This window comes from Primulina eburnea, chromosome 2, assembly GCF_022965805.1.
Source record: "Primulina eburnea isolate SZY01 chromosome 2, ASM2296580v1, whole genome shotgun sequence".
NCBI classification, from domain to species: domain Eukaryota; kingdom Viridiplantae; phylum Streptophyta; class Magnoliopsida; order Lamiales; family Gesneriaceae; genus Primulina; species Primulina eburnea.
This window is the reverse complement of record NC_133102.1, coordinates 29050171-29338528: the sequence shown is the minus strand read 5'-3', so window position 1 is coordinate 29338528 and position 288358 is coordinate 29050171. Positions and strand designations below refer to the sequence as shown.

General features: G+C 38.7%; 3 protein-coding genes, 1 long non-coding RNA gene and 1 other non-coding gene across 24 annotated transcripts; 4 read left to right on the top strand and 1 right to left on the bottom strand.

The window, feature by feature from the left end:
* Window positions 1–15673: 15673 nt before the first annotated feature.
* Window positions 15674–16329, bottom strand: LOC140824641 (uncharacterized). The gene is made up of 3 exons (XR_012116415.1): window positions 16225–16329; window positions 15905–16120; window positions 15674–15765 (listed from the first exon to the last, which is right to left on the bottom strand). It is a non-coding gene; the product is annotated as an uncharacterized lncRNA (long non-coding RNA).
* An 83254-nt stretch (window positions 16330–99583) lies between these two features.
* Window positions 99584–256003, top strand: LOC140823018 (methionine S-methyltransferase-like). Of its 19 annotated transcripts, none has more exons than XM_073184067.1 (12): window positions 99588–100040; window positions 100132–100647; window positions 101604–102220; window positions 102553–102805; window positions 102982–103107; window positions 108241–108434; window positions 108595–108801; window positions 108958–109053; window positions 109720–109815; window positions 111475–111534; window positions 111624–111651; window positions 111737–113415. In XM_073184067.1, the coding sequence occupies exons 3-12, from the start codon at window positions 102146–102148 to the stop codon at window positions 111751–111753; spliced, it is 1152 nt and encodes a 383-aa protein (XP_073040168.1). In that variant the 5' UTR covers window positions 99588–100040; window positions 100132–100647; window positions 101604–102145; the 3' UTR covers window positions 111754–113415. The 19 variants fall into 19 exon arrangements, 7 of the variants coding, with proteins under 7 accessions (XP_073040168.1, XP_073040167.1, XP_073040170.1 ...); XM_073184066.1 differs by having other exon boundaries at window positions 112380–113407; XM_073184069.1 differs by lacking the exon at window positions 102982–103107 and having other exon boundaries at window positions 99589–100040; window positions 112380–113408.
* On the top strand, window positions 173741–174424 carry LOC140824191 (uncharacterized). The gene is made up of 2 exons (XM_073185787.1): window positions 173741–173942; window positions 174090–174424. The coding sequence occupies exons 1-2, from the start codon at window positions 173741–173743 to the stop codon at window positions 174422–174424; spliced, it is 537 nt and encodes a 178-aa protein (XP_073041888.1).
* Window positions 175894–178791, top strand: LOC140823016 (protein DEHYDRATION-INDUCED 19 homolog 4-like). Of its 2 annotated transcripts, XR_012116097.1 has the most exons (5): window positions 175894–176126; window positions 176208–176386; window positions 176955–177032; window positions 177186–177442; window positions 178174–178791. XR_012116097.1 is itself a non-coding variant. In XM_073184065.1 (4 exons), the coding sequence occupies exons 1-4, from the start codon at window positions 176078–176080 to the stop codon at window positions 177351–177353; spliced, it is 474 nt and encodes a 157-aa protein (XP_073040166.1). In that variant the 5' UTR covers window positions 175894–176077; the 3' UTR covers window positions 177354–178791. The 2 variants fall into 2 exon arrangements, 1 of the variants encoding a protein (XP_073040166.1); XM_073184065.1 differs by having other exon boundaries at window positions 177186–178791.
* LOC140824855 (small nucleolar RNA R71) lies at window positions 237642–237747 on the top strand. The gene has a single exon (XR_012116474.1). It is a non-coding gene; the product is annotated as a small nucleolar RNA R71 (small nucleolar RNA).
* Window positions 256004–288358: the final 32355 nt, after the last annotated feature.

Sequence of the window (288358 nt, the reverse complement as noted above, 5' to 3'; positions counted from 1 at the left end):
ATCCTCCGGAACCTCTCATATACTGCCTCTGGTCTAGGCCTCTCCTCGGGGCCTACAGCAGTCTGGTTCCTCGCAAACTGTGCGAAGAATTGCGTCATACCAGCAAGCATCTGCGCCTGCATATCTGGTGGTGGTGGTGGAGGATTGGCTCTTCCCTCATCTCGAGGCTCCCTGTCCTCCTCCCTAGCTTCCTGGTTAATCATACGTCTAGGAGGCACACTGTTCCAATGAATTACAAAACACGTAAACTCAACATGCATGTACATATATCAATATTTCATGATGCACGTAAATCAAACTTAAAACATGCACATACTGAAATCATAACTTGATGCTTACTACATAACATAATGCAAAACTTTAAACTTACAGACTTGAGGTGTGACTTCGTGAGCTTCTTTCGACTGGCAGTAGGCGTAACCTTTTACAAGAACACCGCTCTGATACCAACTGTAACGTACCGTATTTTCAAACTTAAAAAAAATGCGGAAGAATTAAAAATTTTCTTAAATGTAAACATCCATACGGTCGTCACTCAACATTCATAAAAATAGATCTCAAAATCATCCGTCACAAATAAAATTTTGCTAAAAGAAACTGTCTCAAAATATTTCGCATCCAGATATTTAAAAATCAGAGTATTTTGAAACTTTGCATAAAGCGTAAGCATTGCGGTCCTCGGGTCTAGCCTTCCACTCAGTCGAAGCCTGCCCCTTGGTCGCCACCTCCTGTCTCCTCAACATAGTCACCTGCATCGATCAAGTCTAGTGAGTCTAAAGACTCAACACGTATAAACTGGGATAACGAGTACTACTTAATAAAATCGCATGCATCTTAAAAATAGAACGTACATAACTTGAAACTTGAACTTGTATAATAAACTTGAACATACGTACGTACATAACTAGTCGTGCCATTAACATAAACTTTCATAAGCATACTGTATACTTGAACATACATAACTTCAGCAATTTGCGTAGAGGATGTTTCAAAGCAAGTGACCCATAACATAATAAACGCCTGATCCTGACAGGTACATATCCACTGCCACATACATGAGATTCCCGTTCATAATTTAACAGGCTGGTTGGTCCCCTTTCATAATTTAACGCTTTCCAACCACGATCTAACCCGTTCATAATTTAACGGGGTGGAGAGGTCCTCGGCCACATTCACCGACTTCCAAACCCATTCATAATTTGGTCACGAGACAATTAGCATACCTCAAAAACTTAAAATATTTTCTTTTGCACGTCCACATACTTACTTGGCGTTGATGGATTCGTTGGACTTCCACTGGGGCCGTTGCTGCACATACTAACATGAATTTGCATACTTAACTTGCATAACTTAACGTAGAAATCATACTTACTCTCGAGTTCGACCACTACTTAGGACATTCTAAAATTTCCCATGACACGACCTTGATAATCCTTGCACTAAACCATGACATCAAACCTCGAAGCGTGCTAAAATATTATCCCCAAAATATGCAAGACACGGACCCCGTGCCCAGGTCCGACCCCGGGTCCGTGTAGGTACTGTAAAATGTGTGTGCAGAAAAGGGGAGACACGGACCCCGTGCTTAGGTCCGTGTAGGGGTCCGCGTAGACTCTGGAAAAAGGCACCCCGGAAGAACATAGGTACGGACCCCGTGTCGAGGTCCGGGTAAGGGTCCGTGTACTCTCGGTTTCTCTGCACCTGCGAGGAACTTATGCACTGTCTATTCACCCAATTTGACACTTAAATGATGTAATTCAACACCTTACGACACTTCTTAGGACACCATAACATTGCACCAAAACCCGTACAAACTCCCCAAAACACGACGTCCCTTCTACTGCCCAATGCAACACAAAGAAAACGGCAATTGACATCAAATCGATTTCCTACGTCTTCCCACTAGTTCAAATGCCTAACGACACGAAACGAAAACGCAATAACCATCTTAACAACATGCTAACCATACCTAAACGCCGCAACGATCGCCCGTCGATTCCCAACGAAGCCTGCAACATAAAGACCTCAAGACACAAATTTTCGCAAAAGACGCAGTTTGAGCAGTTACACAAAAAACGTCATAACTCACTCAATTTTCATCCAAAAATCTCAAATTTTATATCTAATCGAAGGCATCGAAAAGTTCTAAAATTTTCTAGTTGAATGTTTTCTCAAAATCTCGACTAAAAATTCGCAGTTTCAACCAGAACAGTAAAAACGTGATTTTTAGATCTAAAAGGGCTCCAAAAGCGATTTAAACATGATTGCTCAAACTTCTACACAACATACACATGGTTTTACGCATAAATAACAACACACGCATAATATGACATGATCGATGCATCAAGAACAGAATATACGTGCCTTTTTTATATCAAACTTTAACGAAACGACGTCACCGAAGCGGAGATGGAAGCGAGGTTGATCCGGGGCGATTGTGGCGCTAAAATTCTTGAAGAAACACACGAAAATATTGCTGGAAATTATGAGGGGATGGGGCGGCTGCCGTTGGGAGGAGAACCCTAGGTTTTCTTTTCTCAAAGTGATAAAATTCTGAATTAAAACTTTTGTGTGTGTGTTGCCGTGACTAAGTGTGTGTAAAAGTGTGTGAGTGCATGAGTTAGGGGTAAAACGTGTATGTGTGTGTTTAGGTATTAAGTTAGGGAAATAAATTATGCTTAATAATAATTTAATCACTAATTAAAAGTTACTCAAACACTAACTCAAAAATTTCTTGGAAACAATATACACACAAATTTTTAAATAAACTCCTTAATCAAAATAAGACACACAAAAATGCTAATTTTAAGAGTTTTAAACCCTTAAAATTACTAGCTAAATGATTCAGGTTTAAAATGCTGAAACTTAATAAATTAAATTAAAAAACCCCAAACTCGACTTAAAAAATAGAATACCACATTTTAAATTGCCAAAATCGCCGTCGGTCTTTTTCTCAATCCCGCCTCGAATGAATGCCTGAAACATGAAACTCGAAAAACATTTTAACGTGCATCATTTAAACATATATAATTTAGAATAATGCATTCAACTAAACCATACATGGCTTAAAACTCATTTTAAAATTAGTTATATGATTTACTAATTAAATAAATGCATGAGTTATACGTGTACTGAATTTATGCACTACACTTAAATACCGAGCCCACCTGACCCTAGACATCCCTGGACCATGCCCAGACTCGACCAAGGCCAGCCCACTCCCTAGAACCCGGCAGCGAAGCCCCTGAAGCAAAGGACAGCAGCCTCGTGCAAGCATACCTCACGCTGCCGCTGCTGTTTTCTTCGTGGAGGTTCTTACCCAGGCTACCACCGAGCCCAGCTCCTCCTAACCCTCACTGGACCATCCTAAGGCACCATCTAGACCACCTAGCCCAGCCCTCAACCGAGCCAAAGCCCCTGCAACTTTCGGTGCCCTTCCCAGAATTCTGCACGCGTGTGAGGAGTCCCTTCACGCAGGGACTCTTCCAGCCTACTTAGCGCTAGCCCTTGCCCCATAGGACTCTACCAAGCCCTCACCCCTGACCCTCCTCGAGCCCCAGCCAGCCTTGACAAAGCCCCAAGGCCCCATGCAAAACAATCGATCCATAGTATCTTGTACAAGCCAATACATCTCACGGTTCCTTCGTTGGTTTTCCTATCTTACGTTTTCCAGCTTTATTCTTTTAGATTTGCAACGTTTTGTTGTGTTTTAGGACTCCTAAAAACATGTAAAAACATCCCCTAACCAATCCTAATCATGGCAGCCCCTTTAACAACATAACAAACATGATTTTTCCCCAAATTCAAGCCTTAAAAATTGGCATATTACACAAAACCGAAAATATTTCATGTTGGAACTTGTTTTTCATGCAATTTCAAACATATTTAAATAATATGGTGCGATGATTAGGAAAGGAAGAATATGGCATGCCTTTGCGTTTTAAACGCACGAATATACGTTGACGACGAAGAACGATGACGAGGAGGGCCTATGCTTGAAATTCCTTGAAGCCTTTTCCCCATTTTTTTCTTCAAATTCACGTGTGAGTTGTCATGTGTTTGGAAGTGTTTTTGGGGAGAGAAAATTCAGAAAGAGGCGTGACAATTTTGGGGATAATAGGGAGGGTTTAATATATTATATAATAATTAATTCACTAATTAAGTCTTAGGCCCAATAAGCATACAAATTAGGCCCATTAGTGCTTAATTAAATATTAAAAATAGTTTTGTTAAAATAAGTTTGTGAATTTATAATCCGGGTTGCCAACATGTTTTTATTTTTGTTGAAAAACCAACACCGATAAAATTTACGTCCCGGCGTATAAAATCACCTAAAAACCCCTTGCTTTCAAAAATATGAAAAACCATCAACCATATTTTAAAAATAAGAAAAAACATCACCCTTAATTTATAATTTAATAAAAACATTTTTCTATTTTTCAGCCCTCGGTCTCCGTTCCTTGATCACAACTTGAATAACCTTTAAAAATGCCATTTTATGCAACAATGTAGAAATGTATATTTTAAACATGCAAACATGCACAACATAATTAATTAATGCAACTAAAACATTTAATAAAAATACACAAAGAATTTAATCACTCGTATAAATGTGGTTCGTGTGGACTCTAGAATCTTCGGGGCGTTACACAGCATTTATTGATGGCAAATCAAAACATCAAGTTTCATTTTGTAATGATGCAACAACCTTCTTATCTCAAGCAATAATTTATTGATGATTAAGTTACTTGATGAAATTTCTCTGCCATAATCTTCACACATGCTAGGATGAAACTCATTCCAGAGTTCTCGAACTATTGTTGGTTGACAGAACACCATTATGGATTCAAATAACCTTCTCAATGAAGATGGCATTCTAACAGAGTGTGCTTCTTGCAGACATTGTATTACATAATCATCTTGTTTGAGAAGTCCTCTCATTTGAGCAGACTCCTTAAATTTTTAATATGTTACCCCATTCACAGTCATCAGATCTTCAAAAGATGTCGGGCCCCTGACATTATTTAAAAGGATACGAAGATAAAACCTCTCACCTTCAGATGGCGACACAATATATACTCTTTCAACCACTTAATGACTGAAGGATACTTTCTTACGCGTTGTTGGGGGTCAAAATAAATCAAATGTTGGTTTGGTGTATGTAGTTGTAACCTAATGACTGAATGATACATCCTACAGAACTCAAATGAGAAAATTCTCCACAATGCTTCAGGTGCAGAAATCCATCTTCCATCCAAGTACTGTTGGATTTCATCACAATTTTGTCCATTTCGTAACTCTAGTCGACCTGATCATGACCTTTATGGATGTACTTGTATATGTATTTGACACACTTAATCCCTCCACATACTTCAACGTTAATATGACAATCATATTTTAATAAAACCCAGGGATTGTACGGGACAACCCAACCATTATCAATGAAAACATCGTCATTGTTGGGAATTGATACTTCGCCACCTTTACGTCTTCGATACAAAGGGTATGAATCATTTCCTCGAGATGTGTATTCCACAAATGGCTTTGGAAAGTTTTTCTTGCATTTGCCATTTACCATGCATGGACAATTAGGATCAATCGATCCACAAAGCCCATGTATCATATGGTGGACAACTACTTTGTGTAAGTCGGGTTCATCTATTTGTAAAGGTATTTCAGCACGCACAATTGAGTCAAAATGGTCGGGAGTACACAACTTGTCATTATTTTCAAATATGACCAACATATGAACATGAGGAAGCCCTCTTTTCTGATACTCAAGACGTACGAATATGGGCGGACCTTACCTAAAACCCATCTATCCACAATTTCTTTCTTAAATTCCTCAAATTTGACCGAAATATCCTTGTAATCAAATCTAGACGGTCTTGAGGTGATTGCCCAGGAAGTAGTTTATTTTTTATATAATTCCAATTTGGATTGCATGTCATTGTAAGCATTATATCTAGTTTTCAATATGTTTGTACCAAAGTCATGGCATTTTGATACCGTTGGTACATATGACGTGGGCTACCACTGAAAGATGATGCCAATATTTCCTGTATAATGTATATGATAGATATGAATAAGATGTGAGTTGTAACATATAGTGTGAAAAATAATAATCAAATCATGAAGTTATCGTACAATATTCAAATCAGTAAGTTATCGTATCTACATTATTTTCACCTCCATGTAAATAATCATGCAATCCTTGGTAAAGTTCTGAATGTATATCACGTTGATTGGAACATATCCATCGTAGTCTTTGTGTTTAAATCTTTACGTAATTGTCAACCACATATTGTTGAAGTTGACGACCTTCTCTAAGGATCAAAGATGGTAAATTTTCTCGTATCTGGTGAAGAAGATAATTTACACTATATGTGAATTGATGTTAATATAATTTTGAATTTTTTAATTTAAAAGATAAAGCATAAAATACAATGTTTTTTTTCACTAACCTGTAGCCTATACGCATAGTAATTTAATCATGTTAATCGAGTACCATTGATATTTCGGCTATTTAAGTCCCAACCATATGGCAAAGGAGGGGATATTGTAAAGGATCATAATAGGCAACTACATCTTGAATGCTGATAAGATTTACACCGATTCCTTGTATAGTAATATCTCAAATGCTCAAAGTTTCTTGACACTGTTGTCAACAATGACGACTGCAACTTGAGATGTCCTTGGTAAACTATAATGATGTTCATTAGGTTTTTGTTGTCTGATAATGAGCGTACAGTTAGGTATGTCTTCACATTTGCCAATTTGTCGAAACACGTGGACAAATGGATTGTGTTGATCAAGAATGTTTTGTATTTTAAGTAGCAATTCTCGCCTAAGTTCTGGATTTTCATGAAGTCTATTGTCAATATCATGATCAATGTCTACAATCCACATCTGCATGTACTGTGGCCTACAATTCACAGTTGGTAGATGTGGGGACCCGGACGCTAATCAAGTTCTTAATCATTATTGGGACTAATTAATCAATTATAAAACAGGGTCTAAATTTTTATTTTTTAAAATACAAAGCGGAAACGTAATGTAATTTACTCAAATTACATATTAAACATGAACATACAAATCTTGTGTTATCTACAAGAATTCAACTAGGTTCAACTACATATCAATGCTGAATCCTATGTTGCTTAGAAGCCCGGATCTCCATGCTATCTAATCTTCTCTCCTCCTCTTCTTGACCCTGATTCAGCCCCACCTGTTGTCATGCACACATACAAAACAAGACAACAGCCGGATAACTCCGGTGAGATATAAATATCCCAGTATAAACAATGTATACATGCAATCATATAAAAGCATATACGAAAGCATATAAGAAATATTCATAACATGTATCAACTCAGAAACATAAATCAATATCAAACATTCAATAAACTTGAATGATATAAACAAGGTAAATCAACATGTCGTATCAGACTCAACCCAACCGACGCGTCGTCTCAGACTCGACTCCACTCTAACCTAGGGATCCCGATATCTGGATATAGGTAATTATATCGAATCTCAGTCGATAGGAATGAATCAATCCTTGAACGGCATCGATATAATTCATATATCAATGTCTGGGCGAATAAGCCGCAGAATTGACGAATCAGTCAAGAATTAGGCGAATCAGCCAATAACCAGACGAATCAGCCTGTAATTAAGCGAATCAGCTTAAATTTAGACGAATCAATCAATAACCAGACGAATCAGCCGGTGACTAGGCGAATCAGCCCATAACCAGACGAATCAGCCGGTGACTAGGCGAATCAGCCTATGACTCAACGACTCAGTAATCAATACATGCATTCAGTATCTAAGCAAATCAATCGATGACTAGCGAATCAGCAGTCATTACATGCAGTGGCTATAAATAAATAAACTACAATCATAAATCTCATCAATTGCAAATGTCAATGCAATAATTGAAAGTATGTGATTTAGGGAAACTCGAGTCAAACCTCACTCAAGTTGTGCAATCCCAACTCAACATTAATTTATACCTTTATTTCTGATACTCTGACTCTGTCGAAGTCTCGAACTCAAATATGTCAATACTCAATCTGACAATAACAATATCGAGGGTATAGTATCAATACACCATTCAATCAATACTGGATATAATCAGAATTCAATCAAATTCTGTTTCAACAACATAACGTCATAGTCTCAATATACCCAGCATTATCATCTCAGTCAGATATTAATTCTAAAATCTCATATTTGATAACAAGTCCATTCTGATATCAAATCTCAATCAACTCAAGTCCAAAAATCATAACAATTCCATATGGTATCTTTTCTTCCGTCCGGTTTCGATTATATGATGTCTAACATGACAAGAACATCATATATGAATCATATCAGATTCTGACGATACCATAATTTCAAAACATCTGAAAACGTAGAAAAACTTACGTCCAGTTGTAGCCTACGTCAACAGGAACTCAATACCGAAGTCGGATTTAAAATCGGACTGGACGGATTTCTCACAAAAGGCGTAAGGATTTTTCAATTCTTTTCCCGAACCTTTCTCGATTCTTCTCCTTCTGATTCTCTGAAGAATTCGTGCATATATATATATATATATACATACACGAACGCATGTAAGGACAAGTGGCTCGCCCCTTTATGCTGCACGTCTCGCGCTCGGGCGGACATAAAGTTCCGCCCGGGCGCGGAACTCTCGGCCCTCGCATTTTGCACAAACGCGCTCGGGCGGTCAAAGACTTCCGCCCGGGCGGTCAAAGACTTCCGCCCGGGCGCGAACTGTTCGGCATTCTTCATTGTCATGTGGCGCTCGGGCGGACAAAAACCTCCGCCCGGGCGCGAAGCATTCGGCCCAACTTATACATTTCATATTTTTCGCCCAATTCGGTCTCGGAGCGGTCCAACTATACTCACATCCATTCGTAATCACTAAATCATCTCAAATTACTGTAATCAAATTCTTGGGCATTACATTTCTCCCCCCCTAAGATACGATTTCGTCCTCGAAATCACAGGTAATCAATTCAGATATGTAAGAAGAAATGTACACAGAGTTTAAATCAAAAACTCATCTCAATGAATATGTTCTGAAATTTCAATCTCATATCAAGTTCTATTTCTGGAAATAGCTCTGATAAAGTCAATCTCGCAATACTGGTTATACAACATCTGTATATACCCAACTAACAGTTCGTAACAGCTCAACACCATATGATGTTATTAAGTCTGTTTATCTCAATCAAAGATATATTCGATCTTTGGTCTCAAATACCAACAGTCATCGTCAGACATTGGCGTATTCAGTCTATTTATTATGAGCTGTTTTCATTTTCTTCTGAATTAGCTTCATCTTTTCAGTCATATCTCTGATCATTTCAGATCCAATATCAAGAATCTCAGAGATATCATTTCAATAAAGAGAATCCATATATCTTTCCGTACAACGCTTCGAAAGGAGTTATCTCAATACTCGTTAGATAGCTGTTGTGGTACGAAAATTCATAAAATGGCAATGAATCCTACCATTCAGTGTTAAAATCAAGCATTACAGCTTTCATCATATCTTCCGAAATCTGGATAATCCACTCTGACTGTCCATTAGGTAGTGAATACTATTCAGTATTCAGATATTATCTAATATCCAACTCTTACTGTAAATTCTGTCAAACGTGCAAAATCAACCAAAATCACGGTCTAATATACTCAACTCTCAACACTCCGTGTAATCTAATCACTTTTCTGACAGAATCTCCGTAATATATCATATTTGTACATCTTCATGTACGGGTTAGCCCTCGCAGACTGGGTCAGTCTGTCATTCTTAATTCAATCCATACTCAATTCCGAGAGGAATGTAGTAACTTCATCACGATATCCTTAGAAATGTAATCTCATTTCCATTCAGGAACCGACAAGTTACATAACCAATCTCTTGGTTTATTTTCTTTCTGTCTTTATCTGTCTGTAATTCAGACATTTCAGTCCAAATTCAGCCATATCTAATCTCATCTGTTTCTATCAAAACATTTTTTGCTATCAGGATGCTTACTGAATCAAGTATTGCACCGTTTCTGACAATCTATGTCATATCACATTCGAAATATCGGGCACAAACAAATCAGTTATTAACATACAATACAGTATTACTTACCTGATTCAAAAACGGATTCAGAACAACAGCAAGATTCAATCAGATTCAAAACATCACTCATCGGTATTGATCTGTTAAACTCATAAACCGCAAATGTCTGACACCGATGTCAACCTCGGCTGACTAATCACGGTTTAACTCTGCTAAAATCAACAGATACATCATTTTCAGATATAAAAAATCCCTGAACACAATCTGTCTCAATCAGGATTCAAAATTTCAGCAAATCATTTCAAGGTTAAACTCAATCTCTCTGATTGGAATCAGATCTGAAGTCTTATCTGGGGAAAACATTAATAACTTTCTTATCATTAGTAAATCAGCCAATGATAAAATCAACTTCAGTAAATCAACTGAATACATAAGGAGTCATTCTGCTCCTTTCTGTAATCCTCGACTCATAGCTAGTACGAATATCAAAGGAATTCTCAATCTAGAATTCTTATCGTACAATATTCATCCCTTGGCCATCTCAGGTTCGATTCTCACCATCTTCTGGAATTAATCTAGGGTAGCTCTGTACTTGGTCAGCATATCAATATCAGTAATGCAGTTCCAAAATCAGAGAACACCAGTACAATACCATCTACCACACGATCTAACTCGATCTCATTCTCATCCTACTGTAGTATAGAAGATCTAACAGAAATCACTGATACAAGATCTTTTCCCAAAGGAAAAGAAACAAATACTCAGTAAATAGGGACTCAACAGATAATGTATGCATCAATGCAAATCTTTCAGAAATAAAGGTATGTGAAGCACCGGCATCACTCAATACATATGCAGGATAATCAAACAAATCAGTTACCTGCAGCATCATCATCAGGTGCTTCCTGAGCCTGCTCCTCGGTCAAAGCAAATACTCTGGCCTGCTGTCTAGGAGGCTGGCCAATTGTCTGGCTTCCTCCTGGCCTCTGCTGTGACTGAGATAGTGCTGGCTGAAATGAATGAACAGCAGCTGATCGTCTACTTTCCTGTGCCGCTGATCCAGATGATTCGGCTCCCTGGAATCTTTGGGAACCCCTCTTTGGACATACTCTGGAAAAATGTCCCTGTTGTTTGCAAAAATGGCAGCTACCAAGTACTCCTTGGCATTGTTCAGTGGAATGTCTCCCTCCACAATTTCCGCAGTAAGCCCTGGTATAACTCTGCTGAGAACTACTGGAGCTAGAAGAACTGCCACCAGACTTCTTAAATTGCTTTCCTCTAGCCTTCAGAAAATCTTTCCTTCCACCACTGCTACTGCCACTCTCGAATCGGGGAGGTGGTTGCGGTGGTCTCGACACTGGAGGAACAAATTCAGCTCCTCTCTGCCTTATCAGGCCCGCTTTAGCGCCCTTTGCTCTATTCATGGTACAAAAAAATTATTCGGTCGCCCTGTGTTCACCAATGTAAAAATATCTGGATTCAAGCCATTGATGAACTGATCAGCAACGGCTTCGTCATTTTCAGACACATGTGGAGCAAACTTCAACAAGGTTGAGAACTTGGTCACATATTCCTAAATGTTCAGCTGACCCTGTCTCAAATTGGCAAACTCCGCTCCCTTGTATTTCCTGTACGACACTGGGAAAAATCTTTGATAAAACTCAGTTTTAAATACATCCCAAGTAATAATCGTACCTCGTTGCTCCAAGGCCCTCTTCATCGTAATCCACCAGCTTTTTGCAACATCCAGCAACTGGTGCCCAATCAATTTAATTCGGCGCTCATCACTGTACTCCAGTGAATCAAACAACATCTCAATGTTACCTAGCCAACTCTCACACTCACTGATGTCTCAGTAACCTTAAGAGTCGGTGGTTGGAATGACTGAAACCTCTTCAGCAAGGTTTCCATTGGAGTCGGTGTTACATCCATTGGAGCATTCGACGTACTATCCTGTTCTGGTATTCTTCTGGGAGGCATATCTGAATATCACAAGGATTAGTAACCCAATCCAACAAACCTGTTTCAATTCGGTCTCTCCTCCGATCATCTTACTGCGGATCGAGAATCGGTTCGAATTCATTTCAAATAATACATATTAAAAAATCAAATCAGATAATTCAAGTAACATGTATTATATAAAGCAGTAAGCATAATAGATTGCTAGCATGCAAAAGCAAGGAAGAAAACTCAATCTACCCCGCTCACTAGCCTCTTCTATCTCAATCAAAAGGATCTATCGCTCTGATACCAACTGTTGTGGGGACCCAGACGCTAATCAAGTTCTTAATCATTATTGGGACTAATTAATCAATTATAAAACAGAGTCTAATTTTTTTTTTTTAAAAAAATACAAAGCGGAAACGTAATGTAATTTACTCAAATTACATATTAAACATGAACATACAAATCTTTTGTTATCTACAAGAATTCAACTAGGTTCAACTACATATCAGTGCTGAATCCTATGTTGCTTAGAAGCCCGGATCTCCACGCTATCTAATCTTCTCTCCTCCTTTTCTTGACCCTGATCCAGCCCCACCTGTTGTCATGTACACATACAAAACAAGACAACAGCCGGATAACTCCGGTGAGATATAAATATCCCAGTATAAACAATGTATACATGCAATCATATAAAAGCATATACGAAAGCTTATAAGAAATATTCATAACATGTATCAACTCAGAAACATAAATCAATATCAAACATCAATAAACTTGAATGATATAAACAAGGTAAATCAACATGTCGTATCAGACTCAACCCAACCGACGCGTCGTCTCAGACTCGACTCCACTCTAACCTAGGGATCCCGATATCTGGATATAGGTAATTATATCGAATCTCAGTCGATAGGAATGAATCAATCCCTAAACGGCATCGATATAATTCATATATCAATGTCTGGGCGAATCAGCCGCAGAATTGACGAATCAGTCAAGAATTAGGCAAATCAGCCAATAACCAGACGAATCAGCATGTAATTAAGCGAATCAGCTTAAATTTAGACGAATTAGTCAGTAACCAGACGAATCAGCCGGTGAATAGGCGAATCAGCCGATAACCAGACGAATCAGCCGGTGACTAGGCGAATCAGCCTATGACTCAACGACTCAGTAATCAATACATGCATTCAGTATCTAAGCAAATCAATCGATGACTAGCGAATCAGCAGTCATTACATGCAGTGTCTATAAATCAATAGACTACAATCATAAATCTCATCAATTGCAAATATCAATGCAATAATTGAAAGTATGTGATTTAGGGAAACTCGAGCCAAACCTCACTCGAGTTGTGCAATCCCAACTCAACATTAATTTATACCTTTCTTTCTGATACTCTGACTCTGTCGAAGTCTCGAACTCAAATCTGTCAATACTCAATCTGACAATAACAATATCGAGGGTACAGTATCAATACACCATTCAATCAATACTGGATATAATCAGAATTCAATCAAATTCTGTTTCAACAACATAACGTCATAGTCTCAATATACCCAGCATTATCATCTCAGTCAGATATTAATTCTAACATCTCATATTTGATAACAAGTCCATTCTGATATCAAATCTCAATCAACTCAAGTCCAAAAATAATAACAATTCCATATGGTATCTTTTCTTCCTTCCGGTTTCGATTATATGATGTCTAATATGACAAGAACATCATATATGAATCATATCAGATTCTGACGATACCATAATTTCAAAACATCTCAAAACGTAGAAAAACTTACGTCCAGTTGTAGCCTACGTCAACAGGAACTCAATACCGAAGTCGGATTTAAAATTGGGCGGACGGATTTCTCACAAAAGGCGTAAGGATTTTTCAATTCTTTTCCCGAACCTTTCTCGATTCTTCTCCTTCTGATTCTCTGAAGAGTTCGTGCATATATATATATATATATATATATATATAAATATATATATATATATATATACATACACGAACGCATGTAAGGCAAGTGGCTCGCCCCTTTATGTTGCACGTCTCGCGCTCGGGCGGACATAAAGTTCCGCCCGGGCGCGGAACTCTCGGCCCTCGCATTTTGCACAAACGCGCTCGGGCGGTCAAAGACTTCCGCCCGGGCGCGAACTGTTCGGCTTTCTTCATTGTCATGTGGCGCTCGGGCGGAAAAAAACCTCCGCCCGAGCTCGAAGCATTCGGCCCAACTTATACATTTCATATTTTTCGCCCAATTCGGTCTCGGAGCGGTCCAACTATACTCACATCCATTCGTAATCACTAAATCATCTCAAATTACAGTAATCAAATTCTTGGGCATTACAGTAGAAGACTTCCAATCGAGTGATATATTGATCCCTGGGCACGAAATGTGTAAATTCCTTGTGTACCGTTTGTTAATGACTCATCTATATTGACCCTCATTGATGTAAAAGAGAAAACATGATTGTATGCCATTATGTACAACCGAAAATGTCTACCTTCCTCGTTAGCCACAACATACAACTCTTGCAATTCAATGGGAGAAGGGATATGATCCAAATTTATCTTTCCATCTCTACACCAGAATTGTGATATTTCACCATGAAACAGTAGAGCTTGGCAATGTATACAAATTATTTGGTCAGAAAATTTCCACTGATAATTTATATCACTTTCACCGAAATTTCTTGCTAAGTTACGATATCGACATGGACGTGGATATCGTTGTATGTTAGTAATGAAATTGTTTTCATCGAAAATGTTTCTTGCAAAAATTTTCAAATTAATCTTCAAACCAACAATTTTAAAAATAGTTGTTGCTGGAAGAGTGAACCAATGAATTATATAGTGGAAATTTATTATTCTAAACTATTTGTAAACTTTGTTTTTAAAAGTAACCCATTTTCCAAATATATGACGATATTTACTATATATCGCAAAAATGCCAAAATTTTTATTTTTCTCCTATATGTTAATTGAAATTATGAAATGCTTATAAGCTCTAATAAAAAAAGTCATATATTTCATATTTTACGTTAAAAAAATATACCATATTTTAAAATAATATTTTTATTATTTATATGAATTTTTGAAAATTATCAATAACTATTTTAAATAATTTAATTTTTGTTGTACAAAACTATGAAATCATTAATTAAAAAAATACTCAATGTGTTCAAATTTAATTTTACATGTTTAAAAATATATTAAATGTAGGATGCTTCCTATTTAATTTTTAAATCAACTTCTGAAACATTTAAATGATTAAATATTTATGCAAAAAATGTTGACATTTAAAACAAAAAATAAAAATCAATCACCTAGTTGATGGACTCTCATTGAAGTAATTAAATATAAATGTATAACGTGAGAGAGGAAATTGAAGGCATAAGCATTAAAAAGATTTTTTTAAAAAAAAATACACATGTATGTCACAAATATAAAAATTTGGTGAAACAATTATTTAGCAATTTAATACCGATTAAGTCAACATATTTTGATTAAATTATTTATTTTTATTTGAACCCATTGATAATGGATAGATGTGTAAAACATATATATTTCATTGACTATTTATTTGGATATAGTAGAATACCTTGATGAACATAATTTGACCTTGGTAGACGTGTGCTAGAACTTCCACGCTCGTAATTTGATGTCAAAATATGAAAAGATATTGGCTCTGAGCGACATGTTTTTCGTACTGTAGTCACATCAACAACTGTCATAAACAATAGATGTGGAGCTTTTTTTTAACTTTGTACTAGTGTTTGAGAATGAGAACTATTTGGGATATTTACAATACATCAAAGTAAATAAATGATTGTTATATAATTCCAAATATTGTAAAAAATACTTACGATTTTCACCGATGTTATGAGTTGATTCTTGAATCATTGTAATTGGTGCAACAAAATCACTACTACCAAGATTAGACTCATTTGAAATTGATGATCTTTCATTATCTTGTCTCCTTCGATAATTTGCACGACGGCAAGCCAATTCCATATTCCTTGCATCCTCATTCATTGATCGACGTCTGTTATGTTGGGCCAATCTCCAATTTATTTGTTGATCTGTTGAACAATATATGCATTTTGTAAATGTTTTGTGCATCTAGCGGACATTAAAAATATCACTTATAGACCATGTAAATATTTTTTTGACACTCTTATTATACAATGTTGATTTGAAGTAGAAATGGAGGAAGTAAAATCAATTCTTCTAATTTGTTAATTTGATCGACGTCGAGCAAGGTAAGATTGTCGTCGTTGTTTGGTCATAGAATGTATCCTTGCACGTTCATTATGCGTTAATCATTTGTTGCCTTTCGATGATGTAAGAGCTGAAGTTAGAATTTGTCATGTCCTACATAGAATGGCAGACCAATAGTTAATGTATTTATGGAAATGAGAAAATAATAGTGGAATAAATTTAAAAAAAAATTAAATGATTATTTTTGCATGTATGTGCATGGCAATATCGTCAACTATTTGAGGCTTTATTTTGCCATTATATCATTATTTTTGTATACATAAGGAAAATATAAAAAATTATATATATTAATGTTATTGTATTATTATGTTGATGTATCATGAATGAAATTGATTTTTAAAATAGAATTAATTTTATAATGTAGTATTAAAATGTTTTTTTGAAATTTGGAATGAAAAAAATAGCATCCATGTGGAGACCTTTGTTGTTGATTTGCGATGTCATTTATGATAGAAAATGGTTATTAATATTGTTTTCTGATCTATGTTCTACCAGACTCGTGGATTTGATTTTTCCATATTTAGAACTCTGCAAGAGAAATATATTCTCATTCCATCAAAGACAACCTAAAACAGCTCGTAGAAGCAGAAGATTAAATTTAGGTTCTTCTAGCATGCCCAACTTTAAAAAAGGTGTAAAACGTATAAAAGATGTAATATTTGTTTTTTATGTCATTTAAAAAAATATCATATGAGATTATGGTCACTATTCCATAGGGATCAAATTAATTAATGGGAATTATGTGATACTATTTTATAACGAAAGAACTCATAATAAAATCCGAAGTTGATCTCTTTCAGCTTCACCAATGAATTGACAAACATTCCATGTATAAATCCAAAAGAATTTATGTGTTACTGTGTAAATTAATATGGATTGACAAAGAAATATAAAAGTAAAATCAGTAATACATAAAGGAGAATGTAATAATGAGATTGCTCGAAAATATGCAAACCTGATGTGAATAAATAAATCAATTTGTTGAGTTATAGTGATGATCTAAGGAAAATGGTATCCAGAGATCCACAAAATAGAGTTATACACCAAGATAAAGTTTTAATTGTCTGTAAAGATTATAATAAAATAATATTTAAGGAGCCTTAAGATAATGATTTAGGGACTCTAGTACATATTAAAAAAAATTATAAAATAAGAATGAGGCCAAGAAGCATTCTTCCCAGGTATGTGTTTTTCCAAGATGCCTTGCAAGTGAATCTATGCAATAAACAACATCTACACGAGGTCTAGAACCAGAAACTACACCAAGAATAGCTGAAAAAAATATAATAAATCTGCATTTTACATGTGCCTGAATTCAAGGTGTAAATCACTGACTTTTTTATCAAGTAAATAAAATAAGAGGAAACTGGAGCACAATATCTGGAGATCAATAAACCAAGAGTTGTGGGCAATGATACATCCAAGGAATGAAAATATAAATCAAATAAATCTAAAAAACACGTACCTGGGATGTAAGGCCCGAGGATTTGAGTATTGTAATCTAAAACGAATTGTTGATAATTGATATGGTTGTAGACGGAACGGATCAGTTCGGAAAAGACGAGAAAATACATGGAATATGCGCGAGGAAGTGTGTCTGAAAATGCTAAGTCCAGTAGGCCTCGCGCATATGCGCAGAAGAAGAGCGCGCATATGCGCGAGCTGCCGAGAAGATTAGGGTCGAGACCAGTAGGTCTCACGCATATGCGCCGGATGAGGTCGCGCTTATCTTCATTTCCAGCTTGATATGGACGAGAGAGACGAGAAAAGCTTCAGAATTCTTTCAAGTTGCATCCTAGCTTAGATTGATGGTTTCGAACGATCCAGCCAACTGATTTTCCATCCGAGCCTAGATTATTGATCCTCAAATTACTAGCATTGAAAGGATGTAAGTATTATTACATTTCAGCATGTTTTGAAGTTGACATGATTGGGAAAATCAGATTTTGATTGTTATTATTTGTTATTGTGATGTTGGTGATAGTATATTCGAAACCGGATCGAAGTAATGATACCGTATGCGATTATTGCGTTTTTCCAGCATATATATGTATGAGATTATGCAGATTTTGAGTTTTGTGGTTGATGGTTATTGATAATTGTGACTAGTTGATATCACATATGTTATTTGAGTTGACCGGTATCGCGAGATTACGCTGTTATGCCGTCGAAATGTACCGGGAATCAATATTGATACGTACATGTATTGGTTGAGTTATTGATTGATATTGTGCTATTCGACATTGCCATTACAGATTGATATCGACAAGCTTTGACGTCAAGACTTCGACATCGACAAAGATTGAACACCGAAAGGTATAATTCAATGTTGATTCGGGAAGACACAGCTCAAATTAGATTCTATTTGAGTTTCCCAAATTACATACTAGATTGTTTATAATTTTATATGGTTATGCCTTGTTTATAGAATTATAGCAATGCACATGAGATAAGTGAGTCGTTGGCAGATATGCCAAGATACCAGATGTTCGGTGATATCGACGTACGTAGGAGAAGATCGACTCCTATTGTAGATATTCGATATAGAGAGGGCCGAAGTCCGGGAATAAGATGTACCCCACCTCGATTGGGAGAGTAGGTGGGAGATTGTTACGTCTTATTCACATCGGGATCCCTAGACTTAGATATGAGTCGAGTCAAAGAATAAGAGTCGAAAAGTTTTATCTGTATTCACTAATGTGTCATAATTACTGATTCATGTATTGTGATTTTGTATTTAATTACATTACATGCATGTATACATGTTTTATACTGGGATTTGTTCTCACCGGAGTATCCAGCTGTTGTTGTGTCTGTATGTGTGTATGACAACAGGTGGGACAGGATCAGGGTCAAGGAGAGCATGACTGAGATTGGATAGTGTGGTGATTTCGGACGTAGAAGATGACCTAGTAGTTTTACATTTGCTATGTAGTTTGTTGTAAACACTAGTTGTATAAACATGTAATGGAAGAAGACATGTTTTATCTTTGATGAAATAAAATAAAGGTACCAATGGTGTATGATTTATATACAATAGTTATAATGTTTAAAATAATTTTTTTTTATGACCCATTTTCTAGCAAAGATCCACTTAATCCCAAAAATAGTTGAGTTAGAGCCCGGGTCCCCACATGAGAAGTATGATTCAAGTACAAAATGGAGTAATACACCAATATAGTTTTTCTCCACGATCCTCACATCGAGATTTTATCACTAAGATACATCCACGATAATATCATAAATTCATTCAAATACCTTAACAATATCAAACTTTTGCCTAATTGCTTAATCTATAACATCTCATAAATTTTCAATTTACATGCCTTGAGAATGTTTCCTATAACTTCACCAAAACTCACCAAATTTTTATTCTTCTAATTTTTTTGAAAAGCAAACAAATTCAATGACATTTCAGTTGTTCAATGCTTAGTAAAATTATTTGATTAACAATGCAAAAACAACCCTATACCTGCACACATATACAAAGCAAAGCGGAATCATTTTCCTCTTCGACACCTATTGGTAGGAAGTTAATAACATTCTCATGCTTGAGAAAAATAGAGTTATTCCAATTGGAAGTGCAAGAAATCTCAAAGTTCAACTCATCATCACATAGTTATGCCAAATAAAATCATATAACTGGCCTATATTTTTCCGCAAGAACACGCTTTTAATCTTGTATGCCCTATTTATATGAGAATGCATATTATCTAGGAAATTGGGTAAATTTCATTCATCACTAAACCAAATTACTTTATTTCGGTGTCATTTCGATTTCGAATATAAGACAATTCTCTACAACTTTCATTGGAATCATATTTCCAATTTTCCAGAGTACAATGCTCAGAATTTTAAAAAGCAGAAAGAAATTTGCACTACCGCAAGCTTGTTTCTGACGTAGGAGCAGTTTCAGTAATATGAGCATCTCTCTTTCAATTTTAAACCAAATGATGTTAAAAATTGACATCAAATCGAAGCAACAAAGAGCAGTATAATATTTCTTCAGACCATATGTAATGCCCCAAAAATATGAGAGTCCACGCGAACCACATGCATTTATGTTATTTAAATTCCTTGCGCATTTCAAGTAAATGATTTAATTGCATTAATTAATTATGTTGTGCATAATTACATGTTTAAAATATATTTTTTCTACATGATTGGATTAAAATTTATTTATTTTCTACATGATTGCGCATTTCACAAAATTATTTTTTTTAAAAATATTTTAATATTTTTAATTATTGGGGTATTGGGCCTAATTACTTCCTAATGGGCCTAAACTTTGGTTAGTGTTTTATTTAGTATTTAAAATGCAAAACCCCACCCTAAACCATTGGATATTCACTCCCAACTTTCAGAATTTGCACACCAAATTCTCTTCAAATATCCATGGCACACACACCTCATATTTTAAGATCGAAAACTCAAGGGAATTTCAAGCCAAGGTTCTTGCCTCCGTTCTTCGCAATCGTCAATGGTTTTTCGTGCGTAAAAATACACAAAAGGCACGCCATATTTCTTTCCTTCAAACATCTATCACACCATAATATTTATTTGAACATGTTTTGAAAGGAAAACAAGGCACATACTTTAATATTTTTGTATATGCATATTGAATGGTTTTAAAAACATGTATTTGATCCAAAATTCATGAAATTTATGTATCTAAGGTGCTGCCATGATTAGGAAAGGTTAGGGTTATAATTTACACAAGTTTAAAGAGTCCTAATAACACCAAAACGCTGCAAAACCTGAATAACAAGGTTGGAACCGTAGGTTGATGGGTGTGCTAAATTCAAGAGGGTCGGTTTTATGCATGGGGTCAGGTGTCTCGACCAGGCCTGGTGGTTGGGTCCTAGGGGTCATGGTTAGGTCTTGGGAAGGGTCCTAGAGCGGATAGGTCTCGCGCTAGGTGGGCTGGAAGAGTCCTAGCTTGAGGGGAGTCTTCACGCGCAGCTGTCCAAGGGGGTGGCCGAGAGTTCCAGGGGCTGTGGCTCGGTTAGGGCTGGCTAGGTGGTCCATCAGGGTCCTAGGGAGATGGTTAAGGTCTGGGCTAGGGGCTGGTGCGGCTGGGTCGCTACTGACTAGAGGAAGAAGAGGGAATCGTGAGAGAGAAATTGTATGCAGGTAGCTGTTCTGATTCAGAAGCTTCGTGCTTGTGCTCCAGGGGATGGGGTTGTCTAGGCTGGGTCTGGGCGTGGTCCATGGTTGGTTAGGGTCATGAGGGGTCAAGTGGTTAAGGGCTGGAAGAGTCCTAGTGTAGAGCCCAAAATCAGTACACGTAAATCTCATGTATTTATTTAATTGTTAAATCTTTTGTTTAAGTTTAAAATTATTTTTAGTGGTCATGATTTATTTAGATGCATTATTTTAAATTTATTATGTTTATGTGATGCACGTTATATGTTTTTCGAGTTTCATGTTTCAGGCAATTATCCGATGTGGGATCGAGGATAAGAGACCGACGACGATGTTGGCAAATATTTTACGTGGTATTTTATTTTAAGCTAAGGATGGAGCATTTTAAATAATTTATCAAGTCTTAGAATTTTAAAAACACAATTATTTCTGTAGTATTTTATGATCTTTAAACTTTTAAAAGTTTTGACACTTGTGCAAGTTATTTTAAATTTAGAGATTTTATTATAATTAGGGGAGAGTTAGTATTTTAAATTAACTGCTAATTACTAATTTAAGCAATTTAATTCCCTAATTTATTCCTAACTAAACTCATGCAAACACCCACTAACACACACATATACACGTTTTTTCACACAACACACACATACACATTCCATTCTAAATTTTTTTGAAGAGAAAAACCTTGGGTTCTTCTGCCTTACAGCAGCCGCCCCCTTTCCTCTGATTTTCCAGCAAATTTTTGTTGGTTTTCTTCAAGAATTTTAACGCAATGTTTGTCCCTGATCAAGCCTTGCTCCGTCTCCGCTTCGGTATCACCGTATCATGAGTTTGTCACATCAAAAGCATGTATATTCTGTTTTTCCTGTGTCGATCTAGTCATATTATGTGTTGTGATATTTTTTTATGCGAGAAAATTCATGTGTGATGTGTAGAAGTTTGAGCAATTATTTTTGGATCACTTTTGAAACCATTTTTGGGATCTCAAAACTCGTTTTGCTGTTCTTTTAAACACTGCAATTTTTCGGTCGCTTTTCTGGAAACAAATTCAACGTATGAAACGTATAAATTTTTGATACCTTCAAATTGATATTAAAAATAAGAATATTTGGATAAAAATTGAGTGAGTTATGACCGTTTTGTGGGACTGCTCAAACTGCGATTTCTGAAAATATGTTATTGATGCATTCTTGAAGTTTTATGGTTGCAGGCTTTGTTGGGGATTGACGGGTGATCGCTGCTGCGTTAGGTATGTCGTTATGATGTTGGAATGGTGATTGATGTTTCGTTTCGTGTCGTTAGGCACTTGGGAGATTGAGTAGTCGTCAAAATCGTTTTGTTGTCAAAGGTCGTATTCACGGGTTTGAGTTATTTGCGATGTGTGGTTGTTTTGGGACAATCGAATAGGCTCAAGTCAGGGTTATGGTATCCTAGGATGGGTCTCGAGGCATCGGTTCATAGTCCGTACAATTGAGTTTAGAATATTAAGCAACATATGTATTGAATTTTCGTGGGTTTGCATTTATAGTAGGTATGCGGACCTCTTACCGGAAACTCAAGTCGAATCTAACTCAATAGGTACGCGGACCTCTTCCCGGAAACTCAAGTCGAATCTAACTCGAGTCGTATCTTCCTGGAAAAAATGATTTATACCTTTTTTTCTCGGGGTTTGGCTTTGCTCTGTCTTTGAAATATTCAATACCAATATGTTGTTGATGCTTTTGACGAGAGGAGCTCGAAACTGAACTCAGATTGAAATTCTGACGGGCGGATCTTATACAATAAAAATTTCTACGAGAGGTGAAAGCTTGAGAATCCTCTGAACTCTTGCCTCGATTCTTGCTATCATTCTGAGGAAAGGAAGAATTTTTTTACATCTTATATGCATGATAGAGCCATGTGGCTCACTCTTTGTGCAGCACGTTTCGCACATTTTCGCGACCTTCCCAGGCGCATATGCGCGAGGCTCTCTGTCTCGGCATTCTTCATTGCAGCTACTCGCGCAGATGCACGCCCCGTCTTGCGCATATGTGTGAGACCTACTGTCTCAACGCATGAACATTCCAACTTCTTGTGCCTATGATCGCCCTGTCCTCGCGCATATGCGTGAGAGCTAATGTCTCGGCACTTGGCAATATCACATGCTCGCGCATATGCGCGCCCTGTCTCGCGCATATGCACGCCCTGTCTCGCGTATATGCGCGAAGGTCTTTTGCCTCGGCATTAGCTTCTCACGCATATGCGCACCTCATCTCCGCGCAAGTGCGCTATACCTACTGGATTACACATATACGTTACTCATGCTTTCCAATTTCGGATCTCAGAGTGTGCCTTCTATAATCATATTAATTAATCAATTAATAATCTCGGATTAACAGGATAAAATCTTGGGCATTACAGGTTCATAGTCTGTACAATCGAGTTTAGAATGTTAAGCAACACATGTATTGAATATTCGTGGGTTTGCATTTACAGTAGGTACCCTGACCTTTTCACGGACCCTGACACAGGGTCCGTGCCTTTGTTTCCTTCGCAGTGAAAAATTTCCGAGGCTACACGGACCCCCACACGGACCTTGGCACGGGGTCCGTGTCCTTCCTTCTTATTTAGTATGCCCTTACAGTATGTACACGGACCTAGGCACGAGGTCCGTGTATTGCGTTTTGTCAGGAATATTATAGGCTTCACTTCTAGGATTGATTCGGAGTTCGAGATCATGGTTATTATGATGATTAAACGAGGTCAAGTCCCGAGCAATCTAGAACGTCATAAGCTATTGATTTGATTCGGTGGTGAGCACGAATACCTACGTCTAAGTTATGCAAGTTAAGTGTCGAAACTCATATTAGTATGTTGCAGCAGTGGCCCAAGCGAGATCCAACGAATCCCTCAACGCCAAGTAAGTATGTTCGACGTGCAAAAGAAAATATTTTAAGTTTTTGAGGTATGCTAAATGTCTTGTGACCAAATTATGAATGAGTTTGGAAGTCGGTGAACGTGGCTGAGGACCTCTCCATCCCGTTAAAGCATGAACGAGTTTAGATCAGGATTGGAAAGCGTTAAAGCATGAACGTGGACCAATCCACCCGTTAAAGCATGAACGGGGATATCATGTATGTGGCAGTGGATCTTTCCTGTCAGCCCAGTACTGTGGTTTAGTCTGATCAGACGTATTTATGTATGGGTCAATTGCTTTGAAACATGCCTGTACGCAAAATGATGAATTTATGTATGTTCAAGTATGCAACCATGTTTAAGAAAAGTTTCACGTTATGGCACGTCTATGTATGTATGTAAGTTCAAGGTTTTATACACACTTTCAAGTTCAAGTATGTACGACCTATTTTAAAGTTGCATGTGATTTTATTACATATTACTCGTTACTCTCAGGGTATACGTGTTGAGTCTTTAGACTCACTAGACTTGATCGATGCAGGTAAGGATGCATTTGAGGAGATGAGAGGTGGGGACCAAGGAGCTGTCTTGGACTGAGCAGGAGGCTAGACCCGAGGACCGCCTAGTTTTTAAAAGTTTATGAAACGTTCAAAATAATCTGATTTATGTTACCGATTATGAGATTTTAAACAAGTACTTTTGGCAAATTATATTTTGAAATGTTTGGTTGCAACTATGTTGAAATGAACATTTGTTTTCTCGAATTGTAAAGGTTCACGATTTAATTTAATAAAACTTTTAATTTTTCTGTAAATTTTAAGTAGTTAAAGTATGGTACATTACAGTTGGTATCAGAGCGGTGTTCTTGTAAAGGGTTATGCCTACTTCCCGTTGCAAGAAGCTCATGAAGTCACACCTCAAGTCTATAAGTTTTAAGGTTTTGAATTATATTATGCATTAAGCATTAAGTTATGATTTCAGCATGTCCATGTTTTAAGTTCAAATTACGTCTATCATATGTTATTGATATTATAATCATGCATATTGGGTTTACGTGTTGGGTAAATTTTTTGAACAATATGCCTCCTAGACGCTTGATTATCGGGAAGCTAGGGTAGAGGACCGAGAGCCTCGAGATGAGGGGAGGGCCAATCCCCCACCTCAACCTCCGGATATGCAGGCGCATTTGCTCGCTGGTAAGATGCAGTTCTTTGTACAGTTTGCAGGGAACCAGGCTGCGGCAAACACATAAGAGAGACCCAGACCAGAGGCAGTATACTAGAGGTTCAGGCGATAAGCCCAAAGGAGTTTCGGGGAAAACTGACATGATGATAGCCGAGGAATGGATTAAATCCATTAAGGTGATTTTTGCCTTTATGGAGTTGCAAGATGCAGATAGGGTCAGGTGTGCCACATTTCTAATGACCGGGGACGCCAGACTGTGGTGGGAGAGCACGTCCGTGGCAGCGAATTTGCAGACCCTTTCTTGGGATGGCTTTATGGAAATATTCTACTCCAAGTACTTCATTGAAGAAGTACGATCCAGACTGACCAGAGAATTCACGACACTGCGACAGGGAGACAAAAGTTTTGCAGAATTTGTCAGGAAGTTTGAAAGAGGGTGTCACTTTGTGCCCCTGATAGCTAATGATGCCTAGGGAAAGTTGAGTCATTTCATGGATGGGTTGCGACCGATCTTGCGCCGAGATGTCCGAGTAGCTGGTCCTACTACATATTCAGTTGCCCTGTCTAGAGCTTTGGCCGCATAGCCGAATCAGAGGGATATTGAGGTTGACAGGCAGGGCAAGAGGCCCTATCAGGCCCCACAGCAGCAACAACAGCGACCTCAGTTTAAGAGGCCATTCCAGGGGCAGCCAGGAAAGAAGCTTTATCAGGGACCGCCAAAGGGCAAGGACCTATGCCACAGCAGAAGACGCCACAAAGGCCAGGAGAGCACCCGGTGTGCTCGAAGTGCAACCGCCAGCACCCGGACAGTGTTTGTATGGGTCAGGTAAATGTTTCAAGTGCGGACCAAGTGATCACATGCTGAAGGAGTGCCCACAGTGGAGGCAGCCGACCAAAGAAAAGTGTTCTCCATGCATGCTCAGGAGGCGAACCCAGACACGATGTTATTGACTGGTAAACTATTTTTTTAAGCACCGTATTACTTTGCCATGCTTGTGTAGGAATTTTATTTTGGTTTATTAGTGTGCTAGTAAAATTTTTGGGTGTCATGGGATATAAATTTCTTCTATGCCTGAGATTAAGTTTAGAATTTTGAGGAGATAAGTTTTGTGTTGTGCTAACGTCTTTCAGGAAATATATTCATAATGAAACTAGCCACGAAGTCCCTGATAGACTCCGGAGCCACCCACTCTTTTATTTCAGAGACATTCGCTAGTCACCTGGACGTCAAGTCTATTGGACTCGACGTGAGCTATTCAGTGACAGTCCCATCAGGGGAAAATTGTCAGCTAATAGCGTGGTCATAGACATCGATCTGGAACTGCAGGGACACCTAGTGTATGCCGATGCCAGAGTTTGATATTATTTTTGGAATGGACTGGCTGACAAAGAACAGATTCCTGATTGTTTTCCAGAAAAGGTCAGTGTTAATAAGAATTTTGGGTATGGAGCAGTTCCTCTTCGAGCCAGCTAGATGGAGGAGTTTCCCTCGCATGATCTCTTGCATGCAGGAGTTTAGAATGTTAAGAAACACATGTATTGAATTTTAGTGGGTTTCCATTTACAGTAGGTACCCGGACCTCTTCCCTGAAACTCAAGTCAAATATAACTCGAGTCGTATCTCCCTGTTAACATTGATTTATACCTTTCTTTTCTCGGGGTTTGGCTTTGATCTGTCTTTGAATTCTTCAATACCAATATGTTGTTGAAGGTTTTGACGATAGGAGATCAAAACTGAACTCGAACTGAAATTATGACGGGTGGATCTTATACAATCAAAATTTCTACGAGAGGTGAAAGCTTGAGAATCCTCTGAACTCTTGCCTCGATTCTTGCTATCATTCTGAGGAAAGGAAGAATTTTTTTACATCTTATATGCATGATAGAGCCATGTGGCTCACTCTTTGTGCAGCACGTCTCGCGCATATGCACGACCTTCCCCGGTGCATATGCGCGAGACTCTCTGTCTCGGCATTCTTCATTGCAACTACTCGCACATATGCGAGCCCCGTCTCGCGCTTATGCGCGAGACCTACTGTCTCAACGCATGAACATTCCAACTTCTCGCGCATATGCGCGCCTTGTCCTTAAGCATATGCGCCAAACCTACTGTCTCGGCACTTGGCAATATCACATGCTCGCGCATATGTGCGAGGTCTTAAGCCTCGGCATTTGCTTCTCGCGCAAATGCGCGCCTCATCTCCGCCCATGTGCACGATACTTACTTGATTTCACATATACATTACTCATGCTCTCCAATTTCGGATCTCGGAGTGTTCCTTCTATAATCATATTAATTCATCAATTAATAATCTCGGATTAACAGGATAATATCTCGGGCATTACATTTCTCCCCTCTTAAGATCTGATTTCGTCCCCGAAATCACAGGAAATCAAATCAGATACAATAAGAAATGTAAAACAAAATATAAACAGGAAACTCACATCAATGAAATAACTCTGTGAATTTCTGTCTCATGTCCGATTCAGTCCCCCAAGTAGCTTCTTCAATGCCATGACGACTCCACTAAACTTTCACAAGCGGAATAGTCTTCGTTCTGAGCTACTTTTTTTTACGATCGAGAATCTGGATCGGTTTTTTAAAATAACTCAGAGTTTCATCAAGTTCGGCCTCGTCTGGCTGAATAATATGGGAAGCATCCAGAAGATAACTTCGCAGCATAGATACATGAAAGACATAATATATTCCAGATAGAGATGGAGGTAGGGCAAGTCGATAGGCACGATCACCTATCTTCTCCAGAATATCATACATCCCAATATATCATGGAGACAACTTCCCTCTCTTGCCAAATCTGAAAATGCCTCTGAAAAGAGAAACCCTAAAAAATACTCTGTATCCTGCCTCAAATACCAACAGTCATCGTCGAACATTGGCATATTTGGCCTGTCTACTTGAGCTGTCTTCATTCTTTTTTGAATTAGCTTCACTTTCTCCGTCATTTCTTGAATCATATCAGGCCCAAGTTCTGGTACCTCAGAGATATCATCCCAATACAAAGGGGATCTGCACTTCTTGCCATACAACGTTTCAAACGGAGCCATCTCTATACTCGTCTGATAGCTGTTGTTATAAGAAAACTCACAAAGCGGCAAAGAATCTTGCCAACCAGTGCCAAAATCTAGCACTACAGCTCTAAGAATATCCTCTAATGTCTGGATAGTCCGCTTTGAGTGTCCGTCTGTCTGAGTATGATATGAAGTACTCAAGTGCAATTTCGTACCTAGAGCTTGTTGCAAACTATGCCAAAAGTGCGAAGTAAATCGAGGATCACGGTCTGATACAATCGACTTCGGCACTCCATGCAATCTGGCAATCTGACCACTTCTCTAACATAAATCTCTGCCATCTGGTCATCTCTGTATATAATCTTGTACGGAATAAAACATGCTGATTTGGTCAATCTGTCGATAACGACTCAAATCACATCACACCCTCGGGAGGAATGTGGTAGGTTCGTTACAAAGTCCATGGAAATGTGATCCTATTTCCATTCAGGAATAGATAAGATATGCAACAGACCTCCTATTTCTTTCTTTCGGCTTTCACCTGTTGGCAATTCAAACATCTGGAAACAAAATCTGCAATACCTGATTTCATCTGTTTCCACCAAAACTGTTTCTTAAAATCATTATACATTTTTCTGCCACCAGGATGAATACTAAATCGACTACAGTGCGCTTCTGACAATATCTGTCGTTTCAAGTCTGAAACATCTGGCACAACAAGACGATTATTCATATATAACACACTGTCACAAAGCTGATATTCGGATTGATGTCCTGTTCAGACCATCAAAATCGAGTTCTGAACATTCTGATCAACTTTCTGCGCTTTTTTAATTCTCAAAAGCAGCTCTGGTTCAACTTGAAAAGTATAGAGTCTCAAAAATTTACAATCTATTTCAAATACTAATCCAGAAAGACAACAATATTCAATCAAATTTGAAACACCAATCGTCGATAAGGATAAAGAACAAACCTTTCGACTCAGTGCATCAACTGCTGTATTTGATTTTCCCTGACAGTACTTGATTTCACAATTAAAATCTTTCAATAAATAAAAACCATTTTCGCTCTCATATTTAGTTCTGACTGTGAAAACAGATATTTCAAACTCTTGTGATCAAAATTAATATCAAATTTCTCACCGTATAGGTAGTGTCGCCAAATCTTCAAAGAAATACGATAGCATCCAATTCAAAATCTTGAATCGTGTAGAAAGTCTCACGTGGCTTTAATTGTCTTGAGTCATAAGCAATAACATGTCCTCGCTGCATCAGAACACAACCTAATCCTCGGTGGGAAGCGTCACAATAAACAATAAAACAACCAGTACCTGAAGGAATAGTCAACACCGGAGCACTGGTCAATCTTTTCTTCATCTCTAAGAAACAAGATTCACACTCCTCTGACCAAACAAATGGTGCATTCTTCTAAGTCAACTGAGTAATCGGTTTAGCAATAGTGGAGAAATCTTTAATAAATCGTCGATAATATCCCGCTAAACCCATAAAGCTACGTATGTCTGGCACTAATGTCGGTCTAGGCCAATTAATCACGGCTTCAACCTTATTAGGATCGACAAAAATCCCATTTCCAGATATGATATGTCCCAGAAATACGACCTGTCTCAGCCAAAACTCACATTTCGACAATTTGGCGTACATTTTCTCAGCCCTCAGAGTTCTCAGTACAATTCTCAAATGTTCAGCATGATCAGTCATATTCTTCGAATATATCAGAATATCATCAATAAAGATAATTTCAAAATCATCTAGATACTTTTGAAATATGCGGTTCATCAAACCCATAAACACAGTTGAAGCATTCGTTAAACCAAATGGCATGACTATAAACTCGTAATGGCCATACCTGGTTCTGAAAGCTGTCTTCGATATATCAGAATCTCTGAGTCTCAGCTGATGATATCCAGATCTAAGATCGATCTTGTAATAAATAGAAGAACCCTGCAACTGATCAAATAAATCATCGATACGAGGCAAAGGATATTTATTCATTATCGTAGCCTTGTTCAGTTGCCGATAGTGAATGCAGAGTCTCATTGAACCGTCCTTCTTTCTAACAAACAATACCGGAGCACCCCAAGGAGAAACACTCGGTCTGATGTAACCCTTGGCCAACAAAAATTCTAACTGATATTTTAATTCTTTTAATTCAATCGGTGCCATTCTGTATGGAGTTTTTGAAATAGGAACAATACCTGGTAACAACTCAATGCTAAAGTCTATCTCTCGAACTGGAGGCAAACCCATAATCTCATCTGGGAAGATATCAGCAAACTCACATACCACTGGAAAATATGCCAATGTAGGGCTCAATTTCACTACATCTACTGAATACACAAAGAATCCCTCGACTTCTTTCTGTAATAATTGAGTCATAGATAAAACAGATATCAAAGGAATTTGCAATCTGTAACCCTTTCCGTAAAATTTCCTTTCTTCAGCCATTTCAGGTCTGAATCTTACAATTTTCTGGAAACAGTCTACGGTAGCTCTCTACTTGTTCAGCATATCAATACCGATAATGCAGTCAAAATCAGACAACCCAAGTACAATACAATCTAACTCAATCTCATGCCCATCATACTGTAGCATACAATGGTTAACAGAGTTCAATGATGTCAAACCTCTCTCCGAAGATGAAGAGACAGATACTATAGCAGATAATGACTCAACATGCAAATCATGTATCAATGCAAATCTCTCAGATATAAATGTATGAGATGCACCCGTATCAATCAATACATAGACAGGATAACCCCAAAGAGAATAGTTACCTGCAACAACATCATCTGGTGCTTCCTGGGCCTGTTCTTCAGTCAATGCAAATACCCTGGCCTGCTGTCTCAGAGGCTGCTAACAGTCTGGCTTCCTCCTGGCCTCGGCTGTGACTGAGTATGTGTTGGATGGAAAGAGTGAACAGCAGATGATCATCTATCAGGCTGTGCCACTGATCCAGATGATTCTGCTCACTGGGATCCATGGGAACTTCTCTGTGGATAGATTCTGGAAAAGTGTCCCTGCGGTCTGTAGATATTGCGACTACCAAATACTCCTTGGCATTGCTCTGTGGGATGTCTTCCACCACAAGTTCTGCAATAGACCCCTGTATAACTCTGGCTCTATCGTGAACCACTGGAGCTAGATGAACTACTACAAGACTTCTTGAACTGTTTCCCTCTAGTTTTCAAATAATATTTCTTCCCGCTGCTGCTACAGCCACTCTCAAATCTGGGAAGGGGTTGGTGGAACTGAGTAGAAAATGGTTGCTATTGTTTCGGTGGCTGGAGCGACATACGAAGCTCCTTTTTGCCTAATCAGGTCCGCTTCCGCTCCTTTGGCTCTGTTCGAAGCATAAGCAAAATTATTCGTTCTCTCAGTGTTCACCAAGGTAAAAATCTCAGGATTCAGCCAATTGATAAACCGATCAGCAACAACTTCATCATTCTCAGCAACATGTGGAGCAAAACGCAATAAGGTAGAGAACTTAGCCACGCATTCTTCAATATTCAGTTGGCCCTGTTTTAGATAGCAAACTCTGCACCCTTGTCTTTTCTGTACGATACTGGGAAGAATATTTGATTTTTATTCAGTCTTAAAGATTTTCCAATTAATAACTGTACCTCGATGCTCCAATACTCTTTTGGTTGTAAGCCACCAATTCTTTGCAACATCATGCAACTGGTGCCCAATCAATCTAACTCTTCGCTCATCTGTACAATCCAATGAATCAAACATCATCTCAATATCTTCAAGCCAACTCTCACAGTCAACATACCTCTCAGTGCGTTTCAGAGTCGGTGGTTTGAATGACTGAAACCTCTTTAACAGTGTGTCCGTCGGTGTTGCTGTGACATCCATCGGATTAGTTGAGGTACTACCCTGTTCTGGGATTCTTCGAGGAGGCATATCTGATTATCAAAAGGGTTAGTAATCAAATCTGACAAATCTGTCCTAGTACTCCTCTGACCATCTTACCTCTGATCAAGAATTGGTTCTGATTCATTCTCAAATAATACAAGTTTCCAAAAAAATCAGTTAATCAGGTAAACATGTATTAAAGCAGTAAAACATGTTGTAATGCTAGCATGATAAAAGCAATGATGAAAACTCAATCTAGCCCACTCACTCTCTTCTATCTCAGTCTAAGGAACCTACTGATCTGATACCACGTGCTGTGGGGACCCGGACACTAATTCATTTCTTAATCATCTTTGGGAATAAATGGATCAATTAAATAAACTTGGTCTAATTTTTTTTTTTAAATTCATAAGTGCACAACATATGATAATTAATCTTATTTCATTTACATCTCAAGTGCAATATCTCCACATGATCCAAAGTACAAGTCTTATACAACATACATTCATATCAACTAAGGTTCAATAACTACATATCCAGTGCTTAAACCAATTCTACTTCTGGGCCCAGATCTTCACGCTAATCTCGATCTCTCATCCTCTTCTGGACCCTGATCATGTCTCACATGTTGTCATGCACACATACAGACACAACAACAGCCGGATAACTCCGGTGAGAATACAATTCTAAGTATAAACAATGTATACATGCATTTCATATAAAAACATATACAAAAGCATAGAACAGTTATCAATAACATTTATCAAAATCTGAAAGACATGAATAAATATAAAACTGTAAATCAAATTCTTTATTCTTAATCTCTGACTCGACTCTGATCCAGTCTAGGGATTCTGTTTCCCGGACATTGGCACATTATATCGAATCTCTGCAATAGGATTCGATCTATTCCTAAGCACATCGATATAAACCAAACATCCAGTGTCTTGGCACCTTTGTAGAAGACTTGGCACCTCTGCCAAAGAATCGTTCTCGATATTTATCTTCTATTTTCTGCTTTTATATAAATCAATAGAATAAGCTCAACTATTCAAAGAAATCAAATATATCAAAACAATAACGAATCAGTATGTGGTTTTAGGAAACTCAAGTCGAATCTGACTCGAGTCGTATCTCCCGATTTACATTGATTTATACCTTTATTTTCTCGGGGTTTGGTGTAACGCCCTAGATTCGACGACTGTCCTCACTGTATCAAGACGAGTCTTTCCAGCGTGCTTATGTCCTCACTCACACGCACCCTAAGAAACTTCCCAGGAGGTAACCCATCCCATAATTTCCCCAAGTCAAGCACGCTTAACTTCTCACGGGAAATTTAGGGTCCGCTCCCAGCAAGTCTCACTAGTACAGACGCAGGGTTTTGAAATTGTCCCGAGCCTGAAATCACGAAAATACACCGTTAAGAGGGGGTCAGGAGGGTGTCCTGACGTAGCCTCTCCGACGCTCAAGTCAGTGACTAAGGATATATGGGGGGAGCAGCGGGTGCTGCTGAAAACAATATAGTGAATGAATTATCATACGCTCAAACCTGGTATTTATAGGAGATTTAGCAAGATTATTCTCTTCATTTTATCTTGCAACCTCCCATTTATTTTCCTAGCCTTCCCTCCCACTCCTTAGTCTCGAAATTCAGTAGGTTTTCAGAGAGAAAATTCTAGATTTAGCTAGAGGGAAAAACAAGAGAGAAAAACAAGAAAGTGAAGCAACTCTATCTCCGCCGCGCCGCGTCGTTCTATTAGTTTTTTTTCTTTCAAAACAAATCCAAGGCATGTTTCTACCATTCTTGTCTCTTCAATCAAGACATATTATTATTTTAAAACATCATAGGAGCATGAAACTTGAAGAAAAAACCGAAATATGGCAGCAACATTTTCAAAATATGTACAGATTGTTTTTCTGCCTTCCTCTTGTGCCTTCACAGTTTCTGTTGTTTTTGTGGTTGCAGGGTTGGCTCGATTTCCAGGGGCTCAAGGCTGATTTTAGACATGATATAAGGTGTGTTAGGAAGGGAGTTGTCCATTGGTTTCAGCCCCTTTCCTTCCTTGCATAACGTTTTGGACAGCAACTCCCGAGCACGTCATTTTGTGACTCGATTTGCATGTTTATTGTCTAAGGTGAAGATTCTGATCTTGTCTGCCCTAGGGGCTGTAGCCATGGTTAGAACCTCTCCTTGGTATGTCTAATACGTGACCAAGTCGGCCTTTAAAGGCTTGGTTATTTGTTCCCTTGGTTTTCAAATAAAACAAGACAAGTGCCCTTTGATCCCCTTTATTTTTCCTGCACGTGTAGCTTTTGATTTTAGGGGTGGTGTGGATCTTGGTTCGATTTTTAGCCCTTATCCACGTTTTACACAATACCTCATGGGGTCTAGATCATGCAATGGTTGATCCTATGGCCAATGGAATGATACATGACGACAAGAACAAGCAAGACGTCCCAAGCCTGCAGTTTTGTTCTCGGTTGGAAGCGTGGTGATGTTTCTGGTGTTTCTTGGACTGTGGCTGGCCTAGGGCCCTTAGCATGGTTCAAGCCACACCTTAGGATGTTGGTAAGAGGCTCTGGTCGGTGTTTCAAGCCCAATGGCCATTAGCCTCGCAAACAAAGCAATGGAAGCGCATGCGCTGCTGCTGTAATTTTGGGCAGCAACTTGGTGCTTCGGTTCAGAGGCTCGTTTGAGTTCTTTGTTGGCTTTTAGCCTATGGCCTTGGACTTGACTGTACCTCATAAAGTTAGGAAGGTCATTGTTTTGGCCGTTCATGATTCGGTTAAGTTTAGAGGTCGTACGAGAATTTACGGTGCAATGTGTCAAAGTGACTCTCGAAAGAGCGTTTCATGTTTTGGCCCCCATTTACCAAATTTTGACTTGTACAATTTTTAGGGGCATTATTTCATCATTTTAGGTGTATTTTAATCATGACTAAATTATGTTTCGATGTTGGTTCGGGTTGGTACGGAGTCATGGTTAGAATTTAAGTTGTTGGTCTAGTTGGTCTTGTTTTTGGGTTTAATTACGAAGTCATTCTCAAGTTAAGATTATTTGCATTTTTCTCATGTTAGAATTAGGTCGCAGCAAGCCTGGGAACAATACAACCCATTTAGTAAAATAATACAGGACATTTAATTATATTACGTGCATAAAAATATAAAATGTTCATTTTTGAGATATATGTGATATTGCTTGTGGACACCTCACGTTCATGGGATTGCAGCTTATCATGGGATTATTACTTAATCCGGTGGTCACTGACCGGATCATGTTCATGTGGGGGTACGGATATCCAGTCAAAGGGTTGTGATGATCTCTACCGCCCAGTATATTGTCGTTTAGTCTGATCAGACGATTCATTTCACGTTATGGGCCACTTGTGTAGAACATATTCTCAACAGAAAATTATTATATGCTATTTCATGACAGGGCTCTATCGAGCAAACATTTCACTTACGATTCTCAGTGCAGTTATGCACGTATTTATAATTATTCATGACACGATTTCCACGTTACACTTTACGATATGTGCTGAGTCCTTAGACTCACTAGACTTGGTTGTTGTAGGTACTGATGAGGTCGGGACCGAGGGCGGGGACCAGTGAGCTAGCTTGGGTCGGCAGTAGTAGGAACCCGAGGACCACATTTATCAGTTTATTTATCATTATTATGCAAACTCATTTTTATCACGCCGAATTATTTTAATTGTTGTTTTGAAACAGATATTTACTTCCGCTGTTGTTTCGACATTTAAAACTTTTATTCCGCTGTTCCATTAAACATTAAAACTTTTATTTAGTTTATTTTATGAACGAGACAAGTTATTTACCTTTAAAAAGAAAATTTCAAAATTTTCCGTAAACGTTCAAATACGAAATACTGGCCTATACAATCGGTATCAGAGCCAGGTTACCGGCATGGAACACCGAGAAATAAGTGCTATGCGGGGCAAAGTGCTACGTGCATGAGAGCCACATCTTGAACCTGCGGGACAAAGTGCTACATGACGGGAGCCACCTCTTGAACCTGTAGGAGCCATCTCTTGAACCTGTAGGAGCCACCTCTAGATTCTCGGTGCTGGTGGATCGAGCGGTCAGGCCGCGATGAGGACGTCGCGTTGTGAAGGAGGGGTGATTGTAATACCATTGTCCCACATCTGAAAAATTAAAGATTTAAAAAGAGTTTATAATGGGCTACAATGGACTTCTATAACAACTTGGGTTAATCATTTTAGTACATCGAGGACGAATACGAAATAGTTGCTATAGGGGCCCATTGTGCAGTCACGCAATCGCGGGCCTGGGCTCGTGGCGTGACAGAATGGTATCAGATCCGGTCACCAGCATGGAACACTGAGAAATAAGTGCTATGCGGGACAAAGTGCAACGTGCATGAGAGACACCTCTTGAACCTGCGGGGCAAATTGATACATGACAGGAGCCACCTCTTGAACCTGTAGGAGCCACCTCTAGATTCTCGGTGCTGGTGGATCGAAGGGGTCATGCTGCGACGAGGTTGTCGCGTTCTGAAGGAGGGGTGATTGTGATACCCTTGTCTCACATCTTAAAAATGAAAGATTTAAAATGAGTTTATTATGGCTTACAATGAAATTCTATAGCAACTTGGATTAATCATTTTCGTAAAGCGAGTACGAATACGAAGTAGTTGCTATAGAGGCCCATTGTGCAGTCACGCTGTCTCGGGCTCGGGGCGTGACATTTTTCTTTGCTCTTTCTTTGAAATCTTCAATACCAATATGTTGTTGAAGCTTTTGACGAGAGGAGCTCGAAACTGAACTCGGATTGAAATTCTGACGGGCGGATCTTATACAAACAAAATTTCTACGAGAGGTGAAAGCTTAAGAATCCTCTGAACTCTTGCCTCGATTCTTGCTATCATTCTGAGGAAAGGAAGAATTTTTTTTACATTTTATATGCATGATAGAGCCATGTGGCTCACTCTTTGTGCAGCACATCTCGTGCATTTGCGCGATCTTCCCCGTCGCATATGCGCGAAACTCTCTGTATGGGTCTTCATTGCAACTACTCGCGCATATGCGCGCCCCATCTTGCGCATATGTGTGAGACCTACTGTCTCAATGCATGAACATTCCAACTTCTCGCGCATATGCGCGTCCTGTCCCCGCGCATATGTGCGAGAACTACTGTCTCGGCACTTGGCAATATCACATGCTCGCGCATATGTGCGCCCTGTCTAGCGCAAATGCGCTAGGTATTCTGCCTCGGCAATAGCTTCTGGCGCATATGCGCGCCTCATCTCCGCGCATGTGCGCGATACCTACTGGATTTCACATATACATCACTCATGCTTTCCAATTTTGGATCTCGGAGTGTTCCTTCTATATTCATATTAATTCATCAATTAATAATCTCGGATTAACATGATAAAATCTCGGGCATTACAGGTTCATAGTCCGTACAATCGATTTTAGAATGTTAAGCAACACATGTATTGAATATTCGTGGGTTTGCATTTACAGTAGGTACCCGGACCCTGACACAGGGTCGTGCCTTTGTTTCCTTCGCAGGGCCAAATTTCCGAGGCTACACGGACCCCCACACGGACCTTGGCACGGGGTACGTGTCCTTCCTTCTTTTCGAGTATGCCCTTACAGTATGTACACGGACCTAGGCACGGGGTCTGTGTACTGCATTTTGTGGGAATATTACAGGACTTCACTTCTAGGATTGATTCGGGGTTCAAGATCATGGTTAGCATGATGATTAAACTAGGTCAAGTCCCGAGCAATCTAGAACTTCATAAGCTATTGATTTGATTCGGTGGTGAGCATGAATACCTACATCTAAGTTATGCAAGTTAAGTGTCCAAACTCATATTAGTATGTTGCAGCAGTGGCCCAAGCGAGATCCAACGAATCTCTCAATGCCAAGTAAGTATGTTCGACGTGCAAAAGAAAATATTTTAAGTTTTTGAGATATGCTAAATATATTGTGACCAAATTATGAATGCGTTTGGAAGTCGGTGAACGTGGCCGAGGACTCTCCACCCCTTAAATTATGAATGGGTTTAGATCAGGATTGGAAAGCGTTAAAACATGAACGGAGATCTCATGTATGTGGCTGTGGATCTTCCTTGTCAGCCCAGTATTGTGGTTTAGTCTGATCAGACTATTTATGTATGTGTCAATTGCTTTGAAGCATGCCTCTACGCATAATGATGAAGTGATGTATGTTCAAGTATGCAAGCATGTTTAAGAAAAGTTTCACATTATGGCACATCTATGTATGTATGTAAGCTCAAGCTTTTATACGCACCTTAAGTTCAAGTATGTATGATCTATTTTAAAGTCGCATGTGATTTTATTACGTATTACTCGTTAAATCCCATGAGTATACGTGTTGAGTCTTTAGACTCACTAGACTTGATTGATGCAGGTGTAGGATGCATTTGAGGAGACGAGAGGTGGGGACCAAGGAGCTGGTTTGGACTGAGCAGGAGGCTAGACACGGGACCGCCTAGTTTTTAAGAGTTTATGAAATATTGAAAATACTTTGATTTATGTTACCGATTATGAGATTTTAAACAAGTACTTTTGGCAAATTATATTTTGAAATCTTTGGTTGCATCTATGTTGAAATGAACATTTGCTTTCTCGAATTGTGAATATTGAAAATTTATTCTAAGAAAACATTTAATTTTTCCGCAAACTTTAAGTAGTTAAAGTACGGTGCGTTACAACTAGAGTCACTAGGAGTTTATATGAAAGATTTCACCCATGCAGGTTCTGTAGCTTCTGTCCAGGAGGTTTTTGTCTAGGCCAAGGATATTTTTTGGGCTGGGCTTGGTCAATAGGGTCCCTAGGTGGGTTTGCTCGGGTTTGGTTTGAGGTGGCTCGGGTGTGGCTCGAGTAAATTAGGTGATGGCTCGGTGTGTTAGACAAGGTGTCAAAAACGAAAAATAATAAAGCTAAAATTGAATCCATGGGTCCACGGTGTGGCTCATGACTTGAAAGGGTAGAATAAATAATAAAAATGCTATATTTAAAATTTGGGATCAAAATAACGAGTTTTGGATTTATCAGAGATTTAATCGCCGCACGAAACGTTAATTAAAGAATTAATCGAAACACATAGTTTTATGCTTTATAAAATTATGAAAAATTAGGTTCAAGCTTAAATAATTATTATAAGTCTAAGTTTTTAATTTGAGAATTTTATATTAATTTTTGGTTTAACTCGGGATTAAAACGCACTAATATGCTATATTTAAAGAATAAATTAAAAATCATCGAATTAATTCAAAAAAAAATTATGGGAAAATTCAATTAAGATTAAATAACTATTGGGGACATATTTGAGTCAACGGATTTAAGAAAAAGTCAGAAATGTTAAATTTTAATTCTAGGGGTAAAACAGTATTTTTACACCCGAAAATTAGTAAACGTCATGGCAGTGTCTTAAATGCTGTTTTATATGATAATATGATTATTTTAAATGTTTATGGATTATTCTATGATTTAATATGCCCAAATGTTTATGGATTTTTATATGATAAAATGTTGATTTTTAACGTTTATGGAAATGTATATGATTTAATATGTAAAAATGTTATTTTAAATGTTATGATTTAATATGTTAAAAGGTTGGTTTTAAATGTTTATGGATTTTATGATTTAATATGTTATGATTATTATTTAAATGTTTATGGATTTTATGATTTAATATGTTATGATTTATTATTTTAAACGTTTATGGGTTTCATGATTAAACGAAAAACATTAAAAGATATGTTGCATGCTTGGTTTAAAAGAAAAACGATATTATATGCATGTTTTTATTAAGTGATGGAAATACGAAATGTTGAAGGACGTGAAGGGATTGTGACTAATACGATGATATGTTGGAGATATCGTGAGGGTTATGGTCCCAGTGAGAGCCCGACGATCGTATTTCCATTGACACAAATATGATGATATGATAATATGAATGGGATGTCGTGAGGGGAGAAGGCCCCGGAGGAAGCCCATTTACGGGAAAAGGCCCTAGAGGGACGCATTTATGGGAAAAGGCCCCGATGGAGCTCGTCAATGGGAGAAGGCCCTCGAGGGATCCCCGACGATCGCATTTCCATACGAGGATATGATAGGCCAAGGCCCAGTTGATCAGTGAGAGTGTTGCTGGTGTCCCTGCCGCCAAGTACTGTGGTTAAATGTAGATGGATCCATAACCCAATACGTTTAAGAATACGAGTCACAATCACGATCTGAATTCAACACACATGAATGTGAATACGAATATGAATACGTTAATATAAATATGAATATGTTGATATGAAAATGTTTACGAATAGTTTATGGACATGTTTATGTTTAAAGTTGATACATCATTATGAAAATGTTTTTATTTAAAGTTTATGCACCATGAAAATTTTTATGAAAATGGATTTGTTTACAGTTTATGCATCTTCATGAAAACAATATTTTAAGTACAAGTATTTTTCACGGTTGTAATGGATCTGTATATGTCGTACTCGTTATCAAGAATATGATGTGCTGAGTCTTTAGACTCAGTAGGTGTGATTGATGCAGCTGATATTGATTATGATTATGATAATGGAGGTCTTGATGGATGGCTCTGCTGGACTGAAGGTGCACATAACCCGAGGACCGACGCTAGTTTTCCGCACTACTTATGATTCATGATTTTAAGTAATGTAAAAGATATTTTTACGACGATTTATTTATGAGTTGTAGGGACCCAGACGCTAATTCATTTCTTAATCATTCTTGGGAATAATTTAATCAATTAAGATAAACAGGGTTTAATTTTTTTTTATATACAACTGCGGAACATAATGGAATCACCTTGATATACATATCAAAAGTAAAGTACATGTCTCGTACTCAATACATTAAAATCAAACTAGGTTTCAACTACTATATATCAAGTGCTGAAGCCTATCTACTTCTGATCCGGATCTCCACGCTAACTTGTCCTCTCTCATCCTCTTCTTGACCCTGATCCTGTCCCACCTATTGTCATGCACACATACAAACACGACAACAGCCGGATAACTCCAGTGAGAATATAATCTCAGTATAAACAATGAATAAATGCAATCATAAAAAAACATATATAAAAGCATAAACAGTCATCAATAGCATGTATCAAATCTGAAAACGTGAATCTATATAAAACTGTAAATCAACTAGTAACTCGTCATCTCAGACTTGACTCATCTCTAATCTAGGGATCCCGGTTTCTGGACATTAGCACATATATCGAATCTCAGCGATAGGAGTCGATTTACTCCTAAGCAACATCGATAATCAAACATCCAGTGTCTCGACATATCCGTCAAAGACTTGGCATATCCGCTAATGACTAGGCATCTCGCCCATGACCCAATACACGCTTTGCTATAAATCATTAGACTAAGCATATCAATCTCATTCAATTGCGAACATCAATGCAATAAAGTAAATTATGTGGTTTTTGGGAAACTCCAGTCCAATTTGACTCAAGTCGATCTCCCGATTAACATTGATTTATACCTTTCTTTCTGTCAATCAGACTCTGTCGAAGTCTCGGATTCAAAACCTGTCAATATCAATCTGGCAATGACAATATTGAATATATTGTATCAATATACCATTCAAATCAGTACATCTCAGTCTTATCAAATTCTGACAGTATAACAGTATAATCTTGAAATACCGGTAATACAAAATCAGCAAATAGCAATTCCCACAACTCATAATCAATCACGGTACAAATCTGATATCAAATATCAATCAATTCTATTCCAAAAATGATAACAATTCCATACGGTATTTGTTCTTCAATCAGGTTTCGATTATACGATCTCTAACATATCAAGAACATCATATATGATTCATATCCGATTCCTTTAATGTCATATTTTCAAATCATATAAAAAACATAAGAAACTTACATCCAGTTGAAGCTCTCGTCGCTAGAAACATGGTACTGAAGTCGGATTCAAAATCGAACGAACGGATTTTTCGCGAATTGAATTTATATTGAGAACTTGAAACTTTTCCCCGGAAGCTCTCGTGTTTCTTCTTTTTGAATTGCTGAAGCACAAGTGACAATTGATATATATATATATATATATATATCATGCATGGAAGTAGTCAAGGGGCTTCATGTATGCTCTGCACGTCTCGCGCATATGCGCGACTTCCTTCAGTGCATATGCACGAGACCTACTGGTCTCAGCGTTTAGCTCCTCGGCATCTCGCGCATATGCGTGTACTTCATCCGTGCATGTACGCGACAGTCTCTGGAATTGTCATTGATCAATACACCTCCTCGCGCATATGTGCGCCCTGTCTTGCGCATATGAGCGAGGTCCTCTGCCTACCTCGCGCATATGCGCGCATCAGTGCCGCGCATATGCGCGAGGGGTACTGTCCTCGCACATACATCATCACATTCAATCTCATTTCGTGTCTCGGTTGGTTCTTTCATAATCATATCAATTAAAAATCAACAATCGCAGATTAACATGATATAAAATCCTGGTCATTACATTTCTCCCCCCTAAGATACGATTTCGTCCCCGAAATCACAGGCAATCAAATCATATCAATAAGAAGGTATAACAGAAACTAAATAGAAAACTCACATCAATAAAATAACTCTGGGAATCTCTGTCTCATATCTGACTCAGTTTCCCAGGTAGCTTTTTCGATGCCATGACGACTCCACTGAACTTTCACAAGCGGAGTAGTCTTCGTTCTGAGCTACTTTTCTTTACGTTCGAGAATCTGGATCCATTTCGGCCTCGTCTGGCTGAATAATATGGGATGCATTGGGAATATACTTCCGCAATAAAGATACATGAAAGACATCATGTATTACAGATAAAGAAGGCGGTAATGCGAGTCGATAGGCATGATCTCCTATCTTCTCGAGAATCTCATATGACCCAATGTAACGTGGAGACAACTTCCCTTTCTTGCCAAATCTGACAACTCCTCGGAAAGGTGAAATCTTCAAGAATATTCGGTCTCCTGCCTCAAATACCAATGGTCTACGTCAAACATTGGCATATTTGGCATGTCTATCCTGAGCTGTCTTCATTCTCTTCTGAATCAGCTTCACTTTTTTAGTCATATCTCTGATCATATCAGGTACAATCTCAGGTACCTCAGAGATATCATCCCAATACAGAGGCGATCTGCATTTCTTACCGTACAACGCTTCAAATGGTGCCATCTCAATACTCGTCTGATAGCTGTTGTTGTACAAAAACTCACAAAGTGGCAAAGTATCATGCCAACTAGTGCCAAAATCAAGCACTACAGCTCTAAGCATATCCTCCAATATCTGGATAGTCCGCTCTGACTGTCCATCAGTCTGTGGATCATATGCGGTACTCAGATGTAACTTCGTACCTATAACCTGCTGTAAACTGTGCCAAAAGTGCGAAGTAAACCGAAGATCACAGTCTGATACAATTGACTTCGGCACTCCGCGCAATCTGATCACTTCTCTGATATAGATCTCTGCCATCTAGTCATGTCTATACGTCATCTTATACGGAATAAAAATGCTGATTTGGTCAGTCTGTCAATCACGACCCAAATCAATCCAAATCGCATCATAACCTCGGAAGAACGTGGTAGCTTCGTCACGAAGTCCATGAAAATGTGATCCCGTTTCCCTTCAAGAATTGACAAGATCTGTAATAAACCTTCTGGTTTCTTTCTTTTAGTTTTTACCTGTTGGCAATTCAAACACTTGGATACAAATTTAGCAATATCAGCTTTTATTTGTTTCCCCCAAAACTGTCTTTTCAAATTATTATACATTTTTCTGCCACCAGGATGAATACTCAATCGACTGCTATGCGCTTCCGACAATATCTGTCGTTTCAAATCTAAAACATCTGGCAAAACAAGACGATTATTCACATACAAAACACTGTCACGAACCTGATATTCTGATCGATGCCCTACTCTGTCCATCGCAATCGAGTTCTGAATGTTCTGATTAACCTTCTTAGCTGCTTTAATTCTTAAAATCAGCTCTGGTTCGACTTGAACAACATATAATATCAATGGTCTATGATCTGTTTCAAATACTAATCCAGACAAACAGCAATCTTCTATCAAATTCGAAACACCAATAGTCGATAAGAACAAAGAACATACCTTACGACTCAGTGCATCAGCTGCCGCATTCGACTTTCCTGGATAGTAATTGATTTCACAATCAAAATCTTTCAATAAATCAAGCCATCTTCGCTGCCTCATATTCAACTCTGACAATGAAAACAGATATTTCAAGCCCTTATGATCAGAATAAATCTCAAACTTCTCACCGTATAGGTAATGTCGCCATATCTTCAAAGCAAAGACGATGGCTGGCAATTCAAGATCATGAATTGGGTAGCGAGATTCATGTGGCTTCAACTGTCTCTAAGCATAGGCAATGACATGGCCTCGCTGCATCAAAACACAACCCAATCCTCTGTGAGAAGCATCGCAATAAACAAAGAAATCACAAGTACCTGAGGGGATAGTCAGTATCGGTGCACTGGTCAATCTCTTCTTCAACTCTAGAAAACTGGACTCACAGTCTTCTGACCAAACAAATGGTGCATTCTTCTGAGTCAGCTGCGTAAAAGGTTTAGCAATTGTAAGGCTCGAGAATTGTCGGTTGTTATTGATGCTAGACTTGAAGCCGTAAGAATGCATGACATTTAAATGAGAATTTTGAAGGAATGGCCGAAGCCATACCGCACCCGCGGTGTTAGAGATACAGCACCCGCGGTGCATTGAGAAGAAATTGGTGAATTTGTGCGAAGCCACACCGCACCCGCGGTGCTAACAGGACCGCACCCGCGGTGGTGAGACCGCACCCGTGGTCATGCAGGGACCGCACCCGCGGTCTTAGCACTGCACTTTAAAATGAATTTGCCGTGAGCCTAGCGCACCCGCGCTCTTGAGACACCGCACCCGCGGTTTGCATGCGAAAGTGCCACCTTTGAATTTCGTATTGACACATGGCATGTGATATATAAACTTGAAATGACACTTCATCTCTTCATTTCCCATCAGCAGAACCGAGAGCCTCCTCCAAGAATTCTTCAAGCTTCTTCATAGATTAGAAATCATATTGTGCAAGATTTACACATCCAAATTAAAAACCGAGTTGAGATTATTGTTCCTTACACCAAGGGCTATCTAAGGATGTAAGTATATCTCATTTTTCAGCATGATTCAGATTGTAGATATTGGGGAAATTATGATTTCGTTGTGAATATGTGTTCTGGATATGTTGAGTGTGCTATATTCGTTATCAGATCGAATTTCGGACATAGTATACTATTGTTTCGATTTCCAGCATATATTATGAGTTGTTTATGCAGATTTCAGTGTATGTATTGATGTTTTGATGATATTGGGAGTTGATTTGGGATTAGTATGTTGAGATGGAGTTACTGGTATCGAAGGACTACGCCGTTACGCTGTTGAATTGTATTGAAATCAATTACAGATTTATGCATTGAGTTGAGTGAGATGTATTTTGATAGAACGTGTCTACACATTGTCATTTCAGATTAGTCTTGACAGCGTGACATTCCGACTTCAAGATCTCGACACAGACAGTGCGACAAGAAAGGTATAATTCATGTGGTCACGGGATTGCACAACTCGATTCAGACTTGATACGAGTTTCCCTAAATCACATACTAGATTGTTATTACATTTGATTATGTAATGCCTTGTTTATTGATTTATATTCGAGTCCTGAGATAGGAGATATTGGCAGACTTGCCAAAACTAGACGTTTCGGTGTATCGACGCATAGGAGCAGATTTGCTATATGTGCAGACCCTCGATACAGAGTTGACCGAAGTCTAGGAATAAGACGTACCGTTGCCCCGAGTGGTTGGGTAGGTGACAGATCGTCTTATTCATACGGGATCCCTAGATTAGAAAAGAGTCGAGTCAAGATTTAAATGTGAATACAGATTTGTATTCTTCTACAAGTTTAGATTTACATTCATGTTATTTGATATATGCTATGCATTTGTATATGATTATTACATTGCATGCATTCATGTTTTATACTGGGATATGTTCTCACCAGAGTTATCCGGCTGTTGTCATGTCTGTATGTGTGCATGGCAACAGGTGGGGCAGGATCTGGGTCACGAGCTAGATGAGAGGTTGATGATAGCGTGGAGATCTCGGGCATGGAAGATTTCTAGTGGTTTCTATTTAGACTTGTATCACCTATGTTTGTAGTTGGTATGTAAACACTAGTGTATGGTTGTACTAGACAGACATGTATGTATATTATGTTGTTATTTCTTATAAAGACAATGTTATGCTTTGACTATACATTTGAATTAATGTTAAAAGCAAATTTTTGACCCACATTTTCGAACAAAGATCCAATTAGATCCCAAAAGAATTGAGTTAGAGCCCGGGTCCCCACAGCAATACTAGAGAAATCTTAGATAAATCGTAGGTAATAGCCTGCTAAACCCATAAAACTGCGAATCACTGGCACAGATGTCGGTCTCGGCCAAGAAATCACGGCCTCTACCTTGTTGGGATCAATTGATATACCATCTTCGGATATGATATGACCCAGAAATACAACATGTCTCAACAAGAATTCACATTTCGCCAATTTTGCATAAAATTTCTCAGCCCTCAGAGTTCTCAACAAAATCCTCAAATGCTCGGCATGATCAATCATATTCTTGGAATAAATCAAAATATCATCGATAATAATAATCGAAAAATCATCGAGATACTTCTGAAACATACGGTTCATCAGACTCATAAACACAGCTGGAGCATTCGTCAAACCGAACGGCATGACAATAAACTCATAGTGTCCATACCTGGTTCTGAATGGTGTCTTCGAGATATCAGAATCCTTGACTCTCAGCTGATGATATCCTGATCTCAGATCGATCTTGGAATATACAGAAGAACCCTGCAACTGATCAAATAAATCATCAATAAGAGGCAAATGATATTTATTCTTTACCGTCGCCTTGTTCTGTTGTCGGTAATCAATGCAAAGTCTCATCGAACTGTCTCTCTTTCTCACAAACAATACTGGAGCACCCCAAGGAGAAACACTCGGTCTGATGTACCCCTTGGCCAGTAAATCTTCCAACTGATCTTTCAATTCTTTCAGTTCAATTGGTGCCATTCTGTACGGAGCTCTAGAAATCGGAACTGTACCTTGTACCAATTCAATGCTAATGTCTATCTCTCGAATCGGAGGCAATCTCGGAATCTCATCTGGGAAGACGTCAGCAAACTCACACACCACTGGCAAGTCTGCCAATGATGGACTCGATTTCAGTATGTCAACTGAATATACAAGGAACCCCTCTGCTCCTTTCTGCAACAATCGAGTCATAGATAACACAGATATCAAAGGAATTATATATTTAGAACCCTTACCGTAAAATTTCCATTCTTCAGCCATCTCAGGTCTAGATCTCACCATCTTATGGAAACAATCAACGGCTGCTCTGTACTTGGTCAGCATATCAATACCGATAATACATTCAAATTCAAACAACCCTAGTACAATACAATCCAAATCAATCTCATGCCCGACATACTGTAGCATACAATGTTTCATAGATTTCACTGATATCAAACATGTCCCCAAAGCAGAAGAGACAGACACTACAGCAGATAAAGACTCAACTGGCAAATCATGCATCAAAGCAAATCGCTCAGAAATAAATGTATGTGAAGCACTCGTATCTATCAATACATAAGTAGGGTAACCACATAAAGAACAGTTACATGCAACAACATCATCTGGTGCTTCCTGAGCCTGTTCCTCTATCAAAGCAAATACCTTGGCCTGCTTTCTAGGAGGCTAGCTAACTGTCTGGCTTCCTCTTGGCCTCTGTTGTGACGGAATAGTAGTCGGTAGTGGCTAGAAATAATGAACAGCTGATGATAGTCTATCAGTCTGAGCCACTGATCCAGCTAATTCTTCTCCCTTGGATCCCTGGGAACCTCTCTCTGGAAATACTCTCGCAAAATGTCCCTGCTGTCTACAGATACGGCAACTACCAATCACTCCTTGGCATTGCTCGGTCGAAAGACTCCCTCCGCAAGTTCTACAATAAGCCTCGGTATAACTCTGGCTCTGTCGGGAACCACTGGAGCTAGAAGAACTGCTGCTAGAATTCTTAAACTGTTTTCCTCTGGCTTTCAGATAATCTTTCTTCCCACCACCACTGCTGCCACTCTCAAATCTGGGAGGTTTTTGTTGTGGTCTCGGTGCTGGAGGAACATACGAAGCTCCCTTCTGTCTTATCAGACCTGCTTCGGCTCCCTTTGCTCTGTTCAGGGAATCAGCAAAGTTATTCCGTCGCCCTGTATTCACCAGTGTAAAAATCTCGGGATTCAAGCCATTGATGAACAAATCAGCAACAGCTTCATCATTGTCAGCTACATGTGGAGCAAATCGTAGCAAGGTAGAGAACTTTGCCACATACTCTTCTATGTTCAGCTGACCCTGTCTCAAATTGGCAAACTCTGCCCCCTTGTCCTTTTTGTACGACACTGGGAAAAATCTCTGATAGAACTCAGTATTAAAGACATTCCAAGTGATATTCGTACCTCGATGCTCCAATGCTCTCTTTGTCGTGATCCACCAGTTCTTTGCAACGTCATGCAACTGGTGCCCAATCAGTCTAACTTGATGCTCATCTATGTAATCCAAGAAATCAAACAGCATCTCTATATCATCTAACCAACACTCACCGTCAACAGAAGTCTTTGTTCCTTTCAAGGTTGGCGGTTTGAACGAATGAAATCTCTTCAGTAGCGTTTCCATTCGAGTTGCTGTCACATCCATCGGATTAGCAGAAGTACTGCCATGTTCTGGTACTCTTTGAGGAGGCATATCTGATTATCAAAAGGATTAGTAACCCAATATAACAAACCTGTTTTAGTCCTCATCCGATCATCTTACTTCTGATTTAGAATTGGTTCTGATTCATTCTAAGTAATACACATTATCAATCAAATCAGATAATCAAATAACATGTATTTCAAAGCAGTAAAACATGATGGAATGCTAGCATGTAAAAGCAAGGAGAAAAAGTCAATCTCCCCCGCTCACTAGCTTCTATCTCAGTCTCAAGAACCTACAGCTCTGATACCACCTACAGTAGGGACCCGGACGCTAATTCATTTCCTAATCACTCTTGGGAATAATTTAATCAATTAAGATAAATAGGGTCTAAATTTTTTATTTTTTTTTATACAACTGCGGAACGTAATGGAATCACCTTGATATACATATCAAAATTCACACCTATTGTCCTGCACACATACAAACACGACAACAGCCGGATAACTCCGGTGAGAATATAATCCCAGTATAAACAATGAATAAATGCAATCATATAAAAATATATATAAAAGCATAAACAGTCATCCATAACGTATATCAAATTTGAAAGCATGAATCGATATAAAACTGTAAATCAACTTGTGGGAACCCGGACGCTAATTCATTTCTTAATAATCTTTGGGAATAATTACATCAATTAAATAAACAGGGTCTAATTTTTTTAAAAAATACAAGAGTACGTAACATATGAAATAACACTTATTTCATTTACAAGATCATTATCCAGATCTAAGTACAAATCCTGTACAAAAGTAAATCATAACAACTACTGTTCATTCATTACATGTCAGATAATGAAACAAATCTACTTCTGGATCCGAATCTCCACGCTACACTAGTCCTCTCTCGTCCTTGTCTTGACCCTGATCTTGTTCTACCTGTTGTCATGCACACATACAAACAAGACAACAGCCGGATAACTCCGGTGAGAAATACATTCTCAGTATAAATCATGTATACATTCAATCATATAAACAGATATAAAAGCATGAAATAAATATCAATAACATGTATTAAATCTGAAAGACATGAATCGATATAAAACTGTCAATCAAACTCTGACTCACGATCTCTGACTCGACTCTTTCCTAATCTAGGGATCCCGATCTGAATAAGAACGCAACAATATCCCACCTACTCTCCCGGTCATGTGGCGGTACGTTCTTATTTACGGACCTTGGCCCTTTCCATATCGAATTTCGCTATAGAAGTTGCTCTACTACTATGCACACATCGATATGACCAAACGTCCGGTGTCTTGACATATCCTGCCAAAGACTTGGCATATCCTGTCAATGACTCCTCACATAACAAATGCTTGACTATAAATCATTAAAATAAGAATATTGATCTTAAACACTACCATATATCGAGGCAATGACAATCAAGTATGTGATTTTGGAAGACTCAAGTTAAATCAAACTCGAGTTGTGCAATACCGAATCAACATTGATTTATACCTTTCTCTTCTCGGTCTGACAAAGTCGAAGTCTCAAATTCGAATATGTCCATATCTATCTGGTAATGACAACGGTAGAGGAGTATAATATCAATACACCAATCAAATCAATAGTGGATATAATCAAAACTTAATCAAACTCTATGTCAACCGCATAACTGCAAAATCTCGAAATACCGGCAATACTATATCAGTATATTCAAATCAACAACTCATATGATTCAAATCTGAATACTATCAATATACTCAGTAATACAGTATCAATAAGATATCAATCCCAACATCTCATAATTGATGACGACACAATTCTGATATCAAATCGGTCTAATCACAATCAAATCAAATTTGATAAATCATAACAATTTCATACGGTATCTGTTCTTCGATCCGGTTTGATTATACGATGTCTGATATCGTAAGAACAACATATATGAATCATATCCGATTCTGGCAATATCATAATTTCAAATCATAACTAAACATTACAAAAATTACGTATAGTTGAAGCTCTCGTCGATAGAAACACGGTACTGAAATCGGATTACAAATGAGATGGACGGATTTCTCAGAAATTGCAAATCTCTAGAATAAGAAAGCTTACTTCTCTGGCTCCCTCGTTTCTTTCTTTCTTCTATTGAATTCTGGAGAAGGAAGGTAATATATATATATATATATATATATATATATATATATATATATATATATGTATATATATATATATATATATATATATATATATATATGTATATATATATATATATATATATACATATATATATATATATATATATTTATATATATATATATATATATATATATATATATCGCATGCATGGTAGAAAACGTGGCATGATTCTTCAAGCAGCACGTCTCGCGCATATGCGCGAGACCTTAGATCTCGGCGCGTAACATCACGACATCTCGCAAATGCGCGCCTCACCTCCCCGTATATGCACGAGGTTCTCTGGACATAGCATTAAGCTTCCTCATAGCTAGCGCATATGCGCGCACACTTCTCGCGCATATGCACGAGGTCTTCTGCCTCCTTGTCGCGCATATGCGCGGCTCCTTGTCGCACATATGCGCGAGGTGTTCTGTCCTCAGACATATTTCTTGTTTTCTTCCGTCTTTTTCCGTTCTAATCCTTTCCGTCTATAATCACATTAATTATCACCAAATCATTTCAGATTAAATGGATAACATCTCAGGCCTTACATTTCTCCCCCCAAGATCCGATTTCGTCCCCGTAATCACAGGCAATCTGATCATATCACATGTAATCATATCATACCACGAAGAAATGTATAACTGAAGTTAATCATAAAACTCACTGCAATGAAACAATTCTGAAATCTCGCTCTCATATCAGATTCTGCCTCCCAAATAGTTTCTTTAGTACCATGACGATTCCACTGAACTTCCACAAGCGGAATAGTCTTTGTTCTGAGCGGCTTTTCTTCATGATTTCTGATTCCAATCTTGAATAATAATTCAAGAAGTATAATATCATAATACAACTCGAAGTAACTCAGTGTCTTATCCATTTTGGCCTCGTCTGGTTGAATAACGTGTGAAGCATCAGAATATACTTCCGTAATAAAGATACATGAAAAATATCATGTATCCCAGATAAAGAAGGTGGTAATACGAGTCGATAGGAATGATTTTATATTTTCTCGAGAATCTCATACAGCCTAAAATAATGTGGAGACAACTTCCTTCTCCTTGCTAAATCTGACAACTCTTCTGAAAGGTGAAATCTTCAAGAATGCTCGGTCTACTGCCTCAAATACCGATGGTCTACGTCGAACATAGGCATATTCGGCCTATTTATCTTGTGTTGCCTTCATTTTTTTCTAAATCGGCTTCACTTTTCAGTTACATCTCTAATCATATTAGGTCCAATCTCAGGAACCTCAATGATATCATCCCGATAAAGAGGGAATCTATACTTCTTACCATACAACGTTTCAAACGGTGCCATCTCCATACTCGTCTGAACGTTATTGTGGTGTGAAACTCACAAAGTGGCAAAGATTCTTGCCAACTAGTGCTAAAATCAAGCACTACCATTCTAATCATATCTTCCGATGTCTGGATAATCCAATCTAACTGTCCGTCGGTCTGTGGATAATAATCGGTACTCATATGAAACTTCGTGCCCAAATCTTGTTGTACACTCTATCAAAAGTGTAAAATCAACCGAAAATCACAGTCTAATATAATCAACTTCGGCACCCTGTGAAAATGATCAATTCTCTTACATGGATCTCAGTCTTTTGGTCATGTCTGTACATCTTCTTGTGCGAAATGACACAAGCTGATTTGGTCAATCTGTCAATCATGACTCAAATCGCATCACAATCTCAGGAAGAATGCAGTAGCTTCTTCACGAAATCACTAGAACTGTAATCACATTCTTATTCAGAAATTGATAAGCTATATACAAACCTCTTGTTTTCTTTCTTTCTGTCTTCATCTGTCGGCAATTCAGACGTTTCAGTACAAACTCGGCCATATCTAATCTTATCTGTTTCAACTAACACTATCTTTTCAATCATCATATATCTTTCTATCATCAGAATAAATGTTGAATCAATTATTGTGCACTTCTGACAATACCCGTCGTTTTAAATCCGAAACATCTGGCACAACAAATCGGTTATTGTTAGGATCGGTTATTGACTAAGGAGTGTTTAGAAGGGGGGGGGGGATTGAATAAACACTTCTTGAAATTTAAATGTTTTTCGAAAAAGGTAGTTCAGTTTTGTTACAAACTGAACTGAGTATCCCGTCTGTCAATTATCAATCAGTTAAACTGAATAAGCAGTTGCGGAAAATAAACTGATTGAAAGATAGAATATCTAACTGGAAGTAAAAAGCTGAAGTAAAGACAACACAATATGTTTCTGGATGTTCGGAGAATTGAATAACTCCTACGTCACCCCTTCTATCACAAGGATATGATATTCACTAAAAGACTTTGATCGAGTACAACGCTTGTACAGACACACTTCAGTTAGGACTTATCTATTGCCTGAACTGAAACTCTTAGTATAATACAATGATCTCTGTAAGTAACTGAACTTAGCACTTATCGAGTTATCAATATTTCACAGTGCTAGATTGCTCAATATGTAGCCTTGATTGCTACGAATAGATCTGATAGGTGTGAGCAGAGATTTTTAACAGAGTAATGGCAAGTTTGAGATTGGTCAATCGTCTATTTTGTCAACTGCTCTTTAGTCATATTTATAGACTTATCTTTCAACGGTAATTTTGAATTCTCGTATCCGTTGATTGCCTCCTTATCATTTCTTGGACAGAGTTCTTGATTGCCGCTTCATCATTTATTGTAAGACGGCGTATTAATCTCAATAGCCGAAATACGTTTTTCTATGCAGTGCGGTTTTCCACATTCAGTTGCTGTCTGATATGTCTTTTTGTCTGTTGAATGATCTTTCCCGAGGTATCATCAGTTGAGAAGCTTTAATGTTTTCGGCTGAATGTTTTAACTGATCAGTTCTCAACTGATCAGTTTGTGTCAACTGATTTTAGTTGAATGTTCAGCTGCCGAATATGCTTTCATGTATTAGTTGATTTTATGTTTTGTCAAACTCCAGAATTTAGTTTCCAACAATTTCCCCCTTTATGGTGTTTGACAAAACCAAGAGATTTAACTCAGCTCTTTGTTGATAATAGATTACGCAACTGAATCATAGAATATTTTGATTTCTTGTAGAAGTCTGAGAAACTGGTATCAGTTGAAAATAATAGCTTGATTAATTCTTCTTCTACTTCTTTATCATAACTGAATCATAAAATAACTGGTCAAATGATATCAGTTTCTTCAGCTGCTTTCCCCCTTTTTGTCAAATACATCCACCTTGTCAGATAGCTTGCGAACGTGAGAAGAGAGGACCGTGACAGATGATGACATAATTTCAATAGCAGTAGTCATTGTGACTTGCAGTAGTTCAATTTTCCGAGACACAAGCGATTCCACATTGTTGACGCGTTGGTTAATCAATTCTTGAGTGGCAGTCAGACTGGACATGATACCTCTATTTTTCTAAATATCACCAACTGCAAAAGAGAGAGCAGTAACAGTAGATTGAATATCCTTCAGTCTTTTCAAGGATTCCTGATTTTCTTCCAATTTCAGACTGTGCGAAAGTTGTGTATTTTGAATTTTGGAAATGGCAGTAATGATTTGATTCATGCTGTCCTGCATATGTTGGACTTCTTCAAAAATGAGATCAAAATCTGCTGAAGATGGAGGATTGGATTGGCGAGAAGTGCTTGCATTACCCTTATCAAGTTCAGAAACGATCAAGGCTTGATCAGTTGAAACTATTTCAGTAACATTTCGAACTGAAATATCATTAGCAGGGATTTCTGCTTGATCCTGAGATTGTGAGGAAGGATTTTGTTCAGTTGATGATGGCACAACCTGAACTGATGTTTCTAGGGAATGATCGATTGAGTCATCTGGCATTTCTGTTGGTATAACCTGATCAACAGATTGATCTGGTGGAACAATTTCCTCTGAAGAAATAGTGACCTCTGGATGGGTTTGATCAACAGAATGATCTACTTTATCATTAACTGGTTCACTAAGGTTGGATTCTTCTACCACGGCTTGAATTACTTCATCAATATGAGCGAAAGTCAGCTCAGCTTCAGTATATAGTTGTTGTTCAATAGGTGGTGAAGAAAGCTTATCAGAAATTGGCTCTTCAGTTGGAACAAGAACTAAAGCTGATGATGGTTCTGTAGTGTTAGAGGGTGCTTCTTCAACTAGTTCCACATCATCATCTGAATCTTCTTGGTAGACTACTAGCTCTTGATCCAATTCCCAAAATTTGATTCGAGAAAGTAGCCCTATAAGGTCAGTGTCAAGCTGAGTAATTACAGCTTGATCAGCATATGCAGTAGGACCAGTTGGCAAGTAATTGTTTTTAAGCTTAGCGACAAATTGAGCCAACTTCTTCGCTCTCATCTGATCAAAGAAATAACTTTTCCTCTCTAAGGATTGAGCAATAGAGGCAGCTTTGACAGTTCGAAGAACAAAGGCCTCCAGCTTGATGAATTTTCGGAGCTCGGACTTTTCCTTTAGTTGCTTGGCAAAAACCTCAGTACGATAGCCTACCCAAGCATCATAGGACTTAGTTTTTGCAGCAGCAAAACTATTCACCTTTCCCCATACAAGATCAATATGAGTCTGAATCGGGTTGGAAGTTCTGGGTTCTTCAATCAATTTCCCTTTCCCTTTATCAGTACTCATGATATGAGGAATTTCCAGTCCAGTTCGAGTTGATTCAATTTGTTCTACAAATTTTATTCCTTTGGGTCTGGCAGGTGCTACACCAATTGGTCGAGGTATTTGAGTAACAGGAGCCTGGGTCCTAACTGATTTCTTTATGGTACTTACTGAATCAGCTTGTGGGATAATCTGTAGAGGAACTGCTTCTATAGGCTGCTGATCAGTAAAGGAAATCATTTTGTCAGTAGAAATGTATACCTCAGAAGTAGTTTTAACCCTTTGAGTTCTTGGCTTTTTCGCAATTTGAGGTGATGATGTCTTTTCTGACTCTGATGGACTCAAAATCAACTTCCTTTTGGCAGCCTTCAGTTGAGCTAACGTTTTGGTTTTCTTGACTGATTTGGTAGTCGCCTGATCAATTCCAATCTCCTTCTTAATCTTGACGAATTTGGCAGGAGAAATGTCCAGGTTGATTTTTGGTGGCATAGTGTTCTTTGCATTGAACACCTTGAATTTCGATAATCTTTCAGAATCAGCATCCACTAAACCTTTTAGTTTCAAAAGATAACTGATTTGTACGGCAAAACCCTTGGATTGTTTTGACGACAAAAACATATTCTTCAGTATGTTGAAGATGAGTCGTTTCCAGTTGAATTTTTGATCAGTCATAATAGTAGTAATCGCTTGAAACTTTTCCAATGTAAGTGCAGCAAATGATCCTGCTTTTGCTAAGAGTCCTTTAGCAATTATATCAGCAAGCAACTGAATTTCATGTTTCAGTTCCTTCTTAGGATCGGAAACTTTAATTTTCCGTCCATCAGCAGATAAAAGGATTTGCATTTCATCAATATCAGATGCTTTGACATCCGAAAGTTGTGCTAATCCGTCACAAGGTAAAGAAAATAATCCCCAAAAGAATCTTCAGATATAGTCAGCAACTGATCATTAACAGTAGAATTTATGATACCTTCTGAGTCAACTTGGCCAGAGGAATAGAAATCTTGAAGTTCTTTTGGATATATATCCTGCGATGATTGTCCCAGAAATGTTCTCAGACCAGCATTTTCGAGTTTTTGAAACACCTTTTTGGCCTCATCATCTCCGAAAGATAAAACGGATCCAAAATTGATTGTCATAGCATTAAGCATGTAAGCGGGAATCTGAGTCGTCATTTCGTACTGGGTAATTTGCTGAAAGAGAAATTTAGAGAAGATATTTGTTCTTACTTTCGGCAGTTTGTGAATAATCAAAAAGTAGAACTGAAATGAAGCGGGCAATTGTACATATGTTCGTGACTATTCAAATTTTTGGACACGTGTCAGTCCGTAAATAATTTGTGTTTTTTCAAAAAATAATGTACGCGTGCCATGTGTGTGCAATTTTGAGCGGTTAAAAACGTGTACACGTTGTAAACTTAAATTCATCATGATTTAGCAGATAGTCACGTCATTTGATTTGGAATATAATAGGTTTAATTTATTAGCTTTGATGAGAAGATTAGTAGAATTTTCAACTGAACGATCAGTTAGGAAAAACTGAGTCCTTTCAGTTAGGAATTCACTAACAACTGTCTTCTTAGTTAATCTCTTAAACCATCATTCCCCCTAAATAAATGCATTAAATAAAAATGACGGCAATAGACAGTAATGATTAAAGACGAGTATAGTGCTTGGCATATCAATCGTCACAGAGAGAAGCGTCCTTTCGTTTTCCATATTGATCCAATACTTGTTCCTGTTGCCTGCAATTAAACACAGAATAAGATTCTGGTACCCTTTTCTATTTGGGTCCATAGTTGATTAGTTCTTTTGGAATCCAGACTTGAATCAGTTTAACTGACTGTCCTGTTGCTGTATTCCATATAGTCCTTCCCTGTCTGTGTGTGCTTGGTGTATAGTGTGTGGATGATGTGACATGTGTTTTGTTCTTTTTCAACTGATTGTTCAGCCGATATCTTTTCTGAACTGGCTTACTATTGTAGTAGTTTGAGTAGCCATATGAATATTTCCTGCTGAGAGTTTTCGGTTGCTGATTCCATGAGTCAGTCTTACCCTTTGGAGTATATCCAATTCCACATCTCATGCCTTTATTCATATTCTGAGATGGCTGTTCAGTCAGTTTGCTCGACTCTTCTTGATTTTGTACCATAACTGATTTTACAAAGTGAATATATTTCCCTTTGTTCATATTCAGTTTTGGTTGAGTATCTTGGGAAGACAAATCATCTTTACCACAGAATCCTAAACCAGTTTTATCATCAGCTGATTTCTGAGAGTTCTGTATATTAGTTAAAGTTTTAGATGATTTGTTCCAAACTTGAATGAGCTCATTGAGCTTTGTATTTTCAAGCGACAATTTTTGAATCATTGATTGATTCCTGCTTCTTTCATCAGTGAGTTCAGCAATCTCCCTTTTCAGACTCAACATTTCAACTGATTCATCAGTTTTTGTTTTATTGTCTTTGGGATCATTTTGCTTTGCTCTGAGTTTTTCAAATGATAAAGCAAGCTTTTGATACTCATTGACCATGTCATGAAGAGTTGAGATGAGTTCTTCTCGTGAAAAATCAATAGAGCTAAAATCAAATACCTGCTCGCAGCTTGATTGATCTTCTAGGTTGTCTGCCATTAGACATGTTACTTCTTCCTCATCCTCACTTGAACTGCAAGAGCTTTCTCGATCTGACTCTTCGCTGTCAGTTTCTGCCCATTTGGCTTTGCTGTCTTCAGCTAGAAGTACTTCATGTCTCTTCTTGTAAGGCTTCTTTTCGTCTTTAGACCTTCTTTTGTGTTCATACATCTTTTTCTTTCTTTCAGTTGAGATTTGATTATCCTTTTTAGGCTTTGGACAGTTGGCAATAAAGTGACCGGATTTGCCACAGTTGAAACATACATTAGTCTCTTCTCTGGAGTTGTTTCTTTGGTAGTTTTTCTGAAAATTTCCTTGATTTTTCCTCATGAATCTTCCAAATTTCTTAATGAATAGAGACATGGCATCATTGCTCAGCTGATCAGCAGTTTTCTCAACTGAACCAGTTGATTCATTTCTAACAGCTGTCAAGGCAGTAGTTGCTGCTGGAGTAGATGGTTCTCCTTCTCGAGTTTGAAGTTCAAACTCATATGCTTTTAGATCTGCAAATAAATCATGAAGTTCAACTTTGTTAAGATCTTTGGATTCCCTCATTGCCATAGTTTTGACATCCCATTCTTTGGGAAGTCCTCTGATTACTTTCAACGCTACTTCTTTATTTGTATACACTTTTCCAAGTGAATTTAGTTCGTTGATGATACAGCTTGTTCTTTCATCATACTCATCCATTGTTTCTCCCATCTTCATTCTGATGTTGTCGAACTTCTGCATAGCAACTGTAAGTTTGTTTTCTTTTGTTTGATCATTTCCTTCGCAAAGTTGAATTAACTTCTCCCAAATTTCTTTGGCGGTTTTGCACATTTTGATCTTACTGAACGTTACTTTGTCCAGTGTCTTATACAATATGTCTTTTGCAACGTTGTCTAGATTTGCCTTTCTTTTGTCCTCTGTAGTCCACTCATCTCGAGGCTTTTCAATTCGGTGAGGTGCCCTTTCAGTAATAGCAACAGCTGTGTTTGCTTTCAAAATTTTCATGGGTCCGTCAGTTATGACGTACCACATGTCATCGTCTTGTGCAGCTAGATGAGCCTGCATTCTGATTTTCCAATCATCAAAATCTTCCCTGGAGAACATTGGAATCTTATTGAATGAAGACATAGTGATTAGATTGAAGATAGATAATTCTTTGACAGGATATGCCTCGCTCTGATACCACTTGTTAGGATCGGTTATTGACTAAGGAGTGTTTAGAAAGGGGGGGTTGAATAAACACTTCTAGAAATTTAAATGTTTTTCGAAAAAGGTAGTTCAGTTTTGTTACAAACTGAACTGAGTATCCCGTCTGTCAATTATCAATCAGTTAAACTGAATAAGCAGTTGCGGAAAATAAACTGATTGAAAGATAGAATATCTAACTGGAAGTAAAAAGCTGAAGTAAAGACAACACAATATGTTTCTGGATGTTCGGAGAATTGAATAACTCCTACGTCACCCCTTCTATCACAAGGATAGGATATTCACTAAAAGACTTTGATCGAGTACAACGCTTGTACAGACCCACTTCAGTTAGGACTTATCTATTTCCTGAACTGAAACTCTTAGTATAATACAATGATCTCTGTAAGTAACTGAACTTAGCACTTATCGAGTTATCAATATTTCACAGTGCTAGATTGCTCAATATGTAGCCTTGATTGCTACGAATAGATCTGATAGGTGTGAGCAGAGTTTTTTAACAGAGTAATGGCAAGTTTGAGATTGGTCAATCGTCTATTTTGTCAACTGCTCTTTAGTCATATTTATAGACTTATCTTTCAACGGTAATTTTGAATTCTCGTATCCGTTGATTGCCTCCTTATCATTTATTGGACAGAGTTCTTGATTGCCGCTTCATCATTTATTGTAAGACGGCGTATTAATCTCAATAGCCAAAATACGTTTTTCTATGCAATGCGGCTTTCCACATTCAGTTGCTGTCTGATATGTCTTTTTGTCTGTTGAATGATCTTTCCCGAGGTATCATCAGTTGAGAAGCTTTAATGTTTTCGGCTGAATGTTTTAACTGATCAGTTCTCAACTGATCAGTTTGTGTCAACTGATTTTAGTTGAATGTTCAGCTGCCGGATATGCTTTCATATATTAGTTGATTTTATGTTTTGTCAAACTCCAGAATTTAGTTTCCAACAGTTATTCACATACAATACAATATCACCTACCTGATACTCTGATCGATACCCTGCTCTGACTATCGATATCGAGTTCTGAATATTCTGATCAACTTACTGAACTGCTTTAATTATCATAATCAGCTCTGGTTTGAACTGCACAATATACATTCTTCACTGTCTACTGTCTATTTCAAACACAAATTCAAAACAATTGAAATATTCAATCAGATTTGAAGCATCAATCATCGATACTGATCTGCTAAACTCATAAAACTGCGAATTTCTAACACTGATGTCGGTCTCGGCCAATTGATTACTTCTCAACTGAGCTCAGATCAACTGATATACCATCTTTAGATATAACATGCCCCGAATACAGTCTGTCTCAGCCAATATTCACCTCTCAACAGTTTCTGTATACAACATCTCAGTTCTAAGAATATTCAACACAATTCTCAACTGTTTGATCCAATCAGTCATATGTTTTGAATACTTTAGAATATCACAGATAAAACAAGCATAAAATCATCAAAATACTTCTGAGCATACGGTTCATCAAACCACAAACATAGCTGAAGTATCTCAAAGAGAAACACTCAATTAGATGTAACTCTCAACAGTAAATCTTCTAACTGATCCTTCAATTCTTTTAATTCAATTAGTGTCATTCTGTACAGAGTTCTAGAAATAAGAACAGTACCTGGCATTCACTCAATGCTGGAATCTATCTATCAAATCAGAGGCAACCCGGGATCTCATCGGAACAATATTAGCAATTCTAGCATCTCTCATGCCACTGGAAAATCAGCCAAGGTTAAGCTCAATTTCAGTAAATCAACTGCATACATAAGGAATCCTTTTGTTCCTTTCGATAATCATCAAATCATGAACATCACACATATCAAAGGAATTCTAGATCTAGAATCCTTACCGTATAATGTTCATGCTTCGGCCATTTCAGGTCCAAATCTTACCATCTTCTGGAATCAATCTACGGTAGTTCTGTACTTGGTCAGCATATCAGCACCGATAACGTAGTCAAAATCAGACAACACAAGTACTATGCAATCTAACTCAATCTCATATATGTCATACTGTAGTATACAAGGTCTAACAGATGTCACTGATACAAAACCTCTTTTCAACAGAAAAGAGCTAAATACTATAGCATATAATAACTCAATAGGAAAAGCATATATCAATGCAATTCATTGAAAGATAATCGTATTGAATGCATTAGTATCTATCAATACATATGCAAGATAACCATACAGGAAACAATTATCTGCAACTACATCGTCAGGTGTGTCCTGGCCTTGGCTGTGATTGAGGAGTCATCGGCGGTTGGAAAGAGTGAACAACCGGTGATTGTCTATCAGGCGGTGCCACTGATCCAGATGGTTCTGCTCCCTGAGATCTTCGGGAACATCTCTGTGGGCAAACTTTGGCAAAGTGTCCTGGCTGTCGACAAACATGGAAACTACCCAACACACCTCGACATTGCTCTGTGGAATGTCTTCCTCCACAAGTACTACAATAAACTCCCGTACAACTCACGCTAGAACTACTGGAGCTAGATGAACCACTCCCTAACTTCTTAAACTGTTTCTTGCGAGCTTTCAGGAGATCTTTCTTTCCTCCACTACTACTGCCACTATCAAATCTAGATGGTGATTGCAAGAATTGAGTTGTAGGTTGTTGTTTCTAGGGGTGAGAAACATACGAAATTCCTCGTTGTTGTATCAAAATTGCCTCAGCTCTCTTTGCCCTGTTCAAGGCGTCACAAAAATAATGGGGTCGTTCCACATTTACTAATGCAGACATTTCAGGATTCAATCCGCTGATAAACTGATCAAATACAACTTTATCATTCCCAGCCACATGAGGAGCAAAATGTAGTAAGGTAGAGAATTTTGCCACATATTCTTCAATATTCAGCTGGCCCGGTTTCAAATTGGCAAACTCTGTACTCTTATCTTGTTTGTACGATACTGGGAAAAATCTTTTATGAAACTCAACTATAAATATTTTCCACGTAATCATGGTACCATGCTGTTCTAATGCTTCTTTGGTTGCAATCCTCCAACTCTTTGCGACCTCGTATAACTGGTGTCCAATCAATCTAACTCGGTGTTCATCTAGGTAATCAAGTGAATCAAACAGAACTTCAATATCATTCAGCCAACTCTCACAATCATCAGACATCTCAGTACCCCTCAGAATAAGGTAGTACTTCGGTTAATCAGATGGACGTGTCAGAAACTCCGATGGAAACAATGTTGAAAAGGTTTCAGTCATTTCAACCTGAGAACGTGCTTCTGGAATTCTTTGAGGAGGTACATCTAATTACCAAAAGAATTAGTAACCAAATACAATAAACCTGTTTCAGTCCTCCTCTGATCATCTTATTGCAGATAAAGAATCGGTTCTGATTCATTCTCAATAATACATGTGATTAATCAAATCAGATAATTAAGTAGACATGTATTTCAAAGCAGTAAATCATAATGCCATGCTAGCATGTAAAATCAGGAAAGAAAACTCAATCTACCCCGCTCACTCTATTCTATCTCAATCTAAAGGATCTATCGCTTTGATACCACCTACTGTGGGGACCCGGACGCTAATTCATTTCTTAATCATCTTCGGGAATAATTACTTCAATTAAATAAACAGGGTCTAAATTTTTTTTAAAATACAAGAGTATCCAACATATGAAATAACTCTTATTTCATTTACAAGATCATTATCCAGATCTAAGTAAAAATCCTGTACAAAAGTAAATCATAACAACTACTGTTCATTCACTACATGTCAGATAATGAAACAGATCTACTTATGGGTCCGAATCTCCACGCTACACTAGTCCTCTCTCGTCCTTCTCTTGACCCTGATCTTCTCCCACCTGTTTTCATGCACATATACAAACAAGACAACTGTCGGATAACTCCGGTGAGAAATACATTTCCAGTATAAATCATGTATACATGCAATCATATAAACAGATATAAAGCATGAAATAAATATCAATAACATGTATTAAATCTGAAAGACATGAATCGATATAAAACTGTCAATCAAACTCTGAATCACGATTTCTGACTCGACTCTTTCCTAATCTAGGGATCCCGATCTGAATAAGAACGCAACAATCTCCCACCTACTCTCCCGATCGTGGTGGCGGTACGTTCTTATTTACGAACTTTGGTCCTGTCCATATAGAATCTTTCTATAGAAGTCGCTCTACTCCTATGCACACATCGATAAGACCAAACGTCCGGTGTCTTGACATATCCTGCCAAAGACTTGGCATATCCTGCCAAAACTGGGCATATCCTGCCAATGACTCCTCACATAACAAATGCTTGACTATAAATCAATAAAATAAGCATATCAATCTTAAACACTGCCATATATCGAGGCAATGACAATCAAGTATGTGATTTTGGAAGACTCAAGTTAAATCAAACTAAAGTTGTGCAATCCCGAATCAACATTGATTTATACCTTTCTCTTCTCGGTCTGACAAAGTCGAAGTCTCGAATTCAAATCTGTCCATATCAATATGGTAATGACAACGGTAGAGGAGTATAACATCAATACACCAATCAAATCAATAGTGGATATAATCAAAACTTAATCAAACTCTGTGTCAACCGCATAACTGCAAAATCTAGAAATATCAGCAATACTATATCAGTAAATTCAAATCAACAACTCATATGATTCAAATCTGAATACTATCAATATACCCAGCAATACAGTATCAATCAGATATCAATCCCAACATCTCATAATTGATGACGACACAATTCTGATATCAAATCGGTCTAATCACAATCAAATCAAATATGATAAATCATTACAATTTCATACGGTATCTTTTCTTCGATCCGACTTCAATTATACGATGTCTGATATCATAAGAACAACATATATGAATCATATCCAATTCTGGCAATATTATAATTTCAAATCATAGCTAAACGTAACAAAACTTACGTATAGTTGAAGCTCTCATCGATAGAAACAAGGTACCGAAGTCGGATTACAAATCAGACGGACGGATTTCTCAGAAATTGCAAATCTCTGGAATAAGAAAGCTTACTTCTCTGGCTCCCTCGTTTCTTTCTCTTCTATTGAACTCTGATGAAGTAAGTTAATATATATATATATATATATATATATATATATATATATATATATATATATATCTCATGCATGGTAGAAAACGTGGTATGATTCTTCAAGCAGCACGTCTCGCGCATATTCGCGACACTACTCGACGCATATGCGCTAGACCTTAGATCTCGGCGCGTAACATCACGACATCTTGTGCATATGCGTGAGATGACGTGATGAAATGTATGTTCATTATGATATTTTTCACTGCTGTGTGCTATATATATGTATTCGTTATCTCAAGTACAGGTGTGTTGATTCTTTAGAGTCAGTAGGCGTGTATGATGCAGGTGAGCATTTTGATCAGAGGACCGGAGGTGCCAAAGACTGAGTAGGCAGGCGGGATTTGCGGTGACACGACTCGAGGACCATTATTTTTCCGCATATTGATTCATGTTTTTGAGAAGAGTTGCACATTTTTATATGTTGATGATATTACGATTTTTTTACGTATACGTTTTTGGATGACGTTAGTTATTTTTAAACTGCATCATTCTTGTTGGCAAATAAATACAATTATTTTAAATGTTATTTTGTAATTTCGAGCTTTTAAAAAAAATATTTTCGCACTTTTAAAACGAGTAGACGTTTCATAGACCCCCATACACTTTTCATTTCAACACATCATCAAAAGTAGCTTCCATAAATATAGCAGTAAGAATGCAAAATCAGTTGCACACAAAGAAAACATCAGTTTTTTCATAAACTCGCATCAGAGGCATTCAAGATTCAAATGAGAGAGATAACGAATAAACACTAAATGCTTTATGGATCAAACAACTTCACTCTCCCGTACTCTCTCCTCTCTATTTTTTTTTTGAATAAACATGAAAAAATTGGAAAAAATAGAAATTGAAAATATAATTAAAACTATGTACTCCCTCCCACAACTATACGTGGCAATGTACTCAATGACACAAAAAGTAGATACACAATGTAGATAGTAAAAACACAAGGGAAGTTAGAGAACTTCCATGAAAATTGTTGGGCATCGTAGAGCAAAGCTTTCTATTTCTGTGGCAGGGTAAATGATTGATCGATGATGGAAGCTGTTGAGAGAAGATGTGTAAGGGGTGAAAAGAAATAGTGTTAGATAAAGGAAAATAATTTTTTTTTCAGAAGATGTTTTAGGATAAGGCGTGATCACGCCTTGTCGAAAGACTACTACTGTGATGGGGCTACAGAGGAATTATACGAATAAGGCGTGATCACGCCTTATTAAAAGTCTTCATTTGTGCATAGGCTCCCTTTTTTTTTGCACAGAAGTGGTATTCCTATAAGGCGTGATCACGCCTTGTTAGTAGGCATCTTCTGCTCATAGGTAACCAAAATTGTACTTTAAAAAAAAAAAATTAGTGTAATGTGAGTAGGGTCAAATCCATAGGGAACGAGGGATAATTTCTTTTGATAAAAAAAACAAATAAAAGAGGGGATTTTTGGATATGAATTTAATAAAATACTAAACTAAATTATCCAAAAAAGGAAAATAATAAATTAAAATGATAATTAATCGACTAGAATAAAAAAAGAGTTTAATATGAGAAACATCTGATTCAAGGGAGTTCTAGTATTTAATTATATCATTATTCATTGGCAAGAAAATAGTTTATTCAAGTTGTTCCAAGCAATTAACCTTAGAATTATAAGGATAGTCGCTAAAATTCTTGTGTTTTACTAAATTAATTGGAACCCAGCATCCCGTCAAAACTTATCAATAACCAACTGGGCACGATAGTGTTCCATATTAATTAACGATAGCTTTTAGATCATGTGAAAACAGTTAATACCGAAATCTAACAACCGAGACAGCTACAATTGATAAATCCATTTTTGTTGATTTATTTAGATTAAATATGTTATGATAGCACAACACATCTAATATATGCTACTCGTGTACCAATCATTCATGATAATACGGATCACTAAATTCTTGCCTACCAGTAGAAATTAATATATGGAATTAAATTGTCAGATTAATCGATATACAATATTCATATAATTAAATCATAGACAAATACTTGAAATAACAAGAATATTAAATCTAAGAACGAATACTCACAGCGATAAATTAAACAGTAAAAACAACTTGTAAACCAGACTAGAAAATTAGCCAAGCATGGCTTGGTTTACAATCTCCATAAAAATAAATAAAGAAAAAAAAAGTACTAGAATTGTTGGAGAAGAGGTTTTTGAGAATTCTTTTCTTGTTCAACCTTACTGTTCTCGTGAATAGTGATTGGAGAGAAACAAAATCCTCGCTGCCGCCTCTTGCTGATTCCCTTGATTGATGGGAGGAAATTGTGCGTTATATTCGGAGAATATTGGGAGATTTTTATCTTGATTCTAAGGCCTCTTTCCTCCACGTGAGATTGAGGCTTATTTTTTTTCCTGAAGATTTTGTTTGTTACACAAAATATTATCTTGTCATTTAGGCAGCCGAAAAGTAGTCGTAAGGCGTGATCACGCCTTATGCAAAACCACTTCTGAATTTTCATGTTCAAGTCTTTCACTAAGATCATATTGTCCACTTTAGTTGTGATATAAAATAATCCTTTTTAGCCCAGATTAATCGCATGAACAGAAAAATTCATCCTACAGTAAAATCACACAAAAGTGTGTCAATTAAGCACGTTGAAAGTGGTAACAATGAGAGATGTAACAGAAAAATATGCAACTATTATGAGCCTATCAAGCCCCTTGCAACAATACTTGAAAACGCGAGAATGAGTCAAGAAATGATGCAATTTTCATGTCAAACTTGTATCAAAATGCAAATTCAAGATAGATCACAAAATTTTCGTGCAAATACACAAACTTCACCATAATATTGGCGTGAATGAATAGAAAAGGAAGATACATATGTGCCTTAACGTTTATATGATCAAAAGATTGAAGATACACATGTGGGACGTGAAACGGAGAGGCGGGATAAGCTTTTCTTGAAAAGGTGCAATCGCCTAAACTTTGCTGCTGTAAAATGTGGGAAAGCTGCTGTTGGAAGGGTAGGGGGTGGCTGCTATGAAGGGAATATGTTTAGGGTTGCTTAATGGGGTTTTTTAAATAGTTTAATTAAGCACTAATGGGCTCTAACATGAAAATTAAGTGATAAAAAGGGTTTTGAGCCCATTAAGCTTAAAAGTAAACCCATCGAGCCCAAAAACACTTACGAAAAATATTTTGTTTACGTTTTTTAAAATATTGCCTGTGTCATCAAAAAGTCCTCTGATTCGTTAAAATTTGTATACTGATTAAAAATATAGTCCGACGAGTAAAAATACCCACCAAGGCCCAATTTTCGAAATACACCCTTAAACACTTCAAATTAATTAATTAAATTAATAATTCAATAAAAAAAATTCCTGATAATCCGCGGTCTCCGTTACTTGTTCGAGCGCGAAATGCAACTTAAAACCCTAATGCAGAAACTTTAAAATGATCATTACATGAACTCTAACCAAACAATAATCGTGGATTAAATGAATAAAAATCATTAAACGCATATTTAAAATAAAACCCTAGATTTATTGCATTTAGGTTACCTACTTCGAATTTCCTAGACCTTACAGAAATGGTGAAAATGGTTGAAGCACTCGATCCTTATCAATTTAAATTACAAAAACTCACACTTTCACGCAGAGCGTTAGGGCTGTTAAAAATGGCCACCCCAGCACGAGCTTTTCTGTTAAAATACCTAAAATTTGGTACAAGGGCGCTACGACGATTAAATTTGACCTCTGGGCACCCACAGCACACAACCTCTTCAGTTTTTGCTCAAAACGAACATCTTCCTTTCATAATTTGGAAATGTGGTCAACATGAAATTGTAGCCCTACGTCTTGACTTTCATCACCAATTGTCCTCATGTCATTTGAATATACGAATTAATAGTTATGCTCATTCTCCCAACATGTTTTAGTGCAAGAATGACGATACTCACAACATAGTTCGGGGCAGTTTGGCTTGTCTTCCACAATTGTTGGCATAACATTTAAATCCAACACATGTAAACCCTCCACACTATCCTCCTCGTGAACAAAACCAATAGGTTCTGAAATCATTCTATCAATTTAAAGGCATAACAATAGGATTATCTACAATAAAAAATTTGACAATTCCTTGAAAACAAGTCAAAACCTAAGAAAAGTAAAAAAGACATTGTATAAAGATAAATGACATCATTTCAAAATTAAATAAACAATTGTATAATTAAATTTATTATTATTATATGTCAAAGACTCAAAAGAAGTTTCACCTGGACGGTTGAATAGTATTAAACAACAAAAAACCATGCAAAACAATTTTAATGAAATGTACGTATTAGATTTTACACTTTAACATTTCGAAACATTAATATATCTCATGATACAAAGCATTATAGAAATATTGGAAACACATGGGTCCTCAAATATGTCTCATACCATACTGATTTACATTGTAAAGAATGATGGCCAAACAACAACCAGCTTTGATCACCAGACTCTAATTTAATACACTTAACCAAATTTATGTAAAGATTGATCAGTCCATTTAGATTAAGTTTACCCCATATGTCAATTTTCATTGTCCTTGAGCAAAGTCATCTATGTGTCGTGGCACACTAACTTCGCTCTTCAAGTACCGGTGCTTTGTCCTTAGACAACTCTCTCTCATGCAATTTACGTTTGGGTGGCATTGTCCCTTAGCCTACAAGTAGGTCACGTAAAATCAATTTACTTAACACAAACTATGGGGTACTCACTGGCCAAGTTCCCCATGTATGGATGAAGTGCAATGTCTTCCCCGTCGAAGAACCGTGGGCTCTGATACCATACAAACTATAACACCCTTCTTATATGCTTGACATGACTAATGGTACTTACACTCATAATTAAAATAGAGTTTTGATAGATATACCTATATCTAGAAGAATAAACAACGAGCACTAATTTAATGGTTTATAAAAATTTAGGCATGATATACCTATATTTTTGATGATCCAATAACCCAAGCAACAATTACAATCATATAACATATATTCCACAACTCAGTTATATGAACATAAATACATCTGCATCAACATGGTCACAAAATTGCCATTTTGTCCACAATTTTTCTCAATCCATTCTATGTACGAACACACAACTTCATTGTTATACATATAGACATAGAAAATGTAATACTTGTTTCAAAACCAAACACAAAATAAACTATAATAAATTTATGCGGAAGCCTTGACGATAGCATGTCCAGGTTCTTGTCGAGGTAAGACACTTCACAAGCGTCCATTGGTGAACCGGAATCCTACTCATTTTCAGTACTGATCTTATAATACATGAGCTAAATGAGTTTATAAAACTCAATAAAAATGCATAGGAGAAACATACATATCAAAGTCGTGATCAACAATGAATTTTTAAATAATTTCATATCATAGTTTCATTCATAACATGTAAACAGGTTCCTTTCGTACTTGAGCCTCATTTGTTGAACTTCACTATTGTGCTTGCTTTATTATATCGCTACTACTGTGATGACCGTCAAAGTGCCCTGTGACAACCCCACGATCCATGAACATATATTGGCCAATAGGTTGGTGGGCTTAAAATCATCCATGATGTCAACGAGCTTGTATATCATATAATAACCTTTTTCATTCGTTTCGTACCGTTTTCATGTCATGACATAGCATCTCTGATGAACATTCTTGATCTTTCATATCTAATACATAACAATGATATTCAATGCTATGTTTTCATCAATAAACAAATTAACAAAGTACATATAATAAAAAATCAATATAAAACATTTGAAACTCCTAATATTACTTATGTATTACTTGAAGAATATGTCAACTTACTTTCCAAGCGTAAGAACACAGGTAGAATAAAGTTTCTTGGTCGTACGCTGTAAAATATATCAATAATTCAATCACTGCCTTCATACATAAGCACATGATTGAAAGTCATTCTACATGGTCCTCTACATATGAAAACCAACATTCAATAGGTGAATAATTAAAACCCTATGATGCTCTTGTGGTGGAGAATTCAATTCTAGCTTCAATTTGAGGAAGAAGAAGAGATTGAGGATCAATTGAAGAAGAACTTGAAAAACCCTTATTTTCTCCTTTATTTTTGACAGTGAAATGGTGAAAATGGCATAAGAACTCCATCCTTATCCATTTAAATCATTAAAATCGTGTTTCTAACTCTCACTTTCAAGCAAGGCACTAGGGCAGTTGAAAATGGCCGCCCCAGCACGAGCCTTTCTATTAAAATACCTAAAATTTGGTACAGGGGTGATAGGGCGGTTAAATTTGACCATTGGGGCGCTGCCTGCACACATCCTCATCCGTGTTTTCTAAAAATTAACATCTTCCTTTCATAATCTGAGAAAGTGGTTCAACATGAAAGTTATAACTCTTTGTCATGGCTTGCATCTCCAATTGGCCTAATGTCATTTGAAATTCTGAGTAAAGAATTATGCACATTCTCCCCACATGTGTCAGGGCAAGAATGAGGTTACACAGGACACAGTTCGAGGCACTTTTGGCTTGTATTCCACATTGATTTGAACAAAACTCAAAACATGAAAGTTGTAGCCTTATATCTTAGCTTTATAATGGTTGTAGAATCATACCATTTGGATCAATATCCAAATCATTATTATAAAACCCGTAAGAACTGCCATATTTTTCTTCTCATTTCCTGTATTTCAATATCAACTTCCATTACACTACTTTATCTACACATATTACTATCAATATTTAGACACATATTCACGATCAATACACCATGGAAAATATAGAAATCATATTCATTTTCAATATCAATATTGTTGGAACATTTCATCTTTGAAATCTTAATTTCGATGTTAACAATACTTGTTATTTTGTTTCTAATGATTTTACCTAAGTGTGCAAAAACAAAAAACTGATCAGGACTTGAACTGATCAGTTATCGAGCCAAAATTGAAGCTATCGAAGAATGAAAACTGAATGTACCGACAGATTAATCAAAATGAACTAGTTCAACTGATTTTCTAGCTGATAGGTGGTTAGCACAAGACCTTCAGAAGCCCGGTCAGCTGATTAAGAGTTAAACTGATGAGAAGCCCAGTTGACAAGTTCAAACTGAAAGAGTGAAATCAGTTCAACTGATGAGTCGACTGATTTCACCAATCCAACTGACGACCTGTAGTGCCCAAATTCAATACACGTATAACCCATGCATTAATTAAATTATTAAATATTTTATTTAATTTTAAAATGATTTTAACGATGCATGATTTATTTAAAGTTCATTATTTTAATGTTTATGTGATGCACGATAAAATGTTTTTCGAGTTTCATGTTCAGGCGATTATTCGAGGCGGGATCGAGGAAAAGACCAGGGACGATTCTTGGCAATTTGAAATGCGGTATTTTATTTTAAAAGCTAGGAAGAGGCATTTTAAATAATTTATTTAGTTTAGAATTTTAAAGCTTTATTTATGTGTTTAGTTATTTAAGAGTTTAAAACTTTTAAAATTAGCATTTTTGTGTGCATTATTTTAATTGATGGATTTTAGTAAAGTTTAAAGAGTGTTAATATTTTTAAATAATTTTATTTATTATTTAATTAAGCAATTTTTCCCTAAATTACTAATCACACACACACACACTTTAACACACACCTAGGACAGGACCTTCAGAAGCCCGGTCAGCTGATTAAGAGGTCATTACTGGTTATACCACCGGGCATGGAGCAATTTCTTTTTGAACCAGCCAGATGGAGAAGTTTCTCTCGCATGATCTCTTGCATGCAGGCTAGGAGACTTATTTCTAATGGGTGTCAGGCCTTCTTGGCCAGCATTATTTCTGCACCTGACATACCCACTTCGTCTTTATCAGAGGTGTCAGTAGTCAGAGAATTCCCATACGTCTTTCCTGATGACGTCACAAGCCTTCCACCAGATAGAGAGGTGGAGTTTTCAATCTATCTTATGCCAGGCACTGTGCCAATCTCTAAGGCACCGTGTCGATTAGCTCCAGCTGAAATGTTAGAACTCAAGCAGCAGATTCAGGAGCTTCTCGACAAGGAGTTTATCCGCCCTAGTTTCTCACCGTGGGGCGCGCCATTGCTCTTTTTGAAGAAGAAGGATGGGAGTATGAGGTTGTGCATCGATTACCGAGAGTTGAACAAGGTAACGATAAAGAATAAGTACCCACTTCCTAGAATCGAAGACTTGTTTGATCAGTTGCAGGGAGCTACGGTGTTCGATCAGGGTATCACCAACTGAAGGTGAATGATGCAGATGTTCACAAGACAACCTTCAGGACCAGGTAGGGGCATTACGAGTTCTTAGTAATGCCATTTGGGTTGACGAATGCTCGAGCAATTTTCATGGACCTCATGAACCGAGTATTTCAGCCCTTCCTTGACCAGTTTGTCATAGTATTTATTGACGATATTCTCATTTACTCGAAGAGCCATGAGGAGCATAGCCAGCATTTGAGGACAATGTTTGAGGTTTTGCAGGGTTGCAAGTTGTTTGCGAAGTTCAGTAAGTGCGAGTTTTGGTTGCAGAAAGTAGCGTTTTTGGGGCATATAGTGTCTAGCAGTGGTATTGAAGTGGATCCAGCAAAGGTAGTAGCCATTAAGGAATGGGTTGAGCCAAAGAACGCATCGGAGATCCGCAGTTTTCTGGGTCTAGCGGGTACCTACCGTAAGTTCATTCAAGGATTTTCATCCATAACAGTGCCACTCACTTCACTCACCAAGAAAAATGTTAAATTCGTGTGGAGTGAAGAATGCCAGAAGAGCTTCGATACTTTGAAGCAAGCTCTTATTTCAGCGCCAGTGCTAGCCATGCCGACAGGGCAATGTGAGTTTGTGCTTTATACCGATGCATCTAAGCTCGGGTTAGGCGCATTTTTTATGCAGCGGGGTCGGGTTATAGCTTACGCTTCCAGGCAGTTGAAAGTGCATGAGAAGAACTATCCAACGCATGATCTTGAATTAGCCACAGTCGTCTTTGCGTTGAAGATTTGGAGGCACTACTTGTATGGCGAGAAGTGTCAGATTTTCACTGACCACAAAAGTCTGAAATATTTCTTCACGCAGAAGGAGCTGAACATGAGGTAGAGACGGTGGTTTGAACTCGTGAAGACTATGATTGTGAGATCAGCTACCATCCGGAAAAGGCTAATGTTTTGGCAGATGCCTTGAGCAGGAAAGTTGCAGTCATAGCTCAGTTATCAGTGCAGAGACCTCTTCAGTCTTAGATTCAGGGGTTTGCTTTGGAAGTTTACCGTAAGGGCAGAGCACCAAGTCTGTCTAATCTGACAGTTCAGTCTTCTCTGCTAGATCGTATCCGGACAGGTCAGTCTTCAGATGAGCATATACTGAAATGGAGACTGAAAGACGAAGCCAAGGGCCGTGTTCTTTATACAGTGTCAGATGAGATTGTGAGATACAGAGGCAGAATGTGGGTGCCTAGTGTTGATTCGATCAGACATGATATTCTGACAGAGGCACATGCATCTCCGTATTCTATTCATCCAGGAGGTACCAAGATCTACAAGGACTTGCAGATTCTATATTGGTGGCCAAGGATGAAGAGAGACATCCGTAGATTCGTATTAGAATGTCTTACTTGTCAGCAAGTGAAAGCTGAACATTAGAGGCCAGCGGGGATGCTGAAGTCACTCCCAATCCCAGAGTGGAAATGGGAGAACATCACGATGGACTTCGTCGTTGGATTGCCTAGATCAGTCAGAAGCTTTAATGCCATTTGGGTTATTGTGGATCGACTCACGAAGTCAGCGCACTTTTTGCCAGTGAAGACGACTTTCTCCATGACGCAGTATCCGAAGCTTTATATCAGGGAGATAGTCCGTTTACATGGGTTCCAGTTTCAATTGTGTCCGATAGGGACCCGAGGTTTACGTCGTCTTTCGGGAAGAGCTTACATGCATCCATGGGGACAAAGTTACTGTTCAGTACAGCTTTTCACCCGCAGACAGATGGCCAGTCTGAGCGAGTGATTCAGATTTTGGAGGATTTGCTGAGAGCCTGTATGATTGATTTTCAGGTGACTTGGGAGTCTAAGATACCTCTAGTGGAGTTTACCTTCAACAACATCTTCCAATCATCTATAGGTATTGCTCCCTACGAGGCTTTGTATGGAAGAAAGTGCAGATCACCGGTTCATTGGGATGAAGTTGGTGAGAGAGTAGATCTTGGCCCAAATATAGTTCAGCAGACTGCAGATGTGGTGGTCAAGATTAGGGATAGAATGAAGACCGCCTAGAGCCGCCAAAAGAGTTATGCTGGTAAGAGAAGGAGAGATCTCGAGTTTGCCGTTGCTGATCACGTTTTTGTAAAGATAGCACCCATGAAGGGTGTTATGTGATTTGGGAAGAGAGGCAAGCTGAGTCCGAGGTTTATTGGACCTTTCGAGATTCTTGACAGAGTCGGGACACTAGCTTATCGTGTTGCACTTCCGCCGAATCTGGCCGGGGTACACAATGTGTTCCATGTCTCAATTCTGAGGAAGTATCTAGCTAATCCTTCGCATGTTCTGAGCTACGAGCCGCTACAGTTGACTCCAGACCTGTCGTATGAGGAAAGATCTATCCAAATCCTAGACAGACAGTAGCGCAGACTCCGGAACAAAGTGACTAAGCTAGTCAAAGTCCGGTGGCTAAACCAATCAGTGGAAGAAGCCACTTGGGAGTCAGAGGCAGATATGAGACTTCGCTAGCCGAAGTTGTTTGGTAAGACTTAATTTCGAGGACGAAATTTTCATAAGTGGGGGAGGAACTGTAGTGCCCAAATTCAGTACATGTATAACCCATGCATTAATTAAATTGTTAAATATTTTATTTAAGTTTAAAATTATTTTAGCGATGCATGATTTATTTAAAGTTCATTATTTTAATGTTTATGTGATGCACGTTAAAATGTTTTTCGAGTTTCATGTTTTAGGCGATTATTCGAGGCGGGATCGAGGAAAAGACCGGGGACAATTCTTGGCAATTTAAAATGCGGTATTTTATTTTAAAAGCTAGGAAGGGGCACTTTAAATAATTTATTTAACTTAGCATTTTAAAGCCTTATTTATGTGTTTAGTTAATTATGGGTTTAAAACTTTTAAAATTAGCATTTTTGTGTGCATTATTTTAATTGAGGGATTTTAGTAAAGTTTAAAGAATGTTAGTATTTTTAATAGTTTTATTTATTATTTAATGAAACAATTTTTCCCTAAGTTACTAATCACACACACACACTTTTACACACACCTAGGACCGATCAAAACACATACACACACACTTATTTCATTCAGTTTTTATTACTTTTGAGAGGAGAATTACTAGAGTTCTTACTCCTAGAAGTAGCCGCCCCATCCCTCTATATTTCCTAGCGAGTTTTCGTTGGTTTTCTTCAAGAATTTTAGATATCAAAAGCACGTATAATCTTTCTTTGCTTCGGTATCGTCGTTATGGTATTTTAAATATCAAAAGCACGTATAATCTTTCTTTTGCTGCATTGATCATGTCATAGTACATGTTGCGTTGTTTTATGCGTAAAAATATATGTGTGATGTAGAAGTTTGAGCGGTAAATGCATCGAATGCGTTTTGAAATATTTTTAGATCTGAAATTTCGTAACTAGCTGTTCTGCTGAAAACTGCGACTTTTGGGTTAGGATTTTGAGAAAACTTTCAATATGAAAAATGTAAAACTTTTGGACACCTTCGATTTGATAGGCACTTGGGAGATCGAATGGTCGTATGAATCGTGTTGTTGTCGAAGTCGTGTTCACGGGTGATTGGGTTAACTGTAACATATGATTGTTTTGGGGATAAATGTATAGGCTTGAGTCAAAGACATAGCATCCTAAGATGGTCTCATGGTGTCGATTCGTGGTCGATACAATCGAGTCTAGACTGTTAAGAAAATAATGTTCCGTAATTCCGAAGGTTGACTCCTCCAACAGGTACACGGACCCACGGACGGACCCTGGCACGGGGTCCGTGCCTTTGTTTCCTCGTCAGTGCCATTTTTGCGCACGGACATGGACCCCCACACGGACCAGAGCATGGAGTCCGTGCAATTGTCCTTCCAGAGTGCATTTTTCCAGTGTCTACACGGACCCATACCCGGACCTAGGCGCGGGGTCCGTGCCTTTACATTTCTTCACAACACATTGCACCGCACCTACACGGACCCAGAGCCGGACCTGGGCACGGGGTCCATGTCCTCTAGTTTTTGGGAAAATTTATTGAATTCTTTGAGGTTTCATGTCATGGTTTAGTATAAAGTTTTACAAGGTCGAGTCATGGGAATTGTAGAACGTCCTAAGGAATGGAATGAGTTCGTAAGTACTCATGACATTTACGTCTAAGTTATGCAAGTACGTATGTCAATTCATGTTAGTAGGTGCAGCTACCCCGATTGAAGTCCAACGAATCCCTCAACGCCAAGTAAGTATGTTTGACGTGCAAGAAAATATTTAAGTTTTTGAGGTATGCTAATTGTCTTGTGACAAAGTTATGTTTAGGATTGGAAAGCGTTAAATTATGAACGGGGACCAATCCGCCCGTTAAATTATGAATGGGTTAGATCGTGATTGGAAAGCGTTAAATTATGAACGGGGACCAATCAGCCCTTTAAATTATGAACGGGGACCTCATGTATGTGGCAGTGGATACGTCCCTGTCAGTCCAGTACTGTGGTTTACTCTGATCAGGCGTTTATTATGTATGGGTCACTTGCTTTGAAACATGCCTCTACGCAAAGAAAATTATGAAATATGTATGTTTAAGTATGTTCAAGTATGCAGGCATGTTTATGAAAGTTTCTCGTTATGACACATCTAAGACATGTACGTATGTTCAAGTTTATTTCAAGTTCAAGTCTAAATATGCCGCTCTATTTTGAAATTTGCATGTGGTTTTATTATGTATTATTCATTACTTCCAGTTTATACGTGTTGAGTCTTTAGACTCACTATACTTGATCGATGCAGGTGAGGATGATCATGATGAGGCGAGGTGTGGGGACCAAGGATAAGGCTTGGACTGAGCAGAAGGCTAGACCCGAGGGCCGCCCACGTTATTTTAAGAATTTAAGCATGAAAATATTAATACTCTGATTTTATGTTTTGATGCGAGATGTTTTGAGCCAGCTTTTCGTTTAGCAAAATTTTTATTGGTGATCGATGATTTTAAAGATATAATTTTTATGAACGATGAGTTGACGACCGTATGGATGTTTATATTTAAGAAAATATTTAAATTTTTCCGCAAATTTTAAGTAGTAAAAGTACGGTACGTTACACGACCAGTTCACATAACCAGAGTTAGAACCAATCAGTTGAAGAATACGACAAGCTTATTCAATTGGATCGAGATGTTCACAAAGGTTCAAAAGAAATTGTCTAGTCAAAGGACAATAATAGACGTTGCATCAATGTTTAAAGCCTAAACATTCAAAATGGCTGTCAGAAAGTACAGACACATTTCGAGGAACAGATTCAAAATGCAACTGATTCAGTAATTGAGTCTCATTGTACGATCAAGATTAGCGCCTATAAATGGAAGATGAAGATCGGTGCAAAACTATAATGAGAGGTGAAAAACAAGTGAGAAAATAAAGGGCACGCTTATTGCATATCAGCTTTCAAAAAAGTAATCAGCCCAGTCGAGGGAACACTCCAAAGTTATATCAGCTTAGTGTAGAAGCTTATTTCCCTCAGTGTGTGAGAACAGCTTTCAGTTTGTTTACAGGGATCAGTTCTCACACACACGCACCACCACTCAAATACCGTCTTGCACAAAAACTTAAAACTTGTGTATATAGTGTTTAACACATAGACGTTAAAGAAATGTTAGCTGGAAGATGATGCTTTCAGCCTAGACTAGGAGTTCGGTTAGGAAGTGGATAATCCTAAGCTGGGTGGGTTTGTACAACGTGTTGTATAAATCAAAGTCTTCTAGTGGATCCTACCCGAGATGGTAGAAAGGCTGACGTAGGAGCAGTTAAAGTCTCCAAATATCCATAAACATAGCTTGTGTATTAACTGCTTAACTGTGTTTTAAACTGACTTGATCAGTTCAACTGATATCAGTTCAGTTCTGTCCATAGCTATACTGATAGAAGCCAGAACTGATTCCCCGTATTTCAGTCGATCAGTTTACACAAGTCATTATATTTTAAAATCTTTCAGTTGTTTTTAACAAATGATTACTTCAAGTCTTTTCTGCTTGGTTTGAAACCAAACTCTATCTACTTCCTCGATGTATACATTATTAGAACACGAGCTATTGTAGCTCATTCAGAATATTGTGATTGAAGTACACTCTCAGGTGCCCGAACCGATCCAGCAATTGGTATCAGAGCTAGCTGTTCTAATAAAGACTTTTGAAAACTGACTAAAATTATTTTACTTAAAGTAGTTTTAAATTCTATTTAAAAGTACTTTATATTAATTTCAAAACTATTTAAAATTTTTATCTAACGTTCATTGCAAAGGGTAGAGAGGATTGGCTTTGCGACTAACATTGTAGCCACTTCTCTAGACTCCAAGCTTTGGTGCTTTAATCAGCCTCCAGGGGTATGAGTCCTACCTGTTGGCTATTCAGCAAAACTGATCGAAAGAAAAGGTTTTAGCTGCCAGCCTACCAGTTGAAGCTGATCCAGAGACGAAGCCCAGAGGCCATGCTATTAAATAATATTGGAAAAATGGCTATGTTGAGATGTTGGATGATTAAAGTAGAGCTTAATCATCAGTAGTATACTGCCGCTCAACTTCCATATCACATCAAGTAGATGATCAATGCTTTTCAACATCACCAGAGTCCTGTTTGAGTCTACCGACCAGTTTGGCAACACAGAGATCATGTCCAAGGCAGCTAGCTGTTTGTTTGGAAAAGAGATTCAAGATTCTTGCATCACTTCAAGAGTTAAAGGCAACCAGTTGTTGATATTTTATTAGTTCTGTCATGCATAAATTGATTGATATTTGATTTTGTTTAAAATATGCTATTGTATTAGCAATGTTCCCTTATAGATTTACATTCCTCAGCAAGTAGGGCTTCATGTTTCTTCTTGAATGATATTTTATCATTCATGTCTCTTCTTTTGTATTCAACTGATTTCTGCCCTTATCTTTTGTATGTTTACTATCTTTTATTTTGGATAGTCGGCAATAAATTGACCTTGCTTTCCACAGTTGAAGCAAGAGTTTGGTTCTTCCTTTGAGTTATTCTTCTGATAATTTCGTTGGAATGAACCTTGGTTTATTCTCATCAATTTACCAAATTTCTTCACAAATAATGACATTGCGTCATTACTTAGCTGATCATCAGTTTTCTCATCTGAACCAGTTGGTTCCAGTTTGTGAGAACTAAGAGCGGTTGTAACTGCTGGTGTAGAAGTTTCTCATTCTCTTGATTGTAGCTCGAACACCTGAGCTTTGAGATCAGCAAATAAGTAATGAAATTTGAACTTATTCCGATCATTTGACTATCTCATAGTCATTGTCTTGACATCCCATTCCTTGGGAAGACCACAAACTACCTTCATCGCAACTTCTTTGTTTGAATACACTTTTCCAAATGCATTCAGCTCATTTATAATGCTATTGATTCTTTCATCGTCGTTCATGGACTCTATAGTCTTCATTTTGATATTTTCAAACTTCTTAACAACAACCGAGAGCTTATTTTCTTTCATCTATTCATTGCCCTCGCACAGCTGAATTAATTTCCCTCAAATTTCTTTTGCTGTCCTGCAGAGCTTGATCTTACTGAATGTAACCTTATCGAAGTTTTTCACAATATATCTTAAGTCACATTGTCCAAATTGGCTTTTCTTTTGTCTTCTGCTGTACATTCTTCTCTAGGCTTTTCAATGCAATGTGGTGCCCCATCAGTTATGGCAACAAAATTATTTTATTTCAATATTTTCATGGGTTCGCCAGTGATAACGTACCACATTTCATCATCTTGTGCATCTAGGTGTGCCTGCATTCTAATCTTCCATTCATCAAATTACTCTGTGGAAAACATTTGGATTTTATTGAAAGAAGATATGGAAATCAGATTTGTAGATAGGAAATATTCAGAAACAAGATTCGAATGCTTTGATACCACTTGATGGATCGTTTCGGGCACCTGCGAGGGTGATTCAAACACAATATTCCCAATAAACTGCAATAGCCAGTGTTCTAAGAATGTATAAAACGATGAATTACTTCGAGTGTTTTCTACTTGGTCTGAAACCAAACTCGATCTAATTAATCGATGTATACATTCTTAGAACACTAGATATTTCAGCTCATTGAGAATAATGTTTTTGAAGCACCCTCGCAGGTGCCTGAACCGATCCATCAGAATCAGTTTTAAATTTTAAAGTTTTAAAACTTATTATTTAAAAATCACTTTAATATATCAAGTTTTGTGATCATCAAAAATAGGGAGATTGTTGGAACATTTCAGGTTCACAATCTTGATTTTGATGTTAACAAAACTTTTTATTTTGTTTCTAATGATTTTACCTAAGTGCTTAGAAACTGAAACTAATCATGACTCGAACTGATCAGTTATTGATACAAAACTGAAGCTATCGAAGAATGAAAACTGAAAGTACCAACTAATTAATCGAATTGAACAAGTTCAACTGATGCATCGTAAAAAAAATTCAACTGATTGTCCAGCTGATAAGTGGTGCAGCAAAATACCTTTAGAAGCCCAGCTAGCTGATTAGGAGTTCAACTGATGAGAAGCCTAGCTGACCAGTTACAACTGAAAGAGTGAAATCAGTTCCACTGATGAGTCAACTGATTTCACCAGTCCAACTGAAGATCAATTCAGATGCCAGTTCAAAACATCAGTTAGAACCAATCAGTTGCATAACACGACAAGCTTATTCAATGGGATCCAGCTATACACAAAGGTAAAAAATAAATTGTCCAGTCAAAGGAAAATAATAGACGTTGCATCAATGTTTAAAGCCTAAATGTTCCAGAATGGCAGTCGGAAAGTACGAACACATTCGAGGAACATATTCAAAATGCAATATATACAATAATTGAGTCTCACTGTACGATCAAGCTTAGCGTCTATAAATAGAAGAAGCAGATCAGTGCAAGACTATAACGAGAGATGAAAAACAAGAGAGAAAATAAAGGGCACACTTATTGCATATCAGTTTACAAAGAAGCAATCAGCCCAGTCGAGGAAACGCTTCAAACTTATATCAGCTTAATGTAGAAGCTTATTTCCCTCAGTGTGTGAGAACACATTTCGGGTTGTTTTCAGAGATCAGTTCTCACAAATACACACATCACCACTCAAATATCGTCTTGCACAAAGACGTAAAAATTGTATATGTAGTCTTTAACACATAGATGTCAATCAAGTTTTGGCTGGAAGGTGATTCCTTTAGTCCAGATTAGGTGTTCAATTATGCATTGGATGAGTCCTAAGCTAGGTGGTTTTGTACAAAGTGTTGTGTATATCAAAGTCTTCTAGTGGATCCTACCCGAGGTGGTAGAAGAGGTGACGTGGGAGCAGTTGAAGTCTTCTAACATCCATAAACATATCTTTTGTATTAACTACTTAACTGTGTTTTAAACTAACTTGATCAATTCAGCTGATATCAGTTCAGTTCAGTCTATAGCTGAATTGATATAAGCCAGAAATGATTCCCTGTAATTCAGTCGATCAGTTTACACAAGTCATTAGATTTTAAAATCATTTTGTTTTTCTTAATGAAGGATAACTTCGATTGTTTTCCGCTTGGTTTGAAACCAAACTCGATCTAATTTATCGGTGTATAGATTCTTATAACACGAGCTATTACAGCTCATTGAAAATATTGTTTTTGAAGCACACTTGTAGGTGCCCGAACCTATACATCAATTGGTATCAGAGCTAGATTTTCTAAGAAGGACATTTGAAAACTGACTAAATTTTTTTTACTTTAAAAGTACTTCATATTATTTTCAAAACTATTTGAAAATGTTTATCTAACGTTTATTGAAAAATGTAGACATGATTGGCTTTGCGACTAACATTGTAGCCTTTTCTCTAGACTCCGAGCTTTGTGGTTTTAATCAGTCTGCAGGGGTATGAGTCCTACCTTTTGGCTATTCAGCAAAACTAATCGAAAGACAAGGTTTCAGCTGCCAGCCTACCAGTTGAAGCTGATCAACACATGAAGCCCAGTTAGGTTGAGATGTTGGATGTAATGAAACTTATCGAATGACTCCGGGTAGCGAATCCTCATGTCCCTGTATGTTTCCGAAGTAGCCTTTTCCTCCGAGTGATTTAGTCACTTGACTTTGACCATTTAAATAACTTTGTTTCGGAGTCTTCTTTCTTTCCTACATAAAGTTTGTGTATGTCTTTCCTCGTATGACATATATGGAGCAAACTGATTTAGTACATGGGATGATTTCAACATGTATCTTTGCAGCATCGAGATATGGAACACATTATGTACTCCGGCTAGCATCAGTGGCAACGCCACTCTATAGGCTAGTGTTTCAGTCATCTCCAAAGTCTCAAATTGTCCTATGAACCTCGGCCTGGGTTTTCTTTTCTTGCAAAATCTCACAAATACGTGGTCGCCTATGGCAAACTCTAGCTCTGTTCGTGTAGTGACCCGTTCCAGAATCACCTACTAGTTGAGAACTAAGCATGCAATTAACTTAATTAATAAAAATCAGAGATAACAGCGGAAATATGGTTAACAACAATAGTTTATACAACCCAATCGAAATCCAAAATACTCAACTAACTGAAAGTATCTGCTACAATCATATCAAATCAAAAAGATACCGAAGAACTAAACCAACCAGCTACTCAACGTCCTCCTCCTCCTCCTCCTGAGCTGTCCAACCTGAGGCCTGCCCCGTGGGAATGGGGTGTCCAAGATAAACAAAACCGAGGACGTGAGCGATAAGAACGCCCAGTACAAAAGCATGAGTATACAAACCTATATGAAATGCACATGCTATGATATGATACCAGGGGAGTCAAGAAATAGGAGTCACAAAGGATCTCAAAATGCTCAGTCTAGAGGCGCCAAGTGGATAGTGCCGCGCGGTACTCCTCTGGGTCACTGCATCCACTACAAGAACAGACGTGGACCTAAAATGTCCCGGATCACCGAAGCCCTCCCGACCCGTCGGCCACTGTGTACTCTCGGTGTCCATGCGTCCACAAGACAAGACAGGGCTGAGCGGCCCCACAAGATATAGCTTACCTCGAAAGAGATACAGCTCAACAGTAAAGGCTATCTCGAAGGAGATACGGCTCAACATGAAATGCAACATGCATCATAAAGCGTGACATAATAGCATGCATCATATGACATATATCAATGCACCACATAATCATGCAACACATATAAGAATGTATACTCGACCAGGATATCTCGGATAGTACTTTCGTACCTCTATCACAGCAATCCTAATCCACTGGAATAACCAGACAACAGGTCTAGTCCAAGCCTATGCATCAAGTGAAAACCATCACTAAAACTTATCTACCAGACTTAACTTAGATAATCCTGAGATAATACTGATACAATTCCAAACCTTCGTCCGTCGCTAGCCCACTGATGCCGCTAGCTCCCAACTAGAGCACAGCTCCGCTACAAGACCAGCAGCTCCCCGCTAGTGCCCGAACCTCGGAAAAAGACTAGAATCTCACAGAAACGACTGAAATGCTATGGAACTCTCTGAATTGGCGAGTCACAAATGAAGCCTCGCGCCTCTATTTATAGCCAATGTTCGGACGATCCGAACCATTTCGGAAGCTCCGATCCGGCACACTTCGGACGGTCCGAACTCTGATCGGACGATCCGATCCTTGCATGACTTCCACGAGTACAGCCACCTGTCTCGGACGATCCGAACCCCAATCGGATGATCCGAACCTTACCACGTGTCCAGAACCCTTCCACGTGTCCAGCCACCTGTCTCGGACGATCCGAACCCCAATCGGATGATCCGAACCTTACCACGTGTCCAGAACCCTTCCACGTGTCCAGCCACCTGTCTCGGACGGTCCGACACCTGGCTCGGACGATCCGAACTCATCGGACGATCCGAACTCATCGGACGATCCGAACTTGTTCGGTCCTTCCGATCCCACCGAAAATATAATTAATCTGATAATTAACTCAAATTAGGAATCGGGTTACTACAGTTCGTTGCTTGTCGACGTAACTCTTTTGTTGGCTTTGTGCAGTCTTCATCCTATCTCGGACTTTGACTACTATCTCCACTGTTTTCTTGATCAAGTCCGGACCAAATTCTCCTCTTTCTCCAACCTCGTCCCAATGTATGGGTGGTCTACACTTCCTTCCATTCCTACAGAAGATTTGTAACTATTGTTATAGTGAACTCAACTAGAGGTATTTTCGATTCATCTCTCAGTCTCCATTTTTGTAATTTCTAATCAGAAGACTGATCTTTTCGAATTCTATCCCTCAGAGTCAGCTGAACTGTCAAAATAGAAAGATTAGGGGCCTCCCTAGCATATACTGCAAGCTTGAATCGCAGAATCTCGGATTGCAGTGGTCTTTGAATTGATAATCGAGTAATGAATGCTGTCTTTCAAATCAATACGTCCACTACTACATTTTATTTTCCCAGATGGTAGCTAATATCGTTGTCGTAGTCCTTTACAAACTCTAACTTGTTAGAGTAAGTGCCCGGCAAGCCAACTTATGGCTCCGGTTTACTGGCTATAAAGTTAAACAATCTTTATTTTAATAATATTTTACGATTTTATTCAATTATCGTATTATATTTTATCTGTATACCCATGCAAGCTACATAGATAAAGTCTATAAATATACAATAGGTACCATGAGGTCTGCATTTCAACTTAAAATAATGAAACTCATTAGACATTGTACCGTATATTCTAAACAGGTTCCTTGTCGAATCAGCTGCCTAAAACAAGGATAAAGGTCGCTCGAGCTCGAGACTAGCGTTTGTGACATAAACGCCATTTTTCATTGGAAAGGGCATGGAGATGTCCATTAACACTGATGGGTGATTATATGATGATGCAGTGAACAACCTCACTCGGACTGTCCAAGTGGTTCCCACTTATCGAGTGGAATAGTCCATAGTTATGGTTGTACACCATTAGTCTTTTGACCCGGGAAAATGTATGGGATATACGTACTAGCATGCACTTTGATCTGTTTACTTACTCCATCAAGGGTCATAAGGTGGTGAGGTTGTGTGCAGTTTCAAAATACGTAGGAGCAAATGCATTATAGTCGGGAATTAACCGTTCGCCTACGAGTGAAGATATCCTATGTGATATGATGAGTTAATAGTGCAAGAGTCTCTGGCCATAGCAAGAAATGTACTTTATGGAAAGGTGTTTTCCTAGTGGCACATACCATAACACTATTAGTAATCAAAGATAAATCGGATCATTGTTGACTTCATATGCAACTCTCGATATACCAATGGTTGCAGATTTGATCGTGATATATGTGTTGAAGGGACCATATTGTACGCTAACCAAAACTAAACATTCTTGTAGGCACTATCAGTGATTCCTAGGGGATCATGGGGCGATGCTACTAGACGCTCGTACCATGGTCCAATGGGTGCGATCAGAAATGAGTTCTGACATTCTTGATCAAGGTGTTGATAAAAAGAATGAGGCTAACAAGGGTAAGCATGAATAAAAATAAATGTTATTCTGAATCACATGGAGATGCTAAACCACGGCTAGTTGTATCCCTGAACGATTGAGGGTCACACAATTATCGGATTCTGTGTTCCCGTTGAGATAGTCAAATTTCAAGGAGTTGGAATTTGGCGAATATAATTTGATGGAGATCAAATAGGAAGCTTATAAAGGAGTTTATTAGACGATTCCATAGGATGGAAGAAATGGAAGTTGGCATGACTGCTAAATAAGGAAGGAGAGTGGAACTGCCTGTTTTGTGAAAGATTCCACTGAAACTGGAAGCTTCCATATATGATAAGTTCTAAATTTGGCGAATGAAAATTTTTATCTTCGAAATTAAAATTTTCGATTTTAATTATATAAACAAAACATGTATCATTGGTACATCAGCGCTCCTGGATCGTATATCATGGTTATAATGAATTCAGAATTATTTATTTATTGAATTGAGAATTTACTAATTAAATGATTGTGGTAGTAATGTTGACTACTAACATGAACAATAAATTCCCATAAATATTCTAAAATAGTCTAGAATTAAATTAACCAAGGAGTTAGTTTATAAATTAAATAACAATTATTTATTTAGTATACATATACATGCATAGATTTTATATGGTGATATAAAATATGTGTATATGGTATTATTATATCTTGTATTATTAAAGGTTAAAAAATATTAATCTTATGAGAGTTTAAATGTAATGAAACTATTAGAGTTCTTGTGGGAGAGGAACTCTTAATTGGATTAGGAGTCTCATTTCATATATACGCCACTAGGACTCATAATACACGTAAAAAGTTTTTGCACACAAAACTCAAAAATATCTTATCCCTTGAATAAACCTCTCGGCACCATTAAAGAAAAAGAAAAAAAATTCGGCCCCGCCTTCGTCGTTGCACCATCTCCGGGTTTTGGAATTTCTGATATTACATTCTCAACTCACAAATCGTTTGGATTTTGTAGTGCAACCAAACAAGGAAAAGAATCTTCGATCGTGTACTTAATTAGGCGATCAAGGTTGAAGATCCGTTCGTAGGGATTTACCTGAAGAGCTATCTCCACGTAATATCCGGAGTAGTTTGGAGTCTAGCATTTAGAACACAAATGTATAATTCTAAACGCCCTATGAATGTTTTTAAATACACGACGCCCAAGAACAAAAAATTTAAACTTCCGCTGCGTCTTTGGTGCGAGAACACGATATCCCAACAGTGGTATTAGAGCCGGTAATTCTCAACTGTGTGTTTAATTAAATCATATTGAGTATATTATTTCTAACCGCGTAAGAATTTTTGAAAAAGTGACATTAAAATTTATTCTTGTAAAAATAAGTTTTTTAATTAAAAAAAATTGGTGCCTGTCCGGAACTGTTCCGGGCAGAAGCACGCGCTGGGCAGCATGCCGCTACGCACTCGCCAGTGCCTGATTGGATCGGGCAGCAAGTGGGCAGCACGGGCAGTTCACAGGTAATGTCTTGGGAACCGCGCTGAGCCGTGGGGGTGATTTTCAGATTTTTCAAAATTTTGGGGACTAAAATGATATTTTTGAAATATAGACAATTTTACCTCTACAACAATTTTGATAAAATTAATTTCTTACAAAATAAATAATTGAAATATGTTTTTAATTCTTTATGGTGAAATGTGTTTTAATAGAAATTTAATTATTTGATTTGATCATTATCGCAGTGTGTGATAACGAGATACACGATTTATTGATAATATATGATATTATCGAATTTACATAATATATGATATTATATGGTAAAAAGATGAACGAAATTCATGACCAATATGCTAGATAAATATAAAAATTTTTACATGTTGTAATTTTTGATTAGTTGATAATTAAAATTGGACCTCTTTTATAGTCTGTTCCCACCCACTAAATTTGTATCCCAATGTGCCATGGATATTTAATGAAAATATTAGAATTAGTGGAAGATCAAGATTTGAAAACGCTGAGCCCGATCCACGGAAGGAGTTTCGACAATCGAAGACATGTAAAATATTGGAAACTTATGTAATATGGCATTTGCATCCCATTATTTTCCTAGGTTATGGACATGGATTCGTATGTGGCTCGTATGGATCAATTAGCTCTCGGTTATCGATCATCCTATGTTATTTTTTATGTATGTGATTTTTTATAAATAATCAGTATACGCTTATGATAAATATAATAACAAAAGTTGCATTAATCTGGCAATCTTACAAACAATCATGACAATAGTTTTAAAATTAATGATGAGTCAGATTTTTAAAATTAAAATCCCTCATTTTAGATAAGACGCAAAATTTAAATCAAGCCCATTATAAAGATAATTAAAAGAAATTGTAAGGCCCGAGATGTTATCAATTTTATGAGATCCTGAAAAGAAAATATTATTGATGGCATTTTTGTAAATAAGTGGAAAAATACTTGAATTAAATTTGATGGCAATTTGGTAATTAAGTGGAAGAATAGTTGAATTAAATTTGATGACACTTTCGTAATTATTGAGGGACCAAATTGCAAATAGTGGAAAGTTGAGGGACTAAAGTGCAAATAGGGAAAGTTGAGTGGGACACTTGTCATGCAATTGATATATAAAGGTTACAAATCTTCTTCATTCCTACGTCCAAAGCAAAGAAACGTGATTTCCATTTTCCAAATTCCTCAAGCTTCATTTTGCCTTAAAAATTTGATTGTTCAAGATCCGGCTATCAGAATTTAAATCTGAACGCAGTATCGAGCTCCTCTCGACTCGGGCTACACAAGGACGTAAGTATTGTTACGTTTTGAGATGTTTTGAAAATATAATATTGTCATTTCAGATTTGATACGGACAGATTTGAATACAGGTCATCGTCTTCCTCAGACCGGGACGACAAAGGTATAATTCATGTGATATTCGGGAAGTCACCACTCAAATGAGATATCATTTTGAGTTTCTCAACAAAATCACATACTAGACTGTTAATTACACTTTATTACGTTTATGCTTTGATTATAGCATTGTATTCAAGCATGTATGATCATTGTGATATTCAGATATGAATATGATTATACTTTGTTTACAGATTGATATTCATTGCAATTAAGATAGGAGAGTCTTTGACAGTCATTGTCAAATCTCTAGATGTTCGGTGTATCTCAGCTTAGGAGTAGCCATTACTCTTATTGCAGCCGTTGATACAGTTCTGACCGAAGTCTAGGAATAAGACGTACAGTCGCCCCGAGTGGGAGGGTAGGTGACAGCCATTGACGTCTTATTCACACTGGGATCCCTAGAGTTATAGTTGAGTCAAGTTTAGACATGATTTGATTAGAACAGCATGCGTAGATATATTGGTTTCATAGACTATGAAACCTATTGTTATTACTTTTAGTCATGATAGCATGTTTCATGATTTAGACTATTTACATGCATGTTCATCTGATTTTAATTGCATGTTTAGTTAGATTAGAGTTCATAGATGATGAAATCTATTACTATTGTCTTTGCTTTTATTCATGACAGCATGTTCCATGAATCATTATGTGTATATGCATGTTTACCATGTTTTATACTGGGATTTATTCTCACCGGAGTTATCCGGCTGTTGTCTTGTTTTGTATGTGTGCATGATAACAGGTGGGGCTGGATCAGGGTCGAGATGACGATGAGAGAAGACGAGTTAGCGTGGTGATTCCGGACTTGTAGCAGACTTGGTTTATTACGTGAATTTAGTAATTGAACCTTAGACTTAGGTTGTACAGGATTGTACTATTCTACTGAACTGTAGTTTTTATACAGAAATGTATATTGTTTAGATTCCATTACCTTCCGCAGTTACATTTTAAAAAGAAAAATTTTTAGACCCTGTTTATTAGAACTGATAATTAAATCCCAACGATGACTAAGAAAAGGATTAGCGTCCGGGTCCCCACAGAAAGTTTAATAATTAATTGCCTTCCATCAACGATAGTTTCATGATGAACGCTACCCGCGGTCAGTGTCTAGCTTACATTATTGGGGAGGCCTGGACGTCGAAAACAGTGACTTCCACTGTCATATTTGATGTGAACTATATGGAACTCCCATGATTTCGGCTCATATTATTGGGGGATCTCATGGGACCGTCCATTAAGGTTCAACATTGATGGGCCGAGCTCGACACTTGAAGAGGAAGGGGATCATATTATTAGACCCCCCTCAAACGTGTTGTAAAATTACATAAGGGTTGCAAGCAGTTGCAATTGGGCTCTATCCTTTGTAAGTTATGATTGGATAATATTATTCGGGATCATAATTTAGCAATTGGGCCTTGCGTACTCACTAAGGAAATTGGATTTACCGTTTGTCATCAGAGGGTGGTCAAAATGTCAAAATAGTGGGAGGCAATTCGTAAAAAAAAAGTCCATATTTTACGTCTTTCAAAATATTTTAAAATAATCGTTAGTGTTTATTCTGTTTCCATGCCAGTATATTTATGATTTCATCACATAATTAATTTTTGTTATTAAAACAAGCTAACCGAACATTAATTTTCAAGATTGACTGGAAAAATTGTTCTAAATTCGGAAAAAATAGAATACACGCTAATGACTGTCTTGATGAACTGACAAAGCATGTAAGATGGTAGGACCATAGTATGCAAGGTAAAGTGTAATATGAACGCTTCTACGTCAAAAGAACTCTAGAGATAGTTTGATAAAATGTTGAATGTTATTGACATTCGAATAAACATGCAAGATTTGAATGGTGCATGAAACTCGTATAATGATGCACACCACTTTCAAGGAGCTCATTAATACAAACATACAGGATGAGGCTCTGGCTCGTGAGCATGGTATACATATGATTAGGATTATTAAGAAGGTGGTGGTCCTGGAATAGGTGATTCATAACTAGTTACTGAAAGGGGATCGATTACGGTGCTCAGATGCGCAACGAAAGTTTTGAAAAATTGTTTTTCAACAAAAACAAAACCAAGTACCTCACAATATCTATAGCAAATAACAAAAACAAACATATCATACATAGAGTGTTTAATAAATATACCTGTCAATCTCTTACGATTGACGATGGCTCAAATTAAGATGTTAAACACCTTAGCTCTTGAATTGTAGACTAATCTACAAGCCTCCCTTTAACACTCCTTTCTCAAAATCAAGGCCACCACCAACAAGCTAAATCAACCTTACACTGGCACAAGAAAATTAAAGTAAGGATTTTTTTTTTGAGAAGTTTCTGCTTTCATCAAATATTTTAAGAAGCAAAAATGAGAGGAATTTTTACTCAAAAATTTTGTACAAGGTGAGTTAGGAGAGAAGGGGAGGAAATTTTCTTAGTGCTTGAAAAAGTGATAAAGTGCATGAGCATGCCGTGCATTGTTTAATGAAAAAGTTGTCTCCAACCCTTCACCTCCCTTGCATGCTTTTTACTTGGGCTTGTAACAATTACAAAGCCCATGGACTTTTATTTAAATGTCTTAAACAAATTTGAGACCAATTAAACCTTACTCGAATTTAGTCAAATCCACTAGTTGAATAATTATTTCTAACTGGGCTCTACAAGATTCAATTTTATTTATTTAATTCAACACTTGAATAAATTTAAATATTAGGACTCTACTAGGTCGAAAATTGTTGGATTAATTAAACACTTGAATTAATTTAATTTAGTCCATAATAATGTTTATGAAAATCACAATTTTCAAATACATTATTTATTTGAGCCATCTTTTAATTTAGGAACACTTCCACGAATTAAAACTTACATTTCCCTTATAGAAGTCATACTTGTAATTTTCCTTGTGCCTATAAACTCTTTTATAAGCTGTTCAACACATTGAACTATTTTCTTCTCAACGGTATCTAGAAAGTTAGCACTTGTGTGGCCCTCAATAGGTTCATTGATACAACTAGCAGTGGGTTCACATCTCAATGTGATTCGGGACTAAAAATGTCCTTATATAAGCATACCCCAATTGCTCCATTCTTAATTATCAACTCATTGATAATAAGAACATCAAAACTCAAGTCTGATAGTATCCAACCAATAAAGTTAAACGTCTAGCAGTATCGCTTACATAATTCCATAGGTAACAAATGATAGTAGCTGCAAGAATCATTCTATTATGGTTAGCGTACAGTATGGTCCCTTCATCTCATATATCCTGACCAATTCGACAACTATTGGTATATCGATAGCTGTCAAAGAATCGATACTATGTGTCATGTCGTAGTTGCAACGATGGTGTAATAAAAGAAACCCCTTTCTTAATTACCACCATATCTGATTATAGATTTCATACTACATATACATGAGATCACATAGGATATCCATACCCGAAAGTAAGCAGTCAATCTCTGACTACAATGCATCGACTCCTATATGTTTTGACAAAACACCCAACCTTGCCACGTGATGACCCCATATGAGTCGGTAAACAAGTCAAAGTGCAATGCTAGCATATAAAGTCTCAAGGTTGTCTCGGGTCATAAGGACTAATGGTGTACAACCATAAACTAGGACGTTTCCACTCGATAAGTGAGAACCACTCAGAAAATCCTTTATGGAGGGTTGTTCAGTGAAATCTACAAGGATAACATATCTTCATGTTCGGACATCACAATATCCTCTACCAATGAAACATGGTACTCACATCGCAGATGTAAGGCCCGAGAATTTGATTACCGTAATCTGAAATGATTTGGTGATAATAGATATGATTACAGACGGAACGGATTAGACCGTGGAAGTCGGAACGAAGTGGGAAGTATGTGCGAGGAAAAGACCTCGCGCATTTGCGCGAGGCTGGCAGAAGACCTCGCGCATATGCGAGACATGATTCCGCGCATGTGCGCGAGGGTGGCAGAGACTTGTGAAGAATGGAAAATCGCCATGCGCATATGCAGTGAGTCACCGTGAAGACACGCGCCGAGACCTGTGGTCTCGCGCATATGCGCCGAGACATGTCGCGCATATGCGCGAGACGTGCAGTACGCACAATGCTCCACTTGCTTTGCATGCGACGTATATATGTATATATATATATGTATATACAATTCTTCCCTTAGAATCAAGAAGGAAAACGAGGAAGCGCAAGGTTGATTTTGGATTTAGGATTGCGAATACTCTGGTCATCTGATTTTAAATCCGAGGACAGCACTGAGTTCCTAGCGACGACAGCTACAACAGGACGTAAGTTTTATCGAATTCTGATATCATTTGAAATTATGATATTGGGGGAATTAGGATTTGACTAATTATTATGTGTTCTGGGTATATTGATCAGTATATAATTGAAGTCAGATCGAAGAACGGACTGTTTATGTAATTGTTACGATTTTCCGAAATAATATGATTGAGATTGTGCAGATTTGAGAATATGACCTGTTATTGCTGGGATTATGATTTGTATCGATACCGATTATATCTCGTGATAGTATGTCTGTGATGTAGAAATTGACGGGGTTACCAAGATTGTATTATTATACCGTCGAATCATCAGTAAATTGGTGTAAATCATATTCAGTATTGATTATGATTGTATCGTTCTGTCGTGACATTGATCAGATTATGTTTGATTTGAATATTGATCAGAACAAGTTCTGAATTGAGTTGTATATTGATACGATATATTCTATATGTTATTGTCAGATTGATATTGACAGACAGTGGGTTTGAGGCTTCGACAAAGTCAGAGCAACAGAACGAAAGGTATAAATTAATGTTGATACGGGATTTCACAACTCAAGTTGGGTTGACTTGAGTTTTCCTAAATCACATACTTTACCTTATTGCATTGATATTTGCAATTGAATGCTATTGATTTCTGTGATTATCCTGTTAATCTAAAATTATTTTGCGATAATTATTATAATGTATTCGTAATTGAGAGGTGTTTATAGACGGAACGGATCACAACGGGAGAGTCGAAAGAAGATTTGACATTATGTGTGAGGAATAGTCCTCGCGCATATGCGCGACGTGGACGGGCACACATGCGCGAGGTAGGCAGAACCTTGCGCGCACATGCGCGGTTTGAAGGCGCGCACATGCGCGGGGTGTCCAGAACATTGGGCGCATATGCACCGAGATAGTATGTGCATATGCGCGAGAGCTACCGTAAAGACATGCGCTGAGACATTGTGTCTCGCGCATATGCGCCGATAGTGGTCGCACATATGCGCGAGACGTGCAGTACAAAGACGCGAGCCACGTTTCTATCCATGCATGACGGATATATATATATGAAACTCATTTCTCCTTCATTTCATTCAGAAGAAAGTCGAGAGTTTTGGGAGAAGCTTTAATTTGTGATTTTAGAATTCAATTTACGAAGAATCCGTCCGTTAGAATTTGAATCCGACTCTAGTATTGTATTCCTATCAACGCAGCTACAACTGGACGTAAGTTTTGTTACGTTTATACACGATTTGAAATTATGATATTGTTAGAATTTGATAGGAATAATATATGGTATTTCTGATATAGTAGACATCGTATAATTGAAGTCAGATTGAAGAATAGATTGTTTATGAAATTGTTATGATTTTCGGAGTGATTTGACTGAGATTCGATATCAGAGTTGTGTTGTTACTGATTTTGAGTGTACGGATATGGAGATTATGAATTATACTGATACTGATTATGAATTCTGATATGATATCTGTGATTTTGAAATTGACGGAGTTATCGAGATTGTATTGTTATGCTGTTGAAACATCAGTTGATTTATATTGATCAGATGCGGTATTGATGAAAATGTACTGTTATGTCGTTGACATTAATCAGATTGTGTTTTGATTTGAGTATTGATCAGAACAAGTTTTAGAAATGAGTTGTATACTGATATTGTTATCTATGTGATTGTCATTGCCAGATTGAGAATGGACAGATTTGAATTCGAGACTTCAACTTCGTCAGACCGCGAAGAGAAAGGTATAATTCATGTTTGATTTGGGAAGACACAACTCAAATGAGATTCAATTGAGTTTCCCAACAAAATCACATACTAGATTGTTGTTTGTATTTTGAATGCTTATGATTTGTTTATAGATTCATATTCAAGCCTTTAAGATAGGTGAGTCATTTGGTAGATTCTCCAAATAACTAGACGTTCGGTGGTATCGACGCTTCGGATCAAAATCACTCTGATTGTAGATATTCGATACAGTCAGGACCGAAGTCTTGGAATAAGATGTAACGCCACCTCAAATGGGGGAGTAGGTGGGAAATCTATTACATCTTATTCACACAGGGATCCCTAGAGTTAGATAAGAGTCAAATCCAAGATATGAGTTGGATTTTTAAGTTGATTGTTTTATATTGCTCATGTTTCATAGACTATGTGGAACATTTTGTTATTGATTACATCCATGATAGTATGTTCATGTTTTATTTTGTATATTCATGTATTATGATTTTGTATTCAATCGCATGACATGCATGTATACATGTTTATACTGGGATTGTTCTCATCGGAGTTTCCGGCTGTTGTTATGTCTGTATGTATGCATAACAACAGGTGGGGCAGGATCAGGGTCGAGACAGAGATGAGAGATCGAGATAGCGTGCAGATTACGGGCGTAGCAGAAGATTACTAGTGATGTTACATTTGATTTATAGTTTGTATTGCACTCTAGTTAGTATGAATGTACTGGAACAAGACATGTATTTATGTTTGCTGAAATAAAATAGAGAAAATTTCTAAACTTGTTTAATATACATTTGAATTAATGTTAAAAGCAAATTTTTGACCCACATTTTCTAGCAAAGATCCAATAAATCCCAAAAAGAATTGAGTTAGAGCCCGGGTCCCCACAGCAATTAAATGGCCAGTCTTGCCACAGTTGTAGCAATCATTAGGTTCTTCTTTGGAGTGATTTTCTGATATTGTTTCTGGAAGTTTCCTTGATTTCTCCTCGTAAACCTTCCAAACTTCTTGACAAACAATGACATTACTTCATTCCTCAGTTGATCAGCAGATTTTTCAAATGAACCAGTTGGTTCTAGCTTGACATCAGTTAAAGCAGTTGTGACATTTGATGTAGAAGGTTCCCCTTCTCTGGTTTGTAGTTCAAACTCGTATGCCTTTAGATTAGCAAACAAATCATGAATTTCAACCTTGTTAAGGTCCTTTGATTCACGCATAGCCATGGTCTTGACGTCCCACTCTTTGGGAAGATCTCTGACAATCTTAAGTGGTATTTCTTTGTTAGAATACATATTTTCCAAGTGCATTCAGCTCGTTTATGAAAGGGGATCGTTTAAGGTGCCCGAAATGCGCAACGAATGTTACAAAAATCTTTTGATAGCAAAAACCGAGCACTCCTTACACTAAGATGTGTAGCAAATACAATAAAACACAAAATAACATTCATAGAGTGTTTTAGAAAATATACCAATCAATCTTAAAAGATTGATGATGGCACCAACTTTGTTGTCAAACAACTAAGCTCTTCAATGGCAAGACTTATCTTCAAGCTTCCAAGAGCGCTCCTTGCTCAACATCAAGCCCACCACCAACAAAGAAGTTCCCCTCTAATTTTGCACTAGAAAAATTAAAGGATTTTTCTTTGAGAAGAATAAGCTATCCTCAATAAATTGAAGAAGAAAAATTATGAAGGAGCATATATAAAAATTTCGGCCAAGAGGTTTTCAAGGAGGAGAGAAAGAGACTTTCTTGGTGCTTGAAAAAGTTAAAGTGAGCATGTGCATGCCATGCCTTGAATATTGAAAAGTAGCCTTCGACGCTTCACCTCCCTTCATGCTTTCTACTTGGGCTTGTAACAATTAGAAGGCTCATGGACTTTTTATTTAAATGTCTCAAACACATTTGAGACCATTGAAACTTTACTTGATTTTACTAAGCCCACTAGTTTAATAATTATCTATAATTAGGTCTACAAGGCCCAGTACAGGCTAGATTCGGCGGAAGAGCAACACGATAAGCTAGCGTCCCAACTCTGTCAAGGATCTCAAAGGGTCCAATGAATCTCGGACTGAGCTTCCCTTTCTTCCCAAACCTCATGACACCCTTCATAGGTGCCATTTAATCAAGATCAAACATGTTCAATTATTTTTTTCTTTGTCGGTAGCACATGCCAATCTATTTAATTTTTTTCTTGTGATATAACTGATTGGATACAAGTCTTCATTTACTTCAACTTGAATAAACACATTTTTCTTTAGGGCTTATGTTTATAGTAGTTTAAAATCCATCTGATATAAATTTTTTGGAGCTTCCTAGCTCAAAATCGAGAGCAAGACGAGAATATCTGTCGGGCCTCACTTCATCTCGATCAGGCAGCGAAATCTGCTACATATCAGCTATTTATTTATCATTAATTCCTTGTCGTACGAGTTCGACGAACCATTTCTCGTAACAAAATTTTGATGTATCGAATAAAAAAGAAAGAAATGGAGAGAACATAATCACATATTCATCATTTGATTTTATAAAGAAAGAGCTCTCTCTGGCCGAGACCTACCCGTATTTGATACGCATGCAGACCAATACATATAAACGCAGCTTGTAAACTGAAAATTTGATGGTTAATTATTAATGTGTAACGGTGGTGTACGTAGAGCATTTATTTATTTATTTAACCAATTTTTATATTAATTTTATAATATATTAAATATAAAATATTGATAATGTTGAAATAATTGTATTATCAACTATATGAAACCTATAGATATCATGGTTATCTCAGCAATCATATTCTATAATTTATTTCATCCGACACATATTATAAATATAAATACACAAAAATTCATGTGAGATCGTCTTACAACCATTCGACGCAATTTATGAAAATATAAATCCGTGAAATTATCTTACAATTCGAATAAATATTAGAAAGACATAATTACATGGGACTTGCGGTCCATACTTGAGAGGGTATTAATTGACCATTTAAAATTTTTAAAGCTCAACCGCATAAAAAATCGTCCAACCATTGATGTTACAACGACTCTATGTTTTGTTGTATTTTTAGAGTGCGAGAGAATTAATAATTAATTATCAAAATAAGGAAAATAAAATATTCAATTGATTAGTGCATGCATAAAGTTGAGAATTATATGTAAATGTCCGGCCAGTTATAGTGAATGGCGCTATATCAACTTGTTTGATCTTGCTAAAGATCCAACTCCTCTTGTTGGATTTGAAGTGTGAAATCTTTTCAGTGAGAGACTAGCCTTCGAGTTTCCAACACCAAAGTTCGTTTTTCCTCGACGGCATATTTCCTGTCCTATTGGATTTGTGCAAACAAATAGACCCAAAATTTCAGTAATTGTTGGATCCCACAAGTAAATTACATTTTGAGAAAAGAAACATAACCCTACCTATATTCAAAATAAAAAGTAATATTTTTCATAGGATGACCCAAATAAGATATTCGTCTCACAAAATAAAATCCGTGAGACCGTTTCACACAAGTTTTTGTCAAAAAAAGTCAAGGTGGGTCGTGCTTTATTAGGCTTACGCTTTTAACTGGAATCCGAGTCTGGGAAGGATCCAAATAATTGACCCAATCCAATATTTCCTTTTTTACGATTCATTATAGTATACTAGTTACTCTACACACGCGTTGCGTGTGTGTACAATTTTTTTTATCATTATCGATGGAATAAAGTGAAAATTGACAAATTATGGAGGGAATAAATTGATATTTGAATGATTGAAATAAAAATAAAAGTGTGTGTTGAAATAAAAAACAAAAAACAAAATGTAATATTACTATAACTCTAAGGATAAAACTGGAAAAAAAAGATGGTGTCCTCTTACTATTTATTTTTCTCTTACTATTTATTAAAGCTAGGCATATTAGAGAAACTGTTTTGGTCTGTTTTTTAAACTCCCTAAAATACCCTCAATCCACCTATCCACGTTTTCCACATGGCGAGACACGATCAAAATATCTCTTCTCTCCCAGTTCCCAAACGCAGACGAGATTTTTTCAGATTTCCAAACTAATCGGAATATCTTCTTCTCTCCCAAATCCCACACGACGAGGCTCCTAAAACTCCACTCCCATTCCTTCTTTTTTCAGAAATTCCGGTTAGTTTGGTGCATCTTCTCCCCCAAATCCCACACAAAGAGGCGCCTAAAACTCCACTCCCCTTTCTCCTTTTTTCAGATATTCTGATTAGTTTGGTGTATCTTCTCTCCCAAATCCCACACGAAGAGGCGCCTAAAACTCCACACGAAGAGGCGCCTAAGATGAAGAAATTACCAGTGTTCAGACGTGCAGATAACAAACAAATACACTATCCCCACTGAATACATCTGAAATTCGATCAGTTTACGGTAAATTTTGAATACTGATCTTATTTGGTTTGCCTTCATTTCTACGACAATGTTTTGATTTGAGTCTTGGTAACTTTGAATAGGACTACAGGTAGCATCTAAGGATTATCCATTCTGTTTACTCATTTGGACTCGGATATAGTCATCTCAATTTCTCGATATATCAACTCCCCTCCTCCTCCGGCTCTTCCCTTCAAAAACAAATTCTTCTTCTCCCGACCGCCGCTGCAACTCCCTACGGTATTTGCATTTTTTTAAATTCTGTGAAAAACGATCTGAACCTCAACCGTGGGACGCCAATAGTTGCTTGGATTGAGTATGATTCGAGGACGTATGTCATCAATATAACATTGGTTGAATCATAATATATAATACATGTGTAGGGATGCGTTTTATCTAAATCCAGAGTGACCCATTTTTATGCTATTCATTTGTTTTCTGGGGATAGTTGGAATGATTGTTTCACGCTCATTTCCTAATTTTTGAGTTTCTTGAAAGGATGGAGATTTTTTTGTTGTTTTGTCTTGGCCGTTTTAGTGGTGAATCTTGAGAGATTTGAGCATTCTGGGAAGGCACATTTGTTTCGAGAAAGCGTTTTGTATCACAGGTATGATATTAATTTACATTAAAAAATGTTTTTTTGTTTCCTTCGAATATGATATCATGGTTGTTTACAGGATCTCCCAGTGTTGGAGCCTCCTACAGTATCTTGCTTTCATTTTGGTTGTGTAATTGGTGCTTTCTTATTTTTGCATTATGTGATTGTTGGTATTTCGATATTTCACTGATGGTGCTGCTTGGTGCATACATATGTTTTCATTTTCACCAAACATTGATTTGATGTTTTACCCTCTGAATAAAAATAATTTAAGATTTGGTGTCCAGAATAGTGAGAGTGGTTTGCTCTTTCTTCAAAGCGTGTTAGTTAGCATGATAATAAATATTGCAGAGTGAATTTTATGGTTCCGTTTCAGTTAATCATCTCTGGACTTTTCATCCTTTTGTGAAAAGAAACTGGTGGTTGTATTTTCCTCCTCTGTTTGCTGGTAATAAAATGTGATCTTTGCTTCTAGGAAAACTTTTAAATTCACCAAAAGACAATGTTTACTTATGTTGTAAGCCTACAATTTATTGTTATGAATGTCACGTCATCTCTTATTCTCAAGAATTGGGATGCAGAGGTGTGAAAATGCCCAACGCCGCATCGGGTTCCTCTGTTAGTTTTTTGCACCTTTCAGTAGAGTATTTTTGTTCTTGGTTTTAAATGGAGGTATAAGTTCAATCTGAGCACATTTTTCTCTTTCTGGAATCTTTTGCTGATCATTGTATTCATCCTTTATGGTTGATTCATGTAAAATGTGCTCTGATTGATTCATCAACAGAATAAATTTGACTTCATGCCGTGGATGGAAGAATGTTTATCGGTTCTCTATTTTTTAAATTCACCAATTCTGTTGGCTATGATCCTTCCGAGTTCTTATCCGGAGCATGTTCTTTCATTGTAGTTTTTTGTTGTGTTTTAGTGAAACACAAGTTCAGTTTTATTTTTAATCTCTTTGTCAGTGTTTACAATCAAAAGAAACAATGCAAGGAAGTTTATGTCGGTGGTGAATATTGGTGGAAATTAAACAATTCAGATTAAAATCTTACACAGAAGCTATTATCTGTAATTTTATTCTCAATTAAAAAGGTAAACATATGGATTAATTCTTATTTATAGCTGTTGGATTATGGCTATACTTACATTTTTTAAATTCTTGCAGGAAAATGAAATGCAGTTTTATTTCTTAACCTTTCATGCACTTCTACATGAGTAAAGTCAATATTACACGAATTATGGACCATTATTCATGATTCTACCTTGCATATGTCTTTTACATTTTCCTATAAAAAAAATTGACATTAATCTTCTACTTCTCAAAATGTTTGTTTACTTATACTTCTTAACAACTTGCACTAAATTTATCATTTTTTGTGTCATGATTTTCAAAATTCTTTAAATAGTTTAGCAATTGGGTTTTAAATTCAGTATTTTAGGTGACGCTTTGGCTCGAATTTGATGGAATGAGAATACATTTCTCTTGCAGATATTTGCACATTGGAAAATGGAAGCCACGAGTTCGGGAGAACATACACCAAACAACAATAACGTCACACATCAACAACAAAGGTCTACGCAGGTATGAAATTTTTTTAAATCAAATTTTCAAGTCAACATTTTAATATTGTATTGTGAAAATTTTAAAAAAAATCAAAAAATATTTATTTTTTACTAAGCAAATACATTCACGAACAATCAACATGATACAATAGCAATCATATATATATTTTTAATATTTCATAGTTAGACAAAAATGATGACTTATGAGTAAAATATAGCCTCAAATAGTTGACGACAACGACATGTACGAAGATACAAAAAAAAATTCATTCAAATTTTCTTTAAATTTATTCCAATATTATTTTCTTATTTTAATAAGCACATTAACTATTGGTCTGTAATTCTATGCAGAACGTGAGAAATTCTAACTCTAGATCTTACATCAATGAAAGGCGACAGATGCTAACGCATAACGAGCGTGAAAGAATACATTCTATGACCCAACAACGACGACAATCTTACCTTGCTCGACGTCGATCAAATTATCGAAGGAGACAAGATAACGACAGATCATCAATTCCAGATGAGTCTAATCTTGGTAATAGTAATATTGTTGCACCAACTACAATGATTCAACAATCGCCTCATAACATCGGTGAAAATCGTAAGTATCTTTTACAATATTTGGAATTATATCCGCAATGTAATGTTGAACAATACTTTCCTGGCGAAACAATCATTTATTAACTTTGATGTATTGTACAACACATCCCAAATAGTTCTCATTTTCAAATACTACTACCAAATTAAAAAAAGATATACATTGGTTGTTCATGACAGTCGTTGATGTCACTACAGTGCGACAAACCTGTCGCTCAGAGCCAATATCTTTTCATACTTTGACATCAAATTACGAACGTGGAAGTTCTAGCACGTGTCTACCAAGGCCAAATTCTGTTACTCAAGGTATTCTATTTGTGACATACATGTGTACTTTTTTTTAAAAAAAAATAATTATTGTATCTTTTTTCAATTTACTCTCTCACATTCTACGTTTAATATTTAATGACTTCAATAAGAGTGGATCAAACAGGTCATTGATTTTTATTTTTTGTTTTAAATGCCGATATTTTTTGCATAAATATTTACTATTTTAAATGTTTCAGAAGTTGATTTAAAAATTAACTAGGAAGCATCTTACATTAAAAAAATTATATTTTAAAACATGTAAATATAATTCAAACATATTGTACATTTTTTAATATCTTATTTTCATAGTTTTGTACAAGAAAATTTAATTTATTTAAAATAATTACTCATACTTTTCATAAATTCGTATAAATAAAAAAAATATTATTTCAGAATATGGTACATTTTTCATACATAAACTAGAAAATAAATGACTTTTTTATCAGAGCATGTATGCATTTCATAAATTCAATTAACATATATGAGAGAAACGATTATTCTGGAATTTTGCAATATGCAATATACATCGTCATATTTTTGGAAAATAGATTAATTTTAAAAACAAAGTTTACAAATAGTTTATAATAATAATTTTCCACTACATAACTTACTTCCAGCAACAACTATTTTTAAAATTGTTAGTTTGAATATTAATCTGCGAATTTTTGCAGGAAACATTTTCAATGAAAACAATGTGATTACTAACATACAACGATATCCACGTCCACGTCGATATCGTAACCTAGCAAGAAATTTCAGTGAAAGTGAGATAAATTATCGGTGGCAATTGTCTAACCCAAGAATTTGTATACATTGCCAAGCTCTACTGTTTCATGGTGAAACATCACAATTCTGCTGTAGAAATGGAAACACAAATTTGGATGCTATCCCTTCTCCCATTGAATTGCAAGAGTTGTATGCTGCAGATAACGAGGAAGGCAGACATTTTCGGTGGTTAATAAGGGCATACAATCATGTTTTCTCTTTTACATCGATGGGAGTCAATATAGATGAGTCCTTACCAGCCGGTACACATGGAATTTACACATTTCGTGCCCAGGGATCAATATATCACTCGATTGGAAGTCTTCTACCAAATGAGTTATGTAGGCCACGGTACATGCAGATGTGGATTGTAGACACAGATCATGATATAGACAACAGACTTCATGAAAATCCAGAACTAAGGCGAGAATTGCTGTTTAAGATACAAAACATTCTTGATCAACACAATCCATTTGTGCACGTGTTTCGACAAATTGGCAAATGTCAAGACATACCTAACTGTAGGCTCATCATCAGGCAGCAAAAACCTAATGCACATCAATATAGTTTACCTACAACATCTCAAGTTGCAGCCGTCATTGTTGACAACGAGTGTGCAGAAACTTTGAGCAACCGAGATATTACCATACAAGGAATCGGTGGAAACCTTATCAGCATTCAAGATGTAGTTGGCTATTATGATCCTTTACAATATCCCCTCCTTCTGCCATATGGTACATATGGTTGGGACTTAAATAGCCGAAATATCAATGGTACCCGATTAACATGCTTAAATTACTATGCGTATATGCTACAGGTTAGTGAAAAAAATATTTTACTTTATTATTTTTTTTAATAATTAGAAAAATTTTAAACTTAAATTTACATCAATTCTCATATGGTGTTAGTTATCTTCTTAACCAAATACGAGAAAATTCACCATCTTTGATTCTTAGAGGAGGTCGTCTACTTCAATAATATGCGGTTGACAATTACGTAAAGATTGAAACACAGAGACTACGATGGATACGTTCAAATCAACGCGATATACGTTCAGAACTTTACCAAGGATTGCAAGATTGTTTACATGGAGGTGAAAATCATGCAGGTACGATAACTTAATGATTTGAATATTGTACAATAACTTAATGATTTGATTATTATTTACACATATATGTTACAATTCACATCTTATACATATCTATCAAATACATTATTCAGGAAATATTGGTACCAGAATTGTTTTGCCATCATCTTTCGGTGGTAGCCCACGTGAAATGTACCAACGATATCAAGATGCCGTGACTTTGGTACAAACATATGGAAAACCAGATTTAATGCTTACAATGACATGCAATCCGAATTGGAATGAGATAAAAAATCAACTATTTCCTGGGCAATCACCTCAGGACCGTCCGGATTTGATTACGAGGATATTTCGGTCAAAATTTGAGGAATTTAAGAAAGACATTGTGGATAGAGGGGTTTTAGGTAAGGTCCGTTCTTATTCGTACGTCATTGAGTATCAGAAAAGAGGGCTTCCTCACATTCATATGTTGGTCATATTTAAAAATAATGACAAGTTGTCTACTCCCGACCACTTTCACTCAATTGTATGTGCTGAAATACCTTCACAAACAGAAGAGCCCAACCTACACAAAGCAGTTGTCCACCATATGATACATGGGCCCTGTGGATCAATCAATCCTAATTGTCCATGCATGGTAAATGGTAAATGCAAGAAGAACTTTCCAAAGCCATTTGTGGAATACACATCTCGAGGAAATGATTCATACCCTTTGTATCGAAGACGTGAAGGTGGCCAAGTTTCAATTCCCAACAATGACGATGTTTTCATTGATAGTGGTTGGGTTGTCCCGTACAATCCCTGGCTTTTATTAAAATATGATTGTCATATTAATGTTGAAGTATGTGGAGGGATTAAGTGTGTCAAGTACATATATAAGTACATCCATAAAGGTCCTGATCGGGTTGCACTAGAGTTACGAAATGGACAAAATTGTGATGAAATCCAACAGTACGTGGATGGAAGATGGATTTGTTCACCCGAAGCATTGTGGCGAATTTTCTCATTTGAGTTCAGTAGGATATATCCTTCAGTCATTATGTTACAAATACATACACCGAACCAACATTTAATTTATTTTGACCCCCAACAACGCGTAAGTGATCTACTTGCAGATGATGACAATTCTAAGACTATGCTTACAGAATTTTTCAAATTAAATTGTGAACCTGACTTGACTGAAAAGTATTTATATCGAGAATTTCCACAATTTTACACATGGATAAAATCTGGGAAAAAATGGATTCGTCGAAGAAGCAACAATAAAGTGGTTGGAAGAGTATATGTGGTGTCGCCATCTGAAGGTGAGAGGTTTTATCTTCGTATCCTTTTAAATCATGTCAGGGGCCCGACATCTTTTGAAGATCTGATGACTGTGAATGGGGTAACATATTCAACATTTAAGGAGTCTGCTCAAATGCGCGGACTTCTTAAACAGGATGATTATGTAATACAATGTCTGCAAGAAGCACGATCTGTTAGAATGCCATCTTCATTGAGAAGGTTATTTGTATCGATACTGGTGTTCTGTCAACCAACAACAGTTCGAGAACTCTGGGATGAGTTCCATCCTAGCATGTGTGATTATTATGGCAGAGAAATTTCATCCAGTAACTTCATCATCAATAAGTTATTGGTTGAGATACGAAGGTTGTTGCATCAGTACAAAATGAACCTTGATGATTTTGATTTGCCATCAATAAGTGCTGAGTTTTTAGAAGACGCACCACTATCGAGAATAATTGAGGATGAGCTTTCTTATCATATTTCTGATGATGATTTGAGATCTATTGAACGTTTGAATGCTCAACAGAGAATTGCATTTGACACCATCATAGAAAGTATTACGCATAACCAATCAAAACTTTTCTTCATTGATAGTCCTGGAGGCACTGGTAAGACTTTTTTATACCGCTCAATGTTGGCACATTTAAGAAAAATGGGTAAAATAATAATTGCGGTAGCAACATCTGGAATAGCTGCGACATTGTTGCCAGGTGGAAGAACTGCACATTCACGTTTTCAAATTCCACTTAGACCAACCGCATCAACTCTTTGCAAAATAAAAGAACAGACAGAACTTGCAGATCTAATAAGACGTGCATCAGCTATAGTATGGGACGAGGCTCCAATGGCAAATCGATATGCTTTTGAATCTGTCAGTAAGAGTTTCCAAGATATTATGGAAAATCAAATACCATTTGGAGGGAAAACAATGGTTTTTGGTGGCGATTTTCGACAAGTGTTACCCGTTGTTAAACGAGGGTCAAAGGCAGAACAAATTGCTGCAAGTATTTCAAGGTCAACATTCTGGAATTGCGTAAAGATAATACACCTTCAACAAAATATGAGATCTGCTCAAGATATTGAGTTCTCCCAATTTCTCTTGCGCGTAGGTGATGGATTGCAACATACTGTAAATCGTGATTTCATAAAATTACCAGATTCAATTATCATACCATGGGAAGGTGAACAATCATTTCAGATGTTGATTGATTCTGTTTTCCTGATATGATAAATCATGTTAATGATGAAAAGTATATGGTTGATAGAGCAATCATCACACCAAAAAATGTTGATGTGGACAATATTAATCAAATGCTCATTCTCAAGTTTCCTGGACTCTTGGGATAGTGTAGAAGACGACAATCACAACCTTTTTCAAGAAGAATTTTTGAATTCCCTTAGTCCAAGTGGTTTTCCACCCCATAAAATCATATTGAAAGTATGAAGTCCTGTCATGCTCTTGAGAAATGTTGCATCTGAACTTGGTCTATGCAATGGAACAAGATTGATATGTCGCATTCTTGGTAGAAATTTTATAGATGCTGAGATCATAACAGGTCCTCACAAGGGTAACAGATACTTTCTACATAGAATGCCCTTGAAAAGTGAAGATAATTCTGGATTACCATTTGAGTTGACACGTCGACAATTTCCCATAAGGCTTAGTTTTGCTCTGACAATAAACAAAGCATAAGGTCAAACAATCCCAAATATTGGCATATTTTTGCGTAACCATGTGTTCAGCCACGGTCAGTTATATGTGGCACTTTCGAGAGGAGTCTCACAAAATTCTACAAAATTTTTGGTAAAAGACGAGAATTTAGAGCGTCAAAATGGTGTATTCACAAGAAACGTGGTTTTCAAAGAGGTATTGCTACCTAATAGAGAATGATAAAGTGTAAGTAATTCAACTCTCTTTATTGTAAATTTGTTAAAAATAAATTATGTACAAATATTTACAGTAATCGTTAAATACATGATATATGTTACAGGATTTCAGAGGAGGAAGAAACTTACCATGATGGTGATACACAATATCTTTGTCCCAGAGGATTGGTCCTTTACGTTCTTTGAAGGACTTAACAGGCATCCAGACTCTATTTTAAAGTACAAAACTGTAACCGAGCTTGGTTGTGGAAATGGATGGATATCCATTTCTATTGCTGAAAAATGGTCACACCTGAAGGTAAGGATTCTTTGATGATACACTACCTGTTTTTATAATACCCAAGTCTTTTCAAATAAGTTTTCTCCAATTAAGGCACAATGGTTTTTATCTTATATTTTCTGGAAACTTGATAAATATGGCAAATGAGGTTCCTTAACTGGGTACAATGATGTGGCAGGTATATGGGCTTCATATTAATCCAAGACCAGTAAAAATCTCTTGGATAAATCTATATTTTAATTCTTTAGACGAGAATGGCCAACCTATTTATGAAGGGCAGAAAAAAACTTTACTTGATCGGGTGGAGTTTCATGAATTTGATTTGCTATCCTATTGTAGAGATAAACATTTAGAACTTGACCGAATTGTTGGATGCATACGACAGGTATTCTATTTAGTGAACTCTTGCCGCATATTTTTACCGCTGAACCTTTTTCATAAGGTCATTTAACACTATTTGAAAAGTTCATATACTGATAAAAATGACCATGGATGGCCTCTTCACACGTTTCCTAATGTTTAGCATTTGGAATTTATGCAGTTTCTAAACCCCAATCCAGATGCAATGTCCAAAATGATTACAGAAAATGCAAGCGACGAATTCTTGCATTCTCTTAGCAACTACTGCGCCCTCCAGGTTGTCTTATGCTTCAACTTAATACTCTTATCCACCGTTGTGGGTTTCAGACTCCTAACTAGAATCTAAATGCTCTTTGCTATTGTATAAACTTACCTTTACATTATTAATATCAATATTTTTGGAAATGAATTGGAATGGTGAATGCAGTCTGATAATTTCTCAGAATAGGCATTACTTTTATTCACGAATTGAGTTTGTTCGAGAATCTGGTAATTTATTTTTTTGGATCCGATTTTAAAGTTTGCTTCTTTTTCAATATACTGTTGTGCATGAAGCTATGGCGTAAATTATGGCTCCTTGGTTTGTGGTTTTGAATTGTCGAAGCAGCTGATTTTTCATTTCAAATTCCGGCTATATTTTAATTCTTTAGACGAGAATGGCCAACCTACTTATGAAGGCCAAAAAAAACTTTACTTGATCGGGTGGAGTTTCATGAATTTGATTTGCTATCCTATTGTAGAGATAAACATTTAGAACTTGACCGAATTGTTGGATGCATACGACAGGTATTTGATTTAGTGAACTCTTGCCGCATATTTAAGGCCGCTGAACCTTTTTCATAAGGTCATTTAACACTATTTGAAAAGTTCATAAACTGATAAAAATGACCATGGATGGACTCTTCACACGTTTCCTAATGTTTAGCATTTGGAATTTATTCAGTTTCTAAACCACAATCCAGATGCAATGTCCAAAATGATTATAGAAAATGCAAGCGACGAATTCTTGCATTCTCTTAGCAACTACTGCGCCCTCCAGGTTGTCGTATGCTTCAACTTAATACTCTTATCCAGCGTTGTGGGTTTTAGACTCCTAACTAGAATCTAAATGCTCCATGCTATTGTATAAACTTACCTTTAGATTATTAATATCAATATTTTTGGAAATGAATTGGAATGGTGAATGCAGTCTGATAAATTCTCAGAATAGGCATTATTTTTTTTCACGATTTGAGTTTGTTCGAAAATCTGGTAATTTATTTTTTTGGATCCGATTTTAAAGTTTGCTTCTTTTTCAATATATTGTTGTGCGTGAAGCTATGGCGTAAATTATGGCTCCTTGGTTTGTGGTTTTGAATTGTCGAAGCAGCTGATTTTTCATTTCAAATTCCGGTCGGGTGTTGCATGAGAGTACTCGATTTTGTATTGAATTGGGTCTTGATTTATGTGGTTGGATTCACCTGAATTATATGATGGATGCCATTTCCTTCACGGGTTTCTGAGAACTGAGAAATATATAAGATATTATACAGTGAATTGACTGTTATTTAGAGTTTGGAAGAGGGGTTTGTTTTTTATTGGTGAAAACTATGGGTTGTGTGTGTGGTAAAGCTTCTTCAGTAAACATAGACAGTGAGGATAGTCCTAAGCAAAGAGAATTGATTAGGAAAACATCAGAATTACGCGCGGCTCCAGCTATCTCCTCAAAAAGATATGAGAGCTTTAGTCTGAAGGAGAACTTGGAGAATCGTAGTGTAAGAATTGCATTGATTGATAAAAAAGTAAACGGAACAAGAAGGGTGAGAGATGATTACTATGACAAGAAAAGAGAAGCCCCTGAAGCTGCTAACAATTTTCCTTTAGTGGCAAATATTCCTAAAGCCGTAGAAGGAGAACGGGTTGCAGCTGGATGGCCATCTTGGATAATTGGATGAAAATTATTTCAATTTTGTGTATGATTTAATGTTATCAATAGTTATGTCGTTTCAATTGTGACGCAAGATAAACTTACTATTTTAACTTTCTTCAGTCTTTGCACAATGTTATCTTTTAGCATACTTATTATTAGACATGTTATCCTTAATATTCATGCACAACACCGCACATGCATCGTAATTTAAGCATATTGTAATATCATGAATGTTTAATATATTAGCTCAATATATTCATGACACACGCAACGCGTGTGCCTCGATGGCTAGATAGATGAACGATTAACGTGTTACGAATATAAGCTTTTCTGAGTTATAAGTAGTTTTTGAGGCCATAGTTTGGTTACAATTAGTTTTATGTGTTAGTGTTTACATTTGAGTAATAAGATTAAGGCCGAATAATTATAACTTCTCTGTTTTCCAAGCTCTCCTCCTTTTATTCTGCATAACTTCTCCTCTTAAACCCCTTTAGTCTTCTAAATTACTGTGGTTTAGCAATTATACTCCTATTAATGTGTTAAACTTTTGATCTATTTTTTTCCTGTTCCTTTTGGGATCAAAACCTACTAATTCAACCTTGAATTGTCTTTTTCGGAGACAAAATGTTTCCTTTATGTGTTTATATTAAAAAAAATGGATCTTTATCCGAGCAAATGTAAAAGAGGCTAATGCCAAGAACCATGTGAGTTTAAACTATATTATTCTTTCTTATTATGCCTGATTTCTTAAGAAAAAGAATTTGTTTGTTTAAAATCGTGTCAATGCAGGGATTCCCAAGCAGCGTGACTCCTGATTATGCCCCCTTTCAATTATGGGACTCTTTGCAGGTTGGAAATTAACTGACTTCCTTCTTTTCCAAGTTTGGTGACTTACCTTTCAAACTGCCAAGAGTGATTTATGGTTTGTTCTTTTCTAGGGCCTTTCAACTTACATGAGAATCCCAGGTGAGATATGCAACGGATGGAGATTAAGACTTAAGATTTATGTTGTGCCTTAACCCATTGACTATTGGTCTATAATTTTATTCAGGACATGACAAATTCTAACTCCAACTCTTACATCATGGATTAACATATTAGTATGATTTTAGCATGGTTTCATGAGTTTAGCGTATAATTTGTGTAACTTTCTGTCTTTTTATTTTTACTTAATATGTTTTTTATGGCTTGAAGGCTTTGGACATGACATGTATTTGGTAATTTTTATGACATTGATTTGCTAATGCATAATTTAAATTTACAATTTTTTCTTTAGACTAAACATGGTTTCTTGAGTTTAAAATATAATTAGTCTAATTTTCTGTAGGTATATGGGCTTCATATTTACATTGAGGGCCACACAAGTGCTAACTTTCTAGATACCGTTGAGTATAAAATAGTTCAATGTGTTGAACAGCTTATAAAAGAGTTTATAGGCACAAGAAAAATTACAAGTATGACTTCTATAAGGGAAATCTAAGTTTTAATTCGTGGAAGTGTTCCTAAATTAAAAGATGGCTCAAATAAATAATGTATTTGAAAATTGTGATTTTCATAAACATTATTATGGACTAAAAGAGGCTATTCATTTGTTTTCTGGGATAGTTGGAATGATTGTTTCATGCTCATTTCCTAATTTTTTAGTTTCTTGAAAGGATGGAGATTTTTTTGTTGTTTTGTCTTGGCCGTTTTAGTGGTGAATCTTGAGAGATTTGAGCATTCTGGGAAGGCACATTTGTTTCGAGAAAGCGTTTTGTATCACAGGTATGATATTAATTTACATTAAAAAAATGTTTTTTTGTTTCCTTGCGAATATGATATCATGGTTGTTTACAGGATCTCCCAGTGTTGGAGCCTCCTACAGTATCTTGCTTTCATTTTGGTTGTGTAATTGGTGCTTTCTTATTTTTGCATTATGTGATTGTTGGCATTTCGATATTTCACTGATGGTGCTGCTTGGTGCATACATATGTTTTAATTTTTCACCAAACATTGATTTGATGTTTTACCCTCTGAATAAAAATAATTTAAGATTTGGTGTCCAGAATAGTGAGAGTGGTTTGCTCTTTCTTCAAAGCGTGTTAGTTAGCATGATAATAAATATTGCAGAGTGAATTTTATGGTTCCGTTTCAGTTAATCATCTCTGGACTTTTCATCCTTTAGTGAAAAGAAACTGGTGGTTGTATTTTCCTCCTCTGTTTGCTGGTAATAAAATGTGATCTCAGCGGTTTGAAAATGTTTATCTAACGTTTATTGAAAAATGTAGACATGATTGGCTTTGCGACTAACATTGTAGCCTTTTCTCTAGACTCCGAGCTTTGTGGTTTTAATCAGTCTGCAGGGGTATGAGTCCTACCTTTTGGCTATTCAGCAAAACTAATCGAAAGACAAGGTTTCAGCTGCCAGCCTACCAGTTGAAGCTGATCAACACATGAAACCCAGTTAGGTTGAGATGTTGGATGTAATGAAACTTATCGAATGACTCCGGGTAGCGAATCCTCATGTCCCTGTATGTTTCCGAAGTAGCCTTTTCCTCCGAGTGATTTAGTCACTTGACTTTGACCATTTAAATAACTTTGTTTCGGAGTCTTCTTTCTTTCCTACATAAAGTTTGTGTATGTCTTTCCTCATATGACATATATGGAGCAAACTGATTTAGTACATGGGATGATTTCAACATGTATCTTTGCAGCATCGAGATATGGAACACATTATGTACTCCGGCTAGCATCAGTGGCAACGCCACTCTATAGGCTAGTGTTTCAGTCATCTCCAAAATCTCAAATGGTCTTATGAACCTCGGACTGGGTTTTCTTTTCTTGCAAAATCTCACAAATACGTGGTCGCCTATGGCAAACTCTAGCTCTTTTCGTTGCTTGTCGACGTAGCTCTTTTGTTGGCTTTGTGCAGTCTTCATCCTATCTCGGACTTTGACTACTATCTCCACTGTTTTCTTGATCAAGTCCGGACCAAATTCTCCTCTTTCTCCAACCTCGTCCCAATGTATGGGTGGTCTACACTTCCTTCCATTCCTACAGAAGATTTGTAACTATTGTTATAGTGAACTCAACTAGAGGTATTTTCGATTCATCTCTCAGTCTCCATTTTTGTAATTTCTAATCAGAAGACTGATCTTTTCGAATTCTATCCCTCAGAGTCAGCTGAACTGTCAAAATAGAAAGATTAGGGGCCTCCCTAGCATATACTGCAAGCTTGAATCGCAGAATCTCGGATTGCAGTGGTCTTTGAATTGATAATCGTGTAATGAATGTTGTCTTTCAAATCAATACGTCCGCTACTACATTTTATTTTCCCAGATGGTAGCTAATATCGTTGTCGTAGTCCTTTACAAACTCTAACTTGTTAGAGTAAGTGCCCGGCAAGCCAACTTATGGCTCCGGTTTACTGGCTATAAAGTTAAACAATCTTTATTTTAATAATATTTTACGATTTTATTCAATTATCGTATTATATTTTATCTGTATACCCATGCAAGCTACATAGATAAAGTCTATAAATATACAATAGGTACCATGAGGTCTGCATTTCAACGTAAAATAATGAAACTCATTAGACATTGTACCATATATTCTAAACAGGTTCCTTGTCGAATCAGCTGCCTAAAACAAGGATAAAGGTCGCTCGAGCTCGAGACTAGCGTTTGTGACATAAACGCCATTTTTCATTGGAAAGGGCATGGAGATGTCCATTAACACAGATGGGTGATCATATGATGATGCAGTGAACAACCTCACTCGGACTGTCCAAGTGGTTCCCACTTATCGAGTGGAATAGTCCATAGTTATGGTTGTACACCATTAGTCTTTTGACTCGGGAAAATGTAGGGGATATACGTACTAGCATGCACTTTGATCTGTTTACTTACTCCATCAAGGGTCATAAGGTGGTGAGGTTGTGTGCAGTTTCAAAATACGTAGGAGCAAATGCATTATAGTCGGGAATTAACCGTTCGCCTACGAGTGAAGATATCCTATGTGATATGATGAGTTAATAGTGCAAGAGTCTCTGGCCATAGCAAGAAATGTACTTTATGGAAAGGTGTTTTCCTAGTGGCACATACCATAACACTATTAGTAATCAAAGATAAATCGGATCATTGTCGACTTCATATGCAACTCTCGATATACCAATGGTTGCAGATTTGATCGTGATATATGTGTTGAAGGGACCATATTGTACGCTAACCAAAACTAAACATTCTTGTAGGCACTATCAGTGATTCCTAGGGGATCATGGGGCGATGCTACTAGACGCTCGTACCATGGTCCAATGGGTGCGATCAGAAATGAGTTCTGACATTCTTGATCAAGGTGTTGATAAAAAGAATGAGGCTAACAAGGGTAAGCATGAATAAAAATAAATGTTATTCTGAATCACATGGAGATGCTAAACCATGGCTAGTTGTATCCCTGAACGATTGAGGGTCACACAATTATCGGATTCTGTGTTCCCGTTGAGATAGTCAAATTTCAAGGAGTTGGAATTTGGCGACTATAATTTGATGGAGATCAAATAGGAAGCTTATAAAGGAGTTTATTAGACGATTCCATAGGATGGAAGAAATGGAAGTTGGCATGACTGCTAAATAAGGAAGGAGAGTGGAACTTCCTGTTTTGTGAAAGATTCCACTGAAACTGGCAGCTTCCATATATGATAAGTTCTAAATTTGACGAATGAAAATTTTTATCTTCGAAATTAAAATTTTCGATTTTAATTATATGAACAAAACTTGTATCATTGGTACATCAGCGCTCCTGGATCGTATATCATGGTTATAATGAATTCGGAATAATTTATTTATTGAATTGAGAATTTACTAATTAAATGATTGTGGTAGTAATGTTGACTACTAACATGAACAATAAATTCCCATAAATATTCTAAAATAGTCTAGAATTAAATTAACCAAGGAGTTAGTTTATAAATTAAATAACAATTATTTATTTAGTATACATGTACATGTATAGATTTTATATGGTGATATAAAATATGTGTATATGGTATTATTATATCTTGTATTATTAAAGGTTAAAAAATATTAATCTTATGAGAGTTTAAATGTAATGAAACTATTAGAGTTCTTGTGGGAGAGGAACTCTTAATTGGATTAGGAGTCTCATTTCATATATACGCCACTAGGACTCATAATACACATAAAAAGTTTTTGCACACAAAACTCAAAAATATCTTATCCCTTGAATAAACCTCTCGGCACCATTAAGGAAAAAGAAAAAAAATTCGGCCCCGCCTTCGTCGTTGCACCATCTCCAGGTTTTGGAATTTCTGATATTACATTCTCAACTCACAAATCGTTTGGATTTTGTAGTGCAACCAAACAAGGAAAAGAATCTTCGATCGTGTACTTAATTAGGCGATCAAGGTTGAAGATCCGTTCGTAGGGATTTACCTGAAGAGCTATCTCCACATAATATCCGGAGTAGTTGGAGTCTAGCATTTAGAACACAAATGTATAATTCTAAACGCCCTATGAATGTTTTTAAATACACGACGCCCAAGAACAAAAAATTTAAACTTACGCTGCGTCTTTGGTGCGAGAACACGATATCCCAACAGTGGTATTAGAGCCAGTAATTCTCAATTGTGTGTTTAATTAAATCATATTGAGTATATTATTTCTAACCGCGTAAGAATTTTTGAAAAAGTGACATTAAAATTTATTCTTGTAAAAATAAGTTTTTTAATTAAAAAAAATTGGTGCCTGTCCGGAACTGTTCCGGGCAGAAGCACGCGCTGGGCAGCATGCCGCTACGCACTCGCCAGTGCCTGATTGGATCGGGCAGCAAGTGGGCAGCACGGGCAAGTTCACGGGTAACGTCTTGGGAACCGCGCTGAGCCGAGGGGGTGATTTTCAGATTTTTCAAAATTTTGGGGACTAAAATGATATTTTTGAAATATAGACAATTTTACCTCTACAACAATTTTGATAAAATTAATTTCTTACAAAATAAATAATTGAAATATGTTTTTAATTCTTTATGGTGAAATGTGTTTTAATAGAAATTTAATTATTTGATTTGATAATTATCTTAGTGTGATAACGAGATACACGATTTATTGATAATATATGATATTATATGGTAAAAAGATGAACGAAAGTCATGACCAATATGCTAGATAAATATAAAATTTTTTACATGTTAATTTTTGATTAGTTGATAATTAAAATTGGACCTCTTTTATAGTCTGTTCCCACCCACTAAATTTGTATCCCAATGTGCCATGGATATTTAATGAAAATATTAGAATTAGTGGAAGATCAAGATTTGAAAACGCTGAGCCCGATCCACTGGAAGGAGTTTCGACAATCGAAGACATGTAAAATATTGGAAACTTATGTAATATGGCATTTGCATCCCATTATTTACCTACGTTATGGACATGGATTCGTATGTGGCTCGTATGGATCAATTAGCTCTCGGTTATCGATCATCCTATGTTATTTTTTATGTATGTGATTTTTTATAAATAATCAGTATACGCTTATTATAAATATAATAACAAAAGTTGCATTAATCTGGCAATCTTACAAACAATCATGACAATAGTTTTAAAATTAATGATGAGTCAGATTTTTAAAATTAAAATCCCTCATTTTAGATAAGACGCAAAATTTAAATCAAGTCCATTATAAAGATAATTAAAAGAAAGTTTAATAATTACTTGCCTTCCATCAACGATAGTTTCATGATGAACGCTACCCGCGGTCAGTGTCTAGCTTACATTATTGGGGAGACCTGGACGTCGGAAAACAGTGACTTCCACTGTCATATTTGATGTGAATTATATGGAACTCCCATGATTTCGGCTCATATTATTGGGGGATCTCATGGGACCGTCCATTAAGGTTCAACATTGATGGGCCGAGCTCGACACGTGAAGAGGAAGGGGATCATATTATTAGACCCCCCTCAAACGTGTTGTAAAATTACATAAGGGTTGCAAGCAGTTGCAATTGGGCTCTATCCTTTGTAAGTTATGATTGGATAATATTATTCGGGATCATAATTTAGCAATTTGGCCTTGCGTACTCACTAAGGAAATTGGATATCCCGTTTGTCATCAGAGGGTGGTCAAAATGTCAAAATAGTGGGAGGCAATTCGTAAAAAAAAAGTCCATATTTTACGTCTTTCAAAATATTTTAAAATAATCGTTAGTGTTTATTCTGTTTCCATGCCAGTATATTTATGATTTCATCACATAATTAATTTTTGTTATTAAAACAAGCTAACCGAACATTAATTTTCCAGATTGACTGGGAAAATTGTTCTAAATTCGGAAAAAATAGAATACACGCTAATGACTGTCTTGATGAACTGACAAAGCATATAAGATGGTAGGACCATAGTATGCAAGGTAAAGTGTAATATGAACGCTTCTACGTCAAAAGAACTCTAGAGATAGTTTGAGAAAATGTTGAATGTTATTGACATTCGAATAAACATGCAAGATTTGAATGGTGCATGAAACTCGTATAATGATGCACACCACTTTCAAGGAGCTCATTAATACAAACATACAGGATGAGGCTGTGGCTCGTGAGCATGGTATACATATGATTTGGATTATTAAGAAGGTGGTGGTTCTGGAATAGGTGATTCATAACTAGTTACTGAAAGGGATCGATTACGGTGCCCAGATGCGCAACGAAAGTTTTGAAAAATTGTTTTTCAACAAAAACAAAACCAAGTACCTCACAATATGTATAGCAAATAACAAAAACAAACATGTCATACATAGAGTGTTTAACAAATATACCTGTCAATCTCTTACGATTGATGATGGCTCAAATTAAGATGTTAAACACCTTAGCTCTTGAATTGTAGACTAATCTACAAGCCTCCCTTTAACACTCCTTTCTCAAAATCAAGCCCACCACCAACAAGCTAAATCAACCTTACACTTGCACTAGAAAATTAATGTAAGGATTTTTTTTTTTGAGAAGTTTATGCTTTCATCAAATATTTTAAGAAGCAAAAATGAGAGGAATTTTTACTCAAAATTTTTGTCCAAGGTGAGTTAGGAGAGAAGGGGAGGAAATTTTCTTGGTGCTTGAAAAAATGATAAAGTGCATGAGCATGCCGTGCATTGTTTAATGAAAAAGTTGCCTCCAACCCTTCACCTCCCTTGCATGCTTTTTACTTGGGCTTGTACCAATTACAAAGCCCATGGACTTTTATTTAAATGTCTTAAACAAATTTGAGACCAATTAAACCTTACTCGAATTTACTCAAACCCACTAGTTGAATAATTATTTCTAACTGGGCTCTACAAGACCCAATTTTATTTATTTAATTCAACACTTGAATAAATTTAAATATTAGGACTCTACTAGGTCGAAAATTGTTGGATTAATTAAACACTTGAATTAATTTAATTTAGTCCATAATAATGTTTATGAAAATCACAATTTTCAAATACATTATTTATTTGAGCCATCTTTTAATTTAAGAACACTTCCACGAATTAAAACTTACATTTCCCTTATAGAAGTCATACTTATAATTTTCCTTGTGCCTATAAGCTCTTTTATAAGCTGTTCAACACATTGAACTATTTTTTTCTCAACGGTATCTAGAAAGTTAGCACTTGTGTGGCCCTCAATGGTTCATTGATACAACTAGCAGTGGGTTCACATCTCAATGTGATTCGGGACTAAACATGTCCTTATATAAGCATACCCCAATTGCTCCATTCTTAATTATCAACTCATTGATAATAAGAACATCAAAACTCAAGTCTGATAGTATCCAACCGATCAAGTTAAACGTCTAGCAGTATCGCTTACATGATTCCCTAGGTATCAAATGATAGTAGCTGCAAGAACCATTCTATTATGGTTAGCGTACAGTATGGTCCCTTCATCTCATATATCCTGACCAATTCGACAACTATTGGTATATCGATAGCTGTCAAAGAATCGATACTATGTGTCATGTCGTAGTTGCATCGATGGTGTAATAAAAGAAACCCCTTTCCTAATTACCACCATATCTGATTATAGATTTCATACTACATATACATGAGATCACATAGGATATCCATATCCGAAAGTAAGCAGTGAATTTCCGACTACAATGCATCGACTCCTATATGTTTCGACAAAACACCCAACCTTGCCACCTGATGACCCCATATGAGTCGGTAAACAAGTCAAAGTGCAATGCTAGCATATAAAGTCTCAAGGTTGTCTCGGGTCATAAGGACTAATGGTGTACAACCATAAACTAGAACGTTTCCACTCGATAAGTGAGAACCACTCGGAAAATCCTTTATGGAGGGTTGTTCAGTGAAATCTACAAGGATCACATATCTTCATGTTCGGACATCACAATATCCTCTACCAATGAAACATGGTACTCACATCGCAGATGTAAGGCCCGAGAATTTGATTACCGTAATCTGAAATGATTTGGTGATAATAGATATGATTATAGACGGAACGGATTAGACCCGGGAAGCCGGAACGAAGTGGGAAGTATGTGCGAAGAAAAGACCTCGCGCATTTGCGCGAGGCTGGCAGAAGACCTCGCGCATATGCGCGACATGATTCCGCGCATGTGCACGAGGGTGGCAGAGACTTGTGAAGAATGGAAAATGGCCATGCGCATATGCGCGAGTCACCGTGAAGACACGCGCCAAGACCTGTGGTCTCGCGCATATGCGCCGAGACATGCCGCGCATATGCGCGAGACGTGCAGTACGCACAATGCTCCACTTGCTTTGCATGCAACGTATATATGTGTATATTATATATATATATATATATGTATATACAATTCTTCCCTCACAATCAAGAAGGAAAACGAGGAAGCGCAAGGTTGATTTTGGATTTAGGATTGCGAATACTCTGGTCATCTGATTTTAAATCCGAGGACAGCACTGAGTTCCTAGCGACGACAGCTACAACAGGACGTAAGTTTTATCGAATTCTGATATCATTTGAAATTATTGTATTGGGGGAATTAGGATTTGACTAATTATTATGTGTTCTGGGTATATTGATCAGTATATAATTGAAGTCAGATCGAAGAACGGACTGTTTATGTAATTGTTACGATTTTCTGAAATAATATGATTGAGATTGTGCAGATTTGAGAATATGACCTGTTATTGCTGGGATTATGATTTGTATCGATACCGATTATGTCTCGTGATAGTATGTCTGTGATGTAGAAATTGACGGGGTTACCAAGATTGTATTATTATACCGTCGAATCATCAGTAAATTGGTGTAAATCATATTCAGTATTGATTATGATTGTATCGTTCTGTCGTGACATTGATCAGATTATGTTTGATTTGAATATTGATCAGAACAAGTTCTGAATTGAGTTGTATATTGATACGTTATATTCGATATGTTAATGTCAGATTGATATTGACAGACAGTGGGTTTGAGGCTTCGACAAAGTCAGAGCAACAGAACGAAAGGTATAAATTAATGTTGATACGGGATTGCACAACTCAAGTTGGGTTGACTTGAGTTTTCCTAAATCACATACTTTACCTTATTGCATTGATATTTGCAATTGAATGCTATTGATTTCTGTGATTATCCTGTTAATCTAAAATTGTTTTGCGATAATTATTATAATGTATTCGTAATTGAGAGGTGTTTATAGACGGAACGGATCACACCGGGAGAGTCGAAAGAAGATTTGACATTATGTGTGAGGAATAGTCCTCGCGCATATGCGCGACGTGGACGGGCACACATGCGCGAGGTAGGCAGAACCTTGCGCGCACATGCGCGGTTTGAAGGCGCGCACATGCGCGGGGTGTCCAGAACATTGGGCGCATATGCACCGAGATAGTATGTGCATATGCGCGAGAGCTACCGTAAAGACACGCGCTGAGACATTGTGTCTCGCGCATATGCGCCGATAGTGGTCGCGCATATGCGCGAGACGTGCAGTACAAAGACGCGAACCACGTTTCTATCCATGCATGACGGATATATATATATGAAACTCATTTCTCCTTCATTTCATTCAGAAGAAAGTCGAGAGTTTTGGGAGAAGCTTTAATTCGTGATTTTAGAATTCAATTTACGAAGAATCCGTCCGTCAGAATTTGAATCCGACTCTAGTATTGTATTCCTATCAACGCAGCTACAACTGGACGTAAGTTTTGTTACGTTTATACACGATTTGAAATTATGATATTGTCAGAATTTGATAGGAATCATATATGGTATTTCTGATATAGTATACATCGTATAATTGAAGTCAGATTGAAGAATAGATTGTTTATGAAATTGTTATGATTTTCGGAGTGATTTGACTTAGATTCGATATCAGAGTTGTGTTGTTACTGATTTTGAGTGTACGGATATGGAGATTATGAATTATACCGATACTGATTATGAATTCTGATATGATATCTGTGATTTTGAAATTGACGGAGTTATCGAGATTGTATTGTTATGCCGTTGAAACATCAGTTGATTTATGTAGAGCCCGTAACTTAGACTACGTATAAGCCATGCATAATTCCTAGCATTTAAATTAAAATAATTTATTTTATTTGCATGAGTATTTAAATTCTTTAAATTTATTTATTTCATGCAGTAGTTTAATTTTCAGCTTTTCAGTAAATTCAGTGAGGCCGGACCGGAGTTGGAGCATAGAGATAAATTTTAATATTTAGGAAATATTACTAGAATTTATTTAAGCTAAATAAATAGTGATTTTAGTGTAAAATAAAGTTTTTGGGATTATCTAATTAAGTTGAGATAGAATAGTAAATAGAGTTAGATAATTAATTCCTTAATTCCATAAAATAAAATGAGTGGATTAAACACTAGAGATTTAAAATACAAGGTTTAAGAAAATATTTATCCTCCCCATTTATCCTCAAATTTTCGGCCACAATGATTTGTTTAAACAATTATTTTCCTTATCATCATCTCATCCCATCTTTGAATTTATTTAGTAATTTAAGTCTAGGATTTTTGGGAGCACATTTTATTAATTATTAGAGCTTTTCCTAGTCTAGTTTAACTAGAATAATCGGCCATCTCCTTCTAGAGCCATCCAAAGATTTGTTAGCAACAAAAATTCGAGATTTTAAATTTTAAAAAACAATTTGTTGGAGACTTGGCCTTGATAAGATCCTATTATCTTGCACCTATCCCCCTCATTATCTAGAACACCTTCTCCCCTCTCCCTTGATCGAGAAGAGCAGCCCTTTCAGATCTAGAAACCGTGAGTTTTCAGTAGTGTTCTTAGGGAGAAAATCGTGTGCTTCAAGAGAGAAAAGAAGGAAGGAAAAGCGCTCCGTCTCCGCGTCGCGTCGTCGTTGTTTCTTTTCGTTTCTAGTTAAAACGAATCCAGGCATGTCTAGATCTCTTTCAAACCTCAATCAAGCCATAGTAGCAAAATTATTTTTACATCAAACTCATGAAATTCTTGCATGAAAACCGAAATTTGGACAGCAATAGCATATAAAAATTCTGTGCAGTTTTTATTTCCTTGGCAGCTTCACGGTTGTATTGTTTTTGTGAGTTTCAGGTTATGGCTCGACTCCAGGCTCCCAAGGCGACATCTAGGCATGTACTAGGATGGATTAGGACCACTTTGGTCCATTAAAATCAGCCCCCATGCATGAGAGAAATCGAGATGACAGCAACTCCCCTTTGCTGTCATTTTTGTGCTTCAAATTTCAGTTTTGTTGTCATGGGAAGAGATCTGATCTTGGCTGCCCCAGGGGCTTATAGCCATGGTTAGATCACTTCCTAGCATGTCTAAGACGTGACTAAGTCGCCTTTTTGGTGGCTCGGTCCATGGCTCCTCGGTTTTTAAACAAAACATCACAATAGCCCCTCTCCCCCCTTCGGCTTTATCATTGTACAGCACATGGTTTGTTTCTTTTTGGTTGCTTGGTATGGATCTTGGTTGGCCTATGGCCCTTAGCCATGGTTCATACCATGCTCCTAGATGTCTAGATCGTGCCATGGTCAATCAAATGGCCACTGGAACGACGCAAGACGTCGATCTAAGCAAAACACCACACGCGCATCAAATGTGCTCTCGGTGGATCTTCTCGGTTGGTTGCTGGAATGGTGCGAGTTATGGCTGGCCAAAAGCCCTTAGCCATGGTTCAAATCATTCCTTATGATGCTGGTAAGGGTCTCCGGTCGGTGGTTCACGCCCCAATGGCCGATAGACTCGAAACCAACCCAAGACGAGCAAGTGCGCAGCTGCTGGATTTTTGACAGCAAGTTGCTGTGTCGTTCAGAGGCGTCGTTTGAGTTCTCGGTTGGCTTTTAGCCCATGGCCTTGGACTGGACAGTGCCTCATTGAGTTAGGAAGGTCATGTTTTCGACCGTTCGTCATTCGGATCATTTTTGAGGTCGTACGAGAATTTACGGTGCGACGTGCCATATTGATTCTCGAAAGAGCGTTTCACGTTTTGGCCTCCGTTGCACATGGATTCGACCCTCATCACTTTAGGAGCATAATTTCAGTATGTTTAGCGTGTTTTAATCATGACGTCACGTTGGTTCAGTGTTGGTTCGGGTTGGTTTAAAGTCATGATTAAAATACGGAGTCGTTAAGCGTAATTGTCAAAATTTTCAAACTTTAGTGCATCTTTCATCCAAGAAAAATCTTTTCTAATTTTATGGCATATTTAGGTCGCAGCGAGCCTGGGGACGATCCAATCCATTCCCGTTGGTAAAATTTCAGGATATTTTCATTATCGCCAGTTAATTATTTTACGTGCATGAAAACAGAAAATGATTATTTTTGAGATTTATGCGATATGACTTGTGGTGCATTCACTATGTGGGAGCATTATTTATACGGTCGCCAGTGACCGCTCAGTTCAGGTTGGTACCATCGGGTCTTCAGTGACCGCTCAGTTCAGGTTGGTACCATCGGGTCTTTAGTGACCGCCAGCTCAGTTTCAGGCTCCCCGGTAGTCAGTTACCGATCAGTTCAGCTTAGTGCAGTGGCCACAGGCGTAAAACATAATCTCAACAGAAAAGTTTTATCAGTTATTTCAGTGCAGGCTCCAAGGAGCAATTATTTTTACTGTGATTATCAGTTCAGCATGCACGTATTATAATTGCGCAGTACAGATTATTTTCAGCATGTCTCATGGCATGATATTTTATCCCATGCATATTTTACTTCAGATTTTTACTCGTTACCTGCGATATATGCATGCTGAGTCTTTAGACTCACTAGACTTGATTGTTGTAGGTACTGATGAGGCCAGGGCCGAGGGCGGGGACCAGTGAGCTAGCTTGGGTCGGCAGTAGTGGCACCCGAGGACCTCAGTGCAGCAGAGTTCATTTTATTCCGCAAACTAAATTTTTATCAGTCATCAAACTTTTTTTTTAATTGTTGTTGTTGGAAAACAATTATTTTCTTCCGCTGCTTTTATTTTTTAAACATTGGACTCGATTCATCAGTGGATTTTATGAGTAAGGCCATTTAAGTTCATTTAAAAAAGAAAATTTTTAATTTTCCGCAATTTTTCAAGCAAGTATTTTCGGGCCTTTGCAATTGGTATCAGAGCGGTGGTTCTGTATAGGGTTTCACTACTACTGACTGCGAGAAGCTCGCGAAGCCACGTCTTCGGTCTGTAAGTTTTCAGTTCAGCATTTTGTTCAGCAAGTATTTAAAGCATGAATTTATTTTGTCAGCATGCTTCCAGACATTCAGTATTTCAGTATTCAGTTATAATAAATTATGGAATTATGCATGTTAGTTACGTACGGGTTATGTATGGAACAGTATGCCCCCTAGACGCCAAGTTGGACGCCCGAGAGGTGGTGGCGAGCACCGTCGCGAGGACGATGATCAGAGACAAGAGAGGCAGACACCTCCTCCTCCTCCTCCACCTCCTCCACCGCCCCCACCGGACATGAATGCCCAGATGTTAGCTGGGATGACTCAGTTCTTCGCACAGTTTGCGGGGAACAATGCTGTTGTGACTAGGCCGACAGGGCCCGAGGCCGTCTATGAGCGATTTATGAAGATGCGCCCAATGGAATTCTCCGGGACATCTGACCCCATGGTTGCCGAGGGATGGATCAAGTCCCTCGAGGTTATATTTGATTTCATGGAGCTGGGAGACGCCGACCGAGTTCGTTGTGCGACCTATTTATTTACTGGAGACGCCTGCTTATGGTGGGAAGGAGCGTCAGTAGCCCTGACTTTGGCTACACTTTCTTGGACCCGATTTACGGAGGTTTTCTACTCCAAGTATTTTACCGAGGAGGTTCGCACCAGACTGACCACAGAGTTCATGAGTCTGAGGCAGGGGGATATGTCGGTTACGGAGTTTATCCGTAAGTTCGAGAGGGGCTGTCACTTTGTGCCCCTGATCGCGAATGATGCCAGAGCGAAGTTGATGCACTTTCTGGTGGGACTTCGGCCGATCTTGCGCCGGGATGTTAGGGTATCTGACCCTGCCACTTATGAGATCGCAGTCTCCAAAGCTTTAGCCGCTGAGCAGGATCAGCGGGACATCGAGAGAGACCGCCATGGCAAGCGCCGAATCCAGGTACCCCACCGCCCTCCTCCTCATCAGCATCAGCAGCAGCATAAGAGGCCATTCAATGGACCGCCTAGGAACAGAGGGCCCCACCAGCAGCAGCAGCAGCGGGGACGCCCAGCCCCGAGGACTCAGGAGTACCCGGTCTGTCCGAGGTGCTCTCGCCGCCATCCTGGAGCATGCATGGCTGGCTCAGGAAAGTGTTTTAAGTGTGGCAGTCCAGACCACATGTTGCCACATTGCCCTCAGAGGAATCTGCCTACTCAGGGCCGAGTTTTCGCTCTCCATGCCGCGGAAACCAACCTTGAGACCATGTTGTTGACAGGTATCCTTAAACTTTAAGTTATCACTGAATTTCCGTATTTTGGGAATCGGGATTTAGATTTGAACTTAGAATTGCAATAGGGTTGCATGCTCTACTTAGTATTATGTTCGAGACTTAGTTAGAAGAACTTTGACCTTTGCATGCCTATAAGCTTAGCTCCTATGATCTTTGGGTTCTGCTTAGTGTTCCGAACTTTCAGGGAGAATTTTCATAGCCGGCAAAGCTACCAAGGCCTTGATAGATTCAGGGGCCACTCACTCGTTTATATCGGAGGTCTTTGCAAACTTTCTGAAGATCAAGACCATTGGGCTAGACATAGCCTTTTCAGTAGTGTTGCCGTCAGGCGAGGAGATGGCAGCCACCAATGTTATCCGAGATATAGACCTTGAGCTGCACGGTAAGCTCGTATATGCGGATCTGATTGTGCTACCGATGCCGGAATTCGACATCATCCTAGGGATGGATTGGCTACTGAAGAACAGAGTGTTGATAGACTTCCAGCGGAGATCTGTTCTTGTCCGACCGCCTGGAATGGAGCAGTTCTTATTTGAGCCTGACAGGTACTTTTCGCTACCGCGCATTATTCCATATGTTCAGGCTAGGAAACTCATGCATAGAGGGTGTCGGGCATTTCTAGCGACCTTTTTAGCTGTCCCCGAGGAACCCAGCCAGTCAGCCTCAGATGTTCCGATCGTCAGAGATTTCTTAGACGTTTTTCCCGAGGACGTCTCTGGTATACCACCTGAGAGAGAGGTGGAGTTTTCCATTGAGCTTATGCCAGGTACGGCTCCGATATCCAAAGCGCCGTACCGACTAGCACCGACAGAGATGGCAGAGCTTAGGAAGCAGATTCAGGAACTTCTGGACAAGGAGTTCATTCGCCCGAGCTTTTCTCCATGGGGCGCGCCGGTCTTGTTTGTTAAGAAGAAGGATGGCTCGATGAGGCTTTGCATTGACTATCGGGAGTTGAACAGGGTTACAGTTAAGAACAAATACCCACTGCCGAGGATCGAGGATCTGTTTGACCAGTTGCAGGGAGCTTCGATTTTCTCCAAGATAGATCTGCGTTCTGGTTATCATCAGTTGAGAGTGAGAGATGCTGATGTTTCAAAGACAGCTTTCAGGACTCGTTATGGCCACTACGAGTTCCTTGTGATGCCATTCGGTCTGACGAATGCGCCAGCGATCTTCATGGATCTCATGAATCGCGTATTTCAGCCGTACCTCGACCAGTTTGTGATAGTTTTCATAGACGACATTCTCGTCTACTCCAAGAGTCGGGAGGAGCACAGCAGGCATCTGACCACAGTGTTGCAGACATTGCAGAAGCACAAATTATTCGCAAAGTTCAGTAAGTGCGAATTCTGGTTAGAGAAGGTGGCGTTCTTGGGCCACATCGTTTCTAGCAATGGTATTGAGGTAGACCCCGCAAAAGTTGCAGCAGTCAGAGATTGGGTTGTGCCTCAGAATGCATCCGAGATCCGCAGTTTTCTTGGGCTAGCAGGATACTACAGGAAATTCATTCAGGGATTTTCCTCCATTGCCGTTCCACTCACAGCACTGACCAAGAAGAATGTGAAATTTGTGTGGAGCGAGGAATGCCAGAAGAGCTTCGATACCTTGAAGCAAGCTCTTATCTCAGCACCCGTTTTGGCTGTACCGTCAGGATCCGGTGATTTTGTCCTTTATACCGATGCTTCGAAGCTTGGTTTAGGAGCAGTTCTGATGCAGCATGGGAGAGTGATAGCATATGCTTCTCGACAGTTGAAAATCCACGAGAAGAACTACCCTACCCATGATCTGGAGTTAGCAGCAGTAGTCTTTGCTTTGAAGATTTGGAGGCACTATCTGTATGGAGAGAAATGCCAGATCTTCACCGACCATAAGAGCCTCAAGTATTTCTTTACACAGAAGGAGCTGAACATGCGTCAGAGGCGTTGGTTGGAGCTTGTGAAGGACTATGATTGTGACATTAGCTACCACCCGGGTAAAGCTAATGTAGTTGCGGATGCTTTGAGCAGGAAAGTCGCAGTGATGGCTCATTTGACGATGCAGAAACCTCTTCAGATTGAGATGCAGAGGTTTGATCTGGAGACTTATCCGCGAGGTAGAGTTCCTCGTCTATCTACCTTGACCATTCAGTCTTCCCTTTTGGACCGTATTCGCAGTGGTCAGGCCGCAGATGAGCAGTTGGCACAGTGGAAGAAGAGGGATGAAGCCAAGGGCAGTGTCTTGTATTCAGTCAGCGACGGTATTGTGAGATACCGAGATAGGATATGGGTTCCTAGCAGTGATTCTATCCGAGCAGACATCTTATCGGAGGCCCATACGTCCCCGTACTCCATTCACCCTGGGAGTACAAAGATGTACAAAGATCTGCAGCTATTGTATTGGTGGCCAGGGATGAAGAAGGACATCAGGCGTTTTGTATCCGAGTGCCTGACTTGCCAGTTGGTGAAGGCCGAGCATCAGAGACCAGCAGGTTTGCTCAAGCCTCTTCCTATTCCCGAGTGGAAGTGGGAGAACATTACCATGGACTTTGTGACTGGATTGCCGAGGTCAGCCAGAGGGTCGAATGCCATTTGGGTGATTGTAGATCGTCTTACCAAATCAGCGCACTTCTTGCCTATTAAGACGACTTTCACCATGGTTCAGTATGCAGAGTTGTATAACCGGGAGATAGTCCGACTTCATGGTATTCCAGTTTCGATCGTATCCGACAGAGATCCCAGATTCACTTCCTCATTTTGGAAGAGTTTGCATTCGACTTTGGGTACGAAGTTGCTGTTTAGCACAGCTTTCCATCCGCAGACAGATGGACAGTCGGAGCGAGTTATTCAGATTTTGGAGGATCTTCTTCGCGCTTGCGTCATCGATTTCTCAGGGAGTTGGGAGACGAACTTACCATTGGTTGAGTTCACTTATAATAACAGCTTCCAGTCTTCTATTGGTATGGCTGCGTATGAAGCGTTGTATGGACGCAAGTGTCGATCTCCTGTTCATTGGGATGAAGTAGGAGAGAGAGCAGAGTTGGGTCCAGAGATTGTTCAGCAGGCAGCAGAGGTAGTAGCCAAGATCCGTGATAGGATGAGGACTGCTCAGAGCCGGCAGAAGAGTTATGCCGATCAGCGGAGGAGAGACTTACAGTTTGCAGTGGGCGATCATGTCTTCGTGAAAGTGGCACCTATGAAGGGTGTCATGAGATTTGGCAAGAAAGGGAAGCTCAGTCCGAGATTTATTGGACCGTTTGAGATCCTCGACAGAGTGGGGACGCTAGCGTATCGTGTGGCTCTTCCGCCTAATCTGGCCGGAGTACACAATGTCTTTCATGTCTCCATGCTGAGGAAGTACATGGCGAACCCTTCGCATGTACTGAATTTTGAGCCGTTGCAGCTTACTCCGAACCTATCTTATGAGGAGAGACCTGTGCAGATCCTAGACAGACAGGAGAAGAAGCTTCGGAACAAGCTCGTTAAGCGAGTCAAAGTCCAATGGCTCAACCATTCAGAGGAGGAAGCTACGTGGGAGTCTGAGTCAGAGATGAGGGAGCGTTACCCCGAGTTATTCGGTGAGTTCTAATTTCGAGGACGAAATTTCTTTTAAGGGGGGAAGGATTGTAGAGCCCGTAACTTAGACTACGTATAAGCCATGCATAATTCCTAGCATTTAAATTAAAATAATTTATTTTATTTGCATGAGTATTTAAATTCTTTAAATTTATTTATTTCATGCAGTAGTTTAATTTTCAGCTTTTCAGTAAATTCAGTGAGGCCGGACCGGAGTTGGAGCATAGAGATAAATTTTAATATTTAGGAAATATTACTAGAATTTATTTAAGCTAAATAAATAGTGATTTTAGTGTAAAATAAAGTTTTTGGGATTATCTAATTAAGTTGAGATAGAATAGTAAATAGAGTTAGATAATTAATTCCTTAATTCCATAAAATAAAATGAGTGGATTAAACACTAGAGATTTAAAATACAAAGTTTAAGAAAATATTTATCCTCCCCATTTATCCTCAAATTTTCGGCCACAATGATTTGTTTAAACAATTATTTTCCTTATCATCATCTCATCCCATCTTTGAATTTATTTAGTAATTTAAGTCTAGGATTTTTGGGAGCACATTTTATTAATTATTAGAGCTTTTCCTAGTCTAGTTTAACTAGAATAATCGGCCATCTCCTTCTAGAGCCATCCAAAGATTTGTTAGCAACAAAAATTCGAGATTTTAAATTTTAAAAAACAATTTGTTGGAGACTTGGCCTTGATAAGATCCTATTATCTTGCACCTATCCTCCTCATTATCTAGAACACCTTCTCCCCTCTCCCTTGATCGAGAAGAGCAGCCCTTCCAGATCTAGAAACCGTGAGTTTTCAGTAGTGTTCTTAGGGAGAAAATCGTGTGCTTCAAGAGAGAAAAGAAGGAAGGAAAAGCGCTCCGTCTCCGCGTCGCGTCGTCGTTGTTTCTTTTCGTTTCTAGTTAAAACGAATCCAGGCATGTCTAGATCTCTTTCAAACCTCAATCAAGCCATAGTAGTAAAATTATTTTTACATCAAACTCATGAAATTCTTGCATGAAAACCGAAATTTGGACAGCAATAGCATATAAAAATTCTGTGCAGTTTTTATTTCCTTGGCAGCTTCACGGTTGTATTGTTTTTGTGAGTTTCAGGTTATGGCTCGACTCCAGGCTCCCAAGGCGACATCTAGGCATGTACTAGGATGGATTAGGACCACTTTGGTCCATTAAAATCAGCCCCCATGCATGAGAGAAATCGAGATGACAGCAACTCCCCTTTGCTGTCATTTTTGTGCTTCAAATTTCAGTTTTGTTGTCATGGGAAGAGATCTGATCTTGGCTGCCCCAGGGGCTTATAGCCATGGTTAGATCACTTCCCTAGCATGTCTAAGACGTGACTAAGTCGCCCTTTTGGTGGCTCGGTCCATGGCTCCTCGGTTTTTAAACAAAACATCACAACAGCCCCTCTCCCCCCTTCGGCTTTCTCATTGTACAGCACATGGTTTGTTTCTTTTTGGTTGCTTGGTATGGATCTTGGTTGGCCTATGGCCCTTAGCCATGGTTCATACCATGCTCCTAGATGTCTAGATCGTGCCATGGTCAATCAAATGGCCACTGGAACGACGCAAGACGTCGATCTAAGCAAAACACCACACGCGCATCAAATGTGCTCTCGGTGGATCTTCTCGGTTGGTTGCTGGAATGGTGCGAGTTATGGCTGGCCAAAAGCCCTTAGCCATGGTTCAAATCATTCCTTATGATGCTGGTAAGGGTCTCCGGTCGGTGGTTCACGCCCCAATGGCCGATAGACTCGAAACCAACCCAAGACGAGCAAGTGCGCAGCTGCTGGATTTTTGACAGCAAGTTGCTGTGTCGTTCAGAGGCGTCGTTTGAGTTCTCGGTTGGCTTTTAGCCCATGGCCTTGGACTGGACAGTGCCTCATTGAGTTAGGAAGGTCATGTTTTCGACCGTTCGTCATTCGGATCATTTTTGAGGTCGTACGAGAATTTACGGTGCGACGTGCCATATTGATTCTCGAAAGAGCGTTTCACGTTTTGGCCTCCGTTGCACATGGATTCGACCCTCATCACTTTAGGAGCATAATTTCAGTATGTTTAGCGTGTTTTAATCATGACATCACGTTGGTTCAGTGTTGGTTCGGGTTGGTTTAAAGTCATGATTAAAATACGGAGTCGTTAAGCGTAATTGTCAAAATTTTCAAACTTTAGTGCATCTTTCATCCAAGAAAAATCTTTTACATATTTTATGGCATATTTAGGTCGCAGCGAGCCTGGGGACGATCCAATCCATTCCCGTTGGTAAAATTTCAGGATATTTTCATTATCGCCAGTTAATTATTTTACGTGCATGAAAACAGAAAATGATTATTTTTGAGATTTATGCGATATGGCTTGTGGTGCATTCACTATGTGGGAGCATTATTTATACGGTCGCCAGTGACCGCTCAGTTCAGGTTGGTACCATCGGGTCTTCAGTGACCGCCAGCTCAGTTTCAGGCTCCCCGGTAGTCAGTTACCGATCAGTTCAGCTTAGTGCAGTGGCCACAGGCGTAAAACATAATCTCAACAGAAAAGTTTTATCAGTTATTTCAGTGCAGGCTCCAAGGAGCAATTATTTTTACTGTGATTATCAGTTCAGCATGCACGTATTATAATTGCGCAGTACAGATTATTTTCAGCATGTCGCATGGCATGATATTTTATCCCATGCATATTTTACTTCAGATTTTTACTCGTTACCTGCGATATATGCATGCTGAGTCTTTAGACTCACTAGACTTGATTGTTGTAGGTACTGATGAGGCCAGGGCCGAGGGCGGGGACCAGTGAGCTAGCTTGGGTCGGCAGTAGTGGCACCCGAGGACCTCAGTGCAGCAGAGTTCATTTTATTCCGCAAACTAAATTTTTATCAGTCATCAAACTTTTTTTTTAATTGTTGTTGTTGGAAAACAATTATTTTCTTCCGCTGCTTTTATTTTTTAAACATTGGACTCGATTCATCAGTGGATTTTATGAGTAAGGCCATTTAAGTTCATTTAAAAAAGAAAATTTTTAATTTTCCGCAATTTTTCAAGCAAGTATTTTCGGGCCTTTGCAATTTATATTGATCAGATGCGGTATTGATGAAAATGTACTGTTATGTCGTCGACATTAATCAGATTGTGTTTTGATTTAAGTATTGATCAGAACAAGTTTTAGAAATGAGTTGTATACTGATATTGTTATCTATGTGATTGTCATTGCCAGATTGAGAATGGACAGATTTGAATCCGAGACTTCAACTTCGTCAGACCGTGAAGAGAAAGGTATAATTCATGTTTGATTTGGGAAGACACAACTCAAATGAGATTCAATTGAGTTTACCAACAAAATCACATACTAGATTGTTGTTTGTATTTTGAATGCTTATGATTTGTTTATAGATTCATATTCAAGCCTTTAAGATAGGTGAGTCATTTGGTAGATTCTCCAAATAACTAGACGTTCGGTGGTATCGACGCTTCGGATCAAAATCACTCTGATTGTAGATATTCGATACAGTCAGGACCGAAGTCTAGGAATAAGATGTAACGCCACCTCAAATGGGGGAGTAGGTGGGAAATCTATTACATCTTATTCACACAGGGATCCCTAGAGTTAGATAAGAGTCAAATCCAAGATATGAGTTGGATTTTTAAGTTGATTGTTTTATATTGCTCATGTTTCATAGACTATGTGGAACATTTTGTTATTGATTACATCCATGATAGTATGTTCATGTTTTATTTTGTATATTCATGTATTATGATTTTGTATTCAATCGCATGACATGCATGTATACATGTTTATACTGGGATTGTTCTCATCGGAGTTTCCGGCTTTTGTTATGTCTGTATGTGTGCATAACAACAGGTGGGGCAGGATCAGGGTCGAGACAGAGATGAGAGATCGAGATAGCGTGCAGATTACGGGCGTAGCAGAAGATTACTAGTGATGTTACATTTGATTTATAGTTTGTATTGCACTCTAGTTAGTATGAATGTACTGGAACAAGACATGTATTTATGTTTGTTGGAATAAAATAGAGAAAATTTCGAAACTTGTTTAATATACATTTGAATTAATGTTAAAAGCAAATTTTTGACCCACATTTTCTAGCAAAGATCCAATAAATCCCAAAAAGAATTGAGTTAGAGCCCGGGTCCCCACAGCAATTAAATGGCCAGTCTTGCCACAGTTGTAGCAATCATTAGGTTCTTCTTTGGAGTGATTTTCTGATATTGTTTCTGGAAGTTTCCTTGATTTCTCCTCGTAAACCTTCCAAACTTCTTGACAAACAATGACATTACTTCATTGCTCAGTTGATCAGCAGATTTTTCAACTGAACCAGTTGGTTCTAGCTTGACATCAATTAAAGAATTGTGACATTTGATGTAGAAGGTTCCCCTTCTCTGGTTTGTAGTTCAAACTCGTATGCCTTTAGATTAGCAAACAAATCATGAATTTCAACCTTGTTAAGGTCCTTTGATTCACGCATAGCCATGGTCTTGACGTCCCACTCTTTGGGAAGATCTCGGACAATCTTAAGTGGTATTTCTTTGTTAGAATACACATTTCCAAGTGCATTCAGCTCGTTTATGAAAGGGGATCGTTTAAGGTGCCTGAAATGCGCAACGAAAGTTTCAAAAACATTTTGATAGCAAAAACCGAGCACTCTTTACACTAAGATGTGTAGCAAATACAATAAAACACAAAATAACATTCATAGAGTATTTTAGAAAATATACCAATCAATCTTAAAAGATTGATGATGGCACCAACTTAGTTGTCAAACAACTAAGCTCTTCAATGGCAAGACTAATCTTCAAGCTTCCAAGAGCACTCCTTGCTCAACATCAAGCCCACCACCAACAAAGAAGTTCCCCTCTAATTTTGCACTAGAAAAATTAAATGATTTTTCTTTGAGAAGAATAAGCTATCCTCAATAAATTGAAGAAGAATAATTATGAAGGAGCATAGATAAAAATTTCGGCCAAGAGGTTTTCAAGGAGAAGAGAAAGAGACTTTCTTGGTGCTTGAAAAAGTAAAAGTGAGCATGTGCATGCCATGCCTTGAATATTGAAAAGTAGCCTTCGACGCTTCACCTCCCTTGCATGCTTTCTACTTGGGCTTGTAACAATTAGAAGGCCCATGGACTTTTTATTTAAATGTCTCAAACACATTTGAGACCATTGAAACTTTACTTGATTTTACTAAGCCCACTAGTTTAATAATTATCTCTAATTAGGTCTACAAGGCCCAATGTTATTTAATTAATTCAACATTTGAATTAATTTAATTATTTGGATACTACTAAGTCCACTAGTGTTTAATTAATTCACACTTGATTTAATTTAATTTAGTCCATAATAATGTTTATGAAAATCACAATTTTCAAATACATTATTTGTTTGGCCAACTTTTAATATAGGAATACTTCCACAAATTAAAAGTTACATTCCCCATAATTCTCTTATAGAATTCAAACTTCTATTTTTCTTTGCGCTTATAACTCCTTTATAAGAAGTTCAATACATTGAACTATTTTACTTCTCAACGGGATCTAGAAAGTTAGCACTTGTGTGACCCTCAATGGTTCTTTGATACAACTAGCCGTGGGTTCACATCTCCATGTGATTCGGGACTAAACATGTCTTCATATGAGCATATCCCAATTGCTCAATTCTTACTTATCAACTCCTTGATAACAAGAACGTCATAACTCAAGTCTGATAGTACCCAACTAATCATGTTAAACGCTTAGTAGCATCGCTTACATGATTCCCTATGTATCAAATGATAGTGCCTGCAAGAACCATTTAATTATGGTTAGCGTACAGCACGGTCCCTTGAACTTATATATCCCGACGTATTCGACAACTATTGGTATATCGAGAGCTGGCAAAGAATCGATGCTATGTATCATGTCGTAGTTGCATCGATGGTGCAATCTATGAAACCCCTTTCATAATTACCACCATACTTTGATCAGAGATTTCATACTACATATAAATGAGATCACATAGAATATCCATACCCGAAGGTAAGCAGTGAATCCCAGACTACAATGCATCGACTCCTATATGTTTCGACAAAACACCCAACCTTGCCACCTGATGACCCCATGAGAGTCGGTAAACAAGTCAAAGTTCAATGCTAACACATAGAGTCTCAATGTTGTCCTAGGTCATAAGGACTAATGGTGTACAACCTTAAAATAGGACGTTTCACTCGATAAGTGAGAATCACTTGGAAAGTACTATATGGAGGGTTGTTCAGTGCAATCTACCAGGAGCACCTATTTGCATGTTCGGACATCACAATGTCCCCTACCAATGAAACATGGTACTCAGATCGCAGATACTAGTCTCAAACTCAAGCGGCCTATATCCTTCTTAGCGGCGGCTGAATCGACTAGGAACTGTTGAGAATATAAACTTGCAAATATTAGTTTCATGATACTCATCATATGAGAATCTCATACTCTTTCTACTATTTGTATATTCAAGGAATTTATATATGCAACTAGCATGGGTATACAGATAATGATGTGCCAAAACAATAATTTCAAATATTATTAAAATAAATATTGTTTATACATAAAGTTTCATTGTGAACAATTGGCCAACACTTGGATCGACGGACACCTACTCTAACGATCTCCCACTTGCACTAGAGCCATCTAGCCATATGCTTCAAACCCATCGATTCCCGATACTTCTCGAATAATGGTCCAGGTAAAGGCTTAGTTAGTGGATCAGCAACATTATCTGCGGAGCAGAATTTGTCAATCGACACTTCTCCTCTTTCCACAATCTCTCGGAGGATGTGGTACTTTCTCAATACATGTTTGGATTTCTAATAAGACCTTGGCTCCTTTGTTTGAGCTATTGCTCCCATGCTGTCACAAAACACCGGGACATGAGCAACTCCATTAGGAATGATGCTCAACTCTTAGACGAAATTCATTATCCAAACAGCCTCCTTTGCTGCAGCTGATGCAACAATGTATTCGGCCTTAGTGGTGGAATCCGCAGTACTGTCTTTCTTGGAACTCTTCCAAGAGACAGCAACACCATTGAGTATGAATACAAACCCAGAGGTTGATTTCGAGTCATCGATATCGCTTTTGAAGCTAGAGTCAGTATAGCCTTCCGATTTCAGTTCTCCACCCCCATAGACCAAGAACAACTTATTGATCCTTCTCAAATACTTGAGGATGTCTTTCACAGCTTTCCAATGTGGAAGACAAGGTTTCGATTGATATCTACTCACTACACTTAGTGCGAAAGCCACGTCAGGACATGTAGATATCATCCAATACATGATGCTACCAATTGCATATGCATAAGAAATGCTTGTCATCGCCGCTATCTTTGCATCAGTCTTGGGAGACATAGACTTGAATAGGGACACGCCATGATACATTGGTAGATGTCCTCTCTTGGACTCATCCATCGAGAACCTTTTCACGATGGTATCAATGTATGTGGACTGGTGAGACCAAGCAATCTTCTTGATCTATCTCTATGGATCTGTATTCCCAATACAAAAGATGCTTCACCCAAGTCTTGCATCGAGAACTTACTTGCTAACCATATTTTAGTTGATTGCAACATCCCTACATCATTCCCAATGAGTATTATATCATCAACATAAAGCACCAGGAATGTCACAGCACTCCCACTGACCTTCTTATACACAAAAGGTTCATCAGGATTCTTAGTAAAACCAAACTCTTTGATTGTACTATCGAAACTGAGGTTCCAACTCCTAGATGCCTGCTTTAGACCATAAATATATCTCTGAGTTTGCATACCATATGCTCACTTCCGATAGATGTAAACCCTTCAGGTTGAGACATGTGAATCTCTTCCTTAATATCCCCATTAAGAAAGGTTGTCTTGACATCTATCTGCCATATCTCATAGTCATACCATGCAACTATGGCTAATAATATCCTTATAAACTTGAACATTGCAACTGAAAAAAAGGTTTCCTCAAAGTCAACTCTTTGTCTTTGAGTATATCTTTTTGCCACCAATCGCGCCTTGAAGGTCAATACCTTCCCATCCGCCCTAAGTTTCCTCTTGTAAATCCATTTACACCCTATGGGAATAGTTCCCTCAAGCAGATCCACAAGATTCCACACTTGGTTTGAATGCGTGGAATTCATCTCAGATTTCATTGCTTCAAGCCACTTGGATGAATCGGCATCAGATAACGCTTACTTAAAGGTCCTTGAATCACATCCATGGTTAGGCTCATCATGGCCCTCTTCAAGAAGCAGACCATACCTCATAGGTGGTCTCGAGACTTTCTCGGATCTTCTAGGAGCTTGTATCTCCTCTCTTGGATTTTCGGGTCTGAGTTCTACAATCGTGGGTGTCTCTCGAACCTCTTCGAGTTCTATCATCTCCTCTTCTCTATCCAATCTTAATTCCTTTTCCAAAAAGGTTGCATTCCTAGAAACAAAACCTTTGTTTCTTGGGGATGATAGAAATAGTATCCAACTGAATTCCTTGGATATCCCAAAAAGTAACATAGAATGGATCGACTATCCAATTTATCTCCAACTGCCTGCTTCACATAAGCAGGGCATACCCATATTCTAAGATAAGAATATTTGGGAGGCTTACCCATTCATATCTCATATGGTGTCTTATCATCTGCCTTCGAATGGACATTGTTCAACAACAGTGCCACTGTCTCAAGTGCAAATCCCAAAAAGGATTTCGGCAACTCCGTGAACCCCATCATAGACCAAACCATGTCCATCAAAGTCCCGTAACGACGCTCCAAAACACCATTCAAATGTAGTGTAGCAGGCGGAGTCCACTGCGAGAGAATTCTATTCTCCCTAAGATACTCTTGGAACTCGGCACTCAAGTACTCACCACCTCAATCCGCACGAAGTGACATGATGCTTCGTCCCAACTGTTTCTCTACTTCACTTTTGAATTCTTTGAACCTTTCAAAGGCTTCAGACTTGTATTTCATCAAATACACATATCCATACCTCGAAAAGTCATCGGTGAAGGTGATGATGTAGGCATGTCCATGCTTAGTGGCGATGCTAAGCGGACCGCACACATCGGTATTGATCAAATCCAATAAGCCATTGGTTTGCTCCACATGGCCCTAAAGAGAATTTTGTTCATCTTTCCTTTTAGACATGATTCACAAGTTGGGAGAGAATTAATATCAGACATATCAAACATGCCACTCCCACTAGCTTGTTCATCCTTCTTAGGGAAATAAGTCCTAATCGAGCATGCCATAATTGTGTCGTATTAAGAGTATCTTGCTTTCGCTTGTTTGTTGTTGTTATTGCTTGGACATTGTTTAGTGGAATATATTTCAATTTTAAGTTATGGAGATCGTTTTCAAGTTCTCCAATACCAATCAAACATTCATTCTTGTAAATGTTGCAAACACCTTTGCTAAATAAACAAGAATATCCATCTTTATCAAGCATAGAAATGGAAACAATGTTTTTTACCAAATCAGGTACAAACAAAACATATTTTAAATCAACTTAGAATCATTGTTCAAAAGCAAGTAAACATCTCCTACGGCCTTGGCAGCAACTCTTACTCCATTGCCCATCCACAAGAAGGTGTCACCTTCCCTAAGCTTCCTACTTTTTTCCATCACATGTGAATCATTACAGAGAAGTGAGCCACAGTCGGTATCAAATACCCAAAAAGTAGAGTTATTTGAAATGTTTACTTCAATATAGAACTTACCATTTCCAGAACCCTTCTGGGCAAGATATTTTTTGCAGTTATGCCTCCAATGTCCAGGCTTCTTGCAGTAATGACATACATCCTCAGTCTTGTCAGCCTTAACTGGTGTGGCTGCCACAACATGATTTGGAGCTTGCCTTTTCAAGGGCACGTTCTTCTCGAGACGTTGGAAAGAACGCTTCTTTCCCTTCCCAGGTGGACCAGTCTTCGTACTAGATGAAGAACCCACATATAGAACCGACTTCTCTTTCTTGATGGTGGCTTCAAACGTAACAAGCATATTCACCAACTCCTCAAGGGTGGGGTCCAGATTGTTCATGTTTAAATTAACCACAAAAGGATCAAATGAGCTAGGTAGTGACAAAAGCAACACGTCGGTGGTCAACTCCGAAGGAAACGTAAGATCCATGCCAACGAGCTTATCCACGAGCCCAATCAACTTTAGGCCATTCTCATGGACCGAGGCCCCATCTCGCATGTGCAAAGTGATCAGCTCCTTGACGGTAGCATAACTAAGAGGTCGATCAGCAGCACTCTTTGCATTCTCAAAATTCCTCTGCAGCTCATCATTCATAGAAGCCTGCATATAACACTTAGCTCGCAAGTCATGGTCACACCAATCCTTGTAAGTCTGCAATTCCTCATGAGTGCTGCTAGTCAGAGCCTCAACAGGGGGCAACTCAGTCAGTGTATATGCTATCATTTCAAAATTCAAGACGTTTTTTAGGTTTTTTTATCCAATAAAGGTAATTAGGTAGGATTAAAATGTGTTTATCGAGTATTGCAGATAATGGGTTGCGAATCGAAGACATTGTCAAATTTGTACTGAAAAGTAAAACAGATAAATGTTAATGACTATTTTAAAATATTTTGTAAGATATAAAGTATGGAATTTTACTTCATAAATTTGTACTCCCAGTGTTTTGACATCTTTCACTATCCTCTAGTGAAAACGAGAAACTCCTTTCCTCAGTAGGTACGTAAGGTCCAATTATCAAATCATGATCCCGAATAATATCGGCCAATCATAAATCCTAAAAGATAGTTTCCAATTGCATCACCATGCAACCCTCTACGTAAACTTTTGTCTCACGTTTGATTAGGACACAATAATATGACGTCGTTCATCTTTACGTGTAAAGCCTTACCCATCGATGTTGAACCTTAATGGATGGTCGCCATGAGTTACCTCAATAATATGAGCCGAAATCATGGGAGTTCCACGTAGTTCACATCACCATGTCAATGGATGTCACAGCTTTCCAGTGTCCAAGGGCCCCCAATAATATGAGCCGAGCCCCGAACACGGGTAGCGTTCATTATGCACCTATTGTCAATGCAAGACATGGAAATTATAAACGCCTTTATAATTCTCCTTTTCGGGCTTGATATTAATTTTTGAAATCTTATTCAAAATGAGGGTTTTTAATTTTGAAAGGTCACGTCAAAAATTTTATTTAAAAGCTCGCCATGTTTGATCGTGTGTTTGCCAGATTCATGCAACATTGTTATTATCATAATAATAACGCGCACACTCATTATTTATAACATATCAAGCATATATTATAAATATTAAATAAAATAAGGATGATCAATTGCCCCAAAACTAATGGCATGTGTGAGCTAAACACGGGCCTAGGTCCAATCCTAGGGAAATGCATGGGATGCAAATGCAACTTTTACATAAGCTTCCAATATTTACATGTCTTCGATCATTATAATTATCAAGGCCACCATCTTCCAATCTTGATCTTCCAATATAATAATATTTACAAATAAATATATATGGAAAATATGGATACATCTCATGGAGGTGGAAACGGGCCATAAACCAAGCCCACTTTATAAATTGATAATTATTACAATCATTCAACACAAAATATCCTAGCATACACCTATCAAATTGGGCTTGCGCTTTTGATCATCCTTCATTTATAATATCACATATGATACACCATTAATTAATTATCACAATAATCAATTGACCAATATTATATATCTTGATCCAATCACTAACCACCACAATTGCAAACACCCGTAATTCGTACTTGAAAATTTGCGAAAAAATTTTAAATTTTCTCTTTATGTAATTAAAATGCCTCATTGATATTCATAAAAATAACTGATAAAAAGTTTAATCATTCAAAATAGCAGCGGAAGTAAATAATGTTTCAAAACGATAACTTAAAATAATTCATCGTAATAACTGAGTTTGCATAAAAAGAAATAAAAAGTAAACTGATAAATGAGGTCCTCGGGTTCCTACTACTGCCGACCCAAGATGGCTCACTAGTCCATGCCCTCAGTCCCGACCTCATCAGTATCTACAACAATCAAGTCTAGTGACTCTAAAGACTCAGCATGCATATATCATAAGAACAAGTAATAATAATAAAATTGCATGCAAGGTAAAAATATCATGATTCTGGCGTAACGTAGAAATATCATGTCATGAGTAATTATAATACGTGCACAACTGAACTGCAAATCATAAGTGAAATGTTGCTCGATAGAGCCCTGTCATGAAATAGCATATAATAATTTTCTGTTGAGAATATGTTTTACGCAAGTGGCCCCTGAACTGAACTGAATCGTCTGATCAGACTAAACCACAGTATACTGGGCGGTAGAGATCTACCAATACATGAACATTAACTGAACGGTCAGTGACCACCGGATGAAGTAATAATCCCATAAGCTGCTATCCCATGAAGTGAAGTAGCCACAAGCAATATCGCATATATCTCAAAAAAATAAACTTTTATATTTTTATGCACATATTATAATTAAATAACATAATTAAATATCCTGTATTAATTTTACCGAATGGGTTGGATCGTTCTCAGGCTCGCTGCGACCTAACTTTAACATGAAAAGTATGCAAATGATTTAACTTTACCACAACTTTGTAATTGAACCCAAAACGAGACAATTACGCCCAATGACTTAGTGTTTAATCATGACTCAGTGCCAACCCGAACCAACACCGAACCATCATTTAGTCGAGATTAAAATACACCTTAAATGATGAAATAATGCTCCTAAAATTTCAGTACTTCGAAATTTGTGGAATGGAGGCCAAAAACATGAAACGCTCTTTCGAGAGTCATTTTTCTACATTGCACTGTAAATTCTCGTACGCTCTCTAAACTTAACCGAATCACAAACGGCCAAAAACGTGACCTTTCTAACTCGATGAGGCACTGTCCAGTCCAAGGCCATAGGCTAAAAGCCAACCAAGAACTCAAACAAGCCTCTGAACCAAAGCACCAACTTGCTGTAAAAAAATACAGCAGCAGCGCTTTCGCTTTCATGCGTCGTTTGCAAGGCTAATTGCCATTGGGGCTTGAACCACTGACCAGAGCCTCTTCCCAACATCCTAGGGTGTGGTTTGAACCATGGCTAAGGGCCCAAGGCCAGCCACAATTCAAACAACACCAGCAACAACTCAAAGCTCCCACCCGAGAAAGCATATGCACGCGTGGGGTGTCTCGCTTGTTCTTGCTATCTGGACCATTTCAGTGGCCATTTGATTGACCATGGCATGATCTAGATATCAAGAGGTATGGTAAGAACTGTGGCTAAGGGCTAAAAATCCAACCAAGTCCATACCAACACCATATACTCGAAACTCACACATGCAGAAAAAATGAAGGGACCGAAGGGCTTGTTCTTGTTTTATTTTAAAAACCGTTGGGAACATGAACCAAGCCATGAAATAAACATCTTGGTCACGTCCTAGACATGTCAAGGAAGGGTCCGAACCATGGCTACAGGCCCTGGGCCAACCATGATCCAAACTCTCCCTTTCGACAACCGAATCAGAAAAATCGTACTTCAAACTACACTAGAGGGAAGGTTGCTGTCATTTCTCAAATCCAACATGAATGGTTCTCGAACTAATGGACCGACACGATTCTAACCCACCCTAGTACGTGCTAGGTGCAGCTTGGGAGCCTAGGATCGAGCCAACCACCTGAAATCATCAAAACAGCCGAAACCGTGAAGAGCACAAGGAATACAAAAATTTATGTACATGTTTCGAAAAATGTCTTGAACAATTTCGGTTTTTGCCTTATAAAATCATGATCATGAAATATTTAAAAATCATATTATGGCTTGATTTAAGAGTGAAAGAAAATATAAACATGTCTGGATTTGTTTTGAGATAAAAACAAAAGAATACGACTACGCGGCGCGGAGGAGACAGAGTGTTCTTCTTTCTCACTTTTTCTCTCTTATTTTCTTATGAAGACTCACGAATTTCTCTACTGAAAGGGGACTGAATTTTGGTGATATGGAGAGGGAGAAATGAAGGAAAGTCTATCACTTAAATGGGAGATAATGGCAAGATCAAATCTTGCTATCCTAGAATTTGTTAGATGGTTTGATATCGAAAGATTTGAACGGTATTTAGGAGTGTACTTGGTCGATAATTAAGTCTAGGAGCAAGGGAGAAATTGCTTAATTTATTAATTAATGAAGAATAAATGGTGAGGGAATTATCTCCAAAAAAAGGTTAAGAAAAGAATCAAAGGAATGAGTTGTCAAATATTTTTATATCTTCCAAAGGTGAGGGCCGATTTTCTCTTTTAAAATGGGGTGGAATATTGCTTAACTCAATAATTATTGGTGATTAGAGTGAAGGGATTATCTACCAAGAATGAGATAAGGAAGGATACCAAAATGAAGAGTTGTCAAATTTAATCCAATCTAGGAAGGGATGGCCGAAAATTTGAGATAATGGGAGGGAAAAATATTGCTTAAATATTGTATTTAAATCTTTAGAGTTATTATCTACCCATTAAGTAATTTAGTAAATAAATAATTTAATTTAGGATGGTAATTATCTTGCATGCATGGCTAATTTTTAAATTAAATTTACTAACTTGTTAAGTTACAATTTTTTAAATAAAATAAGTCTAGATTAACTTATCCCAATTGGTCACATATTTTAATTTAGGCTTTTAATTAAATTCTTGGACAAAAAGGAACTTATCTACCACTTATCTCCAATTAATTAAATAATTCCTTAAACTTTTTTTTATATTAAAATAAATTATTATTTATCTCAAATAAATTCCAGGAATATTTTCTTAACATTAAATTTTTATCTCAATATTCCAACTCCAGTCCGGCCTCTCTTATTTAACTGAAAGGATAAAACTATACTTATGCGATTTAAAATAAATAATCAAGACTAAGTAAATTTAAAATGCCTTAAATAAATAAAGAAATAATTATAAATTTAAATACTAGAAATTATGCATGGCTTATACGTAGCCTGATTTACGGGTTCTACAACAATTTTAATCTAAATTAACAAAGTATACAAACTCCTTTGTCTACATTCTAAATAATTTATTTATAACCGAATTTCTTGTAAATCACCATTTATTATAAATAATTAAAGTCCAACTTCAATTATTTATTTTATGAGAAAAAATTTGTACAACTTTTGTAAATTTCAACTTAAGGGCCCAAAAAATCATTTCACCAAAAACATTTTGGCTCATTTAAATTTCACAAAATATGTCAACCATCCAATGGCCCAACAACTCAAGGCCCGTGACACTTTGATATTCCAAAACACTTTTGGAAACCCTAGTCGTCATCGCCGTCGCCGGATTCCGGCCAACATTCACAAATATTTTTTTTGTTAAAAGCAAAGGGCTGTTCGGGCAGCCCCTTGGGCTGCCCTTGCTGCCTGTTTCGGGCAGCAACTTTGTGGGGACCCGGACGCTAATCAAGTTCTTAATCATCATTGGGACTAATTAATCAATTATAATAAATAAGGTCTAAAATTTTTTAAAATGCGGAAGGTAATGGAATCAAACTCCTATACATATCAGTATAAAAGTATAAATCTGATAAAATATACAATCATACACATCTCAGGTTTAACAACTAACTATCAAGTGTTTAAACCATATCTCTAGTCCAAGTCCGTAGTCTTAACTATAACTCGATCTTTCTTCATCTCTGTGACCCTGAACCTGTCCCACCTGTTGCCATGCACACATACAGACAAGACAACAGCCGGATAACTCCGGTGAGATATAATATCCCAATATAAACAATGTAGTAATGCAATCATATAAGACATATATAAAAGCATAAACAATCAGTAAAAACATGTATCTAATATGACTACATGAATTAATACAAATCTGAATTTAAAACATTGTCTTGTTATCATATCTCAACTTATTTCTAATCTAGGGATCCCAATCTAATTTAGACTTTGGTATGCTGTATCGAATGTCTACAATAGACGTCGATCTACATCTAAGCTCATCGATACACCGTAAGTCTAGAGTCTCAACGGTTCTGACAAAGACTCGGCGGTTCTACCCTAGCTAGGCTGATCTGCCCTAGACTCAAACTCTGACTCTGCTCTAAGTCAATACATTAATATATCAATCTGATAATATGCAAATATCAATGCAATAAAATAAAGTATGTGATTTTGGGAAACTCAAGTCAAACCTAACTCGAGTTGTGCAATCCCGAATCAACAATTATTTATACCTTTCTTGATGTCGCTCTGATACAATCGAAGTCTTGATTCAAAGTCTGTCGATATTCAATCTGGCAATGACAATATCGATATTCTGTATCAATATTCTAATCAAATCACGACATCTCTGTTTTATCAAATCCTGACGGTACAACAGTACAATCTTGCGATATCTGTGATACCAACCCAGTATCTATTAATTCCAATAATTTACACTCAACCACTGTACACTGATATCAATTATAGTCAATTTCATTCTGAAATTCATAACAATTCCATAATCAGTCCGTTTCTTAACTGACTTCGATTCTACGCTGTCTAACATGTCAAGAACAACATATATGACGTATATTCAATTCCAACAACATCATAATTTCAAAGCATGTCAAAACATAGTAAAACTTACGTCTAGTTGTAGCCTGCGTTGATAGGAACACAGTACCGAAATCGGATTTAAAATCAAACGGACGGATCTTTCACAAAAGGTGTAAGGATTTTTCACACAATTATTCTTTTCTTTTCTCGTTCTTTCTCCTTCTTTATTCTGAAGGAACGATTTATATATATCAAGTTTGCATGTAACTGAAACGTGGCTTCTTTTTATAATTCTGACGCGGCGCTCAGGCGGTGCTAAACTACCGCTCGGGCGCCGCACCATCTGCCCAAAAAGTATCCTTGATGAACACTGGCGCTCGGGCGGTCAAAAACTACCGCTCGGGTGCCAGACTCTCTGTCTAATTCATATGCTTGGCCCAATTCGCTCTCGTAATGGCCTGGCCATAATCACATTAGCTCAACTTCAATAATCTCATGTTAATATAATTAAAATCTCATATTAACTGAATCAAGATCATGGCCCTTACATTTATCCCTCCCTAAGATACGATTTCGTCCCTGAAATCACAGGCAATTACCCGTATCAATAAGGAGTATATACATATATATACAGAATTGTATATGAATTTACATCATCTAAACAACTCTGGGAATTCTTGTCTCATATATGATTCAGTCTCCCAAGTTGCTTCTTCAGTGCCATGACGAGTCCATTGAACTTTCACAAGTGGAATGATCTTTGTTCTGAGCTGTTTTTCTTTACGATCAATAATCTGAATCGGTTTTTCAACATAACTCAATGTCTCATCCAGTTCGGCCTCGTCTGGTTGGATAGCATGTGAAGCATCAGGAAGGTATTTCCTTAATAACGATACATGAAAGACATCATGTATCCCAGCTAATGAAGGCGGTAAAGCGAGTCGATAGGCACGATCTCCTATCTTCTCGAGAATCTCATAAGGACCAATGTATCGTGGAGACAGTTTCCCTTTCCTACCAAATCTGACAACTCCTCTGAGAGGTGAAATCTTTAAAAATACTCGGTCTCCTACCTCAAATACCAATGGTCTACCTCAAACATTGGCATATTTGGCATGTCTGTCTTGTGCTGCCTTCATTTTTTCTGTCATATCTCTGATCATATCAGGTCCAATCTCAGGCACTTCAGAGATATCATCCCAATATAGAGGGGATCTGCACTTCTTTCCGTACAACGCTTCAAATGGTGCCATCTCAATACTCGTCTGATAGCTATTGTTGTACGAAAACTCACAAAAAGGCAATGCATCTTCCCAATTAGGGCTAAAATCTAGCACTACTGCTCTCAGCATATCCTCCAGTGTCTGGATAGTCCGCTCTGACTGTCCGTCGGTCTGTGGATGATATGCGGTACTCAGATGTAACTTCGTACTGAGAGCCTGCTGCAAACTCTGTCAGAAGTGCGAAGTAAATCGAGGATCACGGTCTGATACAATAGACTACGGCACTCCGTGTAATCTGACCACTTCTCTGACATAAATCTCTGCCATTTGGTCAAATCTGTACGTCATTTTGTACGGTATAAAACATGCGGATTTGGTCAATCTGTCAATCACGACCCAAATCGCATCACAACCTCGGGAGGAACGCGGTAGCTGCGTCACAAAATCCATGGAAATGTGATCTCATTTCCATTCAGGAATGGACAAACTCTGTAATAACCCTCCTGGTTTCTTTCTTTCTGCCTTCACCTGCTGGCAATTCAGACATTTGGAAACAAATTCGGAAATATCAGTTTTCATTTGTTTCCACCAGAACTGTCTTTTCAAATCGTTGTACATCTTTCTGCCACCAGGATGAATACTGAATCGACTGTTGTGCGCTTCTGACAATATCTGTCGTCTCAAATCTGAAAAATTCGGCACAACCAGACGATTATTCACATACAAGACGTTATCACGTACCTGATATTCCGATCGATGTCCTGTTTTAACCATCGATATTGATTTCTGTACATTCTGATCAACTTTCTGAGCTGCCTTAATTCTTAAGATCAGCTCTGGTTCTACTTGCACCGTATAAAGTCTCAACGGTATATAATCTGTTTCAAATGCTAATCCAAACAAACAACAGTCTTCTATCAAATTTGAAACACCAATCGTCGATAAGGATAAAGAACATACCTTTTGACTCAGTGCGTCTGCTGCTGCATTAGACTTTCCTGGATAGTATTTGATTTCACAATCAAAGTCTTTAAGCAAATCAATCCATCTTCGTTGTCTCATATTCAATTCAGATTGTGAAAACAGATATTTCAAACTCTTATGATCAGAATATATCTGTAATGCCCGAGATTTTAATTAGATTAATATGAGATTATGGATTATGACTTAATGTGGTGATAGCCGGGCCAGTCCGAGATTTTATTGGACCAAGAAGTAGGAAGAGCCAAGATGTGGGCCGAAAGTGTCTCGCCCGGGCGGAAGTTTATGTCCGCTCGAGCGAGACGGAATTCTACAAGAGGGCCGAAAGTGTCTCGCCCGGGCGGAAGTTTTTGTCCGCCCGAGCGAGACTGAATCGCGCAGAAGGGCCGAGAGTTGATCGCCCGGGCGGAAACTTATGTCCGCCCGAGCAAGAGGCGTGTGTTGTGAACATTGTGCCACGTTTCTCTCACATGCATGGAGTATATATATATATGTATATACGTGCAAATGAAGGAAGAAAAGAAAAAGGAACGAAAGCTTCGAAGGAAAATAGCTTTTGAATTTTAGAATTCGATTTGCGATCAATCCGTCCGTTAGATTTTAAATCCGACTTCGGTACCGTGTTCCTATCGACGTAGGCTACAACTGGACATTGAGTATTGACAGGCTTGGGTTCGAGACTTCGACAGAGTCAAAGTATCAGAGTAAAAGGTATAAATTAATGTTGAGTTGGGATTGCACAACTCGAGGAAGGTTTGACTCGAGTTTCCCTAAATCACATACTTAGTTTATTACATTGATTCTTGTAATTGATGAGATTGATGTTTGTTGTCTATTGATTATAGCCACTGCACGTAAGGACTGCTGATTCGCTAGTCATTGATTGATTTGCTTAGATACTGACTGTATGTATTGATTTCTGAGTCGTTGAGTCATAGGCTGATTCGCCTAGTCACCGGCTGATTCGTCGGGTTATTGACTGATTCGTCTAAACTTAAGCTGATTCGCTTAATTACAGGCTGAGTTGTCTGATTATTGGCTGATTCGCCTAATTACTGGCTGATTCGTCAGGTTATTGACTGAGTCGTCAATTCTGCGGCTGATTCGCCCAGACACTGGAGATATTAATTATATCGATGCCGTTTAGGGATTGATTCATTCCTATCGACTGAGATTCGATATAATTACCTATATCCAGACATCGGGATCCCTAGGTTAGAGTTGAGTCGAGTCTGAGACGACGCGTTGTTTGAGTTAAGTTTGAGTCTGAGTGTGATTCATTGCATTGCTTGATATTGATTTATATTATTTGATGTTGATTATGTTCCTGATGATGGTACATGTTTAGAATAAGAGTTATTCTTGATATTGCTTCATGTTCTGATTTGATACATGTTATGATTATTGCTTATATGCTTTTATATATGTTTTTATATGATTGCATGTTTACATTGTTTATACTGAGATTTATTCTCACCGGAGTTATCCGGCTGTTGTCTTGTTTTGTATGTGTGCATGACAACAGGTGGGGCAGGTTCAGGGTCAAGAAAAGAAAGAGGCTGGACTAGATAGCGTGGAGATCCGGGCTTCGAAACAACTTAGGATTCAGCACTGATATGTAGTTGAACCTAGTTGAATCCGTGTAGATAATACAGGATGTGTATGTTTATGTTTAATATGTAATTTGAATTTAATTACATTACGTTTCCGCTTTGTATTTTAAAAAGAAAAAAAAAATTTAGACCTTGTTTTATAATTGATTAATTAGTCCCAAACATGATTAAGAACTTGATTAGCGTCCGGGTCCCCACAACAGGTGGTATCAGAGCAGTAGGTACTAGAACTGTAGATTCTTGAGACTGAGATAGAAGAGGCTAGTGAGTGGGGTAGATTGAGTTTTCTTTCCTTACTTGTGAATGCTAGCATGCTTACTGCTTTATATAATACATGTTTTTTGATTTATCTGATTTGATTTTGTAATATGTATTATTGGGAACGAATCTGAACTGATTCTCGATCAGCAGTAAGATGATCGAGAGGGAGATTGAATTGAAACAGATGTGTGGGATTGGGGTACTAATCCTTTTGAGTTTCAGATATGCCTCCTAGACGAATTCCAGAACAGGGTAGTACATCGAATCCTCCAATGGATGTATCGCCGACTCCAATGGAAACCTTGCTGAAGAGGTTTCAGTCATTCAAACCACCCACTCTGAAAGGTATTGAGACATCAGTCGAGTGTGAGAGTTGGTTAGGTAGCATTGAATTGCTGTTTGATTCACTGGGATACAGTGATGAGCGCCGGATTAAATTGATTGGACACCAGTTGCTTGATGTTGCACAAAGCTGGTAGGTTACAATGAAGAGGGCCTTGGAGCAGCGAGGTACGATTATTACTTGGGATGTATTTAAAACTGAGTTTTATCAGAGATTTTTCCCAATATCGTACAGAAAAGACAAGGGGGCGGAGTTTGCCAATTTGAGACAGGGTCCACTGAACATTGAAGAATATGTGACCAAGTTCTCTACCTTGTTGAAGTTTGCTTCCCATGTGTCTGAAAATGACGAAGCCGTTGCTGATCAGTTCATCAATGGCTTGAATCCCGATATATTTACATTGGTGAACACAGGGCGACCCAATAACTTTGCTGATGCCATGAATAGAGCAAAGGGCGCTGAGGCGGGCCTGATAAGGCAGAGAGGAGCTGAATTTGTTCCTCCAGTGTCGAGACCACAGCAACCACTTCCCCGATTCGTGAGTGGCAGTAGCATTGGTGGAAAGACCGATTTTCTGAAGGCTAGAGGAAAGCAGTTTAAGAAGTCTGTCGGCAGTTCTTCTAGCTCTAGTGGTTCTCAGCAGAGTTATACCGGCGTTTACTGCGGAAATTGTGGAGGGAGACATTCCACTGAACAATGCCAAGGAGTACTTGGTAGCTGCCACTTCTGCAAACAACAGGGACATTTTTCCAGAGTGTGTCCACAGAGGGGTTCCCAAAGATTCCAGGGAGTCGAATCATCTGGATCAGTAGCACAAGGGAGTAGACAATCAGCTGCTGTTCCTTCATTTCAGCCAGCACCATCTCAGTCACAGCAGAGGCCAGGAGGAAGCCAGACAGTTGGCCAGCCTCCTAGACAGCAGGCCAGAGTATTTGCTTTGACCGAGGAGCAGGCTCAGGAAGCACCAGATGACAATGTTGCAGGTAACTGATTTGTTTGATTATCCTGCATATGTATTGAGGGATACCAGTGCTTCACATATTTTATTTCTGGAAAATTGGCATTGATCCATGCATTATCTGTTGAATCCTTAGTTACTGTAGTATATGTTTCTGTTCCTTTGAGAAAAGATCTGGTATCAGTGAGTTCTGTTAGATCTGGTATACTACAGTAGGATAAGAATGAGATCGAGTTAGAATATATGGTAACTAGTATTGTACCGATGATGTCTGAGTGTGGGACTGCATTACGGATATTGATATGCGGATCAGATACAGAGCTACCCTAGATTAATTTTAGAAGAGGGTGAGAATTGAACCTGAGATGGCCAAGGGATGAATATTGTACGATAAGGATTCTAGATTGAGAATTCCTTTGATAATTCGTACTAACTATGATTCGATTAGTACAGAAAGGAGCAGAATAACTCCTTATGTAATCAGTTGATTTACTGAAATTGAGTCTATCATTGGCTGATTTACCAATGATATGAAAGTTAGTAATGTTTTCCCCTGATAAGATTTCAGATCTGAGTTCAGTCAGAGAGATTGAGTTAACCGTGCTTAGTTGACCAAGGTAAATATCAGTGTCAGATATTTGCAGTTTTATGAGTTTAGCAGATCGGTACTAATGAGTGATGTCTTGAATCCGACTGAATAGTGTTGCTATTCTGAATTCGGGTTTGACTCCGATAGAAGACAGTGTTGGTGGAAACAAATGAAAGCTGATATTGCTAAATTTGTAGCCAACTATCTAAATTGCCAACAGATGAAGGCTGAGAAAATGAAACCCGGAGGACTACTACAGAGTTTGACTATTCCTGTAAGGAAAGGAGATCACAATTCCATGAATTTTGTAATGAGATTACTGAGATCCTCCCGAGGTTGTGATGCGATTTGGGTTGTGATTGATCGATTGACCAATTCGCATGCCTTATTCAGTACAAGATGATGTACCGATATGACCAGATGACTGAAATTTATGTCAGATGAGTGATCAGACTGCATAGAGTGCCAAAGTCGATTGTAGTAGACCGTAATTTTTGGTTTATAACGTACGTTGGACAGAGTTTGCAGTAGGCTTTAGGTATAAAGTTACCTTTTAGTACCGCAATCATCCACAGACCGAGGGATAGTCTGAGCAGACGATCCTGATATTGGAGGATATGTTGAAAGCAGTAGTGTTTGATTTCAACACTAGATGGCAAGATGCAGTGCCATTTGGTGAGTTTTCGTACCATCATAAATATCAGACGTGTATTGAAATAACTTCTTTCGAAGTATTGCACAAAAAGAGGTATCGATTCCCTCTTTAGTGAAAGATATCTCTGAGGTTCCTGAGAATGAACCTGACATGATCAGAAATATGACTGAAAGAATGAAGTTGAGTCAGAAGAAAATGAAGGCAGCCCAAGTTAGACAAGCCGAATATGCCAACGTCGGAAGATGACTGTTGGTAACTGAGACCAACGATCGAATATATCGTTGATTAAGATAAATAGATTCGATAACAGCTGATGAAGTTAAGTTGTTACGAACTATTGAGTGGTTTATACGGATGTTGTATAACCAACATGGCAAGATTGATTTTGTCAGAATTAAATGGAGAAGTATTATGACATTATACTTAGTGAATTCTTATTCCAGACCGGAATCAGATATTTGAGTTTTGGTTTAAACTCTGTTATACATTTCTTCTGATATATCTGAATTGACTGCTTGTGAGTTCGAGGACGAACTCAGGTCTAAGAGGGGAAGAAATGTAATGCCCGAGATTTTAATTAGATTAATATGAGATTATGGATTATGACTTAATGTGGTGATAGCCGGGCCAGTCCGAGATTTTATTGGACCAAGAAGTAGGAAGAGCCAAGATGTGGGCCGAAAGTGTCTCGCCCGGGCGGAAGTTTATGTCCGCTCGAGCGAGACGGAATTCTACAAGAGGGCCGAAAGTGTCTCGCCCGGGCGGAAGTTTTTGTCCGCCCGAGCGAGACTGAATCGCGCAGAAGGGCCGAGAGTTGATCGCCCGGGCGGAAACTTATGTCCGCCCGAGCGAGAGGCGTGTGTTGTGAACATTGTGCCACGTTTCTCTCACATGCATGGAGTATATATATATATGTATATACGTGCAAATGAAGGAAGAAAAGAAAAAGGAACGAAAGCTTCGAAGGAAAATAGCTTTTGAATTTTAGAATTCGATTTGCGATCAATCCGTCCGTTAGATTTTAAATCCGACTTCGGTACCGTGTTCCTATCGACGTAGGCTACAACTGGACATTGAGTATTGACAGGCTTGGGTTCGAGACTTCGACAGAGTCAAAGTATCAGAGTAAAAGGTATAAATTAATGTTGAGTTGGGATTGCACAACTCGAGGAAGGTTTGACTCGAGTTTCCCTAAATCACATACTTAGTTTATTACATTGATTCTTGTAATTGATGAGATTGATGTTTGTTGTCTATTGATTATAGCCACTGCACGTAAGGACTGCTGATTCGCTAGTCATTGATTGATTTGCTTACTGTATGTATTGATTTCTGAGTCGTTGAGTCATAGGCTGATTCGCCTAGTCACCGGCTGATTCGTCGGGTTATTGACTGATTCGTCTAAACTTAAGCTGATTCGCTTAATTACAGGCTGAGTTGTCTGATTATTGGCTGATTCGCCTAATTACTGGCTGATTCGTCAGGTTATTGACTGAGTCGTCAATTCTGCGGCTGATTCGCCCAGACACTGGAGATATTAATTATATCGATGCCGTTTAGGGATTGATTCATTCCTATCGACTGAGATTCGATATAATTACCTATATCCAGACATCGGGATCCCTAGGTTAGAGTTGAGTCGAGTCTGAGACGACGCGTTGTTTGAGTTAAGATTGAGTCTGAGTGTGATTCATTGCATTGCTTGATATTGATTTATATTATTTGATGTTGATTATGTTCCTGATGATGGTACATGTTTAGAATAAGAGTTATTCTTGATATTGCTTCATGTTCTGATTTGATACATGTTATGATTATTGCTTATATGCTTTTATATATGTTTTTATATGATTGCATGTTTACATTGTTTATACTGAGATTTATTCTCACCGGAGTTATCCGGCTGTTGTCTTGTTTTGTATGTGTGCATGACAACAGGTGGGGCAGGTTCAGGGTCAAGAAAAGAAAGAGGCTGGACTAGATAGCGTGGAGATCCGGGCTTCGAAACAACTTAGGATTCAGCACTGATATGTAGTTGAACCTAGTTGAATCCGTGTAGATAATACAGGATGTGTATGTTTATGTTTAATATGTAATTTGAATTTAATTACATTACGTTTCCGCTTTGTATTTTAAAAAGAAAAAAAAAATTTAGACCCTGTTTTATAATTGATTAATTAGTCCCAAACATGATTAAGAACTTGATTAGCGTCCGGGTCCCCACAATATCTCAAAATTCTCTCCGTAAAGATAGTGTCGCCATATCTTTAATGCAAAGACCATGGCTGCCAATTCTAGGTCATGAATTGGGTGACGGGTCTCATGTGGTTTAAGCTGTCTTGAGGCATAAGCAATAACATGCCCTCGCTGCATCAGAACACATCCCAACCCTCTGTGAGAAGCGTCGCAATAAACCACAAAGTCACCAGTACCTGACGGAATGGTCAACACCGGGGCACTGGTCAACCTCTTCTTCAACTCCAGAAAACTGGTCTCACATTCTTCAGACCAAACAAATAGAGCATTCTTCTGAGTCAGCTGAGTAATTGGTTTAGCAATACTTGAGAAATCTTTAATGAAACTGCAGTAATATCCCGCTAAACCCATAAAACTGCGAATTTCGGGCACTGACGTCGGTCTTGGCCAAGAAATCACGGCTTCCACTTTACTGGGATCTACTGATATTCCGTCTCCGGATATAATATGACCTAGAAATACTACCTATCTTAACCAAAAATCACATTTCGACAGTTTAGCATATAATTTCTCAGCCCTTAAAATTCGCAACACAGTTCTTAAATGCTCAGCATGATCACTCATATTCTTTGAATAATCAAAATATCGTCGATGAAAATAATCAAAAAATCATCGAGATATTTCTGGAAGACACGATTCATTAATCCCATAAACACAGCTGGAGCATTCGTCAAACCAAACGGCATGACAATAAATTCATAATGTCCGTACCTGGTTCTGAATGCTGTCTTTGAGATATCAGAATCTCTGACTCTCAGTTGATGATATCACGATCTCAAATCAATTTTGGAATATACGGAAGAACCCTGCAACTGATCGAATAAATCATCAATACGAGGCAAAGGATATTTATTCTTTATCGTTGCCTTATTTAGTTGCCGATAGTCGATGCAGAGTCTCATTTAAACCGTCTTTCTTTCTTACAAATAATACTGGCGCACCCCAAGGAGACACACTTGGTCTGATGTACCCCTTGGCCAGTAAATCTTCCAACTGGTCCTTCAATTCTTTCAATTCCACTGGTCACATTCTGTACGGATCTCTAGAGATCGGCACTGTACTTGGCATCAATTCAATGCTGAATTCTATCTCTCTAACTGGAGGTAATCCCGGGATCTCATCTGGAAAGACATCAGCAAACTCAGGTACTACTGGCAGATCTGCCAAAGCTGGACTCGACTTCAGTAAGTCTACTGAATTTACAAGGAATCCCTCTGCTCCTTTCTGTAACAATCGAGTCATAGATAATACAAATATTAAAGGAATTCTCGATCTAGAACCCTTACCATAAAATTTCCACTCTTCAGCCATATCTGGTCTGAATCTCACTATCTTGTGGAAACAATCAACTGTCGCTCTGTACTTTGTCAGCATATCAATACCGATAATACAGTCAAAGTCAGACAACCCAACTACGATGCAATCTAACTCAATCTCATGCCCGTCATACTGTAGTACACAATGCTTAACAGAATTTACAGATATCAAACCCGTCCCCAAAGGCGAAGAGACAGACACTACAGTAGCTAAAGACTTTACAGGCAATGCATGACTATGTGCAAATCGTTCAGAAATAAATGTGTTTGAAGCACCGGTATCAATTAGTACATAAGCAGAGTAACCACATAAAGAACAGTTACCTGCCACAACGTCATCTGGTGCTTCCTGGGCCTGCTCCTCTGTCAAAGCAAATACCCTGGCCTGCTGTCTAGGAGGCTGGCTAACAGTCTGGCTACCTCCTGGCCTCTGCTGTGACTGAGCTGGCGCTGGCTGAAATGTGTGAACAGCAGTTGATCGTCTCTCAGTCTGTGCTGCTGATCCCGATGACTCGGTTCCCTGAGATCTTTGGGAACCTCTCTGTGGACACACTTTACCAAAGTGTCCCAGTTGTTTACAAATGTTGCAACTACCAGTCACTCCCTGGCATTGCTCAGTTGCATGTCTTCCTCCGCAAGTCTTGCAGTTAACTCTAGTGTAACTCTGGCTCTGTCTGGAACCACCGGAGCTGGAAGAACTGCTGCCAGATTTCTTGAATTGCTTTCCTCTGGCTTTCAAAAATTCTTTCTTCCCTCCACTGCTACTGCCACTCTCAAATATGGGAGGTGGTTGATGTGGTCTCGGTGCTGGAGGCATAAATGAAGCCCCTTTCTGTCTCATCAGACCGGCTTCTACTCCCTTAGCTCTATTTAGGGCATCAGTAAAATTATTCGGTCGCCCTGTGTTCACCAATGTGAAAATGTTGGGGTTCAAGCCATTGATGAACTGGTCAGTAGTAGCTTCTTCGCTGTCAGCCACATGTGGAGCAAATTTCAACAAGGAGGAGAACTTGGACACGTATTCTTCTATGTTCATCTGTCCTTGCTTTAGATTGGCAAATTCCGCCCCCTTGTCTTTTCGGTATGACACTGGAAAGAATCGTTGATAAAATTCAGTTCTAAATATATTCCAAATAATAGTCGTACCTCTATGCTCTGTGGCTCTCTTCCTCGTAATCCACCAGTCTTTTGCCACATCGTGCAGCTGATGTCCAATCAATTTCACTCTCCTCTCATCGGTATACTCCAAGGATTCGAACAACATTTCTATATCATCAAGCCAACTCTCGCATTCTACAGCGTTCTCTGTTCCTTTCAAAGTCGGCGGATGAAATGACTGAAATCGTTTCAGTAATGTTTCCATTGGAGTCGGTGTTACATCCATCGGAGGATTTGATGTACTTCCCTGTTCTGGTACTCGTCTCGGAGGCATATCTGATAACCAAATAGATTAGTAACAAATACCACAATTCTGTTGCAATCCTCCTTTGATCACCTTAATGTTGATCTAGAATCAGTACTGATCCAATCTCAATAAAACATATTACTATATCAAATCAGATAAGCAAATAACATGTATTAAAGCAGTAAGACATGCTAGCAATCAAAAACAGGAAAGAAAACCTCAATCTACCCCGCTCACTAGCCTCTTCTATCTTAATCTAAAGGATCTATCGCTCTGATACCACATGTTGTGGGGACCCGGACGCTAATCAAGTTCTTAATCATCATTGGGACTAATTAATCAATTATAATAAACATGGTCTAAAATTTTTTAAAATGCGGAAGGTAATGGAATCAAACTCCTATACATATCAGTATAAAAGTATAAATCTGATAAAATATACAATCATACAAATCTCAGGTTTAACAACTAACTATCAAGTGTTTAAACCCTATCTCTAATCCAAGTCCGTAGTCTCCACTCTAACTCGATCTTTCTTCATCTCTGTGACCCTGAACCTGTCCCACCTGTTGCCATGCACACATACAGACAAGACAACAGCCGGATAACTCCGGTGAGATATAAATATCCCAGTATAAACAATGTATTAATGCAATCATATAAGACATATAAAAAAGCATAAACAATCAGTAAAAACATGTATCTAATCTGACTACATGAATTAATACAAATCTGTATTTAAAACAATGTCTTGTTATCTTATCTCAAATTATTTCTAATCTAGGGATCCCAATCTAATTTAGACTTTGGTATGCTGTATTGAATGTCTACAATAGACGTCGATCCACATCTAAGCTCATCGATACATCGTAAGTCTAGAGTCTCAGCGGTTCTGAAAAAGACTCGGTGGTTCTGCCCTAGCTAGGCTGATCTGCCCTAGAATCAAACTCTGACTCTGCTCTAAGTCAATACATTAATATATCAATCTGATAATATGCAAATATCAATGCAATAAAATAAAGTATGTGATTTTGGGAAACTCAAGTCAAACCTAACTCGAGTTGTGAAATCCCGAATCAACATTTATTTATACCTTTCTTGTTGTCGCTCTGATACAATCGAAGTCTTGATTCAAAGTCTGTCAATGTTCAATCTTGCAATGACAATATCGATATTCTGTATCAATATTCTAATCAAATCACGACATCTCTGTTTTATCAAATCCTGACGGTACAACAGTACAATCTTGCGATATCTGTGATACCAACCCAGTATCTACTAATTCCAATAATTTACACTCAACCACTGTACAAATCTGATATCAATTCTAGTCAATTTCATTCTGAAATTCATAACAATTCCGTAATCAGTCCGTTTCTTAATCTGACTTCGATTCTACGCTGTCTAACATGTCAAGAACAACATATATGACGTATATTCAATTCCAACAACATCATAATTTCAAAGCATGTCAAAACGTAGTAAAACTTAAGTCTAGTTGTAGTCCGCGTTGATAGGAACACAGTACCGAAGTCGGATTTAAAATCAAACGGACGGATCTTTCACAAAAGGCGTAAGGATTTTTCACACAATTATTCTGATCTTTTCTCGTTCTTTCTCCTTCTTTATTATGAAGGAACGATTTATATATATCAAGTTTGCATGTAACCGAAACGTGGCTTCTTTTCATAATTCTGACGCGGCGCTCGGGCGGTGCTAAACTACCGCTCGGGTGCAGCATGTTCTGTCCAAGACCTTTCGAATTACACATTGGCACTCGAGCGGTCATAAACTACCGCTCGGGCGCTGCACCTTCTGCCCAAAAAGTATCCTTGATGAACACTGGCGCTCGGGCGGTCAAAAACTACTGCTCGGGCGCCAGACTCTCTGTCCACAAGTTATGTAATTCATATGCTTGGCCCAATTCGGTTTCGTAATGGCCTGGCCATAATCACATTAGCTCGACTTCAATAATCTCATGTTAATATAATTAAAATCTCATATTAACTGAATCAAGATCTTGGCCCTTACAAACTTGCTGCCCAAATGCCCCCAAAATACGACCTTGGATTTGTTGTTTTTATTGTCTCATGCGGTTTGAAATGGACCTCAAGATAATATCATGTATATGCTAAACAAAAAAGTAACCATAGCTCTGATACCACTTGAAAAAGGATCGTTTAAGGTGCCCGAAATACGCAACGTAAGTTTCAAAAATATTTTGATAGCAAAAACCGAGCACCCTAAACACTAAGATGTGTAGCAAATACAATAAAATACAAAATGACATTCATAGATTGTTTTAGAAAATATACATATCAATCTTAAAAGATTGATGATGGCACCAACTTAGTTGTGAAACAACTAAACTCTTCAATGGCAAGACTAATATTCAAGCTTCCAAGAGCACTCCTTGCTCAACATCAAGCCCACCACCAACAAGGAAGATCCCCTCTAATTTTGCACTAGAAAAATTGGAGGATGTTTCTTTGATAAAAGTAAGATACCCTCAACAAATTGAAGAATCAAAATTATGAAAGAGTGTACATAAAAATTTTGGCCAAGAGGTTTTCAAGGAGGAGAGAATGAGACTTTCTTGGTGCTTGAAAAAGTTAAAGTGAGCATGTGAATGCCAAGCCTTAGATATTGAAAAATAGCCTCCAACCCTTCACCTCCCTTGCATGCTTTCTACATGGGCTTGTAACAATTACAAAGCCCATGGACTTTTTATTTAAATGTATCGAACACATTTGAGACCATTTAAAATTTACTTGATTTTACTCAATTCCACTAGTTTAATAATTATCTCTAATTGAGCTCTACAAGGCCCAATGTTATTTAATTAATTCAACAATTGAATTAATTTATTATTTAGACACTACTAGGTCCACTAGTGTTTAATTAATTCAACACTTGAATTAATTTAATTTAGTCCATAATAATATTTATGAAAATCACAATTTTCAAATACATTATTTTTTTGGCCAACATTTAATTTAGGAACACTTTCACAAATTAAAAGTTACATTCCCCATAATTCTCTTATAGAATTCATACTTCTATTTTCCTTTGCGCTTATAAATACTTTTATAAGCCGTGCAACATATTGAACTATTTTACTTCTAAACGGGAACTAGAAAGTTAGCACTTGTGTGACCCTCTATGGTTCATTGATACAACTAGCCGTCGGTTCACATCCCCATGTGATTCGGGACTAAACATGTCCTAAATGAGCATACCCCAATTGCTCCATTCTTATTTATCAACTCCTTGATAATAAGAATGTCAGAACTCAAGTCTGATAGTATCCAACCAATCATGTTAAACGCATAGCAGCATCGCTTACATGATTCCATAGGTATCAAATGATAGTGCTTGTAACAAACATCAATTATGGTTAGCGTACAGTATGGTCCCTTCAACTCATATATCCTGACGGATTCGACGACTATTGGTATATCGAAAGCTGGCAAAAAATCGATACTATGTTTCATGTCGTAGTTGCACAATGGTGTAATCTATGAAAACCCTTTCATAATTACCAACATACTATGATCAGAGATTTCATACTACATATACATGAGATCACATAGGATATCCATACCCAAAGGTAAGCGGTGAAGCCCTGACTACAATGCATCGACTCCTATATGTTTCGACAAGACACCCAACCTTGCCACCTGATAACCCCGTGAGAGTCGGTAAACAAGTCAAAGTGCAATGCTAGCACATAGAGTCTCAATGTTCTCCCGGGTCATAAGGACTAATGGTGTACAACCATAAACTAGGACGTTTCCACTCGATAAGTGAGAACCACTTGGAAAGTCCTATATGGAGGGTTGTTCAGTGCACTCTACCAAGAGCATCTATCTGCATGGTCGGACATCACAATGTACCCTACTAATGAAACATGGTACTCACATCGCAGATACTAGTCTCAAACTCGAGCGGCCTATATACTTCTTAGCGGCGGCAGAATCGACTAGGAACTATTTAGTATATATAGTATTGCAAATATGAGTTTCATGATACTCATCATATGAGCATCTCATATTCTTTTTTACTATTTGTATATTCAAGGATTTTATCTATGCAAATAGCAAGGGTATACAGATAAAGATGTGCCAAAACAATAATTTCAAATACTATTAAAATAAAGATGGTTTATACATAGAGTTTCATTGTGAACACTCGGCCAACACTTGGATCTACGGACACCTACTCTAAAAGTTTATAATACCACTGACCCTCTCATCATATTCATGCATGGATTCTACAATCTTCATCTTGATATTGTCAAACTTCTGAGCAGCAACCGATAGCTTGTTCTCCTTGGTTTGTTTGTTTTCTTCACAAAGCTGAATCAGTTTCCCCCATATCTCTTTAACAGTTTTGCTCATTTTGATGTTGCTAAAAGTGATTTTATCCAGCATTTTATATATGATGTCCTTGGCCACATTATCGAGGTTGGCATTCCTCTGATCTTCCGTTGTCCATTCCTATCTGGGCTTCTCAATGCGATGAAGTGCCCCATCAGTTATTACAACTGTTGTATTTGCTTTTAAGATTTTCATGGGTCCTTCAGTAATGACATACCACATGTCGTCGTCTTGTTCAGCCACATGAGCCTGCATTCTGATTTTCCAGTCATCGAAGTCTTATTTGGAAAACATTGGTATTTTATTGAATGAAGACATATGATCAGTTTTGAGGATAAGAATATTCTGGGACAAGATTCAACTGCTCAGATACAACTTGATAGGATCGATTAACTGATGAAATAGTGTTTAGAAGGGGGGTTGAATAAACACTCACGATTTTCACAAACTTTTCGAGTGTTGAGTCATTATGGTGACAGACTGAAACTCGGGATCTTGTCAGCCGATATCAATCAGTAAACAATAAAGTGCAGAATTAAACTGACTGATAGATAGAATGAAAACTGAAATAAGAACACACGAGATTTTATGGATGTTCGTAGATTTCAAACACTCTTACGTCACCCCTTCTATCACAAGGATAGGATATCCACTAAAAGAATTTGACCGATACAAACATTTGTACAGACCCACTTCAATTTGGACTGAACAAGGCCAAAACTGGAATTCTTATTTTACTATAAGTTTCACAGATACTCAACTGGACTTAGCACAACTGATCTCTTTTAAGATCGAATTTACATCAAAATAATTTGTGCTAGTAAGCTCGAAAGGTAGCCAAGAATACTATGAATATATCTGATAATTGTGAGCTTCTAATCTTTTGAATAAGAACGAGAATTTCAGCAGAGTAACAGCAAGATTGATAAAATGGTGAATCGTTAATCATCGTTTTTCAACTACTCTTATCTACTAATTATAGGCTTCTCTTAAACGGTAATACTCAATGTAATTTGAATCTTTATATCTGTTGTATGCCACATCAATATTTTTCTGACATTCGTACACTGCAACTTTTCCGCCCACTATTAGTTGCAGACTACTTTGTACTGTTGTCGGTTGAACGTCATTTTCGTTAACTGATGACGTGTGCAGCTGAAGGATCAGATGATAAGCTCACAACTGAATGTAGAAACTGATCAGTTTCCAATTGATCAGTCAGTTGTCTGCGTAATTTCGGTTCAGCTGGTTCAGTTGCCTTTGTTAATCTGCGCATTAATCTTCAGTTGTAGGCAACTGTCAGTTTGAGTATTTGTTCAATTACTTTCAAACTTCTTGATCAGTTAATTCAATCGATTTAAGCACTTAGTTTATCATACAACCGAAATTTAGTTTCCAACAAACTTCCTTGAAAAGAAAATGCCATTTAAAAATAACACCGGTAAACATGCGACAGATAAAATGTTGCAGTAAAAATAATGCCAACATGTACCACCAGTATGCATAATTAAAATTAGACAGGTAAAATTCTGAAGATCATCAGCATAACTTAAAACGTATGAAATCGCTCATGTCTACTAAAAGCTCAAGAAAAGTTAATGTGCGAAAAAATGTGGTCCTCGGGTAGTTCTGGCACATCCGGCCTTGCCTACTCAGATTTCGGTGCCTCCAGTCTCCTCATCTAAATGCTCACCTGTATCAAACACGTCTAGCGAGTCTAAATACTCAACACACCTACACTATTAATAACAAATACAAATACGTACACCCAGTAGTGAAAAATAATTTTGAAACATGAACGTAAACGTGTCGTATAAAATCATAATGTGTCGAAACATGTTCCATCATATCATCATATAAGTATAAATTTTCTTTTTAATTGAATTCAGTTCATTAGTTGTGACTTTCGTATCAGCTCTATTCGATGGATCCATCCATAAACGTGGTACCCGGCGACGGGGACATCAACGACAACATTACTCGTCCACTGAGCCTTGGCCTCAGCTCATAATATCTCATTTAATCATGTTATTCACAACCATATCTCATGCTTCAAAATATGTCATCATGTTTACCACTTAATAAAACATGCTATACATAAATTTTCCTTGAAACAAAGCATGCACCAAATATTTCTCGTAATTACATAAAAATGATAACTATGGTTCATAAAGATTTAAAACATGATAAATATGTGCTCGGGACGCTGTCAGGACTAAAATCTTACCTCAGGTGCAAAATGACCGTTTTCCCCTCGAAATCCAAAATGACCATCTTACCCTTGGATCTCTAATAGTCGACCCAAAACTTACCAAACTCCTTAAAATATCCCAAAACTTATTTATAAGCATTCTTAGACATAAACTTGAACCCGTTTCGAAAATTAATCGATTCGTTTTGAGACTTGAACTGTGGTCACGGTTTTAATCCGAATCGACTCGAAATTTTTGCCAACCTTTTCCCAACATTTTATCGTGCCTTATAAACATCTAAAAGGCTCTAAAACCATCACAACCAGCCCCTAAGCCCTTCGAACAACACCAGCTCCTGGAAAATTTCTGTAACCCTCATTTGGAAACCCTGGGCGCTAAACTTGAATCTATCGGTCCTAGCCTCCAAGCCAACGGGTCCAGCACTTAACCACCATTGCTGGATTCAAGACAAACCCATGGGGCCCTGCTGGACTAACCTTAGCTACACTATTATCCAAGGTGCCTGCCCCACACAATGCACCCGACGGCCCCGCCCATAAACAAGCTACCTGAGCCCCTTCAACCTAAGCTCCTTTGATCAGCTTATGGAGCAAGACCAGCCGCTCCCAGCCCCCTCCCAGCCCTACCACAGACCCAAGAGGGTCGGCTTCAAAGCTGGCATCATGCCATGCACGACTGTCAACCCTAAGCCCTCGATCTTGTACTCAAACGCTAGACCCAAACAATTTCCCCTCGATCTTGGCAGACACGAAACTCCAACACCTAGACATCATTATATCGACATGTGCAGCCCCCTTGCATCATATAACAAACAGCCCCTTGCACATAAATATGAAAACGTGAGCTTAAATCAAAACCATGCAAGTTCCTTGACAAGTTTGTAACAAAAACACAACCACGAGAAAGATCCTTTAAATTTCGAGCACACACATAAATTACAGCATAGTACTGACGTGAATGAAGAGAAAATTGAAGACAGAAGCATGCCTTTGCAATTCTATGAAAGAAAACTTGAAGGAATCACTACTAGAAATTCAACATTTTACAACACTCAAAAGACAACGGTTTTATCCAAAACTGTTGTCATTTTCCTTTTAACAACGGTTTTAAAGAAAACCGTTGTCTTTGTGATTCTTTTGTTTTTCAAAGACAACGGTTTTTTTTAAAACCGTTGTCTTTTATGGGTCAACAACAACGGTTTTAGTAAACCGTTGTCTATGGGCGTGCTTTTTGGGTATAAAGACAACGGTTTTGAAAACCGTTGTCTTTGTGATTGTTTTTTTTTTTGCTAAGACAACGGTTTTTTTTTAAAATCGTTGTATTTTATGGGTAACAAAAACGTTTTTTATACCGTTGTCTATGAGCGGGTTTTTAGTAGCTATGACAATGGTTTTAATAACCGTTGTCTATGAGTGCGTTCTTATATAGCTACGACAACGGTGTTAAAAATCGTTGCATATTAACGTCAGTGAAAGACAACTGTTTTGTAATATCCAAGCTTGGAGAACGGTACAATTTAAGATTTCTTGTGTTTATAGACTATTTGGTTAAGTTTAAATATAGTTTAGATGTTAAGAGTTGTGATTTATGGTTTATAGTATTGTTGGTTATGCTTGTTATGTGGTTTTATTGTAGAGACCAATTGGGGTGGTTAGATAAGATATAGAGGTGCAACTTTCTTGTTGGGAGTGTTGCCAGATTATGAGGAGAAGCGGCGTTGCGATTCGATTTTTAGGTGAAAAGCTTGTTGTTGGCTTCAGGGGAGACTGCACCCGCGCTGGAGAAGACACCGCACCCGCGGTGATTGGGCAGAGGCGGCACCGAACCCGCGGTCAGAAAGATACCGCACCCGCGGTCGCTTGTTTCAGATTTTTGGCTAAACTCCAGTAGGCAGAGCGCACCCGCGGTAAGAACTCAGCGCACCCGCGGTCGTCATTTTCAGATTTTCGGAAGTTGTTCAGTAGGCTTAGCGCACCCGCGGTGTATGTTGGAGCGCACCCGCGGTGCGTGAACAGTAAAAGCGTGTTTTGAGATTTTAGTGAATAAATACATGAGTTGGTTCACTTTTCCCTCATTTCTCTCCTCTCTTCTCGGTTTGCAGCTCAAGGGGAAAGCTAGGGTTCCTACTTTTTCATCTTATATCCTTTGATTCAAGCTTATTTTTGGATTATTGAAAAGGGAACAAGGTTCTTTTGGGTTCAAGGAGCTAAGGTAAGCTTATGGTTTAGTCATTCTTTGGATTTGGTGTTGGGGAGAAATCATGGGTTTGTTGATAGTGTTGATTTTATGACTTTTATGGTAATTTTGTTGGATTACTAAGTTATTGATGGTGCAATACATAGTTTTTTGTTGTAGGATTTGTTCCAAGAGATTATAATCAAGCTTCTTGTTGGTTGTAAGTGGAATTCATTTCCTTGTGCTCACATGATAGTATATGTATTGTATTTCAATGGTTTTACATGCTATTCCCTTCCATTTGATTCATATTATGTATAAATACACTTTGCTTGTATTAGAGGCTTTTATATTTCTCAATTGTGAAAAAGGGAATACAAGATTTAATTCCCAAAAGAGAGTTCAAATGATTTATTGGATTGATAGATACATAGTCAGAGATTGCATTTAATTAGTTGATCAACGACCATAGGCTTAAATCCTAACAGAGTATCGATTTATATCGATGGGATATAGGTACAGAGATAGAGATACTATTTAGATATCAATCCAACAGAGAAAAGAGAAATACCATCGTTATTTTTATGTTCTACTATCTTATTCATGTTTCAAGAGTTAGATGATATTTAATGATTTCAAAGCCATATTTTTCAGAGTATGATATGTATTCATTGTTATGTAAGAGTTCCACTTGCTGAGTTTTATACCCATTTAAGTTATTTCATGTGATGCAGATAAGAGTGACGAGCCGGGACGTTGATTGGAGTCGAGGTCATATGCATACCAAGATGGAAGGATGAAAGATATTTTCTAGCATTTTGACATGATCAAAAATGATATTTTGTATTTTGTTGCAATACTTGATTGATCATGTATATACTTTTGATTGTAAATGTTTTATGTCAAGAAATTTTTAATCCTTCCTCCCTCTAAGTAAAATTTTTAATTTTCGTTGTGTTATTTTATAAAATAGGTCAGAAGTGTTACAAGCTTTTTTAGTAGCGACAAAGATTTATAAAATCGTTGTCTATGTACATTTTTTGGGCCTAAGACAACGGCTTTAAAAAAAACTGTTTTTGTATTACTAAAATATATAACTTTCAAAGCAACACTTTAAATCATTTAACAACAATGTTTAAAAAAAAGCCGTTAAAAAAACCAATTAACCCAATTAACTTATCCCCCACACAGTACTTCTCGCAATATCACACACTTTAAATTTACACTCAATAATAAAAACAGATTCACGACAACACACACACACACTCACCCTCTCCCGTCGTGCGCTCTCCTTTTTCCCAGCCGAATCAAAGCCGCCGTTAGTCCGTTCGCCGTCACCGAGGACCCTCGAAGAGCCTAGGACCTTAATTGCAACTTTAATCGGGTGTTTTGAGCAAGGCGAGGTCGTGAATCTTAGTCCTATTCTGCGCACGATTTGTCATCCATTTGGGTAAGAATTTCACTCGATTATTTGGGTCATTTGAGGTTGTTTGAGATGTATTATATTAGTTTTAAGTAGCTTCTGGATCTGGCATTGGATAAGAACATGGCGAAGAGTGTGAATTTATGTTATGAGTTTGCTTTTTAAATTTTTATTTTATCGGTATTATGCTCTTCCTGAAGCGTATGAATTTTGTACATTGTATGAGCTTTCTCACACGTCTTTGCTCTTCTCCCAGGATTAACATAGTTGCTTAAAATATCAATTTTTTTCGTTAAATTGTGTTATTGTATATACATTCACAGTAAATACAAATATATTTTGATTCATAAAGTTTTAGCCCGTTCATATTGATTTTCTGAATAAAAGTTCAGTTTTCTGAATAAAATTGTGCTTCTTGAGTTAGGCATAAGGTTGCTGCCAGAGCCATTCTTTGCATTTCAATCTCATTGATATTGCCATCCATATTTGGGTCCAATATGCAGTTGAAATCTCCATTTTCTAGTTTGGGTTTTGCCTAAAAGCGAAAAAGCAGTTTAGTCTATTGCTCAGAAAAACTTAAAAACAGATCAAATTTCAGAAAGACATCTACACCAAGTTATGCCGGTATAAAAATTTCAGTAAGAAATCTCATTGGCACTAATTAACTTTTTAATTACTTGTAAAAATGAAAAGTTTTCTACACCAAGTTATGAAGGAGTACCCGTGGTTCTAATTCTTCGGTTGGAAGAATATTTGATGATTTAACATCTCTGTGAATAACGGGACTTTGAAATTCGTTGTGCAAGTAATTTAGTGCTTCAACGATTCCAAAAGCTATTTTATATCTTCTGCCCATGAGAGTATTGAACCTCTCGTTCCATCAATACCTGATCCAAATCTCAGATATTAGTTGGAGTTCATGTAATTAGACAATATATTTTTTAACAAAAATATTTTAGTAGTATGTTTACTTCTCCAATTAAACGAACTTATGTAAAAATAAAAACGAACTAAAGTAATTAATAAATTAATCCTAAAAGAAAAGAAGGGTTCGAGGAGCTCAAAGTTGAAAAAAGTAAATGAATTAAATGTCATTTGTTGGCCGAATGGTCACGTCAATAATGTAGTCTAGTCTAGTCTAGGTGCCGACATGAGCGGAGTGACATTATATGTAATGCTTGTTGGTTCCTATCCATTTGGGGATTCTAGGGAATTCAAGGACTTCCATGAGGTAATTCAGTCTTGATGCTTGATTTTATTATCAATTATGTTCCTCCTTGAAAGTTTTGAATGGTTGGGAACCTATGTGTGATTTTCCTTTTACTTCTTAAAGTAAAGTTAGTACAAATGTTGTCATCGGTGCACCTTATTTTATTTGTGGTTGTTTCTTGTCATTAAAAAAAATGATTTGTATCTGAAGTAGAAATGATTAATTTGGTTATTTTGTGTAATGTAGATTCGATGCATAGAATGTTTTACAATTGCGAGAAAATGTACCTGTTGCAGGTCTTGCAGGAATGTGAACTACCTCCTGCGCCTTTAGGTGTATGCTGATCTGGGAAGTTTGCAGGAGTCTTACTAGCCTACGTTGGGTAAGGAGTAACTACATGAATTCTATTTATGTATACATGTGTGTGTGTATATATATTAAAAAGATAGGCTATCAATAAAAGATTTTTTTATATTATTTAAAATTGTTTTGAAGGGTTTGGGCTCATTGTTAGCTAAGTAGTTGTACCAACCATGGACAAAGAATGGATGTCAAAAGATAGGCTATCACATGAATTTGATGTTAGAGTAGAGTCTTTCTTGCAGTTTGCACTAAAAAATGCTTCCCATTATGATGAAATACCTTGTCCATGTGCATATTTTGGTAATCTCAGGAAGAAAAATGTTGAAACTATCAGGGCACATTTGTTTTGTAATGGTATGGATTTGACATATCATACATGGATATGGCATGGGGAAAGATCTACGAAAGGGAACTCAATGAATGATAATGATCGAGTAGGACAAGATGAACTCAAATCATTTTGTGAGGAACCTATAGATATGGTGCATTGTGTATATGAAAGTTATGCTGAGAATCCAACCCAATTCAATAAGCTACTTGAAGATGCAGATAAACCTTTATATCCTGGATGTGATAAATTCACAAAGTTATCTGCAGTTGTTAAATTATTTAACTTGAAGGCAAAATATAGTTGGAATGATAAAAGTTTCAGTGATCTACTTATTTTGTTTGGAGAAATGCTTCCAGATCACAATGAATTGCCTTCATCTTTGTATGATGCAAAGAAACGCTTACGCACATTATGACTATGTGAAAATTCATGCTTGTCCTAATGATTGTATCTTATACCGAACGGAGTACGAAGATTTTGCAAATTTCCCTACATTCGGGACGTCAAGGTGGAAGTTGGGCAACAAATGTGCTGACTTAGTGAGTCTGTCTACTATAACCCAAATGGAGTTCGATCCTCTGACTGACCTCGGTAATCCAACCACAAAATCCATAGTAATGTTCTCCCACTTCCACTGGGGAATGGGAAGTAGCTTAACCAATCTTGCTGGCCTCTGATGTTCAGCTTTTACTTGCTGGCAAATGAGACATTCTGATACAAATCTACGGATGTCTCGCTTCATCCCTGGCCGCCAATACAATATCTGGAGGTCCTTATACATCTTGGTACCTCCCGGATGGATAGAATACGGAGATGTGTGTGCCTCTGTCAAGATATCATGTCTGATCGATTCACCACTAGGCACCCACATTCTACCTCTGTATCTCACAATGCCGTCTGTCACTGTGTAAAGAACATTGCCCTTGGCTTCATCTTTCAGCCTCCATTTCTGTAAATGTTCATCTGAAGAATGTCCTGCTCTGATGCGGTCTAGCAAATCATTTTTGACTATCAGATTAGACAGTCTAGGGGCTCTGCCCTCAGGATAAATCTCTAGACCAAATCTCTGAATCTCCGACTGGAGTGGTCTCTGAGCTGTCAACTGAGCAACAACTGCCACTTTTCTGCTCAAAGCGTCTGCGACAACATTAGCCTTTCCCGGATGGTAGCTAATTTCGCAGTCGTAATCTTTCACAAGTTCTAACCACCGTCTTTGTCTCATATTCAGTTCTTTCTGCGTGAAGAAGTATTTGAGACTTTTGTGATCGGTGAAAATCTGACACTTCTTGCCGTATAAGTAATGTCTCCAAATCTTCAATGCAAAGACAACGGCGGCTAACTCAAGGTCATGCGTCGGGTAATTCTTCTCGTGCACCTTCAACTGCCTGGAAGCATAAGCTATGACCCGACCCTGCTGCATCAATACTGCGCCCAACCCGAGCTTAGATGCATCGGTGTAGAGTACAAATTCACCTTGCCCTGTTGGCATGGCTAGCACCGGCGCAGAAATAAGAGCCTGCTTCAACGTGTCGAAGCTCTTATAGAATCCCTCACTCCACACAAACTTAGCATTCTTATTGGTTAGTGAAGTGAGTGGCATTGCTATGGACGAAAATCCCTTAATAAACTTACGGTAGTAGCCTGTTAAACCCAAAAAGCTGCGGATCTCTGATGCATTCTTTGGCTCTACCCATTCCTTAACGGCTGCTACCTTGGCTGGATCCACTTCAATCCCGCTGCTAGACACTATATGCCCCAAGAATGCTACTTTCTACAACCAAAATTCGCACTTACTGAATTTCGCAAATAACTTGCGACTTTGCAAAACCTGTAAAACTGTCCTCAAATGTTGGTCATGCTCCTCATGGCTCTTTGAGTATATAAGGATGTCGTCAATGAACACGATGACGAACTGATCAAGTTAGGGCTGAAATACTCGGTTCATGAGGTCCATGAAAGTTGCTGGAGCATTCGTCAATCCACATGGCATTACTAAGAACTCGTAGTGCCCATATCTGGTTCTGAAGGCCTTTTTGTAAACGTCTGCGTCCTTCACTTTCAGCTGGTGATACCCTGATCGAAGATCTATCTTAGAGAACACTGCGGCTCCCTGCAATTGATCAAACAAGTCTTTGATTCTAGGAAGTGGGTATTTATTCTTGATCGTTACCTTGTTCAGCTCACGGTAATCGATGCACAGTCTCATGCTCCCGTCCTTCTTCTTCACGAAAAGCACTGGTGTGCCCCACGGTGAGAAACTAGGGCGAATGAATTCCTTGTCCAAGAGCTCCTGAATCTGCTGCTTGAGCTCTAACATCTCGGCTGGAGCTAGTCGGTACGGTGCCTTAGAGACTAGCACTGTACCTGGCATGAGATCAATGGAAAACTCCACCTCTCTATCGGGTGGAAGACCTGTGACGTCATCAGGAAAGACGTCTGAGAAATCTCTGACTACTGGCACTTCTGATATCGAAAGAGTGGGCACGTCAGGCGCTGAAATAACACTGGCCAAGAAAGCCTGACACCCCTTGGAAATAAATCTCCTCGCCTGCATGCACGAAATCATGCGGGGAAAACTCCTCCATCTAGTTGGCTCGAAGAGAAACTGCTCCATGCCCAATGGTCTGACTAACACTGATCTCTTCTGGAAGTCGATAAGAACTCTGTTCTTAGTCAGCCAGTCCATTCCCAATATGATGTCGAATTCTGGCATCGACAATAGGATTAAATCTGCGTATACTAGGTGGCCATGCAGTTCTAGATCAATATCTCTGATCACACTGGTAGTCAACAGCTCTTCCCCTAATGGGACTGTTACTGAGAAATTCACGTCTAGGCCAATGGACTTGAGATCCAAATGATTAGCAAACGTTTCCGATATAAAGGAGTGAGTGGCTCCTGAGTCTATCAATGCGGTTGTGGATAGTCTCTTAATAAAAATGTTTCCTGAGATGCGTTAGCACAACACAAAACGAACTTATATCCTCAAAATTACTAACATAAGCCTTAAGCATAGAAGAGCCCAATATCTCAAGTTACTCAAAAATAATACTAGCACACTAATAATCTCAAGCAAAAATCCACATGCAAGGCAAACTATTACGGAACGTTGGTAGGAAAGTTTACCGGTCAGTAGTGTAGTGTCTGGGTTCGCCTCCTGAGCATGCATGGCGAAAACTCTCCCTTGAGTCGGCTGCTTCCACTGCGGGCACTCCTTCAGCATGTGATCCGTAGCTCCACACTTGAAGCACTTTCCTGATCCATACAAGCACTGTCCCGGGTGTTGACGGTTGCATTTAGGACACACGGGGAAGGCAACGGGCTTCTGATTTTCCTAATATGCTAAATCATGTTAACGATGAAAACTATATGGTTGATAGAGCAATCATCACACCAAAAAATGTTGATGTGGACAATATTAATCAAATGCTGATTCTCAAGTTTCCTGGAGAGGAAAAAGAATATACCTCCTGGGATAGTGTAGAAGACGACAATCACAACCTTTTTCAAGAAGAATTTTTGAATTCCCTTAATCCAAGTGGTTTGCCACCGCATAAAATCAAATTGAAAATAGGAAGTCCGGTCATGCTCTTGTGAAATGTTGCGCCTGAACTTGGTCTATGCAATGGAACAAGATTAATATGTCGCGTTCTTGGTAGGAATTTTATAGATGCTGAGATCATAACAGGTCCTCACAAGGGTACCAGATTCTTTCTACATAGAATGCCCTTGAAAAGTGAAGATAATTCTGGATTACCATTTGAGTTGACACGTCGACAGTTTCCCATAAGGCTTAGTTTTGCTTTGATAATAAACAAAGCACAAGGTCAAACAATCCCAAATATTGGCATATTTTTGCGTAACCATGTGTTCAGCCACGGTCAACTATATGTGGCACTTTCGAGAGGAGTCTCACAAGATTCTACAAAAATTTTGGTAAAAGACTGGAATTTAGAGCGTCAAAGTGGTGTATTCACAAGAAACGTGGTTTTCAAGGAGGTATTGCTGCCTAATAGAGAATGACAAAGTGAAAGTAAGTAAACTCTCTTTATTGTAAATTTTTTTAAATACATTATGTACAAATATTTACAATAATCGTTAAATACATGATATATGTTTCAATGTTAGAATTTGGGGGATGCTAAAAAATTCAATTTATCTCTATCCATGTTTTCTATCCATGCTTTTATCTCTATCTATGTTTATCTATTTCCCATCCTCTATCTTATCTATCCCAAATAACCATTTTTGGCATGGTTATTACAATCTCTATATTTATTGAATCAATTTTAAAAAGTACTTGGTTAGTGTCTAATGGACAAACAAATTATTTATGATTTTCTATTTGTTGGTTTAAGTTTAATTTTTTTGATGGTTTTAACTTTTTGTTTTTTTCTCAAAAGCTGAATGATACTGGTTGCAAACAAGTTATTTGTAGAAGTGACATACTCAATTCAATGGATCAGATCTACTCGCCCCCATCTTCATCTGGTTTGTTTTTAACATTAAATCAGTTCATCATCTATGATTTATATTATGTTGCTTTATATCTTTTAAACTTGAAATTATTGAAGATATATGTGTAAATGTTGGATTTATGTTACGAAACTAAGCTTATTATAATATTCTCCACTATTATAAAATAGCAAATTAGAGATGTCTATATATATCAGGGCACAATATAAAAATTACTCGAGATGCTCATGTTTGCTGGCCACTCATTAGTATGTTTACACTACAGAGAAGCTAAATTAATAGAAGTTGCAAAGAAGAAGAGGAAGAAATTGATGGCAAGTACTGCGTGCTTCATGATAGTAAACAAAAATGATATCCCCATTTACGAATCTGAGGTTGGTACAGTTCCCAAATTGTGATTCTTTTCAATACCCCATCAATTTTGGATTTGTGCAAACAAATAGACCCAAAATTTCAGTAATTGTTGGATCCCACAAGTGAATTACATTTTGAGAAAAGAAACATAACCCTACCTATATTCAAAATAAAAAGTAATATTTTTTCATAGATGACCCAAATAAGAGATCCGTCTCACAAAATAAAATCCGTGAGACCGTTTCACACAAGTTTTTGTCAAAAAAAAGTCAAGGTGGGTCGTGCTTTATTAGGCTTACGCTTTTAACTGGAATCCGAGTCTGGGAAGGATCCAAATAATTGACCCAATCCAATATTTCCTTTTTTACGATTCATTATAGTATACTAGTTACTCTACACACGCGTTGCGTGTGTGTACAATTTTTTTTATCATTATCGATGGAATAAAGTGAAAATTGACAAATTATGGAGGGACTAAATTGATATTTGAATGATTGAAATAAAAATAAAAGTGTGTGTTGAAATAAAAAAACAAAAAAACAAAAGTGTAATATTACTATAACTCTAAGGGTAAAACTGGAAAAAAAAGATGGTGTCCTCTTTGGCAGTTTTTATAAGGTGCTCAGCCTTAATAAATAGTATAGATATAGATATATAATAATAAAACTTCCAAATTCCACTGGCCAACTCCTGCCGTCCTCTCTCTCTCTCTGCATATCAACGGAGAAGGGGCGAAATACTGTCTTCGAAAACCCTATTTTTTTTCCCTTGGTTTAAAATCGTTTCTTGGGTCTGTTTTATTTTTCTTGCAGAGTTTTGATCGGAATAACATTATCAAATTGATCCATGGGCGATCGGTTTTTCGGGGGTTCCTCTTATTCCAATCGCTGCGCGGGTTAGTGGATAAATTTCGGATGTGGTCCATCTTTTTCGGTCTTTCTTGATTTTACTAATTTGATTGTTGTTTGATTGATAGATGATTACAATGAGGGGGGAGAGGAAACGGAGGGGGAGTACGAGGACGAAGAAGTCAACTACATCGATAACGGGGAGAAATCGGAGGAATTGGCTTGCCCATTTTGTGTCGAGGATTTTGATGTCCTCGGATTGTGCTGCCACATTGATGCCGACCATCGTCTTGAGGTTAAACCCGGGGTAATTCAAAGGTTTTTTTTTGGTTTGTTTGTTGAATTTATGTTGGAATTATTTCAGTTGTATTTAGTAAAGACAGGATAGTGGCCTAAAAGCGGTGATGTTGATAATATTTTATAGATAATAATGGCTAGTTGTTTATTCATGAAATAAGCCAGAAATCCTTTTTGTTTTACGGAACTTGGAAGTTTTGAATTCAAATTGTTCAAATTTTATGGTGTAAGCATAGGTTAAGAGAGGATGCAAGGGGGAGGCATGTAGCGGTATTTTTTAATTATGTTCCAATTGATTGCAACAAATCGCATGGTGGGGAAAAGGTTAAAGAAAAGGAGAGACGCATTCCTTTAATATTTACTAGTGTTAGAGTATAGTTTCTGCATTTTCAAGAGATTGGTAGTTTAGTTTGATTGATATGTTGCTTGATGGGCAGCAGATGAAAGTTTGAGTCCAAAGATGTGATGACTTTTTTCGAAATGTCACGGAAATGTTTCTAATTCTGCAGCTGGCTACTTTTATGCTTAAGTTTGTTTGAACTGTATGTTTTCCATTATGACCAGATTTCTGTTCGCAGATTTGTCCTTTTTGTGCTACAAGGGTGGGAATAAACATGGCTTCGCACGTAATCACGCAGCATGAGAGTATTTTAAAAATATCCTTTGAATTATTCACACTCTAATTTGATATTATTTGTGGTGAGATTTCCTGTCTGTGTTGTCGTATTGTTTATTTACACTCAAAACAGTTGATATTGAAACTCTGATTATGTTGTCTTCTGGTGTTTACTTTAACTTCAAATTTTTACGCCCTCTGCAACAAGAAGAACTGTAGTTCTCGCTCCAGATCAACAATTTTTTTATTCAGAAAAGAGCTGCAGGAGAGGCATTTACGAAGCATTAAGGAGTCCTCTTTAGTTGATTCTTCTAAGGCAGCAGCTGATTTCATGCTTTTGTCATTTGTGAACAGTCCATAACCTGCTTACAGACCTAGAACCATTGAATCTGCTTCCTTAACTGAGGCAAGCTCATCAAGGCAAAGTTCAAGTGTTGATTCTTTGGAGAGGTAAGGAAAATATGACTCTTTTTTCCCTGATTCTATTAACCAACATTTAACTGGCTTGCTGCATTTTGTTCCCCTTAAAATTGAATTATGGACAATTCTCCTTTTACTCGCGCTTGTGAGTTATGGGCATCCTCATTGTGAATATAACCAGTCACATGTGAGCTGGTAACTAAGTAAATGTGTCACAGTTTCAAATGTTATGTAGTTAGTCATAACACCGTGCTGTGTTTATATGTTTCAATCACATGGAGACAGTTTACGGCGACTGGATTGATGTTACTAGATTGGCATGTTTTCTATTTATGCTGTTGTTTTAGTAAATGGTTCTGTAGCATCACTCGGTTGTGTGCCACTGCCATCAACGCGTGTTCGAGTTTGTTACAAAAGTATTTCTTCATTAAAACTTAATTGTCGTGGTATACGTGGTGCATCTCAGGTTATGATTCACTTCCCTCTTCGAGATATTTAAGAATGTAGCTTGGTTTATGTGAAAAACTGTAATTTAGTCCATTCTAACTATCCATTTTGAAATATTTGATGAAATAGAAAACATGTGTCTTTATTGTAATCCTGAATTTGGTTCATCCGGCATTAGTTATCTATACATGTGTCTTTGTTGTAATCCCGACTTTGGTTTCGTCCTGCATAGGTTATTTCTACATGAGTGTCTTTGTTGTAATCCTGAATCCTGTTTGTGTAAAGATGTTAATTCGTTGATCTAATATTGTTAGAGCTGTAACATTTTTATAAGTAAAAGTATACCCAAAAAGACTCAGAAGATATGGAGATGGAAAGGGTTTCGACAAATTTACTCTATGGGGGAAGAAGGTATTGGCGGACGAAGGGGTACATGCGGCTGAATTCCCATTCCCGACGGAAGAGAAAGATGAGAATGCGAGTGCTGAAGCTTGGTTCTGGTGCTGCCGATGGATCTACCAGCTGCTTGAGATTCTGGAGGATCAAGCTGAGGCCGCCGGTGGAGCTGAAACTCCGCTTCTCGCCTAAGAAATTTATACTCCGGATGCGAGACGCTTATGTGGATATGATGCTGAGAATCGCTAGCACGCGGATGATAGGGAGCGGGTTCGGAAGATTGCCGATTAAGGAGTACGACGAAGGGATGATAGCGATGATGTACAGATCCATTGTGGCGGCGCAAGGGCAGTTGGTGCCTCCCAGATGCGGCTGTGGATCGCAGAGGGTTATAATCTTGATCGAATCTGCGACTATTTCCAAGTTATTTTCTGTAATTTTTATGAATTTGTACCAATGCAAAATGATTTCACATGTTAGAAAAAAATGATTCATTATGGTTATTATACTCGTTAAACATCGAGCACTTCAAGCCATATGGTGAATTCAATTTCTTTTCATTCATGGAAGTTTTGGAAAACTAAGCATATGGAGTTTAAGCATAAACATCATAGAAAATACTATCTAATATTCAAAAGAAATTTATATACTAATAAAATAAGAGATTATAATGTTATATATATGTATATATATATGTGTGTGTGTACACACACACACACACACACACACACATGAGTGAAACTTTCGTTTGGCCGAAATAATACTAAGTTTGTATAAGCTTTCACAAAAACATGGTCGCCCACTGCGAACTCTAAGTCTCTTCTTCTCTGATCTGCATAGCTTTTCTGTCGACTTTGAGCAGTCCTCATCCGATCACGGATCTTGACTACTACATCTGCAGCCTGCTGAACAATTTCTGGACCCAACTCTGCTATCTCTCCTACTTCATCCCAATGAACAGGAGATCTACACTTACGGCCATACAATGCTTCATACGGAGCCATACCTATAGACGACTGGAAACTGTTGTTATAGGTGAACTCTACCAATGGCAAGTTCGACTCCCAACTCCCAGAGAAATCAATGACGCAAGCACGGAGAAGATCCTCTAAGATCTGAATAACTCGCTCTGACTGTCCATCTGTCTGCGGATGAAAAGCTGTGCTAAACAGCAACTTCGTACCCAAAGTCGAATGCAAACTCTTCCAAAAAGAGGAAGTAAATCTGGGATTTCAGTCAGATACGATCGAAACTGGAATACCATGAAGTCGGACTATCTCCCGGTTATACAACTCTGCATACTGAACCATAGTGAAAGTCGTCTTAATAGGCAAGAAGTGCGCTGATTTGGTAAGACGATCTACAATCACCCAAATAGCTTTCGATCCCCTGGCTGACTTCGGCAATCCGGTCACAAAATCCATGGTAATGTTCTCCCACTTCCACTCGGGAATAGGAAGAGGCTTGAGCAAACCTGCTGGTCTCTGATGTTCGGCCTTCACTAACTGGCAAGTCAGACACTCAGATACAAATCGCCTGATGTCTTTCTTCATACCAGGCCACCAATACAACAACTGCAGATCTTTGTACATCTTCGTACTCCCAGGGTGAATAGAGTACGGGGACATGTGGGCCTCTGATAGAATATCTGCTCGGATAGAACCACTGCTAGGAACCCACATCCTGTCTCGGTATCTCACAATACCGTCACTGACTGTATACAAGACACTGACCTTGGCTTCATCTCTCTTCTTCCACTGTGCCAATTGCTCATCTGCTGACTGACCGCTGCGAATACGGTCAAGAAGAGAGGACTGAATCGTCAAGGTAGATAGATGAGGAACTCTACCTCGAGGATAAGTCTTGTAATAGCCTAGCCCGGTGTACGGTACGGTTTAAGTTTCGTATGTTATTGGGTTATTTGATTTAGATGTTAAGAGTTGTGTTTATGGGTCATAGTATGGTTGGTTATCTTTATTTTTGTGGCCTTGTTGATGCTCATTGATGGTGGTTTTTTTGTATCAGCGTTTCGGTTCGATTTTAGTTGCATTAGATTTTGTCTTGGCCGAGAGGGGACCGCACCCGCGCTCATGGTAGCCACCGCACCCGCGGTCTTGTGCTTCAGAATTTGTTGTTGTTCCCGTAGCTTCACCGCACCCGCGGTGATGGCACCGCACCCGCTGTATGTTAAGGACCGCACCCGTGGTCGACAATTCCAGATTTTTGGATGGGAGGCCGTGAGCTTAGCGCACCCGCGGTAAGGATAGCAGCGCACTTGCGATCGCGCACAGCAAAAGCGTGTTTCGAGATTTTAAGTGATATATTGGATGAGTTGGCTTCATTTCCCTCACTTCTTTCCCCTCTTTTTCGATATTTCTCTCCTTGGAGCTAGGGTTTTCTCATTTTCTTTGATTTCCTACCTTTGATTCTTGGATCTTGGGGGATTGTTGTGTTGAGATCTAAGTTCTTCTTGGTTCTAGGAAGCTAAGGTAAGCTTTTGTGTTGTTTATTCTTGGTTTTGGGGGAGATGTGATATGGGTTTGGTGGATGTGTTGGTTTTATGGATTAATTGACATGGGTTTTTGATTATTGAAATGTTGATGGTGTTATTTATGGTTTATTGTTGTAGGATTTCAACCAAGAGTTTAGAACCAAGGTTTCAAGTGGTTGTAAGTGGAATTTCATTCTTGTGCTCACATGATACTATATGTATTGTTTTTCAATAGTTTTAATGTGTTATTCCCTTCATTTGATTCATGTTTATGTATTGATACATTTGTTATGTATATTGGAGGCATTTTATGTCTCAATTATTGAAAAGGGAATACAAGAGTAAAGAGTTTACAAAGTGTTTGTTTTAATGTCAAAGAGAGAATTCAAATGGATTTATGGATTGATAGATTACATAGTCAGAGATTGCATGCAATTAGTTGATCAACGACCATAAGCTTATATCCCTCAGAGTTGTCGATTTATATCGATAGGATATAGGTACAGAGACAGAGATACTATATAGATATCAATCCAATACAGAGAAAAGAGAAATATCATCTTATTGTTATTCTATGCTTTATTATCCACATTTCAGAGTTGATGGTATTTATGTTTTTAAAGCTATGATTTTCAGAGTATGCTATGTCTATTGCTACGTAAGAGTTCCACTTGCTGAGTTTTATACTCATTTCAGTTTATTCATGTGATGCAGATAAGAGCGACGGGACAGGACGTTGATTGTGGGCCGGAGTCATATGCATATAGAGAAGGAAGGAAGAAGATATTTTGTTGGCATTTTGAGCATGATCATAGGAATGATATTTTGTATTTTTTTTATTTCATTTAAATGATCATGTATTTATTTTGGATATAAATATTTTATGGAAATGTATTTTGAATCCTTCCTCTCTTCAAGTAAAAATTTTAAATTCTGCTGTATTTTATTTAAATCGGGTCAGAGGTGTCACATTTAGTGGTATCAGAGCACCGTTCTTCGGACCAATGCATATGACTTCGTCTACTTTCAACTGTCTGGGTATGTCTTCTTCTACATCTATTCATTGTTATCTATTGATTTGTATTTTGTGATCACGTTGTAGAGTATGCCTCCTAAGAGGAAAGCCGTAGAGGGTGATGATAGTTCTTCCTCTAGAGTTGTCGATGAGTTCGGCAAGTTGTTGAAAGAGCAAGCCAAGGTCCATAGTGAGCAGATCCAGCAGTTGCTTCGTATGCAAGGTGCAGGCCAAGGCAGAGGTCAAGTGAGAGGCCAAGTAGTTCAAGCAGTTGGTACCGATGGCATCTTTACTGCTTTCAAGAGGATGGATCCGCCAGAATTTGCAGGTAGCACTGATCCGTTAGTGGCCGTAGAGTGGATCAAGGCACTCGAGGCTATCTTTGATCATCTCAACTACGAAGACAAGGACAGAATCAGTTGTGCAGTGTTCATGTTAGTCAAGGCTGCACGTATTTGGTGGAATGCGACCAAGGTTAGTGTTGATCTACCGGCTTTGAAGTGGCAAGAGTTCACCGATCTTTTCTATAATAAGTATTTCCCAGATGCACTTCGAGCTAGGAAGGTGACTGAGTTCTTGGAGCTTCGTCAGGGAGGCATGAATGTTGATGAGTACATTCTCAAATTCGAGGAGGGTTGTCTGTTTGCCCCGTATATTGCTTCCAACGACAAGGACAAAGGTGCTCATTTCATTCGAGGCCTTAGAGCAGAGATCCGGAGGGATATCAACATGTCGAAGGCTGTGACATTCAAGGAGATTGTGTCTAAGGCGTTGTTGGCTGAACAAGATGAGAAGGACATTGCCAGGGAAAGACAAGCGAGACAGCAGGCCATTGCTCAGAGAGGCCAGGGTTCAAGTCAAAGAGGAAAGGATCGTTTCAAGGGGAAAGGCAAGATAGAGCCGAGTCCTAAACCACCGGCAGTCCCATCTGATCCCGAGAAGCCTTTGTGTCCCAAATGCAGTCGTCATCATCGGGGAGAGTGCAGATTTGGCACTCATACTTGTTATCGTTGTGGCACTGCAGGCCATATTGCCAAAGACTGTCCGAGAGGAGCGAGTAAAGAGAAGGTTCAGGGTCGCATCTTTACCATGACGAAGGAAGGTATAAATCATGATTCTTCTGTGATCTCTAGCACTATTTTAATTCAGGCAGAGTAGCTACGACGTTGATTGATACAGGTGCTACTCATTCTTTTATGTCTGAATTATTTTTGAGATCTTTGGGTATAGTTCCTTCTGTTCTTCCCCTCCAGTTCAATGTTGTTTTGCTTTCGGGAGATGTATTGTGCCCGACATCTATTGTGTATGTGTGCTCTGTTCAAATTGATGAGCGAGTGGTTTTTGCCGACTTGATTGTTATCCCAATGGTTGCATTTGATATTATTCTTGGCATGGATTGGCTATCGAACTATCGTGCAGTGATTGATTGTGTTGCTAAGACGGTGACATTTGCAGATGATGGCAATAGGGAAGGTTTGCTCGCCAGTGCAGGTACTTCCCTGGTCCTTCCTTTTATTTCGTGTCTTGAGGCTAAGAAGTTGTTGTTTAGAGGATGTGATGGGTTCTTGGCTTCTATTGTGGATGTGGATAAAATTGTGAAGTTGAATATTGATGATATTGATGTTGTGAGAGATTTCTCTGATGTTTTTGAGGATGATGTTCCGGGTTTACCGCCGGACAGAGATGTGGAGTTTGTGATTGATCTAGTTCCAGGTACGGTTTCTATTTCCAAGGCTCCGTATAGAATGGCCCCTACAGAGATGAAGGAGTTGAAGACGCAGTTGCAGGATCTTTTGGATAAAGGTTTCATTCGGCCGCGTTCTTCGCCTTGGGGAGCTCCGGTTCTTTTCGTCAAGAAGAAAGATGGGTCGTTGCGTCTTTGCATTGATTACAGAGAGCTCAATAAAGTGACTATCAAGAATAAGTATCCGTTGCCACGGATAGATGACTTGTTTGATCAACTGCAAGGGGCTAGAGTGTTCTCAAAGATTGATCTGCGATCTGGCTATTATCAGTTGAAGGTTAGGGAGTCTGATATCCCTAAGACAGCGTTCCGGACCAGGTACGGTTATTATGAATTTCTTGTGATGTCTTTTGGCCTGACCAATGCTCCTCCAGTCTTCATGGATCTAATGAACCGTGTGTTCAAGCCGTATTTGGATAGCTTCGTCATTGTTTTCATCGACGACATCTTGATCTATTCCAAGACCAGAGAGCTTCACTCAGAACACCTCAGAGTTGTTCTTCAGTTGTTGAGAGAAAAGAGGCTGTATGATAAGTTGAAGAAGTGTGTGTTAGAGTAGGTGCCCGTCGAGCCAAGTGTTGGCCGAGTGTTCACAATGAAACTCTATGTATAAGCAATCTTTATTTTAATAATATTTGAAATTATTATTTTGGCAAATCTTTATCTGTATACCCATGCTAGTTGCATAGATAAAGCCCTTGAATATACAAATAGTAGAAAGAATATGAGATGCTCATATGATGAGTATCATGAAACTCATATTTGTAATACTGTATATTCTAAACGGTTCCTAGTCGATTCAGCCGCCACTAAGAAGGATATAGGCCGCTCGAGTTAGAGACTAGTATCTGCGATGTGAGTACCATGTTTCATTGGTAGGGGACATTGTGATGTCCGAACATGCAGATAGGTGCTCCTTGTAGAGTGCACTGAACAACCCTCCATAAAAGGACTTTCCAAGTGGTTCTCACTTATCGAGTGGAAATGTCCTGGTTTATGGTTGTACAGAATTAGTCCTTATGACCCGGGACAACATTGAGACTCTATGTGCTAGAATTACACTTTGACTTGTTTACCGACTCTCATGGGGTCATCAGGTGGCAAGGTTGGGTGTTCTGTCGAAACACATAGGAGTCGATGCATTGTAGTTGGGGATTCACCGCTTACCTTCGGGTATGGATATCCTATGTGTTATCATGTGTATGTAGGTTGAAATCTCTGGCCAGAGTATGGTTGTAATTATGAAAGGGGTTTCATAGATTACACCATTGATGCAACTACGACATGACACATAGTATCGATTCATTGACAACTCTCGATAAACCAATGGTTGTCGAATCGATCGGGATATATGAGTTGAAGGGACCGTACTGTACGCTAACTATAATTGAATGGTTCTTGCAGGCACTATCATTTGATACCTAGGGAATCACGTAAGCGATGCTGCTAGGCGTTTAACGTGATTGGTTGGGTACTATCAGACTTGAGTTCTGACGTTCTTACTATCAAGGAGTTGATAAGTAAGAATGGAGCAATTGGGGTATGCTCATATAAGGACATGTTTAGTCCGAATCACATGGAGATGTGAACCCACGGCTAGTTGTATCAATGAACCATTGAGGGCCACACAAGTGCTAGCTTTGTAAATCCCGATGAGAAGTAAAAATAGTTCAATGTGTTGAACGGCTTATAAAGGAGTTTATAAGCGTAAGGAAAATTAGAAGTATGACTTCTATAAAGGAGAAAATAGTTCAATGTGTTGAACGACTTATAAATGAGTTTATAAGTGTAAAGAAAAATAGAAGTATGACTTCTATGAGAGAAATATATATTTTAATTTATGGAAGTGTTCCAAGATTAAAATTTGGCCAAGTGAATAATGTATTTGAAAATTGTGATTTTCATAAACATTATTATTATGGACTAAATTAAATTAATTCAAGTGTTGAATTAATTTAACACTAGTGGGCCTAGTAAAGTCCAAATAATTTTTAATTAATTCAATTGTTGGATTAATTAAATAACAATGGGCCTTGTAGAGCCCAATTGGAAATAATTATTTAACTAGTGGGCTTGAGTAAAATCAAGTAAAGTCTAGTTGGGCTCAAAATGTTTGAGACAATTATAAAGTCCATGGGCCTTGCAAAAGTTGCAAGCCCACTAGGGTTTGCATGCTTGGGAGGTGAAGGGGTTTTGAATACTTTTGATTAAAATAATGCATGGCATGCAATTTTGAATCTAGCTTTTTGCAACCCCAAGACCCAACTTCACTCTCTCATTCTTACATGTTGGCCGAAATTTTCACACACATTTTCTCTCAATTTTCTTCTCTCTTTTGCTCTTCAAGTGTTGGAGAATAAAAGTCTTCTCTTTGAAAAATCCTCTTAATTTTCTAGTGCAAATTAAGAGGGGATTTACCTAGTTGGTGGTAGGCCTTATTTTGATGCAAAGGAGGAGGAGCTTGTAGATTTTTTCATCCTTTGAAGAGCTTTGTTGTTTACAACAAAGTTGGTGCCATACATCAACCTCAAGAGGTTGATAGGTAATCTTTCTAACATCCTATGTATGGTGTTATTTCATAAATATTGCACATAACCTAGGGTGGCCGAAAATTCATGCTAAATTTTAAAATTTTTGACTTCCGTTGCGCTTCCGGCCACCGTAAGCGGTCCGCTTTCAAGTGGTATCCGAGCTATGGTTACGGTTTTTGTGTAATATTTACGTAATATTATGTTGAGATCGATTTCTAACCGCTTGAGAAATATTTTTGCATGATATACATCAAGGCCGAAAATTTTACAAAAAAAAAAAAAAAAAATTTCGGGCATCAACATATCTCGGGCTGCCCGAGAATTTCGGGCAGCGAATGGGGCAGCCCGGAAAAATTCCAGATTTTAAAATAAAAAAAATAAAATATTTTTTGGTAGCCGGAATCCGGCGACGGAGCTCCGGCGACGGCGATGACGACTAGAGTTTCCAAAAGTGTTTTGGTGAATCTTAGTGTCATGGGCCTTGAGATGTTGGGCCATTGGATGACCAACATAATTTGTGAAATTTAAATGGGCCAAAATATTTTAGGTGTAAAATGGTTTTTGGGCCCTTAAGTTTAAATTTACAAATTGTTGCACATATTTTCTCATAAAATAAATAATTGAAGTTGGACTTTAATTATTTATAGTAAATTGTGATTTACAAGAAATTCGATTATAAATAAATTAATTTGAAAGTAGACAAAGGTGTTTGTATACTTTGTTAATTTAATTTATAATTGTGGTGGTTAGTGATTGGATCAAGATATATAATATTGGATCAATTAATTATAGTGATAATTAATTGATGGTGTATGATATGTGATATTATGCATGAAGGATGATCAAAAGCCCAAGCCCAATTTGCTAGGTGTATGCTAGGATATTTGTGTTGTATGATTGTAATAATTATCAATTTCAAGTGGGCTTGGTTTATGGCCCGTTCCCACCCCCCATGAGATGTATCCCTATGTGCCATGGATATTTAATTGTAAATATTAGAATAGGTGAAGATCAAGATTGGAAGATGGTGGCCTTGGTGATTATGAAGATCGAAGACATGTAATATTGGATGCTAATGTAATAATTTAGTTGCATTGCATCCCGTGCATTTACCCTAGGATTGGACCTAGGCCCGTGTTTGGCTCACACGGGCCATTAGAGTTGGGGCAATTGATCATCCTTGTATTGTTTTCTATTTATAATATATGCATGATATGTTATAAATAATGAGTATGTGCGTTATTATTATGATAATAGCAAAGTTGCATGAATCCGGCAAACATACGATCAAACATGGCGAGCTTTTAAAATAAAATTAATGATGAGACCTTTCAAAACTAAAAACCCTCATTTTGAATAAGATTCAAAATTAATATCAAGCCCGAAAAGGGGAATTATAAAATTGGTTATAATTTCCTTGTCTTCCATCGACAATAGGTGCATGATGAACGCTACCCGTACTCGGGGCTCGGCTCATATTATTGGGGGGGCCTTGGGTGCCGGAAAGCTGTGAAATCCATTGACATGGTGATGTGAACTACGTGGAACTCCCATGACTTCGGCTCAGATAATTGAGGGAACTCATGGCGACCGTCCATTAAGGTTCAACATCGATGGGTAAGGCTTGACACGTAAAGATGAACGACGTCTATAATGGGTCCTAATCAAACGTGAGACAAAAGTTTACGTTAAGGGTTGCATTGTGATGCAATTGGGAAACTACCTTTTAGGAATTGTGATTGGCAGTATAATCGGGATCATAATTCGCTAATTGGACCTTACGTACCTACTGAGGAAAGGAGTTTCCCGTTTTCACTAGAGGGTAGTGAAAGATGTCAAAACAGTGGGAGTAAATATTTATAAAGTTAAAGTCCATACTTTATATCTTACCAAATATTTTAAATAGTCATCAACATTTATCTGTTTTACTTTTCAGTACAAATCGACAATGTCTTCGATGCGCAATTCGATATCTGTAATACTCGACAAACACATATTAACTGGACCTAATTACCTCACTTGGCTAAGAAATTTGAAAATAGTCTTGAATTCGGAAAGGGTAACATATACACTGACTCAGTCGCCCCCTGTTGAGGCTCCGACTGACTGCACTCCTGAGGAATTGCAGGCTTACAAGGAATGGTGTGACCATGACTTGATAGCAAGGTGTTATATGCTGACTTCTATGAATGATGAGCTGCAGAGGCGTTTTGAGGGTGCAAAGAGTGCTGCTGACATTCATTTGCACCTCAAGGAGCTCTTTGGAGAGCAAACACGTCCTCTTAGGCATGCTACCGTCAAGGAGCTGATCACTTTGCGCATGCGAGAGGGGACCTCGGTCCATGAGCATGGCCTAAAGGTGATCGGGCTCGTGGACAAGCTCGTTGGCATGGATCTGATCCTGCCTTCGGAGTTGACCACCGACTTGTTGCTGTTATCGCTGCCTAGCTCATTTGATCCTTTTGTGGTGAATTTCAACATGAACAAGATGGAACCGACCCTTGAGGAGTTGGTGAACATGCTTGTTACGTTTGAATCCACCATCAAGAAAGAGAAGTTGGTTCTTTATGTGGGTTCTTCATCTGGTACGAAGATTGATCCACATGGGAAGGGAAAGAAGAGTTCTTTCCAACGTCCCGAAAAGAACGTGCCCTTGTTGAGGCAATCTCCGAACCCTGTTGAGGCAGCCAGACCAGTTAAGGCTGACAAGACTAATGATGTATATCATCACTGCAAGAAGCCTGGACATTGGAGGCGTAATTGCAAAGAATATCTTGCCCAGAAGTGTTCTGGAAACGGTATGTACTAACTTTAAGTAAACATTTTAATTAACTCTACTTCTTGGGTATTAGATACCGGTTGTGACTCACATCTCTGTAATGGGTTACAGGTGATGGGAAGAAGTAGGAAGCTTAAGGAAGGTGTGACCTTCTTGAGGATGAGCAATGGAGCAAGAGTTGCTGCCAAGGCTATTAAGGATGTTTACTTATTGTTGAACAATGACTTTAAGTTAATTTTAAGAGATGTTTTGTTTGTACCTGTTTGGTGTAAAACATTGTTTCCATTTCTATTGTGATAAAAATGGATATTCTTGTTTATTTAGCAAAGGTGTTTGCAACATTTACAAGAATGAATGTTTAATTGGTGCTTGAGAACTTGAAAACGATCTCTATAACTTAAAAGTAAAAGATATTCTACTAAATGTCCATTCAAAGGCAGATACCATATGAGATATGGATGGGTAAGCCTCCCAAAATATTCTTATCTTAGAATATGGGGAGCCCTGCTTATGTGAAGCAGGTAAGTGGGAGATAAATTGGATTGTTGATCCATTTTATGTTACTTTGTGGGATATCCAAGGAATTGAGTTGGATATTATTTCTATCATCCCCAAGTAACAAAGGTGTTTGTTTCTAGGAATGCAACCTTTTTGGAAAGGGATTTTCTATTGGATAGAAAAAGGCAGATGATAGAACTCGAAGAGGTTCGAGAGAAACCCACAATTATAGAACCCACACCCGATGAGCCAAGAGAGGAGATACAAGCTCCTAGCAGATACGAGAAAGTCTCGAGACCACCTATGAGGTATGGTCAGCTTCTTGAAGAAGGCCATGATGAGCCTAACCATGGATGTGATCCAAGGACCTTCAAGGAAGCGTTATCTGATGCCGATTCATCCAAGTGGCTTGAAGCAATGGAATCTGAGTTGAATTCCATGCATTCGAACCAAGTGTAGGATCTTGTGGATCCAACTGAGGGAACTGTTCCCATAGGGACTTGGGGCGGATGGGAAGGTATTGACCTTCAAGGCGCGATTGGTGGCAAAAGGATGTACTCAAAGACAAGGAGTTGACTTTGAGGAAACCTTTTCCCAGTCGCAATGTTCAAGTCCATAAGGATTTTGCTAGCCATAGCTGCATGGTATGACTATGAGATATGGCAGATGGATGTTAAGACAGTCTTTCTTAATGGGGATTTTAAGAAAGTGATTTACATGTCTCAACCTGAATGGTTTACATCTATCGGAAGTGAGCATATCGTATGCAAACTTCAAAGATCTATTTATGATCTAAAGCAGGCATCAAGGAGTTGGAACCTTAGATTCGATAGTACAATCAAAGAGTTTGATTTACTAAGAATCATGAGGAACCCTGTGTGTGTAAGAAGGTCAGTGGGAGTGTTGTGACATTCCTGGTGCTTTATGTTGATGACATTCTACTCATTGAGAATGATGTAGGAATGTTGCAATCAACTAAGATATGGTTAACGAGTAAGTTCTCGATGCAGGACTTGGGTGAAGCATCTTTTGTATTGGGATACAGATCTATAGAGATAGATCGAAAAGATGGCTTGGTCTCACCCAGTCCACATACATTGATACCATCGTGAAGCGGTTCTCGATGGATGAGTCCAAGAGAGGACATCTACCAATGTGTCATGGCGTGTCCCTATCCAAGTCTGTCTCCCAAGACAGATGCAGAGATAGTGGCGATGACACGCATTCCGTATGCTTCGGCAATTGGTAACATCATGTATGAGATGATATCTACACGTCCTGACGTGGCGTTTGCACTATGTGTAGTGAAAGGATATCAATCGAACCCTGGTCTTCCACACCTGAAAGCTGTGAAAGACATCCTCAAGTAGTTGAGAAGGACCAATAAGTTGTTCTTGGTCTATGGGGTAGAGAACTGAAATTGGAAGGCTATACCGACACTAGCTTCCAAAGCGATATCGATAACTCGAAGTCAACCTCTAGTTTTGTATTCATGCTCAACGGTGCTGCTGTCTCTTGGAAGAGTTCCAAGCAAGACAATACTACGGATTCCAGCACAGAGGCCGAATACATTGCTGCATCAGATGCAGCAAGAGAGGCTGTTTGGATAAGGAATTTCGTCTAAGAGTTGGACGTCATTCCTAATGGAGTTGCTCCTGTCCCGGTGTTGTGTGACAACACGGGAGCTTTAGCTCAAGCAGAGGAGCCAAGGTCTCATCAGAAATCCAAACTAGTATTGAGAAAGTACCACATCCTCGTAGAGATTGTGGAAAGTGGAAGAAGTGTCTATTGACAAAGTCGGCTCCGCAGATTATGTTGTTGATCCACTAATTAGGCCTTTACCTGGACCATTATTCGACAAGCATCGCGAATCAATGGGTTTTAAGCATATGGGTAGTTGGCTCTAGTGCAAGTGGGAGACTGTTAGAGTAGGTGCCCGTCGAGCCAAGTGTTGGCCGAGTGTTCACAATGAAACTCTATGTATAAGCAATCTTTATTTTAATAATATTTGAAATTATTATTTTGGCAAATCTTTATCTGTATACCCATGCTAGTTGCATAGATAAAGCCCTTGCATATACAAATAGTAGAAAGAATATGAGATGCTCATATGATGAGTATCATGAAACTCATATTTGTAATACTGTATATTCTAAACGGTTCCTAGTCGATTCAGCCGCCACTAAGAAGGATATAGGCCGCTCGAGTTAGAGACTAGTATCTGCGATGTGAGTACCATGTTTCATTGGTAGGGGACATTGTGATGTCCGAACATGCAGATAGGTGCTCCTTGTAGAGTGCACTGAACAACCCTCCATAAAAGGACTTTCCAAGTGGTTCTCACTTATCGAGTGGAAAAGTCCTGGTTTATGGTTGTACAGAATTAGTCCTTATGACCCGGGACAACATTGAGACTCTATGTGCTAGAATTACACTTTGACTTGTTTACCGACTCTCATGGGGTCATCAGGTGGCAAGGTTGGGTGTTCTGTCGAAACACATAGGAGTCGATGCATTGTAGTCGGGGATTCACCGCTTACCTTCGGGTATGGATATCCTATGTGTTATCATGTGTATGTAGGTTGAAATCTCTGGCCAGAGTATGGTTGTAATTATGAAAGGGGTTTCATAGATTACACCATTGATGCAACTACGACATGACACATAGTATCGATTCATTGACAACTCTCGATAAACCAATGGTTGTCGAATCGATCGGGATATATGAGTTGAAGGGACCGTACTGTACGCTAACTATAATTGAATGGTTCTTGCAGGCACTATCATTTGATACCTAGGGAATCACGTAAGCGATGCTGCTAGGCGTTTAACGTGATTGGTTGGGTACTATCAGACTTGAGTTCTGACGTTCTTACTATCAAGGAGTTGATAAGTAAGAATGGAGCAATTGGGGTATGCTCATATAAGGACATGTTTAGTCCGAATCACATGGAGATGTGAACCCACGGCTAGTTGTATCAATGAACCATTGAGGGCCACACAAGTGCTAGCTTTGTAAATCCCGATGACAAGTAAAAATAGTTCAATGTGTTGAACGGCTTATAAAGGAGTTTATAAGCGTAAGGAAAATTAGAAGTATGACTTCTATAAAGGAGAAAATAGTTCAATGTGTTGAACGACTTATAAATGAGTTTATAAGTGTAAAGAAAAATAGAAGTATGACTTCTATGAGAGAAATATATATTTTAATTTATGGAAGTGTTCCTAGATTAAAATTTGGCCAAGTGAATAATGTATTTGAAAATTGTGATTTTCATAAACATTATTATTATGGACTAAATTAAATTAATTCAAGTGTTGAATTAATTTAACACTAGTGGGCCTAGTAGAGTCCAAATAATTTTTAATTAATTCAATTGTTGGATTAATTAAATAACAATGGGCCTTGTAGAGCCCAATTGGAAATAATTATTTAACTAGTGGGCTTGAGTAAAATCAAGTAAAGTCTAGTTGGGCTCAAAATGTTTGAGACAATTATAAAGTCCATGGGCCTTGCAAAAGTTGCAAGCCCACTAGGGTTTGCATGCTTGGGAGGTGAAGGGGTTTGGAATACTTTTGATTAAAATAATGCATGGCATGCAATTTTGAATCTAGCTTTTTGCAACCCCAAGACCCAACTTCACTCTCTCATTCTTACATGTTGGCCGAAATTTTCACACACATTTTCTCTCAATTTTCTTCTCTCTTTTGCTCTTCAAGTGTTGGAGAATAAAAGTCTTCTCTTTGAAAAATACTCTTAATTTTCTAGTGCAAATTAAGAGGGGATTTACCTAGTTGGTGGTAGGCCTTATTTTGATGCAAAGGAGGAGGAGCTTGTAGATTTTTTCATCCTTTGAAGAGCTTTGTTGTTTACAACAAAGTTGGTGCCATACATCAACCTCAAGAGGTTGATAGGTAATCTTTCTAACATCCTATGTATGGTGTTATTTCATAAATATTGCACATAACCTAGGGTGGCCGAAAATTCATGCTAAATTTTAAAATTTTTGACTTCCGTTGCGCTTCCGGCCATCGTAACCGGTCCGCTTTCAGTGTGAGTTCTGGTTGGAGCATATTTCTTTCTTAGGCCATGTGGTTTCGAAGGATGGTATAGCGGTTGATCCAATAATGATTGAGGCGATACAGAAATGGCCTATCCCTACCACTGTATCAGAAGTACGCAGTTTCCTTGGTTTGACGGGTTATTATCGTCGCTTTATTTCAGATTTTTCCAAGATTGCCCTGCCGTTAACCAATCTGACGAGGAAGACTGTGAAGTTCGAGTGGTCCAATGATTGCTAGAGTGGATTTCAAGAGTTGAAAGATAAGTTGACGACAGCTCCTGTTCTTGCATTGCCCAGTGGTTCAGAGGATTTTGTTGTTTATACTGATGCGTCGAAGAAGGGTCTTGGTGCAGTGTTGATGCAGCGTGGTAAGGTCATAGCCTATGCTTCTCTCCAGTTGAAGGATTACGAGAAGAATTATCTGACGCATGATTTGGAGCTAGCAGCTGTGGTTTTCGCCTTGAAAATTTGGAGACATTATTTGTATGGCGAAAAGTGTGAAATTTTCACGGACCACAAGAGTTTGAAGTATTTGTTCTCTCAGAAAGAGCTCAATATGCGACAGAGGAGGTGGTTAGAGCTTGTCAAAGATTATGATGTGACGATCAGTTACCACCCAGGGAAAGCGAATGTTGTAGCGGATGCTTTGAGCCGAAAGTCGAGTTCTTCCTTGAGCTCGATGATTCAGCAGCCGTTGTTGATGGACTTGCAGCGTGAGGAGATTGCTTTAGTGGTTCCGGGGACCATTGCCCGCTTTTCAGCGTTGCTCATTCGTGCTACTTTGACGGACAGGATCCGTAGAGAGCAGGCCAGTGATGTTCAGTTGACGGAGATGAGAGCTAGAGCAGAGGAGAGATGTAATTCAGAGTTTGGATTGAATGGAGATGGTTTGGTGACTTTCAGAGGCCGTATTTGTGTTCCTGTTGGTGATGATATTCGGCGAGACATTTTGACTGAAGCTCATACCGCGCCATACTCGATACATCCAGGTAGTACCAAGATGTATCAGGATCTTCGTCGACTTTATTGGTGGCCAGTTATGAAGAAAGATATTGCCATGTTTATTTCTCAGTGCTTAACTTGTCAGCAGGTGAAGATCGAGCACCAGAGACCTGCTGGGACATTATTACGATGGACTTCGTGACTGGTCTTCCCAGGACGCAGAAAGGTTTTAATTCCATTTGGGTTATTGTTGACCGATTGACCAAGTCAGCGCATTTTCTCCCAGTCAAGACGACGTATTCCATGAACCAGTATGCCGAAGAGTACTAGCAGAGATTGTTAGACTTCATGGTGTTCCCGTGTCGATCGTGTCTGATCGTGACCCTAGATTTACTTCAGAGTTTTGGAAGAGTTTGCACAGAGCTATGGGTTCACGGTTAGCTTTTAGTACAACATATCACCCCCAGAGCGACAGTCAATCAGAGAGAGTTATTCAGATTTTAGAGGATATGCTCAGAGCTTGTACTATTGATTATCCTGGTAGCTGGGATTCCAAATTGCCTCTTGTTGAGTTCACATATAATAACAGTTACCAAGCGACGATTGGCATGGCACCGTATGAAGCACTTTATGGCAGAAAGTGTAGGTCTCCTTTGTTTTGGGATGAGGTTGGAGAGAGGAAGATGTTGGGTCCTGAGTTGGTCCAACAGACAGCTGATGTTGTTGCTTTTATTCGAGAGAGGATGAAGACAGCGCAGTCGAGGCAGAAGAGCTATGCTGATGTGCGTCGTAGACCGTTGCAGTTTGAGATTGGAGATCATGTGTTCTTGAAGATTGCACCTCTTAAGGGTGTGATGCGGTTTGGCAAGAAGGGTAAGTTGAGTTCGAGATTTATTGGCTCATTTGAGATCTTGGACAGAGTCGGGGATCGAGCTTACAGGTTAGCCCTACTGCCAGATCTTGACAGAGTTCACAATGTTTTTCATGTGTCTTTGCTCAGGAAGTATATTGCGAATCCTTCCCATGTTCTTCACCACGAGCCATTGGATTTGACGCCGAACTTGACGTACCAAGAGATTCCGGTCCAGATTCTGGATCGCAAAGTTAGAGTGTTGAGAAACAAAGAGATCGGAATCGTTAAAGTCCTTTGGAGGAATCATTTGATCGAAGAGGCCACGTGCGAACCGGAGGATGAGATGAGAGAGAAGTATCCTGAGTTGTTCGTGCAGTGACGTCAATTTCGAGGACGAAATTCCTCTAAGGAGGGGAGATTGTAATAGCCTAGCCCGGTGTACGGTACAGTTTAAGTTTCGTAAGTTATTGGGTTATTTGATTTAGATGTTAAGAGTTGTGTTTATGGGTCATAGTATGGTTGGTTATCTTTATTTTTGTGGCCTTGTTGATGCTCATTGATGGTGGTTGTTTTGTATCAGCGTTTCGGTTTGATTTTAGTTGTATTAGATTTTGTCTTGGCCGAGAGGGGACCGCACCCGCGCTCATGGTAGCCACCGCACCCGTGGTCTTGTGCTTCAGAATTTGTTGTTGTTCCCGTAGCTTCACCTGCATCCGCGGTGTATTGGTACTGCACCCGCGGTGATGGCACCGCACCCGCGGTATGTTAAGGACCGCACCCGCGGTCGACAATTCCAGATTTTTGGATGGGAGGCCGTGAGCTTAGCGCACCCGCGGTAAGGATAGCAGCGCACCCGTGGTCGCGCACAGCAAAAGCGTGTTTCGAGATTTTAAGTGATATATTGGATGAGTTGGCTTCATTTCCCTCACTTCTTTCCCCTCTTTTTCGATATTTCTCTCCTTGGAGCTAGGGTTTCCTCATTTTCTTTGATTTCCTACCTTTGATTCTTGGATCTTGGGGGATTGTTGTGTTGAGATCTAAGTTCTTCTTGGTTCTAGGAAGCTAAGGTAAGCTTTTGGTGTTGTTTATTCTTGGTTTTGGGGGAGATGTGATATGGGTTTGGTGGATGTGTTGGTTTTATGGATTAATTGACATGGGTTTTTGATTATTGAGATGTGGATGATGTTATTTATGGTTTATTGTTGTAGGATTTCAACCAAGAGTTTAGAACCAAGGTTTCAAGTGGTTGTAAGTGGAATTTCATTCTTGTGCTCACATGATAATCTATGTATTGTTTTTCAATAGTTTTAATGTGTTATTCCCTTCATTTGATTCATGTTTATGTATTGATACACTTGTTATGTATATTTGAGGCATTTTATGTCTCAATTATTGAAAAGGGAATACAAGAGTAAAGAGTTTACAAAGTGTTTGTTTTAATATAAAAGAGAGAATTCAAATGGATTTATGGATTGATAGATACATAGTCAGAGATTGCATGCAATTAATTGATCAGCGACCATAGGCTTATATCCCTCAGAGTTGTCGATTTATATCGATGGGATATAGGTACAGAGACAGAGATACTATATAGATATCAATCCAATACAGAGAAAAGAGAAATATCATCTTATTGTTATGCTATGCTTTATTATCCACATTTCAGAGTTGATGGTATTTATGTTTTTAAAGCTATGATTTTCAGAGTATGCTATGTCTATTGCTACGTAAGAGTTCCACTTGCTGAGTTTTATACTCATTTCAGTTTATTCATGTGATGCAGATAAGAGCGACGGGCCAGGACGTTGATTGTGGGCCGGAGTCATATGCATATAGAGAAGGAAGGAAGAAGATATTTTGTTGGCATTTTGGGCATGATCATAGGAATGATATTTTGTATTTTTGTTATATCATTGGAATGATCATGTATTTATTTTGGATATAAATATTTTATGGAAATGTATTTTGAATCCTTCCTCTCTTCAAGTAAAAATTTTAAATTCCGCTGTATTTTATTTAAATCGGGTCAGAGGTGTCACAAGTCTCAAGATCAAACCTCTGCATCTCAAGCTGAAGAGGTCTCGAAACTGTCAAATGAGCCATCACTGCGACTTTTCTGCTCAATGCATCCGCCACTACATTAGCTTTACCCGGGTGGTAGCTAATGTCACACTCATAATCCTTCACAAGCTCCAACCAACGCCTCTGACGCATGTTCAGCTCTTTCTGCGTAAAGAAGTACTTGAGGCTCTTGTGGTCGGTAAAGATCTGACACCTCTCTCCATACAGATAATGCCTCCAAATCTTCAAGGCAAAAACTACTGCTGCCAACTCTAGATCATGGGTAGGGTAGTTCTTCTCATGAGTCTTCAACTGTCTAGAAGCATATGCTCTCACTTTCCCATGTTGCATCAAAACTGCACCTAAACCGAGCTTCGAAGCATCAAGTGTATAACACAAACTCACCGGGCCCTGACGGCATGGCCAATACTGGTGCGGAGATAGGAGCTTGCTTCAAAGTATCGAAGCTCTTCTGACAGTCATCGCTCCACACAAACTTCACATTCTTCTTTGTCAATGATGTGAGTGGAACGGCAATGGAGGAGAATCCCTGGATGAACTTCCTGTAATATCCGGCTAGCCCCAGAAAACTGCGGATCTCAGATGCATTCTGCGGCACAACCCAATCTCTGACTGCAGCGACTTTCGCTGGGTCTACCTCAATGCCACTGCTAGAAACAATGTGGCCTAAGAACGCCACCTTCTCTAACCAGAATTTGCACTTACTGAACTTTGCGAATAGCTTGTGCTTCTGCAAGGTCTGCAGCACTGTGGTCAGATGCCTGCTGTGATCCTCCTGATTCTTGGAGTAGACGAGAATGTCGTCTATGAATACTATCACGAACTGGTCGAGGTACGGCTGAAATACGTGATTCATGAGATCCATGAAGATCGCTGGCGCATTCGTTAAACCAAACGGCATCACAAGGAACTCGTAGTGACCATAACGAGTCCTGAAAGCAGTCTTGGAAACATCAGCATCACTCACCCTCAACTGGTGATAACCGGAACGCAGATCAATATTGGAGAAAATCGAAGCTGCCTGCAACTGGTCAAACAGATCCTCAATCCTTGGAAGTGGGTATTTGTTCTTCACTGTAACCCTGTTCAACTCCCGGTAGTCAATACAAATTCTCATAGAGCCATCTTTCTTCTTAACAAACAAGACTGGCGCGCCCCATGGTGAGAAACTCGGGCGAATGAACTCCTTGTCGAGTAGTTCTTGAATCTGCTTCTTAAGGTCTGCCATCTCTGTCGGTGCTAATCGGTACGGCGCTTTGGATATCGGAGCCGTACCTGGCATAAGCTCAATTGAAAACTCCACCTCTCTCTCGGGTGGCATACCAGAGACGTCTTCAGGAAAAATATCTAAGAAATCTCTGACAATCGGAACATCTGAGGCTGACTGGTTGGGTTCCTCGGGGACAGATAAAAAGGTCGCTAGAAATGCCCGACACCCTCTATGCATGAGTTTCCTGGCCTGAACATAAGGAATAATGCGCGGTAAAGGAAAGTACCTGTCCGGCTCAAATAAGAACTGCTCCATTCCAGGCGGTCGGACAAGGACGGATCTCCGCTGGTAGTCTATCAACACTCTGTTCCTCAATAGCCAATCCATCCCTAGGATGATGTCAAATTCTGGCATCAGTAGCACAATCAGATCCGCTAAACTAGATTACCGTGCAGCTCCAGATCTATATCTCGGATAATATTGGTAGCTGCCATCTCCTCGCCTGACGGCAACACTACTGAAAAGGCTATGTCTAGCCCAATGGTCTTGATCTTGAGAAAGTTTGCAAAGACCTCCGAAATAAACGAGTAAGTGGCCCCTGAATCTATCAAGGCCTTGGTAGCGGAACCAGATATAAAAATTCTCCCTGAAAGATCGGAACTCTAAGTTGAACCCAATAGCTACAAGAACTAAACTTATAGACATGCAAAGGCCATAGTTCTTCTAACTTAAATCTCAAAATAATACTGAGTAGAGCATGCAATCCTATCGCGGTTCTAAGTTCAAATCTTAATCCCGATTCCCAAAACACGGAAATTCAATAATAACTTAAAGCTTAAAGGTACCTGTCAAAAACATAGTCTCCGGGTTTGTTTCCGCGGCATGGAGAGCAAAAACTCTGCCTTGAGTAGGCAGATTCCTCTGAGGGCACTGCAAGCAACATGTGGTCTGGACTGCCACACTTAAAACACTTTTCTGAGCCAGACATACATGCTCCAGGATGGCGGCGTGAGCACTTGGGGCAGACTGGGTGCTCATAAGTCCTCGGGGCTGGGCGTCCCCGCTGCTGCGACTGCTGCTGGCCTCTGTTTCTAAGCGGTCCATGAAAAGGCCTCTTATTCTGCTGCTGATGCTGATGAGGAGGAGGGCGGTGTGGTACCTGGAATGGGCGCTTGCCCTGGCGATCCCTCTCGATATCCCGCAGATCCTGCTCTGCGGCTAGGGCTTTCGAGACAGCGATCTCATAAGTAGCAGGGTCAGACACCCTAACATCCCGGCGCAAGATCGGCCGTAGACCCACCAGGAAATGCATCAACTTGGCTTTGGCATCATTCGCGATCAGGGGCAAAAAGTGACAGCCCCTCTCGAACTTACGGATGAACTCCGTAATCGTCATATCTCCCTGTCTCAGGCTCATGAACTCGGTTGTCAACCTGGTGCGAACTTCCTCAGCAAAATACTTGGAGTAGAAAACCTCCGTGAAGCGTGTCCAAGTCAGTGTAGCCAAGTTCAGAGCTACTGCTGCTCCTTCCCACCATAAGCGGGCATCTCCAGTGAACAGATAGGTGGCGCATCGGACTCTGTCTGCATCTCTCAGCTCCATAAACTCGAAGATGACCTCGAGGGATTTGATCCATCCCTCGGCAATCATGGGATCAGACGTCCCAGAAAACTCCTTCGGACACATCTTCATAAACCTCTCATAAACAGCCTCGGGCCCTGTCGGCCTGGCTGCGGCAGCGGCAATGGCATGGTTCCCCGCAAACTGTGCGAAGAACTGCGTCATCCCAACTAGCATCTGGGCGTTCATGTCAGGTGGAGGAGGAGGAGGAGGAGGAGGAGGAGGTGCCTGCCTCTCCTGTCTCTGATCATAATCGTCCTCACGACGGTGCTCGCCACCACCTCTCGGGCGTCCGACTTGACGTCTAGGGGGCATACTATTCCATACATAACCCATACGTAACTAACATGCATAATTACATAATTTGTTTTAAATAAACACTGAAATACTGAAAATCTGATCGTAAACTATTTCATGGAAGCATGCTGTCAAAATAATTCATGCTTTAAATAAAATGCTGAAATGTAAAACTTACAGACCAAAGACGTGGCTTCGTGAGCTTCTCGTGGTCAGTAGTAGTGTAACCCTTTACAAGAACATAGGCTCTGATACCAACTGTGAAGGCCCGAAAATCCTTGCTTGAAAATTTGCGGAAATAAAAAAATTTCTTTTTAAAGAACTTAAATTGCCTCATTCATAGAATCAATTGATAAATCATGTTCAATGTTTAAAAATATCGCAGCAGAAGAAAATAAATTTTGCCAAAAAACTTTTCAAATTTCAAAGAGAGGTAGACTTGGTATCCCTTTATTAGTGGATCTCCCTCACACACTCCTAACCATTTTCCCCTCTCCCAAATTTCGAAATTCAGAGCATTTTCAGAGTGTTAAAACCGTGAGGTTCATAGCTTAAAAGAGGACAGAAAAATCGAGAGCAAGAAAGGTAGACAAGAAGCGTTCCACTCCTCCGTGCCGCGTCGTCGTCGTTTCGATCGTTTTCCTTCAAAACGAAACCAGGCATGTCTAGATTTCTTTCAAACCTCAATCAAGTCCTATTATCAATTATTTTTCAGTACATGATCATGTTTTAGTGAGCAAAAACCGAAATATACCAGCAAATTTCAGAAACTTATACATGCAGAATTTTCGATATTTCAAGATGCATTTCACGGTTTGCCTTGTGTTGTGAGTTTCAGGTATTGGTTCGATTCCAGGCTCCCAGGTGACATCTAGACATGTTCTAGCATGGATTAGGATCACTTTAGTCCAATATTTCAGTCCCCATGCTTGCTTGAATTCGCAAATGACAGCAACTTTATTATCGGTGCCATTTTGTGTCTCAAAGTTTCGGTTTTGCTGTCAAGGAGAAAGGATCTGATCTTGGCTGCCCCAAGGGCCTATAGCCATGGTTAGATCACTTCCTTAGCATGTCTAAGACGTGAATAAGTCGCCCTTTTGGTGGCTTGGTCCATGGCTAAGCGGTTTTACAGATTACAACAAGAACAACCCCTACTCCCCTTCTGCCCCTTCATTTTTCAGCAAGTGGAACATTCGGTTTGGTGGAATGGTGTGGATCTTGGTTGGCCTATGGTCCCTAGCCACGGTTCATACCATGACCCTAGATGTCTAGATTGTGCCATGGTCAATCAAATGGCCACTGGAACGACACGAGACAACAAAGAAAGCAAGACACCCCACACGCATGCAAGGTGTTCTCGGGTAGGAATTTTTGAGTTGTTGCTGGAATGGTGCGAATTGTGGCTGGCCTAGGGCCCTTAGCCATGGTTGAAATCATTCCTTGGGATGTTGGTAAGGGTATCTGGTCGGTGGTTCAAGCCCCAATGGCCGGCAGACTCGAAAACGACACAAGAAGAACACATGTACAACTGCTGTATTTTTGGACAGCAAGTTGTTGTGCCGGTTCGGAGGCTCGTTCGAGTTCTTGGTTGGCTTTTAGCCTATGACCTTGGACTAGACAGTGTCCCATCGAGTTAGGAAGGTCACGTTTTTGACCTGTTTGTGATTCAGATCATTTTTGAGGTCGTACGAGAATTTACGGTGCGATGTGCCAAATTGACTCTCGAAAGAGCGTTTAATGTTTTGGCCTCCATTTCACCTAGATTTCGACCCTCATCATTTTAGGAGCATTAGTTCATAATTTTAAGCGTATTTTAATCATGACTATACATCGGTTCAGTTTTGGTTCGGGTTGGTTCGGAGTCATGATTAAATACGAAGTCGTTAGACGTAATTATCGCATTTTCAAACTTAGTTGAATAGTTCGGGCAAGTATAAGCTATTGCTTATTTTTCTTGGCATATTTAGGTTGCAGCGAGCTTGGGAGTGATCCAATTCAGTTGGTAAAATGATACAGGATATTTAATTCAGTCATTTAATTTATTACGTGCATGAAATAGAAAATACTTATTTTTGAGATTTATGCGATATTGCTTGTGGTCAATTCACTGCCATGGGAGTAATATTTTACACGGTCACCAGTGACCGATCAGTTCAGTTTGGTACCACGGTCGCCAGTGACCGATCAGTTTAGTTTGGTACCCCGGTCGCCAGTGATCGGACAGTTCAGTTCAGTGCAGAGGCCACATGCGTAGACCATAATCTCAACAGAAAATCATTTCATATTATTTCAGTGCAGGGCTCCAAGGAGCAAAGATTTTTACTCTGATTTTCAGTTCAGCAATGCACGTAATATAATTGCTTAGTACAAGTTATTTTCTGTATGACTCATGTCACGAGATTTTATCCCACGCAAATTTTATTATAGCATTTACTCCTTAGTTACGATTTATGCATGTTGAGTCTTTAGACTCACTAGACTTGATTGTTGTAGGTACTGATGAGCAGGGGGCCGAGGGCGAGGACCAGTGAGCCAGCTTGGGTCGGCGGTAGTGGCACCCGAGGACCTCATTTGCAGCATGTTACCATTTTATGCAAACATTTTTATCAGTTGTTGAATATTCTTAAATTGTTATTTTTGGCAAACTTTATTTTCTTCCGCTGCGATATTTTTAAACATTGAACATGATTTATCAATTGATTCTATGAATGAGGCAATTTAAGTTCTTTAAAAAGAAATTTTTTTTTATTTCCGCAAATTTTCAAGCAAGGATTTTCGGGCCTTCACATATTTCTTGGTTTTGGTGTGTGAGATGATATGGGTTTGTGTTGGTGTTGATTCTTTGGCTTTTATGGTTTATTGTTGTAGGATTACCACCAAGAGTATAGAATCAAGGTTTCAAGTGGTTGTAAGTGGAATTTCATTCCTTGTGCTCACATGAAAGTATATGTATTGTATTTCAAGAGTTTTATTATGCTATTCCCTTCCATTTGATTCATAGTATGTATTGACTCATTGTGTTGTATAGTAGAGGCTTGTATATGCCTCAATTGTTTAAAAGGGAATACAAGAGAATAAAGTATTCAAAGTGTTTAATGAAATGCCAAAGAGAGAATTCAAATTGATTTATTGGATTGATAGATACATAGTCAAAGATTGCATGCAATTAGTTGATCAACGACCATAGGCTTATATCCCTCAGAGTTATCGATTTATATCGATGAGATATAGTTACAGAGACAGAGATACTATATAGATATTAATCCAACAGAGAAAAGAGAAATACCATCTTATTGTTATATTATTGCTATGTTATTCATGATTCAGAGTATGCTATGTACATTGCTAAGTAAGAGTTCTACTTGCTGAGTTTTATACTCATTTCAGTTATTCATGTGATGCAGATAAGAGCGACGAACCAGGACGTTGATTGAAGCCGGGGTCATATGCATACAGAGATGGAAGGAAGTGGTAGATGATTTTGTTATACATGATCAAAATGATATTTTGTATTTTGATGCAACATTTTTGGATCATGTATATTCTTTTGATGATATATATATTGGTAATGTATTTTGAATCCTTCATCTCTTTAAAGAAAAATTTTAAATTCCGCTGTTATTTTATAAAATTGGTCAGGGGTGTCACATTTAGTGGTATCAGAGCACCGTTCTTCGGACCAATGCATATGACTTCGTCTACTTTCAACTGTCCGGGTATGTCTTCTTCTACATCTATTGATTGTTATCTATTGATATGTATTGTGTGAGCACATTGTAGGAGTCTGCCTCCTAAGAGGAAAGCCGTAGAGGGTGAGGATAGTTCTTCTCTAGAGTTGTCGATGAGTTCGGCAAGTTGTTGAAAGAGCAAGCCAAGGTCCATAGTGAGCAGATCCAGCAGTTGCTGCCTATGCAAAGTACAGGTCAAGGTAGAGGACAGGGTAGAGGCCAAGTGGCTCAGGCAGTGGGAACCGAAGGGATCTTTCCTGCTTTCAAGAGGTTGGATCCGCCTGAATTTGCAGGAAGCACTGATCCTTTGGTAGTTGTAGAGTGGATCAAAGCTCTTGAGGCGATTTTTGATCATCTCAACTATGAAGACAAAGACAGAATCAGTTGTACAGTGTTCATGTTGGTCAAGGCTGCACGCATTTGGTGGAATGCTACCAAGGTTGGGGTTGATGTTCCGACATTGAAGTGGCAAGAGTTCACTGATCTTTTCTACGACAAATACTTCCCAGATTCACTTCGATCACGGAAGGTGACTGAGTTTCTAGAACTTCGTCAAGGAGGTATGAATGTCGATGAGTATATTCTGAAGTTCGAGGAGGGCTGTATGTTTGCCCCAAACATTGCCTCCAATGACAAAGACAAGGGTGCTCATTTCATTCGAGGCCTTAGAGCAGAAATCAGAAGGGACATCAACATGTCGAAGGCTGTGACATTCAAGGAGATTGTGGCTAAGGCTTTATTGGCCGAACAGGATGAGAAGGACATTGAAAGAGAGAGACAGGCGAGACAGCAGGCCATTGCTCAGAGAGGCCAGGGTTCGAATCAAAGAGGAAGGGATCGTTTCAAGGGGAAAGGCAAATTAGAGCCGAGTCCTAAACCACCGACAGTTCCATTTGATCCCGAGAAGCCATTGTGTCCCAAGTGCAGTAGACATCATCGGGGAGAGTGCAGATTTGGTACTCACACTTGTTATCGATGTGGCACTGCATGCCATATTGCCAAGGACTGTCCAAGAGGAGCGAGTAAAGAGAAGGTTCAGGGTCGCATCTTTACCATGACAAAGGAATGTATAAACCATGATTCTTCTGTGATCTCTAGCACTATTTTAATTTCAGGCAGAGTAGCTACGACATTGATTGATACAGGTGCTATTCATTCTTTTATGTCTGAACTATTTTTGAGATCTTCGGGTATAGTTCCTTCTGTTCTTCCCCTCCAGTTTTAATGTTGTATTGCCTTCGGGGGATGTGTTGTGCCTGACATCTATTGTGTATGCGTGCTCTGTTCAAATTGATGAGCGAGTGGTTTATGCTGATTTGATTGTCATCCCGATGGTTGCATTTGATATTATACTTGGCATGGATTGGCTATCAACCTATCGTGCAGTGATTGATTGCGTTGCTAAGACGGTGACATTTGCAGATGATGGCAATAGGGAAGGTATGCTCGCCAGTGCAGGTACTTCGCTGGTCCTTCCTTTTATTTCGTGTCTTGAGGCTAAGAAGTTGTTGTTTAGAGGATGTGATGGGTTTTTGGATTCTATTGTGGATGTGGATAAAATGGTTAAGTTGAATATTGATGATATTGATGTTGTGAAAGAGTTCTCTGATGTTTTTGAGGATGACGTGCCGGGTTTGCCGCCAGACAGAGATGTGGAGTTTGTGATTGACCTAGTTCCAGGTACGGTTCCTATTTCTAAGGCTCCGTATAGAATGGCCCCTACAGAGATGAAAGAGTTGAAGACGCAGTTGCAAGATCTTTTAGATAAAGGTTTCATTCGACCGAGTTCTTCGCCTTGGGGAGCTCCGGTTCTTTACGACAAGAAGAAAGATGGATCATTACATCTTTGCATTGATTATAGAGAGATCAACAAAGTGACGATCAAGAATAAGTATCCGTTGCCACGGATAGATGACTTGTTTGATCAGCTGCAAGGGGCTACCGTGTTTTCGAAGATTGATCTGCGATCTGGCTATTATCAGTTGAAGGTTAGGGAGTCTGATATCCCTAAGACGGCGTTACGGACCAGGTATGGTCATTATGAGTTCCTTGTGATGTCTTTTGGTCTGACTAATGCTCCTTCAGTCTTTATGGATCTTATGAACCGGGTGTTCAAGCCGTATTTGGATAGCTTCGTCATTGTTTTCATCGACGACATTTTGATCTATTCCAAGACTAGAGAGATTCATGCAAAATATCTCAGAGTTGTTCTTCAGTTATTGAGAGAGAAGAGATTGTATGCTAAACTGAGGAAATGTGAGTTCTGGTTGGAGCAGATTTCTTTCTTAGGCCATGTTGTTTCGAAGGATGGTATAGCTGTTGATCCAGTGAAAATAGAGGCGATTCAAAAATGGCCTATTCCTACCACTGTGTCAGAGGTACGCAGTTTTCTTGGGTTGGCGGGTTACTATCGTCGTTTCATTTCAGATTTTTCCAAGATTGCCCTGCCATTAACCAATCTGACGAGGAAGACTGTGAAGTTTGAGTGGTCCAATGAATGCCAAATTGGATTCCAGGAGTTGAAAGATAAATTGACGACAGCTCCGGTACTTGCATTTCCCAGTGGTTCAGAGGACTTTGTTGTTTTTACTGACGCATCGAAGAAGGGTCTTGGTGCAGTGCTGATGCAACGTGGAAAGGTTATAGCCTATGCTTCTTGCCAGTTGAAGGACTACGAGAAGAATTATCCTACGCATGATCTGGAGCTGGCAGCTGTGGTTTTCGCCCTGAAGATTTGGAGACATTATTTATATGGCGAAAAGTATGAAATTTTTACGGACCACAAGAGTTTGAAGTATTTGTTCTCTCAGAAGGAGCTCAATATGCGACAGAGACGGTGGTTAGAGTTTGTCAAAGACTATGATGTTACGATTAGTTACCACCCAGGGAAAGCGAATGTTGTAGCTGATGCTTTGAGCCGTAAGTCGAGTTCTTCTTTGAGTACTATGATTCAGAAGCCATTATTGTTAGACTTGCAGCGAGAGGAGATAGCTTTGGTGGTTCCAGGAACCATTGCTCGCTTTTCAGCATTGGTCATTCGGGCTACATTGACGGACATGATCCGTAGAGAGCAGGTCAATGATTTACAGTTGACAGAGTTGAGAGCCAGAGCAGAGGAGAGAGGTAATTCAGAGTTTGGATTGAATGGAGATGGTTTAGTGACTTTTAGAGGCCGTATTTGTGTTCCTATTGGTGATGATATTCGTAGAGACGTCTTGATAGAGGCTCATACCGCGCCATATTCGATACATCCAGGTGGTACCAAGATGTATCAGGATCTTCGTAGACTCTATTGGTGTCCAGGTATGAAGAAAGATATTGCCATGTTTATTTCTCAGTGCCTAACTTGTCAGCAGGTGAAGATCGAGCACCAGAGACATGCTGGGACATTGCTATCATTGCCGATTCCTCAATGGAAATGGGAGCATATTACGATGGACTTCGTGACTGGTCTTCCTAGAACGCAGAAAGGTTTTAACTCTATTTGGGTTATTGTTGACCGATTGACCAAGTCAGCGCATTTTCTCCCAGTCAAGACGACGTATTCCATGAACCAGTATGCCGAAGAGTACTAGCAGAGATTGTTAGACTTCATGGTGTTCCCGTGTCGATCGTGTCTGATCGTGACCCTAGATTTACTTCAGAGTTTTGGAAGAGTTTGCACAGAGCTATGGGTTCACGGTTAGCTTTTAGTACAACATATCACCCCCAGAGCGACGGTCAATCAGAGAGAGTTATTCAGATTTTAGAGGATATGCTCAGAGCTTGTACTATTGATTATCCTGGTAGCTGGGATTCCAAATTGCCTCTTGTTGAGTTCACGTACAATAATAGCTACCAACTGACGATTGGCATGGCACCGTATGAAGCACTTTATGGCAGAAAGTGTAGATCTCCCTTGTATTGGGACGAGATTGGTGAGAGGAAGATGTTGGGTCCAGAGTTGGTCCAACAGACAGCTGATGTTGTTGCTGTTATTCGAGAGAGAATGAAGAAAGCGCAGTCGAGACTAGAAAAGTTATGCTGACGTGCGTCGCAGACCGTTGCAGTTTGAGGTTGGCGATCATGTGTTCTTGAAGATAGCACCTCTCAAGGGTGTGATGCGGTTTGGCAAGAAGGGAAAGTTGAGTCCGAGATTTATTGGCCCATTTGAAATCTTGGATATAGTTGGTGATCGAGCTTACAGGTTAGCCCTACCGCCAGATCTTGATAGAGTTCATAATGTTTTTCATGTTTCGATGCTCAGGAAGTATATTACGAATCGTTCCCATGTTCTTCGCCACGAGCCATTGGATTTGACTCCGAATTTAACGTATCAAGAGATTCTAGTCCAGATTCTGGATGGCAGAGTTAAAGTGTTGAGAAACAAAGAGATCGGCATTGTTAAAGTCCTTTGGAGGAATCATTTGATTGAAGAAGCCACGTGGGAACCAGAGGATGAGATCAGAGAGAAGTATCCCGAGTTGTTTGCGCAGTGACGTCAATTTCGGGGACGAAATTCCTCTAAGGAGGGGAGATTGTAATAGCCAAGCTTGGTGTACGGTATGGTTTAAGTTTTCATAAGTTTATTGACTACTTGGTCAAGTTTAAGTATAGTTTGGATGTTAAGAGTTTCGATTTAGGATTTATAGTATGGTTGGTTATAGATAATGTGTAGTGCTATTGTAGCGGCGTTACGATTAAATTCATGATAAATCGTATGTTGATCCAATTGGTATGAGGCCAATTGGAGTGATTAGATAAGACATAGAGGTGTAACTTTCTTATTTTTAGTTTTGTTCAAATCATTGTGGAAGATAAGCCAAAAGTGCCCCGAAGTGTGTCGTGCGCTTCGTCGTTCCTCCAGTGACACATGTTGGGAGAATAGGCATAACGTTTTACTCATTCCTCCAAATTATCTGAAATTTGGAGAGATTCACGGAAAGACATAGGGCTACAACTTTGTAGTTTACCACTTTTTCTAATTCGGAAGGGAAGAGGCGTTTCTGAAGCGATCTTTAACGTGGCAGTGCGCAGAGTGGCGCCCGAGCGGTAATGTTTGGCCGCCCGAGCGCCACTACTTCTGGAATTTGGGTTTCGGGCAGAATCATTGGCGCTCGAGCGGTAATTTTCGACCGCCCGAGTGCCGGGCACAGTACCAAAAACGTGTTTTCGGATTCTAAGTGTTTATATGCAAGATTTGGTCTAATTTTTTCTCATTTCTACTCCTCCTTCTCGATTCTTCTTCTCTAGGGAGAGCTAGGGTTCCATTCTTCTCATTTCTTTTCTTTAATCCAAGCTTCTTGTTAGTTATTTGTGTTGAGAGCAAGATTATTTTGGGATCAAGGAAGCTAAGGTAAGCTTTTGGTTTGGTTATATCTTGGTTTTGGTGCGTGAGATGATATGGGTTTGTGTTGGTGTTGATTCTTTGGCTTTTATGGTATTGTTGTTGGATTATCGGGTTATTGATGGTGCAAATTATGGTTTATTGTTGTAGGATTACCACCAAGAGTATAGAATCAAGGTTTCAAGTGGTTGTAAGTGAAATTTAATTCCTTGTGCTCACATGAAAGTATATGTATTGTATTTCAAGAGTTTTATTATGCTATTCCCTTCCATTTGATTCATATTATGTATTGACTCATTGTGTTGTATAGTAGAGGCTTGTATATGCCTCAATTGATTAAAAGGAAATACAAGAGAATAGAGTATTCAAAGTGTTTGATGAAATGCCAAAGAGAGAATTCAAATTGATTTATTGGATTGATAGATACATAGTCAAAGATTGCATGCAATTAATTGATCAACGACCATAGGCTTATATCCCTCAGAGTTATCGATTTATATCGATGGGATATAGGTGCAGAGACAGAGATACTATATAGATATCAATCCAACAGAGAAAAGAGAAATACCATCTTATTTTTATATTATTGCTATGTTATTCATGATTCAGAGTTAATGGTATTTAATGTTTTTAAAGCCATGTTTTACAGAGTATGCTATGTACATTGCTATGTAAGAGTTCCACTTGCTGAGTTTTATATTCATTTCAGTTATTCATGTGATGCAGATAAGAGCGACGAACCAGGACGTTGATTGAAGCCGGGGTCATATGCATATAGAGATGGAAGGAAGTGGTAGATGATTTTGTTATACATGATCAAAATGATATTTTGTATTTTGATGCAACATTTTTGGATCATGTATATTATTTTGATGGTATATATATTGGTAATGTATTTTGAATCCTTCCTTTTTTTAAAGAAAAATTTTAAATTCCGCTGTTATTTTATAAAATTGGTCAGGGGTGTCACAATCATACTCTGTAAAACATGACTTTGAAATCATTAAATACCATTTAACTCTTGAAATATGGAATAACATGACTATAACTATGGTCTTTCTATTTTCTCTGGGATTGATATCTAAATAGTATCTCTGTCTCTGTACCTATATCCCATCGATATAAATCGATTACTATGTCGGGATATAAGCCTATGGTCGTTGATCAACTAATTGCATGCAATATCTGACTCTCTATTTATCAATCCAATAAATCATTTGAACTCTCTCTTGCACATTAAAACAAGCACTTTGAATACTCTTTTATTTTGCATGCCCTTTTATATATTTGAGACATATAAAAGCCTCTAATGTACAACAAAGTGTATCCATATATAACATGAATCAAGTGGAAGGGAATAACATGTTAAAATCATTGAAATACAATACATATACTTCATGTCAGCACAAGAAATGAATTCCACTTACAACCAATGGAAAGCTTGATTCTAGTCTCTTGGTGTAAATCCTACAACAATAAACCATATATTGAACCATCAACAAGTTAATAATCAAAGAACCATACCATAAAAACCATAAAACCAACACAATCATAAATTCCATAATTTCCCCCAACACCACAATCCAAAAATAACTAAAATCACAAGATTACCTTAGCTCCTTAAATCCAAAATGATCTTGCTCTCACTTCAATAATCCAACTAGAAGCTTGAATCAAAAGGACAAAAGAAAGAAATGAGAACCCTAGCTTCCCCTTGAACTGAACAACCGAGAAGAATGGAGAAGAATGAGCGAAATAAAACCAAACACTTGTATTTAATCATTTAAAACTTCAAAACACGACTTCACTGTTCACGCACCGCGGGTGCGATAGCCCTTTCACCGCGGGTGTGCTACGCATACTGAACCACATCCAAATATCCAAAAGAAATGACCGCGGGTGCGCTGAGTTTCCTACCGAGGGTGCGATAGCCATTCTTTCCAATCACTGTGGGTGCGGTAGCTTTCCTGACACGGGTGCGGTGTCCCATGAATCCAACAATATACTTTGCAACTAAAATCGAATCGCAACGTCGCTTCTCCTCATATTTTGAAAACACTCTCAACATGAAAGTTGCACCTCTATGTCTTATCTGTCCACTCCAATTGGCCTCATTACAATTGGCTCAGCATACAAATTATCATGAATTTAATCGCAATGTCGCTACAATAACTTCACATCATCCATAATCAACATTACTATAAATCATAAATCGCCATTCTTAACATCAAAACTATACTTAAACTTGACCAAGTAGTCAATAAACATATGAAATCTTAAACCATACCGTTCACCAAGTTTGGATATTAAAATCTCCCCTCCTTAAAGAAATTTCGTCCCCGAAATTGACGTCACTACGCAAACAACTCAGGATACTTTCCTTTCATCTCATCCTCTAGTTCCCGCGTGGCTTCTTCAATAAATTGATTCCTCCAAAGGACTTTAACAATTCCGATCTCTTTGTTTCCCAATACTTTAACTTTGCGATCCATAATCTGGACTGAAATCTCTTGATACGTCAAATTCGGCATCAAATTCAATGGTTCGTGACGAAGAACATGGTAATGATTCGCAATATACTTCCTGAGCATGGAGATATGAAAAACATTATGAACTCTATCATGATCTGGCAGTAAGGCTAACCTGTAAGCTCGATCACAACATCTGTCCAAGATCTCAAGTGGGCCAATGAATCTTGGACTCAACTTTTCCTTTTTGCCAAACCGCATCACACCTTTAAGAAGTTCAATCTTCAAGAACACGTGATCGCCAACCTCAAATTGCAACGGCCTTCGTCTTACATCAGCATAACTCTTATGTCTTGACTGTGCTGTCTTCATCGTTTCTTGAATAACAACAACAACATTAGCTGTCTGTTGGACCAACTCTGGACCCAACATCTTTCCCTCACCAATCTCGTCCCAATATAAGGGGGATCTACATTTTTTGCAATAAAGTGCTTCATACGGTGCCATGCCAATCGTCGCCTGGTAGCCGTTATTATACGTGAACTCAACAAGAGGCAATTTGGAATCCCATCTATCAGGATAGTCGATAGTACAAGCTCTGAGCATATCCTCCAAAATCTGAATAACTCTCTCTGATTGACCGTCGCTCTGGGATGATATGTTGTACTGAATGCTAACCGTGTACCCAAGGCTCTGTGTAAACTCTTCCAAAACTCTGAATTAAATCTAGGGTCACGATCAGACACGATAACATAGGAACACCATGAAGTCTGACAATCTCTGCTATGTACTCTTCGGCATACTGGTTCATGGAATACGTTGTCTTGACTTGGAGAAAATGCACTGACTTGGTCAACCGATCAACGATAACCCAAATAGAGTTATAGCTTTCTGCATTCTGGGGAGACCAATCACGAAGTCCATTGTAATGTGTTCCCATTTCCATTGAGGAATCGGCAATGACTGCAATGTCTCAGCAAGTTTCTGGTGTTCAATTTTCACCTGCTGACAAGTTAGACACCGAGAAATAAACATGGCAATATCCTTCTTCATACCTGGCCACCAATAAAGTCTTCGAAGATCCTGATACATCTTTGTACTACCTGGATGTATCGAGTATGGCGCGGTCTGTGCCTCTGTCAAGATGACTCGCCGATTATCGTCACTAGTAGGAATGCATATACGGCCTATGAATGTCATCAAACCATCTCTATTCATCCCAAACTCTGAATTACCTCTCTCTTCTACCCTGGCTCTCATCTCTGTCAACTGTGCATCATTGGCCTGCTCTCTACGGATCATGTCCATCAATGTATCCCGAATGATCAACGCTGAAAATCGAGCGATGGTCCTCGGTACTACCAGAGCTATCTCTTCTCGTTGCAAATACAACAACAACGGCTTCTGGATCATAAAACTCACAGAGGAACTGGGCTTACGGCTCAATGCATCCTCTACAACATTCGCCATCCCAGGTTGGTAACTAATCATCACATCATAATCTTTGACAAGCTCTAACCACCGTATATGTCGCATATTGAGTTCTTTCTAGGAAAAAATACTTTAAACTCTTGTGGTCCGTGAAAATTTCACACTTTTCGCCATATAAATAGTGTCTCCAAATTTTCAGGCGAATACCACAGCTGCCAGTTCCAGATCATTCGTAGGATAATTTTATTCTTAGTCTTTCAATTGACGAGAAGCATAAGCTATAACCTTTCCACGTTGCATCAGCACTGCACCAAGGCCCTTATTCGACGCATCGGTATAAACAACAAATCTTCTGTACCACTGGGTAGTGCAAGTACCGGAGCTGTCGTCAACCTATCTTTAAACTCTTGGAATCCACTTTGGCATTCATTGGACCACTCAAACTTCACAGTCTTCCTCGTCAGATTGGTTAATGGCATGGAAATTTTGGAAAAATCTGAAATAAAATGACGATAATAACCCGCCAAACCAAGAAAACTGCGTACCTCTGATATAGTGGTAGGGTTAGGCCACTTCTGTATCACCTCGATTTTTGTTGGATCAACAGCTAAACCATCCTTCGAGACAATATGGCATAAGAAAGAAATTTGCTCCAACCAGAAGTCACATTTCTTCAACTTAGCATACTGCCTTTTCTCTCTCAACAACTGAAAAACGACTCTGAAGTGCTCTGCATGAGGCTCTCTTGTCTTGGAATAAATCAATATATCATCGATGAAAACTATAACAAAGCTATCCAAATACGGCTTGAACACCCGGTTTATAAGATCCATGAAGACTAAAGGAGCATTAGTTAAACCGAACGACATAACAAGAAATTCGTAATGACCATACCTGGTCCGGAACACCGTCTTAGGGATATCAGACTCCCTAACTTTCAATTGGTGATATCCAGATTGCAGATCAATCTTCAAAAACACTGTAGCCCCCTGCAGTTGGTCAAAAAGGTTTTCTATCCATGGCAATGGATATTTATTCTTAATCGTCACTTTGTTGATTTCTCTGTAATCAATGCACAGCCGCAAGGACCTGTCTTTCTTTTTAACGAAAAGAACCAGAGCTCCCCAAGACGAAGAACTCGGCCGTATAAAACCTTTATCTAATAGATCCTGCAACTGCATATTCAATTCTTTCATCTCTGTCGGGGCCATTTTGTACAGAGATTTGGTAATAGGAACTGTACCCGGGACAAGATCGATCACAAACTCTACATCTCTGTCCGGCGGTAAACACGACACATCATCCTCAAATACATCAGGGAAATCTCTCACAACATTAACATCATCAATATTCAACTTCACAATTCTATCCATATCGACAATCGAAGTCAAAAACTCATCACAACCTCTAAACAACAACCTTTTAGCCTGAAGACATGAAATAAAAGGAAGGACCAGCGAAGTACCTGCACTGGCGAGCATACCTTCCTTATTTTCATCATCTAAAAATTTCACCGTCTTGGAACGCAATCAATCACTGCACGGTAAGTTGATAGCCAATCCATGCCAAGTATAATATTAAACGCAACCATCGGAATAACAATCAAATCGGCATAAACCACTTGATCATCAATTTGAACAGAACACGCATACATAATAGATGTCAGGCTTAACACATCCCCAGAAGGCAATACAACATTAAACTGGAGGGGAAGAACAGAAGGAACTAAACCCAAAGATCTCAAAAATAGTTCAGACATAAATGAATGAGTAGCACCTGTATCAATCAATGTCGTAGCTACTCTGCCTGAAATTAAGATAGTGATAGAGATCATAGAATAATCGGGGTTTATACCTTCCTTCGTCATTGTAATGCCCGAAATTTTAGTTTGATACTTTTGAGTTATCATGTATTATGAACAAGGGAATGAAAGAACAGACATGGAGAGGCGACGTTGCAATTCGAGTTTGGTGTACTGTAGATTCAGTGCACCCGCACCATAAAAATGACCGCAACTGCGGTGTTGGGACAGTGAGGGCAGCACACCCGTGGTACAAAATGCAGCGCACCCGTGGTCGTGTCTTCTGAATTTTTGGATGTGATACAGTACGCTCAGCGCACCCGCGGTGCAGAGCGAGCTCACCCGTGGGGTGACGTGCAGAATAAAGAGTGAACCATGTGTCCTTGCCATGCATACTTAATGTGTAATTCTTCATTCTTTCAGATATTTAGCAGGGAGACCACCGAGAGAATCCATGAAAAGTTCCTCAAGTTTCTTCATAGCTTAGATTGTTGGTTTTGAACGATCCGACCAACCGATTTTCAATCCGAGCCTAGATTATTGATCATCGCATTACTAGCTACCAAAGGATGTAAGTTTTGCTATGCTCTTGTTTGCTTTGAAAATATGATGTTGGAGAAATCAGATTTTGATTACTATTGTGTGTGCTTATGATTATTATGAATTCATATTCGTAACCGGATCGAAGAACGGATATGATATGCGATTTTTGTGCAAATTTCAGTATGTCTTGAGTTGAGTTATGCAGATTTTGAGTTTGTGGTTGATGGTTATTGAGAATTGTGACTAGTTGATATTACATATGGTTGTTGAGATGACCGGTATTGCGAGATTACGCCGTTATGCCGTTGAAATGTATCGAGATTGAATAATGATCCGTATGTGTATTTATTTGAGTTAGAGATTGATAGAATGCATCTTGAATATGTCATTTCAGATTTGTCTTGACAAGCTTCGACATCGAGACTTCGACATCGAAAAAGACTGAATAACGAAAGGTATAATTCAATGTTGATTCGGGGAGATATAACTCGAATCAGATCTGGTTTGAGTTTCCACAAATCACATACTAAATTTATATACCTTATTATGTTGTGCTTTATATTGATTTATATACAAGCATTGAGATAGGAGAGTCATTGGCAGATATGCCAAGTTTCTAGACGTTCGGTGGTATCGAAGCATAGGAGAAGTTCGACTCCGATTGTAGATATTCGATACAGACAGAGCCGAAGTCTAGGAATAAGATGTACTGCCACCCCGATTCGGAGAGTAGGTGGGAGACTTGTTACGTATTATTCATACCGGGATCTCTAGACTTAGATATGAGTCGAGTCAAGAATAAGAGTCAAAGATGTTTTATCTGTCTTCACTAATGTGTCATGATTACTAATTCATGTATTATGATTTTGTATTTAATTGCATGATATGCATGTATACATGTTTTATACTGGGATTTGTTTGTTAGAGTAGGTGCCCGTCGAGCCAGGTGTTGGCCGAGTGTTCACAATGAAACTCTATGTATAAGCAATCTTTATTTTAATAATATTTGAAATTATTATTTTGGCAAATCTTTATCTGGATACCCATGCTAGTTGCATAGATAAAGCCCTTGAATATACAAATAGTAGAAAGAATATGAGATGCTCATATGATGAGTATCATGAAACTCATATTTGTAATACTGTATATTCTAAACGGTTCCTAGTCGATTCAGCTGCCACTAAGAAGGATATAGGCCGCTCGAGTTAGAGACTAGTATCTGTGATGTGAGTACCATGTTTCATTGGTATGGGACATTGTGATGTTCGAGCATGCAGATGGGTGCTCCTGGTAGAGTGCACTGAACAACCCTCCATAAAAGGACTTTCCAAGTGGTTCTCACTTATCGAGTGGAAAAGTCCTGGTTTATGGTTGTACACCATTAGTCCTTATGACCCGGGACAACATTGAGACTCTATGTGCTAGGCATTTCACTTTGACTTGTTTACCGACTCTTATGGGGTCATCAGGTGGCAAGGTTGGGTGATCTGTCGAAACATATAGGAGTCGATGCATTGTAGTCGGGGATTCACCGCTTACCTTCGGGTATGGATATCCTATGTGTTATCATGTGTATGTAGGTTGAAATCTCTGGCCAGAGTATGGTGGTAATTATGAAAGGGGTTTCATAGATTACACCATCGATGCAACTACGACATGACACATAGTATCGATTCATTGACAACTCTCGATATACCAATGGTTGTCGAATCGGTCGGGATATATGAGTTGAAGGGACCGTACTGTACGCTAACCATAATTGAATGGTTCTTGCAGGCACTATCATTTGATACCTAGGGAATCATGTAAGCGATGCTGCTAGGCGTTTAACATGGTTGGTTGGGTACTATCAGACTTGAGTTCTGACGTTCTTGTTATCAAGGAGTTGATAAGTGAGAATGGAGCAATTGGGGTATGCTCATATAAGGACATGTTTAGTCCGAATCACATGGAGATGTGAACCCACGGCTAATTGTATCAATGAACCATTGAGGGCCACACAAGTACTAGCTTTCTAGATCCCGTTGAGAAGTAAAATAGTTCAATGTGTTGAACGGCTTATAAAGGAGTTTATAAGCCTAAGGAAAATTAGAAGTATGACTTCTATAAAGGAGAAAATAGTTCAATGTGTTGAACGACTTATAAATGAGTTTATAAGTGTAAAGAAAAATAGAAGTATGACTTCTATGAGAGAAATGTAAATTTTAATTTATGGAAGTGTTCCTAAATTAAAAGTTGGCCAATTGAATAATGTATTTGAAAATTGTGATTTTCATAAACATTATTATGGACTAAATTAAATTAATTCAAGTGTTGAATTAATTAAACACTAGTGCACCTAGTAGAGTCCAAATAATTAAATTAATTCAAGTGTTGAATTAATTAAATAATATTGAGTCTTGTAGAGCTCAATTTAAATTAATTATTTAACTAGTGGGACTTGGGTAAATTCAAGTAATGTTTAATTAGTCTCAAATATGTTTGAGATAATTAAATTTAGTCCATGGTTTTTATTTTGATAAAAACCATATAATATATCATGCATGGGAGGTGAAGGGTTGGAGACAACTTTTTCAAATATCAAGGCATGGCATGCTACTTTTGGTCACTACTTTTTGCATGTCCAAGGCTAGTCTCCCTCCCATTATTCACAAGCAATGGCCGAAACTTCAAGAATTTCTCTCCAAAAATTTTCTCTCCACTTTGTTCTTCAAGTTGTTGAATAACAAAACCCTTCTCAAAGAAAAATGCCCTACATTTTCTAGTGCAAGTGTATGGTGGATCTTTTAAGTTGGTGGTGGGCTTGATTGGAAGAAAGGAGTCCAAAAGAAAGGTGAAGCTTGTAGATTGTCTACCTTCAAGAGCTTAGTTGTTTGACAACTAAGTTGGAGCCATTACATCAATCTATAAGATTGATAGGTAAATTTCTCAAACACCCTATGAATGTGTTTTTATTGTATTTGTTGCACAAAATTGAGGTGACCGAAATTTTTGACTTAAAATTATGATTTTTGAACTTCCGTTGCGCTTCCGGTCACCGTAACCGATCCCCTTTCAAGTGGTATCAGAGCTATGGTTACAATTTTGTGTAGCAACTACAAGATATTATGTTGAGATTGATTTCTAACCGCATGAGACCGAAAATTTGCAACGAAACTCAAGGCTTGTTGGGGCGTTTTTCGGGCAGCATGTTGCTGCCCGTTTCGGGCAGCTCGGGCTGCCCGAGGGGCTGCCCATTTCGGGCAGCAAGGGCAGCCCGAGGGGCTGCCTGAACAGCCCCTATATTTTTAAATAAAAAAAAAAATTTTTTTTTTGTGACCGGAATCCGGCGACGGAGCTCCGACGACGGAGCTCCGGCGACGGCGATGACGACTAGGGTTTCCAAAAGTGTTTTGGAATATCAAAGTGTCATGGGCCTTGAGTTGTTGGTCCATTAGATGGCTAACATGTTTGTGAATTTTAAATGGGCCAAAATATTTTTGGTGAAAAATGAGTTTTTGGGCCCTTAAGTTTAAAATTACAAAAGTTGCAAATATTTTCTCATGAAATAAATAATTTAAGTTGGACTTTAATTATAGTAAATGGTGATTTACAAGAAATTCGGTTATAAATAAATTAATTAGAAAGTAGACAAAGGTGTTTGTATACTTTGTTAATTTAGTTTATAATTGTGGCGGTTAGTGATTGGATCAAGATATATAATATTGGATCAATTAATTATTGTGATAATTAATTGATGGTGTATGATATGTGATATTATGCATGAAGGATGATCAAAAGCCCAAGCCCAATTTGCTAGGTGTATGCTAGGATATTTTGTGTTGAATGATTGTAATAATTATCAATTTATAAAGTGGGCTTGGTTTATGGCCCGTTCCCACCCCATGAGATGTATCCCTATTTGCCATGGATATTTATTTGTAAATATTAGTATAGTGGATGATCAAGATTGGAAGATGGTGGCCATGATGATTATGAAGATCGAAGACATGTAAATATTGGAAGCTAATGTAATAGTTGCATTTGCATCCCGTGCATTTACCCTAGGATTGGACCTAGGCCCGTGTTTAGCTCACACGGTTCATTAGTATTGGGGCGATTGATCATCCTTGTTTTGTTTACTGTTTATAATATATGCATGATATGTTATAAATAATGAGTATGTGCGTTATTATTATGATAATAACAAAGTTGCATGAATCCGGCAAACATACGATCAAACATGGCGAGCTTTTAAAATAAAATTAATGATGAGACCTTTCAAAACTAAAAACCCTCATTTTGAATAAGATTCAAAATTAATATCAAGCCCGACAAGGGGAATTATAAAATTGGTTATAATTTCCTTGTCTTCCATCGACAATGGGTGCATGATGAACGCTACCCGTACTCGGGGCTCGGCTCATATTATTGGGGGGGCCTTGGGTGCTGGAAAGCTGTGACATCCATTGACATGGTGATGTGAACTACGTGGAACTCCCATGACTTCGGCTCAGATAATTGGGGGAACTCATGGCGACCGTCCATTAAGGTTCAACATCGATGGGTAAGGCTTGACACGTAAAGATGAACGACGTCTATAATGGGTCCTAATCAAACGTGAGACAAAAGTTTACGTTAAGGGTTGCATTGTGATGCAATTGGGAAACTACCTTTTAGGAATTGTGATTGGCTGTATAATCGGGATCATAATTCGCTAATTGGACCTTACGTACCTACTGAGGAAAGGAGTTTCCCGTTTTCACTAGAGGGTAGTGAAAGATGTCAAAACAGTGGGAGTAAATATTTATAAAGTTAAAGTCCATACTTTATATCTTACCAAATATTTTAAATAGTCATCAACATTTATCTGTTTTACTTTTCAGTACAAGTTTTGACAATGTCTTCGATTCGCAATCCGATATCTGCAATACTCGACAAACACATGTTAACCGGACCTAATTACCTCACTTGGCTAAGAAACCTAAAAATAGTCTTGAATTCGGAAAGGGTAGCATATACACTGACTGAGTCGCCCCCTGTTGAGGCTCCGACTGACTGCACTCCTGAGGAATTGCAGACTTACAAGGAATGGTGTGACCATGACTTGATAGCCAGGTGTTATATGCTGACTTCTATGAATGATGAGCTGCAGAGGCGTTTTGAGGGTGCAAAGAATGCTGCTGACATTCATTTGCACCTCAAGGAGCTCTTTGGAGAGCAAAGACGCCCTCTTAGGCATGCTACCGTCAAGGAGCTGATCACTTTGCGCATACGAGATGGGGCTTCGGTCCATGAGCATGGCCTAAAGGTGATCGGGCTCGTGGACAAGCTCGTTGGCATGGATCTGATCTTGCCTTCGGAGTTGACCACCGACGTGTTGCTATTATCGCTGCCTAGCTCATTTGATCCTTTTGTGGTGAACTTCAACATGAACAAGATTGAACCGACCCTTGAGGAGTTGGTAAATATGCTTGTTACGTTTGAATCAACCATCAAGAAAGAGAAGTTGGTTCTTTATGTGGGTTCTTCATCTGGTACGAAGATTGATCCACATGGGAATGGAAAGAAGCGTTCTTTCCAACGTCCCAAGAAGAACGTGCCCTTGTTGAGGCAATCTCCGAATCCCGTTGTGGCAGCCACACCAGTTAAGGCTGACAAGACTAGTGATGTATGCCATCACTGCAAGAAGCCTGGACATTGGAGGCGTAACTGCAAGGAATATCTGGCCCAGAAGTGTTCTGGAAACAGTATGTTCTAAATTGAAGTAAACATTTCAATTAACTCTACTTCTTGGGTATTAGATACCGGTTATGACTCACATCTCTGTAATGGGTTACAGGTGATGGGAAGAAGTAGGAAGCTTAAGGAAGGTGTGATCCTACTTGAGGATGGGCAATGGAGCAAGAGTTGCTTCCAAGGCTATAGAAGATGTTTACTTATTATTGAACAATAGTTTAAGTTAATTTTATGAGATGTTTTGTTTGTACCTAATTTTGTAAAAAACATTGTTTCCATTTCTATGGTGATAAAAATGGATATTCTTGTTTATTTTGCAAAGGTGTTTGCAACATTTACATGAATGAATGTTTGATTGGTACTTGAAAACTTGAAAACAATCTCTATAACTTAAAATTAAAAGATATTCTACTAAATGTCCATTCAAAGGCATACACCATATGAGATATGGATGGGTAAGCCTCCTAAGTATTCTTATCTTAGAATATGGGGTGCCCTGCTTATGAAGCAGGTAGTGGGAGATAAATTGGATTGTTGATCCATTTTATGTTACTTTGTGGGATATCCAAGGAATTTAGTTGGATATCACTTCTATCATCCCCAAGAAACAAAGGTGTTTGTTTCTAGGAATGCAACTTTTTGGAAAAAGGAATTTTCTATTGGATAGAAAAGGGGAGATGATAGAACTCGAAGAGGTTCGAGAGACACCCACAATTATAGAACCCACACCCGAAGAGCCAAGTGAGGAGATACAAGCTCCTAAAAGATCCGAGAAAGTCTCGAGACCACCTATGAGGTATGGTCTGCTTCTTGAAGAGGGCCATGATGAGCCTAACCATGGATGTGATCCAAGGACCTTCAAGGAAGCGTTATCTGATGCCGATTCATCCAAATGGCTTGAAGCTATGGAATCTGAGATGAATTCCATACATTCGAACCAAGTTTGGAATCTTATAGATCCACCTGAGGGAAAAGTTCCCATAGGGACTTGGGACGGATGGGAAGGTATTGACCTTCAAGGCGCGATTGGTGGCAAAAGGATATACTCAAAGACAAGGAGTTGACTTTGAGGAAACCTTTTCTTCAATTGCAATGTTCAAGTCCATAAGGATTTTGCTAGCCATAGCTGCATGGTATGACTATAAGATATGGCAGATGGATGTCAAGACAAACTTTCTTAATGGGGATTTTAAGAAAGTTATTTACATGTCTTAACCTGAAGGGTTTACATCTGTCAGAAGTGAGCATATGTTATGCAAATTTCAGAGATCTATTTATGGTCTAAAGAAGGCATCTAGGAGTTGGAACCTCAGATTCGATAGTACGATCAAAGAGTTTGGTTTTACTAGGAATCTTGAGGAACCGTGTATGTATAAGAAGGTCAGTGGGAGTGTTGTGACATTCCTGGTGCTTTGTGTTGATGACATTCTACTCATTGGGAATGATGTAGGAATGTTGCAATCAACTAAGATATGGTTAGCGAGTAAGTTCTCGATGAAGGACTTGGGTGAAGCATCTTTTGTATTGGAATACAGATCTATTGAGATAGATCGAAAAGATGGCTTGGTCTCACCCAGTCCACATACATTGATACCATCGTGAAGCGGTTCTCGATGGATGAGTCCATGAGAGGACATCTACCAATGTGTCATGGCGTGTCCCTATCCAAGTCTGTCTCTCAAGACTGATGCAGAGATAGTGGCGATGACACGCATTCCGTATGCTTCGGCAATTGGTAACATCATGTATGGAATGATATCTACACGTCCTGACGTGGCGTTTGCACTATGTGTAGTGAAAGGATATCAATCGAACCCTGGTCTTCCACACTGGAAAGCTGTGAAAGACATCCTCAAGTAGTTGAGAAGGACCAATAAATTGTTCTTGGTCTATGGGGTGGAGAACTAAAATTGGAAGGCTATTCCGACTCTAGCTTCCAAAGCGATATCGATGACTCGAAGTCAACCTCTGGTTTTGTATTCATGCTCTATGGTGCTGCTGTCTCTTGGAAGAGTTCCAAGCAAGACAATACTGCGGATTCCAGCACAGAGGCCGAATACATTGCTGCATCGGATGCAGCAAGGGATGTTGTTTGGATAAGGAATTTCAGTCCAAGAGTTGGGCGTCATTCCTAATGGAGTTGCTCCTGTCCCGGTGTTGTGTGACAACACGGGAGCTTTAGCTCAAGCAAAGGAGCCAAGGTCTCATCAGAAATCCAAACTAGTATTGAGAAAGTACCACATCCTCGGAGAGATTGTGGAAAGAAGAGAAGTGTCTATTGACAAAGTCGGCTCCGCAGATTATGTTGTTGATCCACTAATTAGGCCTTTACCTGGACCATTATTCGACAAGCATCGCGAATCAATGGGTTTTAAGCATATGGGTAGTTGGCTCTAGTGCAAGTGGGAGATTGTTAGAGTAGGTGCTCGTTGAGCCAAGTGTTGGCCGAGTGTTCACAATGAAACTCTATGTATAAGCAATCTTTATTTTAATAATATTTGAAATTATTATTTTGGCAAATCTTTATCTGTATACCCATGCTAGTTGCATAGATAAAGCCCTTGAATATACAAATAGTAGAAAGAATATGAGATGCTCATATGATGAGTATCATGAAACTCATATTTGTAATACTGTATATTCTAAACGGTTCCTAGTCGATTCAGCCGCCACTAAGAAGGATATAGGCCGCTCGAGTTAGAGACTAGTATCTGTGATGTGAGTACCATGTTTCATTGGTAGGGGACATTGTGATGTTTGAGCATGCAGATGGGTGCTCCTGGTAGAGTGCACTGAACAACCCTCCATAAAAGGACTTTTCAAGTGGTTCTCACTTATCGAGTGGAAAAGTCCTGGTTTATGGTTGTACACCATTAGTCCTTATGACCCGGGACAACATTGAGACTCTATGTGCTAGCGTTTCACTTTGACTTGTTTACCGACTCTTATGGGGTCATCAGGTGGCAAGGTTGGGTGATCTGTCGAAACATATAGGAGTCGATGCATTGTAGTCGGGGATTCACCGCTTACCTTCGGGTATGGATATCCTATGTGTTATCATGTGTATGTAGGTTGAAATCTCTGGCCAGAGTATGGTGGTAATTATGAAAGGGGTTTCATAGATTACACCATCGATGCAACTACGACATGACACATAGTATCGATTCATTGACAACTCTCGATATACCAATGGTTGTCGAATCGGTCGGGATATATGAGTTGAAGGGACCGTACTGTACGCTAACCATAATTGAATGGTTCTTGCAGGCACTATCATTTGATACCTAGGGAATCATGTAAGCGATGCTGCTAGGCGTTTAACATGGTTGGTTGGGTACTATCAGACTTGAGTTCTGACGTTCTTGTTATCAAGGAGTTGATAAGTGAGAATGGAGCAATTGGGGTATGCTCATATAAGGACATGTTTAGTCCGAATCACATGGAGATGTGAACCCACGGCTAGTTGTATCAATGAACCATTGAGGGCCACACAAGTACTAGCTTTCTAGATCCCGTTGAGAAGTAAAATAGTTCAATGTGTTGAACGGCTTATAAAGGAGTTTATAAGCGTAAGGAAAATTAGAAGTATGACTTCTATAAAAGAGAAAATAGTTCAATATGTTGAACGACTTATAAATGAGTTTATAAGTGTAAAGAAAAATAGAAGTATGACTTCTATGAGAGAAATGTAAATTTTAATTTATGGAAGTGTTCCTAAATTAAAAGTTGGCCAATTGAATAATGTATTTGAAAATTGTGATTTTCATAAACATTATTATGGACTAAATTAAATTAATTCAAGTGTTGAATTAATTAAACACTAGTGGACCTAGTAGAGTCCAAATAATTAAATTAATTCAAGTGTTGAATTAATTAAATTATATTGAGTCTTGTAGAGCTCAATTTAAATTAATTATTTAACTAGTGGGACTTGGGTAAATTCAAGTAATGTTTAATTAGTCTCAAATATGTTTGAGATAATTAAATTTAGTCCATGGTTTTTATTTTGATAAAAACCATATAATATATCATGCATGGGAGGTGAAGGGTTGGAGACAACTTTTTCAAATATCAAGGCATGGCATGCTACTTTTGGTCACTACTTTTTGCATGTCCAAGGCTAGTCTCCCTCCCATTATTCACAAGCAATGGCCGAAACTTCAAGAATTTCTCTCCAAAAATTTTCTCTCCACTTTGTTCTTCAAGTTGTTGAATAACAAAACCCTTCTCAAAGAAAAATGCCCTACATTTTCTAGTGCAAGTGTATGGTGGATCTTTTAAGTTGGTGGTGGGCTTGATTGGAAGAAAGGAGTCCAAAAGAAAGGTGAAGCTTGTCGATTGTCTACCTTCAAGAGCTTAGTTGTTTGACAACTAAGTTGGAGCCATTACATCAATCTATAAGATTGATAGGTAAATTTCTCAAACACCCTATGAATGTGTTTTTATTGTATTTGTTGCACAAAATTGAGGTGACCGAAATTTTTGACTTAAAATTATGATTTTTGAACTTCCGTTGCGCTTCCGGTCACCGTAACCGATCCCCTTTCATTGTTCTCATCGGAGTATCCGGCTGTTGTTGTGTCAGTATGTGTGCATCACAACAGGTGGGACAGGATCAGGGTCGAGACAAAGATGAGAGATTGGATAGCATGGTGATTACGGGCGTAGAAGATGTACTAGTAGTTTTACATTTGATATGTAAAGTGTTTCAAAAACTAGTTTGTTTAAGTATGTAATGAAACAAGACATGTATTTATATTTGTTGAACTAAAATAGATATAACGTTGATGTATGATTTATATACAATTGTTTTTTATATTAAAAGCAAAATTTTGACCCACATTTTCTAGCAAAGATCCACTTAATCCCAAATACAATTGAGTTAGAGCTCGGGTCCCCACAGTCATGGTGAAGATGCGACCCTGCACCTTTTCTATACTCGATCCTCTCAGACAGTCCTCGGTGATATGGCCGGCAGTACCACATCAGTAGCACATGTGAGTACCAAACCTGCATTCACCCCTATGAGGCCTACTACACTTGGGACACAACAGCTTCTCTGGATCAAATGGAACTATCGGTGCTTTAGAACTCAGCTCCATCTTGCCTTTCCCCTTGTAACTGTCTTTTCCTCTTTGGCTCAAACCCTGACCTCTTTGAGCAATAGCCTGCTGATGCGCCTGTCTCTCTCTAGCAATATCCTTCTCATCTTGCTCGGCTAACAATGTTTTAGCCACAATCTCTTTAAATGTCACCGCCTTAGACATATTGATGTCCCTTCTGATCTCTGCTCAAAGTCCTCTAATAAAATGAGCACCATTGTCCTTGTCATTTGAGTCAATATATGGGGCAAACAAACAGCCCTCCTCAAACTTCAAGGTGTACTCGTCAACATTCATACTTCCCTGTCGAAGTTCTAAAAATTCAGTCACCTTCCGAGCTCGAAGTGCATCCGAGAAATACTTGTCGTAGAAAAGATCCGTGAAATCTTGCCACTTTAATGTCGGAACATTAACACCTACCTTAGTGGCATTCCACCAAATACGTGCAGCATTGACTAGTGATCGAGCAAAACTTGCAAAGTGAAATCCCCAATAAAATATTATTTTGTATGCTCAAAAATTAATCGCAATTGCACGATGTCAAGTAATAATATAGTGTACGTGAGTACGAGTATCGTTCCACTGAAGACTGCGTTTTACAATTGTTATTTTCAGTTATTTAACATTTAGCAACGACAATTGAGTTGATTGTTTTATTACTACTAAAATCAAATAAGAATGCAAGTAAAAAGATTCAAAATCAAGTAATGAGATATAATGTCTAAAATGGTTGAGTAAAATTCAATGAAAAATGGATTTGTTGGGAATCTCGGTTCACCTACCCCTCGTTAATTCATTAATTCGTTCGATCGTGATCTATGCTTCCGACAGGATTTCCTAATCTATTGAACACACTCTCTCGAGCTATGCCAAACTAATTCCACTCAATGAAGTAATTAAATATCTTTAATTATTTATCACGAGCGAATCGCATTTCGATCTATAAAATCCCCTAGTTTTCGACCCTAAGGACTATGAATATCGGCACGTATCCAATTTCATATATCTATGTAAATTGTAGATCCGCGAATTATACTACTCGATCCTATCACTCGTTATTCTCTCGAACTCACTCGTGATATGAAAACGTCGTTAAAGTTAGCAACGCTTTCATGACACAGTAAAACAGTAGTAAAATCAAGAATAACGCACAATCGAAATATAAATTAATTCAAACAACGTTCGGGGTAGGATCCCCTTTAATCCCAACAAATAATGAAGTTAGCTACTAGAATTCATAGTAAAAATAAATGCAACAATGTTTAAAACGATAAAAACTAGATTAGAAATACTAGGCGAGACGAAATCTGCGAAGAACGGTGCTCGGAAAGCTTCAAATCTTCAATCCAAGCGCAAGAGTGCTCTCCAAACTTGTGACGGCTGCAAAAATGAAGTCTGAATCTCCCTGAATTCGTGCCTCTCCCCTACCATATCTTCCCTCTTCCGAATTAAGGAATGGAATCGAGATTGATCTTTTTCCAAAAATAGGTGGCGCTCGGGCGGTAGAAAATTACCGCTCGAGCGTCACACCTTCTATAAATCTCCTTGGGGCGTTCGGCATTCGCGCTCGGGCGGTAGAAAACTATCGCTCGAGCGCGGACTCTTCTGTAATTGGGCATTGTATGACATCTCTCGCGCTCGGGCGGTAGAAAATTACCGCCCGAGCGCCGACCTTTCTGTCGAGATGTTTCGGCATTTCTCTCCTCGCGCTCGGGCGGTACAATTTCACCGCCCGAAGCGCCAACACCTCTGCCCTTTTTGTCTTGACTTGGCACTTGGCTCCGATTTTGGTTCTTCCGGTCGTGTTTCCTGCAAATTCATCATGCCCGAGTGAGATAGGATAAAATGCAAATATTTATTCTAAAATGAACAGAATATGATTGAAACAAACGATGCGCAATGCAAAACACACAGATTAATGCAATAAAACACGTAAAACGACACATATCAACCCCCTCATACTAACCTTTTGCTTGCCCTCAAGTAAAATAGGTTAAAGCACGAGATTCTAAGCAAACACAACAAACACCCAATACTTACACGAGAAATAACCAACACAAGTAAATGTCAATGGTGAGTTAACAAATTTTATGCTCATGCCTCAGTGAACTTTCTCACGTACAAATCATAATCAAGTCAAATCACAAAAGAATACTCATTCTCAGTCTACACATGAGTCTCGACACTAATTTGAACGTGTGTGTGTGTCATGATGGGTCTAGTCATTCGTATTTCAAATAGATCAATTATCAAATCATGCGAGTCACTCAATTAACACTTCAATACAAGTCTCACTAGCATGCATCCCCGTGTCCATTTATCACTAGCCATTAATTGAACTTTATTCAACTTTTAAGTGCAGATAAGGGTGTCGAAAAGAAGGAAAGTAAGCTCAAGTGGCTAAAAGTTGGGAGTACACCGATCATTTTCATTGTGCAATCGTCAAGACTTTTCGTCTGACTTTCCTCGTCTCCTTACATCTCCAACTTTTAGCCTAGGAATAGAATTTTATTCCTTTTATTTCGGCTCCCCCTCACCTTACATCTCCTTCTTTCTTCTCTTTTTCTCTTTTTTTTTTAAATGCACAATTTTCACACATGTACTCCCTAGGCTAATAATATAATCCTTTTGATTACAGCTGGTTAGGAGTATGACATTTTAATTCAGTGCATTGGAAAGGAGGTAAATGTAAAGTTCAAGGCAAAACAAATTTTCTCATTCGAGGTCCCAATTAGCGACTTATTTTCACGGGTTTACATGCTAAATCAACTCATAAATGGTGCCTTTCAAGTTAACCACACAAAACTTTCAAATTTCACCATTATTCCTACAAAATTCTAGTCCCCACACATATGTGCTCAAAAAGTTCAAATTTGTACCAAAATTCATGCTTTAACAATCAAGAGTACCATTCACGAAGTGACCCAATCAATACTTTTGTAAACTATCAATTCAACATCATCATTGGCTCATAAACTATGTCTTCTCACCATAAACGACACCAAACAAAAGAAATGCAACGAAACTAAACCAATTAACTAAACAACCAAAACAATCTACCCCCCCTCATACTAGAGTTGTGCAATGCCCTCAGTGCACAAAACAAAACAAACACTAAAAACAAAAAAACTCATGAATGCAAATGCAACGACAGAATAAGCAAAAAGAATAAAAAGAAAGGGGAAACAGTAAACTCCCCTGATCAAGCGTCCTCGTCATCATACTCCGGCGGTGGCACTCCTGCGGCCTCCCCATGCTGAGAATAATCATACTGGAACTGGAATGGGGGAGGAGGTAGCGGAGTCAGTGGAATGGTCGACGAGGTCAACGCCTCCGTGCACAAGCAAAGTGCGCATCATGGAGTCAATGTGCGATAAATGGTCCGTGACATAGGAGTTGAAATGACTCTGATGCGCTTGGAAGGCGAGATTTTCATCCATCTTATCATTCTGAGTTCACCTGCGGGGTTGCGGTGGGAGGCGTTGTGGAACGGCAGTGCTTGATCCACCGGCATCCTCCGCCCGAGGGGGAAAGTCCGCTCGTCGTTTTGCCCTTTTGCGCTGTTCATCCTCCCAACAAATTGGCTTCATCGGTTGAAGCCACTCCTCGTCGTCCCTGAATTGCACCCCGGCCCGTGCACACAATTCGGAAATGATGCTCGGGAAGAAGAGACCTATGTGGCTGTTGTGGGTGCTCAGTGTGATTTGCGAGTTGATAAGTTTGCCCACATCGATGGCGTAACCTCGGTGCAACGCAAAAAGTAACACCGCACGCTCCTTTTGCACATCGCTTTTGTGCGAGACTGGCATCATCCGTCGGGCCACAAACAGATACCACAAGGCAATATCAGCTCTCAAGTACTTCTCATCAAAACAGCTCGGCGAGCCACCCAATGGCTTCCACATCACGCCCGGGTGGCACAGAGTCTCGATAATCAGGTTGTAGTCAGGATTAACCATCAATGCCTGGAAAATAGAGTCATCTACCTCGGCCGTTTCCAAAAGGGCGTTAATCGTGGCCGAATCGAACAGCACAAGCTTGCCCCGAACAAAGGCCCTATCATCAATTCGTTCAACGGCGTTGGCGTAGAATTCCCTAACCACCGACACCACAGTCGCCTTAGGTTGCTCGCCAAATTTATCCCATCCCCTTCTTTCCAAGTCCACAAGAGGTGGCATATATCGATCCTCAAAAGTACGACGAAATCCCCTCTCGGTAATGGGGTTTCGGTGAATTTTTGCATGGTCATATCTAGCACGAGCCTCCATACTAACAAAACGTGCCCTATCAAATGAGGATGAAGAGGAGGAGCTAGGATTACCTCTTTGCTTTTTGGGAGCCATTGTGTTGGACAAGTTGGATCTTTGAATTGGAGAATGGTGTTCTTGCTTCCCAAGGGAGATTTTGCCTTGCCGCCGGAAAATTGAGTGAAGGTGGTGGTGCCTGCACAAGAAAATTGAAAAGGGAAAAATATGAGAGGGGTTAGGGATTTGGGGGTGAATTTGGGGGTGAATATTTCGTGTAGAATGAGGAAAGGGGAAGGGGTTCCGCGCTTTTAAAAGCAGTCGCGCTCGAGCGGTAGAAAACTACCGCTCGAGCGCGAACCTCTCTGGAATTTATTTTCCAGAGTTAAGCGCTCGCGCTCGGGCGGTAGAAAACTACCGCCCGAGCGCCAACCTCTCGGGAAAATTTTGTTCACGAGGTAGACGTTCGCGCTCGGGCGGTATAAAATTACCGCTCGAGCGCGAACCCCTCTGTTTTTTTTTTCTTTAAAAATTTTTTGTAATTTTTTTTTTTGTTTTTTTTTAAAAAAACCAGAATAAAATAAAACAAAAACAAGAGAAAATAACTAAATTGACACGAAAGAAAATCTAAATCAAATGCGAGAGAAGGGGAAGAAAATAGTTCTCAATTTATAGTCTAGAGCTTGACTGTCGGTCTGTCTCAGTTCGGCATGTCTTGGAACCGGGTGATTCCAAGTTGTGGCTCAATTGTGCCACCCATGTAGTGCTTCAGGCGATGGGCATTGACCGTAAATGTCCCATCCTTCCCATCTTTCACTTCTACAGCTCCCGATGGATAAACCTTTGAGATCACGAATGGACCAGACTATCGCGACTTCAATTTTCCGGGAAATAGTCGCAACCGGGAGTTGTAGAGTAGGACACTTTAACCTTCTTTGAACTCTCTCTCGATGATCTGCTTGTCATGGGCCTTCTTCGTCTTTTCCTTGTAGGTTAGTGCGAGATCATAGGCCAGATTCCGGAATTCCTCCAACTGATCTAGTTGAAGTAAACGTCGTTCACCTGCATCAGTAAAGTTAAAGTTTAGTGCTTTTGTTGCCCAATATGCCCGATGCTCTAACTCTACAGGTAAGTGACATGCTTTACCAAACAATAATCTGTACGGTGTCGTGCCTATTGGTGTTTTGAAAGCAGTCCTATACGCCCAAAGAGCATAATCTAATCTCACCGACCAATCCTTCCTACTGACACCTACCACCTTCTCCAAAATTCGCTTTATCTCTCGGTTAGACACCTCAACTTGCCCACTCGTCTGAGGGTGATAAGGGGTAGAGATTTTATGTGTGACACTGTAGTGACCCGTTCCAGGATCACCTACTAAGCAAGAACTTAAGCATGCACTTTACTTAATAACAGTAATCAGAGATAACAGCGGAAATAGTCAACAAACTATAAATATACAATCCAATCGAAGTCTAGAATAACTCAAAATAAAAATACCCAATACAACCATACAGATAAACTAAACCAACCAGATACTCACGTCCTCCTCCTGCTCCTCCTGAGCTGTCCAACCTGAGGCCTGCCCCGTGGAAATGGGGTGTCCAAGAATAAACAAAACCGAGGACGTGAGCGATAAGAACGCCCAGTACAAAAGTATGAGTATACAGACCTATATGAAATGCACATGCTATGATCATGATACCGGGGTAGTCAAGAAACAGGAGTCACAAAGGAAAGGATCTCAACAATGCTCAGTCTAGAGGCGCCAAGTGGATAGTGCCGCGCGGTACACCTCTGGGTCACTGCATCCACTACAAGACGGACGTGGACCTAAAATGTCCCGGACCACCGAAGCCCTCCCGACCCGTCGGCCACTGTGTACTCTCGGTGTCCATGCGTCCACAAGACAGGGCTGAGCGGCCCCAAGATATAGCTTATCTCGAAAGAGATACAGCTCAACAGTAAAGGCTATCTCGAAGGAGAATACGGCTCAACATGAAATGCAACGTGCAGTAATAAACGTGACATAATAGCATGCATCATATGACATATATCAATGCACCACATAATCATGCAACACATATAAGAATGTATACTCAACCAGGATATCTCGGATAGTACTTTCGTACCTCTATCACAGCAATCCTAATCCACTGGAACAACCAGACAACAGGTCTAATCCAAGCCTATTCATCAAGAGCATACCCAATGAACAATACTACCATGCTCGGCTAGCAAAACCAGTACTCCCTAGTACTACCAAAGGTTTAGGGTTTACCTTCGTCCGTCGCTAGCCCGCTGATGCCGCTAGCTCCTAACTAGAGCACAGCTCTGCTACAAGACCAGCAGCTCCCCGCTAGTGCCCAAATCTCGGAACAAGACTAGAACCTGTCAGAAACGACTGAAATGCTATGGAATTCTCTGAATTGGCGAGTCAAAATGAGGAAATCCGACCACTATTTATAGGCCATGTTCGGATCCTCCGAACACCACTTCGGAACGTCCGAACGCTACGTGTCCATTGGCTCTTGACAGCTCATGATCGGATCCTCCGATCATACACTTCGGACCGTCCGAACATGCACGTGTCCAGCTTCTCTTGACACCTCATGTTCGGATCCACCGAACTCACTTCGGACCGTCCGAACTCCCACGTGTCGATCAACTCTTGACACCTAATGATCGGATCCACCGAACCCACTTCGGACCTTACGAACTCTTCGGTGCTTCCGAACCATCTTCGGTCCGTCCGATCATGACTCGGTCAAAATTACACATTAAACCTTCTTAATCACCAATAATCCGTTAATTACCCAATTTGGGATTCGGGCTACTACAGACACCATATTTGCTCAAAAGTTTTTCAAAGAGTTTGTTGCAAAAATGCGTGCCACCATCACTAATGATTGCTCGTGGTGTTCCAAATCGGTTAAAAATGTTTTTCTTTAAAAATTTTAGGACCACTTGAGCGTCATTAGTGGCATACGCTTCCGCCTCTACCCACTTAGACACATAATCAACCGCCACCAAGATGTATTTTTTCGTGAAAGAGCTGGGGAACGGTCCCATGAAGTCTATTCCCCACACATCAAAAACCTCACATTCAATGATATTATTTAACGGCATTTCATGACGGTTAGAGATGTTACCTGACCGCTGGCATTTATCACAGTGTAGCACATAAGAACGAGCATCTTTGAAAAGAGTTGGCCAATAAAAGCCACATTCGAGTACCTTGGATGCCGTCCTTGTTGGTCCGAAATGACCACCTACCTCACGGTCATGGCAATGGTTGAGGATTTGCCCAAACTCTTCCTCTGCGACACATCTCCGAATCATGGCATCTGCACAAATTCTGAACAAGAAAGGTTCCTCCCAAAAATAATACTTCACGTCCGAAAAGAATTTCTTTCTTTGGTGAAATGTTAAATTTGGGGGGGGGGGGGGGGGGGTGAGCCTGTAACAAGAAAATTTGCAAAATTTGCATACCATGGACAATTCTTCACCTCAAATAAATGCTCATCTGGAAACCAATCATTAATCGCATCATTCACACAATCATCACTGATAAATTCCAATCTAGACAAATGATCCGCAACCACATTCTCAACACCCTTCTTATCTTTTATTTCTACATCAAATTCTTGCAATAATAAAATCCACCGAAGTAAGCGTGGCTTTGCATCTTTCTTGGCAAGTAAATACTTAAGGGCAGAGTGATCAGTAAACACAATTACTTTCGACAAAACAAGGTATGAGTGGAACTTGTCAAGTGCATACACTACTGCAAGTAACTCTTTTTCAGTGGTGGCATAATTTAATTGTGCTTCATCTAGAGTCCTACTTGCATAGTATATAGTGTGAAATACCTTGTTTAGTCTTTGGCCGAGGACAGCACCAACCGCAGTATCACTGGAATCGCACATGACCTCGAAAGGTAGATCCCAATCCGGTGCCACCAAGACAGGAGCCGTCACCAAGCGCTCTTTCAACTTCTCGTATGCCTGCAAACAATCCGAATTAAAATCAAAAGGTGCATCTTTCATGAGTAAAGAAGATAGAGGTTTTGCAATTTTAGAAAAATCTTTGATAAAACGCCGGTAGAAGCCGGCGTGGCCTAGAAAACTTCTAACTCCCTTTATGGACGCCGGAGGTGGTAAGTTCTTGATAACTTCAACTTTCGCCTTGTCCACCTCTATTCCGTGCCCCGAAATCTTGTGCCCTAGGACAATTCCCTCTTGTACCATGAAGTGGCATTTTTCCCAATTAAGTACCAAATTCGTCTCCTCGCATCTCTTCAACACCACCTTCAAATTCTGCAAACAATCATCAAAATAAAAACCAAATATCGAGAAGTCATCCATAAAAATTTCAAGAAACGTTTCTATCATGTCGTGAAATATGGCAGTCATGCATCGCTGAAAAGTGGCCGGCGCATTACACAAACCAAAGGGCATTCGTCTAAAAGCAAAATTGTCGTAAGGACAAGTGAAAGTGGTCTTCTCTTGGTCCTCCGGCGCAATCATAATTTGGTTGTACCCTGAATACCTATCCAAAAAGCAATAAAATTCATGACCCGCTAACCTTTCAAGCATTTGATCGATAAAGGGAAGGGGAAAGTGATCTTTACTGGTGGCATCATTTAATTTCCTATAATCAATGCACACACGTCATCCCGTAACAGTCCTAGTGGGTAGTAATTCGTTATTCTCATTTGTAATCACAGTAATCCCACCCTTTTTTGGCACACACTGAACAGGACTTACCCATGCACTATCAGATATAGGATAGATAATACCTGCATCGAGAAGCTTAATTGTTTCAGCCTTTACTACCTCTTGCATCTTTGGATTCAGTCTTCGCTGAGGTTGCACATGAGGTGATTACTTCTCTTCCATCAAGATCTTGTGCATGCAGACTGATGGATTAATCCCTTTGATATCCGCCACCTTCCACGCAAATGCACCCTTGTGTGCTTTCAGTACCTCCAACAGTTTGTCCTCCATCACATCTGTCAAAGCAGCATAAATAATGACAGGTAAAGTGTTATTCTCACCTAAGTATACGTACTTGAGGTGTGGAGGCAATAGCTTCAGCTCAAGTGTTGGTGGATCCTCGACGCTTGACCTTTGAGGGGTCAAATCTCTCCGTTCTCCTAGATCCTCCAGTCGCATCCTCATTGGCTTTCTCCATGGATGGTTGGTATTAAAGTGTGCCACTATTTCAGCTCTTTCTTCATCCAACTCCTCCTCTGCCAATTCAGTATTTATAGTGGCCTCCAAAGGGTCCCTAAGAGCATCCTGCACATAGTGAGACGCAAGATAGTCAAACGCATCAATTCTAAAACAACTATCAGAATGCAGTGTGTGCTTAAGTGCATGAAAAACATCAAAAGTAATCTCATCCTCGCCCACTCTCAGTTTCAACTTCTCCTCTTGCACATCAATCAGTGCCTTGCCAGTGGCAAGGAACGGTCTACCCAAAATCAGAGGCATCTCCGCATCCTCCTCCATGTCAAGCACCACGAAGTCCGCAGGGAAAATGAATTTGTCCACTTTCACTAGCACATCCTCAATCACTCCGCGGGGGTACTTGACAGATCTGTCAGCTAGTTGTAGAGACATCCTCGTCGACTTTGGTTCTCCCAACCCAAGCTTCCTAAACACAGACAATGGCATAAGATTAATACTGGCACCGAGATCACACAATGCTTTATGAAAAACAACATCACCAATCATGCAAGGAATAGAGAAACTCCCTGGGTCTTTCAGTTTCGGTGGGATTTTGTTTTGCACTAAGGCAGAGCAGCTTTCAGTCAAATTTACCGTAATGTGATCCTCCAACTTCCTCTTGTTTGCTAAGATGTCCTTAAGAAATTTAGCATAACTAGGCATTTGCATCAACGCATCGGCAAAAGGAATATTGATATGCAATTTTTTAAATACCTCAAGAAATTTACCGAATTGTGCATCTAGTTTTGCTTTTTTCAATGCTGCAGGGAAAGGTGGAGGGATAACAATCTTAGCCTGCGTAGTGTGTGCCGGTGTAGGGTTAGATGACTTACCTTTTGATGTCGCATCTTGTTCATCCGGCCCTTGGCTTTTCTCTTTTTCTCTAGGCTCCAAAACTTTTCAGCTCTTCAACTCAATGGCCTTCACTTGCTCTTTTGGATTAGTCTCGGTATTACTTGGCAAGGTGACCGGCTCTCTACTTGCTATCATCTTGGCCAACTGTCCAATTTGATTCTCGAGCCCCTTTATTGATGCATCTTGGTTTTGGAGTCGAGTTTCAGTGGATGAAATAAACTTTGACATCATTTGTTCCAAGTTGGACTTTTCTTCTCTAGGAGGATCGGATCTATACATCGGTTGTTTTCCATATTGTTGTCCTCCTTGCGGTCTATTCTGACTGTTTTGACCGTCCCACGAGAAGTTAGGATGTTGCCTCCACCCAGGATTGTATGTGTTCGAATAAGGGTCATTCCTTGGGCGGTTTTGGACTCCCACTTGATTCACCGGTGCCTCATTTTGCACATAGAAGGGATTTCCATCTTGACAGTCTTTCACATAGTGCTCTCCTCCACACTTTTCACAGAATATCTCTTGAAGACGCATAGCCGTGCCACCCACATTCAAGCCGTCTATTTTCCTGTTTAAAGCGTCAAGTTGTGCAGTAATAGCTGAAAAATCAGTTACCTGGTGAACTCCGGCACTTCTCCGCTGGTTGTTCCTGTCAGATTGAGGATGATAGCTGCTAGCAGCCATCTCCTCCAACAACTCATATCCTTCTTCCGCAGTCTTCCTCAAAAGGTTCCCACACGCAAGCAGCATCTATCATAGTACGGTTAGGAGTAAGAAAACCGTAATAAAATGTTTGAACGACTAACCCAAGTGGTAACTCGTGATGTGGGCATCTTCGTAGTAGGTCCTTGAAGCGTTCCCATGCCTCATATAAAGATTCCTGATCGAATTGAGCAAATGTTGTAATGTCTGCCCGCAGCTTCATGGTTTTTGATGGAGGAAAGTATTTGATAAGAAACGCTTTCGCCATGTCCTCCCATGTGGTGATTGAACCTATAGGCAAACAATTAAACCATGCTTTAGCTTTATCACATAAAGAGAAAGGAAATAAACGCAACCTAACAGCATCATCAGAAACTCCATTGAATTTAAACGTATCGCAAATCTCAAGAAAATCCGCGATGTGCGTGTTTGGGTCATCTACTGCAGTTCCTCCGAATTGGACTGTGTTCTGAATCATCTGGATTATGGCTGGCTTGATTTCAAAGTGATTTTCCCTGCACAATAGGCCTCACAATGCTAGGGCGTGCACCATCCAAAGAAGGCTGGGCATACTCTAACATTGGTATGCGGCGTGGCATCTCAATATGTCTCTCTTCACGGCGCTCCTCCTCATGCTCTTGCTCGTGCCTCTCCATCAGTTTCTTCAGTCTTTGCTGCTGTCTTCTCCTGCGAAAAGTTCTTTCAATTTCAGGGTCGAACTCAAGCTCCACGTCAAGTGACTTTGGCATGCACTAGACAAGATACCTGGAATAAAATATGGAGTGTCAGCTCAAGAATAATAAGACAATGCTAAAGCAAATAACTAAAAATAAAATTGTAGATTAACAGTCCCCGGCAACGGCGCCAAAAACTTGATCGAGCAAAACTTGCACAGTGAAATCCCCAATAAAATATTATTTTGTATGCTCAAAAATTAATCGCAAGTACACGATGTCAAGTAATAATATAGTGTACGTGAGTACGAGTATCGTTCCACTGAAGACTGTGTTTTACAATTGTTATTTTCAGTTATTTAACATTTAGCAACGAAAATTGAGTTGATTGTTTTATTGCGACTAAAATCAAATAAGAATGCAAGTAAAAAGATTCAAAATCAAGTAATGAGATATAATTTCTAAAATGGTTGAGTAAAATTCAATGAAAAATGGATTTGTTGGGAATCTCGGTTCACCTACCCCTCGTTAATTCATTAATTCGTTCGATCGTAATCTATGCTTCTTCCGACAGGATTTCTAATCTATTGAACACACTCTCTCGAGCTATGCCAAACTAATTCCACTCAATGAAGTAATTAAATATCTTTAATTATTTATCACGAGCGAATCGCATTTCGATCTATAAAATCCCCTAGTTTTCGACCCTAAGGACTATGACTATCGGCACATATCCAATTTCATATATCTATGTAAATTGTAGATCCGCGAATTATACTACTCGATCCTATCACTCGTTATTCTCTCGAACTCACTCGTGATACTGAAAACGTCGTTAAAGTTAGCTACGCTTTAATGACACAGTAAAACAGTAGTAAAATCAAGAATAACGCACAATCGAAATATAAATTAATTCAAACAACGTTCAGGGTAGGATCCCCTTTAATCCCAACAAATAATGAAGTTAGCTACTAGAATTCATAGTAAAAATAAATGCAACAATGTTTAAAACGATAAAAACTAGATTAGAAATACTAGGCGAGACGAAATCTGCGAAGAACGGTGCTCGGAAAGCTTCAAATCTTCAATCCAAGCGCAAGAGTGCTCTCCAAACTTGTGACGGCTGCAAAAACGAAGTCTGAATCTCCCTGAATTCGTGCCTCTCCCCTACCATATCTTCCCTCTTCCGAATTAAGGAATGGAATCGAGATTGATCTTTTTCCAAAAATAGGTGGCGCTCGGGCGGTAGAAAAGTACCGCTCGAGCGCCACACCTTCTGTAAATCTCCTTGGGGCGTTCGGCATTTGCGCTCGGGCGGTAGAAAACTACCGCTCGAGCGCGGACTCTTCTGTAATTGGGAATTGTATGACATCTCTCGCGCTCGGGCGGTAGAAAATTACCGCCCGAGCGCCGACCTTTCTGTCGAGATGTTTCGGCATTTCTCTCCTCACGCTCGGGCGGTACAATTTCACAGCCCGAGCGCCAACTCCTCTGCCCTTTTTGTCTTGACTTGGCACTTGGCTCCGATTTTGGTTCTTCCGATCGTGTTTCCTGCAAATTCATCATGCCCGAGTGAGATAGGATAAAATGCAAATATTTATTCTAAAATGAACAGAATGTGATTGAAACAAACGATGCGCAATGCAAAACACACACAGATTAATGCAATAAAACACGTAAAAACGACACATATCAACTAACATGAATACTGCACAACCAACTCTGCCCTTGCCACTTTAATGTCATATCAGTGCTTCCTGCAAACTCAAGCGGATCCATCCTCTTAAAAGCAGTAAAGATCTCATCAGTCCCAACTTCTTGAACCACTTGATCTCTCCCTTGGCCTCTACCCTGACCTGAATCTTGCAAACGGAGCAACTGTCGAATCTGCTCACTGTGAACCTTGGCTTGCTCTTTCAATTATTTGCCGAACTCGTCGACAACTCTCGATGAGGAGCTATCCTCACCCTCTGAAATTTTTCACTTGGGAGGCATTAAATCCTACAATGTGCTCACATAATACATATCAACCGATAACAATAAATAAATGTAGGAGAAGACATACCCGGACTGTTGAAGGTAGACGAAGTCATATGCATTGGTCCGAAGAACGTTCCAATGATAACACTAAATGTAACGCCATTGACTGATTTCATAAAATAACAGCAAAATTTTTTTAAAAAAAATTACTTAAAGGAAAGAAGGATTTAAAATTTTCATGACATAAATACATTTTCAAAAGTATACACATGATCTATAAAGTGTTTTATCAAAGTACAAAATATCATTTTGATCATGTCAAAATGCTAACAAAATATTTTTCTTCCTTCCTTCTTTTTGTTGTGCATATGACCTCAGCTCCAATCAACGTCCCGGCTCGTCACTCTTATCTGCATCAGATGAAATAACTGGAATGAGTATAAAACTCGTTAAGTGAAACTCTTACATAACAATCTGTAAATATCATATTCTGCAAAACATGACTTTGAAATCATTAAATACCATCTAACTCTTCAAACGTGGAATAACATAGTATAACATGACTATAACGATGGTATTTCTCTTTTCTCTGGTGCATTGATATCTAATTAGTATCTCTGTCTCTGTACCTATATCCCATCGATATAAATCGATTACAGTGTCGGGATATAAGCCTGTGGGCATTGATAAACTAATTGCACGCAATCTCTGGCTATCTATTTATCAATCCAATAAATCATTTGAACTCTCTCTTGGACATTAAAACAAGCACTTTGAATACTCTTCTTTTGCATTCCCTTTTATATCTTTGAGACATATAAAAGCCTCTAATATACAACAAAGTGTATCCATACATAACATGAATCAATTGGAAGGGAATAACATGTTAAAACCATTGAAATACAATACATATTCTTCATGTGAGCACAAGAAATGAATTCCACTTACAACCAATGGAAAGCTTGATTCTAATCTCTTGGTGTAAATCCTACAACAATAAACCATATATTGAACCACCAACAACTTAATAATCAAATAAAAATACCATAAACCCATAAAACCAAGACAATCATAAATTCCATAATTTCCCACAACACCACAATCCAAAAATAACTAAAACCACAAGATTACCTTAGCTCCTTAAATCCAAAATGAACTTGCTCTCACTTCAATAACTCAACTAGAAGCTTGAATCAAAGGGTCAAAAGAAAGAAATGAGAACCCTAGTTTCCCCTTGAACTGAAGAACCGAGAAGAATGGAGAAGAATGAGGGAAATAAGAGCAAAAACTTGTATTTAATCACTTAAAACTTCAAAACACGATTTCACTGTTCACGCACCGTGGGTGCACTAGCCCTTTCACCGCGGGTGCGCTATGCGTACTGAACCACATCCAAAAGCCCGAAAGAAACGACCGCTGGTGCGCTGAGTTTCCTACCGTAGGTGCGATAGCCATTATGTCCAATCATCGTGGGTACGGTAGCTTTCCTGGCGCGGGTGTGGTGTCCCATGAATCCAACAATATACTTTGCAACTAAAATCGAATCGCAACATCGCTTCTCCTTATAATTTGGCAACACTCTCAACATGAAAGTTGCACCTCTATGTCTTATCTAACCACTCCAATTGGCCTCATTCCAATTGTAATAGCCGAGCCCGGTGTACGGTATGGTTTAAGATTTTGTATGATTATTGGCTATTTGGGTAATTTTAAGTATAGTTTGGATGTTAAGAGTTTCGATTTATGATTTATAGTATGGTTGGTTATAGATGATGTGCAGTGTTATTGTAGCGGCGTTACGATTAAATTCATGATAAATGGTATATTGATCCAAATGAGGTGAGGCCAATTGGAGTGGTTAGATAAGACATAAGGCTATAACTTCCTTATTTTGAGTTTTGTTCAAATCATTGTGGAAGGTAAGCCAAAAGTGTCCCGAAGAGTGTTGTGTGTTTCGACGTTCCTCCAGTGACACAGGTTGGGAGATTTAGCATAACCTTTTACTCAGACCTCCAAATGATCTGAAATTTTGAGGGAGTCAAGATACGATATAGATCTACAACTTTGTAGTTTACCACTTTTTCTAATTCGGACGGGAAGAGGCGTTTTTGAGGCGATCTTTGAAGTAGCTGTGCGCAGAGTATGCGGTGGCAGGACCGATGCAGGAGCGCACCCGCGGTCCTTAACGGAGCGCACCCGCGGTCTTAGTGGTCCAGGAAATGTTGGTTTGGTCGAAGGCATGGCGCACCCGCGGTCCTTGGAGTGCCGCACCCGCGGTCTTGCTTTTTGGAGGTATGGTCGAGATTTAAAGTAACTTTTTGGATGATTTGAATTCATTTCTCTTCTTCTTTCCCCTTCAATCTCGTTTTTCTCTCTAAGGAGCAAGGGTTTTCTTCCATTTCATCCATTTCCTACCTTTGATTCTTGGATCTAGTTCGATTTTCGACTTGAGATCGAGGTTCTCCTTGGTGCTAGGAAGCTTAGGTAAGTTTTTGGTTGAGTTCTATCATGGTTTTTGGTAATGAGATGCTATAGGTTGATGTATTGGTTGGTTTAATGGATTATTTGACTTGTATTTTTGGATATTGAGTTGATGTTGGTGTTATTTATGGATTATTGTTGTAGGTGGTGAACCAAGAGCTAAGTTTGAGGTGTTCTATTGGGTTGTAAGTGGAATTTCATCCCTTTGCTCACATGATGTTATATGTATTGTATTTCAAAGGTTTCAAAGTGTTATTCCCTTCAATTGATCCATTGTTATGTATTGATTCCATTGATTATCTATTGGAGGCATTGTATGTCTCATTTATTGAAAAAGGGAATACAAGAGAAAAGATATAGTTTCCAAAGTGATTATTTAAATGCTATTGAGAATTCAAATGTTTTTATTGGATTGATTGAATCATAGTCAGAGCATTGCATGCAATTAGTTGATCAACAACCATAGGCTTTTATCCCTCACAGTTATCGATTTATATCGATGGGATATTTGCAACCACAGTCAGAGATACTATTGATATCAATCCAACCAGAGAAAAGAGAAATACCATCGTATTGTTATCTATTGCTATGTTATTGCTACAGTTATTGCTACAGTATTCATGTTTCAGAGTTGATGGTATTTATGATTTCAAAGCTATGTTTTCAGAGTATATTGTCATTGCTATGTAAGAGTTCCACTTGCTGAGATTTATTCTCATTTCAGTTATTTCATGTGATGCAGATCAGAGTGGTGGCCCGGGACGTTGACTGTGGACAGGGGGTCATATGCATACACCGTTGGAAGGAAGATTTTGGCATGATCATAGGAATGATGTTTTGCATTTTGTTATGTCATTTAAATGATCATGTATTGTTATTTTTGTAAAGATGTTTAAAGAAATGTATTTTGAAACTCCTTCCATATTTTAAAGAAAAATTTATTTCCGCTGCGTATTTTTATTGTTACGGGTCAGAGGTGTCACACCAATTGGCTCAACATACAAATTATCATGAATTTAATTGCAACGTCGCTACAAGTAACTACACATCATCCATAATCAACAATATTATAATTCATAAATCACCATTCTTAACATCAAAACTATAATTAAACTTGACCAAGTAGTCAATAAACATATGAAATCTTAAACCGTAACGTTCACCAAGTATGGATATTACATCAACATAGCTATTATTTGGAAAAAAAGGAGAGTGAATAAAGAAGTAGATTTTGATGGCCAGGAGTTGAAAATAACAGTAGAAAAGATTGTGAGCAAACTATAAGTAAAAATCAATTATTTTATTTAATGAAACCTTTTGAAGTAATTAATATTTTCAAGTGGATGACAGGATGATTACATACAACAAAAGTGTGAGGGGAAACTTGAAATAAAAGGGACAAAAAAGGATATTCTCACGAAAGCACTCAATTCAGATGAACATGTTGGACGTGTGAGAGCCGTTGGAGGTCACATCACTCCAACATTATATTTCAATGTTGGTAGAAGTTGGAAGACTGAGGATTTTGACAGAGAGCTAATGATTGAGCAAAATAAAGAGTTGATAGAGGCTAGAAAATTAATTCAACAAGCAAGATACACGCATTCAAAAACTTGAAGCAATTGTCTAGAAAAAGGGTGCATGGGACAGTGAGATTGATGACAAAGGAAGTTGCTCGGTAAAATTGCATCAAGTGAATGAAAGTGAAATGAAAATCGACAAGTTTTTTCCCAGTTATGAAGAATTGAATGATGTCGAATGAAATTTGTGGAAAAATCTGTTGCTTTACAGGTATATAATTTGTTTTGGTTATATGTAGTACTTTATATTTTTTAACTAAATAGTTAGTACAATTCATTGACATAACTATTTGTCTGTTAGGGGAAACCTGTTATGTTGACATTGGAGTCTAGCACAGACATTGTTGCATATGGAACAGTTTTTGAGGTCAATGGAGCTAATAACTTGCTTCATGGTGTTCCATTACCTCAAAATTGCATGTGTGTATCCATTGAGGAAGCAATGCAAAAATCAGCACTTTTGCCAGTACCGATTCCCAATGAATGTGAAAATGTTGATGATGCCGTAGAAACACATGTGGCTTGGCCAAATCACTTGATAATGCTAAGAAAAGAGGTACACGTATTGTAGAGACCCGAAATTCGTATTTGAAAATTTGCGGAAAAATTTAAAATTTTTTTCTTTAAGTAAATAAAATGCCTCATTCATAAAATAAACTGATAAAAAGTTTAATGTTCAAAATAGCAGCGGAAGTGAATAATGTTTTTAACATAACAATTTGAAATAATTCAACAAAAGATAAAATCTGAGTTTGGAATAAAAAAATTAAATGCTGAAAATGAGGTCCTCGGGTTCCTACTACTGTCGATCCAAGATAGCTCACTGGTCCCCGCCCTCGGCACCGACCTCATCAGTACCTACAACAATCAAGCCTAATGAGTCTAAAGACTCATCATACATATATTGTAAATAACAAATAATTATAGTAAAATCACATGCAAAGTAAAAATATCATAAGTCGGCGTAACAGTAAAAATCGTGTCATGAATAATTATATGTACGTGCATAGCTGAACTGAAAATCATAAATGAAATGTTTGCTCGAGAAAGCCCTGTAATAAAATTGCATATCATATTTTTTCTATTGAGATTATGTTCTACGCAAGTGGCCCCTGAACTGAACTAAATCGTCTGATCAGACTAAACCACAGTATACTGGGCGGTAGAGATCTATCAATACATGAACATGAACTGAACCGGTCAGTGACCACCGGATGAAGTAATAATCCCATGATAAGCTGCAATCCCATGAACGTGAAGTGGCCACAAGCAATATCGCATATATCTCAAAGATGAACATTTTATATTTTTATGCACGTAATATAATTAAATGTCCTGTATCATTTTACCGAAAGGGTTGGATCGTTTCCAGGCTCTCTGCGACCTATCTTTAACATGAAAAATATGCAAATGATTTAACGTACCACAACTTTGTAATTGAACCCAAAACGAGACAATTACTCCCAACGACTTAGTATTTAACCATGGCTTCTTACCAGCCAGAACCAACTTCGAAACATCATTTAGCCATTAATAAAATACAACTAAAATGATAAAATAGTGCTCCTAAAATTACAGTACTCGAACTTTGATGAATGGAGGCCAAAAACAGGAAAAGCTCTTTCGAGAGTCACTTTGGCACATTGCACCATAAATTCTCGTACGACCTCTAAACCTGACCAAATCATGAACGGCCAAAAACATTACCTTCCTAACTCAATGAGGTACTGTCCAGTCCAAGTCCATAGGCTAAAAGCCAAACACAAACTCGAAACACACCTCTGAACCATGGGTTCAATTGCTGTAAAAAATACAGCAGCTGTTGGTGCGTTTCCTTGCGTCGTTTGCAAGACTAATGGCCATTGGGGCTTGCACCACCGACCAGAGCCTCTTACCAACATCCTAGAGTGTGATTGGAACCATGGCTAAGGGCCCTAGGCCAGCCACAACAAAAACAACACCAGCAACAACTCGAAGCTCCCACCCGAGAATGCACATGCACGCGTGGGGTGTCTCGCTTGTTCTTGCTGTCACGGACCATTCCTGTTGCCATTTGATTGACCATGACATGTTCTAGACATCAAGAGGTATGGTATGAACCATGGCTAAGGGCTAAAAAGCCAACAAAGATCCATACCACCCCTAGAATTCGAAACATACACATGCAGCAAATGAAGGGATCGAAGGGGGTTTGTCTTGTTTTGTTTGAAAACCGATGCAACCATGGACCAAGCTTTGAAGGCCGACTTGGTCTCGTCTTAGACATAACAAGGAGATGTTCTAACCATGGCTATAGCCCTTAGGGCAGCCAAGATCAGAATCATTCCCCTTGACAGCAAAACCGAGCATTCAAACTCAAAAAGACTTTACGGAAGAGTTGCTGTATTTTCTCAATTCCAGCGAGCATGGGGCTTGAACTAATGGACCAACGTGATCCCGACACACCCTAGTACGTGCCTAGGTGCAGCCTTGGGAGCCTAGGGTCAAGCCAACCACCTGTACACACCAAAAACAACAAGACCGTGAAGCATGAAAGAAGAGGCCGAAAATCTGCACTTCATTTTCGAAAAAGATGTCATGAAATTTCGGTTTTTGGCTATCAAACCATGATCACGTAATGTTTAAAAATCATATTATGACTTGATTGAAGAGTGAAAGGAAATATAAGCGTGCCTGGATTTGTTTTGAAAGAAAAACAAACGAATAGGACGGCGCGGCGCGGAGGAGACGGAGTTGTCTTTGCTATCTCGTTTCTACTCGATTTTCTCTCTTGTTTCCTCCCTAATTTCTCACGGTTTTCTCTACTGAAAAAGGCTCTGAAATTTAGAAAATGGAGGGAAGAAAGGCTTAGGGAAAAATGAAGGGAAAGTTTGCAAGATAAAGGGAGAAAATAATCTTGCTATCTTTTTAGTTGGTGAGATAAGGAAATTGTTTGATATCAAAAGATTTTTGAGGGGTAATAGAGGGTGCACTTGGTCGAATTTTTTAGTCTAAGAACAAAGGATAAAATTGCTTAATTATTTATTTGTTGGTGATTTAAAAGTGGGGGGAAATATCTTCCTTGAAAAAGATTAAGGAAAGATAACAAGGGATGAGTTGTCAAACTAATTTAAATCTTTTAAGAGAAGGGCGTGACCGAATTTATGCTTCTAAAATAGGGTGTAATATTGCTTAATTAATAGTTATTGGGGAATTAAAAGATAAGGGATTTATCTCCTAAAAAAATGGATAAGGAAAGAATCAAGTGAAGGGTTGCCAAATATTTTTAATCTAGAAAAGGAGGGGGCCGATTTTTGCTATAAAAAAAATGGGTAGGAATATTGTTTAAATTATTAATTAGGGAGGATAAAAATTGAAAGGATTATCTACCATGAAATAGATAGGGAAAGATCTCAAAATGGTGAGTTGACACATTAAATCAAATCTTTTATCAAGGGGCCGAAATTTTGATAAAATGGGAGGAAAATATTTCTTAAATCTTGTATTTTAATTTTTTAGAGTTTTATCTACTCATTAAATATTTTAGTAAATTAATAAATTAATTAAGGAATAACATCATCTTGCATGCATGGCTAAATATTTAAATTTCTTAAATAATTCCTTAAACATTATTTTACATTAAATTAACTTATTATTTCTCTTAAATAAATTCTGGGAATGTTTTCTTAATATTAAATTTTATCTCAAAACTCCAAATCCAGTCCGGCCTTACTTAAATAACTGAAAAGGTAATAACTAAACTACTGCATAAAATAATTAAACTTAAAGAAAATAATTTAAATCCTCATGCATAAAAATCATTTTAATTTAAATACTAGAAATTATGCATGGCTTATACGTGGTCTGATTTACGGGTTCTACACGCATATTTATATTTCGAAGTAAATTTCTGTCCAATTCTCCAGTATTGCACCTATCTAAAATGTTTACAATACAATTATCAGAAGCGTAATAGGAACAAAACTGTCAGTGTCGAAAGAAACCAGACTTTGTCATCAAATGTTCCAAGACCAGTGCCCATGGTGTATTGCTATTGTAATAGAGCCCTTGAAAATAGAAGGAAATTAGCATTTCTTTTAGATCAATAAGTATTTGCAGATGATTATGAAGTTAACTTGCACTTTGAGGACATCAGTCCTTTGTATCACTTGGAGCCAATTTTAGGAAATTGCGTAGTCGTCTACATATGGTCAGTCTTCGACTAACTTAAAGTTTGTTTGTTATTTTCTTATATTATTATATAAGATGCATATAATTTGTTAGTTTAGTATGTAGTGTAGCTTTGATTTTCTTTTACTTGAAATGACAGGCATCTTTATAAAAAGATGGAGAAAGAAAACAAGATTGACAAATTCAGATTCGTTAATCCACATAGCATCCCAAATTTGCAAAAAAATACACACGAAGAAACAGGTAAAACTGAAAGGTTGAACAAGAGGGCGAGTTCTTTGGCGGATAGGCTAAGTGGTGTAGCAATGGATCAATTGGTATTGGTTCCAAGTTGTTGTGGGTAAGTAAGATCCTAATATAATTTTCAATTCTTTTTTTTAGTGAATTGCATACACTTATAATGTTCGTGTGTAGTTTTCATCGGACTCACACTTTCATCGAGCTTTATAAGGAGATTGTTTATTTGCTGGATTCCCTAAGTCATCACATTCGCGATGAGGATTAGAAATATGTTGTGGAAATGTGAGTTCATATTCCATTTTAGTGATGCATTTCATTTAATGAAAAAACACTCATATATCGACTATGTTCAATATTAATGAAGGGCGTTGACATTGTTTAACTCAACTGAGGAAATGAAAAGAAGAAAGCGTGTACAATGGGAAGTTATAAAGGTATGTTTATTTCTCATTCGAGCTAATTTTTTAATGTGTATATTTGTCATTAACAATTTGACATTTTTTATAGGATCCTAAGCAACTGGATGCGAAACAATGTTGTTATTACGTGATGAGATACATGAGGCAGATTACTGAAGAAGTTGCAACTCTTGAGGGGGATTCATTACGATGGATACTAATATTTTCTTGCTTATCTAAAATAATTAAAAGTTATCTAGATACTTATCATTTTGAAAAGTCACTAAGTTGTGATTTTTTACTAATATACTTTTTGTGTGTGTTCATAGTTCACAAAAACGGAGTATTCTATGGAAGAAATTGATGAGGTGCGCACCGAGCTGGCCGAATGCATACATGTAACGTACCGTACTTTTACCGTTCACTATTTGCGGAAAAATTTAAAATTTTCTTAAACATAACATAACCTTCAAAGTTTGTCATAAAATATCTCAACCAAGTCTCCCATAAGTTATGGTTGTTCAAAACATCAACTAGTAAAATTTGCTTCACAAAATAATTGCTCAAAGTAATTCCCATCAAACATAAAAATCTGAGTAATTTAACATTTGCATAAAAACGTAAACATGGCGGTCCTCGGGTTTAGCTCCCGCTCAGTCCAAGCCTGCCCCTCGGTCGCCACCTCCTGTCTACTCATAAACGTCCTCACCTGCATCGATCAAGTCTAGTGAGTCTAAAGACTCAACACGTAAAAACTCGGAGTAACAAGTACTACATAAATAAAATCGCATGCAACTTTAAAATAGAACATACATACTTAAACTTGAACTTGCATACTTGAACATCATGAACTTAAATTAGACGTGCCATCAACATAAAGATTTTCTTAAACATATTTGCATCATAAACTTGAGCGTACGTAACGTAATTTTGCGTAGAGGCATGTTTCAAAGCGAGTGACCCATAACATAATAAAGCCTGATCAGACACACCACAGTACTGGGCTGACAGGGACGTATCCACTGTCGCATACATAAGATTCTCGTTCATAAGTTTAACGGGTGGATTGGTCCCTGGTCATAAGTTTACCGCTTCCCAATCCTGATCTGAACCCGTTCATAAGTTTAACGGGGCGGAGAGGTCTTCGGCCACGTTCACCGACTTCCAATCCCATTCATACATTTGGTCACAAGACAATTAGCATACCTCAAAACTTGAAATATTTTCTTTTGCACGTCGTCATACTTACTTGGCGTTGAGGGATTCGTTGGACTTCGATTGGGGTCGTTGCTGCACAAACTAACATGAATTTTAAATACTTAACTTGCATGTCTTAGACGTAGGTACTTGAGCTCACCACCAAAGTGAATAAGTAGCTTATAACATTCTAGTTCGCTTCGGACTTGACCTCGTATAATCATCGTACTAAACCATGACATAAAACCACAAAACAAATCCTATATTTTTACATAAATAAATTTTAATCATGGTGCTAAACCATGATATAGAACCCCGAAGCAAATCCTAAAAAAAAAGTTTTTTTTTTAAAAAGGGGTACAAGAACCCCGTGTAGGGGTCCGTGTACAGGGTCCAGGCAGGCTCTGGAATTTCGTATTTTTGAATGAAAACGGACACGGACTCCGTGTAGGGGTTCGGGAAGGGGTCTGGGTAGGCACTGGACTTGCAAACTCACGAAAATTCACTAACTTATTCATTTACCCTTTCAATCCAAGCCTAAGGACCATGAACCAACACCTCAAGACTCATCCTAGGATGTTATTACATTGATTCAAACTCATACAAACACCCCGAATGTTCCCAAACATCGACAAGTAACTTCAATTTAACAATAACCCGTAATTCGGCATCGTTTCGCTTCCTACGACTTCTCTTACATCCCAAGCTAATTCCAACCCAAACGAACCACCAACTAACACCTAAATATATCCCATAACATATCTAGACACAGCAACGATCACTCGTCGATTCCCAACGAAGCCTGCAACAATAAAATCTCAAAACGCATCAACACATAATTTTTCTGAAAAACGAAGTTTGAGCAGTCTCACGAAGAGCATCATAACTCACCCAATTTTTATCCAAATATTTCGAATTTTATATCAAATCGAAGGTATCAAAAAGTTCTACAATTTTTGTATTAAGAGTTTTCTCAGAATCCCGACCGAAAAATCGCAGTTTTCAAAAGAACAGAAAAAAACGGGATTTGAGATCTAATAATTACTTCAAAACTGATGCAAATCGTTTTCTGCTCAAGCGACGAACATCATACATAAAATTTTACGCATAAAAATAACACGACACATAATATGACGAGATCGATGCAGAAATAACAGAATATACGTGCCTTGGATAATTTGAAATACCGTAATGGCGATACCGAAGCAGAGACGGAGTGAGGGTCGATCCGGGACGAGCGTGGCACGATTTTCTTTGAAGAAAATCCAACATAATCTTGCTGGAACTGAAAGGGAGGGGCGGCTGCACACTTGGAAAGAAGACCCTAGGTTTTGCTCTTTTAAAAAAAATAAAATAAAAGAAGTGGAAATTTGATGTGTGTGTGTTTAGGCGTTTATTAGTGTGTGTAAAAGTGTGTGTGTGTGTGTGATTAGTAAATTAGGAAAAATTTCTTAATTAAATAATAAATAAAACTATTTAAAATACTAACACTGTTTAAACTTATGAACGAGGATCTTATGTATGCGGTAGTGGATACGTCCCTGTCAGCCCAGTACTGTGGTGTGTCTGATCAGGCTTTATTATGTTATGGGTCACTCGCTTTGAAACATGCCTCTACGCAAAATTACGTTACGTACGCTCAGTTTATGATGCAAGTATGTTTAAGAAAAGTATGTTGATGGCACGTCTAATTTAAGTTCATGATGTTCAAGTATGCAAGTTCAAGTTTAAGTATGTAAGTTCTATTTTAAAGTTGCATGCGATTTTATTTATGTAGTACTTGTTACTCCCAGTTTTTACGTGTTGAGTCTTTAGACTCACTAGACTTGATCGATGCAGGTGAGGACGTTTATGAGGAGACAGGAGGTGGCGACCGAGGGGCAGGCTTGGACTGAGCGGGAGGTTAAACCCGAGGACCGCCATGTTTAAGTTTTTATGCAAATGTTAAATTACTCAGATTTTTATGTTTGATGGGAATTACTTTGAGCAATTATTTTGTGAAGCAAATTTTACTAGTTGATGTTTTGAACAACCATATCTTATGGGAGACTTGGTTGAAATATTTGATGGCAAACTTTGAAGGTTATGTTATGTTTAAGAAAATTTTAAATTTTTCCGCAAATTTTGAACGGTAATAGTACGGTACGTTACAGTGGGTATCAGAGCCGACGTCTCTTAGTACCGTGTGGTTCAGGGACGAACCAAACGGAAGCTGGAGGGCATGTCAGGCCCGGGGCTGAAGAGGGCAGGGGGTGATCGCCGGTGCTATCAGTTGCACGGACAATGAGCGGCTCCTAGCAGGCTTCTAGGTGGAGGGACATGAATGAACCGACCCACACGGGAATGAGATGGATTCCGAGACTGTTCAATGTAATGGACTATACAGTTGAAGAGGCTTAAAAGATTTGATTGGTATTACTCATATCACGAAGGTGCATCTTCTTTTTGGTAGCTCATCACATAAGAACTCCAAAGTTAAGCGTGCTTGACTTGGGGCAATTTTGGGATGGGTGACCCCCTGTGAAGTTTCTCAGGGTGCGTGTGAGTGAGGACAGAAGCACACTGGAAAGACACGTCTTTGTACAGTGAGGACAGTCGTTGAATCTGGGGCGTTACAGTTGGTATCAGAGCGGTGTTCTTGTAAAGGGTTACGCCTACTGCTAGTCGCAAGAAGCTCACGAAGTCACACCTCAAGTCTGTAAGTTTAAAGTTTTAAATTCATGTTATGTATTAAGCATTACGTTTGATTGCAGCATGTCTATGTTTTATTTTCGAGTTACGTGCATCTTATGATATTAGTAGTATGTTCATGCATGTGGGTTTACGTGTTGGATAAATATTGGAACAGTATGCCTCCTAGACGTGTAATTGACCGTGAAGCAAGGGACAAGGATAGGGAAGCTCGTGAGGATAGGAGAGACGCTCCTCCACCTCCACCTCCAGACATGCAGGCACAGATGCTTGCAGGTGTGACTCAGTTCTTCGCACAGTTTGCGGGAAACCAAGCTGCAGTAGATGCAGGGGCAAGGCCCCGACCAGTGGCTGTGTATGAGAGATTTAGGAAGATGAATCCTAAGGAGTTTTCGTGTACCACCGACCCGATGGTAGCTGAGGGATGGATCAAATCCATCGAGGTAATCTTTGAATTTATGGAACTGACCGATGCAGATAGGGTCAGGTGTGCTACGTTCCTTCTGACAGGGGACGCTAGGCTATGGTGGGAGAGTGCGTCAGTGACAGTCAACTTACAAGTGCTGCCTTGGAATGGGTTCAAGGAGGTCTTCTACTCAAAGTACTTTACTGAAGAAGTACGGTCCAGATTGACGAGGGAGTTTATGACGCTGCGACAGGGAGACAGTAGCGTGGCGGATTTTGTTAGGAAGTTTGAGAGGGGGTGTCATTTCGTACCCCTGATAGCTAACGATGCCAGAGCAAGTTGAGGCATTTTATGGATGGGTTACGGCCGATCTTGCGCCGTGACGTCCGAGTTTCAGGTCCTACTACCTACATGGTTGCCGTGTCGAGAGCATTGGCGGCAGAACAGGATCAGAGAGATATCGAGGCAGACAGGTAGGGCAAGAGGCCCTATCAGGCTCCAGCTCAGCAGCAGCATCAACGACCTCAGTTTAAGAGGCCGTTTCAGGGGCCGCCAGGGAAGAAGCAGTATCATGGACCGCCGCAGGGCAACGGTCCAATCCAGCAGCAGGGAAGTTTTCCAGGGTGCGTGTGAGTGAGGACATAAGCACGCTGGAAAGACTCGTCTTGGTACAGTGGGGACAGTCGTCGAATCTGGGGCGTTACAGTTGGTATCAGAGCCGACCTCTCTTAGTACGGTGTGGTTCAGAGACGAACCAAGCGGAAGCTGGTGGGCATGTGAGGCCCGGGCCGAAGAGGGCGTGGGGTGATCGCCGGTGCCATCAGTTGCACGAACAATGAGCGGCTCCTGGCATGCTTCTAGGTGGAGGGAACATGACTGAACTGACCCACACGGGAATGAGAGGGATTCCGAGACTGTTCAATGTAATGGACTGTACAGTTGAAGAGGGCTTAAAAGATTAGATTGGTACTACTCGTATCACGAAGGTGCATCTTCTTTTCGGTAGCTCATCACATAAGAACTCCAAAGTTAAGCGTGCTTGACTTGGGGCAATTTTGGGATGGGTGACCCCATGGGAAGTTTCTCAGGGTGCATATGAGTGAGGACATAAGCACGCTGGCAAGACACGTCTTGGTACAGTGAGGACAGTCGTCGAATCTGGGGCGTCACAATACAAGATCATATTTATAAATAGGTAGGACATGATTTCATCTTATTTGAAAAAATACATATCATATTGAACAGATTTGTACTTTATTGTTATACTTTTTAACATGTTGACGGGCTGTTTCAGAAATAGTCATTTTGCAAATTATTTAGCATCTAAGTTGGGTGAAATTCTTGTTTCTACTTTAAGATTTTTATAACATCTTCTCTGTTTATTTCAAAAGTGATTATTTTGGTTTCTTGCATTTTTCCTTTCAGTTTGTGGATCAACAATACAAATGATACTAGATTGACGTGTGATTTTTTTCGTTGCACGTTTGTTGGTTCATGACAAGTGGATCTCTTCATTTTTTTCAGGATATGTTGAAAGAATGTGATAATTATAGGTGATAAGTTTGTTGTATGGTCTTGCTATGTAGGTGATAGGTGTGATGTATGGTTTGGCTGTGTAGGTGATAGGTATGGTGTATGGTCGTATTTAAATTTATTTCGAATATATATTGTTGTTGTGTGTTTTTAAATTTTCTGGTATTTCCTACTTGCGGGGAGGTTATACCAAATTTTTTTTAGGCTCTGAGGTCGTTTTAAAGTATTTTAAATCATTTTTTTGTTGCAGATTTTAATCCAACCATTAAAATTATGTGGTTTTTATTTCACAGGCACTGTAATGATGTTTTGAAAGATGCACCAGCAGAGAAATTCATTCCAACAATCTACAGAAGATATTTTGGAGTTGATATGCATGTGCAAGTCTTGGTAGTATGGTATATATTTTTATTTTTGTGAACTTGACTAAGTTTTTGGAATATGGTTACATACTTTTTTTAATTGTTCGTTTGGTGGATTACAAGTCTATGAGTGACATATTTCTGTTGTATGCATCTAGTTCTTGATCAAGTATATATATTGATGTCTTTGAATTGATTTTATATAAGGTTAAAATGATTATATATATAAGACAACAGTTTAACATGATTTTACAACGGTTTGTAAAATGATTATATATATGACAATAGTTTTAAAACGATGTAAATCAAATCCAAAGACAACTGATTTAAAATGTTGTAAAATTGTTGTATATTGTAGCGAAATACATTAGTTTAAAAACATTGACAAACTGTTGTCGAATGCGATAAAATACAACAGTTAAAAACCGCTGACGTTGCTATAAGACAATGGTTTTAAGAGGTACGACATCAATTTTTCACTAATGTCTTTGAGCGTCCATAGGACCTTTAACAACATTTTTTTGGTGTTTGATAAGTGCATTTTATTGTACTTTTATTACTTGTTTTTAACTTGGAAATTTGTGATTCTTGAGTAGGTTTTATGTGATTTGTTGTTGTTTTTGTTGTTGTAGTTTGGAAGCTTAGAATGAGAGTTTGGAGTATTAAAGTGTTGAATTGGAAAGTGCAAAAGATTAAAAAAAAATACAGAGGCTATATCGCACCCGCGTTCATCTTTACACCACATCCGCGGTGTCACATCACACCCGCGGTGTCACATCGCACCTGCACTAAAATCTATACCGCACATGCGTGCACTCACCATAACCAACACCGCACCCGCGGTGTCCTCTTGACCGCACCCGCGCTCCTTGCAAGACAGAATCCGGAAAATCTGTATTTTGGTGTGCTGCATATGGAATCTAAGATTTTGGTGTGCTGCGCATGGAGGCTCGTCTGGACTATAAATTACATCATTTACTTACCATCTAGGGTATATGAGAGCCAAGGGAAGAGTGGAGGCTGCTGCAAGAAGATTGAAGACTCAAGTTCATCAAGTTTTTGGGAAATCTACGGCACAACTCCGGGGGCGGAATCAGCACTTCAAACTCTTATTCTAAGTTCTTCTTTTTTTATTTTTCATTTAAATGTCTTGTTTTAGAACTATATTTTTTTGTTTTACTTGTGTTATTATGAACTAATTTTTATTTCTAGAGGAAAGATGGAACAAACTAGAAACCATGTGTTAGAATCTGTGAGCTAATCTATTTAAGTTCTTCATATTGTTCATTTGTATTGTTCTAATCTTAATGCTTTCAATTTACTGGCCATAATTTGAATGATTTATATGTTTACAATTTATCACTCGGAAGAGGAAATTATAAACAAGAAAATGGAAAATTACATCAATGGTATTTATAGAGTTCGGGAGTTCCTATAATGCTATAGAAGCCCATAGAAAATCTAATGCTTGATGTGTTATTTAATTGTATACTGTTGATGGGAACATTGCAATCTATTTTTAGATAACTAATATCTACTTAACACTCGGGAGAGGTAGTAGATAATTATAGGATTCTTGGCTAATGAATAAGAAGGATTTTATAATATAGTTACATGAAATTACACACGGTGGACAGTTGCGTGAAATTGGACCTATAGATCTTTTATTTTATTGTTATTTGTTACAATTTGGTGTTACATTTAAATCCCTTTTCAATTTAAGTATTCTTGCAACCAAATCATTTAATTGAATTTTCTAAATAAAGTGGAGAATATTTTAATCACAAGAACTAATATACATTTATATACATACTCCTCGTGGGATCGACACTTGTACTCAAAAATACATTTTACTATAACTTGACGTCGTGCGCTTGCGAGCAATCAAGAAAACACGCAACAATTTTTGGCGCTGTTGCCGGGGAGTGTTTATTTTAAATTTATATTAGTATTGTTAGCAATTAGTCGTGATTTTAATTTAGAGCTGTTTTTATTGTATTACATTAAAAATTGATTCGTATCTTATCTTTGTTTGACAGTGCATGCGAAGATAGCAAAATCTTGACTTGCTTATCTTTGATCCTGAGATCGAAAGAACCGTAAGAAGATTAAGAAAGGCGAGAAGAGAAGAGATTCAAGTAATGGCTGACAACAGAGATAATGAAAATCCACCTCCTGCAATACCCATCAGAGATCATTTTAGGCCGGTATTAAATGCTCATTATTCGGGCATAGCACGAGGGACTATTAATGCAAAAAACTTTGAGCTCAAGCCCGCATTGATAAACATGATTCAACAGAACCAATTTGGGGGAGCCTCTACTGCAGATCCTCATCTACATCTTAGAACATTCCTTGAAATCACTGACACGTTAAAAATAAATGGTGTCTCTGATGATATAATTCGATTGCGCTTGTTTCCTTTTTCTCTTAGGGACCAATTAAGAGGATGGATCCATTCACTTCCTTTGGGGAGTATCACTACTTGGCAGGAGTTAGCAACCAAGTTCCTTGCTAAATATTTTCCACCTGCGAAGTCTGCCACAGTTGAAAATCGAGATAAGTAATTTTAGGCAGACTGACTTTCAGCAATTATATGAGGCATGGGAACGATATAAGGAGTTGAGGAGGTTTCCAAACCATGGTTTTGAAGATTGGGTAAAAATTGAATTGTTTTACAATGGTTTGAATGAACAAACAAGAGGCACTGTGGATGCAGCAGCTGGTGGCACGATATTTGCCAAATCACCTGATCAAGCATATGATTTGCTTAAACAGATGACCATTAACAGTTATCAGTGGCCGTCTGGGAGGTCAGAAGTAAAGAAACCAGCTGGAATTTATGCCGTCGATCCTATTACATCACTGACCGCACAAGTTTCAGCTTTAACAACTCAAATTACAGCTATGAATAAAGCTAGTACACCAGAGATTGAAAATGCATCGGTTGTTATTGACGAACCACGTATTCCTGATGAGGCTCATTATATCAACAATAGGAATTTTGGTGGATACGGAGGATATCGAGGTAACCCTCCCCCTAACACTTATCATCTCGATTTGAGAAATCATGAGAATTTTTCATATGCTAATAATAAGAATGTGTTGAATCCTCCACCGAGGTTCAATACATCGAAGGGGAAGGAAAACCTTAACTTGAGGATCTAGTTGGGACATTTGTTGCTGAATCTAGTAAAAGGATGGCTAGGACTGAATCTCGTCTTGATGGCGTGGAAACTCACATGGGAAATATGAGATGCCACAATGAAATCATTGGATACACAGATTGGACAGTTGGCTAATGCATTGAGAGATCAAAATAGAGGTCAATTCCCAAGTAATACTGAATTGAATCCAAAGGAGCAATGCAAAGATGTAACTTTGAGAAGTGGAAGAGAACTTAAGGTTGAAAAATCCAAAGAAAAAGAGGAAAATAAGAAGAGAGTTGAAGAAGATGAGTTTGAAAATGGAAAGGAGAACAAGGTTGAGGAGTCTCAGATTGAACCTGAAGTTGAACGGATTCCTATACTGAAACCGACTCTTCCATACCCACAGAGATTTAGGAAGAAGATTATTGATGATCAATTTGCAAAATTTTTGGAGATGTTCAAGAAGATTCACATCAACATTCCATTTGTTGATGCTTTAGAGCAAATGCCAAACTTTGCAAAGTTCATCAAAGATGTGATGTCAAAGAAGAGGAAGTTGAAAGAGTTCGAGACAGTGAAGTTGACCGAAGAGTGCAGCGCCATTCTCCAAAAGAAGTTACCACAAAAACTAAAAGATCCATGGAGTTTTACTATTCCTTGTATTATTGGTAATACTCATGTTAATAAAGCTTTATGTGATCTTGGAGCGAGTATTAATCTTATGTCATTTTCTATTTATAGGGACTTGGGCTGAGCTTGCCCTTCATCCCGAACCTCATCACACCCTTTATGGGTGTGACCATAAAAAAAACATGATCCCCTACTGCGAGCTGAATATCTCGCCGCCTTTGATATGCATAACTCTTCTGACAGCTCTGAGCGATCTTCATTCTATCTCGAATCATGACCACTAAGTCTGTTGTCTGCCTGACAATATCCAGACCCAACTCTGCTCGCTCTCCTACCTCATCCCAATAAACAGGCGACCTACATCTCCTCCCGTATAGTGCCTCGTGTGGAGCCATACCAATCGATGTCTGGTAACTATTGTTGTATGTGAACTCCACAAGAAGTAGCTTCGGCAAACAGCTCCTTGGAAGTCGATCATGCAAGCTCGGATTAGGTCCTCCCAAATCTAAATCACCCTCTCCGACTGACCGTATGTCTGAGGATGGAAGGCAGTACTGAATAGCAGCTTATTACCCAATTCCTGGTGAAGACTCTTCCAGAACGCAGACGTGAACCTCGGATCCTTGACTGACATGATGGACACTAGAATCCCGTGCAGTCTGAATACCTATCTGATGCACTTCTCTGCATACTGAGTCATGGTGAAAGTCTTCTTGATCGGTAGAAAGTGGGCTGATTTAGTGAGCCGATCAAAAATCACCCAGATGGCATTATAACATCCAGTAGTCCATGAAAACACGGTCACAAAGTCCATGGTGATGTTCTCTCATTTTCACTCAGGAATAGGGAGTGGTCTCAGCTTCTCTGCAGGTCTCTAATGCTCTAAGTTTAACTTTTGACCAGTCAAACACTCATAAACGAATCGCAGAATATCCCGATTCATGCCCGGCCACAAATAAAGAGTCTGAAGGTCTTTATACATCTTCGTACTCCCTGGATGGATGTAGTACAGGGTGCTGTAGGCCTCGCTCAAGATATCTGTTCTCAGGGAATCACTTTTAGATACCCATAGACGGTCCCTATATCTGACTATGACGTCCACAACTATATACAATCTCTGGCCCTTAGCCTCATCCCTCTGTCTCCACTTCTGCAACTGCTCGTCAGAAGTCTGCCCTGCTCTAATTATTTCTCTCAATTTTGGTTGTACTGTCTGAGTAGCAAGATTTGGGTCTATGCCCCTAGCATAAACTTCAAGCTCAAATCTCTGAATCTCTGCCTGCAGTGGTCTCTGTACCGACAAATGAGCAATTACTGCGTGAATCCTGCTAAGAGTGTCTGCAACTACATTAGCTTTACCCGTATGGTAGCTAGTGTCACAATCGTAATCTTTCACTAGCTCTAGCCATCTCCTCTGCCTCATGTTCAACTCTTTCTGTGCGAAGAAGTACTTCAGACTCTTGTGATCAATAAAAATCCTGCACTTCTCCCCATACACATAGTGTTTCCAAATCTTCAGGGCAAATACAACTGCTACTAGCTCGAGGACCTTCAGCTACCTAGACGAATATGCTATAACTCTGTCATGCTGCATCAGAACCGTGCTCAAACCGAGCTTTGAAGCATCTGTGTAAACCACAAACTCTCCATGCCCTAATCACATAGCTAAAACTTGTGTTGTGGTCAATGCAACCTTCAATCTGTCAAAGCTCTCCTGGCACTTAGATCCCCAGATAAACTTGGCATTCTTCTTCTTCATAGGCACCGCAATAGAATAGAAGCCTTGAATGAATTTCTTGTAGTACCTAGGCTATGCTCCTCGAATAGATCAGGATATCGCCAATGAAAAAATGACAAAATAATCCATGTATGGCTGAAACACGCGATTCGTGAGATTCATGAAGATCACTGGCGCGTTCGTAAAACCGAAGGGCATCACAATAAACTCATAGTTCCCATAACGTGTCTGGAAAGTTGTCTTATGCACGTCATACTCCCTCACCTTCAGCTGATGGTATCCAGATCGGAGATCTATCTTTGAGAACACTGATGCTCCATGAAGCTGATCAAACAAATTCTCATTCCTCGACAACAGATACTTATTCTTGATTGTGACCCTGTTCAACTCCCGGTAGTCAATGAACAGGCGCATGCTGCCATCATTCTTCTTGACAAACAGAACTAGAGCGTCCCACGGAGAAAAGCTAGACGATATCTTGTACCTGATCCTTCAGTTCATTCATCTCGGTAGGTGCTAGACGATACGGTGCCTTAGATATCGCACTGTCCATGGCACAAGCTCAATAGAGAAGTCCACCTCTCTATCTCGTGGAATTCCTGAAACATCATCAAAGAAAACACTGGAGAACTCACTGACTACATCACTGATACAATGTTGGCTATGAATGCCTGACAGACTCTTTTCATAAGCTTCCTTGCAAAGAAGCAGGAAATGACGTGCAGCATCTACTGGTGCCTGGCTGCCTCCAAAATAAACGGCTTCCCCCTGAGCAGTCGAATACACAATGACCTCTGTCGTAAGTCTATGACAACCCCGTTAAAAGAAACCAAGTCCATACCCAGAATAACGTCGAACTCCGGCAACGGTAGCACTATCAAATCTGTCTGCACTATATATTTCTGTATCCGTAGCTCTATTCTCTTCACAATCTAGGAAGTGAACATCTGATCCCCAGATGGGATCGATACCTTGAACTCTGAATCCATCGCTACTGGTATGATTCCTAGTCACCTGACGAAAGATTCAGATATAAACGAATTTTTAGCCCCTGAATCTAGCAATGCATGCGTGGCTACACCAGAAATATATATACTTCCCGCGTCAAAACATAAATTTAAATCTAATATTGATTCTCTAACAACCAATAATTTCAGATTATTTATTCCAAAATCCTCCAAAAATTATATAATTAACCCAAGTATCCCTCAAAAATTCGTAATTTGCAGTTTAGCCCTTAAAGTTTCGAAAATTTTCAAATGAACGCTTTAAAATTTCGAATTCTAACCCCAAAACAATCATATAATTCCCGAAAAATAAAGAATTAATGTGGGGACCCGAACGCTAATTCATTTCTTAATCGTTCTTGGGAATAATTTAATCGATTAAGGTAAACAAGGTCTAAATTTTATTTTATTTTTAAATACTAATGCGGAAACATAATGTAATCAGTTTGATATACATATCAACATAAAGTACAAGTTTTGTACAATGATAATATAACTAAACTAGGGTTCAACAACCATGTCTCAAGCGATGAATCCTAATCTACTTTTGCTCCAGATCTCCACGCTAACTTGTCCTTTCTCATCCTCTTCCTGACCCTGAACATGTCCCACCTGTTATCATGCACACATACAAACACGACAACAGTTTGATAACTCTGGTGAGAATATAATCCCAGTATAAACAATGTGAACATGCAATCATATAAAAACATATATAAAATCATATAACAGTTATCACTAACATGTATCAAATCAGAAAACATGAATGATATAAAACTGTAAATCAACTCATCATCTCATACTCGACACAATTCTAATCTAGGGTTCCCGGTTCCTGGACATTACAATATACCGAATCTCCGTAATAGAAGCCGATCTGCTCCAATGCATCATCGATATAAATCAAAATGCAGTGTCTTGGCATATCCGCCACAGACTAGGCATATCCGCCAATGACTAGGCATCTCCACCGATGACTCAATATACGCTTTGCTATAACTCAATAGACTAAGCACATTAATCTCAAGAATTGAAAACTTCAATGCAATAAATAAAGTATGTGGTTTTGGGGAAACTCAAGTCCAATCTGACTCAAGTCGATCTCCCGGTTAACATTGATTTATACCTTTCTTTCTATTAATCTGACTCTGTCAAAGTCTCGAACTCAAAGCTTGTCAATACTCAATCTGGCAATTACAATATCGAGGAGTATAATATCAATACACCGCTCAATTCAATACTGGATAAAATAAGAACTAATTCAAATTTTGTTTCAACGGCATAACTGCACAATCTCAATATACCCAGCAATATAATATCAATCAGATATCAATTCCAAAATCTCATAATCGATAACAATACAAGTCTGATATCAAATCTCAATCAAATCTATTCTGAAAATCATAACAATTGCATACGGTATCCGTTCTTCAATCCGATTTCGATTATACGATGTCTAACATATCAAGAACATCACATATGAATCCTATCTGATTCCTTCAATATCATAATTTCAATTCAGATTAAAAACATAATAAACTTACGTCCGTGTGAAGCCTTCGTCGAGAGGAACATAGTATTGAAGTTGGATTCAAAATCGAACGGACAGATTTCCCGCAACCTTCAATTTTTAAATCAAGAACTTAAATTTTTCCGGAAGCTTTTCGTTCTTTCTCCTGCCAAAACTGAAGGAAATTAAGGCATATCCTTATATATATTGCATGCAAGGACCAGGTGGCTTGTACTTTCACTTGCACATCTCGCGCATATGCGCGTACACTCTTCGCGCATATGCGCGAGAGCTACTGGTCTCGACCCTTAGCTTCTCGGCAGCTCGCGCATATGCGTGGCCTTCTTCCGCGCATATTCGCGAGGTTCTCTGGAATTTCTCTTTGCTTCACGCACAGCTCGCGCATATGCACGCCCTCACTTCGCGCAGATGCGCGAGGTCTTTTGTCCATTTCGCGCAGGTGCGCGCATCATGTCGCGCATGTGCACGAGAGGTACTGTCCTCGCACTTACATCTTCTCATGCAGAATCAAATCGTGTCCCGATTAATCCTCTTCTAATCATATCAATTCACAATAAATCATTTCGCAGATTATAGATAAAAATCTCAAGCATTACATTTCTCCCTCCCAAGATACGATTTCGTCCTCGAAATCACAAGCAACCAAACCATATCAATAAGAAGGTATAACAGAAGAAGCTAAACAAAAAAAAACTCACATCTGTGAAATAACTATGGGAATCGCTGTCTCATGTCTGATTCAGTCTCCCAGGTAGCTTCTTCAATGCCGTGACAGTTCCACTGAACTTTCACAATCGGAATTGTCTTTGTTCTAAGCTGCTTTTCTTTCCGATCGAGAATCTGGATCGGCTTTATCAAAATAGCTCAATGTCTCATCCAGTTCGGCCTCATCCGGCTGAATGATATGTTAAGCATCTGGCATGTATTTTCACAGTAATGATACATGAAAGACATCATGTATCCCAGATAATGAAGGCGGTAAAGCGAGTCGATAGGCACGATCTCCTATCTTCTCGAGGATCTCATAATGCCCAATATAATGTGGAGACAACTTCCCTTTCTTGCCAAATTTGACAACTCCTCTGAAAGGTGAAATTTTCAAGAATACTCGGTCTTCGTCCGCAAATACCAATGGTCTACGTGGAACATTGGCATATTTGGCCTGTCTGTCTTGAGCTGCCTTTATTCTTTTCCGAATCAGCTTCACTTTTTCTGTCATATCTCTGATCATATTAGGTCCAATCTCAGGAACCCCAGAGATATCATCCTAATACAGATGGGATCTGCATTTCTTGCCGTACAACGCTTTAAATGGTGCCATCTCAGTACTCGTGTGATAGCTGTTGTTGTACGAAAACTCACAAAGTGGCAATGAATCCTGCCAACTAGTGCTAAAGTCAAGCACTACAGCTCTTAGCATATCCTCCAGTGTCTGGATAGTTCGCTCTGACTCTCCGTCGCTCTGTGGATGATATGCGGTACTCAAATGTAACTTCATACCTAGAGCTTGATGTAAACTCTGCCAAAAGTGCGAAGTAAACCGAGGATCACGGTCTGATACGATTGATTTTGGCAATCCGTGCAATCTGACCACTTCTTTGACATAGATCTCTGCCATCTGGTCATGTCTGTACGTCATCTTGTACGGAATAAAACATGCTGTTTTGGACAATCTATCAATCACGACCCAAATCGCATTGCAACCTCGGGAGGATCTCGGTAGCTTCGTCACAAAATCCATGGAAATGTGATCTCATTTCCATTCAAGAATGGACAAACTCTGTAATAGACCTCCTGGTTTCTTTCTTTCAGCCTTCACCTGTTGGCAATTCAGACACTTGGCTACAAACTCAGCAATATCAGCTTTCATCTGTTTCCACCAAAACTGTCTTTTCAAATCATTGTACATATTTCTGCAACCAGGATGAATACTGAATCGACTGCTATGCGCTTCTGACAATATCTGTCGTTTCAACTCTGAAACATCTGGCACAACGAGACGATTATTCACATACAGTACACTGTCACGTACCTGATATTCTGATCGATGTCCTGCTCTGACCATCGATATCGAATTCTGCACATTCTGATCAATTTTCTGAGTCTCTTTAATTCTCAAAGTCAGCTTTGGTTCGACTTGAACAGTGTATAATCTCAACGGTCTATAATCTGTCTCAAATATTAATTCAGACAAACAACAATCTTCTATCAAATTCGAAACACCAATCGTCGATAAGGATAAAGAACATACATTTCGACTTAGTGCATCAGCTGCTGCATTGGATTTTCCCGGATAGTATTTGATTTTACAATCGAAATCCTTCAATAAATCAAGCCATCTTCGCTGTCTCATATTCAACTCAGAATGTGAAAACAGATATTTCAGACTTTTATGATCAGAATAGATCTCAAACTTCTCACCGTAAAGGTAGTGTCGCCATATCATCAATTCAAAGACGATGGCTGCCAATTCAAGATCATGAATTGGATAGCGAGTCTCAGGTGGCTTCAAATGTCTCGAAGCATATGCAATAACATGTCCTCGCGGCATCAAAACACATCCCACACCTCTGTGAGAAGCATCACAATATACAACGAAATCACCAGTACCTGAGGGGATAGTCAGTATCGGTGCACTGGTCAATCTCTTCTTCAACTCTAGAAAACTGGACTCACAGTCTTCTGACCACACAAATGGTGAATTCTTCTAAGTCAACTGCGTAATAGGTTTAGCCATGCTCGAGAAATCTTTAATAAATTGTCGGTAATATCCTGCCAAACCCATAAAACTGCGAATCTCTGACACTCATGTCGGTCTCGGCCAACTAATCACGGCTTCAACCTTGCTGGGATCAATTGATATACCATCTCCGGATATGATATGACCCATAATTACAACTTGTCTCAACCAGAATTCACATTTCGACAGTTTTACATATAATTTCTCAGCCTTCAGAATTCCCAACACAGTTCTCAAATGCTCAGCATGATTAATCATATTCTTGAATATCATCAATAAAAATAATCACGAAATCATCGAGATATTTCTGAAACACACGGTTCATCAGACCCATAAACACAGCTGGAGCGTTGGTTAAACCGAACGGCATGACAATAAACTCATAATGTCCATACCTAGTTCTGAAAGCTGTCTTCGAGATATCAGAATCCCTGACTCTCAGCTGATGATATCCATATCTCAGATCGATCTTGGAATAGACAGAAGAACCCTGCAAATGATCAAATAAATCATCTATTCGAGGAAATGGATATTTGTTCTTTACCTCGCCTTATTCAGTTGCCGATAGTCAATGCAGAGTCTCATAGAACCGTCTTTGTTCCTCACAAACAATACTGGAGCACCCCAAAGAGAAAAACTCGGTCTGATGTATCCCTTGGCCAGTAAATCCTCTAAGCTGCTCTTTCAATTCTTTCAATTCAATTGGTGCCATTCTGTACGGAGCTCTAGAAATCGGAACTGTACCTGATACCAACTCGATGCTGAAGTCTATCTCTCGAATCGGAAGCAAACCCGGAATCTCATCTGGGAAGACGTCGACAAACTCACACACACTTGGCAAGTCCGCCAATGATGGACTTGATTTCAGTAAGTCAACTGAATATAAAAGGAACCCCTCTGCTCCTTTCTACAACAATCGAGTCATAGACAAAACAGATATCAAAGAAATTCTAGCTCTAGAACCCTTACCATAAAATTTCCACTCTTCAGCCATCTCAGGTCTGAATCTCACAATCTTGTGGAAACAGTCAACGGTTTCTCTGTACTTGGTCAGCATATCGATACCGATAATACGGTCAAATTCAGACAACCCAAGCACAATACAGTCTAAATCAATCTCATGTCTGTCACACAGTAGCAGACAATGTTTAACCGAATTCACGGATATCAAGCATGTCCCCAAAGGAGAAGATACAGACACTACAGCAGATAATGACTCAATAGGCAAATCCTGCATCGAAGCAAATCGCTCAGAAATAAACGTATGTGACGCACCCGTATCTATCGATACGTAAGCAGGATAACCACATAAGTAACAGTTACCTGCAACAACATCGTCTGATGCTTCCTGAGCCTGCTCCTCTGTCAAAGAAAATACTCTAGCCTGCTGTCTAGGAGGCTGGCTAACTATCTGGCTTCCTCCTGGCCTTTGCTGTGACGGAGTAGTAGTCGGTGGTGGCTGGAAAGAATGAACAGGTGATGATCGTCTATCAGTCTGAGCCATTGATCCAGCTGATTCTGCTCCTTGGGATCCCTGGGAACCACTCTGTGGACATACTCTCGCAAAATGTCCCTGTTGTCTACAGATACGGCAACTACCAATCACTCCTTGGCATTGCTCGGTCGTATGTCTCCCTCCGCAATTCCTGCAGTACGCCACGGTATAACTCTGGCTCTGTCTGGAACCATTGGAGCTAGAAGAACTGCTCCTAGACTTCTTAAACTGTTTTCCTCTGGCTTTCAGAAAATCTTTCTTCCCACCACTGCTGCTGCCACTCCCAAATCTGGGACGTGGTTGTTGTGGTCTCGGTGCTGGGGCAACATATAAAGCTCCTCTCTGCCTAATCAAGCCCGCTTCTGCTCCCTTTGCTCTGTCCAAGGCATAAGCAAACTTATTCGGTCGCCCTGTGTTCACCAATGTAAAGATCTCCGGATTCAGACCATTGATGAACTGATCAGCAACAGCCTCGTCATTCTCGGCAACATGTGTAGCAAATCAGAGCAAGTTAGAGAACTTTGCCACATATTCTTCAATGTTCAGCTGACCCTGTCTATAATTGGCAAACTCTGCCCCCTTGTCCTTCCTGTACGACATTGGGAAAAATCTCTGATAAAACTCAGTCTTAAAAACTTTCCAAGTGATATTCGTACCTCGATGCTCCAAAGCCCTCTTTGTCGTGATCCACCAGTTCTTTGCAACGTCATGCAACTGGTGCCCTATCAATCTGATTCGGCGCTCATCACTGTAATCCAACGAGTCAAACATCATTTCAATAACGTCTAACCAACACTCACAATCAACAGAAGTCTCTGTTCCTTTAAGGTTGGCGGTTTGAACGACTGAAATCTCTTCAGTAACGTTTCCATAGGAGTGGCTATAACATCCATCGGATTAGCAGAAGTACTACCCTGTTCCGGGATTTTCGAGAAGGCATATCTGAATATCAAAAGGATTAGTAACCCAATACAACAAACTTGTTTCAGTTCAGTCCCCCTCCGATCATCTTACTGCTAATCAAGAATCGGTTTTGATTCATTCTCAATAATACATATTACCAAATCAAATCAGATAATTCAGGTAAACATGTATTTCAAAGCATTAAAACATGCTAGCAATCAAAGGCAAAGAAGAAAACTCATTCTACCCCGCTCACTAGCTTGTATCTCAGTCTCAAGAAACTATAGTTCTAGAACCTACTGCTTTGATACCACCTGCTGTGGGGACCTGGACGCTAATTCATTTCTTAATCGTTCTTGGGAATAATTTAATCGATTAAGATAAACAGGGTCAAATTTTTTATTTTTTTTAAATACAAATGCGGAAATGTAATGTAATCAGTCTGATATACATATCAACATAAAGTACAAGTCTTGTACAATGATAATATAACTAAACTAAGGTTCAACAACCATGTCTCAAGTGATGAATCCTAATCTACTTCTGCTCTGGAACTCCACGCTAACTTGTCCTTTCTCATCCTTATCCTGACCCTGAACATGTCCCACCTGTTGTCATGCACACATACAAACACGACAACAGCCGAATAACTCCGGTGAGAATATAATCCCAGTATAAACAATGTGAACATGCAATCATATAAAAACATATATAAAAGCAGATAAAAGTTATCACTAACATGTATCAAATCAGAAAACATGAATGATATAAAAACTGTAAATCAACTCATCATCTTAGACTCGACTCAATTCTAATCTAGGGATCCCGGTTCCTAGACATTACAATATACCGAATCTCCGTAACAGAAGCCGATCTGCTCCTACGCAACATCGATATAAATCAAACATCCAGTGTCTTGGCATATCCGCCACAGACTAGGCATATCCGCCAATGACTAGGCATCTCCGCCCATATACGCTTTGCTATAACTCAATAGACCAAGCACATTAATCTCAAGAATTTCAAACATCAACGTAATAAATAAAGTATGTGGTTTTGGGGAAACTCAAGTCCAATCTGACTCAAGTCGATCTCCCGGTTAACATTGATTTATACCTTTCTTTCTTTCAATTTGACTCTGTCGAAGTCTCGAACTCAAAGCCTGGAAATGACAATATCGAGGAATATAATATAAATGCACCGCTCAATTCAATACTGGATAAAATCAGAACTAATTCAAATTCTGTTTCAACGGCATAACTGCACAATCTCAATATACCCAACAATATAATATCAATCAGATATCAATTCCAACAACTCATAATCGATAACAATACAAGTCTGATATCAAATCTCAATCAAATCTATTCTGAAAATCATAACAATTGCATACGGTATCCGTTCTTCAATCCGGTTTCGATTATACGATGTCTAACATATCAAGAACATCACATATGAATCCTATCTGATTCCTTCAATATCATAATTTCAATTCAGATTTAAAACATAAGAAATTTACGTCCGTGTGAAGCCTGCGTCAATAGGAATACAGTACTGAAGTCGGATTCAAAATCGAACGGACAGATTACCCGCAACCTTCAATTTTTAAATCAAGAACTTAAATTTTTCGGAAGCTTTTCGTTCTTTCTCCTGCCAAAACTGAAGGAAATGAAGGCATATCCTTATATATATTACATGCAAGGACCAGGTGGCTTGAACTTTCACTTGCACATCTCGCGCATATGCGCGTACACTCTTCGCACATATGCGCGAGAGCTACTGGTCTCGGCCCTTAGCTTCTCGGCAGCTCGCGCATATGCGCGCCCTTCTTCCGCGCATATGCAAGAGGTTCTCTGGAATTGCTCTTTGCTTCTCAAATAGCTCGCACTATGCGCGCCCTCACTTCGTGCAGATGCACGAGGTCTTCTGTCCATTTCAAGCATGTGCACGCATCATGTCGCGCATGTGCGCGAGATGTACTGTTCTCGCACTTACATCTTCTCATGCCGAATCAAATCGTGTCCCGATTAATCCTCTCCTAATCATATCAATTCACAATAAATCATTTCGCAGATTAACAGATAAAAATCTCGGGCATGACAATTAAATCTCCCAAAAAACCTGAAGTTTTGAAAAGAGTCCCTCGATTTTTTGCAGTTAGGTCCTCAAATTATCGGTTATTGCAATTGGTCCATAAAATTCTCAAATTAACCAATTAAATTCTAAATCCAATCTAGGTAGAGCATGCATCCTGATTCCTTCTATGTTAACAATCCCAAAAAAAATTATATCAAACATATAACCCATGCAATCAAGCGATAATTTACAATCTTAAAAATAAGGATACCAGTAATCAGCGTCGAGTCTGGCTCTGCCTCAGCCTCCTCAGCACACATCAAATATGCCCAGCCAGTATTGGGGCCCTTTTTCTTAGGGAACTCTATTGTTTTATGGCCCTCCTTTCCGAAATGGAACCTGTTGCACTGACTACAAGGCTGTCCGTCCCCCGGCGGAGGTCTCTGCTGCTGGGGCTTCCTAAACTGGCCTTGGGATTTCTGTTGTCCCTGCTGCCTTGGTGGCCTAGTAAACCGCTTCTTCTGCGGCTGGGAACTGGGCTGAGTCTGCTGTCTCTTCCACTGTATCTCAAAATTGATGTCTCGCAATGCCTGCTCCGCCTAAAAAGCACAGGCGGTGGCCTGATCATAACCTGTTGGCCTCATCAGCATGATGTCCCGGTGAAGGGTAGGTCTCAGTCCATCCAAAAAATGCCTCAGCTTCTGGGTGGCCTCTCTAGCTATCATGGGCACAAAATGGAAGCCTATGTCAAACTTGCGGATAAACTCCGCCACAGATATGTCTCCCTGTCGGAGACTCATGAACTCCCTCGCCAAGCGGCCTCTGACATCAGTTGGGAAATACTTGCCGTAGAATATCTCTTTGAATCTGTCCCAAGAGAGAGTTGCCAAGTCCACTAGTTGCACGACTCCCTCTCACCAGGGGGATGCATCATCCATCAGCATATAGGTGTCGCACCTGACCTGATCGGCATCTCTCATCTGCAACTATTCAAAATGCAGCTCCAGCGATCTAATCCATCCCTCTGCTAAAAATGGAACAATGGTACCCCCAAACTCCTTCGGGTTGAGCTGTCTAAACTGCCCAAGAATGTCGGTATGTGGTCTGGGAGCCTGCTGTAGCCTAGCCATACCCTCCAGAACACGGGTGGCTACATACATAGGCTGTGGTGGGGGTGGTGGTGGAGGGTCTCTACCACCTCCAAGAATATCATCCTGCTCATCTACACTAGGGAAATGTCTTGGAGGCATGATATCTGAATACAGTCCAATTGTGAACGTAACCCATCATGCAATTTGATCTAGTTTTTAAAACAAAAATCCTTAAATCGTGAAATCATTTAAACATGTAATGTAAATCATAACTCGTGTAATCATGCAGGTAATAGCATAAATAATTTAAAACATTTAAATCATAAAATCTTACAGACTTGAGGCTTGAAAACGGAGCGACAGTAGCTGGCGGCGGCACAACCCTATATAGGACCCTTGCTCTGATATCAACTGTAACATCTACTAATTTAAAATGCGGAAATTTTTTTTTAAGCTTATATTTTTTAAAATAAACCTTTAAATAATTTTGCATGCATGCAACTCCCTTTAAAAGAAAATACCATTTAAAATTAACACCCGTAAACTTTCGACAGATAAAATGTTGCAGTATAAATAATGCAAACATGTCCCACCAGTATGCATAATTAAATAAGACAAGTAAAATCCTGAAGATCAACAGCATAATGTAAAATGTATAAAATCGCTCATGTCTACTCAAAGCTCAAGAAAACGTAATGTGCGAAAAGGTGTGGTCCTCGAGTCGTGCTCGCACATCTGGCCCTGCCTACTCAGAGTTCGGCGCCTCCAGTCTCCTAATCTGAATGCTCAGCTGCATAAAACATGCCTACTGAGTCTAAAGAATGAACACAGCTTCACCGTTAATAGCAAATACATATACGTAGCACCCAGAAGTGAAAAATACCATAAACAACAGTACATTTCATGAACTTTAAAACATGAACGTAAACAAGTCGTATAAAATCATAACGTGTCCAAACATGGTCCATCATATCATCATATACGTATACATTTTATTTTTAGTTAAATTTAGTTCATTAGTTGTGACTTTCATATCAGCTCTATCGTATCAGCTCTATTCGATAGATCCATCTATAAACCGTGGTACCCGGTGGCGGGAACATCAACGACAACATTACCCGTCTTCTGAGCCTTGGCCTCAGCTCATAATATCTCATATAATCATGTTAGTCACTACCAAATCTCATCCTTCAAAATGTGTCATCATGTTCACCACTTAATAGAACATGCATATACGTAAATTTTCCTTGAAACCAAGCATGCACCGAATATTTCTCGTAATTGCATAAAAATCATAACTATGGTGCATAAACATTTAAAACATGAAAAATATTTGCTCGGGGCGCTGCCAAGACTAAAATCTCACCCCGGGTGCAAAATGACCATTTTGTGCCTGAAAATCCAAAATGACCATTTTACCCCTGGACCTCTAAAATTCGCCCTGAAGCTTACCGAACTCCTTAAGAATCCCAAAACATATTTATAAGCATTATTAGATTTAAACTTGAACCCGTTTCAAAACTTAATCGATTAATTTTAAGAATTGAACTGTTGTCCCGATTTTAACCCAAATCGACTCGAAACTTAACCAAAATTTTCCCAACTTATTACCGCGCTTATAAGCATCTAAAAGGCCCTAAAACCATCACGACCAGCCACTAAGTCCTTCGAACAACCCCCTGCAGATATTGGACAATTTATGCAACCCTCATTTGGAAACCCTAGGCGCTGAACTTGAATATTTCGATCCTAGCCTCCAAGCCAACAGGTCCAACACTTAACCACCCTTGCTAGACCAAAGAAAAAACCAATGGGGCCCTCTTGGACCAACCCTAGCTACCCTAATGTCCAAGGAGCCCGCCCCACACAATGCACCCATCGGCCCCTCCCTTAAACAAGCTACCTGAGTCCCCCTAAACCTAAGCTCCTTTGATCCGCTTATGGACCAATACCAGCTGCTCCTATCCCCCTCCCAGCGCTACCATGAACCCCAGAGGGTCGGCTTCAAGTCTGGCATCGAGCCATGCACGACTATCAACCCTAAGCCCTCGATCTTGTCCTCAAACGCTCACAAACGCTAGACCCCAACGATTTCCCCTCAAGATTGGCAGACTCGAAACTCCAGCACCTAAACATCATTATATACAACATGTGCAGCCCCATTGCATCATAAAATTAACAACCCTTGCACATAAATACAAAAATGTGAGCTTAAATCAAAACCATGCAAGTTCCATGACAAGTTTGTAACAAATACACAACCACAAGAAAGATCCTTTAAATTTTTAGCACACTCATAAGTTCCAGCATAGTATTGGTGAGAATGAAGAGAAAATTGAAGATACAAGCGTGCCTTTATGATTCTATGCAAGAAAACTTGTAGGAATACACGTCAGGGAGGCACCAGGGGAAGCGGTGATGATCTTTTCTTGAAGGGGAGAGGGTGGCTGAAGGTTGCTGGTATTTCTCACATGAAAGCTACTGCTAAGAGGGGTGTGGGCGGCTGATGTTATTAGGTTTAGCTTTAGGGACGCTTAGGGTAGTAACTAAATAATAATCATACTACCCGTATTTCGCATTTGAAAATTTACGGAATAATTTAAAATTTTCCTTTAAATGTAAATAACTTGCCTCATTCATAAAATGAACTGATAAAAAGGTTTAAATGTCAAAATAGCAGCGGCAGTAAATACTATTTCAAAACAATCACTTAAAAATATTTCAACAAGACAAAATGAGTTTGAGCATAAAAATGATAAATAAACTGAAACATGAGGTCCTCGGGTTCCTACTACTGCCAACCCAAGCTAGCTCACTGGTCCCCGCTCTCGGCCTCGACCTCATCAATACCTACTACAATCAAGTCTAGTGAGTCTAAAGACTCAGCATGCATATATCATAGATAACAAGTAAAATATATCATAAATTCGACGTAACGTAAAAATATCGTATCGTAAAAACGTAAAGTGAAAATCGTGTCACGAATAATTATAAATACGTGCATAACTGAAAATTGTACGTAAAATGTTTGCTCGATAGAGCCCTATCATAAAATAGCATATCATAATTTTCTGTTGAGGTAATGTTCTATGAAGTGTCCTGTAACATAGCATGAATCGTCTGATCAGACTAAAGCACAGTATACTGGGCGGTAGAGATCATCACAGCCCTTGGACTGAATATCCGTACCCATACATTAACATGAAGCGTTCGTGAGTCACCGGGTGAAGTAGTAATCCCATAAACTGAATCCCATAAGCGTGAGGTGGCCACAAGACATATCGCATATATCTCAAAAATAAACATTTTATATTTTATGCACGTAATATAATTATAATAATGTTTTTACCAAATGGGTTGGATCGTTCCCAGGCTCGCTGCGACCTAATTCTAATGTGAGAAACATGCAATTAAACTCAACTTGACCAACATATCATAACCGAACCAAAAACGAGACAATTACGCCCAACAAACTTAGTATCTAACCATGACTCCGTACCAACCCGAACAAACATCGAACCATCGTTTAGTCATGATTAAAATGCACCTAAAATACTGGAAAATAAATACCAAGGGCTGTAATACACGAAAATTGTAGCATGGAGGTCAAAATCATGAAACGCTCTTTCGAGAGTCACTTTGGCACGTTGCACCGTAAATTCTCGTACGACCTCTAAACTTAACCAAATCACAAACGGCAAAAAACATGACCTTCCTAACTCAATGAGGTACTGTCGAGTCCAAGGTCATAGGCTAAAAGCCAAACAAGAACTCGTACGTGACCTCTGAACCGCAGCAAAGTTGCTGTAAAATTCCAGCGGCAGCACCTGTGCTTGCATCGCTTCGTTTACGAGGCTATTGGCCATTGGGGCTTGAACCGCCAACCAGAGCCTCTCCCAAACATCCTAAGGTGTGGTATGAACCATGGCTAAGTGTCCTAGGCCAACCACAATCCAAAAAAACACCTACGACAAATCCGAAGCTCCACCCGAGACGCCATTGAGCACGCGTGGGGTGTATTTCTTCACTTGTTGTCTTGGTCATTCCAATGGTCATGAGATTGACCATTGCTTGATCTAGACATCATGAGGTATTGGGTGAACCATGGCTAAGGGCTAGAAGCCATCAAGATCCACCCAACATCCTCAAATTCGAAACTACTCACACAAACTCGAAAATGAAAACCGAAGGGTGCTGTCTTGTGTTGTTTGTTTTAAAATCGATGGGACCATGAACCATGCCATGAAAGGTCATCTTGGTCATGTCCTAGAGATGCTAAGGAAAGGTCCTAACCATGGTTACAGGCCCAAAAGCCAACCAAGATTCGAACCTCCTTGAACAATCAAAAAACCAGAATTTCGAGACTCAACTTGCAACTATGGTGGAGTTGCTGTCAAGTATTGAATCCAGCGAGTTGGGGACTTGAACTAATGGACCAACATGATCAAAACTCACCTAGTACATGCCTAGATGCAGCCTTGGTTGCCTGGAATCAAGCCAACCCCTAAAATCATAAAAAACAACAAAACCGTGAAGGCACAAGGAAAGATCCGAAAATCTGCACAATATTTTCGAAAGTTGTTGTCCATGTTTTCGATTTTTCTTCAAAATTTAAGAACAGATATGGTTTAAAAATATGCATATGACTTGATTGAAGAGAAAAGAATAATATAGACATGCCTGGAAATTTTCGTTTGAAAAGAAAACAAACTAGACGACGACACGGCACGGCGGAGACGGAGTTCTCTTTTCTTTCTTCTTTTCTCTCTTAATTCTCTCTTATTTACTTTCTAGCTTCTCACGATTTTTTTTTTTTGCTGAATACTATGAAATTTTCGAGAATATGGGGAGGGAAAATGGCTAAGAGATGATGAGGAAGTTAGAAAATAGATGGGAGATTTGAAAGGCAAGATAAAATCTTTCTATCCTTTGAGTTTTTTAGATAGGAAATGGTATGATATCAAGGGATTGTTCAATTTCTTGCGTATCCACCCTGAAACATGCTTTGTACTCAACCCGATGATCCACACTTTAGGGACGGACACACAAAGATGTCACTTTCAACTTGCGACATTTCTTCGAGGTAAAACCTTCCTAGGATCATTTTCAATTGAACCCAGACGATTTGAGGGTTGATTTAATTGGATGTGTTAGCCGATTTCTTCTTTCAAAAATGGGTAGGAAGATTGCTTAATTAATAATTTTTCTTGAATTAAATTGAAGGAATTAATCATACCAGGAAAAGGATTAAGGAATGATTTCAAAATGGTGAGTTGTCAATCCATATTTAAATCCTACAAAGGGTTGCCGAATTATGCTTATTAAAATAGGGTAAAATATTTCTAAAATTATTAATTTTATCTCCTTAAAGTTTTAAACACTAATTAACTATTTTAGTGAAATATTAAATTTAATTTAGGATGGTAATTATCTTGCATGCATGGGTAATTCTTTAAATTAAATTTTAAATTTAATTTAGGATGGTAATTATCTTGCTCAACCTTCTTTCTCAAGAGAGGTGGCCGAATTTTTTTGTTCTTTTGGAAGAGGGATTCTCGAAAATTATGGTAGGGTGGTGGCTAGGGTTTTGATATCTCACTTATTTATATTTAACCCATGACCAAATACATATAATTAACATTAATAAGCTTGATTAATTAATTGAGCTAGTCCAACTAGTTTAATTAATTTAATCCAAGTCCATTAAACTTTAATTATTAAGTATGTTGGACTTGTACTCCTACAAGCCTATTAAACATACTTCCCACCAATTTTAATATAATATTTAATCAACTCAACTTGAGAGCTTAATTAATTAAATTCATTATAAATTCAACATTTGAATTTATTATTTCACTTACAAATTCAACTCCTTGAATTTATATCACCTCCAAAGTTTAATATCTAATAAACTTAACATTTGAGTTTAATAAATTAAATTCTCAAATTTTATGAATTCAACTCTTTGAATTTATTCTCTCAAAATTTAATTATCATAAATTCAACTATTATATAATATAAATTCAACTTCTTGAATTTATTCTCTCGACGGGAACAAATGATCCAGTGCTTGTGTGACCCTCAATGGTTCAGGGATACAGCTAGCCGTGGGTTCACAACTCATTATGATTCATGACATAATCTTTTATTCGGGTTTACTCTAGTTAGCCCCATTCTTTTCATCAACACCTTGATCAAGAATGTCAGAACTCATTTCTGATTGCACCCATCGGATCATGGGCAGAGCGTCTAGTAGCATCGCCCAATGATCCCATGTGTATCACTGATAGTGCCTGCAAGAACCAATCGATTATGATTAACGTACAGTACGGTCCCTTCATCTCATATATCCCGATCGAATCTGCAACCATTGGTTCATCGAGGGTTGCATATTAATTTTATCACTATGTGATAACTATAATAATTGTATCGCGTGAACTATTGGAGAATTCCTTCTCCAACGTACATCGCGTACTCTGGCCAGAGATTCCATGCACTATTATTTCATCAGATCACATAGGATATCCACACCCGCAGGTGAGCGGTGAATCCACTACTACAATGCACTGGCTCCTATATGTGTCGCAACTGTACCCTACCTCGCCACCTGATGACACTCCTTGTGCCGGTAAACGAGTAAAAGAACAGCCTTAGCATATAGAGCCTCAATATTGTCCCGGGTCGTAAGGACTAATGGTGTACAATCATAACCACGGACTTATCCTCTCGATGAATGATAATCACTTGGAAAGTCCGAGGGAGGGTGGTTCGGTATAATCATCATATGAGTACCCATCTGCATATTTGGGCATCTCTATGTCCTTACCAAGAAACGCAGTACACAACATCACATATGCTAGTCTTAATCTCAAGCGACCTTTATCCATGTTTTAGGCGGCTGAATCGACTAAGAACGAATTTAGAATATACATTGTTTACAAACGAGTTTCAACATTGAATTATGATTCACTTGTATTAAAATATAATCAAGGTCTTTATCTATTTTTGATAACATGGGTATACAGATAAAGAAATAACAAACCATGAAGTAATTAATTATATTAAAATAAAGATTGTTAATTTCAACTGAGTCAATAAAATCCCTAGCCAACAGTTGGCTTGCAGGACATCTACTCGAACAATCTCCCACTTGCCCTAGAGCCAACTACCCATAAACTTTAATCTCATTGCTTCGCGATGCTTCTCAAACAATGGTCCTGGAAAGTGCTTCGAAAGGGGATCAACAACGTTATCTGCAGAGGGGACTCTTTCGACTGATATGTCTCTCCTTCTCACAATCTCCCATATGATATGGAACTTCCTCAGTACATGTTTGGATCGATGATGAGACCTTGGTTCCTTTGCATGCGCAGCGGCACCAGTGTCGTCGCAGTACAATGGGACTAGATCAACTCCATTAGGAATTACCCCCAACTCTTGGACAAAATTTCACATCCAAACTGCCACTTTGGTTGCAGCAGATGCAGCAATGTACTCAGCTTCAGTGGTGGAATCCACAACGGTGTCTTGCTTGGAACTTTTTCAAGAGACAGACGCACCATTAAGCATGAATACAAAATCAGAGGTCAATTTCGAATCATCTACATCACATTGGAAGCTAGAATCAGTGTAGCCTTCCAATTTTAATTCTCCACTCTCATAGACCATGAACAAGTTCTTAGTCCTTCTCAAGTACTTAAGAATATCTTTCACGGCCTTCCAATACATTGGACCAGGGTTCGACTGATACCTTCTTGTAACACTCAAAGCATAAGACACATCAGGACGTGTCGATATCATAACATATATGATACTACCAATGGCTGACGCATATGGAATACATTTCATCATCTCTATCTCTTTATCAGTTTTGGGACACATAGCCTTAGATAGAGTAACACCATGAAACATTGGTAAGTATCCTCTATTGGACTCCTCCATAGAGAATCAATTCAGAATGGTATCGATATAAGTGGCTTAGGGTGAGTCCGAGCATCCTCCTTGATTTATCTCTATAGATTTGTATTCCCAATACGTATGATGTTTCACCCATGTCTTTCATGGAGAATTTACTGGCTAACCATACTTTAGTTGATTGCAATAATCCTACATCATTCCGAATGAGCAAGATATCATCAACATAAAGTACTAGGAATGTCACTGCACTCCCACTAACTTTCTTGTACATACACGATTCCTCAGGATTCTTAGAAAAACCAAACTCTTTCATAGTGCTATCACATCTGAGGTTCCAACTCCTTGATGCCTTGTAATGCCCGAGATTTAATATTGTATTAAATTACGATTATTGATTTTTAATCGAGACGATTATGAAAGGGCTAACCGAGACACGAATGGAAAATGTGCATGTGAGATTGTTGGTGCGAGAGCCGAAGGTCTCGCGCATATGCGCGAAGAGTAGGCGCGCATATGCGCGAGCTGTGCGGAAAGCAAGGAACCAAGATCGAACCTTGCGCGCACATGTGCAACGTAAAGCACGCACATGCGCGATAGGTCCAGTAGGGTTGGCGCATATGCGCCGAGTGAGGCGCGTATATGCGCGAGTGTAGTTGGGCACGAGACAGTAGGTATCGCGCATATGCGCGGCGATGGGGCGCGCATATGCGCGAGCGGCCGAGAAGCATATCGCCGAGACCAGTAGGTCTCGCGCATATGCGCCGATAGTGGTCGCGCATATGCGCGAGACGTGCAGCAAGAAGAACGAGCAACCTGATCTTAGATGCATGTGATATATATATATATATATATATATAATATATATATATATATATATATATATATTGCATCTCCATTTAGCAATTCAGAGGAAGCAACGGGAATTCCGAGATAAATCGAGAAAAGGGCCGAGGAAGGTTGTGAAAAATACGCCTTTTGTGAGAAATCCGCCCGTCCGATTTTGAATTCATCTTCGGTATTGAGTTTCTATCGACGTAGGCTACAACTGGACGTAAGTTTTGATACGTTTTGATGTGTTTTGAAATTATGGTATTGTCAGAATCTGATATGATTCATATATGATGTTCTTGGTATGTTAGACATCGTATAATTGAAACTGGATTGAGAAACAGAAACCATATGAAATTGTTATGATTTTTAGAGTTGAGTTGAGTAAGAATTGATATCAAGATTGAGTGATTATCGAGTATAAGACGTTAGGATTGATATCTGATTGATATGATAGTGCTGGATATATTGAAATTATAATGTTATGCTTTTGAAACTGAATTTGATTGAATTATGATTATATCCAGTATTGATCGAGTGTTGTATTGATACCGTACCCTCGATATTGTTATTGTCAGATTGAGTATTGACAGGCTTTGAGTTCAATACTTTGACAGAGTCAGAATATCAGAAAGAAAGGTATAAATTAATGTTGAGTTGGGATTGCACAACTCGAGTGAGGTTTGACTCGAGTTTCCCTAAATCACATACTTAGTTTATTACATTGATATTTGTAATTGATGAGATTGATGTTTGTAGTCTATTGATTTATAGCCACTGCATGTATTGAATACTGAGTCGTTGAGTCATAGGCTGATTCGCCTAGTCACCGGCTGATTCGTCTAGTTATCGACTTGATTCGTCTAAACTTTGGCTGATTCGCTTAATTACTGGCTGATTCGTCTAGTTATTGGATGATTCGCTTAATTCTTGACTGATACGTCAATTCTGCGGCTGTTTCGCCCAGACACTGGATATATGAATTATATCGATGCCGTATAGGAATTGATTCATTCCTATCGACTGAGATTGGATATAATTATCAATATCCAGACATCGGGATCCCTAAGTTAGAATCGAGTCGAGTCTGAGACGACGCGTCAGTTGAGTCGAGTCTGAGACAACACGTCGGTTGAGTTGAGTCTGATACGACATGTTGATTTACATTGGTTACATCATTTATGTTTGTTGAATTGCTACATGTTAATGATACCTGTTATATGCCTTTATATATGTTTTTATATGATCGCATGTATACATTGTTTATACTGGGATTTATTCTCACCGGAGTTATCCGGCTGTTGTCTTGTTTTGTATGTGTGCATGACAACAGGTGGGGCTGGATCAGGGTCAAGAAGAGGATGAGAGAAGACAGTTAGCGTGGAGATCCGGACTTAGGAGTACATCTGTTACATCACCTGAGATAGTGTGAAGAAACAGTAGATATGATGATTTACGTTTGTACAGGACTTGTACTTAGATCTGAATAGTGATCTTATAAATGAGATAAGACTTATTTCATATGGTGCGTACTCTTGTATTTTTTTTTAAAAAAATTTAGAACCTGTTTATTTTTAATTGATTAATTATTCCCAGAAAGTGATTAAGTATTGAATTAAGTTCGGGTCCCCACAACAGGTGATATCAGAGCAGTAAGTACTAGAACTGTAGGTTCTTGAGACTGAGATAGAAGCTAGTGAGCGGGGTAGATTGAATTTTCTTTCCTTGCTTGTGATTGCTAGCATGCTGTACTACTTTATGTGATACATGTTACTTGACTTATCTGATTTGATTGTGTAATATATATTATTGGGAACGAATTTGAACCGACTCTCGATCAGCAGTAAGATGATCGGAGGAGGGAACTGAAGTGAAACAAGTTTTTTGGTTGGGGTTACTAATCCACTTATTATAAGATATGCCTCCGAGAAGAATAACGGAACAGGGTAGTACTTCGAATCCTCCCATGGATGTTACAGCCACTCCTATGGAAAAATTATTGAAAAGATTTCAGTCATTCAAACCGTCAACCCTGAAAGGAACAGAGACTTCGGTTGACTGTGAGAGTTGGTTGAATGACATAGAAATGTTGTTTGATTCGTTGGAATATACAGATGAACGACGAGTTCGGCTGATAGGACACCAGTTGCAGGACATTGCAAAGAGCTGGTGGGTTACGATGAAGAGAGCCTTGGAGCATCGAGGTACGACTATTACTTGGGATATATTTAAAATCTGAGTTTTATCATAGATTTTTCCCAGTGTCGTACAGGAAAGACAAGGGGGCGGAGTTTGCCAATTTGAGACAGGGTCAATTGAACATTGAAGAATATGTTACCAAGTTCTCTACCTTGTTGAAGTTTGCTTCACATGTGGCTGAAAATGACGAAGCGGTTGCTGATCAGTTCATCAATGGCTTGAATCCCGATATCTTTACATTGGTGAACACAGGGCGACCAAATAACTTTGCTGATGCCATGAATAGGGCAAAGGGCGCTGAAGCGGGCCTGATAAGACAGAGAGTAGCTGCATCTGTCCTTCTGGAATCGAGACCACATCAACCACCTCCCCGATTCGAGAGTGGTAGTAGCAGTAGTGGAAAGAAAGATTTTCTGAAGCCTTGAGGAAAGCAGTTTAAGAAGTCTGGCGGCAGTTCTTCTAGCTCTAGTGGTCCCCAACAGAGTTATACCGGGGCTTATTGCGGAACTTGTGGAGGGAGACATTCCACTGAGCAATGCCAAGGAGTACTTGGTAGTTGCCACTTCTGCAAACAACAGGGACATTTTGCCAGAGTGTGTCCACAGAGGGGTTCCCAAAGATCCCAGGGAGCCGAATCATCTGGATCAGCGGCACAGTGGAGTAGACGATCAGCTCCTGTTCATTCATTTCAGCCAGCACCCTCTCAGTCACAGCAGAGGCCAGGAGGAAGCCAGACAGTTGGCCAGCATCCTAGACAACAGGCCAGAGTATTTGCTTTGACCGAGGAACAGGCTCAGGAAGCACCAGATGATGATGCTGCAGGTAACTGTTCCTGATGTAGTTATCCTGCTTTTGTATTGATAAATACAGATGCCTCCCATACGTTTATTTTTGCACGATTTGCATTGAGTCATGCATTGCCTGCTGAGTCTTTAATCTACTGTAGTGTATCTCTTTACCGGTTGGGGAGAGTTTTATATCAGTGAATTCTAGTAAAATATTGTATACTACAGTAGGATGAGAATGAGATCGAGTTAGATCGTGTGGTAGATGATATTGTACTAGTGTTCTCTGATTTTGGGGCTGCATTACTGATATTGATATGCTGACTAAGTACAGAGCTACCATAAATTAGTTCCAGAAGATGGTGAGAACCGGACCTGAGATGGCCAAGGAATAAATATGGTACGATAAGGATTCTAGATTGAGAATTCCTTTGATAATCCGTACTATCTAGGACTCGATTATTACAGAAAGGAGCAGAGGGACTCCTTATGTATTCAGTTGATTTGCTGAAGTTGAGTCTATCATTGGCTGATTTACCAATGATATGAAAGTTATTGATGTTTTCCCCAGATAAGACTTCAGATCTGATTCCAGTTAGAGAGATTGATTTTAGCTTTGAACTGATATTAGCAATTGTTGAAATGGTGAATCCTGATTAGGATAGATTGCATTCAGGATGTGTTATATCTGAGGATGATATATTTGTTGATTTTAACAGAATTAAACCGTAATTAGTTGGCCGAAGTGGATATCAGTGTCAGATATTTGCGGTTTTATGAGTTTAACAGATCAATACCGATGAGTGATGTTTTGAATCTGATTGAATCTTGCTGTTTTTCTGAATCCGTGTTGGAATCAGGTAAGTAGGACTGCATTGTATATGAATAACCAATTATGTTGTGTCAGATGTTCAGAATTTAAAAATGATAAATATTGTCAGAAGTGTGCAATAATTTATTCAGTATGTATTTTGATAGCAGAAAAGGTGTTGATAGAAACATATGAGAGTAGATGTGGCAAAGTTAGTACTGAAATGTCTAATCACCTACAGATAAAGACAGAAAGATAGAAACCAGGAGACTGGTTATACAGATTATTAATCCTTAAATAGAAATGGGAGTACATTTCTATGGATCGGTGACGAAACTATTGAAATCTTCCTAAGACTGGATTGCGATGTGATTATGATTATAAGTGATAGAATGCTTGAATCTGCATATATTATGTGTACAGGATGAGGTACAGATAAGATCAGACGATCAAGAGTTATGTCAGAAGAGTGATTAGACTGTACTGAATGCCAAAGTTGATTATATCATACTATGATTTTGGGTTGATTTTGTATTTTTGGCAGAATATACCATAAACTCTTTCACCTATCGTCTATAGATTGACGGATAGTCGGAGCTAACTATCCTGATACTGGAGAATATCCAGGAACTGTAGTGCTGGATTTTAGCACTAGTTGACATGATTGATTGTCATTTATGAGTTTTTGTACCACCACAGCTATCAGACGAGTATTGAGATGGCTCCTTTCGAAGCGTTGTACGGAAAGAAGAGTTGATTCCCTCCTTATTGGGATGGTGTCTTTGAGGTTCCTGAGATCGGACCTGGCATGATCAGAGATATGACTGAAAAGGTGAAGTTGATTCAAAAGAGAATGAAGGCAGCCCCAGAAAGACAAGCCAAATATGCCAATGTCTGATGACGACCTTGGGTATTTGAGGCTGGAGACCAAGTATTTTTGAAAAATTCCACCTTTAAGATGAGTTGTATGCGTTGTCAGATTTGACAAGAAAGGGAAACTATCCTCACGAGATATTGGGCCGTACGAGATTTTTGAAAAGATAGGAGATCGTGCCTATCGACTAGCCTTACCGCCTTCAGAGTCTGGAATACATGATGGCTTTCATGTAGTATTATGGCAGAAGTACATGTCAGATGCTTCACATGTGGTTCAATCAGATATGAGACAAGAATTCCCAGAGTTGTTTCGATGATGTAAATTTCTTATACAGTTTCTGTATATACTCCCTATTGATGTGATTGAACACTTGTGATTTCTAGGACGAAATCATATCTTAGGGGGGGGAGAAATGTAATGCCCGAGAATTAATATTGTGTTAAATTACGATTATTGATTTTTAATCGAGACGATTATGAAAGGGCTAACCGAGACACCAATGGAAAATGTGCATGTGAGATTGTTGGTGCGAGAGCCGAAGGTCTCATGCATATGCGCGAAGAGTAGGCGCGCATATGCGCGAGCTGTGCGGAAACCAAGGAGCCAAGATCGAACCTTGCGCGCACATGCACAACGTAAAGCACGCACATGCGCGATAGGTCCAGTAGGGTTGGCGCATATGCGCCGAGTGAGGCGCGCATCTGCGCGAGTGTAGTTGGGCACGAGACAGTAGGTCTCGCGCATATGCGCGGCGATGGGGCGCGCATATGCGCGAGCTGCCGAGAAGCATATCGCCGAGACCAGTAGGTCTCGCGCATATGCGCCGTTAGTGGTCGCGCATATGCGCGAGACGTGCAGCAAGAAGAACGAGCCACCTGGTCTTAGATGCATGTGATACATATATATATATATAAATATATATATATGTTGCATCTCCATTTAGCAATTCAGAGGAAGAAACGGGAATTCCGAGAGAAATCCAGAAAAGGTCCAAGGAAGGTTGTGAGAAATACGCCTTTTGTGATAAATCTGCCCGTCCGATTTTGAATCCGACTTCGGTATTGAGTTCCTATCGACGTAGGCTACAACTGGACGTAAGTTTTGCTACATTTTGATATGTTTTGAAATTATGGTATTGTCAGAATCTGTTATGATTCATATATGATGTTCTGGGTATGTTAGACATCGTATAATTGAAACTGGATTGAGAAACAGATACCATATGAAATTGTTATGATTTTTAGAGTTGAGTTGAGTAAGAATTGATATCAAGATCGAGTGATTATCGAGTATAAGATGTTAGGATTGATATCTGATTGATATGATAGTGCTGGATATATTGAAATTATAATGTTATGCTGTTGAAACAGAATTTGATTGAATTATGATTATATCCAGTATTGATACCGTACCCTCGATATTGTTATTGTCAGATTGAGTATTGACAGGCTTTGAGTACAAGACTTTGACAGAGTCAGAATATCAGAAAGAAAGGTATAAATTAATGTTGAGTTGGGATTGCACAACTCGAGTGAGGTTTGACTCGAGTTTCCCTAAATCACAAACTTAGTTTATTACATTTATATTTGTAATTGATGAGATTGATGTTTGTAGTCTATTGATTTATAGCCACTGCATGTATTGACTACTGAGTCGTTGAGTCATAGGCTGATTCGCATAGTCACCAGCTGATTCGTCTGGTTATTGGCTGATTCGTCTAGTTATCGGTTGATTCGTCTAAATTTTGGCTGATTCGCTTAATTACTGGCTGATTCGTCTAGTTATTGGCTGATTCGCTTAATTCTTGACTGATACGTCAATTCTGCGGCTGTTTCGCCCAGACACTGGATATATGAATTATATCGATGCCGTATAGGAATTGATTCATTCCTATCGACTGAGATTCGATATAATTATCAATATCCAGACATCTGGATCCCTAAGTTAGAATCGAGTCGAGTCTGAGACGACGCGTCAGTTGAGTCTAGTCTGAGACAACGCGTCGGTTGAGTTGAGTCTGATACGACATGTTGATTTACATTGGTTATATCATTTATGCTTGTTGAATTGCTACATGTTAATAATACCTGTTATATGCCTTTATATATGTTTTTATATGATCGCATGTATACATTGTTTATACTGGGATTTATTCTCACCGGAGTTATCCGGCTGTTGTCTTGTTTTGTATGGGTGCATGACAACAGGTTGGGCTGGATCAGGGTCAAGAAGAGGATGAGAGAAGACAGTTAGCATGGAGATCAGGACTTAGGAGTACATCTGTTACATCACCTGAGATAGTGTGAAGAAACAGTAGATATGATGATTTACGTTTGTACAGGACTTGTACTTAGATCTGAATAGTGAGCTTATAAATGAGATAAGACTTATTTCATATGCTGCGTACTCTTGTATTTAAAAAAAAAAAATTAGACCCTGTTTATTTTTAATTGATTAATTATTCCCAGAAAGTGATTAAGTATTGAATTAAGTTCGGGTCCCCACAACAGGTGGTATCAGAGCAGTAAGTACTAGAACTGTAGGTTCTTGAGACTGAGATAGAAGCTAGTGAGCGGGGTAGATTGAATTTTCTTTCCTTGCTTGTGATTGCTAGCATGCTGTACTGCTTTATGTAATACATGTTACTTGACTTATCTGATTTGATTGTGTAATATGTATTATTGGGAACGAATTTGAACCGACTCTCGATCAGCAGTAAGATGATCGGAGGAGGGAACTGAAGTGAAACAAGTTTATTGGTTGGGGTTACTAATCCACTGATTATCAGATATGCCTCCGAAAAGAATAACCGAACTAGGGTAGTACTTCGAATCCTCCCATGAATGTTACAGCCACTCCTATGGAAAAATTATTGAAAAGATTTCATTCATTCAAACCGTCAACTCTGAAAGGAACAGAGACTTCGGTTGACTGTGAGAGTTGGTTGAATGACATAGAAATGTTGTTTGATTCGTTGGAATATACAGATGAACGACGAGTTCGGCTGATAGGACACCAGTTGCAGGACATTGCAAGAGTGGGTTACGATGAAGAGAGCCTTGGAGCATCGAGGTACGACTATTACTTGGGATATATTTAAACTGAGTTTCATCATAGATTTTTCCCAGTGTCGTACAGGAAAGACAAGGGGGCGGAGTTTGCCAATTTGAGACAGGGTCAATTGAACATTGAAGAATATGTGACCAAGTTCTCTACCTTGTTGAAGTTTGCTCCACATGTGGCTGAAAATGACGAAGCGGTTGCTGATCAGTTCATCAATGGCTTGAATCCCGATATCTTTACATTTGTGAACACAGGGCGACCAAATAACTTTGCTGATG

Coding starts and splice junctions, on each gene's coding strand:
- LOC140823016 (XM_073184065.1), top strand. CDS start 176,078: ATGGGCGATCGGTTTTTCGGGGGTTCCTCTTATTCCAATCGCTGCGCG. Junction 176,127..176,207: donor TTATTCCAATCGCTGCGCGG/GTTAGTGGATAA, acceptor TTTGATTGATAG/ATGATTACAATGAGGGGGGA. Junction 177,033..177,185: donor AGCATGAGAGTATTTTAAAA/ATATCCTTTGAA, acceptor TCAAATTTTTAC/GCCCTCTGCAACAAGAAGAA.
- LOC140823018 (XM_073184066.1), top strand. CDS start 102,146: ATGGAAGCCACGAGTTCGGGAGAACATACACCAAACAACAATAACGTC. Junction 109,816..111,474: donor GCAACTACTGCGCCCTCCAG/GTTGTCGTATGC, acceptor GTGTCAATGCAG/GGATTCCCAAGCAGCGTGAC. Junction 111,652..112,379: donor AACTTACATGAGAATCCCAG/GTGAGATATGCA, acceptor TGGCCGTTTTAG/TGGTGAATCTTGAGAGATTT.
- LOC140824191 (XM_073185787.1), top strand. CDS start 173,741: ATGCTAAATCATGTTAACGATGAAAACTATATGGTTGATAGAGCAATC. Junction 173,943..174,089: donor GAATTCCCTTAATCCAAGTG/GTTTGCCACCGC, acceptor AGATCATAACAG/GTCCTCACAAGGGTACCAGA.